Source organism: Elgaria multicarinata, chromosome 22 (assembly GCF_023053635.1).
Source record: "Elgaria multicarinata webbii isolate HBS135686 ecotype San Diego chromosome 22, rElgMul1.1.pri, whole genome shotgun sequence".
Lineage (NCBI taxonomy): Eukaryota > Metazoa > Chordata > Lepidosauria > Squamata > Anguidae > Elgaria > Elgaria multicarinata.
The window spans coordinates 10,533,464-10,750,544 of NC_086192.1; the positions used below are offsets into that span (position 1 = coordinate 10,533,464).

Sequence of the window (217,081 nt, forward strand, 5' to 3'; positions counted from 1 at the left end):
CACCAAGGAGAAAGGTTCCATTTCGGCTCACTTCTTGCAATGCTAGTTTTCTACTTGCAGGGATTTCTTCTTCGTTTACACAGGGGAATGTTTAAAAAGTGAATCCCCCTTGCAGCAGGACACACCACCGCCACATTCTGCTGCTCGCATAACTCAAGCTTGAAATAGTACAGTGCTTTTAATATTCAAATCCAATAATAAGAAGATGATGTGTCTGTCTGTCAGCACCATAGCACCAAAACTGTGAAGCCTAGAGACCTGGAACTCGGCGTGTGCACTAAAAAGACCCTAGAGGTGTGCACCTACAGGTATATATATCTTAATTTAAATAAGTTCATGTGATTGAAGCATGCAGTAACATCTTTGGTCACTAGGAGGCAGACATCCCTAACCAACACATTGCTTTGTAGTCACGGCAGGTGAGTAAACTGAGAAGCAGAGTTATATGGCTTCTACCTTCCCCTTACTGTGGGGCACCCCCCCAGAGGAATGGAGTGGCCAGACCCCTCCCTCAGGGGAATATCAGGGTGCCCCATACAAAGGTCATACCAAGAGATGCCAGCGGATGTGGCTTTGCTCAGACAGGACGAGCACAACGCGCCCAACTCTGACATCTACAGAAGTTTTCTTGAAGACTTTGCTGTCTCAGATGAAGGGTTGCTCCAACCCGTGCAAAGCCAGTTCCATTCGCCAGCACTTTGTATTCAAATACTAGGTTACTAGTATTTTAATACTAACCCCGGGTCTTCGATTTGGAGTTTGATTGCCACCACCTCGAAACTTATTTTAAAAACGGAGCAAGCTGTCCCCCCAAAATAGTTCTCTGTGTTCAGATCCTCAGAAGTGCCGACAGTGGCACGTGCAGATGGCTTCCATTTTTCAAACTAACAACCACCCTTCGAGGTAGACCAGGCTGAGCCACAATCACGCTCTGGCTCCCATAACACAAGGGACTGTATTTTTATCCTTCGTGCTTCCTAATCAGTTTTGTCTGATGACAGAGCACGCATCCTCTCCATTATTTTATTTATTTATTACATTTAAATTAGTCTAGCAAGGCCCGGACAGGGAGAAAGCTGTCAAGGCAAACTCAGAAGATTTGCCCTGGGCTTATCCTTCTGTTTGTACCTCAAAAACCACCACTTCCTCCCGCCTCCCCTGAGAGACAGCTAAATCTAACAGTTGCATCTGTATTAGACAGATAAATAGATATCCCTCTTCAATCCTCTCCAACGTCTCTCCATTAGAAAGAAAAGTGTAAAAACAGGGTATGGAGTGGGTGGGTTGTTGTGATTTTGTGTCCAAACAGAGGATGCAGGACCAGGTGAAGAGAAGCAGACTTTCCGAGAACAGCCCTTTTCCTTTATTTGTTTTTAAGCAAGTTCCTAGTCCTCATGAGTGCAAAGAGAGGCTTGAGAAGCAGGTCTGCAGCACCTGACCGAGTCTCAAAATCGGGAGCTGCCCGAGGAAGATTTCTAGAGGACGAAGAGGTGGGGGCCGTTTCCATGTCCCCTGCTCCTCCACCCCCATCACTTGCAGAAAGAAAATCATGCAAAATAAATACTAAATACATCAACACAGGTTGTCTTAATTTTCTAAGCGTTGCAAAATTCGGTGTCTTTTTAGTGCAGGAGTTGACAGAGGGGGTATTTTCCTCCCCCCTTTGTTGGGAGTACCAGAGAACAGCAAGCACCTTTCTGGATTGCTTCCGGGCCAGCCCTGACAAAGTAGGGATGCTGCTCCCCAAAATAAACAGTGTGGGAACGCATCTCCTCTGCACAAGAAAGAGGAAACTATGTCCATTTGACTTTAAAAAACAAACATGTCACGCGCCCCTGGTTTGTAGGCCGAATTCTGCCCATCAGCCTGGCAAGATGCTCTTTCCCCCTTGCACCCTTAAGCCTTTTGCAGCGGAGAGTAAAGCCTGTAAACAGTTCGGAAGAGGCCTCGTCTCCAGAGACCCAACCGGCAGCAGCGTCGATAAATAAATAGAAACAGTCACATGAGTGGCTGGGGAGGGTGGGGGAGAGGATAGAGCTAGCAGCTTCGAAGTTCTCTAGGATGCATCGGCTGCAGGCTGCAGCGCACGGAAGAGCTGGGCCCCAAGAAAGACAACCAGAAATTCAGATCCTAGATGCTGCCGCTTCTCAGCTTGCGAAAGGACTTCCCTGAACTACATAGGAGCTTGTTTTAGCTTTCTGTGAAGGAAAACCTCATTCTCAGTTACTAACTTGCATCTAATCTAAGTATTAGATCTATATTTACACACACACACACACACACACACACACACACATACTGCAAGGGGGGGCAGATTTGCTTCTCTGCTATCTCTTAACCCCAGCCTTGCAAGAAAAAGAAAAACATACACACAGATATAGAGTTACTAACACACACACACACAAAAGCCACTTACTAGCCTGCTTTGCCCAGACATGCCTCTGCTCATCATTTGTAATACATCAATAGTAAGAAAAAGAACTACCAATTCTTCCAACACAATCGCCCCTGCCTGGTCACCTAGCAGTGGTTTTTCACTCGCCGCAGGTGACCAGGCAAGTGGGATATTTTCAAGCCTCTTCGATCCCCACTTAAAGGATGTAATCTATGTCAGGGACATTTAGGGTGCAGCTTTGGAAGCTCGTGGAAAAGCCAGGGCTCTTCCCTGGAATATGGGGTGTGGCTAAGTGCCTCTGAGCATGCAAAGAGTGCCTCAGCAAAAACGTAGCCGCAGCCAGCACGCCATCCCTGCCACTGCCCCACACACGTTTAAGGCATGCCTCCCAGGGAGTAACTGTCTTTTTCAGATGTTAACACACCAGGCGCTACAATAAACAGCGGTCCATTCGTAACTCACGTTGATCCTGATCTAGAAATTTGTTACAGGGTATGGGAAACAAATCAGAACCCAGCCATGGAGTCCAACCAAAGCAGCCAAGCCACATGCCTGCTCCCTGACTCAGGCTTCCCCATCTGCGAAATGGGCACAGCGACAGCCTGCTGGATGTCTTTGTGGCAAAGAGGGAACAAAGCAACAAAGCGGAAAAACAACACCACACAAGACCTCAAGACCTTTCAACGTTGCCGTGGGTCACACGAACAGAATGCTAAAATTACATTCTCAGTGTATTGTTGTGCAAGCATGGAAATTATATATATAAAAAAGAAAAAGATGTGCAACACTGCTAATCTTTACACGAGCCAAACGGCATCATCAGGCAAAATTGTAAACAGCTCTGCCTCACAGGATACGAATGGTTCCTGATCGGAGTCTTTCAAAAACAGACTCACCCCCACGTCACCAGCAATAATGAAAACAAACCAACCGGGCACCTCCAGAACCGAACAACTCCAGAACAACCAAACCATTTCAACATTGTAATACAAGAGGGCAGGGGGGGGGGAGAGGCAGAGTTTGAAAGAAAGCAAGGACAGCCAAATTCTGTCCTGGCCAGATGTTTTGGATTTCAACTCCCATCAGCCCCAGCCAACACAGCCAATAGCCAGGGATGCTGGGAGTTGTAGTACTAAAAAAAAAAAACCCACAAACACACCATCTGGAAGGCCCAAGGTTGGGGGAGGGAGGCTTACATACAACTTACTCGGGAGCAAGCCCCCATCACACAGCGAGACAGACTCCAGTGTAAATACACAGAATCGCACCGTAAAGGCTGCAATGCTATATACCACAGATTTTCCCCAACCAGAGGCCCTTGCAGAGAGGGAGGGACTACAACTCCCATCACCCCCAGCCGTCCGGCTGGGGGTGATGGGGCTTGTAGTCCGACGGCCTCCGGAAGGGCCCCTGGCCTGCTCTACGCACACTTCAAGAGTCAGCCCTCCAGAGAGAGAGAGAGAGACACTACTTCCTTCTGAGCCAGTTTGCCTGGAATTGCACGGTCCCTTTATTCTGCTTTCCAATTTGGGGAGGAGAGGGGAGGAATAAAACGGGCAGGGAAAGAAAATTGAAATTGCCATTGGGAATCCGAGCGGGGGAAGGAGGGCTCTTCTCCCCCCCACACACCCCGCTCCCCAAGTACGAGGTATTAGTGTTGTCCATCTCCCAGGATGGAACAGGGCGCTCCCCAGCACCGTCACGTCCCCTGCAGCCTTTTCCAAGCGCGCCACCCTGCAGCTCCCCAAATCTTGGGGATTTCCGGGCAGCCATCCAGCCCCGATCTCCTAATGGGGGGAGGGGGTCCCATCAGGCAAGGAGGGGGGTCTCCCCCTCCCCAAAATAAATCCCCACCCCCCACTTGCTCGTTGCGTATTCCGTGGAGGGAGGCGAGGAACAGCGAACGCCGTGCGCTCTCAGAGGGCGCCTGGCGCGCAGCGCGCTCGGGCTGCCTTCGAAAACTTCGCTCTGGTTGCATGGGGAACCCCACGTCTTTTTGGGGGGGGGGGGAGAAAGGCGATCGACCGCTGCCACGGAGCCACACTCACCTGCACCTGCCCAGCGCGGCAGCCTGGCCAGCCTCCCCGGAGGCAAGCGGCGCGCTCCCGGAGCAAGGCCCCCCTGGAGAGATCCAGCCTCCTCCAGCGCGGCAGCAGCTGCCTCCCGCCGTGCGTCCCCGATGGCGCCCCCTTTTTTCCTTTCCCCCCCTGCTCTCTCTCGCTGCTACGCTGGGCGCCCCCCCCCGCCCCGTCCCCCTTTATAAAGGGCAGCCAAAGGCCAGCCCCCCGTGCCTTTGACGGCCACCCCGGCGAGCCAATGGGCGCGCCCCGGCACCTAGCAACACCCCGCCGGTTGGCTGCCGCCGGACGCAGCCCCCTTTTCGCGCGGGGCCAATGGGAGGGGGGCGAGGCGGTTGGCTTCCAAGGGCCGCCCCCAGAGCTCGGAGGAGGAGGGCGCTGAGTGGCGCAGGCAACAGCTGGGTGGCGCGGCGGCCAATGGGAGGCGCGGAGGCCCCGCCAGCATGGGCGCTGGGAGGGAGGATAACAAACAGAACGCAGCGCGCCTTAAGGGGGCAGGACCGCAGCGGCAGCAGCAGCAGCATCCCCGGGGAAAGGCTGGCCTGCGTTTACTTGGGAGAAAACTCCAACTCACCTCGGGTGAAGATGGGCTAGAAAAGGCTGGATCGCCTGCCAGAGGAGTTAGAGCTCAGCCGTTCCCCCAATCTGGCTCCCTTCCAGATGGCTTGGACTACGGTTCCCATCACCCCCAGGCTCCGTGATGCTGGGAGTTGCAGTCCAGCAAGACTGGACGGCAGCAGATTTGGGGAAGACTGCTTCTGCCCATCCCAGGCGGCGGCTACTGCAATTCCCATCAGCCCCAGTCAGTGCAGCCAAGGGGCAGGAATGCTGGGAGTTGTAGTCCAACAGGTTTGGAGGGCACCAAGTTGGGAAGGCTGCCTTAGTCCATTGCGTCATTTATCATTGCATTTATATGCCGCCTTTTTTCCTGCAAGGAACCCAAGGCAGTGTACATAATCTTCCTCGTCACTTTATCCTCACAACAACAACCCTGTGAGGTGGGTTGGGCTGAGAGTCTGTGACTGGCCCAAAGTCACCCAGTGGGTTTCCATGGCCGAGTGGGGACTAGAACCCGGATCTCCCGACTCCCAGTCCGACACTCTAGCCACTACAGTGTGCCCCTCCAGATCCTTATTTACAACATTTATATACCACTCCACATCTAAACAGATTCCGGGCCAGTAAACAATAAGTTAAAAATAAGAAAACTCCATATTGGAGGAGCCTTCCTCTGCATCCCGCCAGTATGAGACATACATTATGATGGGGCATGGCAGAAGGCCTTCTATGTTGTGGCACCTCGCTTGTGGAACACCCAACTAGTGCAGACGTTGGCTTCACTTCAGCACCGTTAAAACATGGCTTTTTATCTTCTGTGCAATGCTCTAGGAGCCTTTTCGGCTGAAGAGCAACGTAATTATAGAGCGGGAAAAAGTGCAGAAAAGGGCAACTAAAATGATTAAGGGGCTGGAGCACTTCCCGTATGAGGGAATTTTACACCAACAGGGATTGTTTACCTTGGAGAAGAGGAGGCTAATGGGAGACATGATAGAGGTGGACAAAATTATGCATAGTATGGAGAATGTGGCTAGAGAGGCATTTTTCTCCCTCTCTCAAAATACTAGAACCCAGAGTCATCCCATGAAACTGGTGGGAGATTCAGGACAAATATAAGGACTTCTTCATACAGCACATAGTTAAGTTATGGAACTCACTGCCACAGGATGTGGTGATGGCCACCAATGTGGATGGCTTTAAAAGGGGGTTGGATAAGTTTCTGGAGGCAAAGGCTCTCAATGGCTACTAGCCCTGATGGTTGTGTGCTATCTCCAGTATTCGAGGCGGTGAGCCTGTGTGCACCAGTTGCTGGGGAACATGGGTGGGAGGGTGCTGTTGCACCATGTCCTGCTTGTTCATCCCTGACCGATGGCTGGTGGGCCACTGTGTGAACAGAGTGCTGGACTAGATGGACCCTTGGTCTGATCCAGCATCAGGGCTCTTCTTACGTTCTTATGGTGCACATCATCCAAGGAGGTTGGACCACCCTGCTCCCTTGCAATGTGTTTTGGGTTCCCGTCAGCTCAGGAGCGTCAGCAACTGACACCATCAACACACTGAACAATTGGGGATTAAAGCAACACTATTGAGGATGCCGCACAGGAAGTGGTAAGAAATTATTTGCCTTCCTGAATTTGTCATCGCTGCTCAGTTTGCAAACAAACCCTTTGAAAAAAAAAGTGTCAAAGATGTGAAAAAAAAGAGTTCATGTGCGTATCAACATGTCAACTGGCCAGAGAAGAAATTCCCAGGAGAAAAACGCATACGCGCGACATCCCATAAAGCTTGGAAAGGAGTGTTTTGTTTTAGTAACACGCAATTTAGATTTACAATTTAACGATCAGACAATCTGTCAATGGTTTTTCGAAGCGCATGTCTCACAATCGTTGGTCTCCTATTTATTAGCATTCTAGCTATGTTGAATCTCTGCCAACATCCTTTTTAGAATTGCAGGGGTGAGGAGGAAACTGAGCAAAAATTGGGAAACCGGTCATGGGAAAGCAACCTGACCATCTAGGGGAACCTGGAAGCCAGGTTTGGCCCCTGGGCTGAAGTCTGCACCCCCCTGGTCTAGGTTGTTAGTCTTCTGGTTTGAGCTGCCTGCAATTCCATCTCTGATCAGCAGCTATGGCGGTGCTGTAGTTCAGGCTCCTGGTTTGAGCTCAGCAGCGACATCTCCCTGCGTTTAAACACTCTGTTTACGTCTTTTACTTAATACCTGGGTGGAAGGTATGTATATGCATTATGTGGGAGGGAGGGAGAGCAAGTGAACAAAACAATCGCTAAAGCACTACGTAAATTAAATGCTACATAAATTATAGAAAGCCATTAGGAACATAGGAAGCTGCATTAAGTGGAGTGGGACTGTTGGTGCAGCTAGCTTACTGTTGTTTATGCCGGTCTTCTCCAAGCTGGCGCCCTACAGATGTGTTGGAACTACAGCAAGCATGTCCAATGGTTAGAGACTCTGGGAGTGGCCGTCCCAAATATCTGGCAGGCACCATATTCTCATAGGGGGCAGGGGAGAACAGGTGGAATTGGACTGAACATCCCAAAATGAGGGTGGGAAGTTCTCATGATGCACCAAGGTGGGGCCTGCCTGTGACCTAGAATGTGCACGCATTGATTGAGGTGGAGAAACTATTCAGGGGGAAACGTCGCATCCCATCCCTGATATTTAAGAACATAAGAAGAGCCTTGCTGGATCAGAACAAGGCTCCATCTAGTCCAGCACTCTGTTCACACAGGGGCCAACCAGCTGTTGACCAGGGAATCACCAGCAGGCACCCTCCTGCCCATGTTCCCCAACAACTGATGTATATAGGTTTACTGCCTCTGATCATAAGAACATCAGAAGTGCCATGCTGCCGACGGCCTCCTAGCAGACTCAGGCTCCCAGCACAGAACCATCTCACCCCCAGCTGCAACATCTTTTTGGGACTGGGAGCTTAAGAGGTCGCCGCTGAAGGGGGTGACACCAAGGCGAGGGCCTGTCCCCTTGTTTGTTTTGTTTTCTCTCCCTACTGACTTATAATTTTGTTGTGTATTTAAATATATATATATATTTACATTTCTTTTCCTATTTTTTAAAAATGTATGTTTTAAACTTCGTAATACCACCTTGAGGCCCAGTATTTGGCAAAAGTTGGGATACTAATGATGATGATGCTGGATCAGACCAAGGGTCCATCTAGTCCAGCACTCTGTTCATACAGTGGCCAACCAGCCATCAGCCAGGGATGAATAAGCAGGACATGGTGCAACAGTACCCTCCCACCCATGTTCCCCAGCAACTGGTGCACACAGGCTCACTGACTCGAACACTGGAGATAGCACACAACCAGCAGGGCTAGTAGCCTTCCTCCCTAGACACAGGTTTCTGTGCCTACGGCTGAGGTCATGGATGTACAATCCAATCCATCTCCACAGGTGAGGAATGACTCCAGTAATCTCTCTTGAAGCTGATGGGTTGCTCTCTTCAGACGTTTTGGCGCACCATGCTGGTCAGCGGCAAATGATCTTTAAAAGCGATACTTAAGAAGGAGGATGCCACCTGAAGGAAAGTCCTGGTTCTTGGCATTACCTGCCTGTAAAATGAGTTCCTGGGGTTAGTAACGAGCATTGAAGATTTGGGGGCTCATTACTGTCTCCTTGAATCACGTTCTATTTCTTGGAACTGCAGCTGAATCAAAGCAATCTTTTTTTTCGGAAACAATGTGTTTTCACACGGGTACCCGCATTGTCATAAGAACATAAGACGTGCCATGCTGGATCAGACCAAGGGTCCACCTAGTCCAGCACTCTGTTCACACAGTGGTCGGCCAGGGACCAACAAAGCGCCCAGAGAGCTTCGGCTATTGGGCGGTATAAATATGTAATAAATAAATAATAAATAAATAATAATAATAAATAAAGCAGGCCATGGTGCAACAGTACCCTCCCGCCCATGTTCCCCAGCAACTGGTGCACACAGGCTTACTGCCTCACCTCAATAAAATAAAGTATAAAGTGACTTCCTGGCCTCAGGCTTACAAACTAAAAATCAGGGCACGAAAGGAAGAAGGGAGGAGGAAGTCAAACACTCGGGCGCCCGTTCTTAAAGTTAGAATTGCAACAGCCACATGGTATGAAAATAGTTTCTGTAACCCGATGGAATGATTATTGGTGGATGACAGATGAGGGCGAAGATGAGCCAAATATACCTCAGCAAGCCCAAAGCATCTCTAAAGTTCCCAACCCAAGCAAGAAGTTTATAGCCTTTGGGTTAATGCCAAGATTTAGGTAGTGGTGGTTTTTTTAAAAAAAATCCAGCTGTGCCATTCTTTTACTTTGGCATCTTGCAATTCACCATTTCTCAGAACCGTTAGAGGAGGGAGGGGGGGAATTGCAAACACAATACGTGTGTTCCACACTTTTCAGAATTTCAGCAGAGAGCTGCAGGATTTCTCCATGGCCCGGATAGCATCTTCCGTTCCAAACACCACTGAGCCGCTGCATTGCGGTCCCATCACAGACAGCCTAGAGAGACAACTCCTCTCTGCTGAATGAATTCTAATGCACGGGGCTAGAGACCGACAAGGGGAGGAATAAATTGGGTTACTCTGTCCTCTGGTGGGAAAGAAAACTATTGCAGTCTAACAAAAATCCTCGGTGATGTTTTAACTGGGCCTGCAAGGGGGAACCCGGCTATTATGAGACACAGCGCTGTTGTTAGTGTCACACTGATGTTTCGCGCATCTATGCAGCATCAAACCACACGAGCCCTCCGTCTAAACTGCATCAGTGTTGCAGCCTTGTTTTACATACCTGTTTGCCACGCTTACGCTTTGGACTGGAATGCTCATCAGATCCATTTAATGTTATCATGAGTTACATGTATATAAATACGCATGGTTTGGGTAGGGTGGGTTGGATCAGAAACAGTGAGGTCAGAGAGAAAGGTAACGATTATTTTTCTCAAAATACTAGAACCCAATGGGGTCATCCCATGAAGCTGATTGGTGGGAGATCCAGGACAAATAAGAGGAAGGACTTCTTCACACAGCGCAGTTAAATTATAGAACTCACTACCACGAGATGTTGGCCACCAATTTAGATGGCTTTTGAAGGGGGTGGGATACTTCAAATACTTAAAAGGTTGTCACACAGAGGAGGACCAGGATCTCTTCTCGATCCTCCCAGAGTGCAGGACACGGAATAACGGGCTCAAGTGACAGGAAGCCAGATTCCGGCTGGACATCAGGAAAAACTTACTGTTAGAGCAGTACGACAATGGAACCAGTTACCTAGGGAGGTGGTGGGTTCTCCCTCCCTAGAGGCCTTGAAGAGGCAGCAGGACAGCCACCTGTAAGGGATGCTTTAAGGTGGATTCCTGCATTGAGCAGGGGGTTGGACTCGATGGCCTTATAGGTCCCTTCCAACTCTGTTCTATGAAACCTATATGTGTAGAAAGCCAAAATTTCAGGAATAGCTACATTTGGGAGGATTTGTAACTGGACTACAAATCTTCCCCCCAAATGCTTAATACTGGCTTATGCTTTGCTTTGTTCCGTCCATGTGAGCTGAAGACTGGTTCTTTTTACTCAAATTGAACCAGGAGCAGAGATTGCCATTTTACCTTCACCTGAACTGAAATTGGATTCACGGGGAACATGTTTCAGCTAGAAGAGGAAACAAGTCAATACAGAACCGTGTGTGTGTGTGTGGTAGTGTGTCTACTAAAAGTAGAATGCCAAATTGACCCGGCCCAAGCTTCCTGTGAAATAGTCACTTCTTAAATCCATGCCGCTGGTTAGCATTCCATAATCATACTTTCAAGATCCCCCTAACATAGGGAGTTGGGTCCCACTTACTAAATACAGAACATGGAAGCCTCTTGACAAATGGGGCTTTTTTTTTGAGGATTGTTTGATGTGACACTCTAGTATTACAACCCAGACGTGACAGAGCACCAGAGGAGCAAGCTGCATTGATTTGTACAATGAGAAAGCAAAAGAGACAGAGGGAGACAGAAGAGTCAAAGTAAAATCAAGATTAAATCAAGAATGCCTGTGAATAAAATCTGTGTTCATGGTGAGCCTACAAAGGTAAGAATCAAGACTCTATCACACAGCTAGAATAGCTTAAATAAACATTTGAAAAGGTGCTGGCAGCTTTGAAGTGGAATTAGAGCTTTTAAAAGCCCACCTCAGGCAGCTCCAACAGCTGAGAGGAGGCAGAGTGTTCTTTGATTTGGGAGAAGCAAGTTCATTTTGACGAAGGAAATTGTGTGTCAGAGATACTCTTAAAGAGGCGTTTTTGTTTTTTTAATTCTCTGACCCAGAGACTGCTACATTACCTCACAGTACAGTGTAAGCTAAACTTAGAGGAGATACTACATAGCATACTTCGGTATGTACATTCTACAGTTTCTAAAGGAGACTTTTGTCCAGTTTTAAGTCTTTTTAAAGTCACATTTGTATCAAGTCTCTCCAAGGAGTTCAGGATGGTGTAGCCAGGTGTTTCGTTTTTTAATGCCCTGTGTTAGCCTCACAACAGCCCTGTGAGGTAGGCTAGACTGGGGGACTGACTGCCCTAAGCTTTCCCAGTAAGTTTTAAAAATGCAAAATCAAGCAGGAATTTGAACTCGGGTCCAAATGCCACACGCTGTTCCCTACACCACACTGGCTCTCTTCGTACCTTCCTTGCCCCGTCATTTTAAAAGGCTTTAATTAAACCGGATGCCTTTTTTTTTTTCTCTCCAGCTGACTGCAAGTCAGAAAACATCCTCATGGAAGGGAGGGAGACCCAGAAGAATGCCTGCACATGCAGGGTAGGCGTTTTCATCTTGATTCAACACTTGCTCCAGAAATTCTTTCTTGAGCTCTCCTACCGAAGTGGCAGTATTCCATCAGCAGCAGAAATGCACAGAGGTATTTCTAGATACACCAATGATTATTTTTTTTAAAAAATTAGTACTGACAATCTTGTTAAGAATCGTTAGGTTTAAGAGGCATGCAGGTCTGGAATCTGAGACCTAGAAGTCCTTCTACGTTCTGAATTGTGCAAAATAAAAGGTTGCAAGCCCTTAAGCTCTTCTGCTCCGGAATTACCACCAATTTTCCGTTCACAGCTCATGGCTGAGGACCCTCCTTGAAAACCCTTCCAACTGAAGACGTCAGTAGGTCACAGCTGTAGCAGCCTTGTGCAGCGAACTGTCCTGAAGATCCCGACATCGATACAACGAACAGCAGCACTACGCGTTAAGTTTTACGGTCCACTTTTGGTCAAAAACACATACACAGAGCCACACAAAACGGCTACCTCCATGAGCTGCAACTAGGGACCGGCCATCGGAGCTCACTGGCTTAAAATCTGCCACACCCAGTGATGGCCACAGCGGCAAGGAAGGGACGCAGAGGGGCCGCGGACTGTGTTTAAATGGAGCTTGCTGCCTGCTGCGATGGGGGGCAGAGGAGGGAGTAGCAGTGGGGTTTCAACCTATCGCTCCCTTCTCAATGGGTCTGGCAGTGAGGAGTCCTTATTGAGCGGAGACTGTACACTTCACAGGGAGGGTGCTCCAGCTCTTTGCCAATTGCCTGTCTACCTTTCCTGCTCCTGTTCTTTCCCCTTCGTGTCTTGTTAAGCTACCTGAAATGACCAGGTAATTTTCAGTCCCATTAGCCAGTCTACCAGGAATATTTACATGTTCGATGCATTTTGGAGGGGGGGGGGAATGTTTTCCATGTGCAAACTTGGTGAAATCTGAGCTACAAGATCTAGCGACAGATAACAGTAAACGAGCCTTCCCTAACCCTCCAGATGGGCAGGACCACACCGCCTGGCCATGATGGGAGTTGTAGTCCAACATATCTGCAGGGCACCACGATGGGGAAAGCCGCGGTGAATTACGTCTATTGCTTCTACAAGCTACCCTGTCAGCCGGCCTTTTCCTAGACACGTCTATTAGATTAGTGTACGGCCACTAACCAAGCTATTTACAAACAAAGAAATAAAAAATAAAATGTAAACTATGCCGTTTAAAATTGTAAATAAATATAGCTGTATACAATCTCTAGAGGTGTAATGACTTAAGAATGAGGTAATAAAACCCAGCTGTTTTACGTCCGGTGGCCATTATTGAGTGAATGCGTCGCTGAAAGGTTCAGGTAGAACGGAGGGGTCTCCTTGGCTTGTTTTCGTCCATTTCGCCCCCTCTTTGTCAGAACTATCCTTGTTTCGTTTTACGCGGCGTAAGCGTGTAAAAAGTTCTTCAGCTTTGTGGGGTAGTCTGTCATCACACCTGTTGCTCCCAAATCAAACGCTCGCTTGTATTCTTGTTCTTCATTGAGTACCCAGATGTAGACCTGCAGAGAAGAACAGGGAATGATCCGTTCGGAAGCGTAACCGGCACCCGCCTTTCGCATCCTGCTTTTGGCTTTATGCTTTACTCCTCAGATGCTTACATTCCACCCTTTATTACCCTTCTCCCCACCTTTGTGGTCTCAATGTGTTGAAATACAGATTGTAAGCTCTTTGGGGCAGGAACTTCTTCTTTTGCTTGTATTATTCTCAACTGCCATGTACATCAATGGATGGAGATTTAATGTTTACTCTGTCATTCGACTTTAAAACGCTCTCAAGGAGACTTATGAAAAAAATGTATCGCACAACTCTGGCATCTGGGCTGTCTTCTTCAGCTAACAAGGGACAGGAAGAACCAAATGGCAGCTGGTCCCAGCCAGGTCAACAGAGGGGACCCCAAACTGTACCACTTCCCCTCCAGTACGGCCAGGTGGAATGGCTGCACACATACACACAGCTAAGCTTCACAGCCTGCTATGGTTTGTCATTGCCAGCTGCCCTGCTGTTTACCCAAGTCTTCTGGAAAATGCAGAGAACTCGCGGGAAGGGGAGGATCTATTCTTGTAAAGACCTGCTCACTCTCTGAATTTGTGGAAAACTTGTAGCAGAAGGAATTTTTCTTCCCAGGTCAGGGGCAGTCATACAAAGTGGAGGGATGCTGACCTCCAAAAACTAGATTTGCGGACTTCTATATGCCAGCCGTTGCATTGGCATTTTTAATCCAACTAAACTGGAAATGCTGGGGGGGGGGGGAGATGGTTCCAAAATGGCGCTCCCTCCTCTCCTCGCCCTTAGTTTTTTTCATGCGAAATGGTTTCAAATCAGGAGGGCCCTCTGCTAATGACAGTCCGATTCTCGTCTTGTCCTGTAGTTAGGCAACAGCTAACAACAGCTCTCATGAATTCGTTAGGCTATCTGTGTGTTATTTCTCGTATCCAGGGCTTCCAGGCTATAGTAGGACTCTTACTAATTGGGGTTAACGGGTTCAGTTGAGTGTTTGTGAGAACTTTCTCCCCACAAAAGCCTGAGAAGCTAGCTTGTGATTAGCTAAGAATGATCGGTCAAAGGTTTTGGGGGTATAAAACCAGGGGGACTGTAGCTGCCCATCATCTCTGTCTAGTTCTAGATGACCCCTTTCCTTGTCTGCTGGTTTCTGAGATTCTCTTGTATTGAAGATTTGTGCCGTGGTACATATAGACAGGTCTAGCCAGCTTTGGTTTTTTTTTTGCTTTGTAAGTACTGTTTCCAAATGCTGCGGTGCTTGGTGTGTGTATTATCCTTTCCTCCACTCCCTTTCCCTGTTTTGTAAATGAACTTACCAACTTTCATAATTGAACGTCTGCGCTTTATTCCAAGTAAGCCTTGGTACGAAATGCAGAACTTTCGGCTTGGTTATTGCTGCCGTTTTAAGGTTCCAGGTCTAGGACATTGAAATAGAGGGTGCTGGCTTGGGGCCTCATTTCTTAAGCCCCAAGCTTACGGTGTCCCGTAAGGTCTGAGGGTCCCCTGGCTCAAGCTGAGTCGGGTGTAAGGGATGGCAGCAGCCTACCTTGCTGAGATGGTGGGTGAGCCTGAACAATCTTTTGACTCTGCCGGCACTGCTGGGAATCAGGGCAGCCCCCTGCTTTCCCGTTGGCATTAGGCAAGCTATTCTCCTAGCCTAAATGCCACATTTGTAACAGGATGCAAATTGTTGCTTCCCTTACAACAAACTTGTAGGGTGATAGTGGGCAGAATCCGACGCAGTCCTTATGTCAGGTGGAAACTCTTATTTATGGAATGACTATGTTGGGTCCCACATTCAGTGTGTGCCAAAGTCTTTGGTTTATACAGCACCTTTCCAGAGTCAGAGCTGGGAACAGAGGAGAGAAACACAGAACTTTACAAAACCTGCGACACATCATACCTGAATTCCTCGAGCAGTGAGGTGGTCAAATAAAGCTTTCCTCATTAGCAATCTGCAATAATAGGGATAGCAACGTCATGTATACGCCTGCAGACAAACATTAAGTTCTAAATAGACTGTTCACTGCTCCGAAATCTTGGAAGTATCAATCAATAAATAAATAATCAAAGAAGAATGAAAAGTAGGTTTTGATAACCATTACCTCCACTGAAATAGCACTCAAGGTGGCTTACAAAAGTTAATGCACTACAAGTAACTTAGCGACATATAAAACACAGCAGCCTTAAAAGCAGGGGAAATTATAGATAATCATAAAAGTATGGGTAAACTGGAAAGACTTTACTAACTACTAATCTCGTCTGGCAAGCCTACCCAGATGAATTTTAAACCTATGCATTTTTAAGATGTTCTGTTATTTTAATATTGTACCGGCTTTATATGCTCTTTTAATCAGTTTTATTCATTTGATTTGTATTGTATTATTGTATTTAATGTTGTTCCCTGCCTCGATCCAGAGGGAGAGGTGGGTAAGAAATAACTAAATATTATTATTATTGCCCGCGGGCAAATTTTAGCTCAGTTTTGTCTGGCAGTGGCCCTCCGGGGTCTCCAGCAGAGAAAAGGGCCTTTTTCATCACTGGGCTACTTGGTCCTTTGAACTGGAGATGCTGGGAATTGCACCTGAGACTGCCTACATGACTTCCATCCCAAGCCAGCACTTGGTATGTAGCCAGGAGGAGGAGTTTCTGCACAAGTCACATGTCCAGATGTGCCTTCTGACTGGAAGGCCAGGGCAGGGCAAGGAATCATGGCAACAGGCAACGAACAACTTCATCAGACAGGAGGCATTTCTGCAGCATCTCTGCATCAGCAGCAACTGAATGATTCAATTGCATCTGATGCCAAAGAGCAAATTAATTAGCCACCAGCTAGTAAAAGTTGCATTTGTGATTTATGTTTATTACTGCATTTATATCCCAGCCCTTTTCCTCATGCAAGAAACCCAAAGCAGTTTACACTGTCCTTCAGCTCACCATTTTTAACCTTGTGAGGCAAACTGAGAGTCACGGACTGGCCCAAAGTCACCCAGTGAGCTTCATGGCCAAGTGGGACTACAAACCCATTTAATGGCATACGATGGGGCATTTATGCCAGTCATCGAAACAGGCGTAGTATTTCATTGACGCTGCTTTTAGCTGTCTAAATTGTTTTAAATTTTGGAGAATTAAATGTTTATGCTGTACTTTTAATGCTATATTTTACTGTCTTAAGAACTGCTGCAAACCACCCAGACAGCTTTGGCTACTGGGCGGTATAGAAATGAAATAATAATAGAACCCAGATCTCTTGAGTTCCAATCCAACACACTAATCACTACACACCACGCTTGATCTCTCACACTGGTTGTTTGGAAGAAGGCACTGAATCATGCAGAGATGCAGCAGACAACCTCCTCTGCGGATGTGTGTTTTGGAGGGCAGCACTGAGGGTTAGAGGTGGAACACAGAAGCCCAGGTTTAATTTTTGGCATCTCCAGAAAAAAACCAGCCTAAAATGCTGGAGAGCCATTGATGCCAGTCAGCGTCAACAATACTAGGCTAGTTGGATCCATAGTGTGATTCAGCATAACACAGATTCTGATGTTCCTATTGATTCATGGCAGACTTGAATATGGCCCAGTAGAGTTTGGCAATTAGCAGTATTCAATTATGGGCCAGGGAAGCAGTATGGAGCGTGACAGCAGAACGGTGACGTCAGGTGAGGCCTGTTCTAAAAGGAAGCCCTATTGCTTATTTAAGAGAAGGCTGCCCTAAAATGTAATTGGGGCAGGAATTGGCTTTTCGGCACAACCTGTCATGTCTAACCCTACTGACCCTGTTTTGGGAGATGTTTCAGGTAATCAGTCAGAATCAGATTCAAAACTAGAAGACACTCCGCCAGACACCAGCCAGCCTGTACCAGTGGGGGAGGAAGCTCTCAAGGGCAATTCCCCAGCTGGGAGTCAGCCCTCTCCAGAGCTTATCTCCTCAAGGCCTAATCCTCCACACTCAGTGGGAAGTGAGCTTTCTTCCGGAGGTGAGCATCCTGACAAGATAGCTGATGCTAGGGTCCGCCAGAAGCTCAAATGCACGGGGCGGAAGGAAGGCATGAGAAAGTCGGTTAGATTATGCCAGAACCTGCCTCCGCACCAGGCGCTCTGAAGTTACGGGTGTTTGGGAAGTGGCTTCCTATTCTTCTTGAGTGGACAATTATCTTGCTTAGTTTGCATAGTTTTGCCTAAGGGGACGTTTCCAAGGGGTTAGACTCTCTTCAGGTAGAAGAGACGTTTGTTGCTTTATAAAACCTTTGTGGATTACTTAGCAAGCCTCGTCATTTGCCTCCCAATGAAAGCACGAGTTTTCTGAGAAACACGACACAACCACACACACACAAGGTGGTGGCAGGGATAGTATCAAATCATAAAGGGACTCAGGAAACAGGGTAGCCTTACGTGTCGGTAAGCCATATGGTAAACCGCTGGGTCCTTGAGATCTTCTCCGAGTCTTTCAACCTAAGATTAGAAGGAAAACTTGCGTTTACACTCCCATTGAGCTACACACCATTGCCAGCCGGCAACCAGGAGAACAAAAGAGAGGCTCACAATTTGGCTGGGCCGCAATGCCGGCCACAAGAGGGAGCCTTCAAGATGAGCCATGCTGTGTACGGCACAGAATTCAAGTTTTTTTTTTTAAACTGGAAGACGTGCCCAAAGCCTACAAAAGTCCGGGAGCTATATGCCATTTCAAAGCTGTTTTAAAATTAAAATACAGGAATCTGAAGGAAAGCGCCCTTATCGTCAACTGCAAAAACTGGGGTATATTTGGAACACAGAAATTTAAATCTGAAGGCTGGGCGAGCTAGCTCCCCCATGAACAACATTTTCAGGTTTGTCATGGCTTATGCACAAGGCTGTATGGACACAGGGAATCCACGAACGTGCAGGCAAGGAATGAGATGTGGTATTGGCCACAGAATGCAGCTTCCTCGGGATCTTAGCTTTCATCTCAGCCCTCCCTCTGCCCTCCCACCCTCCGCACCCATTTCTAGCCCTTCTCGGAAAAAACTTAGAAGCCAGGAGTTGAAAGATTTCCCCCTCAATTGGCAGATTTTCAGTGCCATGTTTAACAACTTCCCCTTCTGTGGTTAGCAAAAAAGAAATAGCTCAGGCAAAAAAAATTAACAAGGTTATGTAATTACGCAACAGAAAGAAAAATCACTGAACTATGCGAATTGTGAGTAATTGATGTTAAGATCACAGAGTTCAACAGATTAGGTTATCTGCCATAGACCTGCCTGAATAAAAAAACATATGTCTTTGCTGGTGGTGGAAGGACAACCGAGCCCCACTTGGGAGAAAGTTCCAGAGCCCTGGAATGATGACAGCTTTGAGAAACCAGGTTAGCTCATCCCTGCTACATTGCCAGTGTTGTTGCGTCTCTCTCCCTCGTGTTGGAATATCTGCAAACCAAGCTACTTACTTGAGGATGATGGAAGGCATAGGAATCTCCAAGAACTCCTCTAGGATGGGAAAGAATGGCAGGAGACCGGTGTAGAACAGGCCGAGGAGCAGGAGGACACGCCGCAAGCAGAAGAGGATAGGAATGTGGGCATTCTGAATGGAGATAAAGAAAATTATAAACACAGGAAGTTTAAATCACAGCAAAGAGCGGTTACAACTGCAGCTGAGACAAACCCGCCTCTGGAGCTTTTTCACTTTTGTCGTCAAGAACTATCTCTACCTTTCCGTTGAGTTTTTGAATGGCTTTTCCATTCAGAGAGTTCAGAGAGACAAATACAACAAAGGCTGATTTTAAAAAAAAAGCTTTGGAGATCTGCACAGTTCCTGAATTAGATCATAGGATACAAAACCTCAGGAGCAAGGGAGCTATGCACTCCCCAAGGTTGTCTGACCAAGTTCCAACCAGAATGAATAAAAGGAAGAGTCCCATTATATGCCCTGTAAGCCTTTCCACTAGCTCATGCAACAGGTAAGAGCCCTGTCCTAAGTTTGATTATCTACGAAGACTATATACAAAGCAGCCTTCCCCAGTCTGGTACCCCTATAGATGTGCTGGCTTACAACTCCCAGCCAGCCAGGGGTGGACAACACTTGGCATTCCAGATGTTTTGGCCTACAACACCAGTCAACATAGCCAATGGTGAGGAATGATGCGAGTTGTAGGCCAAAACATCTAGAGGGCCACAAGTTGCCCACCCGTGATATAAAGGGACAGTCCAAGCTTTCAATTATTCTGGGCATGTTTAGCCTGGAGAAGAGAAGACTGAGGGGAGACATGACAGCGCTCTTCAAATGTAGCATATGCTTCATTCGAAATCTAGTACTTACTCACTTTTAGCAATTTGCGTAACACTTTGCCTTTGAACAACCCCCCCCCCTTAAATTTACCACAAATTTGGTTCAGCTCAAGAGACAAGAGCTCAGCGGGTTGGATCTCAACTAATGTTCAAATGCCTCTACAGATTAATTTATATTCTTAGGCAGGCAGAAGAAAAAAAATGACATGGGGCCAAAAGGTTTCAGTTGTCCGGGACTGAGGATGCTATATTACTTGGTTTGTAAAGATCTTTTCTACATGATTAATTCACCATACCCTTCGAGGGGGAGAGGGATAACAGTAAGCACTATACAATGCAATCTGTACAGCACCATGTACATTGATGGTGCTATATAAATAAATAAATAAATAAATAATAATAATAATGTGGAATAGAGCAGATATCTGATTAGGAGATCAGTGTCCTGTTCCTCCAAACCTCCTGTCTTCTTGGGAGACAATAAGGAGGCCTGCTAAGTAATCCACAAAGCTTTATTCAAGCAGTAAACATCTCTTCCCACCTGAAGAAAGGAACTTGCCCCTAGGCAAAACTATGCAAACTAAGCAAGACAATAGTCCTTTCAAGAAGAATGGAAAGCCCTTTCCCAAGATGCTTTAACTTCAGAAAGACTAGTTTTGAGGCAGCTTCTGATGGGACTCCAGCCTGGCCGACTTCCTCTTGCCTTCCTTTAGCTCCGGCTAGCCTCTCTGCGCTCTTTCCCTCGGAGGAATGTTGGCTTCCCACTGACTGTATTATTTGCCCTTGATGAGATAAGCTCTGGAGAGGGTTCACTCCCAGCTGGTGAAGAGCCCTTGAGAGCTTCCTCCCCCACAGGTACAGGCTGGCCTGTTTCTGGCGCCAACTCCTCTACTTCAGAGTCTGATTCTGATTGATCACCTGAAACACCTTCTTCCAACCCAGGGGGAGCAGAGCTAGAAAGGACAGGTAGCCAAAGATCTCACTGGGTGACGGTGGGCCAATCACACTCTCTCAGCACAACCTACCTCACAGGGTTGCTTTGAGGACAAAATGCGGGGAGGGGAGGGAGAGGCAAACAGTACCTCTCTAAACTATCTTAAAACATTTAAGATAGAAAACTATCAGGATGAAATCCTGGCCCCTTACCTCTTTGTGACACTTTTCCACAACCTTATGATTGACGCTGCCCCAAACTGTCAAGTTTTGTCGTTTGTAATAGTTCACCAACTCTGAAACCTGGGATCAATAAAAGATGGGAGTTTTGTGTTGTTTTTACAGGCATGGTTTCAGTCGTCCGGGAGTGAGGATGTTATATTACTTGGTTTATAATGATATTTTCTAGATGATTAATTCATCATACCCCTTGAGGGGGAGAGGGAAAACATACAGCAGCAGTTGAAGCAAATAAAGCAATATTTAGCAAAAGACATCACCTCATTCCTTTGAAACAGACTGCATCAAACATATTCATCAACGGCATCACTGAAAAGCAAGACTGCTTTTATTGGTCTCTCCTTAGAGAGACCGGAAAGAATAAAACTGTTGCTGTGGGCAAAACAATAAACATTGACACATTTTATACCAAAATGAGTTAGAGGCAGAAGTTGAAGAGCCCCCGAGTTCAATTTAAAACTCTGTCTCTTGAAACTCTTATTTAAAAGATTTGCCACCTTTTCTTTCTATTACCAAGTCTCTAAGGTGGCTTACAAAAATCATAAATCCCGTACACACACACACACACACACACACAAAATGCTTTACGAAACCATGTAAGTATTTTTAAATCGCTGTTTCAGTTTAGCAACGAATTAGCACTTCAGTATTGCTCTTAGCAATATATTACTTCTAGTTCCAAAAGACATGCTGAAACATTTTACAAGCGAGTCAAAAGGTGAACTCTAAAGGCCTACACTGCAAACAGAAAACTAATGAAAGCTGCCTTGCATTTGGTCAGGATTAACGGTCCATCTAATGCAGTATTATTTTCCTGAATGGAAACGGCTTAGGTGAAAATCTTTCTCATCGCTTGCCAGGTGAGCTTTTTAACCGAAGATGCTGAGGTTTGAACCTGGGATCTTTTATATGAAAAGTATGTCCTTTGTTGTTAAGCGACGACGTCTTTCCCTAAATGTCATATCTACCCCTGCCATCTCCGAATCACATCTAGCCAAGGCTCTCCAGCCATGGACAATATCCATACAGAACTTCATTACAGTTCCTTGGATAAGGTCAAGTACAGAGAAATTGATCTGCATAGGTACAGAAAGGAGAGCCAAATCCACACCCTCTGTGCAACGAGGGGAAGCTGCCATCTTGAAATATAAAATGCCTGGAGCTGCAGGGTGGTCTGGTCAGGCTGCTCGGGTGTCTTTTTATGCTAAAATAGCGAGAGAAACTATTGGGGAGACAGAACTGGAGCTGAAAGGTAAGTCATTTGGGCCAGTTACGGAATCTCTGAAGTTTAGTGGTAGAACAACAGCTTTATATGCAGAAAGACCTGGGTTTGATCCCTGGCAGCACCTCCAGGTAGGGCAAGGAAACAATTCTGCCTGAAACCCTCAAGAGCTGCTGCTGCCAGTCTGTGTCGACAATGCTGGGCTAGATGGACCCACGGTCTGACTCCGTATAAAGCAGTTTTCTATGTTTGGCTCTAACAAGGAAGAGGGCCTTCTCTGTGGTTGTGGAGCTCCTTCCTGAGCGAGGACCGTCTTGAAACGGAGTTGATGGCCTTGTGTAGCTGCTTCCATATAAAGCTGTTTGCTATGTTCCCATTCTCACTGCCCCCTCACTACCCCGCTGCCATCTTTTACACTTCCCTGAGTGCGTAAGGAGCTTAGGTCCCCTCCTCCTCAGTCCTTCACCCCATTTTTAAATCCTCCTTCAATTGGAATGACTGCTAGCGGTGACAATTGGAGGAGGGTTAAAAAATGGGGTGAAGGACTAAGTAGGAGGAAGCTGGACTAAGACAGATGAGAAGCAGAAGCTGAAAGACTGACTTTCTTCCCTCCTCCCTCCACATTCACTTTTTCTTGTGTGTTGTTTCTTCTTAAGACTGTAAGCCTGCAGATCTTTTACTGATTTTATGCCAAGGGGAGGGTTAAATTCTTGAAATGTATAAATAAAATCCAACTCTTCCCAGTAATGACATCCTCGCAACCTTTACCATGCAGATGTGGGAACAGAAGGCTTTTCTTGCCTGTCCACCCATTCAGGAGCCTGGCTGTTACTATTCAAAGCAAGAAAACCCATCTGTGTCCAATGTGGCTGCTATCAGGACACAGAGCAGCTGTATGCAGAATCAAAGAGAGGGACTCACCTTTTTAATCAGCGTGTCATTGTTCACTTTGATGTCGATGTTGATTGGTGTGTGCGGAAAGGCCTCAAACACCTCCTTGAGCAAGGGGATGTGCTTGTCTTCACCCTCACAGTGGCTCTCTGGTGGACACAAGCAGAACTGGGTTGCTGCTGGGACATTTGCACATTACTCTCATTTGCAACTGACAAGTTTTGCAACTGAGTGAAAATATGGAACTGCCTTGTACAAAGCCAAACCATTACGGGTAGATCTCTGGGTGATCTGCTGAAGATTGGCAAGGATTTCTGACTGCCAACTGTTTATCAGCGACAATAGGAAAATGACCTCCTACCATAAAGTGCACTGCTCAAATGAAAGGAGTTTGGGGTAACCAGAAGCGGATGGGTGCATGTGGAAAGACAGGGAATTCCGTTTAGTGCTGGGTGCTCAAAACAACTACCTGGCCTCACAATCCTTGCATTCTAAGTGTATGAAAAACCGTATTCTCCCTTACGAGCCTGCCTGTATTTTGAAATCTTTAGCCCTTCTCTCAGGCCCACTACCATCACAGGAACGCGGGAGAGGGCCTTCTCGTTGGCTGCCCCGGGGGCTCTGGAACTCCCTTCCCAGGGAAGCCAGACTGGCTCTCTCCTTGACGTGTTTTCAGAGGCAGGCGAAAACTTTCTTATTTCGGCAGGCCTTTGTTGAACAATGTGGACCTCCATCTATGTTCTAGACTTTTAAAATTTAGTATGTATTTTAAATGTTGAAATGTTTTAATATTGAAACTTATTTAATTATATTTTAACCTTTGTATATTTTTACTTATAGCTTTTACTGTATATGTTTTAATTTTGTAAAGCCACCTTTTGTAAAGCCGGCATTGGGCAAAAGGCGGGATTCTAGCCAAAATCAAATGAAGGCTGCCTCAAATTTGCCCCCGCCTGGTTTACACTGAAAGGCATCTCCAAATACGCAGGCAGGTGCCTTTTCCAGCCTGCAAAACACATGCTCAACCACTGAGTTACAGCCCCTTTATGTCCCAGCTCCCTGACAAATGTAACTGAATAATACGCATTTTCAAGAAATGCGTATTACACTTTACTGTTTTGTTTTTAAAGATAGTGGCCCCTTTACACAACCTCTGGACTCTTCAGCATAATGTTTCTTTCAGTACCACTCTGATCCTAAACATATTTACTCAGAAGTAAATCCTACTAATTCCGATAGACCTGGCTTCTAAGAACTTTGAGCTAGACCAATATTATTCCCATGTTAAAAGCAGAGGGCTGAAGCAGAGACGCGGCACCTGGTGCAAGTCACCAAGTCCAGACAGGATATGAACGTACAGTTTGACCAACCCCGTATTGTAAATCAATCTATTCATTGACCTAGTGGCATTCCACCCCTCCCTTAAGTCCACATGCTAGAGATCTTGCATCGATACACATGTCCTTTGGAACATGTAACTGATTCTGCCACACTTGTCAACTGCTTTCAGCAATTTTCAAATGCTAGAGTCAAGAAATTGGGGGAATGGATGCCTGGGTGTTATACATCCAAGAAGGAGGAACTGAAAGAGCAACACCAGCGAAAAATAAAATAGATTCAACAATAATCAAAAGACAAGCATCCAGTTGGGACTATCAGACGGAGGTACTTCTACAAGCTCTGCTGAGAAACCAACTCCACCAAGTTCTCCCCTTCTCTCTCTCTTTCTCTCTCAACTATTTTCATTCCAAGTGGTTATTAAAAGTTTGTAGGTTTAAGAAGCGGGGTCCGAGTTTGCTTTCCCCACTGGCCCTTCTTTGCTCCTTATCTTTTTCCTTCCGCTTTTTGTTTTTTAGACTTTGAGCTTGCAGGCAAGGACTGTCTGGTTAGTTATGGATCTTATCTAAGATGCTCTGGGGACATTTTTTGGGTTGAAGAGCAGGATAAGAAAACGCTGCAAATAGCAAAGTAACATCTAGGCATGCAACTGTAACCTCTCCCACAGAGATTAAAAACAAACAAACCTAAACAGCCCCAGGACACAAGCTCTCCTGAACTCTTTGGAGAAAGGGTGGGGATACACATGGGACAAGTCCAATTTTGAGTAAGATTAACCACATTCAACAGAACTATATTTATTAAATTTATAGACCGCCCCATAGCCGAAGCTCTCTGAGCGGTTTACAAAAGTTAAAAACAGTGAACATTAAAAAGTATACAAAATTTTAAATCATAAAAAATATAAAAACAACAGTATAAAACAGCAGTATCCATTTAAATGACGACAGTTCTGGGGTCCATTAAAAACAAACAAACTCAGCGTATGTTGTGAAATGCTGTGAAATGCCTGGGAGAAGGGGAAAGTCCTGACCTGGCGTCGAAAAGGTAACAATGTTGGCACCAGGCGAGCCTCGTCGGGGAGATAATTCCATAATTGGGGGGCCACCACTGAAAAGGCCCTCTCCCTTGTTGCCATCCTCCGAGCTTCCCTCGGAGTAGGCACTCTGAGGACGTTAGAGGTTGAGTGCAGTGTGCAGGTAGTTTCATAACGTAACACTTCTATGATTTGGGTTGCAAGCTAACACAGCATGTTCTCTTACCTTTCTGTTAACAAGGAAACTTTTCCCAATACTTATTTTAGAAGATATCTTATGACCAAGTTAACTTTTTGTATTGATTTTGCCATTTTTAACGCTGCTGCCTGCTTTTAATTTGTACATGATTTTTATATTGCAATACTGCTATATTTTGTTTTAAATGTAAGTGGCCATCTGAAAAGCAGGGTAGAAATAATGCACAATGCAGGCAGGATTAACACGGTGACTTTCAGTTAAGAAAATCTGTACACAGCAACAAATTAATTCTGGAAACAAAAACTTTTTGAAAATAGGCTCTTCTAAAGATTACCTTTTTGAAAAGTTACATCCAATCTGCAAAGGTATGGTGGCAGTTCCTTTAAAAAAAAAGAAAAAGCAACAACACGTTAACTCAAATACAAACACGTGCAGAGTTTCAAAATTTGAACGGAGGCAGACTTGTTTCAACCAACCAGCTCCCATTACCCAAAGCAAGGGCTTTTGGTAAGGCATATTTAATATTTAAATTTAAAGTCACAAGAACAAGAGTTATCTTGGCAGAGAAAGGAACACTGGGCTTCACTGTGAAGGAAATAAATGAGGAAATGATAACTGAATATACAGAATTGATTTGTTGAGGAAGGTTAGGATAAAAGTAGACTTTTAAATACATATTTAAATAGAGGAACTGATCAATTAAATGTATCAAGATCACTTGTAAGAAATTTAGCAAGGGATTAATAAGAGCAGAACTAAGACAACTTTTGAGCTCCTCTTCCCTGCGTAACTTATTAAAAAACGTCAGAAAGGTCTTTTAAGGAGGGGAAAAAAGGATCGGGGCTCAGGAAAACCCTGCAGCTGTAAGGAGAGAGGGTGGAGTCTCCATCACAGAAGCATTAATAGTCTTGATTGATGTTGTTCTGCCTGTGGAATGAAGAGGAGCAACCCACACCAGAATGACCTCTTCCACTGAGGGAGAACTGAATGCTTGGGTTACATGACGCATGGAAACAGAACTGAAGAGTCATTCAAGGATTAGGGGATGCTCTCCGTTAGCACTGCCCACTGCTGATTCTTGGGCTCTTGCTTGAAGAAGTGGCACGGTTATGGACGCCAACCCTGCAGAGACTGAATGGCTCCTGCCTTGTCGAGGAGTGTACTGGGATACTACCCCTGTGAGGCTGACAACAGCACCCTGCAACATACTGTTCTACTCGCTTCCTTGCACTTTGTGGAGTCCAACAGCTACCTCTTGGGGTCTAGCTGCTCATATATGGACGAAGCTTAGAAGTCAGAAAATCGCAGAACTGACCAGTGGTGGAGCCAAGGGAGAATTCATATGCACACTTTTTAATCCTGATGCTAGGAACATCGTAATGTTCTTACAACGGGCTAGACACCACTCACCATGGTTGTCTGGAGCAGCTTGTGCACTGCCGATCTTCCACATAAAAACAAATGTTTCTAGCTCCTAATTAACGTTGAGGGATGTTCAAAAGCACAATAAAAAGCACAACATTTTGGAGTTGCAGCAAAACACTTAATCCACTCTGACCCCTGAAGGAATCCCACATTCATTACACTGTTACATCGTACGATATCCAAGGGACTTTGGGATTTTAAAAATCGGTGTTTGCTTCACCCACATTCTTGGCAACGTTGCATGCCTCAGCAGGGAGATTTACAAGGCTGTGGGCATGACCTCCTTCCCCATAATTTTTCAGTCTTAACACACATCAATAGGTTCACCAACTGTTTTCTAAGCCTTGGGTAGCAGATCGGGTGAGAGAGGAAAGCTTTTACTTCAACTTACTGAGTATTTGAGGTCAGATATATTGACATCCATGCCTGTCGACCGTTTCAGGTTCTCGTCATGAGACACCACGACCTGCTCATCCTTCGTCAAATGGCAGTCAAGTTCCAGCATATCGGTGCCCATGTCAACTGCACTGAAGGGAGAGAGAGCGCAAACTTGAGCCTCAAGCTGGGGGAGTGAAGAGTTTCCCCCCTTTTAAAAGCAGACACTATACTTTACAGTTCCTACGTAGGTCATACAGCTGAGTATAAATAAAAAAAAAACCGCCCACCCCTGTTCTAGAGGTTACCACTGCCCACAAGAAAACAGACGTGACCTTTTAGTCTGCAGAAGTGCTGCAGTTTACAAGCCTAGATGCTCTCAGAGGCTAGCTAGATTCTAAGACCAGTTGGCTAATTATATGCTTTTAGGTGTAGGCGCCACTCAGTGAGAAGACGTGACCTCATGGCACCCTCCAAACGAAAGCAAAAATGGAGTAGAAAAAGATGATGTAACAGCTACACACAGGCCGTTACATAAGGAATGGAAACAAGGGATTTGAACCGCTTTTGTAAATACTGTTTGCAAGAAAAGGCACCATGCTTGGTATGGTGAGGCGCTTCAAGTGTTAGATCTGAAATGGGGAGACCTGCCTTAAATCCCTGCCAAAGAGGTGACCCTAGGATAGCCAGCGTCTTCCAGCTTAACCTAGCTCACAGAGATGGGAGGATCAAGCGGGTAGGTCCTGCTCCTTGCAGAAAAGGAGGGATAAAAGTGCAGTAAACCAAGACGGTTTGCTACCCAGATCCTTTAAAATCAGTGCTATGCTCTCCAAGTGTGGCGTAGTGACTGGTTAGTATCCCCAGAGTATGAGGTTCTACCGGTTTCAGGTATTGGTAATTGGGGAGGAATTCCTACCCTGGAGACTCATCTTCATTGTAACAAGATCCAAGACGCACCATGTTTTGTTTGTGTAAAACATCAGGCTGACCAAAGTCCCCACTTAGCTTCCCAGAGGTCCTGATAAAGGGATTAATGAGCTCTTGCATCAATGTTGTACAGGCAAACACTAAGGCCACCTGGCGCAATCAAACCTCCACTCTTTTGGAAGTCTTGCTAAGCCGTTGCCCAAGACAAAGCTGTTGTGCCATGTAAACTTTGACATTCAGGTTGAAGATGCGCTACAGAAAGCTGCAAAAGACGCTACAGGCTGGTTGGATACACAGGTTTGCACGGGGGAGGTGTGTTTTGATTTGAACAAGGACTGAGGAGCCAACGACGTTGGTGCTGTGGTGCGAAGGTCTATGCCTCGTGCCCCCGTGTGCGATAAAGAAGTATTACAACAGGGCAGCAATAAGGTGCAGAGACTTAGGTGGAAAGGAGCTAAATGCACAGCACATCCTTTGTCAAGAAACAGACCCACTGAAAGAGAGCACAAGAGCCATCAGATGTGAACCAGATGAATTCAGCATTAACATCTTAATTTACATCAAATTAAGCTGCACTACAACTTTGTCTGAGAAATCCAAACCACAAACACATCTTCCTTCCTAGAGATCTCTAGTAAAGCTAGGATGCAATCTTATGTATGTTTAGATAGAAAAAAGACCTACAACTCCCAGCATGCCCCAGTCTGCCATGCTGCCCCGGGAATGCTGGGAATTGTAGGTGTTTTTTCCTGTCTAAACATGCATAGGATTGCACCCTAAATTGTTTAGTTATTCCCACTATGTTTAGCTGCCATGGAGATCAGAAGTCCCACAGTGCCTTTCAATAGCCCCATTCAGTGCTGGCACTGCCGAACACATCGGAAGAAGTTGTACTGATTGTGATAAGACCAAGTACACTGCCCTGAGATCCCAGTGATATAGGGCAGGATACAAAAGTTTTAACAAATAAAAATAAATACACAGAAAGGGTTGAGAATGGGGGGAGGAATCAATTCCTTGGTATAATCACAATTCCCCCACAAAGTATCGTGTCCGTGTTTTCTTCTCCTGGTTCCCTGCTGAGGAATCTGTTGCAATTCACCATGTTGTACATAGGAATTTGATAGGCCTTCGAAAAAAGGCATCGCAACATGATATTGACTCTGAGATGCTGATGTTAATCTTGCAATCTGCAGCCCACTCACCTTCAGAACAGTTATTAAGTACATCCCAGTACCTGAAATGGGAATCACTGCAGAGCATGTAGGTCGTAAATAATATGCCATGAGTCTTACACAAAGCACTTAGCTACCTAAGGAGATTTTGGACAACAGAACCTGAGTCCTATGCATGTTTCATTTTACAGACTTAGAGGGCAACACCTTTTTGGGGGGAAGGGGGGAGTTCTACCTTTTCATGCAGAAGCAGCACTAAGGTGTGGGTAGCAAGTCTAACAGAATGGAAAACTGATTCCTGAACTACATTGTAGCACGTGGTTACGGGCCCAGTCATTGAAATGTTCCCGTACTCTAAACCAGGGGCTCAGAACATTTCAGCCCGAGGAACTAATTCCATTTTGGAGATGCTTTGGGGGGGGGGGGGGCACACATTCTTGTGGTGGGCGGGGCTGAATGCAAAAGGGGGCAGGGTCAGAGGCAAAAGGGGTCTGGGACCAAATACCAGCATAGCTTAAAGCTCCTCCTGCCAGTGACAACGCCTTAGAGAGGTATTTTAACCTTTTCGAACAGGGAAAAACCAAGAAAGAAGCCGAGAAATTGAACAACTGGTGGTCAGGGAAAGGAGGTGGAGCCAGGGAAAAGGTGACTAAACAAGGAAATGTTTTTTAATTGTACATGTTTTAATCTTGTAAATCGCCTTGAGTCACAATACTGGGGAAAAGGCAGGATATAAAAATAACAACCATTTCTAAGGATAGTTTGAAATGAATGCATTAAAATGATCATGGACACATTTTTTGTCACGTCTGCCATTATTCAAGCCAGACGTATTCACATCATTTCACTCCAGTATGCAAACAATGTGCCTTGTGTGTTCCACCTCTAGTCTAGAAGACTAGGTAGGCATCAGCCAGAGAGAGAGACACACACAAGTAGTCATGCAGACCTGTCTCTGCTACAATCAGGCTCCATATCAACTTCTCCTGTCTAATAATAATAATAAGAAGAAGAAGAAGAAGAAGAAGAATTCTTACCCGCCTCTCCGATTGGATAGAGGCGGGGAACAACAAGCATAAAATACACAAAATACTGATTAAAAACATGGCATACACTGTTTAAAAACATCCTAAAAACATCCTAAAAATATCCTAAAATTCTACTGGATAGGCCTGCCAGAAGAGATCAGTCTTGATAGCTTTCTTGAATGCTAAAATACTGTCAAACTGACGAGTCTCCTCCAGCAGGCCATTCCACAGTCTGGGAGCAGCAGAAGAGAAGGTCCTCTGGGTAATGGTTGTTAATCTAGTTTTTGCTAGCTGAAGTAGATTCTTCCCAGAGGACCTGAGTGTGTGGGGCGGACTGTATGGGAGAAGGCGATCCTGCAGGCAGCCTGGACCCAAACCAAGTAGGGCATAGCTCTCTCCTCTCCCCCATTGTCTGTGACACCAGTAACATCCGTGTTGCACATCTAAAAGGTTCATTTACCCAGCGATATATTCTATAAAATGCAACATGAGTGCATTCATTAAAATCCAGAAATTTAACTACGGGTCTTCACATACTTCCAACCTCCTAGAGTTTAATTTTGTTTCAGGAGCTGAAACTCTAACAGCAAAGAGGAAACTTTATTCCTGTTATTTCTTTGGCCTTTGCAGCATAGTATTTCACTGTAAGGGACATTTGAGGACAGAACCATGGGATTAATTTGACCCACTGAACAGCTGCCTTCTGATGTTGCTTTTTCCAACATAGACGTGTGTGTGACAAGGAAACTCATGTAGGGAAGCTTTATTGAACATGGCAAACTTTTGCACTGCATCCTCAGCCTAATGCCACGAATTACCACAGGGGCTACTCCTGTTCAAAAATATGAAAGTACTAAACTTTATAAAGTGATGTCCTACATTTGGGATTCCTTGTACAACCCCCTCCCCCATGTTGTACTACATATAATTGTTGCTAAAAAGCAGGTACTAACAAAAACGCAAAGGCAATATTATGTGTTGGCTTAATCTCATCTCCTGGGTTCTACTTTCAATTGTTCTTAAAACAAGTGATCTCGGGCAAGTCACAGCTTGCACACCAGTTTCCCCTGCACGACAAACACACACACACACACACACACCTTTTTAAAAATACCAAGAGGAACAGCATTATCTGAATTGTGTGGGGGGAGAGGAGGAGGGAATTATGCTACAGATGAATGTTGACGCTAGCAAGAAAAGCTAAGCGAGTTCTGCTTCACCATCTTTTAAAAATTATTTTTATTGTTTTGCAGGGGTCACCGTGGCAATGCAGGCTCGTGAGAAGTCTGCCTGCAACTACAAAGGTGAGAAGACGCCTGGGAGTGAAGCGAGAATCTCCTCTTCTGGTTTAAACCTAGAGTCTGCCTACTTCCATGCTAGATGCCCTCCTCTCTCAAGGGAAAAGAAGTTGCACTACAAAGGATGCTCCAATTATGCTATCATTTAAACATGAAAGGGAACCCCAAGGTTTTAGACATGCACCCTTGCTTATTAACCTCGAATCCTTCACAGGATGCAGCGTGCATGAGGCAAATTAGAATGCTACCCCACATCTTCATAGCTGGGAGCAGGGATGACTGACAGGCCTGAATATTTTCCCCTCTGAGATGAGCTGGAAGTGAAGTAAGAGCCCCTAGTTAACCAGGGGCTCTATTTAGAACTCACTAGGACCTTTAATCAGCCCCTTGAATATTGGAATGGATCAGATGAAATTAATAAAAGGGCTGTTACCCAAGAACAACAGACCATGTAAGCACGTCTATAGACACATATGCCAATGGTCTGTGTAAGCAAGTCTGGATCAAGTCAGTCTTTATACTCACTGGTGAAAAGCTGCCATGGTATTTTCCAGATTCTCTCCAGCACCTGCGGGAGCAAAAAGAGATTTTTTTTTTTAAAAAAAGAGTAGTGATCACTGTGCTTAAACTTGTGAGCACGGCCTAGCATTTTAAGAGCTGCGAGAGAGATCGTTGAATGTTGGGAATACTAAAGCTACCCAACAGTAACTTCTCTATACATCTTTAAAAGATGTTTCATGAATTTTGTGATCAGGTTGCCGTGTCACAAATGGGAAGACTACTGCTTAAAACTTGCTGAAAACTCAAGAAATATACAATATAGCATTGGATGACAAGGATTCAAGCACTGCAATGAAACAGTCATAAATACCACAGCCTTGAAAACCACCCTGGAAATTTTACAATGCTCTAGAAGGCTTTTTGTACCTGCCCTTGTTAAACTGATGTAATGCCATCCAAACTGGCCAGACATCGAAGACGTACTTGCAGCAACACCAGACTACAGTGAGCAACTAATCTACTCCAACAAAAAAAACCTTTGTCTTCACTAAGTTATTCTTAAGGGCCTAGTTTCTCTGCACAGTCAGTGCCAAGTCAGAGAGACATGAGTCCGATACAGATTCCTGCCAATTACTGCAGAAAATGGGGGAATAAGTTGGTGGAAAGCTTCTGCGTGAGGTGGGCTGGTGCCAATTTAAAGCCACTTAATATGCAGTCCATGTGGCAGTGAAGAAAAGTCACAGTACTATACTATACACTTTCCATCTTTTATACATATGCAATGTTTCTGTTAATAATATGTGTAGCCATGCACCACTTGTTTCAAATAGGTATCCTAGACAGATTAAATGTGCAAGACTTTCTGCAAATAATGGGGTGGGAGTCAGTTTAGCAAGACATTTAGTACATAATCTGTATCCCATTCTTGCTCCTTCCTAAAGAAAAACGAGTCAAGTGAAAGATTGTCAAACATCTTTGGAATGCCACCACTCCGTCAGAAGAAACTAAAGGACAAGTTTGAAAAATACATGCTTAAATACAATTTAAGCATGGTATCGTAAGATCTACAGCTTTCAGAGGACCTTCAAAACTTATTTACACGCACATGGTATATGGACATTCGCGATGGCTGCTGTTCTTCATTGGGGAGGCAATTCAGAAGGTATACTAAGGTGGTGCTGTTTTTGCTACCTAAGCAATAGCACCTGCACTGAACACTAGAAACAGAGGGAGTACGTGGAGCCCTGAAACGAAATGTTGCACTGTGGTATGCTTCTGTTCCATCCCCCACCCCAGTTTTCTGCCCCCACTCTGCAGCCAGTCAGTATACTGTGGCTACTAAGCATGCACAGGCCTCAGTAGGTCACTTTGGATTTTGTGTGTATATACTAGAACCCAATCCCAGCTGCATTAAAACCTTGCATTTCTTAATAGATTTCTACGAGCACCCCTCAATTCTGTGTCCAGGGACCTTTGAAAAATGGCTTCTGAGGTGTGAATGACAAAATTACTTATCCAGACAATGAGATGATTTTCTCTTCATTTTTTGTATCTTAGTTCTTTTTCTATTCCCCCACCTGTTTTTCATTTTTCTTTCAATAGCCAGCATTCTATAGAATCCCTCCTTTAATAAAGATTCTATATGCTGAAGGTCACTCACTACATGAGGAGAGAGCCTCCCTGACAGCCATTCCACCTGAGGCTTTAAACACATTAATATGTTAATGAAGGAATAATTATGCCACAATAAATCTGTTAAATCTTCAAGGTGCCACAACATTCACGGAAAACAAAGTAAGCCATGCTGGTCAATAATTTTCCCCCAAAGTTCTGTGGTCAGCCAATACGTTTATTAAGGTCAACAAAATACCCACAAAGTTTTGGGTAAACTTTTGAAATCATCTTGTTGTAACAGATTGCCATCTGGTAATTACTTATTTAATTACTATATTAAGCAATCTTACTAAGTGGTTCAAGTACATATATATAACCAACATGCACACACACATATACCTATTGGCATCTATAATCCAATCAGCATTTGTCTAGAAAATCATCATGCTTCACCCTTAACAGGTTAGTACTATTTCTACCATTATGCTTATTTCATAGAACAGAGAAGCTGGTATAAATTCAGCTGAATAATTAACAGAAGAATCCAAATTCACAGCAGTCTAGCTAAACCTTTGCACCAGTATGCGAGAGCTTCAGGGTCAAGCGGTCTCAGAATATTTTAGATGTGATCCATATTCAAATGCTTTGCACGCTGCCCAGTGCACAGAGAGAGAAATGTCTCCCCATACCTCCCTGCAACATCACTGACCCGGTTAAAAATCTTCAGATATTGGGTTTAGTTTAAAATACATCAAACCACCTCATGTATTATATATAATCTAGGACCATATTGAATAGTTTATTTGGAATAGGGGATGATATTTTATATGTATGGAATTTAAGTTCATATAGCACTTTCATACATATTAAACTGGTCATCCTGATAACAAACCTGTAAAGTAGGCCATATCACATCAACCCTATGAGGTTTGACAAAGGTGTGATGTTAAATACATCTTTCCATTCAACATGCATCTCTTTTTTGGATGGAAATAGCATTAGCTTGGGACTGGGGGGAAGTAATACTTATAATAATTATCAGGGTAAGATTTCACCCCATCCTTGAAGTTGTGAAATTTTGAATTTTTAACAGGGAGCCACAACAGCTCAGTGCCAGAACACGTTTTGCATGCAGAAGGTTCAAGGTTCAATCCTCGCAACTGTAGTTTCTTTTTTTAAAAAATGGCTGAGTAGCAAGTAATGGGAAAACTCTCCCTACCTGGTTCTCAGCAAAGTCCTGAAGCCACTTTGCTACATTAACTCTCTGCAAAAACCAAAAACAATGCATATTTGGCATACAAATATGAACAATCTTGGCTATATACTTCCACGTTTCAGAGAACTGCACTGCACTGGCCAACTGGGGATGCAAACTAGAGCACACAGTACAAACTGAGTTTGAGTAAGAGAACCAGACCAGCCTGCTGATGATTCAGGTGAATTCCTGGCTGTCCTTCTTACCTCTACCTCTGTAATTCAATTCTGATGAAATGTGACCCAGATAAGTAGCAGCCTCTCTCCTGACAAGCCTTTGGCTTTGTTATTTAGAAAGGAAGGTGTTAGGAAGAGTAACAGAAACGGTTCCAGATAAGAGGAAACATAAAAGAACGATTATACCCCAACACTGTACTCAAGTCAACGGCGCTGTCCCACACATTGCTTTGGCTTGATCTAAATTCAAAATGGCACCTTAGGAGACAGAGATGCTATTTTAAACCAACTGGTACACAACCCTGTGCAGAACCTCATCTTCATTACTTATACATGACCTACATCTTGAGCAAATAGAACAAACTTATACACAAGCTGACCGGACCCATCAGCCAGAGATGTGTCCAATACAACCAACTGTTCCTGACAAAACAAGTCCCATCTTCAACAGTCAAAAGCAAAGGTCTGCTACCAAATCCTCCTAGCAAGCAGTTTAATTCCAGAGTTTCCCATTCAGATCTACTGCAGAGTAAGCAGCTTGCCTGCATACTACAGACTCCGCAAATAAAAAACAAAACTATCCACATAAGAATGATAGATTCAGAGCTCTGGCATGGAGCTCAGTTACTTATCTTTAAGAACACTCAGTTTTTCAGTACAGGACTGTCCACAAATAATAGATGAGGAACTTCTATGCAAGGCTTGTAAATTGAGACACAACTTGAAGCACTTCCTCAGAGCTCAATTTTGATGCTCAAAATGAGACTGTTTGATTTCTGCATTAGATTGAAGGCAAAACACAAGGCAGCCTTTATACTGAAACTAACCAACAACTAAAAAGATTAAAAGACAGTAAAGAAAGAGGAACATCACACATCAGAACAGAGGGCATTCATCTAATGCAAATAAGTAACCCTACCCTGTTCTTTATTATGTAAAATGTTTTTATCATTTTAGTCTAATGTAATCTGCCCAGAGATCGTTATTGGGTGGAATAAAAATGGTTCTTCACCTCCCTCTGTGAAGAACCAAAGTCTCTGCCCAGAAAACATTAATATATAAATGATTGAAGTCAAGACCAAAGGGAGAGATTGTATACTGATGCAGGACTAACATGGATGACAAAGGTTGCTTGGTTCTGTTCTGATCACAACTGGTAAATGAACATGAGGACTGGATTTAGGAAAATTTTGGCAATGGGAGCTTTAACCTGAGGTATATTCCAGGTTCAGGGGGAAGAATGGAAGGAAGGAAATAAATAGGGTTACAAGTAGCTGGTCAGGAACTAATCAAGAAAAATCCCCAAAATTTGACAACTTAGCTTTGTATTTGGGGATGGAGCTAAAAAAAAATCTGAACCTTGCTCAGTTATTTATTTATTTATTGCATTTCTATACTGCCCAATAGCTGAAGCTCTCTGGGCGGTTCACAAAAATTAAAACTTTGACACCTAAGAACATGAATTGTTTTCTCCCAACCCTGGTGAGGTTAAAACTATGCTTTGTAGAAGGTTTTCTGTTTGCTCAAGTAGCAACTCAAACAAACCACACATTGCACTTTAACAAAAAGTCACAACTTTGTTTTGGCCACATCTGCTCTTGTGCACAGGAGTCCAAACACGAGCTCCTTGGGATGTGCAGGTGAAAGATGTACCCTGGGGAAGAGTCAATGTACAAACTGCTGCCATGGAAAAAATTGCAGTTCAGAGTGCAAGGCAGGTATTTATTTACAGCTAAAGAGTGTGGTGTAGATTCTGTGATTTACTTATATGATGCTATCCATTCCTTTAACAGCTACTTGGCTGTTTACATGCCTAATAGATAAGAAAAGTGACTCAAGTGAAATCTCTTGGGAAAGGCTCATCCTTTAAATGCCATTGATTGATACACTCATCTAGCCAGGCAATTAATAAGATGCACAGGAGGGCTGTATACTACAAACTCTCTTGCAAAGGAGGGGTATGATGAGCTTGGTGCCCATATATATTATATCACTGGCATTATTTTAAAGAGTATGTAGGTAAAGCAACCTCTATCAACAATATGCTAGGCACAAAAGAGTTCAGCATCAACAGTCTATTATAAAAATGAAGGGCAGCAGCCAATAAACTACCCTACTGTGCATGTCCACAGAAAGATCAAGTGTACAACCAAGCCCAGAAACACGAATGCACACTTATTTATTTATTTAGTTATTTATTACATTTCTATACCGCCCAATAGCCGGAGCTCTCTGGGCGGTTCACAGAAATTAAAACCATTCATAATATAAAACAACAGTATAAAACCATAATATAAAATACAATAAAAAAGCTCAACCAGATAACCACTTCGATACAAGGTAAGCACAGAGCATCTGCTTTGCATGCAGAAGGTCTGTGGTTCGATCCACGGCATTTCCAGGTAGGGCTGGAAAACTCCTGCCTGAAACCACTGCCAATCAGTGCTGACAATATTGGGCTAGATGGACCAATGGTCTGTCTCAGTATAAGGGAGGTTCCTATAACAGTCAAGCAAAGAACCTGGGGCATGATACAACCCTGTTAAAATATTCACAATTCCATTCATCACCCACAACTACACCCACTATTAACTTAACCCTGACCCTGTTGCCCCCTCCCTGACAAAGCCAACCTAGACAGACAGATTTTGCAACATCTCTCAGAGATTGGAATCTATCCTCCAAAAGCTGAACAGATGGTTGACAGATGGGGGGGGGGGGGGCAAAAGGTGACTCAGGGCACAAAAAAGGGGGGAAACTTCAAGGAAACAGAGAAAGACTGCAAAACCTCAAACATACTTTTCAAATCTGAAGCAGAAAAGATGTTTGACAAAAGGGAGGGGATTGTGGGAGAGAATCAAGCACGCAAGGGATAAAGGATGAAAGAAAAAAGAAATGGGGGCAAAACTTTAGGAAACAAACCTGGCCAGATTTAGGAAATATGAGGAAGAGTGTGTGTGTGTGTGTGTGTGTGTGAGAGAGAGAGAGAGAGAGAGAGCAGGGAGGATGAGGTAGAAAAGAGAAGCAGGCTTCAGGCAGATAAAAACAAATAACTAAAATAATAATAATAATATTCAGTAGTAGAAGATATTTGATACATCAGTATTTGAAGCACTTCACCTATATTACAGCAAACCTTACTTGTCAATATTAGAAGTGGTCTTTTATTTGGGGGGAGGGGGAGAAATGAAGAGGAAGGTAGCAATCCCCACCCCTTTTCTTGGGGGCGGAGGGAGAAAGGAGAAGGGAGAATTGAAGGTCATTTTTTTAGGAGAGGGAGAGAAAGGGAAGCCATCACCACTCCTGCTCTTTAAATATTTGCAGATACGCCCGATAAAACTCTTCACCCTAACAGGTTTCCAGGGATGGGAGGTCCCTGCGTTAAGTCTTGTTGCAGCAAAAACACAAAAGAGCTCTGTGACACCATAAAGGCTAATAGATTTATGAGCATTCAGGGACTAGAGTCTATTCATCAGATGCATTAACTGTTATCCTCAGTTAGCAGATACGTAAATACACATCTCCGAAATAAGGGAGGGTGGGACGGGAGCGTTTTCTCCTCTCCCCCACCGGATTCTGCCTCAAAAACATTCTGTTCTTTCTTTCTCTTGATCAAGGTCAGCTCTAGTCAATATACATCTTGTCCTGTCCATCCTCTTCCCTGGGAAAAGAGGGTGCAAAATAGGTATTTCCCTGCCTCTGTTGCTCCTGAAGAATCTGTTTTCTTTCTCTCTCGCTTTTTGTTGCTGTTTTCCTCCTCCTCTCTCCAGCAAGGTAAGACTCAGATCTATTCTCAAATGGACCTTTGTGTATTTTCAGGGCTTTTACGTCGGATTCCACAAAAACCACTTATCAGAGCTTGCATTGGTGTCTGTCTATAGACCACATTCTCAAAAGACTGACCCACAGCTTGGCTACTTCCTTCCTCTCCCTGTGACCACCCCTAAAATCCACTCCTCCCCAAGAACATTTCTCTCTCTCGCTTGGACACCCTTCCCCAAATATTTTCCCTTAAAATTTTTATCATCTCCCTTCAAAAGACAACAATTACTGTCCCTCCCCAGTAACATTTCTCTCTCTCCATTCATTCGCTTTTAAACGAATCACACCTAAATGAAGTCAAAATACAAATCAAAAGGAGATGGAAAAAACAATTCCTTTAAATACAGATAACTGGAGGCAGAAATCTAACTCATTTCTCCAAACATAAATAAAAGGATAGAAACATAATTTTTTAGGAATTATTTAAATTATTTATGTAAAAACAATCAAAAGGAGATGGATTCATAAATTATTTCTTTAAATACAAATAAATGGAGAGCGAGAGAGGAATGCTATTGGGAGGGGCAAAATGTGTTTATAAATGAGACATTTTATTTATATCCCGCCTTTCCTCCAAAATAAATAAAATACTTGGGGGCGGGAGGCAGTTACGGCGGCTAACTATAATAAAATACGGGTTCAAAATGAAATGTTAATTAAAAACATGACGTAAAAATCCCAATTCTTCACAAAGGATGCTTGATTTCTGCCCCCCTCCCTTCCCGGGTCATTTTGACGCCCCCATAAACTCTTGAATTAAATGAGAAAATATATATTTGAAACACACAATGTAAATAATATGAAAAGTAAACGACGTCTGCCCGCTCACCGCCGCGGTGCGAGATATGCCGGCATCTGAACCGGTGGCGCTTGGGTCGGTGGAGCAAACCCGGGAATTTCAGCAGCAGCGCCGAGGTGACGAGGTAGCCGCCCAGCGTGGAGAGGAGGTAGAAGGCGGCCGACATGGTCGCTCGACCCAGTTAACCAACCGGTCAAACGGGCTGTCAGCCGGGAGATGGGCGGCCACCGGCGCCGCTCTGAGGGAAAAGACCGCACGGCTCGCTGGCCTCTTTCTGACTGAGGGAGGCCAACGACGGCGCTCGCAGCAGCAGCAGCAGCAGCGCCGGGCCCCGCCCACTCCGACGGCGCAGGCACCAATCACAGCCGGGGAGAGGCCGGCGCGCGCTCCCTCGCGCCGCGCCGATTGGTTGCGGCGGGGTGAGCGGCGCGCGCGGCCTTGAAGAAAGCGTGCATCAGAGCGCATCACAAGGTGCCTCCCCCCTCCTCGGTGTTGCCGCTAACGGAAATAACGGTCACTCTCCCACCCGCCCTTCTTTCAGAGTGACGGGCCATCCCACCAATGCCTAAGAGAGCATTAGGCGCGCGGCAACAAATCACGTGGCGGCCTTTCTGTGAGGAACATGGCCTCAAATTATGCTATTGTGATGAGAAAGCCATAATAGCGCTGAACGTGTCTTTCTTGTATGCATAAAGCAATGCTGAGCATTTCTAGAATAAAATTGGAATTCTGAGAATTTCTACAATATACTAGATTAAAATGATAAAAACGCCCAGCATTTTCAGATGGCTTTGGGACTTCTGAAAGCATTGGACATATCTCCCTATGATGTCATCTCATTAACCTAGCTGGCATCCCATAATGAGTATTAACAATATTTTTCCATTAGCCTGCATTGACACTTCGGCCTGGTTCAGACAACACGCTGGTTAATGGAATGCATTAAGGTTAATGCATTCCCTTAACCATTTTGTGGTTAAGCAGCAAGGTTTAGAGTGTTGTCTGAACCAGGCCTTCATTTTTTTCCTCAGCTTTCTGGCTCCAAAAGAGGCGGTGGTCTAAAAATCTTAATTTGAGGCCCAGTATTGGGCAAAAGGCGGGATACAAATAAATATAATAAATAAATAAATTTCATCCATGCTTGCTTGCAATTAAATCTTGGCACCTCAGAGGCTCAGTGCCTCTGAGCAGGTGCAGAGAGCCCTTTTTCCTGCAGTTGTTTTTAAAAATGAGACGTCCTAAGGTCAAAGTGTGTCTAGACTTTTTTGGGAATCTGGTCCCAAAAGCTTCTTTAAAAGTGCATCTTTAAACAGAAAAAAAAGTCCTATATGTCCCAGCATGGCATACTGAAGAATGCTGGGAGTTGTAGGATTTTTTTCTGTCTCAGCATGCATAGGATTGTGCCCTTAACATATCAATATGCAAGCTTGGTAAGAGAGGGCGAATAAATAAATAAAGACAAGAGGACATCTGAAAAGGGAGAAAAGTATTCCCCCCCTCCCCGGTCACTTCCGAGTAACTGCAACCTCATATCGCAACTGTTCCAATGCCACTTCTCTTTAAATTGCTGTATAAAAATACTGGTCCTTCCATGAGTGTGTGCAATTTAGAAACAGTGTCATTTGGTTGTGGTAAGAGCAGGAATGCCGCCCCTCTCTATGGAGGGAGTTCGTTGTCCAGCTGAGAGTCAACGTGAGATGGACAAGCATTTTTTGGAATCTCTCTCATAGGGAGAGGCGGCATTCCCGCTCTTACCACAATCGCAACCTTTTAACGCAGAGATGGGCAACTTGTGGCCCTCCAGATGTTTTGGCCTACAACTCCCATCATCCCTCACCATAGACTACACTCACTGGGACTGATGACAATTGCAGTCTAAGTTGCCCATTCCTGGGATATACAATTACCTCAAGGACGGCCTGGCCTGGATTTCAGGTGTGCCTTGGAGGCCCCACTTTCTGTGCTAACTTCATGAACGGTCAAGCGACTAAATACAACAGACAGGGCCTTCTTGGTAGTGGCAGTGCTGAGGACTTGAAATACCCTCCTTCTGGAGATTTGCCTTGCTCTTTCCCTGTCACGTTCAAGAAAAACTGACAAAAAAATTATTCAACCAAACTTTTAAATATCTAACTCTGCTTCTCTTTTAATTGCTGCTTTTTATGGTTCTTTTAAAAACGTGTTTTATTTGACATTATATCTTAACATATTGCTGTTCCTCCCTTTGTTCTGTACGCTACCAGCTTATAAAAAATATTTATATCCCATTTATGGAATGGGTTATAAATATTAAAATAGTATCCAAAGCAATCTTTAATGCAATACGGGTTACTTGTTGATATCATTGCTCCTTCTAATAGCAAACTTGGGTGCTGAGTGCCAACAGAAATTGAACCACGGAGAAAACAAGGAAAAGCAACAGCATGTTGGAGGGAACCCCAGGATTTGAAAAACTCCTCCTTCACACACAGACACAAAATCCAAATCCAGATTGTGTGTGCTCAGTAGTGACCAGAAATTATGGAACATTTAAGTATCCGTTTGTAAGAAGAATGGAAAACCCAAGACGGGAGAGGAAGAACAAATTTGCCTGCCTTAGCCCTTTTACAGCTCATGGCATCCCAGAGGAAGGCAGGGCTGGCACCATGAACTGAAGCACTCCGGCATTATTTTGTTCCACTTGTATATAAATAATATAGAACAGTAATGATTTAAGAGCAGACAAGCTTTTTACGTTTTATTTTTCCCTTTCTTCGTTTCGATCCATAGGCCTTTGGAAGCCAGAACTTAAAAGTTGGCTCCGACACTAACATACTCACCATCTTTAATAGGACTTGGCACGTAACACGTGGTTTCAATCCCAATCCCTTTACGGGCATTGGCTTTACAAAAATCAAAACAGTGATTGCTGTCAACATTCCAGCTCTTCGTAATCAAAATCCGTCATTTAGATTTGGTAGGGGTGGGAGAGGGAGGGAGGGAGGCATGAGAAAGAAATGAAAAGTATTTCAAAGCCAATTCAACCGGCAAGTTCCAAGGAGTCCTATTGTATCACGGCTTTTAGTATTCCTCGAACCACCTTGTAACTCATCAGCTGCTGGTTTTCCTTGGGAGGGAAGCATGGCCCCCGTTCTGTCACGTAGGCGTAAGGAAACCGAAGAACCCACAGTCCGTCGGGAGGGAGAGTGATCTCTTGTTTTTCAGGGTAAAATACAGGGCAAGGAGGCGGCCCTGGATGGACCTGGGACGTGGAAAGAAACAAACATGAAACAGCTTTAGTGCTTCTCATCAAGGCAAAGGGGTGACCAACCTGGTTGATCTATCAGCCAGAGCAGGAGAAGTTGCAGGGATCTTGCTTCTCCCTCCTTGCCAGAAAGAACTCTTGGCTTCAGCTGGCATAAAACAATCTGCATACAACTTGAGACAACCTTTCCCCACTATATACGATTGGATCGTTTGCATTACTGCCCAATGATATGGGGACGGGTATGGACAAAAATGGAATCAGAGAACGTTTTGACCCAAATCATCGGAGAACTACATTATCATCTGTCTTTTCTCACTCATGGCAGTTTTTCTAGACGGACATGACGGGTCATGCTGTCTTCTACTGATTCAAGAATTTCCTGACTGTTTAACATGTTTTAAGTATGACTGCTTTCTGGATGTTGGTGTGGATGTATTTTGGTAGGCTCAGATTCTGTCAGTTTTCTATAAAAAAAAATGATGTGATGACGGTGACTAATGTAAATAATAATAATAATAATAATAATAATAATAATAATAATAATTTTTCCTCTTGCAAGGAACCTAAAATGGCTTACACAGTTGTCGTCATCCTCCTCTGCGTTTTATCCTTACGACAACCTTGTGAGGTGGGTTAGGCTGAGACTCAGGGATTGGTCCAAAGTCAACCAATGAGCTTCATGACTGAATGGCGACTAGAACCCGGATTTCCTGAGTCCCAGTCCAACACTCTAACTACTACACCACAGTGGCTTTGCATGCAGAAGAGCCCAGGTTCAGCCTCCAGCATCTCTGGCTGAAAAGATCAGGCCACAGGTGAGGCCACAGCGCTCTCTCTCTGGAGAACTGTCATTTCTTATGTTCCCCATTGACATCCCTGCAGGGGTGCCATGGGATCTCAGAACATTGCAGAAGATCCCAAGGCATATTCTAGCACACATCTTCACCTCCCGCCAAGCACTAGCTACCATTACAGGACCTCACTGGTACCCTGTGAACACGAAGCATGCAATCTGGACACAGCCCTGTAAAGAACTATTGCAGTTTCGTGCTTAGAGTAGCTTCCCCCAAACTGGCGTCCTTCAAGTGTGTTGGAAAACATCTCCCATAATTCCCAGCCACGCTGGCTCGCTGAGTGACCTTGGGCCACCAGTCACCACCTCTCAGCCTGACCTACCTTGCGGACTAGTAGTGAGGGCAAAACGGGGCAGGGGGAAAAAACATATCTGCTGCTTTGGACTCCACGGCGAAAAGAAGGGAACCAAATGTAATCAATACATTTAGAACACACCAAGTATCCTCCCTAAAGCTCTGGATTCTAGCAGGAAGAACTGACGGAGAGGGAGAGCAGAGCCATTCTACCAGCACTGCTATAAGAATTTCCTACTCCTCTTCCCTTCCCATCTGTTTTTCCTTGTGTGCCGTGTCTCCTTAGATTGTAAGCCTGTGGGGCAGGGACTGTCTTCTTTTGCCGATTATATGTACGCCGCTCAGGGAGCCCTTTTGGCTGAGGAGCAGCCTAAAAAGTACTTCATATACATAAATAAATAAGCAGAAGATCATTTGCAACAGACAAGCTCTCTTTCAAGGAAGCTCAACCACTGTCACCATTCTTACTAAGGAACTCCCAAACTTGAATTACTGTTGAATTTCTCCCCAGTTTCAAACACCGCTTGACTTACTGGCGAATTTCTCCCCAAAGTTTTCTTTAGCCAGGAAGGCCGTACCCAACACACTCCAGGCTTTCTTTGAACACCTGCAACTTCTTACCTGTGGTGTAAGTATTATCTGGAGTGGGGCGTCTGGGACCACCACGAAGAGCCTCATCAGCTGAGCATAGTGGGGCTTGAGCCCACGCCCCGGGTTCGACGACAGGATGTAGAGGGGCATGTCGGAATTGAGGGCCTTGAGGGCAGATTCCTTTGGCCCCCCGCCCATCACCTTCATGACCTTCTCGGGCCCTGAGCACATGAACCGCCGCCCGCGGGCGTCTTCGTACTCAAACCCCACGAAGGCCCGGGCCACATCGTCCCGCCGCCGCCCTCTGCCCATGACGACGGCGCTCCGCTTCCCAGGGACGGCCTTGTTGGGGGCCGGCCAGGAATTGGTGTCCAGATCCCCCTCCTCATCCGTCCGGGTCCGGATGACCACGTCCCAAGGCATTAAGTAGTTCGTGCCCAGGATGAAGCCTTGCTGATCTAAGCCAGTGTGGAAGTTGTACGCCTTGGCCGGGCCGAGCTTGACCAGGGACCAGCTGGAAAATTTGGGCAGAAGTCCCTTGGGGCAATTCGAATGAAGCATCCCGGGCAGGTACTCAACCGTTGAGGCCTGGCGATCCACCAAGCTTGGCCTCTTCTCGCCTTTCGATTCCGCCGCCTGCCCGTGGGCCTCCGTGTTGTTCCCTCCACCCTGTGGGTCGGCCGGGTAGGTCCCTAGACTATCCGTGGACTGCCCCAAACTGAGCGCTAGGCTCAAGCTGGTACTCTCGCCCTGGGTTTGCGGCTCCTTCTCCTTCAGTTTCTCGGCTTCCCCTTCAGGAGGGCTGGGCGACGTCTCGTTCTTGGCTGGCGCCGGGTCCGGTGTGCTCGGCTGAAATATGGGGAAGTTGATATGGTCCAGTTTCCCGCAACATTTCTCTTCCAGGAGCTGCAGGGGGTGGGAAAGAGACAAAAGATCAGTAGCAGTGTTGATCAAGTTTGCCGGCGTCAACGTTAGGCGTGCTTGGGCACTTGCCAAGGGCCCAATGAGAAGAGTCCCCAGGAGTTGCTCCTCGTCTTCCCCATTGCAACCTGCTTGTTCACCCGTCCCTTGCTCTGGCCCAAACAATGGTGGAGCTGAAGAGGAGGAGCAGTAAAACGTTGCTTCCTCCTAGTACAAACTGGCCTGAGAAGTACAGGCCACATTTAAACTTTTCGAGGGATGGGGACTCCGCTCTCTTGCTAAAAAACTGCTTTCCCTGGGAAAGTCAGCAAACGATTACCTGGTAGAAGTCGTAATTGGCTGCTTTGATGTCGAAGGGGTCATCCCGGGGCGCTTGTTTTCGGCCACAGTTGCAGGCTCCAGTGGACCGAGCCCGGCTGTTATGATACAGCACTGGCGGATTCCTATCTGGTTCGGGTTTCTCACCTGAAAAGAAAGTCACTGAATGAAAATACATCAATTTAGCTCCTTAGAAAGAGCAGTCCATTCAATGGACTGCTTTGCTTCTTAAACTTCAAACGGCACAGGATTCAACCACCTGAGAATCTCAACAATCCTTCCTTCCTGCCTCCACTTAAAAAAATTGTTTTTAGGCCACAGAGAAAACATGTGGCAATTATTCAACAAAACAAAACCTGATTTCTGGATGTGGTGCAAGCCCTTGCTATTATTCCAAATACTTTATACCCATATTCAGCATTCAGGAGAAGGTTTATTAAAGATCCTGAATTTTTTAAACTCTGGATCTTTAAAATACACACACAGTATACTACCGTATTTCTTCGATTCTAAGACGCACTTTTCCCCCCATATAAACATCTCTAAAAACGGGGTGCGTCTTAGAATCACGGGTGCACTTATTTCTTAGAATCAAAGCTTTTTTTCTGTTGGTGGTACTGAAATTAGTGTGCATCTTACAATTGATGGCGTCTTAGAATCGAATAAATACGGTATATACATATATATATATATATATATATATATATATATATATATAAAGAGAGGTTGGTGCAAAGGAGCACAACAGCAAAGCATGATTCACTGTGGATGCCGTCAGTCTTAAGGTAAAATGTAGAATATAGAAGGTCTAACAACAGAGTATTTTAAGCTAAATGTTTCTGTTTCCACCCCCATCAGTAGCTGTGCTGTTAAATAGATATCAGGAGTGGCAGATCAGCTGGCTGCCTTCTTCCAGGACCACCCTGATGTTGCCTTTGGTGCCATGGGCCAGCTGCTCCAGGAGAACTTCTACCTGGGAGATTCAGAGGTGCCGGTGAGTGGCGGGCCTCTTGAGCCGCTCCTTCCTTCCTTCCTTCCTTCCCCTGAGGGCCCCCCACCCCCCAGTCTTGGCTCAGGCCGCTCTCTTGCGTTGCGGCCTCTGTAGCCCCCCTGTCCGTGGCACGTGCCAGTCTGGATGGGCTGAGGTGGGTGGGGCTGAGCCTCCCTCAGGGGTGGGGCTGGGCATGACAGCCTGCTTGCTTTCTCCTCTGTCTTTGGCTGCACCCAGGGCCTGTATCCTCTCCAGGCCTCAGAGGCTGCGTTCTCTCACCCTCCGTGGCCCTCCCTCCCTCCCCCCACGCCCCATTTCTTTGGCTCTTAGCAGCAACGCAAGGACCTCTGTTGCTCTATATTTCCTTGTTTCTTTGCCTGCTTACCCTACCCCGTGCCTGTTGGCATTCTCTTCCCCTCCTTATTGTTTTACTATGATTTTATTAGATTGTAAGCCTATGCGGCAGGGTCTTGCTATTTACTGTTTTACTCTGTATAGCACCATGTACATTGATGGTGCTATATAAATATATATAATATATATATATATATATATATATATATATATATATATAAAGAAAGAAGCAACACACTGTCTAGTTAAACTATGGAATTCGCTTCCACAAGACGTAGTGATGGTCACCAATTTGGATGGCTTTCAAAGGAGGCTTAAACAAATTCCTATCCATGGCTACTAGTCCTGATGGCTATTTGCTACCTCCAGGATCAGAGGCAGCATGTCTAAGGCCACCAGTTGCTGGGGAACATGGGTGGAAGGGTGCAGTTCCACTCATGTCCTGATTGTGGGTTTCCAGTGGGCAGCTGGTTGGCCCCTGTGTGAACAAAATGCTGGACTAGATAGACCCTTGGTCTGATCCAGCAAACCTACCCAGATGAATGTGAAATCAAGAATTTTTAAGATGTGTTGATTTGTTGTACTAATGTTATTCCCCGCCTCGATCCAAAGGGAGAGGTGAGTAAGAAATAAATATATTATTATGTTCTTATGTTTCATCTTTTAATTAGGCTCACAAACCCTTCAGACAAACATTGTCTCCTTATATTCTTCAGTTTCAACTTTTAATTAGGCACGCAAACATTCTGGATGCTGATCATTTAACAAAGAATGGGTGCATGTTATTATAAAGGACAAAGTGGGCTAGAAACTTAAGGAGACTTTCAAACACTTGGCCTTCTTGCCTAACTTTATCTGACAGAGATTCTTTTAACCCCCCCCCAAAAAAAAAGCTCCCCAAAATGTTACGTGAGACAAACGTGCCCAAACATTTAGTTAAACACAACAAAAGCAAAGCTTCCCCCCAAAAAAGTGGCCTTCAAGTACCTGATTTGGGAAGCAAGTGGAATTTATGGACACAGTGCTGGTCGGTCAAGCTCCTCTCCTCACACAACTGGTGCCCGTTGCTCCAGAACTTGTAACAGTCCTCATGGAGCTGGAGGGCATATTTGTGGAAGGCCGGACCTCGAGCGTGCTGGCTGTAGACCCTCAAGGCCTGGGCCAGCTGGTTCTTGTGGACGGTCATGGTGTAGTTGTGCGGCAGGTTGGACTGGTAGGCGCTGTGGGCCATGGGCAGGGCCTTCTGGCAGCGGTTCTCCGAGAACTTGGTGTCAATGTCGAGGTAGCCCTCCAGGACTTTGATGCTGCCCATGATCTTGGAGGTCAGCTCCCCGGCGAAGGAAGAGGAGTCGGCGTCTTTGCCCTCGATAGCCACCTCGTACAGCTTCAGGGCCGTGGCCACCCACTTCTGGTAGGTGGGCAGCTCGAAGTGGGAGGGCTGGGGGTTGCGGCCCACGCTGTCGTCAAAGCCCTTTTTGCCCAGGACCAGCTCCACGTGCTGGAAGAGGAACTCCTTCAAGGTGCAATCCACCAACTGGCCCGAAGAGCTGGCACTGCTGCTGCTGCTCTCCACGTGGAAAGAGAGCGGCTGCCGCCCGTGTCTCATCATCTGGTACCGCCGGGGCCCGGCCAGGGCGGGCGTCAAGGAGGACTCCGCCTCCCGGCTGGTGCAGTTGCCCCTCAACTGGTCCAGCAGCATGGCGATGGGGTCTTCACCTTCCTGGGGGCCGCCGGCTACAATGTAGACAAAGGCTTGGTTGGCCGGCACGGTGAAGAGGCAGTTGATGCTCTGGTTGGTCAACACCCGGCTCTTGCGGAAGATGCGGTAGATCTGGTCCTCCAAGGCGTGCTGGAGCCGCCGCTTGGGGGAGTGCTTCTTGGGGGGAGGCTTCTCCAGAGGGCCGCAGAGCTCCTGCCCGCGGCTTGGAAGCGGCTCGACCTTCAGGGCCCCGTTGAGGTGGAAGAGGAAGAGGAGCCGGGGCGGGCAGGGACGGCAGTTCAGCTTCCAGTCTTTGCCGACGGGGCAGTCCTTGATGGCGGCCTTCAGGGAGGGCAGGACCTTCTGGCGCAGGCCGTCCAGGGCCCGGAAGACGCGGTCGTAGGTGATGTCGAAGGAGCAGGTGGGGTGGACCATGAGCAAGATGTGGCAGACAGAGAAGAGGTAGAGCAGGCTCAGGCAATGCAACTTCTCCTGGTGCTTCCAGAACTCGTGGGCCTCGGCGTGGGGCACCAGGGAGCCGCCCTGGGACAGGTGACCCCCTAGGCCTCCGGGGGGCCCCCGGGTATCCCCCATGGCATCCAGGTCCTTGCAGGCTTGCAATAGCTGGTGGCTGTCGCAGATGGATGTGAGCACCAGGTAGAGCACTTTGCACTCCTGGCTGTAATAGGCTTGCAAGAGGTTGTAATCGCCTTGCGAGGAGGAGGAGGCAGAGAAGGAGGAAGAGGAGGAGGAGGAGGAGGAAGAAGAAGAAGAGGAGGAGGAGGAGGGAGGAGGAGGAGAATCGGCTCCCGCATCTGCACCTCCACTACTACTACCACCACCATCACCATCACCACCAGCTCCTGCCGAGGTCCTGGCCTCTCCGTCCCGCTGGAAGAGAGGGAAGACTTGCCGGTCGCACACGGTGTTCACCAAGGCCGCCTTCTCCGAGCTGAGCTGCAAGGCGGTCTTGCCGAAGATGCCCACCACGCAGACCTCCTCTTCTTCCCCCGGGGTAACGGCCCCGGGGCCGCCACTGCTGCTGCTACTGCTGCTGCTGCTGCCGGTCGCGGCGGCGGCGGTAGTTGCAGTCGTAGTGCTGGTGGCGGCAGCGGCGGCGGCGGTGGTCACAGGGGGGGCGGTAGTGGCGCTGCCCCCTTCCACCCCGGCCAGCAGCAATTCGTGCAAGCCCACAGGGCCTTGCCCGGTGGTGGCCCCCACCATCCTCCTCCTCGCCGTTTGCACAGAGGCGCTGCTCCAGCCAAGCCCAGCTTTTGCAGCGGCCCGAGGCTTGGGAAGGATGAAGGAGGCCACCGCGCAGGCGCGGGGAAAGAACGCCAGGAACAGCGGCGGCGGCCAATCAGCTCCCGCCGTCGGAATGCGATGGATACATTTTGCCTCTTTTCGCTGCCGTAGAGGTAGGAAAAGTGTAGAGGGGCGTTTGCAGCGTCTGCACCCGGGACTATTTATTTATTTTATTACATTTATATACCGACCCACAGCCGAAGCTCTCTGGGCGGTTTACAACAATTTGGCTCCCTTTAGATGTGATTTATTTAATTTAATTTCTATAGCACTCTCCATAGCTTTCTGAGCGGATCACAATTAAAACCATAAAATACAACCTGAGATGCTGTAGGTTCGCTTGTAATCGCCTGGACAGGTATACTAGGGAGTAATTCCCATTGAACTCCCTTCAGATTTACTTGCATTGCTAGAAACATTGTTTTCACACGAAAATAAGGTTGGAGGAAGAGCTACGGTGGCCACTTATAGAATCATAGAATAGCAGAGTTGGAAGGGGCCTACAAGGCCATCGAGTCCAACCCCCTGCTCAAGGCAGGAATCCACCCTAAAGCATCCCTGACAGATGGTTGTCCAGTTGCCTCTTGAAGGCCTCTAGTGTGGGAGAGCCCACAACCTCCCTAGGTAATGCATCGTCTCCTCCACACCCACACACCCAAAGGGGGTATAAAACGAGGTACAGATTTGCAAAATAAAAATGAAAATGTGCACACATGCTGGTTTATAGGCAGAGTTATAAATTATGACAATTTTTCAGAGGCACAAAACATTTCGCTATCGTGACTAGTGCTGTCCAAGTGCTCCTTGTGGACTGGAAACTTGTCTAATCATAGGTACATTAACATCCTGGCTTCCTCTACCACTTTCTAGAGACAGCTCTCTTTTCTACCTTTGGGGAAAGGAAAAGAGACCAAGAAGATGGAGTCCAAAGTCAACCCTGAAGCTACCAACTCATGTAAGTCTATTTGGAAAAGTCTATACTTGAAACAAACGGAGAAGAGAGAAAGAAGGAAATACATTTTCGCGCATGCTCAGTCAGCTCCACGAAGCTCACTGCGTCCTGCCCTTCCGCTCAGTAAAGCACGTGGAACAGCGAAGGAATCGTCCCAATGGAAAGCAATGGGACTTACTTCTGAGTAAACACGCACAGAATTGCACCAGGCTCAAATATCTCTACCTAATCTATGTAATATGCACCAGAGTTCCCCCAACCTGGACCCTTCCGGATTGGTTGTACTACAACTTCCATCATCCACAGCCAGGATGCCTTTATGAGTCATATTGGTATCTTTTTCCAAACGGACTGCCTATCTCAGTGTTTACCTAAGAATTTAAAGATGTCCTGATTGTTATTTTAATATTGTATTGGTTTCGTATGCTCTTTTCATAAATGTTATGTATTTGATTTATATCGTATCGTTGTACTAATGTTCCCCGCCTCCATCCAAAGGGAGAGGCAGTTAAGAAATATTACCTGATCACTTCTCTCACTTACTGAGGGTGACAGAAAGAGATGAGGTTCTTGTCACACACCGTCTTCTGAGCAAAAACAGACTTTGGACAGAGTGGTTGCTTGAGACTTGTTCCTCTTTACTTATTACATGTAAGTTTAATTCTATCATCAGAGGGTTGTATCAGGATAAAAGGTGTTTGTTTTTTTTAATCACACATGTTAATTGGCTTAGCTAGGACCAGGAAGTTCGAGTTAGCAGAAGTGTGAAATTGTCACCATCCTTACTTTCTGCGTGGAATGTCCTGACCTCATTGTTTACAATTCCTTCTCCACCATTCATACTGGGGGAAAAAGCCCTGAAACTCCCCATAATACTCTTGAGTATCCAAAGAAGTCATCCACAAAAGCTTATTCCAGAATATATCTAGAACTCTCCAAGGTGCTACAAGACTGTTTGGGCTGCCAACAGACTTAAAATAGCTACCTCCTGGAAATTGAAGGGTGCACCAATTTGGCAAGCGGGTTCTCTCCTACAGCATGAGTGGTTTGTGGGTAAGCTGGCTGACTGCATAGACACATAGACCTGGTTCACATGACACGCTGGGATCACCGTGGATTGTTTAACATCCAATGACCTGCAGTGCATGCACCATTTTGAATAGGCAACCCCCTATCAGGGAGGGTTGCTGTGTCATGCAAACCTGGCCATCATGGATTATTTGAAAGGTAAACAACCCTGGAGAAGGCCATGGCAAACCACCCCGCTACAAAGTCTGCCAAGAAAACGTCAGCGAAAGCAGGCGTCCCTCTAGGAGTCAGCAATGACTCAAGTGCTTGCACGAGAGGTTCCTTTCCTTTTCCTAAACAACCCTTGCATAACTCTACTACAAACAAAGGGTCACGTGAGGGTTGTTTAACCCTCAAATAACCCAGAGTGGCTGAGTTCACACGAGACAACCCCCTAAGTGCGGTTTCACATTCAAAATGGCACCCTTCCCATGCTGCGTCTCATCGGATGTCGATTTTCCCTACCCCTCCGTATTTTGTTTAGGGCCCACACCAACCTCATGAAAATAAACCAACTGTGATTATGAGTTTTCAGAACTGGTGGTAGCTAAAGAGATCCTCTGTCTTGAACAAGGCTGAAGACATCGTCCTTCTCAAATAAGGAAACAGAAATCTAAAACACAGAACGAGCAAACGCAAGGCGGTCTTCTGCAAGTTTAATAAAGAACATACAACGCTGCTTTACAACACCAGTCGGAGGTGCATTTGTTCAGAGATATGGCACAAGCCAATGCAGAAGCTATTGATTTTGAAATGTGGAAACATGGAATCAGTTATAGAAGTGACTGCATTTACATGGATAAAACAGCTATAAAAATTAGTTAGGGATAAGGAATATAAGCAGAAATACACAGTGTAAACATACAGTATCGTAACTGGGTGAGTTGGATGATACTTGATCTTAAGTGCAGCATACTAGTAACAATGTTTTTAGTAACCTATTACCCTACACCTCATTGTGACCTGATCTGTCTTCGAATGAAGAGTAATTTCTTAGGCAATGGAACCTATCACAGATGGACAACCGAAAGGCCATTTGTGCTACAGTTTAGAGGTGCTTTCCCCAACCTGGTGCCCTCCACATGGGTTGGACTACAACTCCCATTAGCCCCAGCCATCATGGGCAATGGTCAGGAATCCTATGAGTTGTAGTCCCAAACCATTTCAAAGGAACCAGGCTTGTTTAGAGGTTCAAGTTTCTCTTGGTGACTTTTGTAAGTGTTTTGGCAAGAGTTTCCCATCTTCACTCGGAAAAATAATACCCATAATTCCCAGCATCACAGGCTGCCATGACAGTTAGCCTAGCTCAAGGTAGCGTAGACATGGGACCAATGTAGTTGCAGCAGTAGAAAGGGCACCCATGAAGTGGCGACTCACGCAAAGCTACATGTGAGAACGTGTTCTAAGTGTAACATTCCCCGCACCCGTGAGAAAACAACAGCAGAATCAGAGCAACGCTGGGAGTCCAGGTCCAAAGTCACCACGATCGACTTCTTGCTGGAGGTAACAGCGGCTCTATTGCAGTGCTTTTAGCACTGTGGAAACACCGTCTGAAGCTGTGGACTGGCCCGTTTTATTGAATGGTGCGCTTTGTAATGGCCTCTGTGCGCCACTTCACATGTTCAAGGGGGACGCAAGAGAACAATGCACACCCTGCCTCCGGAAACATACCATCTCTTCTTTCATAGCAATCCAGCCTTCACCCAGTCTGGCAGCCTCTAGATATGTTGGACTACAGCTCCCATCATTCCTTCAGTCGCCATACTGGGGAAGGATGATGGGGCTTGCAGTCCAACACACCCGGAAGGCACCGTGTTGGGGAACGCTGCAGTAATCTCTCAGCGGGGAAGAGGGGCGTAGGAAGGTGTCAAGGTGTATCAGGGGCACAGAAGCTGAAATCTCGGATTTTCGGAGGGCTGGTGAACACCAAGGATCTGGCACTACCGAGGGAGTTCAGAACTCCTCCACATGAATCCTTCCCTCGTTCCCGGAGACTGCAAAGAGATTTCTCCTGTGGGAGGTCTCATATAAATTCACATGTGCTTTCACACATTCGATAAAACCTTAAAAACGACCGGCACTCTTCCTGATCCTAAAAACAACCACTCGGTTCCTTTTGTTTTACAAATATTGTCTTCCAAAAGTCTTCTTAAAACCGGTAAATGTCAAAAAAGAAGAGGAGATGAGTTCAAATTCAGTTAAAACACAGAGCTTTAGGTTCAAACAAACACCACTAAGAAAGGCCAGGAATGAGAAATTCCGCGTGCCGGTGGTGGCTGGCTACCCTAAAACCCTTCGGCAGGCAGGAGTGGTGATCAACCCCCTGCTTTTCACTCTGCTGGAAAGGACTTTTTGAAAAAATAAAATGCAGGTTGTGGGGAATAGAGAGAGAGTTGTAGTATCTCTCATCTTGCCTGCTTCCCTGGGAAACGGAGAGCTTTGCTATAAAGCAGCCATCCCCAACCCGGCGCCGTCCAGAGGGGTCAGACTACAAATCCCAGCATCCCCAGCTAAGCTGGGATTTGTAGTCCAAACCCTCTGGATGGCGCAGGGTTGGGGAAGGCTTGCTCTAAAAGATCTCCAAGCCCATCTCCCCCCCCCCCCCCCACACACACCATGTACTTTCTCATTCACGACTTCTTTCTGCCTGCATCGCATCCGGAGAAGTGCCGTGGGGATCCCCCGCCTCGGCGGGAGGAGCAGCTAATTGTGCTCCTCAAAGCTGCTTCCGGTCGGTAACCGTGCTGGAGAGGGACTCTTCGGGTGAGCCAGCTGTTAAAATAAAAACAAAAATGGGTGATAGGCACTTGTAGTTTGTAAAACATCCTTTCACCAACCAAGATGTGCAGTTACGACAAGACAGGATTTCTAGTTGGCCTTGCCTGAAACTTGCGCCGCAGAGCCTGGGTCATGATTGGCGTCAGCCCCGTACCCGTCTCAACATTCTCTTTGTTGGTTATTGGGGTTCCGCCTGGGCTCCTGTAGGGGGGGGAGAGATAATTTTTTTACACTGAGAGTCTTAACACAATTAATTTTATTTACTTAAGGTGCAATCCCATGGATGTTTAGACAGAAAAAATCCTACAATCCTATGCATGTTTGAATGGGGAAAGTCCTACAATCCTATGCATGTTTAGACAAAAAAAGTCCTACAATCCTATGCATGTTTAGACAAAAAAAGTCCTACAATCCTATGCATGTTTAGACAGGAAAAAGTCCTACAATCCTATGCATGTTTGGATGGAAAAAGTCCTACAATCCTACGCATGTTTACTCAGAGAAAGTCCTACAATCCTATGCCCGTTTAGACAGAAAAAGGTCCTACAATCCTATGCATGTTTAGACAAAAAAAGTCCTACAATCCTATGCATGTTTAGACAGGAAAAAGTCCCACAATCCTATGCATGTTTGGATGGAAAAAGTCCTACAATCCTACGCATGTTTACTCAGAAAAAGGTCCTACAATCCTATGCACGTTTAGACGGAAAAAAGTCCTACATTCCCCATGCTGGCTGGTTCATGCTGGGAGTTCTGGGACTCCCCACCCTCCGTCTAATCATCCACAGGATTGCACCCTACTGTACTTTTAAAACCACCCAATCTCTGAAGTTCTCTGAAAGGTGTATGTTAAAACAACCCCATAAAATGCAAAAATTCAAACAAAAATAAAACCAGCAGAGAATCAAAAACACGATAAAACCAGCAGCAAAGAATAATCAATTCTAGCATCAAAACAAGCTGCAAAATAAAGTATTTCTTTATTTAGAATATTTATATACCGCACCCCACTGAAAAATTTTGGGGTGGTGTACAAGATAAAATGAAAATAAAAACGGAGTAAAACAGTTAAAACAAATTTAAAAAGAAGCAAATACAGAGATTCAAGGCTGCATATTAAGGAAAGGCTTCCTGGAATAAAGATGTTTTCAGGAGGCGCTGAAAGGAGTACAAGGTTGGAGCCTGCCTGACCTCCAGAGGCAGGGAATTCCACAGGAGGGGGGCCACCACGCTGAAGGCTCTTCCCCTGGTGGATTCCAATCGGAGGATGGATCTATGTGGAACCACCAGGAGCAGGCCCTCGGATGACCTCAGTGACCGGGCAGGTTGGTAGGGGAGAAGGCGCTCTCTCAGGTATCCTGGTCCCAAGTTGTTTAGGGCTTTCTACACAAGTGCAAGAACCTTCAACCTGGCCCGGTAGCGAATAGGCAGCCAGTGCAGTTTCCTCAGCAGAGGAGTTACATGCTGGAAAGAGGCAGTTCCAGATAACAGCCGAGCTGCAGCATTCTGCACTAGCTCCAGTTTCCGGAGCAGCTTCAAGGGCAGCCCCACAAGAGGCAATCCTATGCATGTGTAGATGGAAAAAAGTCCAACAACTGCCATGCTCTTTAGGGTATACTGGGCGTTGTATGATTTATTTCTGTCTAAAGAGGCATAGGATTGTGCCCTAAAAGCATTCAACAAAGGAAACTGCCTTATACCCGCTGGATTCACACAACAGAGTACGGGTTGAGCGTGGGTTGTCATGTCGTGTAAACTCAGCTGGGCTAACAAACCAGTTCCTTGACCGAGAACATCCCACGATTCAACCACTACCCATGGTTCAGCGACAAACCACATTCAACCTATACTGTAGGCTTGTCGTGTTGTGTGAACCAGGTGAGGCAGACTGTGGCTCCATGTCGCCCAGCACGAACAACACTGCGTTCTTCAGGGTTTCCAGGTGGGAGTTTTTCCAGCCCTACCTGGAGATGCTGGGGATTGAACCGGAGACCTTCCGCATGCAAAGTAGGTGCTCTCTACCACTGAGCTTACAGCCTCTCCCTTAAAATACTTTTTTAAATGCTTGGGAGAATAAGACGGTCTCCTCTTGGTGCTGGAAAGACCATAACGTAGGTGAAAAGCCAGCTGCTCTGGGGAGAACGTTCCATGAAGGGGTACCACCACTGAAAAGGCCCTCTGCCTTTCGTAGTCACCTGCCTCACCTCATTTGGCGGAGGCATCAGTGGGAGGGACTCAGATGATGTTCCTAACACCTGGATAGGTAAAGTATTTATACACAAACACGCCAAAGGGGAAGCGAACAGCTGTTACCTCTCAATAGCGACCTTTTTCAGGTGTTTTCGGAAATTTAAGCCACTTCTGCCAGGAGTGCTGGAGGGAAGGAAAAGAAGAATGAGGACAAATACGAAAATTGAAGCTGGAATGGCTGGGGGTGCAATCCTATGCACGTTGAGGCAGGTAAAAGTCCTACAATTCCCAGCGTGCCCCAGCCAGCCGTGGGGAGTGCTGGGAGATGGAAGACGTGTTTTCTGCCTAGATGTGCACAGGATTGTGCCGCAAGTGGCCTCAAGTCAGATCTGAAAGCAAATTGCACGATACCAGGATGATCAGGGGTCTAGAAACAAAGCCCTATGAAGAGAGACTGAAAGAACTGGGCATGTTTAGCCTGGAGAAGAGAAGATTGAGGGGAGACATGAGAGCACTCTTCAAATACTTGAAAGGTTGTCCCACAGAGGAGGGCCAGGATCTCTTCTCGATCCTCCCAGAGTGCAGGACACGGAATAACGGGCTCAAGTTAAAGGAAGCCAGATTCCGGCTGGACATCAGGAAAAACTTCCTGACTGTTAGAGCAGTGCGACGGTGGAATCAGTTACCTAGGGAGGTTGTGGGCTCTCCCACACTAGAGGCATTCAAGAGGCAGCTGGACAACCATCTGTCAGGGATGCTTTAGGGTGGATTCCTGCATTGAGCAGGGGGTTGGACTAGATGGCCTTGTAGGCCCCTTCCAACTCTGCTATTCTATGATTCTATGATTTTATGATATCGCAGGGAACTCCTCACATTAAGTGATTAATAATATGAGCAGGCGGCCGTGGCACTTTGGACTTCAGGTTGACGCTCTGCAAATCCGAGAGAGTAATCAACGCCTTGTGCTTCTCGAACGGCGATCCCTTCTGAAGTTGAAAGAGAGAAAGGAAGATGTTGAAGCAACACGTATTTCGAGGAAACCGCCTCACCAAGACGTGAGGCTGATTTCAACACCCCAGCTTTCCTCAACCTGGTCCTCTCCGAATGCTTTGAACTACAAACCCCATCAGCCCCAGCCAATATACAGGGGAAACATTTTTATTTGGAACATTTAGGATGGCTTAGCATTGCATCCACTCCAGCTCCACGACCCGACTAGCGTTCACCTATTCATCAATTTCCAAAATCTGAGAACTTGCCTCAGAAAATGGCGGAGCCGAGAAATTTTCCGCCCTGCCCAGCACTTACTGTTACAGTAATGCATTTAGGACTACGGTTCTGCCCCAAGAGACAGTGGTTCAGTTCAGACAACACGTTTCTCTATGCAGTGGGAAAACTCCACTCAACGGTTGAGTTCATAGGGGGTAGTCCCAACACAACATGACCTAACTCCACCATTGTGTGACTGTGGGCTACTGTGGAGTTGAGTAAAATCTACCGTGACATTTGATTGACAGTTCCTCCGCCTTCTCTCCTCCCCTGGTCCTCCCGATGGTATCCCATCAGCCATTGTTGCAATTTTTTTTTTTTAAAAAAAAATACAATCCTGGCGGCTCTCCTAGAGTGGCACTCACTCCTTTCACCACTCTTGCCAGAGAACTCTGTAGCAAGTGGGAAAAGTCCACTCAATGCAACGGGAAACTCTATGGAGCCTGCCATACCACACACCAGCTGTGGAGGAATTCTCCTCTGCACAGCGTGAAAATTTGGCATGGAGTGTTTTCCAAAAAGACTCCACTGTTGCATGGAATTTTCCCTCCACATTTTTCAACGGTGGTGTAAAAACTCCACCGTGGAGTTCTAACACCACCGTTGAGAAACATGTTGTCTGAACTGAGCTAGTGTGTGTGTGTGTGTGCGGGCGCATATACTTAATTTATTTATTTATATTAATTATATTTCTATACTGCCCAATAGTTGAAGTTCTTTGAGTGACTCACAACCATTAAAGCTATAAATTACAAAACAATAATACAGATGGTAAGAAGTTTAAACGCTTAAAAGTACAATATAAAAATCAGATCACCAAACAGAAGCTAGCGGCAAATATAATACCAGATTAAAAACAAAACTGAAAAACTAAAATGCCTTGGAGAATAATAATAAAAAAGGTCTCCCTTCACCTGGCACCAAAATGAGCACGACGTTGGTGGCGGGCGAACCTCTCTGGGAAGCGCATTCCATAACATTTAAATGTTTTAATATTGGAATATATTTTAAACTTTTGTATATTTCTATTTGTGGGTTTTAAAATGTGTGTGTTTTAAATTTTGTAAGGCCGCCTTGAGGCCCAGTATTGGGCAAAAGGCAGGATACAAATAAATACAATAATAATTGTTGTAAATTTAATAAATAATAACTGGGGTGCCTCAGCAGAAAAGGCCCTTGCTGCAGGCACATGTATTTGTCAGTGCAATGGCTGAAAGGATGGGCATTCTGGGCTGCAATATCTCTTGGCTCAGAGTATTTCCTATTAAGTGTGAACTGCCCTAAACATGCCTCTTCAGAATTACCTTATCTACCCCCATGCCACTTTGCGTCTTCTTGAGTTTGACATTTAGTAGATCCTGGAGTGTTATTTGCACGGGCGCGTCTGTTTTTAGCGAGTCTGCCTGAATCCAAGGAAGAAAGCAGAAAGAAAGGAAATTCAGACCGTATGGTTCAACACAAAAGAGCCATCTTCCTCCAGCATGCCTCGCTCTACCCCAGAATCTTACGGGAACGACAACACTGCTAGAATTCCGCGGAAGTGGGAGAGAAACCTCCCTTCCCGCGCTGACCGAGGACAATAAAACAGGCGCACGAGACAAGATGGCGAAATCACAACACTGGAGGGGACTAGAAGAAAAGAAAGCAGTTGCGATCTAAAAGATGAAGGCACCCTCTCAGCAAATGCTTAGGGGCTAGAAACTTGGACAGACCACAGGAAAGATACAGAGAAAAAGGAGCAGCTTGTCCCAATTAGAGAAATAAAAGGGGGGACCCGCAGCATGAACGATTCCAATACGTGTTACCTGTGTCTTAGCGCCGCCAGTCCTTTTGAGGCAAAGAGGTGCCGGTGGGGGTCGCGGTGGAGGGAGGGGTGGGGGCGGAGGAGGGGGCGGTGCGGTAGGAGGCACTGGCGGCTGTGGAGGCGACGATCCCGGCCCCACGAGGGCAAGTTGCACATGCGAGGGAAGAGCCAATGCCGGGTTCTCGGAGCTTTGAGAAGACGGCTTTTCCGAGGAAGGAGCTGCAGTCCCTTTCTGTCCAGAGGGAGAAGAGGTTTAGTTTGTGGCATAAAGGTGAACGTAAGAAGGGCTGTGCTGGATCAGACCAAGGGTCCATTTAGTCCAGCACGGCTTTCACAGTGGCCAACCAGCTGTCAAGCAGGACACGGGTGCAACAGCACCCTCTCACCCAGCAACTGGTGCATATAATACTGCAGTATATGACAGTGGAGGTTGCACGTAGCCATCAGGACTAGTAGCCATGGATAGCCTTCTCCTCCAGGAATTTATCCAACCCTCTTTTAAAAGCCATCCAAAATGGGTGGCCCTCACAACATCCTGGAATTCCATAATTTAACTCTGCGCTATGTGAAGAAGTCCTTCCTTTGATCTGTCTTGAATCTCCCACCAGTCAGCTTCATGGGATGATCCCGGGTTCTAGTATTATGGGAGAGGGAGAAAAATGTCTCCCTCTCCACATTCTCCGCACCAGGCATGGTTTTGTCCACCTCCATCCTGCCTCCCCTTAGCCTCCTTTTCTCCAAGCTAAACAGTCCCAACTGTTATAACCTTCCCTCCTAGGGAAGATGCTCCGGCCCCTGGATCATTTGAGTTGCCCTTTTCTTCACTTTTCCCAGCTCTACGGTATCTTTATTTAGGTGTGGTGACTAGAACTGTACACAGTATTCTAAGTGTGGCGGCACCATAGATTTGTATAAAGGCAGTATGATACTGGCCGTTTTATTCTCAATTCCTTAAACAGAGTTACCCAGGCAACTGCTTCTATTTTTTTTGGGGGGGGGGCACATGTCCCTTACCTGTGATATAAAGGAGGCAGAGGCGGAGACGTGACCAACCTGAACTGTGGACTGTAGCCGGGCAAATTCTGTTTCCAGCTTTTCCAGCCGCTCCTTGAGCACGTTCAGTTCCTGCAGACAAGCGTACGACGGAAAGGCCACATTCTTGATGATTCGAAAAAACTGGCGAGGATAGAAAAGTAGAGAGAGTTCTGGATTCCCAAAGAACCTTGAAAAAGCGCGACGGAATGTGCAACACTTGGCAAGAGGAGATGGCTGACCCTCGCAAAGGAACATCAGAACCAATTCCTCGCCTCCCCGCAAATAAAGGCATTCTACATCTCTTGAACATCTGTCCTACATCACATTTAAAAACTGAGGGGAGACTCAAGAGGATTAAAATAACAATAACTTAATACAATTATTATTAATTATTAGCATGTCACACAGAGGAGAGACAGGATCTCTTCTTGATCATCCCAAAGTGCAGGACATGGAATAATGGGCACAAGTGACAAGAAGCCAGATTCCGGCTGGACATCAGGAAAAACTTCCTGACTGTTAGAGCAGTACGACAATGGAACCAGTGACCTACGGAGGTCGTGGTCTCTCCCACACTAGAGGCCTTCAAGAGGCAGCTGGACAACCATCTGTCAGGGATGCTTTAAGGTGGATTCCTGCATTGAGCAGGGGGTTGGACTCAATGGCCTTCGAGGCCCCTTCCATCTCTACTATTCTATGAATCATAGAATCAACCACTTTGAGAATTTAGTCACTGTTGAAAAGTATTTTAAATAAAACAAACTTACCAGTGCAACGCTTTTCTGGCACCACCCATACAGATACAATGCAGCAGTCAACAAAGGTTTCGCCACTCCTGTTACGCTCAGAAAACCTGAGGGCTGGGAGCAAACGGGCCTACTCTGAATGCAGGGCGAAACCGGAGGCCTGGCAAAGAAACAGGCAAACTGAAATCATAAGAACATAAGAAGAGCCCTGCTGGATCAGACCAATGGGCCGTGTAGTTTAGCATTCTGTTCACCCAGTGGTCACCCAGATGTTGACCAGGAACCCACAAGTAGGTTACGAGTACAACAGTACCCTCCTACCCATGCTCCCCAGCAACATGTGTATATACTGCCTCTGATACAGGAGGTAGCTCATAGCTATCAGGACTAGAAGCCATTGACCCCCTTCTCTTCCACAAGGCTATGAAGATTAGAGAAGTCAAGGTACGGAAAAAAATGGCAGTGGCTGATTTATTTATTTTAGAAAATACTGTTTTCAAATTTTCCAAAAATCCTTGGGGGTAATAGCCCTCCCATTTTTCTTTTTTCTCTCCAGGCCTTCACGTCTCTAGAAATCATTTGTCCAGCTGTTGATCCATCTGATTGAGGTTGCTGAGAAAAAAAACACTGAGCACAAAAATTAAAATAAGGTCTGGCCCACTTACTTCAGTATGGGTGCACTTGAATGCCGAGGTTGACGGATAGTTCTCTTCCTCAAAAATTTTGCTCTGGCTCTCCGTTTTGGGCACCGTTGTTTACTTTGGGACATTTTCTCCAGGATCTGGCTAAATTACACCCCTGTTAACATCCTTAACTTAAAGTCTTGCTTGGAGAGGCCCACAGATACCAGGAACTCCTGCCACTCACACAAAAAATTGCTTGTTTTAAGCCAAACATAGATTTTCGAATGTACAAAGAGACAAACCCCCACCTTTCAATAGCATGATGACCTAGAAGACTACGTGTTTAGCCATTCTGAAACAGGCTACTGGAATACACACACACACACACGTTAGTATTTTAATCCTTGCAGCCTCCTAGCCCAATGTACAATGTCTAGATGTTTAATTTAAGAACGCCATAAAATGAGAGATTAAACAGTTTCAAAAATGGGAGAAGCAAGTTACAATACAATGCACTCTCATTTAGAGTAAACTTCCCTGAATTCAGTAGGGCTTCCCATGAACATTGACTCAGAAATATTGGATTGCACAGTTGAGATTGACTCAGAACCAGAAGTGGGTGGGGAGGCAGCATTATTGGGCACTTGTTGAGGACCCACTGAAGCTCCTTCAAGGCTCTGTGGATTCTCCTCATCACTGCTTCTGTTCCATGCTCATTGGTCCTTCCCAAACACATGAGGAGTGAAAGGACTGAGAAGAAGCAGGGCTCTGACGATCTTAGTAAGTTCAACTGAAATAAATGGGGCTGAACTCACTTCTTATTAAATCGGTGCACTGCCAATGAAGCAGCCTTCCAACAACCTGGGACGTTCCAGAGGCGCTGTACTAGAAACCTCAACATCGCCAGCCAAAGGTGCTGTACTACAAACCCCATCATCCCCCAGCCAGAGGGGGTCATACTGCAAACCTATCCCCAGCCAGTGGGGGTCATACTGCAAATCTATCATCCCCAGCAAGAGGGGGTCATACTGCAAACCCATCATCCCCCAGCCAGAAGGGGTCACACTACAAACCCCATCATCCCCCAGCCAGAGGAGGGTCACACTACAAACCCCATCATCCCCCAGTCCTACTTAGAGACACCCTCGCCCTATTCCAAACCCTCCGTGTTCTTACCTCTCGTCCGGCTCCCTTTATTAGCATCTCCTTATTACCACGCCTAACATTTCAAACTGATAGCTACATCCTCCACAGCCAATCACAGCTCAGCACGGGGGGAAGCCAACGTTCCATTAAATTGCAAAACCCAGTTGTAACATGCGCCCTGCGATTAGTTGCCATCCCAGCCAATCACTCTTTTTTCCAACTCGAGGCAACAGCCAACCAGATTAAAAGCCTGGAAGGGAACTGTCCAATAAGAGAGAAGCAGCGGAGGGGGGGGATTGACGACGAGGCATTTAAGTGCTGGCACGCCTTTTTTTAAAAAATGGACCAATGAAGAGCGGCGTGTTTAGCCTCCGGGCCAACCCAGCTTCTTTCGTAACCCCCGCCTCCCGTTCGCTCCTAACTAAGCAATCAGAGAGCACGAAGCTTCGCTGTTATCCAATAGGAGTTCTTCTCTCATGCCTCGGGGTTATACTCGACGTCTTCCAATAGGCGTGAGGATGTGTTTGAGAGCAGCCAATCCGAAGGAGGCTCTAATGACAGCTGCCCAATAGGAGACGCCGTCTCTTCCACACAGAATAAAGGGGGTGGGGCTGTACTCAGAATAAAGGGGGTGGGGAGTATACCACTGCCTGAGGAATGTCAACTATTCAACATGGAGACGGCGGTTACTACGCTTGAGACCATGGTGAGTCTCGGAGCCGTTGGCGGGCCGCCGTAGTAGCAGCTTCCTTGAGGGAAGGGGCCGCCCGTTGAAGGGCGCAGCGGATGGGGGGAAAGAACGGGGGGGGAAGCGTTGAGGAGAGAGAGAAAATACGAGGGAATATTTCCCTTCCCCCCCACTGGACGCAACCATTTGAAACATAGAGGCAAGCGGGCATGGAGAACATTCCGTTGGACGAGTCCATTATCTTCTTAGAGGAGGACAAAAAGGGGCGTGTTGGTTTAATCCATTTCTCCAGTCTCGCTATTAGGGGGCGTGGCTCTCTTCACGGGGGCGTGGCTTATTGGGTTAGTCTATTCTCTGAAGCAGCGATCGGGAGGCGTGGCCAGTGTTACCAGGGGGCGTGGCTTGTTAGACTGAGCCACTGACACACACACGCACACACACTCACTTTATCTTTTTTCCTCTTAAATTGTGTGATGTTTCTGGTCTATTTATTTATTTTAGTGGTGGGAAGCTGAGTCCATTTCCTAAGGGAGGGGAAATACAATTTAGAGTGCTCTTAATAATAGAAGTAATAGTGATGTGTTTTACGGTTTGCCCGAAGAGCTTTTGCTATTGAAATGCAATAAATAAATGTATTATTACATTACAAAACCACCGTATAAACCTTTCAATTAAATAAGTCAATAAAATAAATTATAGCTATTAATTTTATTATTACTAATAATAGTAGCTCTAATTATTTGTATTGCACCCCCTTCCTTCATGTATATTTGAGCCTAGGTCTCCATTTTATATTATTTACAGCTCATTTTTGTCTATATGTTTATATAGTGTCATCCATCTACATATTTTCCTGTTTCACACGTTTGTATTCTGCTTTCCATCACGATGGAGCTCAAAAGCAGCATGTATGAGGGTCTGAGGTAATTTCCATCGGTGCGCGGACCAACTCCACACTTGGAACCCAGGTTGAAATTGCAACTCAGCCATGTGTCTCTTAGCTGATCCCACTTCAAAGGGTTGCTGTGATGACAAAATGGAGTAAGATCATGTATGCCACATTGAGCTCCATGTAGGAAGGACAAGAAAATAAAATAAAAAAATCTCGGAGAAGGACAGGACAGGGCCCTGCTTCAAAGAAGTGTTTTTCTAAATGTTGTGAAATACTTTGTTTTGTTGTAGTATTCGTTTATTTCTTTGTTTTCTAGTTTGACTTACAGTTGAAATAATAAAAGGTTGGCTGATCCGGTGGGCCCTTAGCCATGAACAGATAGTTAAATCCACAGCATTTGATAAGAGCAATAATACCATATATTAAAATATTTAAATAAAATAGATTGAGCATGTATATATTTTGTATATGGGATAAAAAATGGTGAAGTACACCTGGACTAGTCCATTTCTTTCTGCTGACAGAAGTGGACATGTCCCTGAGCTAGTTCACATTCCTTCCATACGAGGGGTGTGGCTGATAATCAGTTCTTTCTTGATACTGAAAGATGCAAAGTCTGGAGAGAACTCCTGTTAGTCTGTCCAGAGCAAGAGGGTAAAATACAGCTAGACTGCCCCATTCACGTCTTGCAGAAGAGGCGGTGTGGAGCCTCTCAGCCATTGTGTTCTGGATTGTTCAAATGCTGCTTTTCAGATTCATTCAAACAGTTGAATTATTCAATAAGATTGATCTTATTCATTCAGACAGAATTATTCAATAAGATTAAGTTTTCATTTCTTTCCATGCACAACATTTGCTCTCTGAGAGACGCTTGCTTGTTCTCTTCCTACTTGGCCAATTTTATTAACAGTATTTCTTAATATGTGTTTCAAGGTCTGAAAGGTAAACGGCCAGCTTTTAAAATGATCTATTAGAAGTTCTGGTTTTATTTATTTTTTAAAAAATATCTGCATACTTTAAAATGGAGGCCTAAACAACTTATGATCTGTTGCAGTCTTGGTATGAGGAGGAACAGCAATTGATCTGATGAAGTCTACAGGTCGACTGGCAAACCGCCCCTTTAGGGACGCTGAAAGGAATGCAGTTGGTGTGTAAGCAATGTAGCACTGTTGAATGGCCTCAGATTTTGCCTCTTCCCTTCTCTGCTGGGGCTTTAAGGAGAGCAAACAATGTGTGTGTGTGTTATGTGGTTGATTCAGACTCCTCTTCACAAAGTTCTGAGCAAGCGCTCAGAGAACTTTTTGTTTAGTGTTTATTTACAAGAATTATATATTGCATTACAGCCAACAAAATAAAAAGGGGGAAATTTAAGTTATCTTATGATAATAATAAGAAGAAATGCTGAATTAAAAATCTTTAAAATCATGTTGCGCTGATAGAACTGTGGCTGGCTGTTAGTCTGGGAGAGCTTGCTTACATAAAAAATGTCTTCAGGTGTTGAATACAAAAAAATCTGCCTGACATCAACAGTTTTGGGGATCAAAGGCTCACGCGGAGGTTGGCCCAATGGATCTTTTTATTTCCAAATGATGGTATATATGTCTTAGGCCAGTTCTCATTGCTGACATGTTTTTCAGGCTTCCGTGTTCTTTCAGCCTTGGTGTTCTTTAATGCTCTTCCTTGCTTCTTCTTTTCTTGTTTTGTTTGAGCCCAAGAATGTTCCTTAGAACCTGACTCGTTCTGCTACTTTCTGGACGGCAAGAGGTGTTTGTCCACTGCCCTTTTTATGTTGTACTACTAGTGAAGGTGCACAAAAAAGCAGTGCAATGTTAAAAGGGCATTGGCCAGCAATGCTCAGTCAGCTAAAACACAACTTGAAGGGAAGCATGCGATCGTTACTCTTAAAATGTTTGTGTGATGTGTCTAAAACGTGGGTGGGGAACTTTTGATATCTGAAAATCTAAAAAAGAGGCTTGCCTTGTGCACAGAGACGTTTTTCTCCCCTCTCCCATAATACTGGAATCCAACGGGGTCATTCCATGAAGCTGATTGGTGGGAGATTCAGGACAGACAAAAAGGACTTCTTCACACAGTGCAGAGGATTCACTACCGCAAGGTGATGGCCAACAATTTGGATGGCTTTAGAAGGGGGTTGGATAAATTCCTGGAGGAGAAGCCTATCAATGGCTACTAGTCCTGATGGCTATGTGCTACCGCCAGTATCAAAGGCAGTATACCTATATACACCAGTATACAGGGTGTACATGGGCGGGAGGGTGCTCTTGCACCGTGTCCTGCTTGTGGGTTCCTGGTCAACAGCTGGTTGGCCACTGTGTTAACAGAGTGCTAGTCTTAGATCAGCCTTCCTCAACCTGGGGCGCTCCAGATGTGTTGGACTACAACTCCCAGAATGTCCCAGCCAGCTCTGCTGGCTGGGGCATTCTGGGAGATGCAGTCCAACACATCTGGAGCGCCCCAGGTTGAGGAAGGCTGTCTTAGATGGACCTTTGGTCTGATCCAGCAGGGCTCTTATGTTCTTCGAACATGCATGTGTTATAACGGCCTTATAAATAAGGCCAAAAAAGTTATGTGCCCATAGTGACAAAATCCATCTATGGTGTCTCAGCAGCCTAAAAGTATAGTGTCACATCTCTTCCTATTTGTCAAAGCATGCCTGCCTGTTCACCCGGAGGCAGCCCTTTCTTGTGACCTGCAATTGAACATTAGAAGCCTAACATAGAAGAATGTGCCCCCCTGCCCACACGCATACATGGTTCTTATCTTCTGCATGTCTGCGCACATCCCCTTTCTGTCAGTCCATCCTAGCTTGGCAGCTCCTTGAAGGACCCTGTTAGTAGTAGTAGGTTCATCAACTCCAGCATCTGTCTTTTGCAGAGAGCAGGGGCTGTGGAGGAGTTGGAAGTGTGTGTGGTAAGGAATATGATTTAGACGGGAGGGTTCCCCAGCCCTGGTTTTAGAACAATGGGAATCAGGGTGTCCCTTTTGGGTGGCGGGTAGGAGGGGACCACGGCAATCTCGCTGACCAGAGTTCATTTTTTGTTCAAAGATGCAATCGCTGACTTCCTTGTTCTTAAGCTTTCCGCGACCACTGCCTTGTGCCGACTTCTCTGAAAGCACCTTGCTGCGAACGAGGGCTCTGACTTCATTGCACTACTGTACTTCCTAGCTAGCAGTGCAATAGTATTGTCAAAGCACTTGCAAGCAGAGTGCAGCAACGGCCTGACAGCTTCTGGCGGTTTCTCCAAATCTCCGGAAGTGGATCGAGCGGGGTGTGTGTGAAGACTTCTTATGACTACTTAGGAGGCCTGCAAGTTCATACTGGTAGGATCGTGAACAGAAGGCCCTGGTCAGAAAATAGACTTTTCTGGGAGACAAATCTGAGAATGGCTCTTGCTTTTCAGCTTCCTCCAAAATGACCTTCTGTCTTTCTAGCTGCCAACGATTCCACTCATTCACACATCTTTTGGGCTGGCGGCTGGTTTGGCCCAAGTGCTTCCTGTTGCTGACCCCTAAACTGAAGCTTTAGTTGATCAGTGGAGCTATGAGTTCAGGACACACCTCTCTCTCTGAGGCAATATTGTATTACTGTAATAAGGACTAAAAAAGAATATTACATGACCTTCCCTTCTAAACTGTCAGTGGCACCAATTGATAGTTAAAACTAGCTTCTCTGTGTTAAATTGGCTTACCTTGCATTTCCTTCGGTATCTCGAAGGCACTTGAACTGTTGGTCATACGCACATTTTATATAAAGAATTTTCAATTCCTCTGTCATTCCCCCCTTTTTTAATCTGATGACAGCCCTAGTTACTAAGCATCACTCTGCAAGGCCAGTCTATCTGTTGCACTTCAGCAAGCCCGTAATGGAATGGCCTTGGTTTGGTTTTGCTCTCGAAAAGCAGCCCGCTTTCTCATACATGAAGACTTAATGGAAGTTCAAAATGGGCAACTTGCTTCTGAAATAAAAGCTTCCTAGCATGAGCATGTAATTACTTGTAACGTTCAGATGCTTTGGGTAAGTAGCAGGAGATATTTACTGTTACTAGATGCCACCATCTTTTTTTTAAGGTGGTGGGGTGGAACCAGGGACACATCCAAGCCTTAAGCTTTCTTTGTCCTTGCATGCAGTACCTGTCTGTCCCTAAATGGCTGTCTATTGGCTACAGGGCCAGGTTTAAGGTTTTGGTGCTAATGTACAAAGCCTTAAACAACTTGAGGCCAGGATACCTGAGAGAGCGCCTTCTCCCTTACCAACCTGCCCGATCACTCAGGTTGTGAAGGACATGCTCCTGGTGGTCCTGCATGGGCCTGATTGGAATCCACCAAGCAAAGAGCCTTTCGTGTGGTGGCCCCTTCTCTGTGAAACTCCCTGCCCCTGGAGGTCAGGCAGGTGCGAACACTAGGCTGCTTCCGGCACATCCTGAAAACAACTGTTTTGAGAAGCCTTCCTCCACTGACTAGCCACTGTTTTTCCGGTTCCTCTGTTTTTACATTGAACAATTTTAATTTGCTTTTTAAATCTTCTTTTGCTGTTTACACCTATGTTCACCACTCTGGAATCTGTGTTAGATAATTGAGTGCTATATAAATATTGCTGCTGCTAATAATAATAATAGACTCGAGGTGGTAGGGATGCAACTACCTGTCTTCTGCTGTAGGAGAAAAATGGTGCTAAAAATGGTATGCCGAGGACAATGGTGGAGGAGTGAGCATATTGTCCTGTCTTGTGCTATATCAAGAAAATCCCAGCTGCCTCGGTGAGGACTTTACTATGCTCAGGAGGTGATGCTGGCTTTCCAAATACTGTAATTTTTGTCCTTTTATTGTTGCCCCAACTTCGTCTGCATACTAGATCTGTCCCGTCTTGATCTGAATTGTCCTGATGAATTTTAATCACCACAGAGTAAGGCATAGACCCACAACTTCGTCTATAAGGAAAAGCAACATGGTTCACGTTCTAAAGGAAGAGAGGTTCTTTACTTTGGTCTAAGTCTTCAGATTTTAACCTGTGAATGCCTGAGCCCGTGTGGCCTGTAAGTAGGAAGTCTCTCACTGTCAGATGGCCCCAGCTTGTGTATGAAGCCTGACTGTACGTAGGGGGGGACGGACAAGGAAGGGAGATTACTTCGCACAGCAGCATACGCTTCCAGCGTCTGGATTTCTCTCCGGCCAACGGAGTCCCTGCCCAAAGTGATAGTTCTTCTATGCAGACATTCCTTGGACTGGTTCTGTAAACTCGCTGTTCTTCTGCCATTCACATGAGACCTTCATAGATGCTTTAAGGAACTGATTAAATTTAGTTAAGTAATAGTGTTTTCAGCTCCCAAGCTGGCTCACTTATCCTGACTTATCCTTAACAGTGAGGTCGCAAGTTTGCTTATCCATTCATCCACCCTGTTTCTATCAAATGGGTTGGCAAGCATTGCTATCCAGAGGCTGAATTTTGTAGCGTGATTAAGTGGCGGAAAGTCTACATAACCAGAATTTGGTGGCCCGTAAGCATTCTTCCTTGTGTCTACAGAGCCCATGCTGTTAAAATACCATGAATGCGGTTTTAGGAAGAGAACGTTTTGCCGAAGGAGCAAACGGAGAAATAATCTCAATTCTCTTCCTTCAAATTCCTCAAAAGCTGCCTTATTGTATACCTTCAGGGGGAGTTTATACTGCTTATGTTGGTTTTGCGTGAATGCAATCGCAGCATAATGTGCTCTAGTGTTTATTCAGTTTATAACTGGCTGTTTTTGCCTGTACAAGCCCTTCAGGTGGCATATTGGCAAATGCGACCTATCGACATTGCGGTGAATGCAGTAGCCGTAACAGTGAGATGTAGGAGGGTGTCCCTTTATAATAACTTACCTATAAAAGTGCTTCAAATCAAGGGCCTATACAATAATTAAATAAGCACCTTTACAGTCTACTGAGATGAAGGGCAAAGGAAGACATGAAGGAAAGGGGAAACTGTGCATTGGGCTCAAAAGGCCCCAGTACGCAAATAGGCTGTGAGGCATCGTCTTAAAAGGCTGAGGGCAGTCAGAAAGTCTGTGCAACCTTCAGATGAAAATAGGGGCATACTTTTGTGTGCTTGCAACACTTCTATTCTCAGATCCAGCGATCACCGCCTTGATTATCACAGCATTTTTAGCAGGGTGGCTTTCGCTGTATATTACACAATGCCTGAGCTTTCTTACCTGTGCACACATTTTTAAAGGAAGGTGCATCTCACGGAGACTCCTTTTTCCTGGAGTTAAATGTAGAGACCAATGCGTGCCATCACTGTTTTTTAAAAGGCGCCCCCCACATTTCCTCAGTTCCCAGAAGAATAAGGCAGTGCTTCCCAAATTATGTACTGAGGTACCCTAAGTGTACAATGAAAAACAAATTACTCAAATAACTAAAGCCCAGCTAAAGCTGTGAGCCTGACACACCCAACCTCTGTTAGAGTAATTCTGTTGCCTCCATGCTGGATATGATTGAATCATTCAGTCATTTTCAATATGGAGACAGGATTGATTAAAAGGAATTAGGGAAATGCAAAACAGGGACATTTGGATGGTGTATCTGGTGATGGAGCACTTCAAAGATCCTGCAAACCTTTATATATGGGCAGCTGCATGCCAGTAAGATCTGCTGACTAAACCCAGGGGTGTCTTCAAATGCAGCTTGGAATCTCAAATTGCCAGTTTCATTCCCAGTTCTTCCACAATCCCTTCAAGCATTGTAGTAAAACAGTATTGCTACAAATTCATCCTGATAGTTGTGCCATGTACTTTTACTCATGCAAAAGACAAAGTTGTTGAAAGACATTCTGCAGCAGTGTTTGATTTAAAATGTATATAACAGGACTGTGTTTGATCATTTGGGTGTTTTAGTTCCAGAAAGCCGAATCTGATCTGGATTATATCCAGGCAATGTTGGAGTTTGAAATGATGAAAGGGCTGCCCGACGGACTATCTCAAGAGGTAACTGTCCTCAGACTTCAGCTTGAAATTCTTGTTAACTTGTATTTGTGTTTAAAGCACTCTTGTTGTGGCCATTTGCATCTTAAACAATCGTGTTAAAAAAAGGTCGTTAACGATTTCACGGGCCTTAGTTTTGTGTAGCATGCCTGTCTTCTGCTGCCTCACGTGTTTTTGTTGCTTCGATAACAGGAAAATCCCCTGGTTCTCGTGCAGCAACTGTCAGTGGTGAAGTCTCGTTACAAAATGTTGTGTGAGCAGCTAGAAAAGATTTCCGTCGAGCGGCGAGAATCCATGCGCTCCATCCGTGCTACTCTTGCTAAAACGGTGAAGCTGGTTCAGGAAATGCAGCATCATACTGGTATGGAGGTAATGCTTTGGATTTACTTGCTTCGGCACCGATGAATTTCATGTGCGCCTCCCACGAGGTTATAGCTTTCCTCCATAAGAGCATCAGTATTAGGGTTGCCATATTCTGAATCTGGGTTTTTTTTTTGGGGTGGGGGGAACTTTTCTTTTATTCCTCCTCTCTCTCCTTTCCTCCACCACTCACTTCCCACTCACCCCCACAAAACTCACTTTCTTCCCCCACAAATAACCCAGCAGCTCTGCCTGGCACTTACCCTAAAGCTTTGACCACAACCAGCCAAGCTCACCAAACTCCTTTGCATGGCATGGGCCTCAGGCAGCCCAAGGAGAGCACGTGCGTCTTTCCTTGCTGTTGTTCCTCTTCTATGTAGGTGCAGTAAGGTGAGTCGCGGTAACTGAGCTGAGCCGGTGGAGGAGCGGCGGTGCTCTGGAAAAAGCGCCAGATTGATGCGTCTTTTTCTCTGCTGCTGCGACTCCACTGAGCAAGCTCAGGGCACCATTTCGGAGGTTGGAATTTCTCCGGCCAGCTGGACCAGGAATCCGGGATTCTTGACTGACCAGCTGGGACATTTTGGAAACGCTTGGAAACAGTGATATTCCCGGTTTTCTGGGACGTATGGCAACCCTAATCAGTATAGAGAAGCTTCTGGAAAGACAATTTGCTTGCAGTGTGCAGCTTCCAGTTATTGAGCATGTTCTAGAGTCCGTTTTGACCTTGGCATTGTCCTACACATGGTGGGATAGAACTAGGATAAATCGTGTGCACCCTAGAACAAGGATGGCCATATCCTTCAACCTTGCAGGTTCTGCTTTGCTTTTCACGAGAACCAAAGACAATGAAGTGGTGGAGCCGTCTGCAAAATGGTGGCTCTGGGGTGGATCCAATTATCTGCTGCTTTGCATGAGCTATACACTGGGTTGACAAACGATGCAAGTGCGAATCTGCATCTGAAGTGGCTACAGGTCAGGGATTTTAACACAGCTCTCTAAAACAGATTTCGCCTGAGGTTCTTGTGGACTTGGAAAATAAAATAGCCCTGCTTTAGAGCCTCCTTCCTTCTGCCTAGATCTCACCTTTGTCTGAAGAAGAACAGCTTGCAATGCAACACTTAATGCACCAGACTCCTGAAGCAACAGAAGCGCTTGCAAAACAGGTAATTCTGACCCTGTGAAACTTGATTTTGTATGTTTTTACTCCTGAGTGGCTCAAGGTGGAATCTTTGCCCCTGGTTGTCTGTAAACCTGAGAGTCTGTATCCTTCTGGCCCAATGACAAGATCTCGCCCAGATATCATACTTTTATTTTAACTCTCATTCTCAAGAACACCTGATAATTGAGTCCTCTGATCCTCAATTTTCTTGAATATCCCATTCTGAAAAGAAATTTGGAAACTTGTTTGTCGCTTGTCCACAGTGTGACTTCTGGACAAGTAATGGATGTGAACATGTACAAATTAAGTTAAATTGAATGGGCACGGTTGACTGGTTTTGACTCCCCTGGCGAGCATTCTATATTTACACTCGTGTATCATTTCTATTGGTACCTTTTAGTGCAGTATTTTGCATCTGATTCACACATCCTATCCAAGGCACTGTGTTTATGCTAACCCCCCATTCCAGAATTCTGCACCTAGAAAAAGGAATTTGTGCAGTCTATAAATTATGCAAATTAACTGCGTAATTTCTCTAATTCTTTGTTCAAATGGCATTTTAAAGCAGGCCATCAGGTGGGGTGAAGAATGCTGTCCCGTCGCCAGCATTGAAAAAAGATTCAACTGCCAGTCTATTTGGTCTTTGTACATGGAATGGGAGGGTCGCCGTCTTGTCGTTTGCCTCAGGCAGCAAAATGTCTTGGGCCGGCCCTGCCAGTTAATAGCAGTTCTTGGGGACCATATCATACAGATGGACTGTTATCTTAATGCCCTGACAGTGAGCTTTCGGTAGGCACCTAGCTGGCCACTGTGGGGAGCCTGATGCTGGATCAGTGGGACCTGTGGTCTGATCCACAGAATTGGACCACACACAGAAATTCTTCCATGGCCACACTCAGATTTGAGAATGGCCAAATATTGGCCCCATCCTTCGTACTCTTTATATATGCTTTGTTGTTGTGAACATTGCTACAAAGAGAGCGATTCTCTGTCTCCTAGATGGAGTCTGGGGGCCCCATTGGATAGTTCGGATCCCTGGATCTGAGATCAGAGACAGCTCTCTGACCTCGGAGCCAGGGATCCAAGCTCTCCTCCCTCTCTGAAGAGGGAAAGGGGGCATGCTGGTTGGTGTAGAGGGGAGGGGTGTGGGGGCGGTTGGGCATACAACATATCCCCAGGCTTCCCAGCCCCTCCTTCCCTCTCGTTCCATAGAGCCCCAGCTGGACAGGCGAAAAAGCCAGTCTAGCTAAAATGCAGAGTTGGAGGAGCGCAGAAGTGAAAACCTTCTCTTCTGTTCCTCCCGCTCTTCATTGGATGGCTGCAAGCCTCTGAGTTCCAAGGCTTAAGGCCATCCCTGTTGGATTGCACCCCAAATAACGTGTGTTCGTGTTTGTTTGCCTGGAATAAGATGCCCATGACCATATCTGAGGTTTTGAGTCATTCAAAAGCTCAATCTGTGGCATTTTGCAGTGGCTGTTCTCGTATGCAAGCACAGTTTGATTCTGCAGTCCCTGAATGAGACTGGATGGGTGAATCCATCCTTTGGATAGGCAGTAAGGCTTGATGCTGCTTCAGAGGTTAAGAAGGTTGATTAAGAATCTGGTAAAAATATCTTGAAATTCTTGACTTTTGGAACTTTAGAGCCACTTCTTTAAAATGATGACTCGTCTTTTCTTGAGAGAGAATATGAAATGTTTACATTTTTAAAAATACTATTTATATTTTCCACCACAGAATTGTCCAAAAGAGCATGAATCCACTGATACAAGGTGAAAAATTCCATAAAGAGCTCTCCAGTTGAAGTTGACGAATGAGGCCATACCTTTAGATGTATAAATGTTTGTGCCTTTCTAACTGTTGGTCGCTGCCCTTGTATTTTTGTACATAGCCCCTAAAATATTAAATGAGTAATGTGTACAGTTGGTGGTGATCACCATTATGTGATGGTGGTGATATTATGTCTGCATTAAGATTTTAGTAGCTGAAGATGCTTCCAAAAGCTATACTGTTTAAAGGACAGTATATATTTATTATATTTATATCCTGTCCTTTTAGTGCTTATACACTACTCAGGACAGGTTTCAACAGTTAAAATCAAATGTAAAAAACAATAACACCCTTAAAAATGAGTGTGATGAACCAGGGACATCAAATTGTATAGCTGGTTGGAAGCAACATTATGCAGTGCAGTAACTTTTGGACAGTGTTTTTTTACATTGCACCATGAACTTATGAACGACATTGTAGAGAGATTTCGAAAAACATACATTCAATGCCTTTTTAACTTATTAGGAAATTATGTGAAACTGCTTTGAGGTACTTTTCCCCCCTTGAAAATGCTAGTTCAGTCAGTGGTCAGATTTTTTTTTAAGGGGGTATTCAGGGGCGGTGATAATTGAGCTCTGGCTCCCATTTCTTTGCTGCCCTGTCACAGAGCAAGGTGTCAGTATATTTGCATAAGCCCTACCCACTTTGTGGAATACAGTAGTAAAATCCTCCTATATGGGTGGAGTTTAACAGAACTGGCCCTGGAAATCCTCATGGGCTAACATGACAACGTCTGGCCCCACTCTGTACTAATTCTGTCTCCTGCACAAACTACACAATTAATGGAAGTTGTGCTTAGTGCATTGTATGTTCTTCTTTGACCTTGATGTAATGTGATGTTCAAGCAAACGTACACTTGATGTGCTTTTTTGCGTACATTCGAAGCCATACCTGTGAACTTTGAAACAGAGTATAAGTTGGGATGTTTTCCTTCACTTGAAAAAAAAATGCAATCAGAAAGAATAAAGGTAAATGTGTAACATCATGATGGGTTCGTGTCCTTTTAATCTGGTTTACTGAACCCGTTCACCCTACTTTTCCTAGTGTTGCTGTGCGTCTGTTTATACAAGGAGAGAGAAAATACTCTTGTGTTTAGGGAAAAGTAGATGGGAGAAGCACAATTCCTGCAAACTATCTCGAGCGAGAACTGAGAATTGGCAGTGAGAGACGACCCAAGTGACCCAGTGATACTCCACTTGAGTTTAAACCATAAGTGGTGTGCTGTTTGCAACCTCTTTTCACTTAGAAGAGATGGAAGAAAGTTCACCTGCTGTGGAGACCTGGCCAAAGTTTTGTTGCTGGGGAGCCTCTTGTAACCCTGGACAACCAAGCTGCAAACATACTGAGACAAAAGCATTGCTCTTAAGGACTGTGCCCTGCCATCTCAAAGATTCAAAGCCATCCAGGTGCCTGTGAACTAAAATTCCAGTTGGATTTGAGTTTCTTAGAAGGTACCATTTTCGTCACATTGAGAAGACTCTTGATTATTGAAGCAGGGTCTGACAAGAATTGTATTTATAAGGGAAGCTCTTAAGGGAAATGGTACTTTATTTAGCGATTGAATTAAGTAGGTTATACTGCCAGGTCACAAATCCAGCTCTGGGTTTCATTTTTGTATGATGAATTTAAAGCCTTCGTTAGTACAATGAGCTCAGGGCTAATCTGCATACAACACAATTCTATACATATTTGTAAAATAAGTCTCAATGTGTTCAGTGTGACTTACTGTTCCCAGTTTAGGACTGCAACCTTAGCTGAGTAATTAATAGGGAAACCTGTACATTTTAAAAAGTTGTTCCTCATTTTAAATAAGTGGATGGTGCTATCTTAAAAAGAAAATGGAAAAAGACATTTTTCCTTGTGAGTGAGGTGGGTGGATGGAATTCCTCTGGGATGCCTAATATGATATGCATGTACATCATCTAAAAACATTTATCTTCAGATTTTTTTTTAATTTAAGTATATGCAGCGTGATCAATCAAGTAATATTCGGCTGTAATGCCTCTAGTGCAACTGATTTATGAATGACTTGAACAGAAGAGTAAAAACGTACTTTGGAAGGTGTTGGCTTGTGGGAGACAGAACTCTCAGAGAGTAGTTTCAAGTATAAATCCTCCTTGTATCCTATCATCTTTTTCTTAAGGAGCTCAAGAGGCTATACATGTCGTTATTACTGCCTGTAAAGTAGGCCAAGCTGAGACATGCCCAAGGTGGCGTTGTAGGCCCCTTCCAACTCTGCTATTCTATGATTCTATGAAGATCACTCAATTACGGATTTCAGTCCAGAGCTTACCTGTTCAAGTCAAAAACTGGCACTTGCCTGGGCCTTGTCTTATCTGCTCTTTCATTCGCCCCTTCCCTAATTGGAAATCTTACACCTGTTTCTTCCCACTGGACTTGGACATCTAACATAATTTTTTAAAGTAGAAACATCCATCCTATATGCAGGCTAATGCATGTTTTGCTGCTAAGACTGACACTCTTATTCTTACAGACTCTAAACAGTGCTGTTCCTTGCATTCTCATTCCAAGCATGTTTTATTGGAGGAAAATCCTATTTGAGTGGAATAGGACTAAACTCCCAGGTAAACAGAGTTCAGCCTGTTCACTCAGAAGTAAGTCCTAATTATTAAAACGTAGGCCTCATCTACACCAAGCAGGATACTGCACTATGAAAGTGGTATACAAAAGGCAGGAGCCACACCAAGCAGGATATAGCGTATATGGTATGTGTCAATGGACCCCAACTGTTGTCAGTGCACTTCCATACCGCTATAAAGCAGTAGTGTGGCTCCTGCCTTTTATATACTACTTTCATAGTGGAATATCATGCTTGGTGTAGATGAGGGCATTGTTTACACCTAGGTAAGCATGCAGAGGACTGTAACATCACTGAGTAAAGCTGTTTGAAGCACCCAGCCATTGTTTTGGTGGAATAATTGGACAACAAAACTAAATCTGCTTGTTCAGCTGGGCTGTTTTTCAAGTGAGACATTAACTTTTTCTAAGCATAAGCAGTTTCTTTGTGGCATAAATGCAAGCCACAGTGCTAACCCATTGAGTGATGTGAAATGAAAGCCGGCCGGGGAGATGCAGTTAAATGTCCTGCACAGATTTATGCAAACTTTTTCTTGTAGACTGAGAAAAACCAGTGAGTTTGGAGTGGCTGGCTTAAATGATCAAAGATTTGCGCTAACTTTACCTAACATATAATGCAGGGACCACAATACCTGACGGAACGCCTCTGCCGACGTAAATACCCGGTCACTACGTTCAACATCTAAGGTCCTCCTCCGGGTGCCTACTCCGAGAGAGGCTCGGAGTGTGGCAACGAGGGACAGGGCCTTTTGGGTGGTGGCCCCCAGACTATGGGACTATCTTCTTGACAAGGCTCGCCTGGCACCAGCGCTGCTATCTTTCCGGCGCCAGGTTAAGACTTTCCTATTTGCCCAGGCATATGGCAGCACATCTTAATCACCCACATTTTTAGTTTTTTTAACAGTTTTTAATGCTTTATGCGTATATGTTCTGTGTTTTAGAATTTTAAATTTTGTATACTCGTTTTTATCTTAATTTTAGAATTTCTGTAAACTGCCCAGAGGGCCTTGGCTATGGGGGCGGTATATAAGTGTAATAAATAAATAAATAATAATAAAATACAAAAGGAAATGGTTGCTGGTGGTTATAGTGACAGGCATGTTTTTAAAAAGTCAAATATATGCACTAGATTTAATAGATACAGAACACAATTTACTTTATAAATAAGGATGCCATGCTATCCATGTTTAGACAGAAAAATGTCCTACATCTCTGAGTTGTAGGATTTTTTTCCTGTCTAAACATGCATAGGATTGCACTCTAAATATATTTTGTAGCTTCTTCTAAAGACTCTGCCCTCCCAAGATGCTCTACAATATAAAGCAGTAAAATTTAGTCTCCAATGATAAATGCACAACTTTAAAATAAGCCAGTTAAAGTAAAAAGCAGTTTCAAATACCGAACAGCAGAAAATTCCATAAAACATCTTTAATTAAAAGCCAGAGAGAGCAAGTGTGTGTTTTAAAGCCCTTTTATAAGCAGCCATAGATGGAGACAGTCAATTTGGGATAAGACAGTCATGACCTGATGTTTATTATTGGAATATCAGCTGTTGTTCTGCCGTAGAGCACTTCAACTTTGTGTGCTGAAGATTCTATGTTCGATCCCCAGTAAAGCAGCTTTCCCCAGCCTAGCGCCCTCCAGATATGTTGAAACCACAACTCCTATCATCCCCAGCCAGCGTGGCCCATCCATGCTGGGTGGGATTGTAGTTTTGACATTTGGAGGGCACCAGACTGGGAAAAGTGAGTTAAAGGGACCTCAGATAGTAGGTGGATGGCAACGACCCTTCTCTGGCTGTGACCCACGGCTCTAGCTACACAAATAGTTTGACCAGATTTTTTAAAAAACCACATCATTATTTTAATTTATTTACTTGTATTCATTTACTTACTTTGTTTTTATTTATTATATGTTATATTTTTAATCCGCCCAATAACCAGTGTTCCCTGGGCGGATGGTACGGGGCGGGTTCTCACGTTCCCTACGCACGACACGTGTGCCCGTCTCCGAACGCAGCGACTTGCAGAGCCGAAGCGCATGCGCGTGGCGGATTCTCTTTCCACCCCTTTCTCTCGCGGCAAAAGGACCCAAGCGGATTTCCTCGGGAGCGGGGAGAGCAAGGCGCATGCGCACCGCGGCGGCCTGTTGCCGGCGAATGCGGCATCTTTCTAAGGCGAGCATGGCGGCGCATGCGCAGTGAGGTAGAAGGGGCCCTCCGGCTCCCCCCTCCCCGCTCAGCCGCAGGGCGGGAGGAGGAGACGCCGTTAATTACTCCCCCCACATCCCCCCCCCTTAAACCGGCTTCGCCCCTCATATTTTACCTCAGAGAAAAATGGCTGGTACCCGGTTGGGGGCGGCGGTAGTCTTTGGAAGCGGGTGAGGAGGAGGGTAATAAAGAACCGATTCCCCTCACGCTTTCCCAGCTCCTTTTGCCACTCTATATATTTTAAAAATATAAATTATTTTTCCTCAGAAACCGTAGCTGAGGCGACCTCTCTCTCTCTCTCTCTCTTTTTTTTCCTCACCCCTCCGCCACGGTTTCGCCTACGGGAGTCGTTTTTGAGCCATGGACGAACAAAGTGTTGAGGTAAATAACAATGATAAGAAGTAATGAATGGGAGGGGGAGGGGAGAGGGAGGGGAGGGGGAGGGGAGGCACCTGCTGAGGTGGGGGGAGGGGCTGCCCTTCTCTCCTTTGGAACCCCCTCCCCCTCCTCTGGAGATGGGATAAGAGTGCCTGTGTGGTGGGGGTCGTGGGAGGGAGGGAGGGGGCTGTTTGGGAATCAGGACTCCTGGGTCCCCCTCTCCCACGCGCGGGTGGGGGTAGGAAGACGGCTTGGAGGTTGCTATGGGGGTCGGGGAAACTTGAGACCCCCTTCCACCGTCCTCGGGAGGGTGGGGGCTGCTCTGGAGTCAGGACTCCTGGGTCTAGGGTGACCCTATGAAAAGGAGGACGGGGCTCCTGTATCTTTAACAGTTGTATTGAAAAGAGAATTTCAGCAGGTGTCATTTGTGTATATGGAGAACCTGGGGGAAATTCCCTCTTCATCACAACAGTTAAAGCTGCAGGAGCCCTGCCCTCTTTTAAATCTGGTCACTCTAGTATAGCTCCTGCAGCTTTAACTGTTGTGATGAAGACAGAATTTCATCAGGATCCCCATATATACAAATGATACCTGCTGAAATTCCCTTTTCTATGCAACTGTTAAAGATACAGGAGCCCTGTCCTCCTTTTCATATGGTCACCCTACCTGGGTCCCTTCCATGGACTCTTTTTTTTTCTTTGCACCATCCTCTATGGGCAACTGGGGGGCTGCTTTGAAGTCAGGACTCCTGGGTCCCTTCCGTGGACTCTTTTTTTTCTTTGCACCGTCCTCTATGGGCAACTGGGGGGCTGCTCTGGAGTCAGGACTCCTGGGTCCCTTCCGTGGACTCTTTTTTTTCTTTGCACCGTCCTCTATGGGCAACTGGGGGGCTGCTCTGGAGTCAGGACTCCTGGGTCCCTTCCGTGGACTCTTTTTTTTCTTTGCACCGTCCTCTATGGGCAACTGGGGGGCTGCTTTGAAGTCAGGACTCCTGGGTCCCTTCCGTGGACTCTTTTTTCTTTGCACCGTCCTCTATGGGCAACTGGGGGGCTGCTTTGAAGTCAGGACTCCTGGGTCCCTTCCGTGGACTCTTTTTTCTTTGCACCGTCCTCTATGGGCAACTGGGGGGCTGCTTTGAAGTCAGGACTCCTGGGTCCCTTCCGTGGACTCTTTTTTTCTTTGCACCGTCCTCTATGGGCAACTGGGGGGCTGCTTTGAAGTCAGGACTCCTGGGTCCCTTCCGTGGACTCTTTTTTTTCTTTGCACCGTCCTCTATGGGCGACTGGGGGGCTGCTTTGAAGTCAGGACTCCTGGGTCCCTTCCGTGGACTCTTCTTTTCTTTGCACCGCCCTCTATGGGCGACTGGGGGGCTGCTCTGGAGTCAGGACTCCTGGGTCCCTTCCGTGGACTCTTTTTTTCTTTGCACCGTCCTCTATGGGCGACTGGGGGGCTGCTTTGAAGTCAGGACTCCTGGGTCCCTTCCGTGGACTCTTTTTTTTCTTTGCACCGTCCTCTATGGGCAACTGGGGGGCTGCTCTGGAGTCAGGACTCCTGGGTCCCTTCCGTGGACTCTTTTTTTTCTTTGCACCGTCCTCTATGGGCAACTGGGGGGCTGCTTTGAAGTCAGGACTCCTGGGTCCCTTCCGTGGACTCTTTTTTCTTTGCACCGTCCTCTATGGGCAACTGGGGGGCTGCTTTGAAGTCAGGACTCCTGGGTCCCTTCCGTGGACTCTTTTTTCTTTGCACCGTCCTCTATGGGCAACTGGGGGGCTGCTTTGAAGTCAGGACTCCTGGGTCCCTTCCGTGGACTCTTTTTTTCTTTGCACCGTCCTCTATGGGCAACTGGGGGGCTGCTTTGAAGTCAGGACTCCTGGGTCCCTTCCGTGGACTCTTTTTTTTCTTTGCACCGTCCTCTATGGGCGACTGGGGGGCTGCTTTGAAGTCAGGACTCCTGGGTCCCTTCCGTGGACTCTTCTTTTCTTTGCACCGTCCTCTATGGGCGACTGGGGGGCTGCTGTGGAGTCGGGACTCCTGGGTCCCTTCCGTGGACTCTTTTTTTCTTTGCACCGTCCTCTATGGGCGACTGGGGGGCTGCTTTGAAGTCAGGACTCCTGGGTCCCTTCCGTGGACTCTTTTTTTTCTTTGCACCGTCCTCTATGGGCAACTGGGGGGCTGCTCTGGAGTCAGGACTCCTGGGTCCCTTCCGTGGACTCTTTTTTTCTTTGCACCGTCCTCTATGGGCAACTGGGGGGCTGCTTTGAAGTCAGGACTCCTGGGTCCCTTCCAGGGGTTTCCTGGGTTTCCCCTGTCCCATGGGTTAGTGGAGAGGGTGGTAGTGCTGGATTGATGGTTGTTATAAGCTTGGAGGTGCTACAATATTAGTTTGGACTCTGACCTTTTCTCTTCTTGGACCCCCATCACCTGTGAAGTGTGTGTGTGTGTAGATACACCTCTGCTCAAAATGGGTAATGATGAGTTTACAGTAAGGATTCCTCGTTTACCTTTTTGATTGGACCCTACAACAGCTTCTCAACCTGGCGCTACTGTCCTTCCCTAACTTCATCCTGTTGCTCATCCTCAGGGTGGTGGTATCCTAGGAGTCCTGATTCCAAAGTAGCACCTACCCCATCCACACTTATTTATTCTATTATATTAGTTACATTTTTATCCTGCCTTTTTCCTCCAAGGAGCCCAAGGCAGCACACATGATCCTCCTCTTCCTCTCTATTTCATCCTCACGACAACCCTGTGAGGTAGGTTAGGCTGAGAGATAGGGACTGGCCCAAAGTCACCCAGTGGGGAACTAGAACCCAGATCTCCCAAGCCCCAGTCCTACTCTCTAACCACCACACCGGCTCTGCATACTTCGCAATTTCTGGGATATGCTGATGTTTGTTTATTTATTTAGAGTGTTTTATCCTATTCTTGGGCCAAAAAGGAGCAGTTTACAAACAATCAATAAAAGAAGAGAGTTCCTGTTTACAATCTTAAAAGACACAACATATAAAGAAAAAGGAACAGGGAGGGATCATTGTTACATTGTTGTTTTGAGGTTGTACTTTTGGAGGGTTTCTTTTTTAAGTACACCATTTTGTTGTTATATTGCTGTGTTGTTGTTTTCTAATGTATTCCTCTAGTATAAACTGCTTTGAACTTCCTGGAAAAAGCAGCATGCAAATACTTAAAAGAAACAAAGTAATAAATACTCCTCTCTGATGCCATGTTTCTCGCCTGCCCAAGGGCCTCTACTTCGCTTGTTCGGCTTCATCCATTTTCTTCTGTTGCCCCTTACGCCTGGAACGCTCTTCCAGAACATTTGAGAACTACAAGTTCAATCGCAGCTTTTAAAGCTCAGCTAAAAACCTTTCTCTTTCCTAAAGCTTTTAAAACTTGATGTTGTTTGGACTTTATACTGTTAGTTTTACCCTACCCTGTGCCTGTTTACCCTACCCTGTGCCTGTTTGCATTCTCTTCCCCTCATTGTTTTACCATGATTTAATTAGAATGTAAGCCTAAGCGGCAGGGTCTTGCTATTTACTGTTTTACTCTGTACAGCACCATGTACATTGATGGTGCTATATAAATAAATAAATAATAATAATAAATCTACTTTGGTTGCCTTCACAGAAAAGTGGATGATGATAATGATAATACCAAAAACCTCACTTGCAAGATGAGTAGAGTGGATGGTAGTGCTAGATTTTTAGACTGCTATGGGGTCAGGAGTCCTGCAACCCCTCCCTCTGCAAGTGTGAGGTGCTGCTGTGAGGTCAGCTATCCTGGGTCCTATTCTTGGCTTGCCCTCTCCTTGCTGTACCCACCACCCCATAAAGTGGTTGAGGGGGCTACTTTGAAGTCAAGAACTTCTGCATCCCACCTTGTGTGAGAGAGGAATGGGTGAAAGTCCTGGGCTCCTAAATTCCTACAGTGTCAGGATTTGTGGGTCTGGATGCTGGCTGTGGTGTTTGCCTCTGGGTTCCCATTCTTGGTCTTTTTTGTTCACTTTTGTGCCTGCAAGGGGAACATACCTTTCCCAGTACGTATATGTGTGTGTGGGTGGGGTGGTGGTACTTTGTCATTAAAACCCCTGAGTCCCTTCCTGGTATGAGAGATGTTGTTGTGGTCTCAGGACTCCCAGGTCCCAGCCTCAAAAGCCGCACAGGCTCCATTGTCATCTGTGTGATGAGAGAGGGCTGGTACTGTATTTGCCTTTGAAGTAGCTGCAGGCTGCTTTGGGATCAGGTTTTCCAAGTCCCTCAGCTGAATGCAGACAGAGACAACTGCTTGAAATGTATGTGGCAGGAGGACTGTCATGTTGCTTCTTCCCCAGTTAGAAGGTGGCTGTCAAGAGGCTTGAATTCCTGCCTCCCTGATTGTGAAGCATGGTGTGGGATGTAGTTGCTTGGGTGACATGACACATGTTTAGCTTTACGTACGACTAATTAATTATGTGGAAGGACCAGTCTGTGGTTTGTTTTCTTTTAAATCTGGGAAGGTTGATATTAAAACACTGCTTTGAAAGGCTCAACAGGCAATTTATATGGCTAGATCAGGACGAAACTTAAAAGTTAATCTGTACATTTCTGCTTGGAAGTGCTTTGTACTTCTCATAAAGGACTTACTGCATGGAGAATATATTGGGCTCAATATCATTGTTCTGATCTAGTCTTCTGATACCTGCTATTCATACAATTGTGGATTTCCTGGATGAAAGGTGTGGGTGGGTGGTGGGGAAACAGTATCAATGTTAATTTGACACTTCCAGCTTTTGGAGCATTTTCTCTTGCGACCTTTTATTTTTCTGTTTTGAAAAACTGAAGGAATAAGGAGTGCAGCCCATTAAAGGAACAAACATCAAGTTGCATTGAGTGTTCCACAGAACTGGTGAAAAAGGAAACATGTATGAGACACTGTGATTCCTTTCCCCAGGCTTCAGGGTCTTAGCTGAAGTGAGGAGAGGTGCATTCTCCCAGTGTGGGAATATGCGTATTCTGATTGCCCGCTAGGAGGACATGCATCTCGCCTTTATGGACAAGTCTTAGAAGCATGACAGGAAGTACAATCTCTTCTGCTTCCTGTCTTGCGGCTTCTACGGAAGGTCCATCGTGGTTTATCTTGATGCAGCGATATGTGCTTTGTGAAACTAGGATCTATTCCATAGCTTTGTGCAGGATTCTAGAACTTCTTCCTTCTAGAGTTAAATAGTCACAAACACAGCTTGGGTTTGGTGAATTGTTTCTTCTGGAACTCTTGGCTAGGTGCTGTATTTCATGTGCAGGTGTAGCAGGCCACTCTTTCCTTCATCTTTGATTTTAGTGAGAGATCAGCTAGCTGTTTGTCTTTTGCACTCTAATTATTGTGTAGTAGCACAAGGCTACAAAACTGGAATGGTCTAAATCAGGGGGAAGGAGTCTGCAGGCCACATAGGATCCTTGTTTGCCTCCTTGATGGTCCCAAGGTGCCCCCCCATTTCCCCTCCCACACCAAGGTAGCACAATGGTTTTGGGCAAGAGGGTGTACAGGGAAGACTCCATGCCCTTTTCTCCAGCTTAATTATGCTTCCAACAGTCCGCCAAGCAACTGCTCAGCATGTTGTCTGAAGCCCAATTGAGCTGTGGAAGGGGCTGCTCAGGGACAGTAACTGTGCACATTCTCCCCCAGTGCAGTCAGCATCACTGTCTCTCCGCTGCTAATAGCAGCAGGGAAACCGCAATCCTAATTAGGGTCGCTGTGGAATGCAGAAAGGCTTCAGTCTCCCCACCCCTTTCCCCCAGTGGCCCCATCCTGCGTGCAGGCCCCTGACCTGGCACTACATTTAGCCCTCGGGGAGAAAAGTTTCGTATTCCTGCCTAAATGCTTTAGAAGTGCGATACATTTGTTTTTAAAAAACGAAACTGTTCCAGCTTAGGGTTCATTTAAGAATTGTGGGGTTCTCCAAAATCCAAATTTTAGATGATGATGTTTACCCTAATTGTATGCAACAAGAGCCACCATCTGAATAGGTAGGAACAGAATGGGGGATGTGTGGTTAATAAATAGAACTGATACATAGTCAGCTGTCATGTCTGTAACTAGAATACCCCTTTTTTTTTCCCTTGCAGAGTATTGCTGAAGTGTTCCGATGTTTCATCTGTATGGAGAAGTTGCGTGATGCGCGCCTGTGTCCACACTGCTCCAAGCTGTGTTGTTTCAGTTGCATTCGGGTAAGTGGGATTCACTGTGTGAAACTGACTAATAACTGGCATGTGAGGAATATGTCCAGACATGGATGACTCCTGCATTTTCTAATATTTCTGAGATTCTCTTTGTCTTTTACAATATGCCACTTTTTGTTTGACAGCGTTGGTTGACAGAACAGAGAGCTCAGTGCCCCCATTGTCGGTAAGCTATCTCTAAAGCTCTGTGGCTGTTTTATTTATGTTAAATGTTGTTGTTGTTGTTATTATGTTTCACAGTTTGTTTAATAATAATATATTTATTTCTTACCCGCCTCTCCCTCTGGATCAAGGCAGGGAACAACACCAAATACAAAACACTATAAAATACATAAAACTGATTAAAAACGTATAAAACTAATGGATTATTAAAAACATGTAAAACTAATACATCTTAAAATTCAACTGGGTAGGCCTGCCAGAAGAGTTCAGTCTTTATGGCTTTCTTAAATTTGGGAAGACTGTTAAGTTGACGAATCTCTCCTGGCAGGCCATTCCACAGTCTGGGAGCGGCAGAGGAGAAGGTCCTCTGGGTAACGGTTGTCAGCCTAGTTTAAGGCAGGAATGGACAGCTGGTGACTTGTAGGCCAGGGCCTATGAAACAAGGTTACTTGGCCCCCAGCGGCTGTACCAAATGCTTGACCCAAAAATGATTTTAAAAGCGGCCCACAGTTGCACTCATTGAAGAAACAGTTTTCAGATGTTGTGGGGGAAGATTCTATTACCTTAATATTGCATCTTGAAACATAGGAAGCTGCCTTATACTGGGTCATACAATTGGTCCATTTAGCCCAACATTGTCGACAGTGATTGGCAGAATTGATTTCTAGCCTTACCTGGAGACACCGGGAATTGAACCTGAGACTTTCTGCATGCAAAGCATGCGTTCTGACGTCGAGTTTTGGCCCGTCCCATCCGTCTTTGGTTTTAATATACTGGCCATGTCTCAAGCACCTGTGCTCCATGCCTTTTTAGCTTGACTATGTAGCGCCTACAAAGGAATTTGTCATTTCTAAATTCCAGAATTGTCAAAGGACAAGTCGAGCCTCCCTAAATGAGCATGGAATTAATTGCAACTCCCCGTAAACCAATTTCCTCTGGATTTGTGTGTGAAGTCAGGAGGAAAATTGCAATTTCAACCCCCTGATAATTCACAACCTCACTAATCAATTCTCCTCTCCAACCTCTAGATGTGTTTAGTTGATCCATGAAATGCCCCAAAGGCTGGGATAGGTAACCAAGTTTGTACACATCTGTTTAAATGAGTTATATTCAGCTGCATTAACTCCAACCTCCCATTGGCCAGAAAGAGCCTATATATGTGCATGACATCGGCAGACAGCCATTCCGTATTTTTAAACTGAATTCCTTGGATTCCTAACTTGGAAAACTTATTACTTGCAGAGCTCCACTCCAGCTTCGAGAACTCGTCAACTGTCGTTGGGCTGAGGAGGTGACCCAGCAGCTTGACACGCTTCAGCTGTGCAACCTGAACAAGCATGAAGAAAGTGAAAAGGACAAGTATGTCAGGTTACATTGGGTTTTTTTTCCCTTCTGGGTTTTAAAGTGCCCTGCCTAAAGGCCTGTTTTAATTCTGCCCAAATCAGGAAACAAAATCTTCTTGAAGTGTTCTGTGTATGTAACAGCAGCCATGGTGACAAGAGCTGGATTAACAATTATGTTTAGTAAGATGCCAGAGAGTTTAGGCCCTTTCTGTTAATTGACTCTCTTTGAACAGATAGTGTAGAAGTGATGAGAGATTTCCAGCATTTCCTGTGAACATGGCCCAAATTTGACTGTGAGTTCATCACACAAAACTAAAATAGTAATGTTTCTAATTTAGCAAATCAGAAATGTGGCTAAACTAGTTTCTAGAACCTGGGAATGGTTACGTTTGGCCATAATGATAAGCCAGAATTGCTTATAATGCTGGCTTATTCATGAGCAATATGCTGGTGCAGGCTACTTGATTACCTCTGCTTGGTTCCTCCTGCCAACAAGAGTGGCTGAACTGATCAAGAAGTAAGTTTCCCAGTATGTCTGAACCTGGACTCCTGGTTTGTTGCTTCCCTGACAAGCCAGAGTTTGAAGTTGGTCTCCCATTCATGGTTTGTTAGGTGAGTGACAATCGGAAGCTTTTACTTCCTCATTAATTTAGCAGTTAAACTGGTAGGAGGAGCCAAGCTGATTGGACAGTGCACTGCCAAGCCAAGCTGATTGTTACATCTGAATGTGGCCAATGTTAAATGAAAATGAGCTTCTCAGTAGCATCTGTCACTTACCTGGGGGACATAGAGAGGCTGGGAGTGACAGTGCAGTGGTGGATGTAGCTAGGATAGGCTGCCGACGGAGCCCAGTAGTGATAAAAGAACCAGACACTGTGTGCCAGGAGCAAATTGCTCAACCCAGAAAGTGAGAGAAATGCTGCAATGTGGCAGGGAAAGGGCATGGTTAAAGGGAACCTGGAAACTTCCAGGCAGACTCAGAGATGAGGAGGCCGGGGGGAAGTCAAGGCTGGAGACACAGGTGAAAGGCTGGAGACAGAAAAGTGAAGGGGAACTGAGGAAAGGACATGCTCTGAGGACAAGCCGGGCAGTTCTTGGGAAGAATCGTTGGTGGGAGAAGGATAGAGCTATGTCACAGGACCTGCCAAGCACTTCTAGTAAGCCATGTTTAAAGCTTGGGATGGGTCAGGATGGCATACTGATAAACATACCAGGTGAGAGGCTTGATAGCAGTGAGGGGAAAGAGCTTGGAATGGAAAGAATCAGGAGTTGGGAAACAAAGAAATCTAATTGAAGGTGGGGAAGCTAAGATTGAGAGGAGGCTACATGCTGGGTTCCTATGGGAGTCCAGCACCTCAGTAGGGACAGAGCCTGAGGGTCAATTTCCTAGTGAGACGTAAGCCTTGATAATGTACCTCATTACCATAACCAATCATCTGAATGCATGATGAATACTAGAAGTAATGCTTAACTGCCTATGTATAACAGTAAATTGGGTATAAACACCCATGTGGCTGTTGAAGACGTATGTAGTCGGAGTCTTGTTTGCAATGGACCTAATGGCTCATGGGGCCTTTGATGTATGCATCCTCCTGGGACTTTAAACAGGCCTGCAAAGGCTGCATACTGGTTTGTGCATTTATGTTTTGCAAACCTTTTCTTTATTTTTTTTAAAGGTGTGAAAATCATCATGAAAAGCTCAGTGTATTTTGTTGGACGTGTAAGAAATGTATCTGCCACCAGTGTGCTCTGTGGGGTGGAATGGTGAGTAGCCGCGTTCTGTATAGACAGAAAGCAAAGGTGCTACTTGCTCAATGCTTTTTTTTTAATACAGAAGTATTAGTAATGGCACTGTAGCAATTCTGTAACTTTGCTTTATTTAAAGGTTGTAGACAGAGGTATGGTTCTGGGATGGTTGTGGGTTTTTTTGTTTTTGTTTTGCATTTTCATAGCTTGATTACCAAAACAGCCCTTGCTAGTAACCATGTGCTGCACCTCATTTGGCAGTGGCTCCCAGGGAGCTCTGTTTTAATCTGCTTTATCAAAACTGTTTGACAAAAACATTTATCCTTAATGGAGGAAGCTCAGTTTTGACAAACGCAGTCCTTTAAGGCAGCTAAATCTTCAATTAAGCTTTCCATAGAACGTATGTTTGGTGTTGCTAATTTAATCACCTGAAATGGTAACTCCAAACATCTACAATTGCTTTTTAATTAGATGAATAACTGCACAGGGAACACAGAAATTCACTGTAGGGGGTTATGTTGAACTTATGAAGGAATTGTGACTGGAATGGAAGCTAGACTCAAGGTTTGCTAATAAATGAAAAGACTAGTGCTTTGTTCAGGTAATGTTATTTGGACTCTATCGAGTAAGAGGAAGGAAAGTAATCGGTTCTGACCTGATACAATGAGGCTAAAACATATATGTTTCTGTTTGCATCCGTCTGTCTTTCTAATAGCACGGAGGGCATACGTTTAAGCCATTGGCTGAAATTTATGAACAGCACGTCACAAAAGTGAACGAAGAGGTGGCAAAACTTCGCCGCAGACTCATGGAATTGATCAGTTTGGTGCAAGAAGTGGTAAGAGCAACCCTCTTCTATCTGTTTCAGACTTATAACACTGATGTTCTCATGTTGTATTGATATTGGAACGATCATATTGGTTGAAGTACATAAGAACAACCTCAGAACCTCAGAAGAGCCCTGCTGGATCAGACCAAGGGTCCAACTAGTCCATCATCTGTTCACACAGCGGCCAACCAGTTGCCCATGGGAAACCTGCAATTGGGACATGAGTGCCACAGTTAATGATGCTTCTAGTGGGCCATTTTGCTTCATAGGCTCTTCTGGCTTGAGTTGTAATGTGTAGCTTTAGAAATAGACATGTTCGGAAATGTATTCTGTTTGATCATCTAATTTTTAAACCACTAGAGGGCACTCTTTAAAATACAGACACAGCTAGATGCACTTGCATTATATATTAAAAAAACCTAACCTGCATGCTATGTACTACGGGGGGATTGTTATGACGGATGTGTCTAGACAGTAGCCGGTCGTGTTTTCATGATCGCTTGCCTGTGCTGTGTTCAAGTGTTTGTGATCCTGCTGATCGACAGATCATAAGAATAAATTCATCCAAAAAAATCGACAGCTGTAGAGTGCCTTTTACCTTTGTAGGACTTTTGCAGCATAAGTGGTCTGTGAATTTCTCCTTAAAGGTGCTTTGATCTGTGTCTAAATGAATAGAGGAATTGCCAGGCAGTACTAAACTAACGCCATCTGTTTCTTTCAGGAAAGGAATGTTGAAGCAGTACGCAGCGCAAAAGATGAGCGTGTTCGGGAAATTAGGAATGCGGTAGAGATGATGATTGCTAGGTTAGACACTCAGCTGAAGAACAAACTTATAACACTAATGGGTAAGCTTGCTTTTTCTTTTCTTAGATTTTGGAGAAGAAATCTTAATCTTGGCAAAATTGTAGCCATCTTGTCGTAAGCGTGAGCTATAGTCTGCTCTATCCCAAATGCTTGGTTAAAAAAAAAATACACATAAAAAAGCAAAATGTATCAAGGCCTAAACTAAACAGTACAGTTGTATTACATAGCTCTGTACCTCAGAGCTCTTCGCATACATTATCTCAGAAATCCTTCGTAGTAATTGTGTAAGATGTATTTATTTATATAATAGATTTACATGCTGCTGAACATATTTAGAAAATCTCTAAGCGCTTCACAGAATACATGATCATATACATTAAAATACAATTAAATTACATAAAAACTACTAAAACGTTTATATAAACATTAAAATCAATTAAACAACACCATAATTATGAACGAATAGCCTGGGCAGCATATTCACTCAGGAAGGCCTAGGTAAAGAAATAGGTCTTAATTGGCGCCTAAAGCATAATAAGGTGGGGAGATCATTCCATAAACTGCAAATGACAATTTGCAGGTCAGCAATACTTCCTCTGATGGTCTTAATGCTTGCACAGGCTCTGTCTTGTCTCCATAACAGCTGAGAACTCGTGCTTTTAACTACCATGCTAAACCAGCTTTCTAATACTGCATTATAAAACGTAAGAAGCATTTTTTTAAAAATAAAAAAACCCAAGATCCAATGTACTGAAATCCTATATATGTGCTTTACCCTGAATGAAGCCACGCCATCATCTTGATGGTGTTCTTTGGTCTGCTCAAGAACGCTTATTTATTGGATGAATTGCTTTCTTGCTTTTCTGTTCAGTCATGCAGCCTTCTGAATTCTGTATTATCCCTAAATATTGTTTGGCTTGGCAGCAAAGCCCCAGGACTGTTTTGCTTTAAAGGCCACAGTGACTGGATTTTGGTTCTTTATCTTCCTAAATAGGTCAGAAGACGTCACTCACCCAAGAAACAGAACTTCTGGAGTCTCTACTGCAAGAAGTAGAACATCAGGTGATGGAAACAGATGGCTTGAAGCCCATTGAGAATGTTTGATCTACTTTAATCTCACTAGAAAATTACATGGATTGTTGGTTTGAAATTGGATTTAAATGGGTCACATGTAAATTTTGAGAAGAATCTTCTATTCTTGGATTACTAAATGCCCCATATTCTTAGTATTTGAATAACTAACGTGACAAACAACTACTGTGTCAGGGTGTTTGGAATAAGAGACTATTAATATATCCTTCTCTCTTAAGGATGAGGTGCAGTAAATGTATTCATGTCTCTTACCTGGCAATCTTGAATCCTATTATCTGCACTGGTTCTCTTTCCTAGGGGGTCGAAGTTTTGTTAACATCACTATACTAGGCATCCTCAGACCTCTGTCCCCTCTATTGTAGCTGCTACAACTTCAGTCTAGCATAGTCAATGTTAATATGACAGTGCTGCCAACTGTCTCTGGAGAGGCCACCAGTGAGGGAGGAAGCAGCAGCCAGGCACCTCTCCACCGTGCCTGGGTCCAGCTCCAGCTGAGAGGCCCCTCCCTCCTGCTGCCAACTGTCTCTGCAGAGGCCACCAGTGAGGGAGGAAGCAGCAGCCAGGCCCCTCTCCACCGTGCCTGGGTCCAGCTTCAGCTGAGAGGCCCCTTCCTCCTGCTGCCAACTGTCTCTGCAGAGGCCACCAGTGAGGGAGGAAGCAGCAGCCAGGCACCTCTCCATCGTGCCTGGGTCCAGCTCCAGCTGAGAGGCCCCTCCCTCCTGCTACCAACTGTCTCTGGAGAGGCCACCAGTGAGGGAGGAAGCAGCAGCCAGGCACCTCTCCACTGTGCCTGGGTCCAGCTCCAGCTGAGAGGCCCCTCCCTCCTGCTGTCAACTGTAACTGCTGAACTTTGCAACTAAGATTGTATTGCCTGAATTTGCTTTCCTTTTCCCCCCTCCTCCCCCTCCTCCCTCCCAATCCCCTTTCCTTTTGTGTCATGTCTTTTAGATTGTAAGCCTGTTGGCAAGGACTGTCAAGAAATACTTTTGTAAGCCGCCGTGAGAGCCTTTTTTGGCTGAATGGCGGCATAAAAATCCTTAAATAAATAATAATAAATAAATAAATATATTAAACTGCTTAAAGATGTAGTCGAACTTTGTGAATGTATTGACCTAGGCATGCATTTTGTCTTCTGTTTCCTTCTTTACAGCTGCGATCCTGCAGTAAAAGTGAACTGATATCAAAAAGCTCCGAGATCTTGATGATGTTCCAGCAGGTCCACCGGAAGCCCATGGCTTCCTTTGTCACTACTCCTGTCCCTCCAGACTTCACCAGGTACAGCCTCAACTACTTTTTAATTGCTGGATATGTTGTTTGGTTTAGAATGGGCATGTTCAGAAGACACCTTAAACCATGTTGGTTAAGGCTTTTGGTTAAGCCGCAGGGTTTAAGGTGTTGTCTACAATGCGTTTTGCTAAACCCTGGCCACTTTCTAACCCCAGTCGGACCGTCTGCAGCAGGGTTAGCAGCTCTAACCATGGCTTAAAGTGCTGTGTGCGACAGCACGGCTTTTGGTTATCGCTAACCCCAGAGAGCCGCAGTAGTGCTAACCACAGACCCTGAAGTGCCGTCTGAACAGGCCCACGGTGTTGCAAAAGGCACTTGAGCCCTAAAGTTTGCACAGCAGCCTGCATCTGCACATAAGATGTGATGTTTATAATTAGTGCCAAATACAGTTTTTTCGGGACACCTTCACCCTCAGTGAGTCTGCCTTCTCACTGCCATTGTCACTAGCTGCTCCTCCTCCTCCTCCTGCTCCTCCTCCTCCTGCTCCTTGCTCCTTGCTTGTTTCAGAGGCAGAGAGCCAGGGAGCAAGGAGGCCGTGGCATCTCCTGCTCTTCCTTCTCACCACCTCCGTTGTCTGGGCCAGAGGGAGGGGTAGGGGAGCAAGCAGATTGAAATGGCGAAGAGGAGGAGCAAGCCCAGAGAGCTCTTGTCGGTGGGCCCCTGCTGGGGCGTGGGGTCCTCATCACGTGCCCAACCATGCCTACCCTTGACGCCGGCCCTGTTGACAGTCAGATGTGCATATCCCTATGACAGCCACTCATTGCCATTGCGGGCAGGGTGATACGGGCATTGGACTTACATGCAGATGTCACTTCCTATGTGAGCTTTGCCCAGTGGGCAAGAGGGACCTCTTTCCCACAACGCACACGGGAGACCTGTGTGAAGAAGGCTTTTATTTTGGCCCAGTGGCACGCTTATGTGAGTGCGATGGTCCCAAACGCTACGTTCTGTGTGAAGTGACAACAACACGACGATAATTGTCAGTAATAGATAAAACCGGAGTGCTGGATATGCATGCCAGACCTAGATTCAGTTCAGGTGGCTTTTCCTCTCTGGTATTGAACCCCTTGATTGATCAGGAGTGGGCTACAGGCTCTGTCTCCCTCAGCATGGGTGGAACAGAACTGGGACAAACTCTCTGATTAATGTTGATGTCTCTGATGATGCCAGATAGCATATAGCCCAGGTTAGTTCTGCTTGACAGCATGAAAAGCATTAGGGCCGTGCCACTTTTTGTTGCAAGACTGATGGCCTAACGAGGTGTTCTCATCCCTTTTTAAAATGCCGTGAGTGAAGTTTGAAAGCTGCTTGTTGTTCATGAGGGGCATCTGTAAAGTGCTGCTTGTATACTAGTCACATTTTAAGAAAATGACGCTTGCCCATTTATGGCTCACCCGCTGCTTTTCTTCCTGCAGCGAGTTAGTACCTGCATACGATTCGACTACCTTTGTCTTGGAGAATTTCAGGTAGGAACATGACTTACCAAGAAGAGGGATTCTTGCTGGCTTTAGTGTGATCCCAGGGCTTAATCTGAGATAAGGCTAAGGCTTAGAACCTGTTGCCAATGCCAGAGCTTCAGTCCCAGAACACATGAAATGGGATGTTAACATATTTTACATGTAAGCCTCTGGCTGAGGGAAGAGGAGCTTTCATCCCCTACTCACACTTCCTCTTGACATTGTTATTCCTGTTACAGGGACGTATTGAAATACTAAACAGGGTCTACCTGTGCACCAGCTTGGTCCCCTCATAACATAAATCTTCCTCCATCTTACTTTCCCAGGTAGAACAAAAGAACTAGACTCGGTTCTTAACTTAATTACATTGATAATTGGGGCCTCACAGTCTTTTGCAAGAGCCATTATCAAACACTGAAATCTGAGATTCCGACATTGTATGTTTGCAGGGACTGCGTTTCTGTGCCCCTTGTCTGACTGGAGAGTGCTTCTGAGCACATGCAGAATGCATTCCCATAACCCTCATCTAATGAGGAATTACTTCAAAGTTATTTGAGGTTGAAAATGTGCTTAAGAAACACTTGCTCTCTGGAGATGAACAACCATCTATTAGTGTTGAAGGTTTTATTTTAATCTCTGCACTGAATATTTCTTTCACGTCTCAACAGCACTTTACGTCAGCGGGCAGATCCGGTTTACAGTCCCCCTCTTCAGGTTTCTGGGCTTTGCTGGAGACTAAAGGTTTATCCGGTGAGTTTGGCTGATGGTATAAAGAAACACCTAGTGAAATCTCACCTATGACTCCTGGTGCAGTGTGCTATTACTTGACCTGCAATGTTTTATTCATACAAATAACCCTGAGGTGCAACTTGCAGAGACTGAGTGCTGCAGTCTACATGTTAATTACCTGAAACTAATATAAGAAGATAGGGAGTCTTGTGCCAGGAGTTCTCATGCTCAGAATTCCATGGATACACCAGAACAAAAGCCATTGATAATGTGCCACATCATATGACTTCCCCCGAAAGACCGCTTGTTAATAACAAGCGGTCTATGCTCTGCACTAAAGATGGAACACAAGCCCTTAATTTCCAGGACAATCACCTAAGGGTGATACTACTTAATATGCATGGAGTCTGAATTTCTTTTTCTCTGCATGCAAACAGTTTGGTCTGTTTGCTGCTCGATACGAATTTGGAATTGGATGCGCCTGCAAAGCAAATACGTCTTTGGAATTGGATGAGCCTGCAAAGCAAAAACGTATCAGGATTAGAAATAAGGCAAAACAATGCTCTTGCATTGACAGGCTGTGTATTTATTTATTTTGTATCACAAGGCATCCCAAATTTAGGGTTGGCCGCTAAGGTGAGTATAATATACAGTCATGTATGGGAGCGTTCGCAGCAAGAGAGCAGTTTCCCTTAGTGTAGAACACAAACCATCCCATCCCTACTTGCTGCCCCAGTACTACTTCAGCCGTATTTTCATTCATTGCAGGACGCTTTGAAACGCTCTTTTGGCAGCTAGCCAATGCATGCTAACAGACTAACTTGCATTTTAATCTTTCCCCCTACAGGATGGAAATGGAGTGGTGCGAGGCTACTATTTATCTGTATTTCTCGAACTCTCTGCTGGATTGCCAGAAACATCCAAGTAAGAATGATTACCATCTGTTTTGCTTGCACTCCTCACCCAGGGATTAGATTTGCATCCTTGTCTTGCTGGGTAATGCTGGTAGGGAGGTAGAGAAACTAGTTAAGTTTAAGTTCTGTGGAATTCCTGATATGTGCCTCTGAATATCAGTTGTTAGGGGGAGCACCTTCATGCCCTGTATGTGGGCTTCCCAGATGCATCTGTGACCGCTGTGGGAAAGAGGAAGTTGGAGCAGATGGGCTGCTCTTACGTTAAGTCAGATGCCAGCACGATTGGTGACTGTATCCATTAACAATGGCTGCTAAAACTTTTATTGGACATCTTGAGTCTTCATGACTGTTAGCTTAAATGCCCTCTGCCTGTGGGGAAAGTGGTCTTGCCTGGCTTAGATAATGTCATTTGACAGTCATTTTTGGCAAGAAGAGAACATTGACTGAGATGCTGCGCTGTACGTTGCTCTAGAGGGATATGTTAAATGTGACAGGGAACAGATTTGAGATGCAGACGAGTGACGTGCTTCCCTGCTTTCCGGTTGAGAGAGAGGACACCTGCCAAAAATTATTTCCTGACATCCATGGCCAGATCATGTGTGCGACCAGTACTTGGCCCGAAATGGAGCCCATCAGTGTAAATTTGAACACAAACCTTGGATCACAATCCTAGTTTCCCAAGAGTTGGTTTTTATCTTGATTGCTTGAGCTTAATTTAATCAACAGTATTTTTCAAATGTTTGCAAAATAAGATGCTAAGGTTGATGATAAGGTTACTTGTCTCTTCACATTTTAAATCATTTGGTAGCATTTTAATATTGAAGGCATCCCACCATCTGCATTGCCCTTGGCATTTCATGCTTAGTCTTGCGTGGGATGGCCCAAAACCTGCATATTTCATTTTTTCTTCTGTGCTTGGCACTAGTACCTTTTTCAATTCCTCAGCTAGTCAGCTTCCCTTCTCTGTTTATGCAGAGTTTCATACCAAGAGCATTGGTGTGTAACCCATGCAGCCTGAAAAAAATGTGAAATTGTAGTATGAATACTTGAAAAGTAAAATTTTATGCAAACTTCTATTGGGAATCTTCTAAATAAAGAGTAATATCTTCTAAATAGGACATTTCTTTATGCTGGATTGCAGTGGTAGAAAAGGAACCTCATTTATTTTCAACTGTACTGTCTTCCTTGGGAACATTTTTTATTTTGGTTTCTTGGTCTATTTTGTGTGAAGAAAGCTAGCATTCCTTAGTTCAGCCAATTATTTTTGCTCTGCTGTGTAAGGTGTGCTGGTCAAACACAGTGTAACAGAAATCTGGGTTTGCATGGGCCTTGCCTTGTGCACCCTTGTGCATATGCACACTTGTAAGTACATATAACCACAATAACTGTGTATTAGTCTTCTTTTTACATTTCCCCTTCTCTTACTCTGTCTCCAGTACATCACTAGATTGTAAGCCCCTTGGGGCAGGGATCTATCCTCTCATTCTATGTAAAGCCCCATGTACATAGGTGATGTCATCCTTATCCTATTAATGCATGGTTCCACGTAAGCTCAGGTCTAGATTCAGGTTCAATTTATTTATTTGTATCTAATAACCAGACCATCTCAAAGCCCAAGTTTAAGAAAGGGAGAGAGAGATCTGTATAAAAGTAACACCAGTCAACATAAATAAAACGTTGTGCAAGCACAAACTAAAAATTCTTAATTGCCCTGGCAAGCAAGACATGGCATTCTCACTTAAATTTCCCCCTTAGCTTCAATTACTGTACATAGAACAGACAGTACAGTCTTTGCTAAGGCGTCTTATCTTTCCCACATAGCAGATAGATTATATATCGAATCTCCTTATTTATCTTCCTAAAATCTGACCTGAGTACTTTTCCCTCAGCACATTATAGAAAGGATGGTATAGAATAATACGCAGGAGCTTTTCCTCCTGTTTAAAACCACAAGGATAAGTCTTCTCAGAATATGGCCTCTTCTTTTTTTTAAAAAAGCCATCCTATTTCTGAATTTCTGCAAATCCTATAAATAACCATGTAAGACAAGAGGAGTGTAAAAGAAATGGTGTTGGGTAAAAATGAATTAAATTTCCATGGGTTTTGCTCTGTTTTTAGGTATGAATATCGTGTAGAAATGGTTCACCAGTCCACTAACGACCCTGCTAAAAATATCATTCGAGAGTTTGCCTCTGATTTTGAAGTTGGGGAGTGCTGGGGTTACAACCGGTTCTTTCGACTGGACTTGCTTGCTAATGAAGGCTACTTGAACAGGCAGAATGACACTGTCATATTGAGGTAAGCAAGTAGAGTGCTGTGCCGGTGGAAGGGATGCAAGATAATCACAGGCGGCCTTTGGGGGGGGTGGCTGTGCTACCTCCCAAGTGCTGTGTGGAAGCAAAGTTTGCCTCTAGCAGTCCTGCAGTGCTGTGCTGGGGAAAATGTCTTGCAAGAAGGGGTCAGGGTAATTTTTAGTAAGTCTGTCAACATATTTAGATCAGCTTTCCCAGTCTGATGCCCTCCAGTTGTGCCGGACATTCCAGTGGCAGGGGCTTATGGCTCTTGTAGTCCAACACCTCTGGAAGACGCCATGTTGGGGATGGCTGGTTTAAAGAATGACCAATTGCTTACCTTTTTTATCAGTGAAATTTACATGTGCATCCTACCCAAACTGCTCCAAGTTAGATGCGTTTTTGTGGATACTGAAGTACGAGAGCTCATAGCTTACTAGATAAAAACTAGTCCTCGTTGTTACCAGGAAATGGCATCTTTTAGACACTTTTGCTCCTTGGTTTAATGACACTTCAAAGCCAAAATAAATGAAATGTGACCTTTCAGCAGATTTAATTGGCTTGATTTCAGTTTGCAGTCATAATCTTTAGAAGTGAAAGGGATGGTGCCAGTTAGCTCTGCCCTGTTCTCCTAGCATAGGATTCTGTGTTTACTGTGGTGATGCAGACCTGCTGTAGTCACTTGAGAGCGGCTACTAGGACTTGGTTATTATCCTTGCCTGGGAGTACTTTCAGCATTGTGAAGTCTTGACCGTCCCCTCCTCTGTAAAGGTTCCAGGTACGTTCGCCTACCTTCTTCCAGAAATGTCGGGATCAGCACTGGTACATTTCTCAGCTGGAAGCTGCCCAAACAAGCTATGTCCAACAAATAAATAACCTCAAAGAGGTAAGCAGCACTGCAACAGACGGGTGCTAAACATGAGGAATATTGGGTATCACTGCTGTTTGTTTACTTATTATCGTTTTATCCCGCCGTCTAGTCAGAACGGCTCCCAAGGCGGCTTACAAAGATATTTCTCAAGACAGTCCCTGCCAACAATCTAAAAAAACATGACACAAAAGGAAAGGGGATTGGGAGGGAGGAGTGGGAAGGGGAAATTCAGGCACTAGATTCTTAGTTTCAAAGTTTAACAGGTCATGGACACAGCGGAAGGCCTGCTGCTTCCCCTCCCTCTCATAGCCTCATACAGATCCAGGCAGGATGGAGTGATGCCTGATGGCTGCACCTTTTCCCTCTGATATCCACGGCAGCAGCAGTTGGTAGCAGGAGAGAAGGGGGCTCTCAGCTGGAGGGATGCCTGGCTGCTGCTTCTTTTCCCTCTGACAGCCTCAGCAGTGACAGTTTGGGCAGGCATATTGGGAAGATGATTGTTGGACAGTGAAATCATTAATGTGGCTCCTTTCATCTGTCGCCTTTGCTTTCCATTGTTCTCAGGGACACTTCCTTTTTCGGAAATGAAATTGGAGGCATGCTTGGGAAGATTTACACTTAGGTTACATAGAAAGCTGCTTTATATCTGGTCAGACCGTTGCTCCATGTAGCTCGGTATTGTTTACACCAGCCTTCCCCAACCTGGTGCCCTCTAGGACTACAACTACCATTATCCCCATCCAGCGTGACCATATTGGCCATGGTGCCTGGCGATGATGCAGTCACTCCCCTCTGGAGGGCACCATATCCTGCACTGACCGGCCACAGGTCTCCATGATTTCAGACACCCTTTCCCAGCTGTATCGGCAAGGTGAGCCCGGAACCTTTTGCTTGCAAATCGTCTGCTCTCCCACGGAGCTACGTTCTCTCTCCAAATGCGTAAGAGTTAACTGCGACCAGAGGAGCCCCTCTTTTGAGTTTCCATGTGAGTCGCTGTTCTGGTCGTGCTTCCTCTTGGGCCAGGTAAACGTGCCGCATTTGTGCATCGGGAACAATTGGGTGATCCCATGCAGAGAAGTGGCAGACCTGTTTATCCCTAGGAGAGGCTGACAGGAGGGAGTCAAGGCCAGATCAGTGAATCGTACAGAGAGGCAGAGGGCAATCTCCTCTTTGGGCAGGTAGTCCGGAGCATTTCAGTATTTTTTCATAGCGCACTAACAGTTCTCTAGCAGGAGTGGGCAACTTGTGGCTTTCATGATGTTTCGGCCTTTAACACCCATCATCCTTCACCATCAGCTCTGCTGGCTAGGGCTGATGGGAGTTGTAGGCCATCTGGAGAGCCACAAGGTGCTCAACCCTAACTTCTAGCGTGATTAGCCAGCACACTGTTTGGGAATGGCTGGTTTAGAATGATAAAACATTGCTACTGTCGAACTATGCCTTCTTTGTTGCACACAAATGTTTTTGTTTTTGTTTTCCATGAAGCGGCTTGCAATCGAGCTTTCCCGTACCCAGAAGCCCCACGGCATGTCTCCTCCGGATACTCACCTCAGTCCGCAAAGTGACGATAGTCTGGGTACAAGGCCAAAGAAGTCGGGACCAAACTCAGAAGTGCTTCTTGAGGCCGTGGCCAGCACAGTGTTGCCCCGGGATGCGAAGGAGGAGGAAGAGGAGGAGAAAGTACAGTATGATGATTTTAATGTAAGAATCCCCATTCACAGTCAATTACTGTCATAAGGAGTGCATCTGTCTTAGTTAATGGAGAGTGGTTTAGGGTGCAATCCTACGCATGTTTAGACAGGAAAAAAGTCCTACAATTCCCAGCATGCCCCAGCCATGCTGTGGGGCTTATAGGACCTTTTCTCTGTCTAAACATGCAGAGCACTGCACCCTTAATTTAGTAAGTAGAACGGGCAGAGCGAAAGTGCAGGCCTGAAAACAGCAGCCAGCCTATTTTGCTGTCTGATAACTGTGTTTGAATTTCCAAATAGATTGCATGCGGGGTGGTGCTAAGGGACTTCTGGCAAAGCAGCCTTCTACCTGTGCTAAAAATAAAAAAGTTCTCTGCCCAGGCCATCCAAATTCTGTGCCAAGACCAGCTGAATTTTGCAACCCACATAGGTTATTCCAAATTGAGCTATTTTGCATAATGTATTCTGGTTGTGTTGGTGTGTGAGCAAGGAGCTGTTCAGTGCATAAATGCCCCCCTGCCAACTTCAGAAAAGCCTATTCAGCCACCTCTCTGAATTCTGAAATTTCAAAAGGCACATTCAGGCATATCTTCTTAGACCATTTGGGGGAGAGTCTGAGGATGGATCAGCAGTGCTCTTCATTTCCACCCCTCCCTCCCAGATGCCAATTAAAGCAAGCAATTTTAATTTGCAGCATACTCCTGGCTTTTCAGTCCCAGAATTTGGGGCAGGGAGGTTGCACTGAGTTGTATGTGTTCCTTGTCTTCACAGTTCCTTTATTTTTTTCTGAAAATTAAAATTGCAGCTTTCTCTACACACTACTCAAATGTATATTTTATTTCAAAGCATTTTTTCCCCTGCTGTAACTACAGCACGAACTCTCGGATGGAGATCTCGATGTTGACCTCGTTGGGGAGGAGGACGCGAACCACCTAGATGGCAGCAGCTCCTCGGCTAGTTCAACAGCGACCAGCAACACAGAAGAAAACGATATAGATGAAGAGACCATGTAAGTGGCTGCAGAGACATCCTCTCTTGATTCTGTCATCTCCTTTTCTGTCTGTGTCCATGGAAACAGACCCTCTGTGTGTGTGTGTGTCTCCATGTCCGTGTGTGTGTTTGTGTGTCCATGTCCGTGTGTGTGTGTATAAAAAACATGGCATCTCACTTCTTATCCAAAGGAAGCCAACAGAGCATTAAAACAAATAAAACACAAAAATCAAATATTAGTTTTCCAGATCCAAGTGGAGACAAAAAGATGCTGATTTTGGCTTCTCATGGAAGGCACACTTAGCTTCTCTTGTGCTCCTCACAAACACAGTTGCTACTCTAAAAATATAATGTCACAGTGATGGTTAACATTTTTCTAAAATGAGATGTGTTTAGTATGTATTCGTACGCACTTCAAGCATAGGCTTCTAGGGTTGCATGTACTTTGGGAGTAAATGCCACTAAAAGTGGCAAGAGGTATATACTCAGATATACTTCTCAGTAAACATGCATATGGGATTGGACTGTAAATTGACCATTGTCATTTTAGCTACAGCTGATCCATCGGCTTGAACATGGTGTTGGGTAACGTTTTTTTCAGTTGTGAATGTGACTTGATTGCTAGGGAAGTGCTGCAGATCATATAGGATCGATGGAGAAAGATAGGTGTGTGTGTGTCTGTCTGTCTGTCTGTCACTCTCTCTCACACACCAGGTACTACTGCTGCTGTGGTGACTCGCATTTGTAAATGTTTATCAAATTACATACCGTATTTCTTCGATTGTAAGACGCCATCGATTGTAAGACGCACACTAATTTCAGTACCACCAACGGAAAAAAAACCTTAAGACACACCCGTGAGTCTAAGACACACTCCATTTTTAGAGATGTTTATATGGGGAAAAAGTGCATCTTAGAATCGAAGAAATAGGGTATATCATTTTGGACTATTTGTCACCGCAGATCAAAACCTGTAGACAAAATTTTCATCTTGTCTAATAAGCTTTGCTTTTTTTTGTTGGTCTACACAAGTAATAGAAGGAAGGGTTGGAGTCCTGAGATATTAGAATGGATTATATCACTTCAGACTAAGCAGAAGATAACAGTTTTCACTGCTCCCTGAAAAAAAGAACCTCAAACCTTCCCACAAGCAGTAAACTAGCTGACTATTATTTTTTTTCCAATGCCAGTTTTTTTTTTAATTACTGTACTATATAGAATTAGAGTTTTAAAAGACTTCAAAAGTCATCTATTTGGGCCTGTTTGAAAGAGAAGCTTAACAGGAGCTCTGTGGCTTTGTTTCAATTTGCTCCTCAGGTCTGGAGAGAATGATGTGGAGTACAGTCACAACATGGAGTTAGAGGAGGGAGATCTTGTGGAGGAAGCAGCCTCTGCCGCGGCAGGTGCCTCAGGTACAAGAGGAGACGCTTCTTTGTTGTTGTCGGTAAAACTGCATCTCTGATCAGAGCCTACTCTCCCTTTTTCTGCTTTCTCTCAGTACCACGTCAGAGGCAACATGGAGCTCTGTATTTTGCAGGATTTTCTATTTTTGGAACTGCTGCATCATGTACCATGTGTCAAGATTATTCCAATGTAGGGCAGGCTTGCCATTGGCTCACAGTTATGGGAGGATTGCAGCTGGATTTTTTTTTAAGACCTAAAAGCACATCAATGGGATATTAGTGCTTCTTTTTTAAAAAAACAAACCCCCAGGATATTCTTTTAAGTGGGCCCACTGAATAAGCATCCTGTCAGCTTGTGCCTTTTAACCCTCAGAAGATTTGACACCTATGTTTCCTTATTGCAACGGGGAATGGATAAAATATGTGAAGCTCTTAAGCACTAAGTGGAGATGAGTTCCAAGGAATGTTTCCTTGCATTGTAAACTTGATTAATTCAGACATAGATTCTTAGTCACTAGCTGGGATTTTTAAACATGGCAGAAGGCTTGTTTTTAAATAAGCACATCAAATGCTAGTGCTGGTGGGTTCTGTTGAAAATGCAGGAAGTATCTGTCAATTATCCCATGGTGGTGGTGGGAAAGCACTGATGATATTGCATTGCAGTTCTCCTTATAACTGTCTAAATCCTATTGTGGCTCAGATAGCAATCACTGGCATACGACAGGCAAATTATACCTCTGATGGAATTCCTTCTGAGACAGGAAATTAATTCATATTTAACTGATTAATACCGCCCCTTTTATGGAAGCAGAGAGAGAAGTATAATGTCTGCAGAACTAAATGATTGATTGTGTTCTCTAGCTTGTTCTTTTTAAGTGTCTGTAAAATCCTCGCTCAGTAGTGTCTGCCTAAAACCCACTCAGTTTGAAGGAATCTCCCATTCTCTTAATTGCTTGTTCTTAGTCACCTCTTTTAGTGAGCTTTTAATATGAGAATTTGACTTCCCAATTAAATTAACCCACAGCAGACAGAGGGATACATTCCTCGTAATCTCTGGAGTGTTTTGTCACCAGGAATAGTACAGGCCAAAAATGCAACTATGTTTTAAAGGAGAGACTACACATGATCAGCCCACAAACATTTTTTTTTACTAGCCCAAGTGTCCATGCATAGCTATTCTAGTGTTGTCATGCTCCTGTTGCAGGCTGAGGGAACGATACTCCAGCCAGTTGCCTTTTGATGCTTTTCAGGGTTGTGGGATGATGGGGTTGGAGGCTGGGGAGAGTTTCAGGAGCAAAGGAAAGGATAGCCTTTTCTTCCCTCTCGAAACACCTCCACGGTGATTATATAGTGGTAAAAGACTGGCTAGGAACTGGCCTCTGGAGATATGGGAAAGGAAAAAGCTGTGTGTCTCTGTGTCCCCCTTCGAAATCCTGGAAGGTCACAGCGCTGGCTATTTTGTTGTTGTTGCAGGAGCTTAATAAAAAAAATAACAAAACCTTGCTCTTATAACTGACAAACATTTGTGTTCTTGGAGAGTCCTCCAAGTATGTAGAAACCACGACCTTATTTTTGGGTGTGCCTGTTTTACTTTTTGACTGACAGACATTTGACCACTCGAAGTTCACTGTCAGAAAGGAAGCGGATAGCCTGAGAAAAAGAACCCTGTTTTCTTCCCCTTTTACAAAACCTTCGTTACCTACTCACCTGAAGGCAGTTTAAGAACACCACAGCCATCCCTGGTTGTGCCCAGGATGTCCCCATGTTTTAAAACAGCCATAGGCTGCTGTGGGCAACGGCATGTTATAATGTACTGTTAGTTTTTCCTCGTGTTGTCCTATGGGGGTAGGGGGCTCACCTTCTGTTCTTTCTTGCAATGGCTGTAGGACCTCTCTCTCGTATTTCTCTGCGGCTCTGTTTTTGGCTGCAATCCTGTCGACACTCACTAGCGGAGCTCAGTGTTTTGAGAAGACCTCTATAAATTACTGATAAAATGTAAAGTGCCTTGGAAACTCAAGGCTTTTTACTGTTGGGATAAGCAAAACCCATTACTGAAAACCCATTGTGTGGAAGGATAAATAACTGGTTGAAAAGCCACTAATGGCGCAATCCTGTGAATGTTCTTTCTGTCTAAAAATGTTTTTTCTTAAGTCCTACAACTTTTTTTTTTTTTAGCTATAGGACTTTTTTCTGTCTAAACGTGCATAGGATTGCTCCTTAAACGATGAATGCCTGCAAGGAGTTGCTGATTTTGATTTCACAGTGAAATCAAAATCAGGTTGCTGATTTTGATTTCACTGTTGCCTACTTTACTTTGCAAGTTTTAGCTGTAAGAAGGAGACGCCTGTTAATAATAAGTAACAGTCCTGTTGAAAGCTTGCCATTTTCTTCTCTCTCAGGGGTGTTCAGACGAAACGTGCTCTTCAGCATTTACAGCTGCTAAGTATTCTTTTTCTTCCAGGGGTGAGCCACGGCTTCCCCACCGTGAACAGTCGCATGTCGAGGCGTGGAGGAAGTGCGCTGGGATCTTCTGCCAGCAGCAGCTTGCTTGACATAGACCCCTTGATCTTAATACAGTTGTTGGACCTGAAAGACAGAAATGGGGTGGAAAACTTCTGGGGCCTACAGCCACGCCCTCCTGCTTCCCTCCTGCAGAACAGAGGTGAGCCTTGGGATCTGAAAAAAAACAAACTTCCATCTGGTTAGGTAGACATGGCAAGGCCTTCACCTCTGCTACGTCTCCTCCTTTGTGATGCTTTCTTTCAAGGAATTGTTTTCCCGCCTTATTCTTTTGATTTGTATCCTCGCCTTTTGTAAAATCATAAAGAAAACTTTCTTAGACGTTATTCTTAATTTGCAGCCATGGGGGTTCAGAGAATTATTGCCATTTTGAGGCTTCAGAAGTCAATTTCCTTCAAAATCAGCAGCGTTTAATTCCACATAATATGTTCAGATTGAGCTACCATGGTATGACCATTGTTGTAACGACCCCATAATAGAGTTTTCTGAATTGTTACCTCTTCAGTACTGCATAGTTTTGAACGTGAAGCAACAGGATGTTCTTGAAAATAATCCTGCTGGTGTTCAGGTTAAAACCTTGCCCACTAAAGGATTTGTCTGCTAAAGCTGTGTTGTTGTTGTTGTTGTTGTTGTTGTTGTTGTTATTATTATTATATTTATTTGTAGCCTGCCTTTTGCCCAATGCTGGGCCTCAAGGCGGGATGCAGTGTTAAGTTTCTACCTGGAATAAAGGGATGGATTTATTATCTAGACCTGAAGATAACAAAGATGATGTGCATGAGGTAGGAAGTGGGTTGTCAGCACTTAGCAACCCAGATAGTAAATAACTTCATTTACTGAGCTCATGATGTGATATAGCATTTGGTTCAGGTCCTTGTGGAAGAAAAGAAACATAGTTAAGGTAGTAATAATTCGTGAATAATGAGCAGAAGCGGCATACAGTGTCCTTGTCTCATCAGGACACTGAGCATGGGGTTGGACTCGATGGCCTTTTAGGCCCCTTCCAACTCTACTATTCTATGATTCTATGATCAGGTACGTGGGAGGCGGTGCCCCCCACGCTGCGGGAGGGGGAAGGGCAGAGATATTCAATGGACGTGGTAGATATTAGGCTTAAATGTGATCTTCTTCCATGTCAATTATATCTTGGAACCTGTCATTGGTCTATCTTGACAGCAGACCCGCTTTAACCCCCCCCCCAGAAAAAACAACTCATGTGGGCCCTCAGAATAGGTAAGAGAGAATTTGAAAAGTAAGATCTAGCTAGGAGCCAACTGGTTTTGGACTACCATTCCTATCACTCCATGTTGGGTGGGGCTGCTGTGAGTTGTACTCCAAAACTTCTGGGGGGAACCCTTGCTATTTTTGATGTGTTTAAAACATTAGATGCATCCTAGCCTTCCCTGGACACGTACCAGAGGGAAAGGTGTCTTAACTATACATGTCCTTCTGTTGCCACAGACCAGCGAAGGTCAGCTGTCCCTCTTGTTAGCAAAGAATCGGTAAATGGAATCAAACCTCATAAATAGATTTAGCAGGCTTCACGTTTGTGTTTGAGGCAAATTGGCCTGGAGCCACCGATGGCTCGTTTCAGGTCACTTTGAAACCGTTTTGTTGACTTAATAGAGCAGAAGAGAAAACGACGACCCATCTGGTACGTGCACATACGTCTTTCTCCTCTCTGTAATGTGTGCTCTCATCTCTAAAGATAGGAAGAGAGGCTGGTTTACAGAGCTTGGTTGAAAAACAGGCTTCACAGTAGGAAGAGAGGCGGCTTGTTCAGATTGCTGGATTCCCAAGGGAAAGAATGTTGTCAGGGAGCTCTGAAGTTTAGCTAGGGGTGTAGTGAAAGGGAGCAAACTGAGATATACTCGTCATCGCTGTATAACTCATGATACTTTTGATCCTCTGGATGGACAGGGGACGTGGTCCAATGAATTATTTCTGTGTTAATTGGGATGCAGGTAGGAAAATTACATATAGCAAGTATAAGGGCTTGAATGAGCATTCTGATACATGTCCAGATGCACATTCTTGGCTGGGTTAGCGCTTCAGACTGAGGACTGCACATCTTCATTTTTCTTTCCCCAATGTCAGCACATGACCAAATCTGATGGGCTTCCATCTGCGTTCACCACATATTGGCTGGGATCTCATAAGAAGAAAGGCCTTTGCAGTAACTTTTTAAAATGTGCCAAAGCAGCAGCAGTTCAGGGGAACAATGGCTGCAAAAAGACATGATAATAAGGTCATTTTGGTGGGGAACCCTTTTCCCTCCCTTGAAAGCATTTTTTTTGCCCTGAAATTCACGTAGCAAAAAATTAGCATGGGGCTGATTTTAAAGCATTTAGCAATAATTTATTTTTAAGGGTCCACTGTATGTATTAAGCATGCTCTGCTGCAATTAATCCCACATCTTGTGACAAATGCTTTACTCAGAAAAGCCAAATTTATGTTTGCATAGCGTAATTCTTGTTTAGCTTTACTTGGATTTCTGCAGACTTCCCGATATTCTGGCAAGGGACGGGGTGAGAGAGGGCAGGAGAGGAGGAAAACCACGAGCTAAGGAGGGGGTGTAAGATCAGGGACACATACAGCAGATTGCTGAGTTGTACCTCTGCTGATAACTGTTTGTGGGTGTGTTGTGTGACTTCTCCTTGGCAGTCTGCAGGCTTCATGCTGCTTCTCTAGTTGCTATTGTGTGGGGTGTGGACTAGCAGGGGCAGACGGGGGACTCACATGGAATGAAGTCCTGGGGTTTGCGGATGTTAGTGTGCGTTCTATTTCTTTTTTCAAACTGCCACTTTCAATGGAGAAGCGCAAGTAACTGGAGGGCGACCCAAGGCCCAGGTAAATGATGCGTGTCCATTCCCCGGGAACACTCTCGGAGACCTTTCACATTTTTACCCTTTCTCCTCCATCAAGCGTCCTATTCCCTAAAAGAGAGGGATCAACGACGTCACCAGGCCATGTGGCGGGTTCCACCAGACCTGAAGATGCTGAAGAGGTTGAAAAGCCAGATGGCTGAAGTCCGCAGCAAAATGTCGGATGTGAAGAACCAGCTGTCGGAGGTCCGAAGCAGCAACTCCACCACTTCCGAAGGACAGACGACTTACTCGTTCCCTAGTGACCAGGGAGCCTTGACGGCGTGTGGGGCAGAGAGCTACAGCAAGCTGCAAGAACTTGGGAGGGAGCTGCTGACGAAATCCTCACTCTCTAGCTGCTACATACGGAATTGTAAGTGGGGGTGGAATGGGAACCGTCTCGCTGCCTGAGAATAGCAGCCTTTTAATAGCCTAGGCGTGAATGTGCTCTACCCCGGTAGATAAGGGCGTCGAGAGAACTGAGGGTATGCAGTCAGGCTTCTGTTGGAGTAGTGCTAATGTAACCTTTCCCAGTAAACACACTCACGCCTTTTTTTTAATAATGAAGATGGTTAAGACTCCAAGTCCTGTATATTCCGAGAACAGATGGGGAACTCATAGTTTCCCAGTCCCGTTCACTGGATGTGTGGTGTGAAGATTAATCTGCTTTTACCAAAGCACTAATTGGTGAAGTCAGTTCTTTCAGAGATGCACGTACGGGTATTAGTACCATCTAGAAAAGATGAGCCCAGACTTCCCTAACTGGGTGGCTTCCATTTGTGTTGGACTACAACTCCCATAATCCCCAGGGGATTCACAGTGCAGGTCTGTGCCAGTGTGTGTGACCCATCCAAGCCAAACTTAGACCCCCTGCCGGTCCTGGCTCTCCTTGGTAGCCTGAAAGATCAGGCTGCTTATCAAGCTGCTGAGAGATTGCATTACGCAGCAGGCCTGATGTAGAACTAGTTCATTAGCATGTGAGCGAAACAATTCCTTGAATTAGATTGGGGCCTCTTGAGGTCTGCAGGGAACAGAAGAAGTTGCGTTGCACCGGGGAAGTTTAGTTGTCCCTCTCGTCCGGTGTTGTCTCCTCCTGGGTTTCAGTCCGAGGCCTTTCCTCTCAGTGCTTCCTGAAGATACTTTTAGCTAGAGATACCAGAGTTTGAACCTGGGGACCTTCTGCAGGTTTTCCAAAGCCCCAGAACTGGAATAATGAGGTTTTAATCAGTCTTCCCCAACCTGGTGCCCTCCAGATATTTTGGTCCACAACTCCCAGCATTCCTGACCATGGTGGCTGGGGCTGATGGGAGTTGAAGTCCAAAACATCTGGAGGGCACCAGTTTGGGGAAGGCTGGCAAAGATGGCAGCTGTACTTTTTAGTGCTGGGCTTTGGGTAGTGAATAGAACATAAGAGCCCTGCTGGATCGTGCAGTGTGGGCATCTAGTCCAGCATTCTGTCCACACATTGGCCAACTAGCTGTCGACCAGGGATCCATAAGCAGGACATGAGTGAAGTAGCACCCATTTTAAGAGACAGGAGCTGTAGTCTTGGTGAGTGAGCAGAACACACAGGGGCTTCTCCCAAGGAAGGGAATATTCATCTCCAAGGGCGATGTGGGACATTTTTTTTTAATTATCCCCAAAAATGAGATGATGACAAGCAATTATCTGCTTTTGAAGTCCAAACCTGTGTGTGTGTGTTTTAAGTACTGTTTCTGTTTAAGGTTATGCTTTTTTTTAAAAAAAACGTTGCAGCCACAAATAAGAAAAGCCATTCAACCAAAGCTGGTCGAACTGGGGCGGCAGGCAGCCTCTCTCTGCGCAGAGCAATGGATTGTGGGGACGGAAATCTCCGCTTGAAGGCAGACTGTCAAATTTCCTCTGAAGGTATTTTCCTCTGGTAGTTCTGTAGTGGCATGAAGTGGGTTTTTTCAGTCCCTGGGAACGTCCGTACGGGGACTTTCCATATTGCTGTTGACAGATCTGATATGACAGAATATAATTTGTACTCCAAACCGCCCACAGAATCCAGCGTTGACAAAGTGTCATCTTTTCCAAAGTGCCAGCATCTTCATTGCGTCGTTTCAATATTGGAAACCCACCATTGGCAACTCGGGTGTCCCCTTGACGGATCTGCCTTACCTTCCTTTAGGTTGCCTAGGAAACCCAAAGCCCAGCAGCAGGCGCAGCGCTCCCAGGTCTTTGACTAATGGTAACGTCTCCGAGCCCTTGTCTAAGCCCGAAGACAGAGAGTGCGAAATCTCCGATTCTGATCTGGGTGCTGCTGGTTTAAATGGTGTAACTCCGGTGGAAAAAGCCAGGAAAATGGCGGTGGGGTAAGTTTGTACGTGGCATTGTTACCTGTTGGCAACTTTCTAAAGGAGAGGAGCCTGTTTTTAGGCTCACCTTGTGCCATATTAGCTGGGGGTCCATCTCATTTCCCATCCCCTCTCATTTTTCACTCTTGGAGATGCTCCTTGTTAGCTGTGAAAAAATCCAGCGCCTTTAGCACTCCCCATCGAGAATTTTGTTGGCACATCCAGAAAACCACTAAGTTTTAAGGGCAGCATATGGGGTTTTTTTTGTGGGTTTTTTTGTGGCTGAAATTTATTTATTTAATACCGCCGAATATAATAGAATCTCCCAGCAGTTCACAACATTAAAAACACAATATTAAAAACACAATATGAAAGCATGGCATCAAGACACAGCATAAAAACAACCTGTAAGTTCCGTAGTAAATTCCTGCATTGAGCAGGGGGTTGGACTCGATGGCCTTATAGGCACCTTCCAACTCTACTATTCTATGATTCTAGCAAGAGAAAGGGAAATGTGCAGATCCAAAAATTGTGCAGGCTTATTTGCTTTGCAGTGGACCCTGCCGGCTTTGTTTTGTGTATGTTGCGAGTTAATTTTGCAAACTTTGGCCGAGTGCAGTGGGGTGAGTGAGAGGGGAGTAGCTTGGGGTGAGGTGAAATCGTGGCTCTTGTGGGCCAGTCTTTCGGAAAGGACTGATAACTGGGCAGAATGGAAGCTTCACCTTCTGTCCGTGATAGCTGTCATCTGTGTGTCTTCAAATTGACCCCAGCAACCTTTTTAAATTACATACTTCAAGGTTCTCGGCAGTGTAATTTAGTGCAGAACGCCACGCCAAGGAACAGCCATTTGGGTGTTTTGTAATGCCTTCTCTTCCCCTTTTTAGTTCCAATTCAAATCGATGTCGTGTGGAAGCAATGGAGCCGGCCAACTTGGAAGCCCATGCAGAAGCGGGAGAACTGCCGGTGGTCCTCTCTGACGGAGCCTCAGCAGGCCCAGCAGAAGGTAAGAATGAAGCTGTTCTGGTTTCTGAAGAAGCAAACAAGAAGCAAATGTGGGGGACGGACTCTTTGAATGTGTGAAGAACCCAGTGCTCTGGTAGTCCAGAGGCTTGCTGTATGGGTGGATTCAAGCCATACAAAGCTAAGGAGGCTGGAGATGACGTATAAATGAACGTCCACCTCAGAAATATTGGGAATCCCGCTAGTTGAAAAGCTCAGTGTATTTGGTAGCTTGTTGGGAAGGATGGTTAGTACTTCCAATTAGTGGTGTGAGCTGGGCAGGGAGTTGGGTCACTCCCATTCCAAGCAGTACGCGAACATGCCATTGACCCTCGCCAGGGTTGAGCCTCTTTCAACATGATTTCATTTTGCCCTCAGGAGCCGCATTGCAGTGCTGGGTGGGACCGGATGCCAAACACCCCAGCATACTCTAGGTTAAAGGTCTTCCTGCCAGTAATTAAAGCCTTTGGAGAGGCGTTTCAGCATTCTAGAATGGGGGAAAGACGGCCCCAAAGGTGGGAAGCCAGCAAATGACTGGCAGACAAGGGAAAGGGGTGTGGCCATCTCTGGAACTCGTGGGCCGAGGTTCTGCACTTCTGGCCTATGCAGAAAGAGCCTGTCCTTGCATTCACAAGGTTCCTGGGTCAGTCAACTGGCACCTCCATTTAAACAAAAGATCTTGGATAGCAGAGGGGTGGGACTGAAGCTCTGTTTGAGTCCCTGCAGAACCGCTTCCAGTTTGGCTAGTAGGCTTGATGGACCAGTTGTCTGGCTTGCTGTGAGACAGATATGTGTGCCAGAGTGTTCAGCAGCGGCGCTGCCTGAAACTGTGCCTTCGCTGGTCAGGACATGGAACAAATTTCTCCTTAGCTGGGTGGGTGGCCTCAGGAACAGGCCCTCCTTTCTCTCACCTCAGTTCTTCCACCTGTGAAACAGGAATAAATGGCCCAACACACCTAAGGAGGTTGCACTCATGAGTAAAGGAGTCATTTCTCTCTTGAGCAGTGGGGCTTTGGGTTACTGTGAGTTCCCCCTGGTGGTAACTGGGTCTCGGTGGGGTTCTCTTACTGTCTCTTTAGAGCCTGGCGTAGGGATGGGAAGCAGTTGAATCATTAGGGCATATTTGTTTTTGAATGCAGCCTCCACAGGGAGGAACGAAATAGACTTCTTGGCTTGGTCATGAGGAAATGCCCTGGAAGGTCATCTGAGCAGTATTTGGAATACTTCCTGGCAGGGCCTTGCTATTTACTGTTTTACTCTGTACAGCACCATGTACATTGATGGTGCTATATAAATAAATAATAATAATAATAATAATAATAATAATAACAAACCAACAACAGAGACAGTGGCTAGGTTCCTTTTCTTTGTATGAAGGACTCATAAGGCGATTTATGAAAACAACTATTTCAAGTTGTTTTCAATTTTTCTCTCTCTTTCTGTCTCAGGTGTTTTAACTATGTTAAGATATTTTAAACATGTGTATGTTTTAATAATTTCTTCGCCATCTGTATAATGAATTAACGGTTGTGGTTTTACCCTCTTAATGATGTCTGCCAGTGTTTCTCATTGGGTCTGTGACCGTATAATAAATGATGATGCTTTAGGGATGGGGAGATCTTAGTTTTCCCCTTGGAAACCAGGAGCCTCCCTGGGGTGCTTCAACACCAAGGTGGGTCTCCTTTCTGGCTCACGGAGCAGATGGTTCATTTGGAAGTCCCTCTTGCTCATCCACCCTGTCCCCTGTTTTCTTGCAACAGTCTGCCTTCCGCCCCTGCACTCATTTGAATTTCAATTCGCGATGAGTTACTGCTCGGATCCGGAGCTAAGGTGCCTGCAGCATCCTTCGTTATCTGTGGCGGGCAGTCTTGTGTAGGTGTTTCAGAGGGCGTGTCTGTCACCGGGCTGAAAATGCCTTCTTAGTCACTGTGCTTCAAGCATTGCTAGCTCTTGCCAGCTTGGCCTTCGTAGGAGACAGCAAGAAGAGAGGGGAACATGGATTTTGGGGGTTGTTTTTTTAAAAAGTTGCATTGTGGAAAACCCCGGGGCCTCGCACATTGCTGCAAGTTTCCTTTTGGAGAGGAGAATCGGAAGTAGCAGAATAATTTTGATTTGGCTTTTGGTAGCCATGGAGATGGGGAGTGTTGGTGGTTCTTTTAATAAGCAGGGACAAAGGCATTGAGAGCCCTGCTGTTTAGCGTGTTGCTCTGAGCTGGGAAAATCTCACTCCCAGCATTTAGATGCTTTTTGCAAGTTTAAAGAGGGAAGCCTCTTCTTTAATGGAGCTGCCCTCCAGCACCTTGGGGTGACTGTCGTGACCAGGAAAAGCTAGGAATTTGCAGGGCCCTGCTTGGAGAAACTAATCAGGGTAAATCTGCTTTAAAAGGGCAGTGACGCTTCTCCTGTAGTGGTTCACTGATGGTACTTTCGCTGGTGGGAGGCCATGCTGGCTGGCTCACTCCCAGCTGAGGAAAGCAGCTTAAACAACAGAAGCAAAGACCATCATTAGGTGGATTTGCTGAAGTAAGAGTAAAAAACAGATTAAGTTGATCTTCAGTGAAAACAACATGTGGCTAAAAGCCCAGTCATAAACACAGGAACTTGGGAATGTTATATTGATGATGGGGGACAGGGATGGGACGACGACAGTAAAACTGCCACAAAGAAAAAAAAGCAGGAGGAGGCCAAGAAAGCGATCCCCACAATTCTTGATAGATTGGCATCCTAAGGCAAGGGTAGACCAGGGCAACCAGGATGATCAGGGGTCTGGAAACAGAGCCCTATGAAGAGAGACTGAAACAACTGGGCAGGTTTAGCCTGGAGAAGAGAAGATTGAGGGGAGACACAAGAGCACTCTTCAAATACTTAAAAGGTTGTCACTCAGAGGAGGGCCAGGATTCTCCCAGAGTGCAGGACATGGAATAACGGGCTCAAGTTACAGGAAGCCAGATTCCGGCTGGACAGCAGGAAAAGCTTCCTGACTGTTGGAGCAGTACGACAATGGAACCAGTTCCCTAGGGAGGTTGTGGGCTCTCCCACACTAGAGGCATTCAAGAGGCAGCTGGACAACCATCTGTCAGGGATGCTTTAGGGAGGATTCCTGCATTGAGCAGGGGGTTGGACTCGATGGCCTTAGAGGCCCCTTCCAACTCTACTATTCTATGATTCTAGACCAACTTTTTAGCTCTCCAGATGCTTTGGCATACGATTCCCACCATCTCTATTAGCTATGCAGGCTAGGGCTGAAGAGAGCTGTAGGCCAGAACATCTGTTGGACCACAAGTTGCCCACGCCTCATTTCAGGGGAAGAAACTAACAAAACTGCCTCCCCCACACCCCCAAAGGAGAAAGCCTAGGCTTTAGCCTGGCTGGAACTGAATGTCCCGCTCTGCCCAAGAAGGAGGGGGGATATTCAGGGGCAGATGTTCTGCTGAGTTGCTTGAGGGAGCATTGGACAGTTTCCTGAGGCCTGGAAAGAAAAGCGAGCAAGATTATGATATTGATCGACTCCTCTGCTTTGATTGGGATGTGCATGGTGGGGGCGGGGTGTGTGTGCTGATTCAGCTTGCACGATTTTGGCTGGCCGTTTTTGGAATATTGCTGAAAAGGTGTGGTCATGCTTGCATACTTTAGTGGAGCACCTATAAAAAAACCGTAATTTTTCTGCATCGATTGTATCCTGTAAAAGATGCAAGTGAGTCACAGTCCCCCCCCAGGACTTTATTTCTTTTCCGTTTGCTTGGTCTTTGCTGGTGAATCTCTGCCTACCCCAACGTAGGTGTTTGTCTCTGGAGTGGCATAAGAATTGCCTTGCTGGATCAGGCAAGGTTTCCTCTAGCTGTCCAGCCATGGAGATAGCCCTCTGAAGCAGCACCCCCTTCAGAACCAGCAAGAAATGCATTTTCTGTTCATGATTTATCTTCCAAGGCTGTGTGTTACTTTTGGGGTCCACTGAGAAGCTTGAGGAGCCCTATAGAGCAACATTATGGTTCCGGGAGAAGAGAATGAGCCTTTTGTTACCTTTTTCAGAGTAATTTCTGAACCCTCTCTTACTCCTGAGTAATTCCTGAACCCTCCCTTACTCCCGAGTAATTCCTGAACCCTCTCCTACTCTTGTTGGGTGCAGCTGGACTTTGCCAGAAGCATGTCCTTCACCTCCTGCCCGGCATGAGCAGCGACAGCGACATCGAATGTGATACCGAAAACGAAGAGCAGGAGGAGGTGGAAGCTGCCAGCGCTACTCCCGATGTCTTCAATCAGGCTTTCCAGGCCCCGCCTTCAAGTGACGGTAGGAAAGGCGCCTGGGCTTGCAAAATGCCAGGGCCTCCCCTTCTAGAAACATCCTATGTGCTCCTGGTTTCATAATGCTCCTTCTAGCCCTCATTTCTCCATCCCCTCCTTCTCTTGCATTCTCCATGTGTACAGCGTAGTTACGCCCCCCTGGATTAATGCGGTGTGCTGGTCTTTTAACTTCATATCGTTCCTGGCTGTGAGAGCTAGAGGCCCTGTGCCTCCAGAAAAGCAGCAGTGGGGATTCTGCTGGCCCAGGTTCTTCAAGCCCGCCTTGGCATCGCAACGCAGTTGCCTTAGCAACCACACTGGCGCATGTCTTCGCACCCTGTTTTCGCTGAAAGGACCATGGTATTGGTTATGCAACCTGAACTGGTGCAATATCATGGTGGCTGTTCCTTACACGACATTTTCCCTTAAGCATGAGCGTACTTGCGAGTAGGTAGGTGTGTCTATTTGTACTGTGCACGGCTCCTGGAAACTGAGTAGCCATAAGCAAGTACAGTAGTGGACAGCTCATTGCTCAACACAATGTCATTAAAGGATTTCCCTCACACACGTTCAAGAAAACCAACGCGAGGAGCTTTTCGGCTTCATCGTGTCACATTCTACCTTTGCTGTTTCATTGTGTTGTTTTGCAAACTCTTGCTTTCAGTCTGTTGCGTTGCGTTCTGCATTTCCAAGTTTTTGTGTTTCCTTTCAGCCTTGGATCTGTGCTCGGTTTTTCCCGAGGGTGACCAAATAGGCACACAAGACCTCTCGTTTGCCACCGGAAAGGACAGCATGAGGTAAATGCCGAAGCGACTGCTCTTGCTGTACTGCTTTTAATGTGACACGGTCTCATTGTGGAGCAGCGTTCTTGATATGCTCAGTTGAACTTTTGTGAGGATTTGGTATCTGTGAACTGAGGCAATGGCCGTTGAAACTGCCATTCTGATACTGGCAACTTGCTACCTGAGTGACTTTTAGTAACATCTGGAGGCTTGCCGGCTTGCCTTGCTCTTCCTCATCTGCCAAAAGCAGTTTGCGGATGAGGGAGGGAGGGAGGGAGGAGTCAGTGGTGCGAATTTGGGGTCAAATAATTGCCATTGCCTCTCTTGAGGTCTCCTCTGTCTGTGAACTGGAGCCCTCACTACATGCAGCAGGAGGAGGGCCTCATATTGAACCATTGCAGTACAGATTTGCTCCAAATCATCAAGGCCTATTCATGTTATCGTTCCTGGAGAGATCTGGCTGCATCCAGAACTGTTTTGCTTATTTCTCTTTTGTTGATCTTTCTAGACTTGGGGTTTATTTAAATGGGTTTAAGGCTGCAGATGCACAACACCTATCCCTTCTCTTCCCTTCCCCAGCTGCCCCCCTCCCCCCCCCCCCCAGTGTTATGTTAACATGGACTGGTTCTCCTAAGAAATGACTCTCTGTCTGCCTGCTTTCTTTCTCTCTCTCTGGCCCAGGTAGAGCATTTCGCAGTAGGGGATGTTCGAAGTTGGATTAGCATTCACTAGCCTGTGTGTCTGAGGTTGTGCAGCATCACAGGGCCTCGCTTAATGCACCTGCATTGTCTCTGGTAATGCCTTATCCACAGTCTTTATCCCTCCCTCTCCTTTCCCTTCCCTGCTGAAAATCCAGCTGTACTGCTTTTCTGCTCCTGCGCGATATGAACCTGCACCCTACGTGCCTCCAAAAGGTGCTAGAACCTCAGCCATGCTCCCCAGCGGCCGAGGTACTTGAGGGATGGAAGAAGGGAACACACGCCTGCTGCCGCTATTTTTAGAAGGCTGGAATTGACACTAAAATTGCTGTACTTCTGAGTCCTAAGCTACTTACAGTGAGATGTCTCTATACAAGAGGCTGTGGTCTCCTTCCTATTTCCTTCCTCCCTGCCCTCCGGGCTTACTCCAATTTTGGCCAGATTGAAAGCATGTGTTTGCCAAACACTTTTGCCATTGTGCCATTGTGAGCTGCTAAAGGTGTTTCTGTGAAGCTAAGCCAACTTGGCTCTTTTCTTAAACGCATGAGTTACTGTATACATGTTAGTTGTGTGCCTCCTTGAATGTTGTATTTAACAGAAGGATTCGCTCTTAAATGTAATGTTTAACTGCTGTAAAGATTCATATAGTTCAGATGAAGATGGTTTGCACTCTTTTAAATTAATAAAATGAACCCGGAAACGACTGTGCCTGTGCAATTTAAGCCACAGCCAACAGGCTGAAAGGAAAAGTTTGCATCGGATGGGGAAGGTAGAAACCATTCCAAATCCTTTTCCTTTTGAAATGGAAAATGGAGCTAACTAAACCAACAAAAAAGACACTGAGGGACTATTTTTTGTTACCGGGGGTTTAACGGAACTGGGGTTTGATGTTTGTTTGGGGGCGCAACTAAAAAAACTACTGTTGCTCACGCCTGGAGGTGATGTCAAGGCACAGCATTCAAAATTGTCCTCTTCCCCTGTTTATTCTGCATCAGAAACAAAAATGTGTGTTCAGGAAAAGCAAGAGCACATTAAGTAATTAGAATTTACATGTGGGATCTGCAACAAAAATGTTGCAGTGCTGCTGTTCAGGACATTCTATTCCAATCTCCCCCAATAGTCAGCCAGCATCTCTCTGCCTACTGAGCACACTCAGAACTCATTTTGTGGGTTTTGTACTGCTGCAAACTTTGGGTTTTTCGTAAGCCTACCACTACCTCCTCCTTATGGGTGGATGCATTTTGACTGCAGAAAGGTGGATTACTCCTTCGTTGAAATATGGAAATAGATGAGATCTCACCTCGTGTTCGGGCTGGGACTTCATGTATGATTATTTGCCTTGAAATAAGTAGACAACGAATTAATGTTTGCTGTTTTATTAAGATATTGGTAGAAGTTGAACATAGTCCTTACCTTTTGTGAACAGCTTTAATAAATAAAATATGGCTAATACATGATCCCTACTGAACTTGCGAGCTATAGGAACAAAGTTGCCAACAGGTCCCAACACAGTAGTGAAGTCATTTCTATTAAATTGACCCACTTCATTAGTTTTATGACAGCATAAGTATCTTTCAACAAGAGCTCAATAATACGCTTGGCATTCTTAGGAATGTGCCATACTAACATTTTAATCATCAGGATGAATCTCAGCTGGTTTTCCCCAATCTAGCTTCTACTTCTAGAAGGAAAAATGCAACAGCCAAGGGTAAGTAAAACAAATGAGTTTACATTGTTAAACCAAGTCTTGTGTGATACTTGTACAATACTTCGGTGTTTTAATACTGGCTGCTATAGAAGACTGGCGTTTAGTGTAATGTAAGAATGACTTAAAGAATTAGTCTGTCCCTTGACATTGTTTGCACAATATACAGATGCAAACTGTAACCTTGTCCTGTTAACAATTTATGTTATAGAGAGCAGGTACACAGCCCTAACGTATAGGCATGGCCATCCGTTACAGACCTTTTTCTCTCTGGCTCCGCTTTTTCTGTCATGGATAAACGAACTTGTTCTCGTTGGAGCCAGATGTTCCGGCTCTACAGAGCTTTAACAGAATTCTGGACAGGGGAGAGGTCTGCTCGAACCCAGGCTCTCGCTTGTAATGGTATAAACTTACTCTGCATAGTTTCTTTCCTGGCTTAAGTGAAGGCTCCAGGGCCAGGGGGCCCGGGGAAGCCCTGTGCCTTTGTATACAACGGTATATACAAAAAACACAGGGCAGATAAAAGGTAGTGATGTTATCCTAAACTAAGTTGAAGGATCTAAACGTAAGAGCATTAGGAAGTGGCAGCTACACATGAGGGGGCCCCGGCGGCTAAAAGCCAAACCCGGCAGCAGGAGGGAAAGCATTCTTGCCCTGTTTGAGCCAGGGCTCCGTGCTCTTCCGCCTCTGTGTCTCCCTCCCTGTCTTACTTAGGGGAGCCACAAGCGTTTGCTCCCTTTTAGGGTTTGGAGGCAGCAGCTTGAGCCATGTGGAGGCGGGGATGTGTATCATTGTCTTCAAAAGTGACAAGGATGACTAATGGCACTTCAAAGCATAAATATTTTACTTCTTTTTTTCTTTTTTTTACAACTGTTAGTGCAACTGAAATGGATTAATGGCTTCCTGCTCTGCTATTCCATTTCCTGCGATAGGAGACATTCCTCACAATTCAACATCAAAGTTGGAAGCAGGAGACAATTGGAGAGGGATTAAAGGAATCCCTTTGAAACTCACAGTGAATAAGCTCACGAGTAGAGCTTGAGCAGCCTCAAGGAAAGGCAGCCTGGAGTCTCCTGCTATCACCAACCCCACCGCTTAGGTGTTCCTGCACAACTCTTGTAGCTGATGCAGATTGTGTGAACTCAAGGGATGCGACAGCTCTTTCTGGGGAAAGTTTCATTATGCAAATGTCACCACTATTAAAATACACAGGTTTACAAAACATTTTACAGACAACCAACATTTAGTTAATAAATACAGTTAGATACCTATATATTTTTGTACATTCTCACCAGCTAGAGGATTCAAAGTACAGGATACAGAACATTAAGATATCATTCATTTAAAAGGGGAGCTTATTGCTTACTTCAGCAAGCAGCAAATAAGGGCACAGGAGTTCGAACTGAAGAGAACTACTTCCTATCACCAGTGGCGTTAAGAGAAAAACACGGCATGTCACAAAGCACTTTTTTTTTTGCCTAGTGTGTAGAATCGAGCAGCAAATATTGGACCAAGAACAACTACTTTTAAATACGTATTCTACCATGGGTTGAAGATTTGCCTCACAAATGGATCCTACATGCTACCACTATGTAATGAAAGAAGAAATGAACACTTGCTATTTATTTGTAACAATATTTGTACTGGACCACATAAGGAATGGATGACAGATTCCCTCCTGAAGGGAGAAACAGAGGACAAGCAGTAGATAATCCATGTACGAACCCACACAAATGGAGTTTCACTTCTTTAAACGCGAGCGAGCGTACTCTGAGGCTAGAACTTTCCAATCATGCCTGCATTCTGGGAAAGAGGGGTCAAACATTGCAACGTTTTGGAATTCCGACATGTCTTCAAAGAATTGCACTTGCTCTTCCGGTTGAAGCATACAGCTCTCCAAGAGAAGGGTCTTAACAGTATTGCCTTCCATACTGCCGTGGCGTGTTTTCAAACAAGACAGCAGAGGTGGCCTCACTTCGTCGCACCCACAGCTCTTCTACACATCCTCACTTCCTTGGTAACACTTGATTTGTAACACATCGCACCTAAGGCTTACAGATGACAAATGGAAAAAGCTCTGCGGTTCCCTTCGTTTCTCCCTCCCTCAGCACGAGTAAAGCTGAGACCTTCAGCTTGCTTTTCTACTACTATTTCATCAAGTCACTTTAAGAAATGGAGTTTAGTCGGTCAAAAAACCTACAATCCAGAGGAATTTCCTAATTAGCTGTATTCCCAATTCTTAGGTAAATTGTTAGACATTTGCACTCATGTCGAAAGTGCATCAGCTAATGGTACTACTCAGCTACAAGTACATCTCCTTGAACTGTGTGATGCATTCAGGTTTGTGTAAATTGAATGCCCAACAGGATCATTCAAGCGTTAGCGAGCAAGAGGCCTCTTCTAACATAGCGTCTGATTCTTCTGCGTTCTACCGGTTTGTTTGTTTTTTAAGTAGTGTTTTGCTCATTAAGATGAAGGACAGAAGCAGGGAAGCAATCCTCACACTCAACCGTTCCCTGCAATGGACAGTTCAAAGACTAGTTCATTTTGCAATTGCTCCTATAGCAGGTTTCCCCGCTTCCAGACATTCTGGCAATCTCCTAGTAGCTTCCTTTCACATTCTTAAGGTCTCTTGAGACAAACATGCAAAGTAGGTGGGCCAAAAAACTACTCCAGTACTTGATTGTCCCGAAGAATGTCAGATTCTATTAATTGGGAAAGCAGAACTGATGATAAAAGTTCTAAGCAGCAAGTTACTGGCACCATCAGTTCACGGGGCAGCGTATTTGTATCTGAACTAGCTTTATCAGTTTGACACCTGAGATAAGAGGGATTTGGGGACGAGACAGTGGCAGAAAGAATTAACCACAACTATTATTAAATGCAAACAGTTTTGACATTATTACTTTTTTTCATTTTAAAAGACTAAAATGTCACTAAGCACCAAAAGAAAAACCTCCAACTATTGAAATTTCAATGTAGTTTCAACTTGAGCCACAGGAAATAATCTTTAAAAACTACAAAAAGTGAGTATTCCTTCGTATTTTTTTCTATGTTACAGAGGGGAAAACATCGTTAAAGGTTGAGTCATACCTTGATCTGAGTCTTTTTGGATATACAGCAGAGGCTGGGATTGCTCAAGTACTAGATTAAACCCTATATGGCTTTTTAAATAACATACCTGCAAAGCATTCTGCTTTCTATATTTTTTTGCCTAGTTAATCTTAAAGACACCCCTTCTCCCACAACCTGGATTCATTATGTCTTCCTGCTCCCTCCCCACCCACCCCCTACAAAAACTGACAGCTTTAAAAATGGGAACTTTCTGAAAATACTGCTCCAGACGCCTCTCAAACAGGTTTCAATTTTGGAGGAGGGAGGGAAGGGAATCTCTTTAAATGTAGCACTTTCCTACCTCGCCCATTGAATAAGTGGCAGTATCCTGTTTCAATGAGCAAATTAAGCTATTCAAGGGTGGGGTGGGGTACATTAGCGAGAGGATGAATGTGTCTGTGAAATTACTTAGGGGCTGGCCAGCCCTTATTTTTCGAGATTCGAACACTTTTATTCCTAGGATCTATTTACATGAATGGAGCATTCCACAATCACGTAGTTCTGAAACGCTCACTCTGAATGTCTTCTCATTCTGTGAATGTCTAACCTAACTATTTGGAGAAGACGGGGGGGGGGGGAATACAAAGGAGCGTGTTAATTCTTACAGCTCCACAAGCAGCCACGGGTCTGGTATACAGCGACTCTGCCTTAGCATCAGGAGAATGCTCTCGCCCTGGCCTTGGCGACAGCTAGAGACGCCCTGCCAGAGGCGGCTCCTTATCAACTTATTTCTACGGCCGTTCACACTGCTAGGTGAGGATGGCGCTAACCCTTCTGTGCGGGAGAAGGGCCTGTGCTCAAACAAAAGCATGTGGAGCTTTGGCTTGAGCCGGGCTAGCCGCTGCCACCGCTTTGCGTCACAGAAGTGAAAGTGGGAGAAAATGGAAGCTCTTCTTCCCCACGACTTGAACCATTCGCCTTCGAGCCCGGCGGAGATGAGGGGCTCGCTCACCACGCTGCGCTCCGGTGGGTTTGTGGAGCCCAAACTAAGAGAGGCTGGGAGACTGCTCGGCCCATCTGTCGGCGGTGCAGCGTCAGCCACTGTCTCGTTCTTGGCCGATACACCGTGATCCAAGGTCGCTCTCTTTGGTACACCCGCACTGAACTCTTGATCTGGGGACAGGCGTTTGGCACTCTGCAGTTTGCTAGCTTCCATTTCCCTCAGGTCTAAACAGCCTGGCTCTTCCAAGATGTTGACTCTGGAATCTGAGCTCAAGGTAGTTCTGTCTGTGAAAGAATCCACTCGCCCGTCGTACCCTAGATCGGCAGGTGCCGAGACCTGGTGCTGAGGCCACGGCCTCTTGCAGTCGCCGTGGTTCTCCTTATCGTCGCCACTGTCCTCTTGCCCGCCTTGGAAAGAGTTCTCCGTCCATTCGGATTCTTCGCTGACGCTTACGGCTGTGCTCATGTCCTTGAGAAAGACCACAATGACCGTGATGTTGTCGCTGGAGCCAGCGTCCCGAGCTGAAGCCACCAACTTGTGTGCCACCATGCTGCTGTCCCCGTTGTTCTCCTTCAGGTGGTCGGCCACCACCTTCACTGCTTCGTCAGGGTTCACGGTGTCATAGAAGCCATCGCAGGCTAAAATGAGGTAGTCTTCCGACCCATCCAGAGCCGTGGAGGCGGAATCGGCATCTCCACAGATGTATGGCTTGTGCTCTGCATCGCCTGGAGCAATTGGACAGACAAATCCGGATTACACCTTTGCTTAGAGCAGTGGAACAATAAGAGCTGGAACAATAAGAGTGACATGTTCACTAACGGAGATGAGGCAGACGGCCTCCAAGAGGGACTTCCACCCCTCAGCCTTGAATTGAATTCATCAAGCTCCTAGTTCTCATTGACATAAAAGCCTGAAAATGCACCAGATGGGGAAAAGCAAATTAAGCGACTGGCCCCAGGAATTGATTATTTGAAATCCCATAGTTTCTAAGCTACTGGCTCATGGGAGTTGAGGCCCCAGGGTTCTGATAACTCGGAGGGGTGGGTGGGGGAAGCACAGATTGATTTGTGCTGCTCTGGGGACAGAATAGATGAGCTACGTACGGTGGGGGATTTGAGCTGCAAGTCAGCCTGTTTCTAAAAGCGGGTATTGCTGGGTATAAAAAGCAGCTGCCATCTGTAAACCAAGATGGAAAACCCAATTTCACCTTGAGTGCAGCCTGCTGTTCTCACAGTTATACTCTACCTCCAGTGGGAATCACACGACCGGGGTGTGTGTGTGTGTCTCTCCTGGGCAACAGCTCCCCACATGCTGGTTTGGTGCCACAGCACATAAGGCAGGACTATGGAAAACGTCCTGAGGAAAGGCAAGTAACTTTTGCTCCCCCCGGCTGCTAATTTGAAACAGCCAGTCAGGTGCTCTTTTCTGTACTTCCTCCTATAATATTCTGTTTGAGGTGATCAGAACTGTTCGGAGTCTGACAGCACACGAGACCTTTATAGTGACACATACACAGCTGCCTGCTGTTTTGTTTTCAAACCCTTTCTAATGCTGGCTTTCCCCTGTTCACTGCCCCCATCACGCACACTGAGTGGACGTTCTCATTGAAACTTCCACTATGACTGCAGGAGCTCTTTGCCCAGGTCGCCACAGCCTATTTAAGAGTATGATAATTGAAATGTGGCGAATTAATGAAGAAGAGACAAGGAAGGGGATTTTGTTTTTTTAAAAAGTTATGTTTCCTACCAATGGCTCTGGAGACAGATAGGCTCCCGTTGACTCTCCATGCCCCAAACCAGACCACGCAGCCTCCAAGGGCCTCAATGCGTTTCTTCTCATCCTGAATCAGAATGTAAACACACACAAGCTGATCAAAGTCCGTGCTGGGGATTTTCCTAAAGCTTTCCTCATATATTACATACATACGAACACACACACACACACTTTAATTCCTGTAGCAGTTTTGGTATGTTTCTCTCAGAAATCAAAAAACACAGGTGAGCCTAAATCAGTAACTAGTATGTAATTGGATATTTAGGGTGTGACCGACAGGGCCCAAACCAGACGTGGAGACGGAACCGCGCAGGGCCTGCAACGCTTGTTTTCCACGCGGCACTCTGCAACCCCCAAACCGTCCTCACCTCTCGATCTGGTTTATGAGGCTTCATCAGTTCCACAGCTTGACCCCTTCTCACAAGCATCACCTGGGAGTCCCCCAGCCACGCCACGTATAACACGCTTCCTCGGATGAATGTCACAACGCCTGTGGTCCCACACCGCAAGCTCTAGGGAGAAAACAACTCCAGCTTGACACAGGCCAGAAGAAGCTGAACAATTGTTTGGGGGTGTTTCAGACACGCCTTGGCGGCAGTGCTATGTGAAAATCTCAGCTAAGCAGATCATCTGCTTTTTGTGGTTCGCTCACTGCTGTCAGTTCTCTTCTTGAAGCCAGTGAGAATAATAAAGACCGATTTTACCATGTTGCCCTGATGCACTGTTAAATTTGAAGCTGAACACCTGATATTCTGGGCAAGACCGTATTTTCCATCTCCCGGCATAATTGAGCGTTTGGAGAGTTCCATCACTGGGCAGGGTCCTGAAAGCAGTGGGTGATCACACGGGAGAGGGCCTTTTCTGTAGTGGCCCCACACCTTTGGAGCGAGCTCCCATAGGAGGTCCGCCATGCTCCATCACTGCAGGCTTTGAAGAAGGCATATTACTTCACTGTGCTCGTCTCGTGATATGAATACTGTTGCTGCTGCTAGTTGTATTGCTTTTAATTGCTATTTGATTGTGTTTAATTTTTTTTTATTACTTTTAATATTTTAACTGTATTTAGGTAAAGCTGCCTTGCGAGGGCTTCTGCACTGAAAGGTGGACAAGAAATATTTTAAATATATAAATAAATAAAATAAGGCGGCCCACCCCTGATTCCACCTTTCAACCAAAGGAAAAATCTGAAACAGAAGAGGCCCTGATGGCACTCTATCTCCTAAGGTGATCTTAAAAATTTCTCCCGGAGGCAGAAATCAGGCTTTTGCCATTTGCTCAGCTTGAGTCCCGTGATCCTGCCCTCCTGTGTCAATGCGAAGCACGTTTAATCAACACACTCCAGAGGACATGGAATACCACCCCTTCCCCCCCCACACACACAAAGTAGATATATTTCTCAGAGGAATATTTTTGCATCCAAGTTTGACTCACTCTGTGAAAAAAAGACAAGCGTCATTTGGAAGACTGAGCACTTTCTTCCTTACTGAATCCATCAGTAAAACTCCTGTATTTATCCAGGAGTCAAGATAGAAAATCCTTATTTATTTCAAAAGTTTTATATCCTGCCTTTCAGTTAAATAATTCTTGAGGCGAGTTAGAAGCAACGCAAGTACAGAAATGCCCTTGCTCGGTTTGATAAATCCTGTACACGATCTCTCCCATCCCCTCTTCACTGTAACACACAGAGTGCAAGAACTCCAGGTAAAAAGGGACAAACCTTCAGTCACAACCAGTGGCCTGGCTGCAGAAAAGACTCCCTCTTTTAGATTCAGAAGCACAAATAGCTGCCACACACACCCACCCGAGAGAAAACGTTCAAGTGGAAACAGGTTTGTATTTTTTTCACCTCCTCCATGGGAGTCTATTTTGATTCGCTCCGATAATTGAACGGACTTTTTCTCAGAATGAAATACCCTCTTCCCTGCCGTCCCTGGCAATTAATGATGCTCATTCACCTCTCTGGCTGCCTTCTGCACAAAGCGTTCATCCGTCACTCGGAAGGCTTTGCATAGGGCCTCTGCCGGGTCGCGCTGGAACATCTCTTGGTGCACCAGGTTCACGTGGAGGTGGATGGAAGCATAGATGGCAGCATCTACTCCTCCGTGGCCATCGAATACTGCAAAATAGGCCTGCTCCTCTTGATCCTGCCAGGAGAAGGACATGGACTCGGTAAAAAGCCTGACAGCGAGCAACTCTGACGGTCCGCTTCAGACTTTTAGGGGGCATTTTCATACAGGGGGCCGAGGTCAGACTTGATAAAGACCGAGGGGATTGATAATCCTTCAAGAAGCAGCCTCCTGCAGGACTGGAGATTCAGACACCGGAATTAGGCAATTGACTGCCCCAGGGGAACAGGTTTGATGGTTTTTCCTCACCTAGCTATTTTAGCGTCATCGGCCCCTTCCATCTTTCTAGGCTTATCAGTCGGTACAGCAGGTGCTGCCTTCTCCCTCTCTCCTGCAGTACCACCCCCCCCCCCGGCCCTCATCCCATCAGAGCTTCGATTACTGTGTCCTCGCAGCCTGCTGCCAGTTCTCCCTCCCTGTTACCTCAAGGTTGAAGAGCGTATTGAAGTCCGGGATGCAGACGTGTTTGTCTTCCATCTTGCGGCGCATGTTCTTAATGGCATGAATGGACGTTTCATAGTACCGGTGGGGCTTCTGCTGGAGGGGAAAATCCTTCACCCAGCTGCTGCAGGTATCGTGGAGCTTGGTGAACACTGTGCGGGCCAACTTTTCCGTCTCTACCTCTGCAAGGGACGAAAGAAGTATAAACAAACATTTCCACGAGTGAATAGGTGCTCTCTCCTGAAACAGGAAAACAAAATTGTGTCAGTGAGATACTTCCGATGGGTTCTTTTGTTTCTGTTTTATTGAAATTCTCAACGGTGTACACACCATGTTAGGCGTCAGTGGCAAATAAAACGATAAATCCTAACCTTTATTACCTAGCCATGCTGAGAGAACCCTTCACAAAACTAGCTGGAGGTTCATAGTAGCACTTACGTAGTCTACACTTAACTCTGCTTTAATGAAGTAACTCGAGCACCAGGCGGAAGGCATAACTTATCCACGAGAAGTAGAGAGGCAAGGCTACACGTCCTTCCGGTCTCCTGATTAGAGTAAGACCTCATCCACTGGGGGACGGGGTGCCAACGCAGCCTGGCCGGCTCACTCATCTGCACAGAATTCTTTGTCGCCAATGGAACCCAGGTGAGTTCTTACATAGAAGGCCGAGCTGACGAACATCTTGTTAAGATGGGCTGTAATGGCAGGGACTCGGCCCTCCCCCTTTTTACGCAAATCTACGTTCCAGCCCCCCTTTTGATTCAAGTTTACTTCTAGCCACTCTGATTTTTCTAGTGAAAATAGGGTAGCCGCTACATAATTTTGAGTGGGTAGGATTAGCAGTAAGCCTCTTGGTCACCACCAGCTGCCAAGGCAGACCTTGACTACAACCAGCCTCCGAGCACGTGCCCATCTTGAAACAAAGGACGTTCTCAAACTCAGAGAGGATATCACACCTCCTTGGCAGCTCTCCAACACGATACATTTCTAATGTCGTCACCGATTCTCTCCTCACTCTAGCACCGATCTGGCAGCAGGTGGTAACAGAGAAATAAAGGAAACTGCTTATGCTGAGTCAGACGATTTGGTCCATCTGGCCCAGTCGACACTGACGGGCAGCAACGGATCTTCAGGGGTTTCAGGCAGGAGCTTTTCCAGCCCTACCTGGAGATGCCAGGGATCGAACCTGGGTCCTCCTGCCTGCAAATCATGCGCCCCACCACTGAGCTATGATCCGTCCTTTGGTGGTGGATATTCTGCCTTCAAAGGTCCTCCAAGCGACAGGTTGTTTGGTGACTTACCAACACCTCTAAACTGAGCCATTTACCAGCTGCAAAACTGAAGCACCTGCATTTCGCTTATGCATCCCACCCACCCCAAATCAGAACTTTGGAGGGATTTTCTGAAATGCGCGAAGCTGAAGCAAAGACAGTGGCTTTCTTGTGGAGTGGGGTGGCAGAGAAAGGTCGGGAAGCTGAGCAACCGGTGGAAAGACTGGTGGAAGGTGCCCATTTGCTGTGCTGATCCTTTCAATGCAGCTCCCCTGTGGATCGCACACACACTGTTAGCATCATCAATAATTACGGCTTCAGATATATATATATATATATAGTTAAAGGAGCCTTCAACGGCCTATCCACCCCCATGCAGCTGTAAATTACTCATCAATCGTTAACGTTGCAGTGCCGAGCCAGGGCTGAGTCAGCTGTCACCCTGCCTAGGCCGTGCACCATTTCATCTCCCCCCCCTCTCACAGCCCAGGAACTGTAAAGGGCTGGAAGCACCGCTTAATTGCATCAGTTATAGTTGGAGGCCCGGCCCAGCCGTTTTACTTCACAATAGTGGCTGGCTAGCTGACAATTGCTGCAAACCGGAGGAACTATCAGAGGAAAGCGTGACCCATTGCTAACGGGGGTTGCATCCTTTTATATGCCAAAATCCATAGATTCAGGGCTGCTTTTTCATGGGTGTGGTGCCTGTAAGCATGCGACTGGAAATAAATGCCATTAGTTCTTTCCTTTCACACTATCTGCCTTTTCATGTAACGGAGCACCAGGCACACCGGAAATCTCTGCACTTTGGGCACAGAGACTATTGCAAGAGGAGAAACGGCTACAGTTAAAAATGCACGGACGGAAAAAGAACTGTTAAGCCCTTTTTGTATTTGACCACAATTGCATTAATTATTGGTCATTGTTTCTATTATTATTATTATTATTATTATTATTATTATTATTATTTATTTATATAGCACCATCAATGTACATGGTGCTGTACAGAGTAAAACAGTAAATGGCGAGACAGTTCTCCCAGAAGAAGAGGGCTTCCTCAAAATGTGTCAGTTCAAACAGCGGCAGCGTAACAAGAACTGCTATTGTGTCAAATGAAAAAAACACCCACCCGCCACAAAAGCCTAGAGAGGGTTAATACCGAGAGATGTTTCTTCAATGAACCCTGATGGCTGAAGGCTGTCATTGAATACGTCCCACCTGTCTGGGTAAGGTTTGGACAGCAACAGCTGGAGAAGCCAGCAAGAGAGACCGAAATCTGCGTTTATAGCTGGTTGGCAAGGAAGAGCCTTTATTATTATTATTTATTTATATAGCGCCATCAATGTACATGGTGCTGTACAGAGTAAAACAATAAAATAGCAAGACCGTGCCGCATAGGCTTACATTCTAATAAAATCATAATAAAACAATAAGAAGGGGAAGAGAAGGCACCAAACAGGCACAGGGTAGAGTAAAGCTAACAGTATAAAAGTCAGAACAAAATCAAGTTTTAAAAGCTTTAGGAAAAAGAAAGGTTTTTAGCTGAGCTTTAAAAGCTGCGATTGAACTTGTAGTTCTCAAATGTTCTGGAAGAGCGTTCCAGGCGTAAGGGGCAGCAGAAGAAAATGGACGAAGCCGAGCAAGGGAAGTGGAGACCCTTGGGCAGGTGAGAAACATAGCATCAGAGGAGCGAAGAGGACGAGCGGGGCAATAGTGTGAGATGAGAGAGGAAAGATAGGAAGGAGCTAGACAGTGAAAAGCTTTGTAGGTCAACAGGAGAAGTTTATATTGGATTCTGGAGTGAATTGGAAGCCAATGAAGAGATTTCAGAAGTGGAGTAACATGGTCAGAGCGGCGAGCCAAGAAGATGATCTTAGCAGCAGAGTGGTGAACAGAAACCAATGAACTGATGTGAGTTCTACCCTTTGGTGGGGTAGAGTGCCTACACTTTCCGTTCGGAGGAAATTGATGTTGCTTTAGAAGCTAGGTATCGTCTGTTAGGGTGTTTTTGTGATATTTAATTCTAAATCTGCAAGTTGAGCGCAGGGGAACAGGCACACACCCAAATGCGGTGGGGTTCTAGTAAGGAGACTGCATCTCTCTCGCCTGCAGGCTACCTAGCCAACACCACATACGCATCCCAGAGGCCCAGACTACCCAGTCCAGCATGACCACGACACAGGAAAATACCCAGCAGAGACATGATAATATTCAACATGGTAAGGAGCAGATGACACAAGCCTGGTGCACTGAAGTATGGGGGCCAAACTAACCAGCCGCTGTTGGAATAATTCCTCAGCGCTTGGTTTCTCAGTAGCACAAGCATTGCAGGCAGCTTATGAAGCTGTTTGTAAGATAATGGGAACTGGAAGAGTGCAATATGCTAGTTGACTATAACCCCTTCCTTGCGGTTCCTTGATTTCACATGTACTATTAATGTAACCAAATCTCTTGGATATGCCCTTAGTCATTTAGCACAGACTTGTGCAGCCTTCAGGTTTGTTCTAAAAGTGTAAAAGGGGGAGGAAAGTCACAGCTTTTGGAAGAGTCCTCATTGATGACTGGGTCAGTCTTCAGGACAGGTTTGGAGAATCCTCACAAGAACCTTCCATTCTTCCTTGGAATCCTTTTTTTAAATATTAGCAGCTAGCTTAAGCCATTTCTGTGATCACCGCAGATTTAGTGTGCAATTGCTTGTACATTCATATTTTGAAAACGCAAAGAAGGACTCATCCCACCCAGCATTCAAATGGAAAACGGAGGCTAAAGCAGCAGCTGAAGGATTTGGAGCCCAGGCCGCGCAGCCCCTTCTCTTATCTCCTGGTCTATCTGGCTTCTCATGTTTGGCCTATGAGAGTCATCAGCGCGGACCCATATTCTCAATCCACTAACGTTTCCATCCATGTCCTTGGCTCTGCACGGCTCTGCACATGAGACGCTTAAAGGCACTCCACGTAGGGCAACTGCAAGGAATTTCCAGCCTCCTCAAATATTCCATGTAGATGATTAGTCTGAAAAAATGTCAACATTTCCTTGGAGACTGTCAAATATTTATTTGAATTTAACAGATTTCAATTTGGAACTAATGAGGGCTGTTCAACCTGAACAATGACAGATCTGCTTTATTCACCTGCATAGGCTGTGAAAGGCAGCAACGCCTGCAAACAAGGAAGTGTAGGCCGTGTGGCTTTCTCAACTGCTCTCGCAAACAACGTAAGAAGTTTAGGTTGGGTATTTTGAGCAAAGCACGAGAGGGAAGGCTGACCATCTATTTTCCAGGCTGAACAATAAACACGCTGTCAGCTTGCCCTATGAGATGCTATCTTTCATCGTAACACAAGCGTTCGGCGGAGCCCGCTGAGTCAGCGGAGCCACAATGCGTGGCCTCGAGCTGCCGGATGGAAAGTTTTGCTGCTTCATAAATACAAACAAGGGAGCAGGGAGAGTTTTCTTTTGCTTTGTTATATTTGGCCCTTTAAAAAAAGACAAAAGACATTAAAATCACAAAGCTGCAAGTCTCTGGTAAAGCTACCCGGTTCTCTAGAGCAGAAATGCAGAACCTCTTTCAGCCTGAATTCCACTGCGTCTTTGTTTCATCAAGACGTATTTTGGGATGGAGGAGTTTGAGCAGCCTGCCCCTACTCTGAGACGACTCTCCGTACCTCACCAAGAAGGTGCAGGAGAGAATTTTGGGTGTGTGTCCGTGTCCTGGGCTTGGGTAACAGGGAAGACGGCAGGACTGACATGCACACCACGGACATAGGCACTCACGTATGATCCCGTCCGGGCTGTCTTCATGCTTGGGCAAGTAGTGTGCTGAGAGATCGCTCTGGAGGACTTCGTCTGCCGTCGCACGGGCTAAAGCAGCCGCCAGAAGGGAAGGGCAGTTACTGAAAGAGGAAAAAAAACGAAATTGGAAAATCCATTTTTCAGCTAATGCAATATCTGGCATCACATGTGAATGGGCTGCACCCAATTTACTTATTTTTTAAAAAAGTGAAATTGATATACCACTAAATGTAATAAAATCCCTGGTGGGTTTACATATAAATATTAAAATCACATTTAAATTACAGTATTAAAAACAATTACAGTAAGAGCAATACAAGGAGCAGTAAGAAGTCGCAGCAGGGTTAACTTCCGGGTTCACGCTGATTGTGGCCCTTACCCCCTCCCCCCCCCCCCCCGGGTATCTACCAGGTGTTCTCATCTGCTCAGGGTCAGGCTTGTAACTACTGAAAAGATATCCCACCACTCCCTTGGCGACAAATGCAACTCTGCTCTCCAGCGGTTTTAAAAGGCGACCTGACTTAGGAGAGCTCATAGCAGGATCTTGCAGCATAAAGAAACAGGTGCTTCCCCCCAGTAACAACATTACAGTGGGTAAAACCGGTGTTGTGATAAGAGAGCATGGTTCTCTGGCCAGAAGTCTACAGGTCTCAGCCTCACCCCACAAGTAGTCCAAACCTTCCAGAACTCCTGACCACTAGCCACGGAGGGTAAAACCGGTGTTGTGAGAAGAGAGCATGGTTCTCTGGCCGGAAGTCCACAGGTCTCAGCCACACCCCACAAGTAGTCCAAACCTATTATTATTATTATTATTTATTTATATAGCACCATCAATGTACATGGTGCTGTACAGATTACACAGTAAATAGCAAGACCCTGCCGCATACGCTTACAATCTAATAAACCTTCCAGAACTCCTGACCACTAGCCACGGAGGGTAAAACTGGTGTTGTGATAAGAGTGCATGGTTCTCTGGCCGGAAGTCCACAGGTCTCAGCCTCACCCCACAAGTAGTCCAAACCTTCCAGAACTCCTGACCATTAGCCACGCTGGCTGGGGACGGTGGGAGTTGTTAGACCAAAACATCTGGAGGGCACCAAACTGGGGAAGGCTGGTTTACATGGATGGGCAGCCATGACTCTCCGAGGTTTCAGGCTGGCTCTGTTCCCAGCCTGACTTTGGAGATGTCCGGGGATTGACCTGGGACCTTCCGCCTGCAAAGTGGCTGCTCTACCGCCGAGCGACGACTCTCTTCAGTCCCTTTATAAAGCCACTTTCCTCTCTACCTCCCAGATTATCAGTCTTATGCCAAGAAGCCCCCTTTTTGAAACTGTAAATTTAGAGTGCCCTTATGTAAGGGACTTATACCCTAAGTGCACATGCTAAATCTCCTGGCTATTTCCATTTTTTGGTAGCATTTTCTGTTTATGTAAGTTACTTAAACATAGGGTTAAAAATAAACTACCAACAATACCCGCCAAATAATATCCTGCCAAGAGTGAAGTTCTAGCCCTTTAACTTAAATGCCATCAACACGAAGCCCTTCTCAGCGCCAGCAATTGTGCAGTCTTCCCACACAGTTCCTTCGAGGCTCGGTGATACGCACGCTAATGAACCACGACTCGCAAGGGATATTAAGAGTCTTTGGGCTGGCTCTTCCTGGCGTTAGGTGAGTCCTCGGATACCAGTTAGCACACAGCAGGACGCTGGAACTCCATATCAATCAGCAAAAGCGAACCAACGCCAGCATGCGCTTCCTATCTCATTTCCAGCGTGCTCGAAATTCAGTCTTCCCACAGATCCCCAACATGAACGGCTTTCTTTAGCTATTTATTTGGGGTTTCTTGAGGGCGGTGCATGAACGTTTATCATGAACGTTCGTTGCCCATGTAAAACGCCACAGTTAGCTGCAGTTTCAACTGATCAAAAACTAAGGTGTGCTCAAGAGGCCTGGGCTTCTGCAAATGTTAAAGAACAAAAATTCTCCAAAGAGGTTGAAAATTGTGGGTGTGTGCGGAATGACAGGCAGAACGTACAGAGATAAGACTGTGTGTTTGCGGTGGCATAAGCATATATACGTATGCACGTATTTGGTCCTAAAACATGCCAGATTGTGAAATCTGAATGTAAATGAAGCACGTTTGGATATTTGCGTTCTTTTCCGTCAAATATTTTCTTGTAGGAATGTCTACAAAAGGAATTACGGGTTTCTTTCCCGGCCCTAGCATTCACTGACATGCTAGTTATCAAGCCTCTTAGATTCGGACAATCGCCTAACCCATCTATGCAATAATATTTCACCATGTTGTTGCCAAACGGCTTCCGCTGGTGACAAAAAGAAAATGGCTGTGCCTAAACTATCAAGTAAAGGCAGGAAAAGGTTAATACCCTGTACCTCTGGGAATAATGGGTGGAAATTCCTGTAGATGAGATAACTGGCTAGTTAAGGAATGGGCACCACCTGCAAAACTAAAGGCTTTCTTGTGCCCGAGTCAAATACCTGGGGTCAGTAAGATGGGAAACGCCTAATGGACCTCTTCTACCAGTATACCCATCAGAATCATATATAAATTGGCCTGCCCAAATTAAATCACGAAACCATGAAAGTGAGGGACATTTCTATTCATTCCAGGATGTGAGCTTTGGAATTCCTTTTGTTTGATCTCAGCCCACACCCACCCACCGTGTCCTTTGAGTGTATCCCTGAAACTACCCACAAACCCCTGTGTTCTGAGGGCCTCATGTATAGAGACTCCTGTGTTGTGCTGGCTTGTGATTTTCCTGGGCCCTGCCCCTTGCAATATCTATGTCTAAGGGATATTGGAGAGCACTATATCAAAGCCAGAGAGCCCAAACTACCGTATGAACATATGCACCTGCCTAATGCTTGGTCTACTGAGTTATAAGAGAGAAAAATCATAGCAGGAACCTTGCCTGTTCATTATATTGGCTTCTCCAACTCTTGTCCTTGGCCAGTGTAAGGTCTCCTGCTATTTTACACATCCCCTGGTGGTGTTTATGGCTGAAATCCCCCTCCTTTAAATCCATCCACAAAAACCCACCCGTTCGTTCCACAATGCCTTTTCTTAAGCTCCCACCCTACCATCCCCAACTGCAATAAAGTTTAAGTATCCCTTACCACACTCGTTCTTCTTCAGCCCTTCTTCCTCTGGCCTCTCTTCCGTCCCCTTCTGGCAAAGTTCAGATTGAAAGCACCTTTGGCCAGAGACCTGCCTACAGAATAAAGTAGTCCAGAACCCTAGTCATCCAGGCAGTTGTCCTAAAAGATTTCTCTCTCTCTCAAAAAAGAGAGAGTAAAGTGAAACCTCTGAAGAGACCTGCTAGGAAGTTCTGTTGCCACAGGTACCATTTTCTCCTTACCTATTACTATTTTTAAAATATATGCATCGCTTCCCACCACAAAAAGCACATTCGACCTGAGGTGTTGCTACATCGGTAGCGTTTGAGAAAGCGGGTCTTCTGCTGCACCGTCACGATCATCCACTTTTATCTGGCACTACTGATAGGAAGCATGGGCCCGAAGAGGTTGCACGTTTGGCCAAGCGGTTCTCCTTTCTCTCCCACAATAGGGCACTGACTTGCCGCCAGGTAAGTGAGCTAGTTAGGCGGGATGCACAAAGCTGCAGTTCTTCAAGTAGTCATCTGTGCATTCACATAAACCCACCCATCCCTCTTCGGTGTCATACTCGAGTTCGATGCTGGGTACTGAAGATCGCTCTTGGTTCTGAGGCCGCAATGTTGTCCTCAGTAAACTGAGGGAGCAAGCTGAACCCCGCTCGGGACATATGCACTTGGGCAGCGGGGGAGGAGCAGTTCCCACCAATACTCCTCACCTATAGAAAGTTCCCAAATGGAATGAAATGGAAATGCATTCATTAAAGAATACAGTGTTTCCATTAGTATAACACTAACCAGGGAGATGTAAGTAGCTGGTGAGAAAAGCCTTTCTCAGGCTAGGTTTTGCCAACAGCTCCCTGTGTGGGTCTGTTCAATGCACACATGTGAAACCTGCAGTCTTGAATTGGGGTATCTAGCCCCCCAGCACCTAGCTATTTCCTTCACAATTCTGGCCTCCACAAAAGCTACTCAAGATGTTATTGGAGAAATTAGATGGGTTTTGTAAGTGAATCCTTCTGACTCTTTGGGCACGTAGGCGTTTGGCACATTGCCCACAGCTGCACTTCTGCCGTCCTGGGAATAACACCACTGAACTGAAATGCGGGCAGCTTCCATCCATTAACCTTGGAGGGAAACGGTTTGGGGCAGGCTCACGTCACCTTACTACATTTGATCTCTGTAAACCGCCCAGAGAGCTTTGGCTATGGGGCGGTACAGAAATGTAACAAATAAATAAATAAGAAGAAATGGTTCTATGCATCAGGGAGCCAGTCACAGAGCACGGAAGAGATCTTTTTTAAAACACACACACACACACACACACACACACACACACACACACACACACACACACACATCTTCTTCCACACAGTTCTATTTCTGTTCTAAACCTGACATAAAAATCTACTGCGCCACGTAAAGGCCCATCTTGAGGGGGGGAAACACCCACGAAAGCTCTCCTTCCTGCATTCAGGATATTCTCTTCTAATAATACCCAACAGATGGCTACAGAATTAATTGCCTTTGACATCTGTACATTGTAAATCTTCTTAGGGAGGCTTTCTAGGACGGCAGTGCAAGCAGTGAAGTGATCAGCCGGGCCGTCCCTCTGCATGAGACGGGGAAGAGTCGAAATCGCTTTCCAGCAGCTTTTGTTAAGGAACCTTAACTGGATTGCTGTGTGCTGCCAGACCAGACCAGACCAGACCAGAACCTGCTTGCTAGACTACGGAGTACGTTCTCATCCCTTACGCTGCCATCCGTCCACATAATTCACGACCCCCAGTATTTATTCTGCTTTCACCGTTTTAGTCTGTGTGACGCTCCCCTACATACGTCAAAGCAGGCATGGGCCTAATCTTCACGCGTAAAATGATAAATGCTTTCTTCCCCCACTCCCTGCAGGCAGCCCTGCAGACTGTAAAAGGAGTCCCCATTGATATACAGATCCAAAGCTTAATGCTGGTAGGGGAGGAAAAGGCTTTGTCAAGCAGAGAAACTGAGGAAGAATTCCTATCTGCTTATTGCAAGATGATAGGTGTGTGCGTGAGTGAGAGAGACAGAGAGCACGAGTGTGTGTGGGAACACACGTTGGATCCAAAGCCATGAATTCCCTTGAACTAGTCACTACCTCTTAGCCTGGGGTCGCCATCTCTGAAAAAGGAACAGCAGTAGAGAAGTCAAAAGAATTTTATTTAGGCCTACAAAGTTTAATTGGCAGATTAGTCTGAAGATTGATGAATCCATGAGGGTCGGTCTTTAAGAAACAAGGTTGATATTTAAGGGCACTCTTGCTTATTTTTTGAAGCTATTTTGGTTCTGCTGTATTACTTGTAATAGAGAGTGAAATTAAAGTTGACTTTTCCTTCCCACCTGAGTGGTAGCTTTTGTTAATTAAATTGTGCTTTTGTACTTCAATGTCTCAGAAAGTGTGTGTGTGTGTGTGTTTTGCAAATTTAAGATAGGTGATCAACTAAGCATTCTAGAATTGGTTGATAGCCCTAATACAATTGAGATCGAAGCTATTAGTTTTATTTTGAAGTTCCTAGTAAATAATTATTCTATCTACCTACCTATCGATATATAAAATCTCCTTTGCCTTGATGACAAACAAGCAATCTCCTGTATCCAAATTTTATATTTCTGAGAGTACCCATGGATAAGTTGTCATTCATTTGCTGTTTTGCAGCAAATCTTCTTCAGACCCTTGTGTAAACAAAAGCCACCATGCTTTCTATTGGATCATCATTTGCTTTAGATTCCCCTCCTGTTTCTCATGCACCATTTGGAGTTGGGAGTTCATCTTCTAATAAAAGATAATAGAACTCACAGGGAAATCAATATTCCTATCTCAACAGCTCAACAGTTTCTCAGGTTCTGCTGCTTCTCTGACATGACATGTCCTTTTCTGCATATGTACAAAATGCAAGGAAATATTACAAGTGGCTGTTACATTTAAAAGCAGCAGCTGTTATTCAGTTGTAAGTTATGGTACAGTTCAAATGCTCGACCCAGTCAGTAGTTGTGCGCTTTACAAATGTGTATCCTAAAGCTGTGGTCCAAGGTTCTTTCTAAAAGAGATATGGCACCAAGACCCTGGGTCTTAAAGCTGGAGAGGTGTTTTATCTGAAGTGGTTTGGTGCAGAGGAAGCCAGAGAGAGGAGAAAAGAGAATCCATCCTTGATAAGCAGCCTGTGGAGCTTTGAAAGGATTATTGGCACACCTTAGGAACGCCACGGGAGTGCTATTCTTGGCTGGGGTGTCACTGAAGATTCTCCCATCCTCAGCCTGGAAGCACCAGCTTCCTCTCCTTGCTAGCACACTGATCTGATCTAACCTATGCTGGCTTGCGATTTTTCCACAGCAGGTGAAAGCTCTGACGCTTATTTTGAGTCCCAACGATGCAGGGAGTGTGCAAATGTGACATGGCAAAACCTGAGCTAATGTGCTCGCACACACACGAGAGAACAGAAAGATTCATCTGCATAAATCCATTTGAACCGACAGTGTTGAGACAGCAAAAAAGGACACCGAATAAAACCTATTTTAGGGAAAGGAAATCTCTTATGGGAGGCAGAATATCTGTGAAACATCAATGGATTAGCGAGACAGTTGCCTAGTTAAAGGCAAGATTAATCTGTCCCTTTCAGCAGTTGCTGATGGGAACTGATATAGTATAAAGCCACCGAATGTTACATGATTTCTGAGTAGTGCATATCTGCAGTCTTTGCACAGATATGCAATTTAATTTTAGTATAATATTCATATCCTATCTTGTAGTTCACAAATGGATTCTCAAGGGGGCTTGCAAGGCATTAAAACATAAGGTAACACACAAAAAGCAAAACAAAAATGAAATGAGATGATCCTTAAGGCTGATGCCTAACCCGTTTCTCCACTCAAACCACAACATGAGCTACTGCTTCACAGATACCAGTCCAAAGAGACATTGAACGCACATGCCCTGAACTATCAGGTCTGTTGTACACCTTCCCACCATTCAGCCCCATTGCAAAGTTGAATGAGAAACGAGGAAACTTTGCTAAGGAAGAACAGAGGTGGTTTCCAGCACCTTCCACTTCCCAGAAGACCAAGGGTCCTAGGCTGTCAGGGAAACAGCAGTGAAGAAGCCCTGGCTCCTTCCTCTAAGGTAGGCTGCTCTTTAAAGTCCTTCTGCTGCCTCCGGATCCAGGTTGGCTTCATCTCTCTGCCTGGTCAGATTTAAAGATTCAACTGGGGAGTTTGAAGAAATGAGCACTGTCTTCTTGTCCTAACAGGGAGTCAACTACAAGGCCATTATAGTATTGCCTCTTCTACGCGCTCACGTATCAAGCTGTTTCTGCACGGTGTATCCCTCATCTAGCCATCTACAGGTGCCGCCCCAAGACATGGCCCTTACAAAAGTTCCTTCTGGGCCTCTGTGTGAAAATTTCCCTGCAGTTGCTTATCTCCAAAAAAATAATAATCCCTTCTTCCTTCAGCAAGGAGGGTTTCTGAGCTCAGCACTTTGTTGGTCCGTAAACTTCTATCAATCCAGGCAGTGTAACAGACCTGAGCTTTCTTCCTAAGGCCATTTTGCCTTCTCACAGGAAGCAAGGGTGAGTGCTTTCCTCATTTTACTTGGATCCAGTACATCCCAAGGAAGCAGGACAACACGTACCAGACATGAGAAGAACCCACAAGAACCCTTGGGATGTACCCTGATAGGACCCAATCTGTGACTTTCTGTGGAGGATCTCTGGGGCTGGAAACTGTTTTGAGCAGGTGGGTGAAGGCATGCATTGTTTGGGCCTATCAGGCACTGAGTGTGTGTGTGTGTGTGTGTTGTCCATGATAGATTGTGGCCCATTTGATTAAAGGATCCACTACCTCAGCAGATATTTGTAGGTCTCTGTTCAGGACATCTTCCATTTCCACCTGTCATTGTAGAACTGACTTTTATTTAAAAAAATACTTATTTTATTTATTTATTACACTTATATACCGCCCCCATAGCCAGAGCTCTCTGGGCGGTTTACAGAAATTCTAAAATTGAGATAAAAACAATTACACAAAATTCTAAAACACAGAACATACACACATACAGCATTAAAAACCGTTAAAAAAATAAACATGTGAGTGATTAAGATGTGCTGCCATATGCCTGGGCAAGGAGGGAAGTCTTAACCTGGCGCTGGAAAGATAGCAGCGTTGGCGCCAGGGAGCCTCGTCAGGGAGATCATTCCATAGTCTGGGGGCCACCACCGAAAAGGCCCTGTCCCTCGTTGCCACACTCTGAGCTTCTCTCAGAGTAGGCACCCGGAGGAGGACCTTAGATGTTGAACGTAGTGACAGGGTATATTCGCGTCGGGAGAGGCGTTCCATCAGGTATTGTGGTCCCAAGCCGTGTGGGATTGTCTGAGCCCAGGTTCCACAGGGGTTAATGACTCAACTTCCTCCCTCCCTTTCAGCATCTTTGACTTTTCATAGCTCCATAAAGCACTGTGGTCATTGAGTTCTATAGCATGGCTGCTATTGAGCTCTATCTATAAGGAGCAAAAGAAGTTGCCTTATACCGGGTCAGACTATTTGTCCATCTAGAAGTGTACTGCCTAATCTTAATAGCAATGTCTCTGTAGCTTCTCAGGCAAAGGTCTTTCACATCACCTGCTCCCTGATCCCAAGGGCCAAAACTGCTCAACCCACTGGTACAATGCTTGGTACTTCCAAACATTGCGATTCCCATCCCATTTATCCAATGAAGTTCTGTCTAGGTGGGTATAGCATACTCACTCTGGAACCACAGTCTTCGGCCATGACTTTTGCTGGAGCTCAGATTATGTCGCTTTGGCATAATCCAGCCCTGTGGAGAGCCGTGGGGCAGCTCTGCCAGACCCCCATGCTGAACTCCACTAGCCAACATGAAAGATGTAGAAAATATGGGGTGATGGAATCCACAAAGAAAGAACATTGAACAAAGCCCTGCATACATAAGTATCTTCGTATTTGCAAAGTAGACCATTGGGGAGTCACAATATTGAATGCATTTTGATGCATGTCCTTGAAGCGGCGACTAAGAAGAGAGGCAGCCTGTTCTGCTGAGGCACCCTGGTTGGGGAATGAGCTTCCTTGAGAGGCTCACCTGGTGCATACATGTTGCTCTTTTCAGCACCAGGGGAAGACCTTTTTATTTTCCCAGGCGTTTTAGTTTTTCAGTTTCTACTTTAAATCTGGTATTGCGTTTTAAACCTTTGCACTGCGGCTAGGTTCTGTTTGCCCTTAGTGAAGCATGAATGTTTATTCATTTAAATGTTCATTTATCACTTCATTTTAAAAAAAAACCTTTAAAGAGCTGAAAAACCACTCCAGGGATGGTTGGAGCTGGGTTGGTGATGTTGCAAATGCCAACCAATTAGTGCTGAGCACAGCTGGCTTCCGGTGCAAACTGCCTCATCTTCTGCTTGACCCAGAGGCAGGGAATTGTGCATTTATATACAATAGTGTCCTCTTCCAAAACTGCTCAACTCCTCAGAAAACACACAACAGCATGCACTGAGAATGTAGCAAGCCCTTTTAAATGCCTTGTACGTGAAGAGAAACGTTTGCACCTCCAGAAGATGATGTGAAATCTCCATGCATCTTTTAGATAATATAGTCTTCAGTGACTGCAACGAAACAGCCAATTTTGTGCATCAGACTGTGGCAAGAAATGTGTTTGCTTTGTGCCGTTAGTATCTTACTTTTGTTTGATGGAACATTCAGAGGGGCGGTGATCTGGGAAAAGAGTCCAATGACACTGCAGTTAAATGTAGCGAATCAGAGTGCTTTTATACGAGAGTAGTATGTGTCCTTCACAAACTGCTATCAGATTTTTCATTTCATTTTCTTTCCCCCCACTTTTGTGCGAGGACATAAATAGAGCTATAACATTCCTGGCAATCAAAGTCTATCTACTTGATAAAAAGGAAGGGGGGGGAGCTTTAGATTTATGATTTCTCCAGAAAAAGATTTGAAAATATTCTCCTCCACTCTCAAAGACTGTCAGAAGAAGGGGATGGAGTCTCTCATACTGCATGTTTGTCAATCTTTTCATGGTCTCTCTTGACAACACCCAGCCCAAAAGGGGTTGGACACTCAAAACGGATGCAAATCTTTTAATTCTAAAACACAGCATCCCAACATGTTAAAACAATCACAATGGGTTGGATCCAGACTCTGTAGTATTATAGGTAGATGTATGTATGGATTTTTTTTTAATGAATTTTGTTTGTCCAGAACAAGCAGAGGTATAAGGAACCAGGAGTTTAGACGAGAAGAATACCGTATTGTGGTTTGCCTTCCCCAACTTGGTGCCCTCCAGATGTGTTGGGACTGGGAATGATGGGAGTCGTAGTCCAACACACCCAGAGGGCACCAGGTCGGGGAATGCTATCCTACTGTAAGGCTTAGAGAACTCAGAAAGATCTCAGAACATTGATTCCATTAAGGCCTCAGGTGACAGTCTCAAGAAGGAAGAGGAGATGACTGAAAATAAAATCGAACAATACTAAAAACGGGTTATACAGTACATTAACCAGGCTGAGTGGGAATTTGAACCCGAGTCTTTCAAGTCGTAGTCTGACACTCTAACCACTAGGCCACACCGATTCTCAAGGACTTTGTGGCAGAGGCAGAAGAAGGATGACAGGAAGGTAGTGGAAGATAGACAAACAGGAGGTGTGGTTTTGATGTTATTTTCAAGGCTGATTCTGGTCATTACATATTTTGACTCTGCATGGATGATGGAGCTCTTTAAACCAGATTCACAATGGGGGAAGGTAACTGTATGTTGGGGGGAAAGTGCAGTAAACCCATTATTTCAAGTAATCGTCAGTAATTATCTTAATGTGTGTGAGAGAGAAAATGTAATGCACATACTACAAATGGGATAGAAATACTGCCTGATCTGAATTTGAAATAAGCTAACAATAAAAACCAAATCATTTTTTAAAACTCACTGTATGCTATTCACTCAAAAAAGAACTGTCAAATACATTCCAGATGAACACAGACAAGAGTACAATAGGGGAAAAATGGGTAACTTTGATCCTGGCATCCTACCTTCTTGATAATTCTAGAACACTGATAATCTTCCACACACTCATTGTGTAGCTCTCACTGCTCAGTCCTATTTCCAAACCCTTGTACTGCATACCTGCCAAAAGCATTTTCAGACATCTGTCGCTAAAAAAAAAAACCTCATGGAAAAGGCCTTAGCAATATTGAAATGACGTCAGGTATCATTAGAGATGAGCAGTATTAAATCCAAGAAGCATTAAATCCAAGAAGCAAACACCTGGTCCTTTTTAATTATGGGAGGTCAAACTAAATAAAATAGGTGTCGCAGCTGAGTATACACTGCAGATTGCAGGACTTCTAATCTCAAAGCCAGTTCCAGGCACTTGCTCTTTGGTCAAATAAAAAGGTGAGACGTCACTGCATATCCATGCATCGCTATTTATTTATCTGCTTGCACCATTAGGCAGCCACTGAAAATGTTACGCGAAGAGGAACAGATGACAGAGAGGAGGGGTGCGTGTTCCTGTACGGTGATCGGGGGGTGCGTGGCACAGGGATGCCAAAGCAGCCTTGCAATTATGTCTGCCAAAGCCAGCGGCTCACAAAATAGCTTGCTAATCTGCCTGTCCAGATTTACCGTAAGTCCTTCGTGGCCCATTGATGCCTAGAAAAGGAAAGGAAAGAGGGGGGGAGGTGGAGAATCAATCCTTATTTCCTCTAAGACCAAATGTCGATGGTCCTGTTTAGAAGGAAATCAGGGCCACTCAGTTCTCATTAGTGGTGGGTGGGGTGGATTTCCTAGGTACACGGATGTATTTTCATTTGTAAATTAAAAAGAAAATACAGTTTTAAAACAGCCTGTCTTATCTTTCAGTGGCCTGCAGGATATATGCAGTGGTGACGGTATGGGAGCAGGGGTGAAAAATTTGGAAATGGAGGAGAGGAAAGGAATGGGCCTGCTTGAGTCCCTAAGACCCGATACTATCCTGGAAGCAGAAATGTAATTACAATCACAGAGGTGAAGGCCATGTTGTTGAACTCCTCCATATGCTGTAGGGGCCACTCTCAGGAGAGGAGAATGGAGACGGGCGATTTTTTTTCCTTTCCTGTACTCCAGGAATCTACCTCCTTCTCCCATTATATAGCAACAAAGCGCTCAGGTCCAGGACTGGCAGCCCGCCAGCACACAACCTGAGCCCTTTAGAGCTATATAGCACAGTGATGGAAGGTGCCCTTCCATCACCACCTTCCATTAGGGTGGATTCCTGCATTGAGCAGGGGGTTGGACTCGATGGCCTTGTAGGCCCCTTCCAACTCTGCTATTCTATGATTCTATGATTCCCCACCCCTTCCCAGCTCTGAATAGCAATTGTTTTCTCCTATTTACAAAAGCTCTCTTTCTTATTTGCCACAGGTAAGTGGGGGTGTGACTATCGATACACCCGTGTCAAAGCCATAGCGGGGCAGCTGGAAGAGATTCACTTCCATTTCCAGAGGGGCAGCCATGTTCCGCTGAAGCAAAAACAAGGAAGGGCACCTTAAGGACTAACACATTTATTCTGGCATAAGCTTTAGTGCACACTGTCCTCGTGGCAACTGGTGAAGAGCACAACGATTTATGGCAGAATAAATTCATTAGTCTTTGAGGGGCTAACAAGGCTCCCCCCCTTTACTTCAAGTATCTGAGATGAATTTAAGGTTTCAGGTTCTATTGGTTATATACTGTCAATGAACGAGTAAGCCATAAGAAGCTATAAGGCGTGCTCTGCCCAAATGGCCTTGAGACAACAAGGAACTTGCCACCATGTATCACGCACATACAACAGCCCCAACAACATGCATGGCTCCTTGTTGTCTAATGTGTTTTCAGGATGACGTGCGCAGTCCTGCTAAGGCTAAGCCATTCATCTTAATTTGGCGATTTGTGACGGAGCGATGGACATTAATGAATCATTCAAGCCTACGGGGTGTGAACTGCAAGGAATGAAGGTACGCGGGAAAGGACTTTGTTTGGAAACGCACGCTGTACATGGCTCTGGAGGACTGTTCCCTCCTTTTCTAACTGAATTTGAAAGGAGGGCTATTAGAAAGCATTTGGAACCGGGACTCAGCCTCATGAGTCATGTAAAACAAGACCTAAGCCGCCATCTTGAAATACAAAAAGCAGTAAGCCAAACGGAGCAGCGCTAACCTTTAGAATTCAAGGGGCAACGGAAGCCGCTCACGCCCGGCCCTTCTTCCTCTGGTGGCGCTAGTCCAACCCACCCTCAGCAGTTTGATGTCATCTAGCTTAGAGAGGAGGGAGCCTGGCTTCCAAAGAGATGGTCCTGTTGAGGCCAAGACACTCACAGCCAAAAGGGGCCATCAAGTGCTTGAAAATCCTGGCTCTGTAGTACCAAGAGGGCAGCAAAATCAGGTCTATCTACTCCCTTTCCCCCCAACCACTCATCTCTTGGGAGGTTGTCCAGATTTGTCGCAATTGGTTCCCCATTCTAAAAAAGGTAGAAATGCCTTTCTTAAGGCTTATTTCCTGGCAGCAAGAGCTTTAAGTGAAGATAGGCAAGCATTTCGTGTTTTGGCCCCACCCCCTTTTTGCCTTCAGCCCCACCCTCTGAAACAGAATCCGGGCCTCAAAAGGCATTCAACCCCCCTGATCTAGCCGTGGGGTGGACCAAGCACCCTACGACGCATCTGGTGGGCTGCGCTTGGTTCCTTGATTCGCAAGCTGTGCAGACCAAGGACGTACAGTTCTTCCCAAAAATCAAAATAAGAAGCAGCATCAGCTAGGATCATGCCAGTATGACAACAAATGAGAAGGGGTGCAGGAAACTGAACACTTATTGCCTGTCCAGATAGCTCTCTTCCTATTTAAGAAACTAATTCTATTTCAAACCCCCACCCCGGTCTTCTCAGGGCACGTTCTACTTGACTGGGGCAAGGGTGGGGAGGTATTTAAAACCACTCCAGGAAGTTAAAGAGGAACCTATTGATTACTCTCTGCGTAGTTCTCAGTCAATCTGAGAGCCAGCATGATTCAATATCATTCTAATAGCTCCATTAGTAAAGAAAAGGAAATATCCCCCAATCTCAGCTCCGCTATAAAAAAAGAGAGAGAGAGAGAGAGGTTAAATTAATTTTATATTTGAATGAAAGCCAGCAGCAAGTTTTATTTACATCATGTAATGGCTTTATTTGGAAACACTGGCCTCCCTCCTGCCAGAATGCTGTGGAGGGGTTCTCAAATAAAGAAGAAAAGATCCCAAACAACAAGAAAATAACCAACGTGGAGAAATGTACCCTGTTATCTCATCTACTTTCTATGGCTTATAGTTTCAACTATAAACGAACACCCACATGATCTTGCTGTCAACGAATTCTCTTCAAAAGAGGTCAGAAAGGAGCCCTACCCGCCCCCCCCCCCCAATGAATATGCTGATGATCCCCCCCACTCTCGTGGGAGGCATAACAGGAGCTGGTCTTAAGCAGTAAGCATCTGCTCCTAGACTGACCCTATTGCAGGGAACAACTTCCTCTCGCAGCGCCCCCTCGCTGCGTGCACTTCTGCTAGTCGGGAGAGACTGAAAGACAAATTATATTGCAGTAATTTGGTACTGTTCACGGACTCCCTTCAGTGTAAATTAAAATAGTCCTCTACATTGTTCCCACTGAGAAGGAAAATAAGAAAACCCATTTTTGACTAAAGGGGTTGGAAGCCTTATGAATTTATCTTAAGATCATATGTTACTGTATTTGATCACCGTCTCATTTGCCCTATCGTCCTTGCCTCTCATTCTTTCATTGCCAGGTTGTTAGATGGTAATCCTTCTGCAAGGATCCAGTTTATTCGGCTCCTGTGTGTGCTTGTGACACTTGCATAAATAACCTAAAACATGCTGAAGCAGAAGAACGCCATTTATTATATTCAGAGATAAAGGAGCACCCATGAACTCTACGATTACTGAAGAACGTGCTATATAAACCGTACCCTCTTGATTTATTTGGATTTTCAACCTGCTCCATCCCTGAAGGCACATTTTATCATTTACCCACCAAGAATTCATTAAAATAAAGTGAATGGCTTCTTTACAAGGTGCAAATTTAACCCCATGGAACGCGACACTGCATGAGTCAAAGTGATGAAAGATATGAAAGGGAATTACACAACGGTAGTTCCACTTATTGCGGTGGGGCTACTCTCCCGGGAAAAGGATGTTTCCCCCCCTCTCTTTGTGCTACTGGTATTTTTAGCTATGGAAAGTAGGGTAATCAAAGTTACCGAATGCAAACATTCCTGTTAAGGATAATGTGCTAAATTCTCACCCCCTTAGATATATTTTGTTTGGATAAATTATGTCAATTTAGTAGAGGAGATTGTGAGTGTTAGCTTAATGCTGCAATTAATGCTCACCAGAAGACACATGCCGGTGATTGGTGGGAGTATGAGATCTTATGATGAACGCCACATGGGACCCAAGAGTGTGTTGTGCATAGTGTTTAATTTTCGCCACCCTCGTCTTATCGTTACCTTGTTTCACCCAGCAAGCTACTTTTATCCTACAAACAAAAAGGTCAATAATGAGTTGGATCCAGAGCTGGAGAAAATCGCATGCTCTGAGATGCTCAGGTGCCTAAATTTGATGCTGGATCCTGGCGATCTAATCTTCTAAACAGTTGCTACTCAATCAGCTCTGGACAGCTGATCCAATTTCTTCCAGGCAAGACCCCCAAGCAAAAACATTTTCAGAAAGCGAAGGTCCTGCACTTACAGCCTAAGGCTTAGTAACGCAGCGTGTGTGTGGAGTTCCACCTTCTGGGAAATATATCCCTTTACTGGCTGCTACAGTTAATAGGGCTATTTCTCCACAAGCAAGACCCCCCGCCCCCCGCCAAGAGAGGCTCCTGAACCTTGATCCTAAACCATTGTTGCAGATTTCCTCTCATGCCAAAAAGGTCTTCATCAAGATGTCTTCGTTGCAGCTGATATGGCAGCTTGAACTAGCATTTCCTTGACCATGGACCTCTGCAGGTATTATCTCTCGTGCACCTTCCATCATTAGATTGGCCGCATGTGCAACAAGGATGGGGCACGGATTCTAACCATCCACCCACACTGCAACATGAACAAGCACAGCCCAAAAGACCAGCACGAACCACAGATAGCCCAGGCCAGCTTTCATCTTACAGGGCCCAAAGTTTGAGGGAGGCTCAAAACTCATATATAAACAAGTCTAACAATGCCAAGCACAGGAACTCTCGCCCTGCAATTATCCAAACACAGGGCCAAAATCTGGTACATATTATATTTGGTTCACTAGGAAAGGAGGGAGGTATCTTAAGAAAACAAATATAAATCTTGACTACTAAACACACTGGGCGTGAAGCAGAAAATCCTGTTAATATGCATGCATTAGGAGTTAGGCGCCTCCTATGATACAGAAACGTAAGTCCTGCTGCTTGGGAAAAATCAGGGCAGGAAGCCTGTGCTATACAGAACTATGGCTCTCCCTATGCGCAGAATCACAAGTGTTGTACCAGTTTGAATCAAGGATGCAAATTAAAAAAAAAAAACTGCAGAGGAGTGGAGAACTATAATTTATCATTCATCATTCATCAATGATGGATACATTGGATTTTTAAGAAAGTTATTTGTGTTTTACATGTTTTAATATTATAGTATGTTTAATTATATTTTTAATTTTTGTATATTTCTATCTGTTTTAACTATACAAGTTTTAATTTGTAAGGCCGCCTTGAGTCCCAGTATTGGGGAAAAGGTGGGATATAATAATAATAATAATAATAATAATAATAATAATAATAATAATGATGATGATGATGATGTGTGTGCATGTGTACACATGCAGATCATAAAATCTACTAAGCAGCAATTATTGCAAAATGGATACAAACAGCACAAGAGTAAGGTATGTATATAAAGGATGGTTCATTTGATAAGGATCTTTTCACTATGGAAAAAACAAACAAACTCTCACTTTGGTCTTAAATTGGTCTGTAATGCCAAGGTAAGCTCTATATTGATTAGAATGAGTCCACTGACATAAACAATAGTGAATTTATTTATTTAATTACATTTATATACCGCCCCACAGCCGAAGGGTGATAGATCTGTTCCAACCTACTTCTCAATGGTGGGAGTCCAGAGTTAGAACATCCAAGAGACTGCCTGCCCCCGCCTCCTGACACCTGGCTTCACATTTCCATCCCACATGATCCGTCTTCTCACCACATGTCACGAACATAAGAAAGTCTCAACATGTTGTATACCGCCCTGGAGTCTCAAGTGTGGAAGGGGAGTATAGAAAAGTTTATAAATAAATCAATGCACTTCGTAATACTATTCAACAGGATTAGGTATGAACTAACCACATGCTTCTTTTCCAGGGCCCTGTGATCGCTGCAGAGCTGGTATAAAACTTGGGTGGGGGTGGGGGGGAAAGTATCTTAAAAGAAATCTCTCAAGAATGATCAAAACATTCTAAGTGCTCACTTTCACATTTGAATCCCAAATGTATTCTGTTCTAACAGAGCCTCGTAATTATTTCCGTCATTCTTAATAAATAGCAGTTGCCAGATGCAGTTAAGCTAAAGAAACTGAATTATTTACAGTACAGAAGGATGGTAGGGGGAAAGTAATATGCACATTAAAGAGTGTAGAGTAGGTCTCCTTGAGAGGCATGATGTCAGCCGCCCCACCCCCCTCCAAAGACCTGCTTCTTACAGGGCTTGTGATGTAAGCAGCACAGCTCCAAAAAAATCTCTCTTTGAAGGATTCCCTAAAGAGACATAGGTGGAAAAATGGCAAATCCGGCCACATTTCTCCAGCTGATTTACATACATGACTTGTAAGAGAACCGGAATATACATTAAAATCTCAAGCAGAACTTATAATGAAGAAACCTGGCAATTGTTTTAAATATATTGAGGTTTCCCCACTACTGTTATATAACAAAACTTTGCAATCAATGTTCCTCTTTAATATTCAACCTCCTCTCACCCATTTTTTTTTAAATCAACTTTCAAACAATTTGGGTTTTCTCCTTGATAGGGACTATGTTTTGCGCTACGACTCCACCCACATCCAGCAAAAAAATCCCTCTCGCATTGCTAGAAACAAAAGCACATCAAGGGGCACAGAAAATGGCATTTAAGATTCCTGATATGGTTCCATCCCTAAAGCTAAGCAGGTCACATCTTAAGAGCGGGCACTCAAAGTGATCCATGGGCAGATCCTAAAGGCCCCCTCCCCAAAGAGAAATAATCTTCCTGAGAGAAACTACACACACCAACATGTATGGACACTGGATATTTTGCTATGGTACTTGCATGTGTACAAGTATACGTTTCAAGATGCCAGTTCCAATGATGTTGTTGCAGTAAGCGACATTCATGTGGTTTTTCGTACAGGCTGGCATAGCTGGTTTCTCACCACCCCTATACTGTCAGGACCCCGTTGTACCCTGCAGCACGGGGCCCTCCTTTGGTCTGGACAAAGGGATTCTGCTTCCGCCCTCACACCCCTGATGCTACCTTGCCTTGCCTCACTTTTGAGACCTTCTGCTACACCGGGGTGGGCGACGTATGGCCCTCCAGACGTTTTGGCCTACAACACCCAACATCCCTCACCACTGGCTATGCTGGTTAAGGCTGATGGGAATTCTAGGCCAAACACATACCACCCACACCCCAAGAGCTGGGTAGGATAACAACCACCTCCCCAAAGGGTTGCTATTTATTTTATTTATTTATTTATTTATTTAAGGATTTTTATGCCGCCATTCAGCCAAAACAGGCTCTCACGGCGGCTTACAAAAGTATTTCTTGACAGTCCCTGCCCACAGGCTTACAATCTAAAAGACATGACACAAAAGGAAAGGGGATTGGGAGGGAGGAGGAGGAGGGGGGAAAGGAAAGGAAATTCAGGCACTACAATCTTAGTTGCAAAGTTCAGCAGTTACAGGTGACAGCAGGAGGGAGGGGGCTCTCAGCTGGAGCTGGACCCAGGCACGGTGGAGAGGGGCCTGGCTGCTGCTTCCTCCCTCACTGTGAAACAGGCCTTAAGACATGCTATGCCAACCAATGAAAAGGGCTCAGTTTTGGCCGTATCAATTAAAGGATCAGACTGGCGTTCATTTTAGCTCTGCAGTGTTTTCCGGGATTACAGTCAGTTATGCCAGTATATTTTGGTTCAGGACTCTGGGATAAATAAATTGGCAGCAGACTGGCTAATTCAATACAAAGCCTATGCCAAAACAGACACTGCATTCCTTGGTAAGGTATGGAGGACCTGGGATTCCTCAATCAATCAATCTTTATTTACAGTCAACAGACCACCATTACAACATATAAGTACACAGATGTAATGAAAATACATGATGGTAAAGAAGAAGGGATACAAAATCTGTGAAAATGCTAGTAAGTAGGCTTAAAATAATGATCAGACATCCATGAGTGGTCTAATGAGAATATTTATTTATTTATTGCATTTCTATACCACCCAATAGCCGAAGCTCTCTGAGCGGTTTATAAAATTAAGACAATTCAAGTATAAAACAACAGTATAAAACCATAATATAAAATACAATATAAAAGCACAACCGAGATAAAAACAGCAGCCAAAAAAATACAAATTTAAAATACAAATTTAAAACAGCAAGTTCAAATTAATTTATAGGCTGTTAAAATACTGGGAGAATAAAAAGGTCTTCACCTGGCGTCTAAAAGAATATAATGTAGGTGCCAAGCGAACCTCCTTAGGGAGCTCATTCCACGGCCGGGGTGCCCCAGCAGAAATAGCCAGATTCAAAAATTTGGCCACTTGCTCAGTAATAGGCTTATTCAGGGTACCCCTGAAGTAAAATAATCAGGTTTAGGACTCTGGGATAAATAAGTTGGCAGCAGACTGGATAATTCAATACAAAGCTTATGCCAAAACAGACACTGCATTCCTTGGTAAGGGATGGAGGACCTGGGATTCCTTTGCAAAAGGGTTAATGAAACTCCAGGCAACAATGTTATTGGCCCGCTGCTACACAAACAAAAATAGTCTCTCTGCAGTTATCCACACTCAAAACACCCCTCAATGCCACCATAATATCTGCGTTCTGATGTTATCCAGACAGTGGGCTCAGCGATTAAAACGAAGACGTCAGCCACCGAATGACGAAGCACAAAACGAAGACGAAATATGAGGCTTTGTTTCTCAACGCGCTGCCTCTGCTTCCCGGACCCACAGAACCATTTAGCTCGCCTGCAGCATTGCCTCTATATATAGATCTTCTGCGCACAGAGGTTATACGGATTGATTCTGAATGAGGTGAGGATTTCGAACAAGTCTAGCAGGGGAGCGTTACACAATGTGCATTTCTTTTGCTCTTAAAGCCGCAGGGGGATCAGCCAACCGCTCAGGAAAGCGTTTCAAAACAACAGAAATGCTTTTTTAAATAGACTAATCTGCACACCCAGGTCTGGCCCGAGACAGTTTCATGCCTGATGTGGAACATTCAAATTGCACCTCTTCCCATTAACTAACATTGACGATAAGCCCACAGAACATTCTCCTCTGCAGCTCCTGTTTGTTTCAATGACGCCTGCACAGAAGTGTTTCCTTTCTATAGGCCAAAATAGATCAGGATTAGCATCTTTGGGGTCAGGGTTTGGTCCCCCTCCCACAAAGCTGCTGTTAGCTCCACAGGCAGAAAAGGCCAAGTAGAAATACAAGGGCAATTTAGAAAGGGCAAAGGAGAAAAGATCTCCCAGAGCTTCACAACTCTGATTTTCACATGTAGCTCACAAGAAGTTAAATCCACTACAGGTGACCCATATTACAGAGTTGGCCTGCACTCCACTACCCTTAGTGGCACCCTGACACTTTTAGTCTGAAGTGGCCACGTAATGTTGACCACCTAATCCTATTTAGTGGTCCCTAATATTTGCGGATGGATTGCAAGCAGAGCTGAAATGAAAACAACAGCAACAACGTAGAGGCAAAGGGTTAATTCAGACAGCATGTTGTTGATGTTATTTACAGTTTAGATTTTTTTATTTTATTTTCCAGCAAAATACAAACAGTAAAACCTCCCCCCTCCTGCCCCCATTAACTCCCCCTTCTTCAATTTGTCCTATATTCAAAGAGTAAAGGTACAATCCTATGCATGTTTAGACAGTTCAACAAATCCCAGAATTCCCTAGCCAGGATAGCTAGCTGGGGAATTCTGGGAGTTGTAGGTCTTTTTCTGTGTATGGGATTGCACCACAAGTAAAATCATTAAGCAAAAATTGGAGAAATTGATAGCTATATTGAAAAAAATAAGGAAAAAAATAAATTAAAAATAAAAGGATTACGTCAGGCATGTCTCTTTGCTGGTTTTGCGGTAGACAGCATGGTTTGACAGTTGGGAGGGCCTCCATGATTCAGGAAATGCAGAGGTTGCCATGACGTCTGAATTGGGCCAATCCTTGGCTACCCACTTAAAACCTTTGCTTTTAATTCCTGCTCAGGAGCCAAACTATGGTTAGTGTGACATTCAGATGTCGTGGCAAAATGCAGATCTCTCAAACCAATGAAACGCTGAGGAAGGCACCCACTTCTAAGCACCAACTGGCTCTGCGAGATCTGAATTCATTAAGCCTGTTTCCCCAGTCATGCATTTTTATAGGCAAATTGTCTGCCCCATCAGTTGTGTGTACACTTCTGGTACACTTTTGGACGGTGTTAGCAGGAGCTAAAGTTAACATCGGTGAGACAGCACACTATCAGATATATTCTTCTTCTTTATTAATACAGTCATACGTTTCAGAGCTGAGTGAGTAATGTTTCGAATTAAGTCATGACTTCAATAGCACCTTGGACATTCCTATATTTATTCCTCTCCTATCCCACAAGGGCCTATACTGCCTCTTTTATTCTTTCTCGGTTCCCCAAAAAACAAGTCGAAATTCTGTGCCACACATTTTTGTTTGCAGTCTTGGGGGTGAGGTGGGGAATCCTATGGCAAGTTATCCAACTTGCAGAATTTTGCTGTAAAGCTCAAAGCTTTCTATCATTTTAATTTAAAGGAAGATAAGCAGATCTGGTGGTATCTGGGGGATAAGCTAAGATCAAGCAATAAACATATTCAAAGCATAAGGCATCTTTCATATCAGCAGAATTCATCTGAAGCTCTGTGAGTTGAGACAATCATGGAAGCTGAGTCATCCTCATTGATGATTGGCTCAAGGCTACTTCAAATGGAGTAATGCCAGCATTTTATTCAGCAGTCAGAGTGACTCCCAAATCATTCGTATCTAGCTTGCAATAGGTAACATGTACAAGCAGAAAGAATTTCATGTGAAAATATTAAATTTTTAAAAAATGGAAAGCAGCAATGATAATACTTAGAATCCCTGGCACTTTATAACCTAGAAGCCTTTAGAAATGCAATAATTATATTGCCTTGCATGGAAACACACTACTTTCTCTGGGAAACCTAGCAAATGTGTCATTGCTATCCAAGAGGGAAGGAGCAGAGGCAGAAGGTACCATCAGCACATATAAAATGCTGGGAAAGAACAACAGGAAATAAGGGTGCAGAATCTATGCAACATAACCATAAACTGTATTTTGGTGGCTGCCACGCCACGTACGTGAAAATGACCATGTGAAATTAAAATATGCATGGCCATTAGCTTGTCATGGTTTACTCAGAGCTGAACATATTTCTACAATGCAGAGCCATTAAACCGGTCAAGATGTCCTTTCAAAATGTATCTTAACATGTTCAGTCTCCAGCTACCTGAATGTGGCCTGTTTTAGCTTAGGCCACACTCAAGCTGATTGGACAAAACACTGTACTTATTTGCTTTGAGACATAAGAAGTTCATAAAAGACTCCAAAACAGCAAGAAGAAGAAAGGGGCAACTCAAGGCGCCAACTGCTAACAAAAGGCATATTATTAATTCCAGTCTTTGTTAGCACTAAAAAAAGGAAAGAAACAACAGCACTAATTGGGAAGAGAAAATATTTTCTAGTTTCTTATGAGGGACAGGCTTTAAAACTGGGGTACATAAAAAAGTTATCCCATTTAATCTGAGAAACTAATAGAAGGCTACTTTGTAAAAAATCCATTACGTGAATAAAACTGAAATTATTTCAACACAATCCCAACGATTAGCACTGTCACAAAGATGAATGTCCATATGAGGACTGGGCTCAATGGGAATATGAACTGTCTAGTCAGAATGTGGAAAACAGTGGATCCCCAGCTACAGAGGTTAAGGCTATCACGGAGGCTATGGCCATAGCTAGACCAGGCCTATATCCCAGGATCGTCCCAGGATCATTCCTGTGCATCCAAATGACACACAGGGGATCCCGGGAACAGGCAGGGATGACCCCTCCATTTGCCTGGGATATTCATTGCCTATGAATGCCTACGAGTCATGATGGTTGTATATCACTTCCAGCATCAGCTGCACACGAGCTGGGGTGTATGTGTTGATGCTGTGATGTGCTACTTGTGGGATTGGGGCATCTGGAGGGCCACTGCGGGAACAGAATGCTGGACTGATCCAGCCTGGCTTGTCTTATGTTTACTGTTTAAATATAGTGGCACGACATGCCAGTGCAGCATTTTGGGAAAAGCTGGGCCTGTACAAGAGGGACGGGCTCCACTTAAACCAAAATGGAACCAAATCGCTGGAGGCAGAGCAACTTTTGAATTGAACCCTGGGGGAAAGCCAACAAGAGCTGGGAAGCATCCGAGGGATTGAGACTTTATTTATTTATTTATTACATTTTTATACCGCCCAATAGCCGAAGCTCTCTGGGCGGTTCACAAAAATTAAAACCATGATAAAACAACCGACAGGTTAAAAGCACAAATACAAAATACAGTATAAAAAGCACAACCAGGATAAAACCCACGCAGCAAAATTGATATAAGGTTAAAATACAGAGTTAAAACAGTAAAGTTTAAATTTAAGTTAAAATTAAGTGTTAAAATACTGAGTGGATAAAAAGGTCTTCAGCTGGCGACGAAAGGAGTACAGTGTAGGCGCCAGGTGGACCTCTCTGGGGAGCTCATTCCACAACCGGGGTGCCACAGCGGAGAAAGCCCTCCTCCTAGTAGCCACCTGCCTCACTTCCTTTGGCAGGGGCTCACGGAGAAGGGCCCCTGTAGATGATCTTAAGGTCCGGGTAGGTACATATGGGAGGAGTCGTTCCTTCAAATAACCTGGCCCCAAACCGTTTAGGGCTTTAAATGTCAATACCAGCACTTTGAATCGGGCCCGGACCTGGACTGGCAGCCAATGAAGTTGTAAAAGGACTGGCGTAATGTGATCTCGCCAGCCAGTCCCTGTTAGTAAACGGGCTGCCCTGTTTTGTACCAGCTGAAGCTTCCGGACCGTTTTCAAAGGCAGCCCCACGTATAACGCATTGCAGTAATCCAAACGAGAGGTTATCAGAGCATGGATAACTGTAGCTAGGCTATCTCTGGCCAGATAAGGGCGCAGTTGGTATATCAGCCTAAGCTGATAAAAAGTGCTCTTTTATGACATCTATCACATACCATGATGGATACACGAAGAAGCAGAATATTCAAAGGATTACAAGGCAGGTCAATTATACTGGTTACACTTAAGATTTGACCCAGAAGATTTTAATTTGGGGACACCCCCACCAAATATGGCGCAACACATTCAGCATCTGTCATTTCCAGTGTGGCATAAAATGCAAATAGTAAAGCATTTTGTAGAGAGATGTTTGTGCATTCAAAACAAGGTGAAACTGTGGGCCTTTCTGTAAAGCGTCTGGAATGGGTATTTCCAACATTTTTCACATTTCATCTTAAAGTTATTCCCATTTCAGTTATCAAGATCCAATATTAAGTGCTTTATTTGATAGCACGCACTTTGCCTCTAATTCCTAGCCAATCTTACCTATTAACCATTACCATTTCAAAGGCAATTGCTGCTTAAGGCTTCCCAGTCCCCACATTATAAAAATATATCGTTTTTAAACTAAAAATACTGAAACGACCGGTGTAGTTCATCTTCCTTTTTGTTTCGACTCCACTTTGATCCTGTATTACTATCTCTGTATCTCATATAAGATATGGCAGTGAAGATATGAAATGGTAGAAGTGAGTGAACCAAATGATTTAGGTAGGGTAGGATGCTTCCTAATTTACAGAACTTATTCTAGGCAGTATTTTGGTGGTGGGAGGGGAGATCTCTGTTCTGTGAAGAGCTAGAAAGTCTGGTACTACAGCAACAGCACAGTAAGTTCTTAGCTATCACTTGAAAACAGTATGCCAGCATGATTGCATTGCCTCAAGATGGAGTCTATAGTCTGTGTAAATCATGTTCTTTTTCTAAAGAGTTCATGCCTATTGGTTATCCCACTTTATCCCCACAACAACCATGTGTGAGAGTTAGCTTGGGCAGTGACTGGCCCAAAGCTACCCAGTGAGCTTCATGGCAAAGTGGAGATTTGAACCTGTATCCACTGTACTGCACTAATTCGGTAGCCTTCCATTATGCACACCAAACACCGAAATACACTTGAAATTAAGTTCATGTTTTATATGGTTTATATCCATTTCTGGGCTAATCCCCCTCCTCCTCACACCTTGCTTTTTGGCTCAGAACACTACAATGGAAAAACAGATGTTTAGGTTTCATTTTAGTTCATCGGGCTCTTCACATTTTCTTCTCTAATCCCCAATACTCATATTGCAATGTAACAGAGGATTCTACATTTTCCCTCTGTCTTGACACCATCAGTAAATGTCAGGTGCTGTTATAAACTAAGAATAGCTTAGAGCCCTAGGTGGGACAGAAAAGCGGTTGTTCCAATCTTGTGGGCACTGGGCCAAGTATACTGAAAGCCAGATAGACAAAGAAACAGATTGTACTTGAGATCTAAAAGAAGAACTGATGGGAAACTCAGAAAGGTAAACTCAGATAGCATAAAACAATATATATAATCCTGCAGAAGACTTGTGTGAAACCAAATGCTGATGTAGACTTGAGACTACCAGAGGACAGGGAGGTGTTTAGAATTAAGCATCTTGAATAATTACTGATTCTGTCCTCATTCACACTAGAGTTTTCCCCCTACCAGCACAAGTAACCTCGCTGACGTCAAATGAAGTTACGCCTGAATGGCATAACTAGGACCACTACATTATCTATAATGATGGTACACACATTCAATAGCTGTTTCTCTATTTGAAAACAAGCTTTAAAAAAAAAGCAATCTGAGTTAAATTAATAAACTGAGCCAAGGTCAAACCAGAGGAAATGCAGAGGCAGCAGTAGCAAATTCCTTGGAGGTTAGGGGGAAATTAAACCAAATAGCTAACATTGTAAGGGGTTTGCTCTAAAGCAAATAATGGGCCCATGACAAAATGCCACCATTTTAAGCCAAGCTGTTTTGTGTTTTCTGATGCTCAGCCTGTTCTTTCTTATCAAGTTTTGGGTTACATAATCAGGCCGTGCCAGATTTCGCTCAAAATGACTCATTTCAGTGTTATATTTTATTAGTGCCAAAGACAGTTACAAAACCTGTTCCTCTTTAACCAGCACCCACCCTCTTCCAAATTGGTGGGGTGAGGCTTAACTTTTCAGGCGGTCAATATTTCATTATGGCTTGTTGGGGTAGACAGGATTTTGAGCTGAAAGAACTGGTATTTGTGACAATTGTCAGAGCTTTGGAAGCTCCAGAAATGAAGAGGAGGAAACAACAATGCCCATTTGATTACAGGCAGCTTTCCCAATGCCAGTTCTCACAGCACACAGTGGTGCGTTGATTATTTTCTTGCCCAAAGGACAACTGTGACGGAGAAGTCTGGGTATACATTTTATTATATTTAGCACTGCATTATCAAGAGATTGTGCAGAACTTTCCTATTTTTCATCAGGATCTGCAGCCACGCAGCAATGAGTCACTGGCAATTCATTACATCATGAAAAGACGTAAGCTTAATTTAGGAGACTCTGAGGAGTGCATTATATCTTTCAGACCTCTGTTCCAGCAGGGCTAAACTTCTAACGGCTTTCAGCCACCGTATCAATCATTACTCATTTTCTTTTTCATCCTTTTTTTTAAAAAGAGAAATCTGCAGTAATCCCATAAATCTTAAAAGTGGCTGAGTCTTAGCAGACAGTCATTGACTCAAACTCAGGGGATAAGGTGGCTACGTGCAGAATAAAGAATGCAGGCACTGGGTGGCTGGTTAAAAAATGGCTTGCAGGAGCCATGCCAGGCACTAAGATCTACAGCAGCAGTACACACCAAGAAGGCCGAGGAATTAACAGCCTGAGACTTTCATCCAGTAAAAGGGGAATGAGAAATAAAACGTGAATTCTGTTACACAACAATTTATCGTTTAAAGCCTAAGAGGGAAAGACACCATAGATTGCTCTGATAGAAAATTAAGTTTGCCAATTATCCCAATTTTTTCAAGATGTTAAAAACCATCACTATGACCAAAAGGAAAGGGGGGGGGGATCTCTTTCAGAACGAGTTAGTAGTCTGCATTTTTAAAGAACATATGACAATAAATGACCAGCAGTGGAGGCTTAGGCTTCTGCACCTTGGAGAACTCCTTTAGAGTTCTGACTGAAACCCAGAGCGAATTCTCTGCCCCACTGATGATATTTAAATGAAGCATCTCTGCATTTCATGACCCTGACCAAGTACACTATACAGCTGTGTGTACACTCTGTTAGCCACCTTGCGGGTCCTTGGAAGATGGAAAGGCAGGATATAGATGTTTTAAATAAAATAAATACGTGCTCATCACCAAAAATCTCACTGTCTGAACAATGCATATGTTCTATATGAAATAATATCTATTTATCTAATTGATCTAATATAGAACCCATCATATGAGAGGTAGTCCTTAAACAAAAGGATACGTAATGATCCTTCCTCATCAGTTGTTTCCCCTCTGTTGTGCATATATCCAATACTGGTTAACAGGCATGGTCGGGCAGTGGCCAAGGGACTACAGCCCGGCAGGGGCCCATTGACAAGAATCCCCTGGACTCACTCCTCTTCTACAACTTGCTTGTTCACCTGCCTCTCAATCTGGCCCAGACAACACTGGTGGCGGGGAGGGGGGCAAGAGGAGCAGGAGATGCCATGGCCTCCTCGTTCACCGGCTCTCCGCCTGTCAAGCAAGCAAGCGGTACCAACAATGAGAATGAAGAGGAGGAGCAACAGCAACTGGTGACAATGGTGGGGGAAAGGTAGATTCACCGAGGGAGGGGGCCCACTGAGGGTGGTCTTGCCCGAGGACCCACAAAAACCTGAAGCCAGCTCTGCCGGTTAGTCTACATCACTACCAAAATGCTGTGATGTGGATTATTAACGGACCTTGCAGGATTCTTTGCTAGATGTCCCTGTTGGGAGAGGCTGCCTTTCCTGGCAGGTGTTTCATCCCAAAGCAAATAAAGAACTACTTCATAAAGATTTGGAGAACCCAGTCATGTCAGGCTCAGAGCTGCTTTCCAGGCTACAAATTTAGTCAGAGGAAGTACTTGCACACACCCCTCCATGTTTTTGCACGAAAGAGTTATGCACGTGTCTGTCATGTAACTTAACACAAAACATTAAAGAGGGCCAGGAGGGTGGGTGGGGAGAGAGAGAATATGAACAGAAACTAACGGGAGCAAAATAAGAGCATTAAATCCTGGAAGTAGTTTGGGTACTTCATTAGCTTAGTTTTATTAGTTTTGCATACTTTAAGAGGTATTTTATTTGCCTCAGTAAAATAAATGGAGTTTCTTTTTATTAAAAGGAAAAGAAAAATATCTTCCTGCTTCCAGGGGAATAGGGGAAGAAACATCTTTCCTCTTAAATTATTATAATCCTCTACTGAAAGAATAGAAAGACTTGTGGAGGCATAAGCAATTAGAATCCTACAGAGATGGGGGGAATCTATTAAATGTCTTCCTATTAGCATATATTCCATTAACACAGGAACCCACGTTTTTATTGAAATATAAAACTCCCAACATAAAGGCAGGTTTGCAAACAATTTTTTCTTTAAACCCATTTTAGACATGCTACAATGCCTGCCTCCCAAATGGATGACCAAGTTTTTCCTTTTGCTCAACTGTGGAAAAGTCAACCCGGCACAAGTCATACTGACATCCAACAACACTAATGTGTTTCATAAATCTGCATGAAATGAAAGTAGTTTATAATAGCAATTTATTTAAGCACTCTGCTAGATCTTGCTTGATGTATTGCATCACAGCCATGGCCAGCTAACAATGAGTATTTAATGGTTTTTGATTATGTGCTGATGTGCTGCTATAATTAATTCTTGTCTAGAAAATCTCTATTGCTACAGTGGAACATTAACTTTTCACTCAAGGACTTCTATCCAAGCCATGACTCTGAGAACTGAACTATATACTGTATAATCTCAGAGCATCCTTACTCAAGTTTACTCTCAGGTAAGGATGCACAGGATTACAGACAATGCCTGCCTTGAGGACCGGTTCCTCTTAGGCACCACGGGTGACCACAATCAGGCCGACAAACTACGCATGACATTACTCATTTCATGTGCATGTTTTTAAAAATGCAAATAGCAGCAGCTGGCCAGGTTGATAAATATTGGGATGGTAGTAGGTATGGAAGAGGAACCCTGGAGGAAGGCCAACGAAAGCACATTTTAACATCACTTCTAGTTTGATTTAGAGACCTGATTCATGTGTAACAAGAAGGCACGATGGGTGAATCTCCCCATGGATTTCTTGGCATGGTGGCCACCACCATTTTGAATATTTGAGCCATGACCGGGGCACATCAGAACTTATTGCTACTTGTGAACCTGGCAAGGGTGGGGTTTTGGGATGGTTAACACCCATAACCCAAAACAGCCCCACGGGTCCTGGGTGGCTTGTCAATTACCCAGCAATCCACCCTCACCAGGTTCGCACACAATGACAAGCTACAGTGCCCCTCCACTGCAGCTTGAATATTCCAAACAGTGGCTACTACTGCAACAGTGGGTTCTTGTTATGTGTGAACTGGGCCTTCGAGTCAAGAAGCTGGAGAGGAGCAATGGATTTTGCTTAAGTTCCAAGCCATGTTTTGGACTGGGAAGGAACCGTAACTACCTGGAACGCCTGAGGCATGGTGCTCGCCAGATGTTTTAGAAAACTCCCATCAGAAGTCCAAGCCAACATAGTCACTGGTCAAGGATTGTGGGAGTTGTAGTCCAAAATATCTGGAGGGCACCCCAGCCCTAAAACTTTGACCTTGGCCTGAAGAATATTGTTTGGCTCTCTTTCCTCTTGTCTTTGCTCCAGTGGCGTGAATAATAACTTCTGGTCCCATTATATTCTCCAGATGCCAATAATAGAGCAGTTTACACACACAAACACACACACACACACATACAGAAAGAACTTATTTCTTTTATGGGACATTGGGTCACATATATTGCATACTGGCATTTCATTTTTATTGTACACGAGCAAATCGCTTCATTGAAATATAAATAAAAATAGAATAAATTGATCCACCATTGACAAATCTGGGATTTAGAATGGAATGAAGGGCACGCTCAAGTGAAGCTGGCAAGATGGAAATTTCCTTCACAGAGTTTTGGGGGAATTTGATGATTATTCGACTGAGCCTTATCTGGACACTTTCCAACTTGCTATGCTTTTGGTGCGGGGGTGGGTGGGGGAATACCTGTGTTAGGCATTATTTAGACGGTGTGTTCTTTTGTTCTATATTATTTGGACAATGTCTGAATAGCAGATTCAATGTCAACAATAGCAGATAGGAATATTCTTAGAGCTGGGTAATCTTGCTACACAATGTCTGAATCCATAGTGCTTTTCTGGGAAGGAAATGTGTTTTCTTCTATATGTTTAGGCTTTGCCAGTGCCAGATTTGCCATGCTTATAAATCAAGGAAATTCATTTAAAATAACTTGACGGTTCTACTTTGAGGTTTTGATGCCCATATAATAAAAGCTACCAACTTTATTAAATGGGTTAAATTAAAATGGATTCTGTGTGGAGAGACTTTGCAATTCACCCACATTCACTTTGAAGGGAACAAAATAAAACAAAAGCTTTGCTTGAAAGGTGCAATAATTAACTTTCCCTTTCATTTCTAATTACTACTAGTTGTGAAGAGACCACAGAGAAGGCAAGGTGTTTTTTTATTCAGTTCAGCGACCACCTGCGTAAGGTCCTTTAAATGTCTGCCTACACTAGGGAAATTGGCCCCAGAAGTCTTCCCTGAACAAAAAGAGGACATTTTCTAGTTCTTGACTCGAGGCTTTTCTCAAAAAGTAGGCAATTATTTCAATGATTTTTCTTTTCTTTTTTAAGCACAGGATTCTCCACCACATAGTTCTTAAGAAATCAATTCTAAGCTAAATGTTTAAGGAACAAATTCTATACTCTGCTGTAATACTGTAAACCAGTGGTAAAAATCTATGGTTACTTTAGTCATTTTCATCCATTTGTGTTCTAATTTAAGCCTCAAATGGTTTTGAGAATTTATTTCACTCGCTGCTCTTCAGTGAAATTGCTTTCAAGCAATTCAAACTTCCTTCAAACAGCCTTCAAGAAGATCCTTCTGCAATTTTCTACCCACAGATTTTTGATCTTCCCACGGATGCAGCTCAACACAGATATTTTGGTGACTGAAACCCCAGATCTACATATGCACTCAGACTTTTCATCAGACAGACACTCACTGGTTTGCAAGTCACCTCATTCGTACAAAAATGATTCACCTTCCTATTGTAATTTTAGGCAACAGGAATCATTTAGAATAGTTTCAATCCTGCTTAAAATCTAACTCAAAAAGAGTTGCACAAGGGCATCATTCCCCCCCCTTTGAATTCCACCCCACCCCGCACCTCACGATGTTTTTAGCCGTGTCGTAGAATTCTTTTGGTTCCTGTGCTGTACTTATCTGCAACTACTCCATCTGTGCTAGTTGCTAAGCTTGGCGAAAGTGTAATAATCATAACGCAGGAACAGTTGCACACTGCTTTAGAGGCCAGACGTCTAGTCATTTCAGCTTTCTACTGCCAATGCATACCAAGTAGAAGCGCTTGAACAGCAGGTACTGTATGACGACAAGATGGCAGAAAAGCACACGGTAAACAGTTGCGTGGTTTTCTGTCTGGAATAATGAGGGGCTCAACATTTCTTGCATTTCTGATTACATCTTCGGTATCATTGGTCTTCAGCTGGTGGGCTAGTATGGCTAGCACCAGCAGCTTTGCTTCCATAAAAATATATAGCCGGGGGACAGGGGTAAGAAACAGCTCCAAAAAGGCTTGTTTGGGCTAAAGGTCTGAAAGGGTTGAAAGCCACTGTACCACACAAACTATGGGTACAATAGTCACCCGTCTACTCAATTCAGTAGCAAGCCTCCCACCAATGAAGGTGCAATCAACTTCCACCTACAAGTCAATTGCATTGCTAGCTACCGATTATGCCTCATCTTTGGATATTCAAATCAAATATCCCGCAAAGCAGAGTAGTACACATTTTATTGGATCAAACAGATGGGCCACCTTGTTTTAAGTTACCAGAAGTTCTAATTAAAATGAGGACACTGCATGTTAACAGCCTATATCATCTTTACAGTGTAATTACTCCAAACTGGGGCTGCCAAACTGACTGGGACGAAGCTCTAGAGGGTCGCTGTGAGGATAAGGAGGACCACATAGGCTGCCTTGGGTTCCTTGCAAGAGGAAAGGATATAAATGTATTAATTAATAGTAATAAATAAATATGGGCAGGACCAGACAATAGATAGTAAAGTATGCCTGTCAGAAAGGGCCTTGCCAGTGCTATTTCTGCATGTTTGGATCAGCCTAGACCTAGACAGCTCTATGAGACTAAAGGGCTTTCCATGCTAATTCCTTCTGCGCCGCAAGACTGTCCGTCTCTTAGCCTCCCACAGATCAATTTAGGGTGTAATCCTATGCATGTTTAGACAGAAAACTCCCAGCATTCCCCAGCCGGTATGCATAGGATTATGCCTTTAAGTAGCCAAAACTACAATGTACCACTGGCATACCATGCAAATTCATGTGCAAGGTCTAAGTTTATCACTGATATAGAACTTTATAGCCCTCAAGCCTTCTAGTAGCCGTGATACCACTCCAAGCGGCTCACAACAATTTGAAATTACAATATAATAGAACACCATACATTCAAATAAACGATACAATAAAAATGCAGAGGCAAAATAAAAATGCAGAGCTATTTAGCCACGTATATCAATTTAAGTGTGGCAAACTTACAAACCCTACTCAAGTCTGCAGAAAAAGGTGATCAATAAAATAAACCAAAACAAGGTAATATATCCAGATTTGGCCTTTGCCCACCACAAGCCATCCAGACTTGGCTCTGTAAAGACCAGAGGCCCCTTTCAATGAAAAGCATGAAACATTACTTATCTTGAAGTTCTAGCAATTCCCCCCCTCCAGTTGCTATAACAACATGCAAGAAGCCTTTTATTGCCAAGGACAGCTCCAGCTATTTTTAAATGCAACAGCTGGATTTGTGCACTTGAATTTCACTCCTCAGGACAAAAAAAGTGGTTTATCTTTCTTAACATTGCAGCAGAAATGTCAGTGGCTGCTGCTACTGGAGAAAGATAAATCACATATGTGTCCTGTATCATCATATAGGATGTGGGCAATTGCAGTGTGCAAGACAAATACCTTGCAGCCTTGCTGCGCACATCTGCGGCAACAAAGGATTGTTTAAAACGCTTGCATGCTGTCTTTCTGCCTGATTATAGTTTTGTAAGAATAAAATTAATGTAACTGTAACAAGACTTTTTTTGTTAAAGGAAGTAGTGGCTGATATAAAACTATTGAATGAACAATGATGTAAGATGTCCTTTCTCCCCTTCTCACACGTTATTGGTCTTGTTGCTCTTTAAAGCCAAGAGGAAAATAGCATCCCAAAGAGTACGATTTAGCTACTGGGGCCACGTAGCATTCAGTTCTTTGAGGGGGTGGGGAGAAGCATCTTTTCACCTGGGTGGCTGGAAGGCCTGCAGCTTCCAGCTCTAACCAGTGACAGGAGGACTCCAGGGTGAGTTTTTTTTAATGCCAGAGCAGACAGTAGTTCTAAATTTTAGATTATTTTCCTCTGTTTAAATTCAGTATACAAAGTTAAGACTTACGAAAAAGCAAAGGTGGCCATAGGGGTCATTAGAGAAATTCCAAGATACATATTGGGGCAATACCTTTATTAGCTCAACTCAAAAGGTTATTTTTAAAAAGGGTTGCAAGCTTTTGGGATCTTAGCTTACGAAAACTGCAGAGGCGTGGAGGTGTCAAATCAACATCAAGACTTCAATATCAATGCAACCTTTTTCTCTCCTCTCCCACCCCTAACCTGCTTTTTGTAACATCCTGCCTGATGAAGAGAACTTGAAAACTTGCACTTTTGGGGGTGTGAGTGTGTGTTACCTTTGAGTTGTCTTAAGAAAGGTCTTATCCTAACATGGGTTTTCAAAAGTAAAGACTGTGGCCCTAATATAAACTTTACTTGCAGGTAAAACTGAGTAACCTAATGTGTGTATTACCTCTCAGGCACCTTTAGGATAGTTTCTGCTGAAACAACATTTTCCTGACAACACCTGATAAGGTGCTTTTCACCAAAGCACCCAGGGAAACCCATGCTTAGGCTGCAATCCTATACCCACTTGCCAGGGAGTAATGGGGCTTATTTCTCAGCAGATACACACAGGATGGCATTTGTGTATTATATTGTGTTATATAATACACAAACACATATAATACACAAACACGAAAGTATATCACGTTTGGGAGGGTGCTGATTGTACTGATGGCAGCAACAAGACTCATGACCTTTTCCCTCTGCTCAAGCTCTTTCACAATGTATTGTGGCCCAGGAATAGCTTTGTAGCTATTATCACTTCTCACAGACGCACAGGTTACCTGCTATCAGTTTGAAGCACATTAGACGTGACAGGGAATGACAATACCCACAGAATCCCTTCCTTCTCCATCCTTTGGTGATATGTATGTCTGGAGACTGTGAAGGTGTAATCCTATACTCATGGCCACAAGTAAATCCTGTTATAATTAGCAGGATTTAAGGTACTCTCCAAGCAGAGCTGTCCTTGGTGCTAGGAAGGGGAGACATTGTGTAAACCTATTCCTTTTCATAGAGCCAGAATTTAAGTATGTATGGGTGGCGGGAGGCAGGACTTCTACATAACACAGGATGTGAAATATCAAGGTCCTATTGGGTTGATCACCAAAGGACAAATTACTAACAAAAGGGTGATTAGGGTTACTAATGTTAGTCCGTTAGCAGAAATCCAAACAACACAGTACTGTTTTTATTAAGACCAATTGGACCAAGGTTGAGGAACTTGTGCCCGGCCCCCCAGATGTTTCTGGACTACTACTCCCACCATCCCTGCCCATTGATGGGAGCTGAAGCCCAGCATAAGCAGGGTCACAGGTTCCCCAACCCTAAACTAGAGTCACAATATTGGGACTTTTCATGTGCCATTTTTTTAATTGAAAGATGGGGGACAAGTAAAATACACACACACATGGCAAGATGAGCAAATCAAAGAATTTGTGAATGGCCTCTATTTAACTCGTTTAGCATGCCCACGAGAGTAGAAGGGAAATCTCCTTAGTTATTAAACTTGGCCTTGATTTTACAGATAATAGTAGCACAGAATCATAGAATAGCAGAGTTGGAAGGGGCCTACAAGGCCATCGAGTCCAACCCCCTGCTCAATGCAGGAATCCACCCTAAAGCATAGTTACAAGCAGATAAAGGTACAGGTGTGCCTTCCACTGTATGTATTTGAAACCTCCTCTGACCAATACCTAAAAAGGCAGTGAACATTTGAAATAATAAATGATGTAGAAGGCTGGTTTAATGGTATGGGTGTAACTTGTGAACCACAGTGAGAACCACAAAGGAAGGCATACTAACATCAATTAGCAACGCAAGCATCAGTAGTGGTGACTTATAACAAGACTCAAGTGGGAAGCTTCTGGGAAATTTGGAGTTCTACCGTTCCAAAGTGCTAGCCAGCAAGACAATTCTATCTGGCATAGTCAATGGCGGAGGATTACAGTAATAAGCAGCATTTGGTACAATTCCTGGCACACAAGCTAGAAATGTCCACCCTTTATGCAGAAAGGTAGCTTTCAGAAAATTAGCTTCTTAACTAGATCAGAAATCAGTGAGTGCCTGGTGCTCCAACCTAAACATTGGGCTCGCACATCTACTCATAATCCGGGTGGAACGTCTCTGCAGCTTCAGCACATTTTTTTTGGCAATGTTGCAAAAGCAGAGTGAGTCTATCCTCTCCATTCTAAGCAGTTACGTCATGGTGAAAGATGCTAATTATAGCCACTTTTTGAATTAATTTAGGGTACATTTCTCATGAGTTCCACCCAAATCAGAGGATGCTGTCAAATTAAGCTGCGATACAAGGCAACCACATGTCCATTGGCAACGGAAGGGGTTCCACACATGTTTTATTACACATGAGCATGTCACTTTCTAATATATTAGACTGACTTGGAAAGGGAAATGGTTGCCAGCGCTGTGCTAATCAATGTAGTTTTTTTAAAACCAATTTACAAAATTAAGTAATGATAAAAGCCAATTTAAGCATCACAGCCTGCTCTGCACTTTCAGAATTCTTCTATCTAGATGTCTATGGCTACAAGCATGGATAGTCCATCAGAAGCAGTTTAAATGCTATCCTTCCTTTTCTTTGACCCTGAATTATACAGCGAGCAAGACAAGGTTGTTCAGCAAGAAAGCTATTTCAACAATCACTTAAAAGGCTGTGAGAGTTCAAAACCACCCACGAAACAATGCACTTTCCAAGTCAAGAAAAATTGCATTTTGGTATCTAGAAGGGATGAGATTAACATCGTGACATTATGGAGTTCTCTTTTCAAATTGCACTCCTTTGCCTTTTTAACCATAAAGGCTACAAGATTAGATAACCACCTGTATTCACTTGTCGAATGATCCTAAAAAAAAAAAAATGACGCATGAGCTGCCATGTTTCAGATATAAGCAGTGCTATTCTTTAGAACGCTTTAGGCTTTTAATTAAAACGCAGAACAGAACTGCATCTCTAATGTTAAGTTTGAAAGGCAGACAAAACTAAAAATTATTTCACCTGCCACATAACTAGCAATTATGTTCTCTAGAAGAAAGGGTAACCCTTCGAAAGCAAAAACAAACTGTTGCTTTAGGAGCTTTAAAACAAACGAACAAATGAACAAACACACAAGTATAGACCCATCCTTGCAAATAGCGGCCCTTGCATTTTGCATGGGACAAGCCAAAAAAAAAAAAAAAATCATGGAGGAAGAGGGGCAGGAAAAGGGATTTACTCAGAGGGGAACGGAACTGCATTACCCGATGGAATGCCTCTCCCAACATGAACCTACCTAGACACTACGGTCAACATCTGGGGCTGTGTCCTCTGAGCGCCTCCAGTGAGGGAGGCCCGGAGGGCAGCAACAAGGGTGAGGGCCTTCTCAGTGGCAGCTCCCTGACTATGGAACAAGCTCCCCGCTGGGGCCGCTTGGTGTCAGCACTATATTTTTGGTGACAGGTTAAGACTGTGTTCTATGCCCAGGCATTTAACGTTTGCTGACTTGAACAGGTCTGTTATTGAAATTTACTGAAATTGTTTTTAGCGGTTTAAATTGTTTTTAAGTTTTGAATGTTCAACTTTTTTTTTTAGACTGTGATTTAATATACTGTTGTCGAACGTTTTAATGCTGTAGTTCGTATCCCCCCACACCCCCGTGTGTGAATTATCGTGATCTACCAAGTGATAGCAGAGGAAAAAAGAGGGAATAAAACTTCAGCAGTTCGGAATAACAGCTCACTGAACAAAGAGAATTCCTAACAAGGCCACCACAATGACGGTCGAAAGAGAATTGAGGGAGTAAGTGGGAACCCGCTAAGTCCATGCACTCTGGGACAGTCGGGGAGGGTTCCCACTGAAATTCCTCAGCTATAGAAGTTTCCCAAACAGGGCTCCCCATATGTGTGAGGCACAGAGATCATGAAGAAGATTCTGTATTTCCCCACTCGGAGGAAAACGGTTTGACGATGGATTCTGACCCTTCACAGTTTTGAATGGGACACATTAAGCTGAGATTCCATCTCTAGAAGCACCTTAAATTCCTGTCTAACCTCCATTGAGGGAGGAGGTCTGGACACTCAACAGGCCAGCATGGAACCGAACTTGACTCTCATGATTGTTGAAGCAACGTCCTTCTCTTGTTTGGGAGCATGGCCTGCACACCTTGCCCCTCGGAAGCTGTACCTGCTCCGTGACGCTTGCCGGATGACTCTTTCAAGGTCAGGCCTTGCTTAGTGTCATCACACAGCTCAGCCAACAGTGGACAAGCCCCATGTGATGGGCGCTAGGAAGAACACTGGGTTCGCATCCACTGCTCCAAATTGAAGCCTTTTCAGGATCCAAACAAAAACAAAGAGAAAAGACAAGAAAGACTACTTCATGGGGGGAAATTTACTAAAGGCAAGTTTACAGTGTTGTTTCTTGTTGTTATGGAAACACTGAAAGCAAAGGCAGGGGAAGGGAAGGAAATGAACAAAGAAGCCCTTGAAACAGCAAGTGAGAGGGTGCTCCTGCTTCTACCAATACTAATGTGTGTGTTTCAGAAAAGAACACCATCTCTCCCTCTTTGAAAGGTTTTAATTGCTGTTACTCAACCCAATGGTTGAAAATAAGCAACTTCCACCTACAGAAACACTGAAAGGGCAAGGAGGAGGAGTTCAGTTAAATAGGAACGGAGTTGTGAGCTGGAAATGTTTCCGGAAGATACCGTATGTATTTTTCCAGATTGTGCTTGTGACAGCATTCGTGCGAAATCCTATAGAAAACATTACACCCTCTGCTGCAAAGAATCTATTATGTTCAAGGTAGCCCTCTAGTTTTCCATTAATGTGCACAAGACGGGAGAGACTTAGATGAGACTTTTATTGCGCAATCCGCCCTGTCTGATTCATGGAATTGTACACGGGGTTCAGATGACGGAGACTTTCCATTTGAGACGCCTTCCCTGTTTTGCTACCATTTCTTCTCTCTTTTTTCTTACTACAGAAAACTCCACTAAGGAAGAAAAGGCAGCATAGTCACAAAATGTCTCCTGACTGGTAGTACTAGGAACCCTCTGTTTGGAAGCACCCATTATCCTAACAGGGCAGTTGGGGGTTGGAATTAAATACTGTGACTGCATAAAGCAATTTATGCTGGAAGCAAGAACAACAACAAAAAGGGAACCAATCTTCAAGAATGGCTTTTAAAGTTGTTACAGTTAACATGTCAAAATTAACTTATTGTGTCTAGGTAAAAGGAGGAAATGGTGAAATTAAAACCAATTTTTCCATGAAAATTAGAGTCCTTTTATCATACATTGGAACATCACATATGCATTAAATAGAAAGAGAAATAAATTTAAACTTTTGTAATTTATACTTACCAAGATTAAACAAAGAATCCTGAAAATAATTGTATATTCTATCCCATTAGATGGTTCAGGCAACGTAGGATGTGAAAATCAGGTATCTACTGATGTTTTTAAACAGTCTACTAATGCTTTCTACAATTGTCCTAGATCAAAGCTATAGACCCTTCTTGAACCACAACCAACCCACTCTCCTGATGTGCACGTCTCTGTCAAAGCATTCAGGAAATCTGCATTTCAAGTTCCTTTTTTTATCTCTCTCACCGTGCAGGAATTAACCCCAAGAGAGTACCAGGGCATTCTACAGCAAAGAAAAGGGCTTTTTGATTTTGCATATCATGTCCATAACATGAAACAGAATTTGGCAAGACAAAAGGTTTAAGACAGAGGCTACTGAAGAATGAAAGTACTTCGGTGCTGTCTCTACCTTCCACAGCATTAACAAAGCTAATTACTCCATATGAAGGCAATCTCATATGTTCATAAATTACTGGAAAGAAAAACAAATCCAGTATACAGATACCTTCTGTCTAAACGCTCCTTCTTTTCCCACAAATGGGCCAGACCCCCAAGTTATTTACTAGCAGTCTGCCAACCTGAACAATACCATTATGAGTTTGGTCATCCATCTTTTAGCCAGCTCAGTTGTACACTAGTTCCTTTAGGGCAGAGTCCCCTTCATAGAATCATAGAATCATAGAATAGCAGAGTTGGAAGGGGCCTACAAGGCCATCGAGTCCAACCCCCTGCTCAATGCAGGAATCCACCCTAAAGCATCCCTGACAGATGGTTGTCCAGCTGCCTCTTGAAGGCCTCTAGTGTGGGAGAGCCCACAACCTCCCTAGGTAGCTGATTCCACCGTCGCACTGCTCTAACAGTCAGGAAGTTTTTCCTGATGTCCAGCCAGAATCTGGCTTCCTTTAACTTGAGTCCGTTATTCTGTGTCCTGCACTCTGGGAGGATCGAGAAGAGATCCTGGCCCTCCTCCATCCAGCCATATCATTCACTGTAGAGAGCTATTCAAACATCCATGACTTTGACTATGCTTGTACTTCAGTGTCAGAATTCCAACTTCTCTTTCTTGTGGAAACAGGGTCTAATTTAGAAGAGTCACCCACAGCTTGAAAGTATTCAGGGAAGGATTATAACTCAGTGAAAAAGCATGCAGAAGGTCTCAAGTTCAAATCTCAGCCTCTCCAGTTAAAAGGATCAGGTAAATGATGTGAAAGACCTCTGGCCAAAATCCGCCCATTAGATTAGACAATATTGGACTGGACGGACAAATAAACTGACCTGATATAAGTTAGCTTTCTATATTTCTCATTGCCAGAATGTTTTGCAGCTGCTCTGATAACTGAAAGCAAGTGAACTAATACAGAGACAAGGGTAGTGAAGAGTAGTTATGAGCTGTGATCTTAAGCAAGGCAGAAAGCAGGGGAAAAGATACTTTCACACTGTTTTCTTTAGCGTCTCTTGCATTTTAGCACTGACAGTTGAGGTAGTATTTATAATTATAGCGGATTATAATTAACAATCACTATAATTACTTAATATGTTGCAGTCATAATCCTGTTCCCTAACCTGAGATTTCGCAGCACACAAATTTATACACACTGATGAAGCACATCTTGCTATGAAGCTTAGCATTCACATTAAAGCAAGAGTAGGAAGTGACCAATGGTACACACTAGATGTTACTTGGCAGATTAATGCAAGGTTTGTGATGGGGTGCTTTTTAAATGAAAAACAGCTGCAAGAGCTGGAGTGGGGGAAGGCTGTGTTTCCTATCAGATCTCCCTTCCTAAGTCTTCTTTCCACCTGAAAAAGAAGGGGGCAGGGAGACTATGACGGCTAAAGAGGAAACATGAGCCAGCGAGCAAGTAATGATTGCTGTTTACCTTGCATCTCCAGCCTGGAAGAAGAGGATAGACTAATGGCTCTCAAATCTGTGTAAAGAGCTTGAGCTGTATATTTCTGTGACGATGAAAGGATTGAGAAATGTTGCAGGAGGCAGCATGTATTGTTGCTATGGTAATTATTATTTTTCCTGAGCAGTGTACACTCAGTACTGATTCTGAGTTATCAGAGAGCAATTATACCAATTAGAATGTGTTTAGAATTGAATGTTACGGACGGGTGGTGGTGTTTTTTGTGTGGAAATGTTCTGCTTTTATTTTAGCACACATGAAAACCAACAGGGTGGCAGGGTGACAGGAAAAAAGTAAGAGTGGTGCTTATTTCCTGGGCTACCACACTGAACTAGAACAAGCAAAGAGGAAGCAAAGGGATTCCCCAGGCCTTTTAGTTTGTGGTGCTAAAATATCATGTTATATATTTGTATCCTGTTTACTCTGTGTATATCCCACACCTTCAACATCCAAGAGTTACCAGGGCAGCTAACAAAAGAAGAATATTAAAAACATAAAATATAATATCAATAAAATCTAAGCTGAAAAACTAAAAACACAACTGCACCAAAATAATCATCCTAAGGTTTTTAAAAAACTTGCAAAAACGTATTTGCCTTGCACCTAACACTGCAATCCTATATATGTCTACTCAGAAGGAAGCCATAAAGTCTGCAATAGGACATACGCCATGGTAAGTAGATCTAGTACTGCAGCCTAAGGGAGATCAGTGTGGATCCCAAGTGAGCCTTCCCTGGGGGCAGCATTTCAAAGGTAATGGGCCACCCACTAAAAAGGTTCTACCACTCCTAAAGCTTTTAAAACCTGATTTTGTTCTGACTTTATACTGTTAGTTTTACCCTACCCAGTGCCTGTTTGCATTCTCTTCCCCTCCTTATTGTTTTATTATGATTTTATTAGAATGTAAGCCTATGCGGCAGGGTCTTGCTATTTACTGTTTTACATTGATGGTGCTACATAAATAATAATAATAATAATAATAATAATAATAATAATAATAATGTGGTAGAGCACCTGGAAGAGATTCTCAGTACGTGTGTGTGTCTTTTAGAAGTCAAACAAATACCTAAGTCCCAAGCTGTGTAAAGGTTTACAGGTTAAAACTAGCACTCTTCCCAGGACACTTTGCATGGATTTGTCTCAATGCTGTTTCAACTGGGAGTTGGGCAGTGTAGTGAGCACTGATGAATTGCACTGGGTTGGGGCCATGTGGTCAGGACTAGCTTTAGGCAGCCACTGAGGCATTCTAGATGAAATAGTAATGCAGAGTATGTCACAAGAATGTGGACAGCCCACGTTCTTGTCAGAAGCCAACCGGGTCCCCGTCGTGCCCCATATCTGTGAAAATCAGTTGCTGCACTTCTCTCTAATACCCATTGCTTTTCTCAGCAAATAACCAAACCAAACCAAAACAGTAGCATTGGCTTTTAGAATGTCAGCAAATCAGGAATAAGCCCCCTGTAAATGTTGGCGGACACGCAGTGAAGTTAAAAAAAGGTTTGGCAATTACCAATTTAGACATTTCACTGTAAAATGAAAGCTCACCTCACAGAATATGGACATCCGTTTGCGAAAACGGCAGCTTATCTTTTTTGGGTCAGTTCCCAGTCCCCGAATTATGGTTCACTCACTAACATCAGCCTAACAGTAAGGAATCTCATTTGTTCACTCTAGTAATCACCAGCTAAGATTGCTGTTAGCAGGAGGGACTTTGCTTAGGGCTTCTGATCATTGGGCCCTGCTGGCTGGGGATTATGGGAGATGTAATCAAACACATCTGGAGCCTGAGGGTACCACCAGGTTGGAGAAGGCTGACCTAGGTTCTGCAAAAAAGGGCCAATCCCTTAGCACACAACATTCTCCAAGGATCTTATTTATTTATTAATTACATTTTATACTGCTCAATAGCCGAGGCTCTCTGGACAGATTACAATTAAAACTGTCCAAATATCATAAGGTGGCCAGCATTATTCAGTACTATAATACAAGGGTGGGCAGACTTTTTTATTTATCAGTTTATGTAAAGTATTTTTTATCCCACTACTCAGCCAAAAATGGCTCCCAGAGTTGCTTACAATCAATCAGTGAAAAAGACAGTCCTTGTCCACAGGCTGACAATCTAAAAAAACACACACACACAAGGAAAAAGAGTTGGGGAGGGAAGAGGAAAAAATACGTAGACTGTGGGTATCCAAATGGAGCAGGTTCTGATATTATTTTATTATTTATTACATTCCTATACTGCCCCATAGCTGGTGCTCTCTGGGTGTCTCACAACAATTCTTTAGGCTTGCAAGATGTACTTTGTTTTTTATTTGAACACTAAGGTCCATGAACTACAGCCAGATGCAAACAGGGGCTGAGGTGAACAGAAATATGGTAAGAATTAAGGAACAGGGCGCCTCTGAGAACATCCTCAGCCAGGAATTTTTTGATCAGTGCAAGGACCATGCTCACAAGTCTTTTTACACAAAAATCTACTCTTGGGTTTCCCCCCCAAGAGTTATTTTTCAGCAACCTAATTTAGGAGGAAAAACATATTTTAGTTGTTATTGCTACTGTAAAACAATTAGGAGTCAGAAAACCTTGGTGACAGACTGCAAATCAATTTGTGACAGATCTACTTTCCACCAATCTCTGCCGTAATACAGGTTACCGATGGTTTATCTATATTCTTGCAAAATTAGAGGCCACAGTTATATAATAAATGGACAAAATCATCAATAGCACTGCCTAAAGCTTACACGAGGACAAGACAAGAAACACCAGCTTGTCATGAGAGATCAACAGATTTATGAAAAAATAAAAATGCATAAAACTTGTGCCACTTAACACTGAAGTGACAAAATATTCTATATTAGATGTGTACCATTCTATAGTCAAAATGTATTAATGTCATTTCCAATCCAAGATACATGCCAAATGAAAACAAATGCTATAAAGTTTTATAACGAAGCATCCATGATATCAACTTCTCTCAAGTCCTGGTTACAAAAAGCTCAGAATCAAAAATACATCTAGGATTGACAGCTCCTGACTTGGGGATCATCTTGCATCACACAACACATTATACATAAATTGCATCTCTATTTGCTGGTCCGCTTCCCCAGTCTGCCATGCAACAGCTATCAATGGACACGTGTGCGCAACTGGAATGCTGCACAGGTCAAGCACTTTTATTCCCACGTGACCTCTTTCTCCTTTGAACTTGTTAAGGAAGCAGGTATTACTTCCAGGACAGAAAAGCAGTATTTTCCTTGCTTGCTCTCTCTCTCTTTGGTAGATAGCAGTGGGGGGGGGGGAATAGAACAATATGTTTTTATCTGTCTTGTTAGCATGCTACCATGCCCAATAGGATCATCAACAGATCTAGGATGCAATATAAATATGTATTCATCCCATTCTTGCAACCGGTTCCCCAAGGGCAGACAAACAGATGTTCAAGTGCCAATGACAGAATATTTCCTTTTAGGATTTAAGACTAGGACCTCTGTATAAACAAATGAAACTAATTACACTGGCATTTTTCACTGTAGGGCCTTTTACACCTTCTGTCAGTTACCATGCCTTCTCATACTACGAACAAAAATATATTGCAAATCTGACATTTCAATTAAAGAAAGTCTGATGGATTATTACCAGAAAGTTAGCAAAGTTATTGAGATTAACTTTATTTTCTAGGGAAATGATACTAATGTTTATGAATTGCCCCCTGAAATACAATAAATTGTAACGCACAGTTTCAATATATCTTGAAAATTCCCACTGACTGAGAATGCCCACTGACTGAGAATGCAGTCATAAGATATTAGATGCTGCTTGTCACTGATGGTGCACTTCTATGAAGAAAAGATTTGTAATGCCTTATGATGAAAAGATCCATGAAATATTTATTCCAATAAAATCCCTAGACATGAATAGCAATAGGTAAAAAGAAAAGTGTCCCATCACATGCCTATTTTTAATCTATTCTATCTTATATTTCCTGGAAGAAAAACTTTATAAAGTAATAAAAATATGCTACCTTAGCTCTTCCTCAGCTTATCAACCCTTCAGAAACGGTTTCCTCAAAAGAAAAATTGAGAGGGAGGGCGGATGAGGGAGGGAGGGAGGGAGAGAGAGGAATGAATGCCACCTTCTTTTAGCTTATCCAGAGGGAAAATAGAATCATTCCCCTTTGAACAGCCCATGGAGGATTAGAAGAAATGGTTATTTCTGAGATCTCAGGGAAGAGGGCATGACCTCTGTGCTCAAGGAAGTATGCTTCATTTCCCATAAGATGTAGGTTTGCTTCATTAAAATTTGTTGCAGAGAAGAAATGCCAGTAAGTATCTAGTACAAGTATTGGATCTGACTATGTGATACAGTGTTTATTCTTTCAGGTGATTCTCAATATATAATAATCCACTATATAATATTCTTGATATATAATAACCCTTTCCCGTCTCTCATTTTCTCACACATTAACAAAAGCTAATGATTCCAGGCAAGTTACTGTATTATTCTCCGACTCTCTGTAGTGAAAGCATGAGGAGTATCACACACAAAAGAATGTTCTCAAAAATACTGACATACTGGGAGTTTCCAGCTTATAGCTGGTCCAGCAAAACCGTCTCTCTCTAAAAGAGTAATCTCTTTTTAAATGCTTTATATTTAAACACACACTGATTAGCAGAGGAAGAAGAACAATGTTTTAAAATATCCCATCTTTGTACTGCAGCAATTTTTATTTCAAAGATATTGTCAGCATTAAAAAACATCTCTAATTCACTAAACGTCTGCAAACATATTTAACAGCAAACCTTTTATAAAACTCTGTGTTTCCCAAAAGAAAGAGAAAGCCACTTTGAATAGTTTTAATGCCAAGAATTTGAAGTAGTCGATGTAAAAAAGGGAAACATTCAAGCAATAGCACCAAACTATTGTAGATTGTCTGTGCTGGGGATCCAAATGAGCTAATTATCAACTTTCTCTTCCAGTGCCTTGAAACAGCCCTGCTTATAGATTAGATTTATTTAGCAACTGCATCAGCCAAAGAGCACAGCAGAAAACAGTATGTAATACAAAACACATAAGAGCATGATGAAAATGCTTTAAAATTACACTTCCAGTTTTAACGTAGCCACAGTTTTTCATGACATCCAAACATCATGGAATCGTGGTTTGTTAAAAGATGCTTTGAGATCAAGCCAGATCTGAAACTACGGTTTGATTCTGGCTTGTTCTCAAACCACAGTTAAAATAAGACACAGTTTCACAAATTTGGATATCATGGGGAACTATGGTTAGTTTTTGCATGCCAGAGGAGGAGGAGAATCATAGAATCATAGTATAGCAGAGTTGGAAGGGGCCTACAAGGCCATCGAGACCAACCCCCTGCTCAATGCAGGAATCCACCCTAAAGCATCCCTATAGAATCATAGAATAGCAGAGTTGGAAGGTTGGAAGAGTTAGAGAGAAGAGGTGAGTGCAAGCAGAAGCTTACCATGGCATATTTATGTAATGAGAAGCCATGGTTCCCAATAAGTCTGAACCAGGCCTTTGGAAACACAAATCACTGAGCTCACCTGTATTAGCAAATCCCTCACTCTTGTGTCTCAAGGGTGCTGTCCAAACAAGCATGTTAAAGTGTGGGTTCCTGGCAAACTGCTGTACATATAACATACTTCTCACTTGTATTTTAAAATGTTTACAAACCAATGTAGGTACCATGTTACCTCTTTTAAATAGGAACGGTTTTCACTACGATAAAGGTTTGTCACCTCCATCTAGCATACTATGCTGAGAAGCTGTCTGTGGATGGAAATCTATGAACCAGACATGACTGTTGCCTGTGGCAGTCTTTCACGTCCCTTTTAACCTCCTCTGCACTCTGCTTTCTTGTCCATTTCTCTGTTCCAAACAAACACCCGATTGCAAGTCTCAGGTATTTAACTGCACATCTGCTCAGAAAGATTCTGAAAGGGAGCAAACACAGAGGATGGGAGGTGGAAAATGTAATTTCCTTTAAACGCCTCCTGAAAACATATCCTTTTACACAAGCTTCCCCTGGACTGTAACTTATTCTGGTTTTATATGGCATTTTTAACTTTTAACGTTTTAAATTTATTCTGCCTGGCTGTATTTTATGATTTGAATTGTGAACTGCCCAGAGGGCCTTGGCTATAGGGCAGTATAAAACTGTATTAATAAATAAATAATCTAAATATATTGTTGCACAGATCCTACTGGGTACTATTAAAAGGCAAAACAAGGCAGCCTTTTGTGCCAATCAGTATTTAGCAACAGGCACCATAATAAGGTGGTAAAGCATATTCCTTGATACTGCAGCCACCTGGGCTTCCCCAGTTAACTTAGAGCCCCGGATGGTTGTGTGCTACCTCCAGTATTCGAGGCAGTAAGCCTGTGTGCATCAGTTGCTGGGGAACATGGGTGGGAGGGTGCTGTTGCACCATGTCCTGCTTGTGGGTCCCTTGTTGTCAGCTGGTTGGCCCCTGTGTGAACAGAGTGCTGGACTAGATGGACCCTCAGTATGTTCCAGCATCAGGACTCTTCTGATGTTGTTAGGACTCCCAGACTGTGCACTTGGACTTTTAGGTGGAATGCAACTCCATCTAAGAACAATTTTTCCTTACTATTCATATCTGAAGTAATGTTCTCTGCGTGAGCTGAATCACTCACTCAAATCATTTTGAATCCAAAAAAAGCATTTCACTGAGTTAAAGGAGTAGGATAAGAATGCTTAATAGCTTCATTGTTGTTATTTATTCCACTGCCAGACAATAGTCTGGTTTGGATGGTCAAGAACTTGGCTTAACAAGTCACAAGAAGCACAAACTTGAGCCAGCCGCATGCAACTGCATCACTCTTCCCTTCATGTGACCAAGCAGGCAAGGCAGGAACCTCAGTTAATTACAACTTCCTGTTTCATCCTAACTGGGAATTATGATTAACGGCTTCCAAACTAACCAAGATACAGAAGGCAACTTTAAACCATGGCTTCATATTTCGGCTTGTTTGGAATATCCATCAACCATTGTTTCTTGGTTCAGATTAATGGGAAGTTATGGTTAACTGCGGTTCCTGCCTAGTTTCACTGCTTGTGCGAAGGGAAAAATGAAGCAGGCTGCATGCAGCTGCCCGAAAGCTCATGCATATCACTGCTTATTAAGCAGATATCTTGATCATCCTAAAGTGACTAATGTATGAAGAAGATAACACAATTCTGAATCAGTAAAGAACAAGAGTCTAAAAAGCACTAAAGCATATCATCTATCTAGGGCAAAAACAAACACTGACAGTATTGTAATTTTGATTCACATACAGACTCTTACATCTCCTCAATATAGTATTGAAGATAACTGCACAAATATGTTCAAAGACCTGCCAGATCAGCTATAACCATCCGTAGTATGAGAGCAGGACTATGGAACAAACAACGTATTTTGCCCTCTGAGTTTCCTGCATTAAACAACTGAACCCTGACAACAGAGAGCCCAAGAAAATGGGCACATTATCAAAATTCCAGGCTTGGAAGGTTTGTAGGCAGCAGCATGCAGTAGTCGTTGGTAATCAGTGTTTAACATGCATTCCTAAGCAATGCAGTAGCTACTTAAGTACATTAAGTCCTCTCACTACATATTCTCACCTGAGGGGCAGAAGTCACAGGCCTGTTTTTCTATTAGTATAGAATACTCTATGGAATAAATACCCTAATAATCTATGGAATGAATCTTGAGACTAAAGCACTGTAAGTATTCTGATAACCTCATTTTCCCCTGGATCCCCAAGTAGCTGGGCTTAACTATGACAAATGACAGCCAGCTCCGATGTGAGGTGCCAAGTAACCTGTTCAGTTGCTACTATCTGGCTCCTGGCTGTGAAGAATCTATCCCAAGATCATACCCAGTGCCACATATAATCTTCAGGTCTCTCTCTCTTTCTGAAGAATCAAAGTTCATGAGATCCTTTTTTTAAAAAAGTCAATCATCCCAGTTCTAGACAAAATATGAATGTTGTCTTGGTTTTGTTTTACTGGCACTTAGGAAGACATCAGGAGAACACAGGATTAATTGTATGTAATCCTCTTCATGAGGAAACTAATGTATTTAAATACCCCTACAATAGGAACAAGCAGGATCTTTTCCTCTAGCAACCAGGGCATGTGGCAGTAGGCCTGGATTACTCCTTGTGCATCAGCTCTCACTTCATCGTTCTGAGAGAGCATTCAGTTGCAGATAATGCCTAAGGGAGGCATGATTTGTGGCCAACCTGTGGAAGTCATAATGAGCGCCACTGTGTCCCTTCTCAATCAGTGCAAGGAAGTGAAGAGGGGGTACCATGGGCCACAAATCCCCACCCACACTGTGCAACAGATACATGCAACTGTTCTCATAGCAACTGCGGCTTCCCTCAGTTGCAGGAGACATGCAGGTATGAGCAGTGAGGAGGGCTCATGCTTCTTGACCTGGAGTCTCAATGTAACAAGATGTGGGGGACAATAATCTAGATACAAAAGGAAAAGATGAAGAGGGGTGCTGTTCTAAAATATAAAACCTAGAATATTAAGGACCATCACAAAGGGAAATCTGTCTAATGGTTTTGTACAAAGACAATTGTTTAACTGTTTTATTGCAGTTTTATCCCACTTCATGTACCTCTGGGTACATACATGGTTCTTCCTTCTCATCTATTTTATCCTCACAACAACCCTGTTGTGTTGGTCAGGCTGGGAGGCAGTGACTAGGTCACCCAGAGAACCCCATGGCCGAATGGATATTTGAGTCTATATTTCCCAGTCCTAATGTGACACTGGCTCAGCTCAGGCAATCATATTTTGGCTTATTAAGCCAACCACTGAACAAGCCTTCTGCTTCTCCATTTACAGTGGACCAGGATGCAATGTGGAAGCATAATTAATCATAGTTTCCAGTTTCGTGCAAAATGGTTACTAGTGCTTTGGAGCAAGTCAGGATCCTAAATCAACTTCAAACTGTAGTTTAGGATCCTAGATTGTCCCAAACCTGGGAAGTACTAATGATAGTTTCCCAGTTTGGACAAAACAGTAAACAATGATTAGTTAGATGCTTTCTGCAACCCACACAAAGGGAGGAGCAAAATGTCTGTGCATGCAGGCAGAAGAATCATTGATATCTTGGCTTAATAAGCAGAGATAGAATATCTGAAACTAGCCACTATTGCCACTACATGACACTCACTACATTTTTTTTAAATCTGCAACTTAAAAAAACCCCAAGTTTCAGCATACACTGAAAGAAAAGCTTGTGCTAGAAGAATATGCAATTAGGAATAGTGTCCATCCAACTACACCTTAATAATCTTTACGTCTCATCAGCCATGGGAAAATCTATACATTAAAGCTAAAAGCCTTCATCGATTAACCAGTGCCATGAATCAAATCAATTAGTTCGTGACAGATTAAAACGTGGACTTTTAATTAGGGCTTAATAAGAGCTGCCCCTTTGCTAACAGACTGTGTGTTGTAAACCAGGGATGAGCTATTTTCCTGTAGCTAGCAAGCACCAATGATAGTTGGCAGAGATATAGATATACAGGGACTTAATTTGGTTCTCTTTTAACTATCTGCTTCTTTAATATTTTTGTCTGTACATTTTCAACTTTGGTCTCTACAGCCAAGCGGGCTAGAAATGATGATGGTGGCTAAAACATTTGGGACTTCTTCATTTTAGGGGGAAAAAAAAGCATCTAAGAGGGGACATGATAGAAGTGTAGAACTTCGACCCCTCCTAATTACGATCTTCATGTAACTGTCTACTCAGGTACATGACTGTGTGAAAAACAGGCCACTTCCACGTGGCCAGCTATAGCGATTTCTATGATTGAGGTGATCCTTTTCCAAGCTGCTGCAGTGAAGAAAATCAAATCCTGCTTGTTTGTGATATTAGAGGCCTGGAAATTTATTTATTTATTTATTACATTTCTATACCGCCCAATAGCCGGAGCTCTCTGGGCGGTTCACAAAAATTAAAATGACACAGAAAGGGGCAACTAAAAGGAACTGCAGTACCTTCCCTAAAAAGAACTTTGGTACTAATTTGTTTAAGGGATGTGTCCTCATGTATCTAATTTTTTTATGACCTCAATGGAAATTTACAGGGGGGAAATGTTGCTATCCTCCTGAGAGAAGGAATTCTACAAAACTGCATTTTCCATTTTCCTGTCACTTTTTAACTATCATCTACATGCTTTATATTAACTCTGTAACCATAATAAATGAAATGATGACGGTGGCTAAAACATTTGGGACTTTTTCATTTTAGGAAAAAAAAAAGCATCTAAGAGGGGACATGATAGAAGTGTATGAAATCATACATGATATGGAGAATGCGGAGAGAGAAGCTTTCCTCCCTCTCATATAAATACTAGAAGCTGAGGTCATCCAGTGAAACTAACTGGCAGGAGATTTGGGACAGATAAAAGGATGGACATCTTCTCATAATACATAATTTGTGGAATTTCCTGCCACAAGATGCAGTGATGGCCACTGGCTCAGGCATCATTAAAAGGAGACGAGACAAAATGCAAGGAGGGTATGGGCACCACTGGCTACCTGTCATGTTGGCTAAATGATTCAGAGGCAGGATGTCTGTGGTGAGCAGCCTTCAAGCTCTGCTTCTGGGCTCCCCATAAGTATCCGATTGGACATTTGTTCTGATCCAGGAGGGCTCCCTCTCATGTTATAATCATAGGAAAACAGGATAAATTATCTTCCTATGGACATAGTAAATCACTTTTTTTCTCTCTTGAGGGCAGCATTCCCTAATAGGTAATCTGTCGAGAGTCACATGTCAGCGATTATCACAGCCAAAGGCAAAAGTGGGTGGAGCTGCCCCTTTTTTTCTTGGTCACGCTCTGTTTTCTCTTCCTGCCAGCACCTCTTCCTTCTCACCCAGTGGGCTGTCAGGCAGATAGCTTCTAAAATTAGGCCACAGGTTGCACACCCTTGTATTTTGTGAACCGCTCAGGGAGCTTCGGCTATTGGGCGGTATAAAAATGCAATAAATAAATAAATAAATATTAAAGAAACAAGACAATATCCTAACAGCTGCTGCCTCTTTCTCCTTGGACCATTATTTTCCAATCTATGGCTCTCTGCAGCATCATGGTGTGACTCTTGCAAAGGAAGTATGCCCAACTTATGTCCTGTTCAGAAGACACCTTAAACCACGGCTTGTCAGGCAAAAAGCCTTATTCACCGTGGTTAAAGCCATGGTTTAAGGTGTCTTCTGAATGGGCCCCGGCTTTCTGACTTAACCACTGTGGTTAAAGCCATGGTTTAAGGTGCTTAATAGCACTGATAAAGGACAGAGCAAATCCTCTTTTGTCATACATTTATCTGTTCTCTCATACTATATTCTAGTTGAGGAAAAGGTCCTATTTGAAAGATTGCAGAGAGTTTTCGAAGACTGCATTGCAATTATGCATTAGGAAAAAGTTTGAGTCCAGTATGTTTAGACTGACTTTCCATGCTACATTTATTTATTTATTAAATTTCTGTATCACTTCCCAATCACAAAAAACAGTCTCAAGGTGACTTACACATACAAATTCTGAAAGCCATAGTTACCAGGGGAAGCACAAAATCAGTATAAACCATAATCAGCACAACAAAAGAAGAAATAAACAACATAAAAATATTACCTAAAAATAAAAATACAATGCAAAAAAATGTTTATCCACAATAACAAAGCTCCTCCCTACTCAAGGCCTAGAATGAACAATGTGAAAGCAGACCATAACTAATATCCAAATGCCTGGAAAATAAGTATGCTTTCACCTGGTGCTAAAAAGATCACAAGATTTACATAGGAACTGTCAGATCAAAGGCCATGCTAATCCTTCTCTGTATTCTTCCCACTTTGGTAAAAAATAATATGGAATGCTTCACTAGTCTGCATGTCACCCTTGCATAGGAACTATACTAATCTTCTGTCAAATTCAAGTTCTGAACTCAGTCAGCAGAACATAGTTGCCAATTGCCATATGCAACAGGATGCCTTGACTGTATATTCCAGTTTATATATTCCAGGTAGGATTGGGGATTATTTGACAGCCAGAAATATGGCTATGGCAATTAGTTGGAAAAACTTCAAAAATACCATTACAGGGGCAAAAAAGGTAATGGACTGGAGGGGAGGACGGTAGTAACATACACATTCTGTTCAGCACTGCTCCCTTGTAAAGTCACCTTCATCAAGCAGTAGGCTCAAAAGGGATGCCTTATTTTGCGTCTGTGAAGCAGAAAGAAGAGACCCTGACGGCTAGTAAGGATGCTTGTCTAATAAGGCCAGCCAAGATTTGTCCTCCTTTCCATTGTGGAATTGTTGCCTGTGTGTCATCAGACGTCACCATCTGTCTCTGGCAACAGTTCTGAATGCAGACATCACTCTGCCAGAGAACAATTATTCTTTCCCATGCTTGACTGTGAACACAAGAAGAATTCCACAAAGTCATGCAAATCTGTGTGTCCTCCACCATGGAAAAATAGCACCTGGCTTTCTCTCAAAGGAAATGCATTTCAGTTTTCTAATGGATACAATATTCCTTAAGAATCTGAATCCTTTTAAAGTTTCTTATTTAAACTCCAAGGTAACATCTTGCAGAATATTCCCGCCACCTGACGCCTGTTTAAGCACCATACAAATATTAAAAGGGACACAGGGCCTGCCCTCAAGTTTATTTAAAACTTATAAAACACAATACAGAAGAGGAAAGAGTTTAGGCACCAAAACATTCCAGATAAAATGACCAGGAAGGTCCCAGCAGAGTTGGTGTAGTGGCCCAGCATGACATCTCACCCCTCCCTCAGCTGCAGCCAAGTGGAATGTTCATAAACGATTATCAGGTCAGGAACAACAGAATCAGCTATAGGATGGGATGTAACCTGTGTGGTAGAGCATATGCTTTGCATGTAGAAACTCACAGATGCAACCTACAACAGGATCTCTTTTCGGTCATCCCAGAGTGCAGAATATGGACTAAAGGGCTCAAGTTACAGAAAGCCAGATTCCGGCTGGACATCAGGAAAAACTTCCTCACTGTTAGAGCAGTACGACAATGGAACCAGTGACCTAGGGAGGTTGTGGGCTCTCCCACACTAGAAGCCTTCAAGAGGCAGCTGGACAGCCATCTGTCAGGGATGCTTTAGGGTGGATTCCTGCACTGAGCAGGGGGTTGGACTCGGTGGCCTTATAGTCCCCTTCCAACTCTATTATTCTATGACATCTCTATTTAAACAATCTTAGGGAGCAATGCTGGGAAAAGCTTCTGACTGAGATTTTAGAGAACGGCTGGAAATTGGAGTTAAACAATGCCTACAACACGTCATGATGTGCACTTTAAATAAGATGTAGGAACACTGAAGGTAAGTTTCTAGATGAGAAGGAGAGTACAAACACAAGTGTGCATGGAGTAAAATGGGCCAGCAGGGGGAGATATTTATCATATTTGCATCCTACCCTAAGTATAATACTCAAGGAGTATCCCATTTTACCCTCACAATAGCCATGGGAAGTATTTATTTGTAAAGCAGAACAAAATTTTACAAAAGAACCTAATTTTTAAATTGATGAGACTCACAACAGTAAAAGATTCAATATGGTGATATAATTTATGCATTAAAAAGACTACAAGCAGGAATGGCTAATTTAATAAAACACAGAAAACCTCTGCATAAATAAACGCATGATGTTTTCTTTAAAGTATGAGCAGCATCTAGAGATCCAAACCCTTGTACCATCCCTTTACCATAAATTTTAGTGTCAGTGTCTCTCAACTTCCTAGCAATAGATAAACTGGGAATATATTCATCTTTCCCAGAAGCTCTAAGAACTGAATAGGACAACTCTGTAGGAAAAGTAAAAATATATTGTTCAGCAAGGTCCATTTAATGGAGTCTATTAAAAAAAATTTAAAAAAGAAAAGGGCAACAAAATCCACAAAAAACACAGTATGGAACAGCCAAAGTTCCACCACAGAAGCCAACAGAGCGTGCATTTTCCAAAGACGGAAACTGTGAAAGAAAAATTATGTAGATTTTCATTAACCTTAGCTGCACACACTTGCAATATAACCTAATCAGATTTGTTAATAACATCCCAGCTGTAACATCAGTCTGGCCATAGCAAAACATTCTTTTGCTAATCTATTTCAGGCAGTAAAGATCTTTGTCAGCTCCATTTTCTCACTCCCAGTTTCTCCTCAGAGTGTTAATTGGTGCTTTTGGCATTGCTTGTATCAAGTTAAAGGAAATAGCCCGAGTCTGGATAATCTAATTTGCTGCAGAAAAGATGCTGTTACTACTAGGGCTTCAAAGGGATTCCCACCCCCCTCATCCAACTTGCAAAGCGGATAGCTTGATGTGCTCAATGAGGACAAATGAAATGGGTACTCTGTCATTCTGAGGCGGCTATGAGAATCCTCTCCAACTTTTCTTGGAACATGCTCCATTGGTAAAAGATCTTACTTCCTCTCCCACCAACAATGATCCTTATAGACAATGACTACTCATCTAAAACAGCTTGTGTGTTGTTTTTCTTACTCCCATTTCTGTCCTCTGACAGTTTCTTCTTTGGACCAAAAAAGACCCCATTCAGATGGAGACAGATGAACAGCTGGTTACAAAGCCACAACAATCCACACCATCGCAATCTATTCAAACATATTGAACAAATTCCAGCTACTCTGAAAGAAATGTAGAAGATTCCCACTAAACTTTACATGTTTGAAAGTCTTGGGTTGAGGATTTGCTTCCAACTTATTATGGTATGAAGAATGCAGCTATTTTCTTTTTATATTATAAAATATACCACACCATACCAATGTTATCAACTGTGTTGTATACTGCTTTCCCTTACATCTTCATAGAATAGCAGAGTTGGAAGGGGCCTACAAGGCCATTGAGTCCAACCCCCTGCTCAATGCAGGAATCCACCCTAAAGCATCCCTGACAGATGGTTGTCCAGCTGCCTCTTGAAGGCCTCTAGTGTGGGAGAGCCCACAACCTCCCTAGGTAGCTGATTCCACCGTCTCACTGCTCTAACAGTCAGGAAGTTTTTCCTGATGTCCAGCCGGAATCTGGCTTCCTTTAACTTGAGCCCGTTATTCCGTGTCCTGCACTCTGGGAGGATCGAGAAGAGATCCTGGCCCTCCTCTGTGTGACAACCTTTTAAGTATTTGAAGAGTGCTCTCATGTCTCCCCTCAATCTTCTCTTCTCCAGGCTAAACATGCCCAGTTCTTTCAGTCTTGCCCATGTGAATCTTACACTGAAGCCCCACAGTTTTCACTTACACCCTTCAACATCTAAAACCTACCTATACAAATTATAGGGTCTGCTCCTGGCTTCTTTATCAGATTTTCAACCTTCAGCTTAAACATTCATTATTGCCAGCACATTTTGTTCTCCATTTAATGGTGGAGCATTATTCATGGTTTGATGAAGCAATCTGTATTCCTTTTGGACTTATACTACTTTCTTCCATTTCTTTCAAAAAGGACTTTTCGACATGAAGCAGATGCCAGTATCTGTTTTCTGAATAAATGTCTTACTATATACTTAGCTATATAAAAATGTCTTACTAAATCTGTGGTGTGTAGCTGAAGCAAGATCCCCCCACCCCCAAGTTGTTTCTCCCCAAGTGCCAAACAGGCAGGGTGGGAATTTGCCTCCTTCCCATATTCCCTTTTCCACCTGCCTCCGGTTCCAAACTGCCTCATCTCTTGTTACTTTTCTCTTAGAGCCCTTTCTCAGCAAGCCCAGAGCACCACCATCCTCAGATGCTCCCACTTCAATTATATCTCACCTCCTTTCTTTCCAGTCAACTGATTTCATTTCCTCCATGCAAATCTGCAACCTCATTTTAAAACAGCAGTCTTTAAAGTAAAAAAAGAAAGAAAAGAAGCCCACCATTCAGGCTCTGGCTGATTTAACACCTCTTGGACAATGGATCATTTCTGAGCTAGCATTGCTCCTGTTTACATCACTGAAAGGGTTTTTTTTTGTTTGCTTCTGCTGCTGGCAAGGTATTTGGGACATTCTGCTCACTATCTGTGCCAGAGGGTAATCTGCCAGAGCTGTTGCTTTCCTCCAAGTTTCAGGACTGTTTTCTTTTACTGAGGCCTATAGGTTTTCTATTGAACCTGAATGAACGGTCCTAAATCATATGCTTCGGTAACCCAGTGGATTATTATTTATTTATTTATTTAGCCTTCTGGTTTATCCATCTGTTGAAGAGCCTCTTCCAAAAAGCATTTAGAGTCTCAATTGGCTACCTGGGGAGTGCTGTAGGCATACAAAACTTTTCCCAGTAGATTGTATTAATGGATGTTGACTGTAAACAGGAAAATTGACATGGGTTGCATCCTATTTCCTGCAGGAACAACCTGTCTAGGATAGAGGCTCCCAGCAAAGGTATGAGTCTCCCTAAACTGAGAATATAGCTAGTCAGTTAACTAGTGAGCAACTCATTTTAATCCTGAAACTGTTGACATGTAAACTAATAGAAAAGGATGAGATATAGATTTTATGGGGCCTACGGCATGGGTAGATGTCCATCACAGAAGGGGAAATAAGAACATTAGAAGTGCCCTGCTGGATCAGACCCAGGGTCCATCTAGGTCTGATGGACCTAGATGGACCCAGGGTACACTGTCCATATGGAGGATAACCATTCAGGTAATCTTCATCAACTGTTGCACTGGTCTTCGTTCCCTTAAGAAACCCAGGCTGCTTGAGAATGATATAGCTTTAACTGCTAGGCTCTTAGTCCTTGAAACAACACTACATTTTTACATTTCTTTAGGAATGGAAGCAACTAGCAGTATTAAGCACTGGGATGGTAAGGGTTTGTTTTGTTTTGGCTTTTGTTTTCTTAAAGCGGAATGTAAATTGCCGGGAGATGTTGTCATAAAATTATATGTTAAGCAAATCAACTGCTTTACAACTTTCTCTCCCTTCCATTATCACCCTCCATTGTGAAAACCACCCATTTATCCCTTTCCACAGCTTCCCAATTAGCTAGCTACTGAGCCATAGGAAGACCTGCCTCTTATCCCAGAGAAGCAGCTCTTTGGAGAAAGGTTCGGTATTCAGTTAAATAAAAAGCAGAAGGCTGCATTCATATGATACAACATACCACATATCAGGCCTCTCAGTCTCTTTAGACTTCCAGTGCTTAGTTAAAGCCACACATTAAGCTCCTGATGGGGAGCTATATTTAAATCTGCAACTACTTCTCTACCTGATCTTCTCCAAATGAGGTTAAATACTGCAGCAGACTGAGGGAACCTCCTATGTATCAGCAACCAACCTACACATCTAACTATCAGAATTTTAAACCAGTTTTTCACATTAAGTCTCTAGCAGTTCTTCAGTTATAATGTGTGCAATAGGGAGTTATTGGTGATTATTTATTTTATCCCTGCCAAACAATCAGGGATTCTACTGGAAACCTCCTTGTTTCCAGTAGAATTCCTGGAATTTTACTGGAAACAAATTCCTTCAGATGTACTGAAAACATCTTGTTTTCAACATGAAGCTTGAAACTGGGAAACCAAAATGGGGAAAGTTGGGCAATCCACATATAAGCAAAAGGTCCAGCCCATCATACATATTTAGGAATCTTTAGAGTCAACAATCACATTCTTTTAGGAAACAATCATTTCATTATTTATTTATTGACTTAAAACATTTCTTAGACAACTTTCAGGCAGAAGCCCTCCCAAGGCAGCATGCAATAATAAAACCAATAAAAACCAATACAGTAATAAAAAGCAATAAAAACATAATAAAAACAGCAACAGCAGCAAACGTATCAGGTGAAGGCCAAAGTAAAATAGTATGTTTCCATTCCTGAACCTCAGTTTAGTGATTTCAGAATCTGACTTTATCAGGAGCAGGGTTGGGGAGCATGTGGCCCTCCAGATGTTTTTGGGTTGGATCTTCTATCATCCCTCACCATTGGCAATGCTGGCTATGGCTGGTAGGAATTGCACTCTATCAACATCTGGAGGGCCACATGTTCCCCACTCCTGATCCAGAGAAACTTTCTGAACTGCATTAGCACCATTTGGAAATATGTGTCCATGATCATGCATCTAGTCTTTCAAGTGTTTTGTATTGCTTTTCAATATGGTCCTTAATATATGCATTTTACATGGAGTGGTATACAACGTTAGTCCTACATAGAGTAGACCTATTGAAATGAATAGTTGTGATTAACTTCAGTCTCATTCATTTCAAGGGGTCTCCTCTATGTAGGACTAACGTTGGATCCAACTCAAGATACCATATATATATATGCACTGCTGTGTCTTTCAACTGGAAGCTTGACATTTAGTCATTGACAGCCCTCATATGAAATCTATTTTATTTAAAATATTTATATCCCAACTTTCTGCCTGACAATGGGCCTCCAAGGTGGTGACAACAAACACAAGACTGTTTTATAAAGGAAGTGGTGACTGATGAAGGTATTGAGTGGAATGATATAGATTCCAGCCCCCAGCACATCATCATCATCATCATTATTATTATATTTATTTGTATCCTGCCTTTTGCCCAATGCTGGGCCTCAAGGCGGCCTTACAAAGTTTAAAATATACATGGGGGGGGGGAACAAAACCATAAACATTTAAAATACACAACAAAATTATAAGACATTAACATAGATGGAGGGCCAGACTATTCTCCAAAGGCCTGCTTGAACAAAACAGTTTTAGCCTGCTTCCGAAAGCCCATCAAGGAGGGAGCCAGCCTAGCTTCCCCGGGAAGAGAGTTCCAGAGCACCGGAGCAGCCACCGAGAAGGCCCTCTCCCATGTTCCCAACAAGCGTGCCTCTGAAGAAGGTGGGACTGAAAGAAGGGCCTCTCCAGAAGATCTCAAAGCACGGGCAGGCTCATAAGGGAGAATACGTTCTTTCAAATAGGGGTAGGGAACCGGTCTCCCTTCAGAAGTTGCTGGACTCTAACTCCCATCAGCCTCAGCCAGCAAAGCCAACGATCAGGGATAATGGGAGTTCAAAAAAACACCTAGAGAGACACAGGATTCACATCCCTACTCTAGAAGCCCTGCAGAAGTTATAGCACTGCTCCAGAAGTGTGCTATATAGCAAGCAGGGCCAGAGAGAACCAGATGTTTTTGTCTCTGTGAGGCAACGGTACTCATCTTGACCAACTGTGGCCTGGGGAGAAGGATGAGGTATAAAACAACCCTTCTGTCAATGGATGACAACTTCCACATGCAGAAGAGAGCCTCTGGATCCAACCCAACAAGTCCAAGTGATACTTAACTATTATTCCCAGGTAAGCGTGTATATAATTGCAGCTTAAGTTTGTTTAAATGCAGTCAGACCCTATGATCAGAGCCACCACAGGGGGGAAAAATCCCAATTTTGTATTGTTGGCTGGGATCTATAAGCTATCCAAAGCTGACTTCACACAGCATTCAGAATGGATTCATAACAGCATTCAGCCAGAACTTGACAACATTGAACAGTTCTGTCATTAGATGCTGGCAGCTATGTTTTTCATCAAGTACAAATATAAGCAGAGCTAATACGCAATCTAGTTAACTCATTCGACTTCAATATTAATTATCGAAGTACCCAAGGGCAGTTTCCTTCCATACACACACACAAATGTATGACAAATGCCCTATTACAAACTTTTTTAACAAGTGCCATTTTTTCTTTGTAATAGAGAGCACAGTAAGAATATTTTTTCCATTTACTAAAGACGTCCATTTCATTTTATTAAGTAGTCAAGCTGACTGCTTTTACCAGAACAGCAGATTTTCAGTTTAAATGTTACTTATTAGAGTAAGTTTAAGTAATTGAAATCAATGGGACTTACTTCCAAGTAAACATGTGCTGTAAGGGTAATTTCACATGCACAACTTAAATTGCTGTTAGCGTGCATATGTGAAGGACAGAAATGCAGTCTGAAATGTTTTTATTTAAATTTAAAAAAAAATCAATCGATCATTACAGGAAAGTGGATTTATAATGGTATTTCAGGTTTCCCACTATTTCTATCACCTGTATTCTATCCAAAACATATTTTTACTCTTCCACACACTTTGAACTGCACATATCTGGGAATCTCTTTTTATTTTTAGTATGTTTTATCCTATGGACATCTCTGTTTGGTGTCTATTAACATGAACAAGACAAGAAGATGCAATAGTGGTAAGGTGCCCCAGCTCTGAATCAAACTATTTTTTCGGGAGAATACACACACACAAGTTCAGCAGAGAAAGAGGGAGTGTAGAAGAAGAAACCACCACATTCCTCTAGCTTTCCCTTCCTGATACACAGAAAAGCAATTATGTATGCAATAAAGACAATCAGGCATCACATTTTCTTCCATACAATCATACAGCTAGAAAACCTATTTAGTTTTCTGCGTTCTTCTCCTTCCACCACAAATTCTGAATCCTTTTAAGATGATTTGGTTTGTTTAAAAGGTCATATAAGCACACCAGTGTTGGACATACAGTTATCATTGTTTCTTTAAAAAGTGAAACAGACAATGCACTTAGAGGTGAAACTGACAAGAATGCTTGTCTTAAACAAATAACATCTGCTTTGCCAGCTAGGGACAGATTGCCAGGTTAACACAGAAAGAGCGGGTGGGACACAGTATAAAGGGAATGAATCTCAGCCTAGTTGCGGAGAACTTTGGGCTGGTATCAGAGAAGCAACTTCTCCTGCACTAGCTGAAGAAGGGTGCAGAATATTTAGACCAAGAAAAGCATAAAATGCACTAACTGAAGCAGGGGAAGTTTCTCAAAGGATAACTTAAAATGCACGTATGATTTCAGCCTTAAATGCGTGTAGATGAACTTCAATTAACAGCAAGCTATCTGCAATATCTCAAGTAAGGCATTCTTAATCAGCCTCAGCCAGCATGGTCAATGATCAGGAATCGAGGGAGTTGTATTCCAAAACATTGGAGGGCATCAGATTCCATTAAAATAAAAAGACGCAAGACAACAGTTCTCTGTGCAATGTTTTGCATTCAACCTATTTTTTGGAAAAATCAAGTACTGGCGACTGTATATTTTTAGATAAGGTTTTAATGATTAAGGCAACAGCACTTAGTTCCCACAAAAGGAAGAAGGAACCCATTCCTATGCAAATTCAGTATCCTTTGAAACAAAATCTCTTTTGACTTTGATATCTCATATGATTACTGCCATGTTAAGGGAGAAAACTTCCTCTTTTTTTGCAAAACATTTTATTGCTAGGTTCCAGTTCTTTTGTCCCAACAATGCAGAGATCACAAAGAAGTGAATACAAATAGGTTGTGTAATTGTAAAGCGTTCCCTCTCTCTCTTTCTCTGGTAGTGGAGTAACACCTTTTATTACAATTATCAGCTCATAACAAAAAGCTCCCCTTCATGCTGCGCACATTTTCACAGGTTCATTTCTCTCCTCCAGCAATATTAGTCTTAAAAGGTTTCTTTGGAAGAAAAGAGCAGTAACAACCGTTCTCGCTTCCAGTCTACAAAGCTAAAATGGAAACAAGGCACAAAGCAGAGGGAACTGATCTTAAAGTTTTAGTCTTTTCACCCTCGGAATAGATCCCAGTGCAGGCTTTTCACCCTGGGAATAGATCCCATCTGCCTCCTGCTTTGCGCTCCAAACCTTTCAAAGAGCACAGACCTGGAAAACAATCCTGTACAGCCCAATATAGGTGGCATTCCTAGCTACCGTTACAGGCAATACATAAATATCCCTAGGACTTGGAATAGCTCCTCCTGGGGATTTCTACTAGTTGTAAATATATTGTTGCTTTCCCTCACCCCCTTTTCCATTACCTACTAACATGTAGCTGTGGAATACTCATTCCTATTCTAGCAGGAGAGGTATGAGCCAGGCATCTTTTCCTCTCCCAGCCAAACTGCTGCATAGAGGAAAATCAATGTTCATCCCTAGGTATCTATCCTTCAGGAAGGAAAACAGCAGGAGAGGTAAAAAAGAGGAAGGAGGCAGCGAGGGCACTCTGAACCAGTCATTGTGGTACCCAAGTGTGGTTCCACGTCTCTCCTTCTCAAGGTGACTCATCAAATCACCACCTGCATCCATATAAGGTACCCTACCATTGCATAACTTTTGCCGGTATTTGTTTCCCCTTAGGTGAAATCTTTGTGTACCACATAAATCTCTCCACATTCTAGCAGTCCCACCACTGTTTAGTCTCTTCATGTCCTCTGCCAGGATAACACAGCCCCGGAAGGGATTTAAATTGGGAAATGGCATGTGCCACTGTTGTGTTCATGTTTGAAAAAGGGGGAAAGTCAAGAGATCTGATCACACACACATATAATTTAGCCCTTAATCTCACCACCTGTTTTGCTTAACTCCTTTCTCTCTCTTCTGTAGCCATTCTCCCACTGGCCTGCTCAAGTGCCAAGCCAAGTTCTTTCCCTCTCTCAATCCTCCTAGAAACCCATTATCTCCATGGGCGCCCTTCCTTCCAAATGCCCCCCAAACCCTACACTACTTAGTTCTCCAAAATTCTATCCACCCCATCAGTTTCTGATGCCAACTCTTTTATTACACAGGTCTTGATCAGAGTCATTTTTCTCCCATACGTTTCAGGCCAGGACTCAGAACAACATATGAGGCTGCCTTATATCGAGCGATCAGGGACTGAGCCTGGGATCCTTTGCATGCAAAGCACGTGCTCTTATCACCGAGCTCAGAACCTGCAAGCTCAACTTTACACGGCCAGTGCTCAGCTACAAAACAGGTACAGTAATAAAGGTGACATCTCTGAGCCAGCCAGAATGCTCTTCCCTAGCCACTGTCATTTTACTTTTCCTCTTTCCCCCCATTATTTTCCCCTAAGCAACCCGTTATTAGGGATTCCATTATCTGCCTTAACACAATGAACTGAAAATAGACAAAAATAGAATATGCCTGAAATAAAACAGCAGGAACAGGGCATCACAGAGCAACCACAGCCCCCCCCCCCCACAAATGAGTGTGACATGCTTTCAGGCAAGCTTGAACTGTAAAAGTATGTATATGAGCAAGGGAGAAGTAAGACTTAGCAGGGGGGCAGGGAGAAAAAGATTACATACTCAACACATGCACAGGGGCACACATCTCTTTGGATTTTAATTTGCATGTTCTCAAGCTGAGCTGGTAACTTTCAAACGATCACAATTCTGGGGCTGAGACTCAGCTCAAATTAAACCCTTTAGGTTCCCTGCGGTACATCCCTTAATTCCTGAAATAAGACAGCCAGGGCTCAAGCCAGCCTGGAAGTCTTCCTCTGATATTAAAGCTCTGTCCTCTACTCCTAGGCGTACATGGGGAATGCGGAAACAAAGCTCTACACGTGCTTAGAGGGACTTTATTAATTCACGTATTACAGAGTGGGAGGGGGGGGCACTGTCCCTCAAACTCAAAATTCCAGTGGGGACTGATACACCCTGCACACATTCTGGAGCTGAGAGGAGGGAGAGGAGGTAGTTAAAAATATATAGATTCCAGGATTGAGTCCTGCAGAAATCACAGGAGCCCTTGATTGTGAAGACTCAAGCTGACCTGGAAGTCACCCATGCAGAAGCCTTGCTCTCTAATACTCGAGATAGGGAGAGAAAACAGAGGCACCCTCTCCTTATTACCCATCAGGCATATGCCAGAGCTGCACTAGGAGAGGACTGTGTTCAGAAACACAGGAATGAATTCCAGCTCAAATGAAGCTTCAGCAGGAGCAACAGAAGGGACCTAAATTCTAAACAGAGTTTTTGCCAGGGCTCAAAATCACCCTCTTTGACAGCAAAGTCTTGTTCTCTAATCCCAGAGACAAACAGTAGAAGAGCCAGTATACTTTGTACATGTTCTAGGCATCCTTTTCCCTTATCTGCATTTTGCAGCATGAAGCCAGGAAAAGGTAGTATCATTTCCACCCCAAAAACCCAAAGGTTCTAAGGCTCTCTGTACATGTTCAGGGGCACTTTTCCTTGTGACCCACCATATATTCCAGTGCTGAGATGAGAATGGGTTTGATGCACCTTCTAAAAATATGGGCCTGGGGCTCTCAGTGCCCACTCAGGAGAACTCTTCTGCTGATGGACAATTCGCATACTCCATGGCTGAGCTGGAAATCTAATTCCAGGGCTGATCCTGGGGGTGGATGGGTACACATGCATGCTTGCATAGGTATGTTCTGGTCTTCCTAATAATAATGTTTTAAAACTTTTTTTCTTTTTAAATTGTCCTTTTGTTACGTATTGGATAACACCCGAATCCTATATTACCTTATTATGGCTATGCATTACTTTTTGTTTAATTAAAAAATACAATAAATGAAGCTGACGTGTGGGGAGTAACAGACAATGCTGAGAAGTATGGAGAATAGCAATAAAAATAATGTTTGCTAATTTATTATGCTGGGTTCCTCTCTTTCTCCCTCCCTTGACTTTGCAGAAACTATCTAAAGAAACACACCAATTTATCTCATGTGGTTTTTGTAAGAGACCCATGCTCAAATGATAAGAATAAAGTGTGGATAGGGAGAGGAGAATAATAATGATGATAATTAACAGCAATTAATTAATTGAGAATATGCGATATAGTGGTTGAAGTGCTGGAGTGGGAGTTGGGAGACCCAGGTTATAGTCCCCACTCGGCCATGAAGATTACTGGCTGACTTTCAGCCAGTCTCTGACTCTCAGACTAACCTACCCCACAGGGTTGTTGTAAGGATAAAATGCAGAGGAGAACCATGTAAGTCGCTCTAGGTTCCTTGCAAGTGGGGAAAAGTTGGGATATAAATAAAATAATAATAATATACTGGATTACACAGCAGAGTGACCCCCACCACCACTGAGCTCCACCCTCCACCCTCCTTTTCTTCATCTCTCTTCCATTCTGTTCTTTCTTATTCTCTCTCCTTTTGTTCTCTCTCTCTTTCATATTCTGTCCTTTCCACCTCTGTCTCATTCTCTCCTTTCTCATTCTCTCTCCTTTTGTTCTTTCTCTCTCTCTTCTATTTTATTCCTTTCTCATTCTTTTCTCTCTGTCTCATTCCGTTCTTCCTCTGCCTCTCTCAATCTTTTCTCTCTCTCTGCCTCTCTAATTCTGTTCTTTCACATTCTCTCTGCCTTGCTCTATTCTCTCTTCTTTCACTCTGTTCTTCCTCTCTCTCATATTCACTTTTTTTCTCATTCTGTCTCTCTCTCTATTCTGGTCTTTCTAATTTGATTCTCTCTCTCTGCCTCATTCTGTTCTCTCTCATTCTCTCTTCTTCCATTCTGTTCTTACTTTCTCTCGCTCATATTTTGTTTCTCTCTCATTCTCTCTGTCTCTATTCTGTTCTAATTCTACCCTCTTTCTCTGCCTCATTCTCTCTCTCCTTTAATTCTCATTCTCTCTCTCTCCTTCAATTCTTTCTCATTCTCTTTCCCTCCTTCAATTCTTTCTCATTCTCTTTCTCTCCAATTCTTTCTCATTCTCTTTCTCTCCAATTCTTTCTCATTCTCTCTCTCCTTCAATTCTTTCTCATTCTCTCTCTCCTTCCTTCAATTCTTTCTCATTCTCTTTCTCTCCAATTCTTTCTCATTCTCTTTCTCTCCAATTCTTTCTCATTCTCTCTCTCCTTCAATTCTTTCTCATTCTCTCTTTCCCTCCTTCAATTCTTTCTCATTCTCTTTCTCTCCAATTCTTTCTCATTCTCTCTCTCCTTCAATTCTTTCTCATTCTCTCTCTCCTTCCTTCAATTCTTTCTCATTCTCTTTCTCTCCAATTCTTTCTCATTCTCTCTTTTTCTCCAATTCTTTCTCATTCTCTCTTTTTCTCCAATTCTTTCTCATTCTCTCTCTCCTTCAATTCTTTCTCATTCTCTCTTTCCCTCCTTCAATTCTTTCTCATTCTCTTTCTCTCCAATTCTTTCTCATTCTCTCTCTCCTTCCTTCAATTCTTTCTCATTCTCTTTCTCTCCAATTCTTTCTCATTCTCTCTTTTTCTCCAATTCTTTCTCATTCTCTCTCTCCTTCAATTCTTTCTCATTCTCTCTTTCCCTCCTTCAATTCTTTCTCATTCTCTTTCTCTCCAATTCTTTCTCATTCTCTCTCTCCTTCCTTCAATTCTTCCTCATTCTCTCTTTCTCTCCAATTCTTTCTCATTCTCTCTCTCCTTCTCTCTTTCCCTCCTTCAATTCCTCATTCCCTCTCTCTCTCCTTCAATTCTTCCTCATCCTCTCTCCGTGTGTCTCCCACTCGGTTCTTTCTCTCTCTCTCCTTTCCCCCTTCTCCTCTCTCGGTCTCTACTCACTACTTGTAGAGCTGCTGGAGGCAGAGGTCCAGGCACTCGCCCTCCACCTCCTCCTCGGTGATGTGCTCCGAGAGCGGCCGGGGCAGCGAGGGCAGCGGCGGCAGCAGCGGCGGGGGCGGCGGGCTGGCCGGTTCTCCGCTAGGCGCCGGAGCCGGCGGGGACCCCTCGGGCTGGGCTTCCCCGGCGTGGCTGCCTCCGTCCCTGTCTCCTTCCTCGTCCACCTGAGGAGAAGCGGCGGCATCGGCATCGGCATCGGCATCCCCCTCGTCCACCGCCTCCTCTCCTGCTGCTTCTTCTCCCACCTCAGCCGGCGGCTCTTCTTCCCCTTCGCCTTCTTCCCTCACGGCTTCTCCTTCTCCTCCTCCTCCTCCTCCTCCCACAATCGCTTCTTCCTCTGCTGCGGCTTCTTCTTCTTCTTCTTCTGGCGGACCCGCTTCGCCTTCTGCCCCGCCGCCCGAGGGGGGCGACGGTTCGGCCTCGAAAGGTCCGCGGAACTCGCCCAGGAAAATCTCCAGGAAGCGGCGGTAAGTCCTCTCCTCAACGCTGCAGGGGCCGCCCGCGGCCATCGCTTCGCATGCCCGGGCAGCGGCAGAGAGCAGCGAGGAAGAGAGAGCGCGGCGGCGGCGGCGGAGCCCCTCTCGCCTCACACGCTCCCTGCCTCCCTCAGAGCGCGCGCGCGTGAGTGAGTGTGTGCGCGCGCGCTCCCGTCCCTCCACACCAGCACCGCCATAGCCGAACCGGAGAGAAACCTCCGCCCCCCGCCGCCTCTCCAATTGGGCGCATGCGCAAAGCGGAGTGCGAGTGGGCGGGGTTGGGCCAGGCGCGCCACCGCCGCCTCGTCTTCTTCCCTAACGGTTCCCCCTCCCTTTACTCCTCCTCCTCCCCGCCCCCTTGCGTGCGCGTGCGTGGCGCTCTGAGAGAGAGAGCGAGCCGCTTTCTTGAGGTGATGGAAGCCCGCCAAAAACGAACCGCCTCAGTGTTATTATTATTATTATTATTTATTTATATAGCACCATCAATGTACATGTTGCTGTACAGAGTAAAACAGTAAATAGCAAGACTCTGCCGCATAGGCTTACATTCTAATAAAATCATAGTAAAACAATAAGTAGTAAAACATAGTAAAACAATAAGTTAGATCGCAGTCGAAGGCTGCGATCTAACGGGCACGTTTTGTTTTTCCTCTGAGGGAAATAATACAACGTGCTGTGGAGTCTTGAGTTCCGAGTAAAATAGGGGTTAGAACTAGGCAAGAAGAGATTTTATATAAGAAAAAGAGTGCTTTGAGATAGATACACACACACACACACACACACATATATACTGTTTTTGTTTTTTTAATTTTTGTATACTTTTAATGTTTACTATTTTTAACTGTTGTAAACCGCCCAGAGAGCTTCGGCTGTGGGGCGGTATATAAATGTAATAAAATAAATAAATACACACACACACACACATATATATACACACACACACACACATGTACGCATATATTTTAATGTATTTTTATAATCTTTTTTATTATTTTCACAAATCATAAGGAAAAGAAAAGCTTACAACATTGCATATACCATATTTCTTTGATTGTAAGACGCCATCGATTGTAAGACGCACGCTAATTTCAGTACCACCAACTGGGAAAAAGAAACCTAAGACACACCCGCGATTCTAAGACGCACCCCATTTTTAGAGATGTTTATATGGGGGGAAAAGTGCGTCTTAGAATGGAAGAAATAGGGTATAACATAAGGAATCTCACTGCCCATGAATTGCGAGTTCCAATATATACAAAAAGTGACCAATTCTGAATAAACTTGTTAACAGAACTTCGTATCTTCTTAAATCAATCAATTTTTAGTTTTTTTTTTTAAAGTATGGGCAGCGGTATAGACATCTATTACATAATAAATAAGGAACTAAGTAGAGTCATCTTGGGTCAAACCAAGGGTCCATCCAGTCCAGCAATTCTGTTCACACTGGGAGAAAGGGGTGTAAAAAGGGGGTAAGTCAGCTTTCCTGCAATTTAGCCTGCACGCCTATGCAGGTCTACTCATGAAATAAGTCCTATTCAGTATAGTGAGACTTACTCCAAAGTAAGTGTGGCAAATGTCCTACAATTCCCAGCATGCTCCAACCACTAGGGAATGCTGGGGGTGGTAGGACTTTTTCTGACTAAAACTGCATAGATTTTGGCTTAGGGCATGATTCTTACTCATGTTTAGCCTAATAAAAAAGTCCTACAATTCCCAGCATTCACCAGCCAGTAGGGAATGCTGGGAGTTGTAGGACTTTTCTTCTGGCTCCGCATGCATAGGATTGTGCCCTTAATTAGTTTTACAGGATCCCAATTTCCCATTCAAAAGCCTCAAGTTTACTTACCGGTGAGGGGAGGGACAATAAATACAATAAAAATATAAAATAAATAACAATCATTAGTTTTTTAAGGCCCTATTATAATAAGAGCCCTGTGGACAGAAGATCTAGAGCAGGGGAAGGCAACATGGTAGCCTCTAGATATTTTGGACTAGAACTCCCATCATCCCTGGCTGTTGGCCAGTCTGGCTATGGCTGATGGGCGCTGTAGCCAAAACAACTAGGATTTCTAGAGTTCTTCATCCTGTTTCCCGCAGCAGCAGACTTTTCAAACTTAGCAGTATAATCCTATATCTATCTATCTATCTACTCAGAAGTAAGCCCCATTGAATTCAGACAGTGAATTCAGATTCACTGTCAGATAAGTGAACTGCAGCTGAATTAAATGTTTTATGTCACCCTTCCTCAAAGGCACTCAATGTGCAGCATATATGGTGCATTTTCACACGCACTTTCACAAACACACAATTTTGTCCTCACAGCAACATTGTGAGCTAAATTAGATACGTACATTGTGTGTGTATCTATGTTACTAGCCCTCAAGGTCACCCAGGAAGCTTTCTGAATGAGCACAATGCATCTTGGGAAGCCCAGAAGCAGGACTGAAGGCAACAGTCCTGTTCTCCTCCTCCTAGCAACTTAGCTGTCATGGCTAATAGCCAACAGTAAACACATCCTCCATTAATCTGTCAAATCCTTTTTCAAAATGTCATGTAAGCCAGTGACCATTGCCACATCATATGGTAATGCATAAGTCAATTAGAGGTTGCATGAAGATGTATTTTTTTGTCCAGTGGTGCTGACAGGGCAGGACTTTGGGGCAAAGGCCCAGGCCCCACGCAGCCGGAGGGTCCCCAAGTGCACCAGAGCTGGCTTCCCATGTTCTGAAGGAATAGGAACACACATTATCATCTAAAGAAAGAACCCTGCAAGACAACTCTACCAGATACCCCTCCATACTTTTTCTCCCCCCATATCTGGCAACTGGAAGCACACAAACAAGACGTTGATGCACAACACATCTGCAGGCTCTCGGCTCTCTATTTCATGCCAAATTATGTATAAAATGAAGCAATTAGCCGCCGACATCGTCCACTGTAGTCCTGCACGCCAGCCGGGTTGTCCAGTTTCGCATTTTGATTGCTTTTATGTGCTTGTCATCCTCGCCTTTACCGCAAAGGTCATTCCAGTAATAAAGTAGTACGGCTCTCTCTGGCTAAAGATTCCTTGTCATGTTTTGCTATTTAGCTGCCAATTCTGTCTTGCATTTGCAGTACAACATTGTAGACATACTATTTGACAACATCCATTTTGGGGAAGGAAAGGGATATTGTTATTTTTTTTAAAAAAAACCAAACCTAACTTCTTTATTAATCCTCTACATGTAACATATGGTAAACAAGAATGGTGTGGTTGAATCGGACAACCTGAACATCTGTAACCGATCTGACATTATGATAAGAGCATGGGATGAACAATCAGTATCGCAGAGGACAACTAAGCGTTACCTGTGTCTAAAATGTAGTGGACTTAACTTAAATGGAGAAGCAGCAGCTAATGTCTATAATGACCCAACAGTTCACAACCTATGGTTTGGAATAGAGGTCAGCAACTAGAGGCACTTCGTCAAATTCAACTTTCTGACCCCTTTCCGCATCAGTCCACGCCCCCTCTATTTTCAGCCCCACCTATCACTGTAATGTGGTCTCCAAGAGCTTCTTTGAAATTGATTTCAACCCCCAGAATGATAGAAGTTCTGCATCCCTGTGCTAGACGTAGAGACATAACTTGCCCACTCTCCTTGTCTAGTGGGGGAAAGAAATGTGGGTCATCTAAGCCGATCACCTTTGCTTTCTTGGGCTATCCCATTAAAATATATCCCTAGAAGGTTACTAGCTACCAACTGTCCTTTAAGAGGTTGATAGCTAGTAACCTTCTAGGTTTACACAGAATGCCTAGTTAAAGAAATCTTAGAATCAAGGATTTAATAGTTGGAAGGAATTCTAAATTGCTTTGCACTGGGCAGTAAGGGACCCTTGAAAGATAATTCAAGACAATCTCCAACAATGCCTTTTTGCAAATTTACCCTGCATTGTCAAAACTCTACAATAATAAGTATTAATAAGAAACATAGGACATTTAGCAAATCATTGGGATGTGACTAGTTTTGCATGTATTTATTTTTATTAGAACCCTATGTTGACATTCAAAGTCAAATGGATGTTTTTATTCTTGTTAAAAGCCTATATTGACATTCAAAGTTAAGTGTATAGCGTTGGAACCCAAAAAAATCGATAATTTTGCCACATAATTTCGACGGACCCAGGAATTGTCCCATGTGGAAAGACTGCATTAACTTAAGCGCATCATAAATTGTGCATATTGAAGTGCTTTAATATGCTTGAGTGGTGTATTCCCACATTCATCACAGACTAGCAAATGGAAATGTATTTGCAGCCTGATCCACAATCAAGTGCTTAGATTTATGGGACTTTTGTCCTGTTGAGAAAAAAAACCAGGGACTAAATTATAGTCCAAATACTTTAGCTCACCTAGGACATAAATTGGGTTGAAACGGTGGGATGCAGCTTAGATGTTTGTGGCTAGTTTTCAGCCATAGATTTACTAATAGCATTTAAACTGAAGTTTCTCTCAGACTCCACCCATAACTTGCCAATTTCTGTCTTGGCCACACCTACAATCTGCCAGATTCTGCTATGACTTCACCCCCAACTTTCCACATTCCTCAAAGCATCACCCATGACCCATCAACTGCGTCTTGTGGCTCCATCCACTGAAGGAATTGGGGAGGAAAGAACACTTTAAAAAATAATAATCAACCGTTGACAACCTTAACTGCCGTCTGTAGACATTTTCACATATCATGCACTCCTCACTCCTCCCAAAAAAAACAACAACCACCTCACTGGACTCTCTTCTTTTTAATAATAATAATAATAATAATAATAATAATAATAAGAAGAAGAAGAAGAAGAAGAAGAAGAAGAAGAAGAAGAAGAAGAAGAAGAAGAAGTTGATTTGGAGGGCCGCCTTAGTAAAAAAGAAAGATTGGAACAACTTCTACAGAGGTTTCTATTTTAAGGGACTGCCACTTTCAGATCTAGCTAGTACAAGCACATTCAAAACAGTGTCAATAGTCTGAAATATGTATGTATTTAAACATATGTTGCACTACAATCCACCAAGACCTGCTAAAACCTTTTGCACAGTGTGAGGCTTCACGTGTCTTGCAAAGAGTGACAAGAAAAGCAATACCCAAACAAAACAAAACCAAGCACATATGCACAAGCAAATGACATCACATACTTGCTAGTTTTCCTCGCTCACCAAACTATATCTAAGAGGCTTTTTACTGCTGTAGATGTGAGTGCCCTCCACTTTCCTTTGGGTGAGCTACAGGAAGTTTCCACTCAAGGAAACAGAAGAAGACCGTCTTGTGTCGCTGTAAAGGCTAATGCATTTATTACAGAATATGATTTTGCAGACTAGATTCTGCTTGATCAGATGCATTTCCTTTCATTTCTGCCCAATAGCCAAAGCTGTCTGGGTGGTTCAGAAAAATACATAATAAACAAAGAAATATAATGCATGAAGTATTATCCTCAGTTGGCAGGTATGGCATAAAGCAGCAATCTTCACTATTTTTGAAGCTGGAACCATTTTGGCGCTAAGCATCAAATAATAATAATAATAATAATAATAATAATAATAATAATAATAATAATAATAATTTCTTACCCGCCTCTCCCTTTGGATCGAGGCGGGGAACATTAGTAGAGGAATCAACACATCTTTAAAAACTCTTGCTTTTACATTGTCTGGGTAGGCCTGCTGGAAAAGGCTAGTCTTCAAAGCTCCCATAAAATCACAGAAGCTGTTCTGAAGCTTCCTGAGGCCTTTCTCAGGCTGTGGGGTGCTTCTCCTCTCACCAAAACATGTTCTAGCCATGACACTGTGCATGGGGCTGGAGGTCTTTGGGGGCCTCGCCTCCCCATCTGGTCCACATTCTCCAAGAAAGGCCTCAGTCATCAAGTCAGAAAGCAGGCAAGTTTCAACAGGTTCATTCTTGCTCCTTGGACTGGGATGGACCTTTTTCTCGTCACAGAGAGTGCTCTGCGCAGTGTTGCAAAACCTCCCAGCGCAGGCCCACTTTGCTCTCTCACGTTCCAGCACCAATTACTCCTGCGATCTTCTCCAACCCCGGCACTTTACAGCTAGCTAGTGGCAAGACTCCTGACTCCTCGTCCCTGAAGCCGCCTCTGGTAGCCCAGATTACAGCAACCAGTCTGCAGCTAAAGCAAGCAAAGAGGCAAAGCTGGAGAGCCCTTGCAGAAAGGGAGCAGCTCCTGCAAAAAGACAGCCACACTTGAAGTGATTGGGAGCCACCAGTGGCTTTTGGGTCTTTCAGTGAACATCGCTGGTGTAGAAAAAGAGAAACTTAAAGTCATACTGCAATCCAATTCCCTCCACTGATGGTGGCAATTGCATAAAATTAGGGGTGGGGCATGTGGAACCCCCCAGATGTTGTTGAAATCCATCTTCCATCATCCCTCACCATTGGCTTTGGTAGCTAGGGTTGATGGGAGTTGTAGTTCTGCAATCTCTGGAGACATGTTCCCTAACCTGTTAAAGCTTTAATGAATGTAAAATAAGTGTAGAGACCATTCACAAAGAAGTGTTGATGCTAAAACAAATATCTTGGCATTGTTAACTGCCGTGGGAGAAACACCTCTCGTCTTGATTCAGGCCCCAGATGACAGAATTGAACTTTGGTAAGTAAAATAAAGAATGCACTATATGCAGTATGGAGCTAGCTGTAGGAAACCAGTAGCAGAGAGGTAGAATCCTGAGAGGGCATCAGCTAGAATATCATAGAGAAGCCAATATGTTTCTATATAATAAACCTATCTGTGCACTCAGGTTCAACCTGTGGAACCTATTGCCCAGAACTGTTATCAAAGCCAATAATATGGGGGTGAAAGCCATCAATTTATCACATGAGAAATGTGGAGAAAGTTTATACTTGGTGAAGTTGTCAATTTTGAACACATAAGAATGCATGGCAGGAGGAAAGGGGGAAAAAAGAATGCCATGGTTTTAGTGATAATATGACCAATCAATCATGTGGCATTAACTCCGACATGGCAAACTGGGGTGTCTTATTTACAAGCTATGGATTGGATAGAAAGTGGGGGACATTGCCGCTGAATGCATAGCAGAGTGATTAATGCTTGTGGGAACTTCCTTATGAAAAATCCCTCCTTTGCTGTACCACTCAGCACTGGATTTACTTAAGCCTTACGTGATGTATAAACTTTGTACTGGCCCTTTGCCCATTTACACAGTGCAGGATAATGGTGCTTGATTTATTTTGTGTCAAGGAGTCCTGCTGCCTTAGGAAACCGTCAGCTTCAGACAAGCCTTCATAACCCCATAAAAATAAATTACAAATATAATTGCTGTACACCGAGGAAGAATAATACTAGTTAATTAGCCTTTCTATGCAATTCCAGTTCCAAACTCAGTGGAAGCAATCTCTGCCAGCTAGCAGCGTGTGTGTGTGTGTGTGTGTGTGCACCAGAGTGAATTTCTATTCTAGGGTGTACTTGTTATTTTCTTTAATTTACTGTGTAAATGTTCCAGAAGGTGATTTATAGTAAGCTTTGACACCAACGCAAAGTCCTTTAAAGGCGCACATTGGGTAATGAAAACAGCTTAAGAGCTGGAGCCCACTACGAATTCAAGTCCACATTCTAAAAACCATGGGCATTACTTAGTTTCAAAAATTTATACTCTTGACTTTTGATCCAAACGGTCCCCAAGGTGGCTTAACACAGAACAAAGTGACACACTAATAAAATATGAAGGGCAGTTATAGGGCCAGCTCCAGGTTTTGTAGGACCATCCCTCAATGAGTCTATCTTCTCATTATCATTGTCACTAGCTCCTCCTCCTCCTCGCTTCCACTTGTTTGACAGGCAAAGAGACAGTGAGCAAGTAGGCAGCGCTGCCTCTGGCCAGCGTTGCCTAGGCCAAAGTGAGAGGCAGGTGAACAACCAAATTGCAGTGGTGAAGAGGAGGGATCAACTCCGAGAGGCTTTTTGTCATTGGTCCCATTGGGATATTGGCCCTCGACAACTGCCCCACCATTTCTACCCTTGATGCTGGCCCCGGGGCAGCTCAAAGAAAATGGCACACTTGCCTTCACTCCCCCCCGAAGAGACAACCTCAAAGGGATGAGCCCCTCTGGTGGAGATCACAGCCAAAAGAGTCCCACCACCGAGGAGGCCGTGTGTGTGGTCTACGCTTGGTTTGGTGGGACCATACCTGAGTGGGAGCGTACTTGCTTTGCAGGGGGAATGTCCCAGGTTCAATTCTTGGATTCCCCAGGGAGGAAAAGCCCACAAGAGCTGCAGTCAGTCTGTTGACAATAACTGCGGCTAGACAGACCAAGGGGCTGACTCAGTATAAGGCAGCTTCTGATGTTTCTACTTGCAGAAGAATGAGGAGGAGGTAATGAGGCATCAAAATCTTCTACCAGCGGTAGAAGTTACTGTATAATTTCAGTCCTTAGGTATGGGGTGGCAAGTGAGAAGTCACATTTTTAATGCTCCCCTATGGGTGTGTGTGTGACACTCTGCAAGTAGAAAACCAGCATAGCAAGGAGCGAACTGGGCTAGAAGAAATCTTTTGCCCTGCTATCCTTGGTTTTCATTATGCAGGGGATAGTTACATCGGGATGGGATGGGGAGCATTAAAAAATAATAGTCTCATCACACCTGCAGTCTGAAGTGGTGTAACTCATAGAATCATAGAATCATAGAATAGCAGAGTTGGAAGGGGCCTACAAGGCCATCGAGTCCAACCCCCTGCTCAATGCAGGAATCCACCCTAAAGCATCCCTGACAGAGGGTTGTCCAGCTGCCTCTTGAATGCCTCTACTGATGAACTCATTCTACTACCTCTTGGGTTCCCCAGGAAACATCTAAAAGAGTTTCAAGGGTGGCACTGGAAGGGGAGGGTAAAAGGAGAAAGGCATAGTATCCAAGCTTCCCAAAAGGTCTCAAATGTTCGTGCCAGTATGAGACAGCTTGTGCTAGGGCTAGCAACTGTTCTTCTGTCTCACATGGCCAGCTCATGGACAACGCTTTCCCTCCCAGGAAACATGCTCCCAAGCGGTACTGGATTTAACCGTCTCAAGACGGTGTGTGTCCCCCACCCTCCCGGCCTGAACAAGCAATGCATCTCCTGCAACCTCATCTTGACACAACCTCTCCCCCTCCCTGCCCGCTGTCATGATGAATCCCATTACGCTAGCAGAAAATTGACTCCTTCGAACAAAAAACATTACTCATTACATTAAAATATTGCCTCTGGATCAGGAACACAGGAAACGACGGTATCAGACCATCTAGCACTGTATTGTCTCTATTGTGACTGGAAGTAGCTCCCCAGAGTCTCAGGTAGAGAAGGATCTTCCTTGTCACGTGTTCCCTGGCCCCTTTTTAAAAATTGACAGATATTGGGTATTGAACCTAGCATCCTCTGCATGCAAAGCAGGGATTCTACCACTGATCTATAGGCCCCTCCCAGGACTATCCTTCGCTTTTCCCACCCTTTTTCCTAGACAGAAAGGTTGTCCCTTCTTCTTGCTTTCCTCCTTCGTCCTGGACGCTGGGAAATTCAAGAGGGCGCTAAGCATGCACAAATTTCCAATCAAGACTACAAGGAAGGAGAATGCTCTTTGCTCCCCCCTGGCAGTGTTGTAAGAGACCAAAGTCAGTGACTAAGGAATGTTATATTTTGGACAAACTCTGAAATTTGCACATTATCTCTTTTTGCTGGCAATGTTTATTCTGCCTGGAAGCTAAATGTTTCCTACAGAGATGCCCGATATTTTTTCCCTTTTTGAGGTGGGGGAGGCAATTTCCTTCCTTCCCTCAAAACAGAGGATATTTATAAGCCCAAAGAAATTAAGTAGTTCATTTCTTTCTTTCAGAACAGAGAATTTAACAGCAGTGTCGGGAATTTCAATGCAAACCACAATGCCAGGGTAATCTTACTGCTGGTCTCGGTGGTAGAGCTTATAGGGTAGTGATTACAGCTCCCCTATATCCTAGCAACACGATTACCTGTAATATCAAACTAAATTATTCCAATAATTGGGATTCACGCATTTAGACACAACTGGTATTTCAAGCAACAATCCAAAACAAGCCGACATTTAAATTCTGAGTCGAAATGACAAAATTGGGCATTTGAGCGTCTTATTTTTCCCAATTATAGAATTATCTCCTGCTTAACATTGGGATACGCTGCCGCCACTTTCCCTCCAGGAACATGCAAGGCTACAAACCCAATACATCAGCCTCAATTCAAGGGAAAACATGATTACATCTGGCCATACGGATAAATGTAAGATCATAGCTCTAGGTAGATTCTGTTCTGGGCTTATATTGCTGAATATTCATAGTAGCGCTGTACAGTAGAGGTGTTGGAACGGTTTACAGGCCTAAGGATAAAATTCTATTTCAGAAAAGGTCTCGGGAGCCATATTTCAGTGGTGGGCATGGCCAAAATACAAAAAGTGCCAGTATTTTTGTTTGCTTGAAGAATGGGGGTGGTGGGTGGAAATAGCACAACCTTCCCCACAAAACGATAGGGGAAGCTTGGGGGTTCTCCTAGGACCATCTCTGTCACTTGAGGCTCAGGTGGCCTCAGTGGCACGGAGTACTTTCTACCAACTCCGGTTGGTGGCCCAGCTACGCCCCTATCTGGACAGGGATAACCTAGCTTCAGTTGTCCATACTCTGGTAACCTCCAGACTAGATTACTGCAATGCCCTCTACGTGGGGCAGCCTTTGAAGACGGTTCAGAAGCTGCAGCTTATGCAAAATGCAGCGGCCAGATTGATAACCGGAACAAGGTTTGAACATATAACACTGATTCTGGCCTGCTTGCATTGGCTGCCTATACGCTTCCGAGCCCGATTCAAGGTGCTGGTTTTAATCTATAAAGCCCTACACAGCTTGGGACCACAATACGTGATGGAATGCCTCTCCCGACATGAGTCTACCCGTACACTGCGCTCGACGTCTAAGGTCCACCTCTGAGTGCCTACTCTGAGGGAAGCTTGGAGGATGGCAACAAGGGAGGGGGCTTTTTCAGTGGTGGCCCCCCAATTATGGAATGATCTCCCCAATGAGGCTCGCCTGGCACCAACACTGTTATCTTTTCGGCACCAGGTCAAGACTTTTCTCTTCTCCCAGGCATTTAACAGCATTTAACAATGTTAAGTTTGCTTGTTTTTAACGGACCCCAGAACTGTTGTTTTTAAATGGATACCGTTGTTTTTATACTGTTGTTTTTGATGGTTTTAAATTTTGTATACTTTTTAATGTTCACTGTTTTTAACTTTTGTAAACCGCCCAGAGAGCTTCGGCTATGGGGCGGTATATAAATATAATAAATAAAATAAATAAAATAAATAGGTGGTCTGGGTGGAAGGGATACAGCCATTTGGAAAAGCCAGACTGGATGGCTGGAGATGACTTGCAAACTTGAGGTTTTGCATTCCTGCTACAGAGGGCTCCCAAAATGACCAAAGCCAAAGCAGAATCAGAGGCAAAACGGGCAAAGGTAAATTCCGTACTACAGAAGAAGCAGAGGCAACATACGGGAAGCAACTCAAAGACGGGATCAATTGAATCAGGATATGAGGAAGAGAGACAAAGGAATAATCTGATTCAGACAGTTGAGATTTATGAGGCAAGGAACAGAGGTGCAGAGCTAGATAAAAAATGGGGGTGGAAATCAAGATGAAAGACAATAATAATCAGAGCTTAGATAGGGAATAGATGAGAAGCCCTTGGCTGGGTGGTTGCCATCTCATCCGAACAAATCTTGATGGTTTTTGCTGTGCTGTAGCTAATTTAACAGTGGGACGCAAGTTATTCGGTAATCTGATATATTGCTGCTGAGGTGTACAGAACTGACTATAGATTACATCATAGATAGTATTTCTTACACACACTCACAAAGAAGAATTTACAGGACTTGCATTCTGAGAATCTGAGCTTCAGTTATGTGACTGTCAGCAAATAACTTACTGGGCTGCCTTTCATCTATTTATGTTTATTTTTAAAGAAAATCATCATTACTGTTGGCGTAGCTTTTTGGAGTGGGCAAAGCACTTCATGTATATACTGTCAGTAATCTTTAGAGCAGGGGTGTTTTACTTCTTTTTTTACTTCTTTCAGCCTCAGGGCTGAATTAAATTCAGGGGCGGCATTGCTAGTGGACAGGGTTGAAGGGAAGACAGAGTGGGGGCCCACTTGTCAAAAATACCAGTGTATTTTAGTTTAGAGTTCTTTCCGGCAGTAACATAGGCACTAGGAGAGGCACTTCCACTTTTAAGAATGGGGAGGGGGGGGAGAGAGCACACAAAGATTAGGAAATCAGCAGTCAGGGGAAAGCCTCCTGGGCCCTGTTTTAGAGCAGCGTAGGGCGTACGTCTGGAGGCTAACCAGAAAAGTTGCCTCCATGAATTCAGGGCCTAGGGGAGATTGAACTGGCAACTTCATTGTTCAGGAAGTACTCAGACTAAACATGCTTGACCCAAGATATCTTCCCCTATCTTTAAAAGCTCTTTGCAGAATTAAATACTTCCTATGAGGAAGTTTCAGATTTCAAGCTTTAAGAAAGCATCTAGCGTAATGTTACGTCAAAGCCCCAAATAAAATTAATTATTTTGCTGTGAACTGCTCTTGGGAACCTGACGATGCGAAATTGGCGATTATTGGGAGGTAGCCTCAACCCATCCCACCAAAAAGTAACACCATGCACAAAAAAATAATCGTGTGAAATACGTTGCAGACAAGCCTTTAAATAAAGTTCTCCACCTTGGGGGGCAAAAAGAGAGGCTTTAAACCAGAACACATCAAAAATAAATCTTGACTGAAGAGAAAAAGATTCCCTTCTCTGTCGCTTGACAGAGTAAACACCCGTCAATGCTTCAATCAGTGGTAATCATAGACTCTTTTTAAGAAAGCTGTCACTACAACACCCCAATCACTACCCTATTTTCTATGTGGCTAAGCAGGCGTGCCCTGTGTGTCAAACACCCCACTCAGCTGGCACTGCTAAGACGTAAGCAGCTATTAATCCCAAACGAAGCACTTGCTTGTTGACATCACCCACGGTAGGATCCTTTTGTTTGCCTGCGTTTCCTGCACCAAAACATGAGTCACTGTTCGAACTCCTATCCTTCCCCTCAATTGTCTCCCCTCGCTTTTGTCGCATGTTGGAAGGAAACCTCTTCCTGACTCATGCATTCTGAAACTTGACATCTACTTTCCAAAATGGAACCCCGAATCTCTTATGATGCAGATAATCCTCGAATGTTACTGTCCTCTATTAAAAATGCCGCAGAAGAAGAGTTATGCAATTAATGTCAGTCTCATATTTGTCCACAAGGCAAAGGTAAGTTTAGATATACTATTTCAGAACAAAGAATTGGAACATGTGGTCTAGATGTTTTCTTCTTCTTCCTCCTCACTTTCCAAACCTGCTGCAAGGGCTGCAGGTTTTAGCCATATACTGTGACGTCGGTAAAAACTGTGAAAAGCTCAGGTATTTGACAGCGCAGCGGTGCAACGCTGTCATCCGCCACACCAAGCCAAGCATTGTCCATGACATCCATTTTAACATGGAGGTTAAATACCTCCAAATGCTTCCACACAATACACTGCCACTCTGTATGCATGTGACGCAGACAAGCTGGAGCGTGTTCAGAGGAGGGCAACCAGGATGATCAGGGGTCTGGAAACAAAGCCCTATGAAGAGAGACTGAAACAAGTGGGCATGTTTAGCCTGGAGAAGAGAAGATTGAGGGGAGACATGACAGCACTCTTCAAATACTTCAAAGGTTGTCACACAGAGGAGGGCCAGGATCTCTTCTTGATTATCCCAGAGTGCAAGACATGGAATAATGGGCTCAAGTGACAGGAAGCCAGATTCCAGCTGGACATCAGGAAAAACTTCCTGACTGTTAGAGCAGTACGACAATGGAACCAGTGACCTAGGGAGGTTGGGGGCTCTCCCAC

General features: G+C 44.3%; 6 protein-coding genes across 6 annotated transcripts; 2 read left to right on the top strand and 4 right to left on the bottom strand.

The window, feature by feature from the left end:
- Window positions 1-11,331: 11,331 nt before the first annotated feature.
- On the bottom strand, window positions 11,332-40,057 carry GDPD1 (glycerophosphodiester phosphodiesterase domain containing 1). The gene is made up of 10 exons (XM_063146374.1): window positions 39,921-40,057; window positions 32,249-32,291; window positions 27,312-27,447; window positions 25,830-25,875; window positions 22,953-23,071; window positions 20,783-20,872; window positions 18,799-18,932; window positions 17,772-17,831; window positions 15,281-15,332; window positions 11,332-13,376 (listed from the first exon to the last, which is right to left on the bottom strand). The coding sequence occupies exons 1-10, from the start codon at window positions 40,054-40,056 to the stop codon at window positions 13,254-13,256; spliced, it is 939 nt and encodes a 312-aa protein (XP_063002444.1). The 5' UTR covers window position 40,057; the 3' UTR covers window positions 11,332-13,253.
- Window positions 40,058-42,613: 2,556 nt separating this feature from the next.
- Window positions 42,614-50,419, bottom strand: SMG8 (SMG8 nonsense mediated mRNA decay factor). The gene is made up of 4 exons (XM_063146522.1): window positions 48,448-50,419; window positions 46,117-46,262; window positions 44,907-45,782; window positions 42,614-43,131 (listed from the first exon to the last, which is right to left on the bottom strand). Exons 1-4 carry the CDS (start codon window positions 50,381-50,383, stop codon window positions 42,934-42,936), a joined length of 3,156 nt encoding a protein of 1,051 aa, XP_063002592.1. The 5' UTR covers window positions 50,384-50,419; the 3' UTR covers window positions 42,614-42,933.
- Window positions 50,420-55,187: 4,768 nt separating this feature from the next.
- On the bottom strand, window positions 55,188-64,173 carry PRR11 (proline rich 11). Its single transcript, XM_063146794.1, has 10 exons — window positions 64,106-64,173; window positions 62,972-63,162; window positions 62,328-62,466; window positions 61,579-61,701; window positions 60,527-60,757; window positions 60,026-60,124; window positions 58,326-58,438; window positions 57,576-57,635; window positions 55,367-55,463; window positions 55,188-55,256 (listed from the first exon to the last, which is right to left on the bottom strand). The coding sequence occupies exons 2-10, from the start codon at window positions 63,073-63,075 to the stop codon at window positions 55,188-55,190; spliced, it is 1,035 nt and encodes a 344-aa protein (XP_063002864.1). The 5' UTR covers window positions 63,076-63,162; window positions 64,106-64,173.
- A 551-nt stretch (window positions 64,174-64,724) lies between these two features.
- Window positions 64,725-76,963, top strand: SKA2 (spindle and kinetochore associated complex subunit 2). The gene is made up of 5 exons (XM_063146538.1): window positions 64,725-64,781; window positions 72,546-72,635; window positions 72,825-73,001; window positions 74,069-74,155; window positions 75,886-76,963. The coding sequence occupies exons 1-5, from the start codon at window positions 64,749-64,751 to the stop codon at window positions 75,922-75,924; spliced, it is 426 nt and encodes a 141-aa protein (XP_063002608.1). The 5' UTR covers window positions 64,725-64,748; the 3' UTR covers window positions 75,925-76,963.
- Window positions 76,964-81,093: 4,130 nt separating this feature from the next.
- Window positions 81,094-119,272, top strand: TRIM37 (tripartite motif containing 37). Its single transcript, XM_063146495.1, has 25 exons — window positions 81,094-81,166; window positions 87,265-87,366; window positions 87,504-87,544; window positions 88,783-88,899; window positions 90,560-90,647; window positions 91,345-91,467; window positions 92,180-92,303; window positions 93,257-93,324; window positions 94,505-94,629; window positions 96,057-96,107; window positions 96,767-96,848; window positions 97,675-97,751; window positions 99,860-100,039; window positions 100,804-100,918; window positions 102,389-102,604; window positions 103,467-103,603; window positions 104,902-104,996; window positions 107,449-107,649; window positions 110,433-110,744; window positions 112,127-112,258; window positions 112,524-112,707; window positions 113,130-113,132; window positions 113,574-113,692; window positions 117,815-117,976; window positions 118,682-119,272. Exons 1-25 carry the CDS (start codon window positions 81,146-81,148, stop codon window positions 118,768-118,770), a joined length of 2,964 nt encoding a protein of 987 aa, XP_063002565.1. The 5' UTR covers window positions 81,094-81,145; the 3' UTR covers window positions 118,771-119,272.
- A 1,537-nt stretch (window positions 119,273-120,809) lies between these two features.
- Window positions 120,810-202,699, bottom strand: PPM1E (protein phosphatase, Mg2+/Mn2+ dependent 1E). The gene is made up of 8 exons (XM_063146483.1): window positions 202,584-202,699; window positions 134,594-134,712; window positions 129,534-129,733; window positions 128,940-129,128; window positions 127,353-127,496; window positions 126,958-127,051; window positions 123,300-125,936; window positions 120,810-123,257 (listed from the first exon to the last, which is right to left on the bottom strand). The coding sequence occupies exons 3-7, from the start codon at window positions 129,597-129,599 to the stop codon at window positions 124,870-124,872; spliced, it is 1,560 nt and encodes a 519-aa protein (XP_063002553.1). The 5' UTR covers window positions 129,600-129,733; window positions 134,594-134,712; window positions 202,584-202,699; the 3' UTR covers window positions 120,810-123,257; window positions 123,300-124,869.
- Window positions 202,700-217,081: the final 14,382 nt, after the last annotated feature.

Bases quoted from the DNA above. Each gene is read 5' to 3' on its own strand.
- TRIM37 (XM_063146495.1), top strand. From the start codon at position 81,146: ATGGACGAACAAAGTGTTGAG. The intron at 87,545-88,782 runs GTAAGCTATCTC...TATTACTTGCAG, and splicing joins GCTCAGTGCCCCCATTGTCG to AGCTCCACTCCAGCTTCGAG. The intron at 90,648-91,344 runs GTGAGTAGCCGC...TCTTTCTAATAG, and splicing joins GTGCTCTGTGGGGTGGAATG to CACGGAGGGCATACGTTTAA.
- GDPD1 (XM_063146374.1), bottom strand. From the start codon at position 40,056: ATGTCGGCCGCCTTCTACCTCCTCTCCACGCTGGGCGGCTACCTCGTC. The intron at 25,876-27,311 runs GTAAGTTGAAGT...TTTTTTTTAAAG, and splicing joins TATCTGACCTCAAATACTCA to GAACTGCCACCATACCTTTG. The intron at 17,832-18,798 runs GTAAGTAGCTTG...TTCTAATCTTAG, and splicing joins ATGCCTTCCATCATCCTCAA to GTTGAAAGACTCGGAGAAGA.
- SMG8 (XM_063146522.1), bottom strand. From the start codon at position 50,383: ATGGTGGGGGCCACCACCGGGCAAGGCCCTGTGGGCTTGCACGAATTG. The intron at 46,263-48,447 runs GTACTTGAAGGC...CTTTCTTTTCAG, and splicing joins CCACTTGCTTCCCAAATCAG to GTGAGAAACCCGAACCAGAT. The intron at 45,783-46,116 runs GTAATCGTTTGC...CACCCCCTGCAG, and splicing joins CCAATTACGACTTCTACCAG to CTCCTGGAAGAGAAATGTTG.
- PPM1E (XM_063146483.1), bottom strand. From the start codon at position 129,599: ATGCGCCGCAAGATGGAAGACAAACACGTCTGCATCCCGGACTTCAAT. The intron at 127,497-128,939 runs GTGAATGAGCAT...TTTTCTCCCTAG, and splicing joins TGCAGAAGGCAGCCAGAGAG to AGCTTGCGGTGTGGGACCAC. The intron at 125,937-126,957 runs GTAGGAAACATA...CAATTGCTCCAG, and splicing joins ATCTGTCTCCAGAGCCATTG to GCGATGCAGAGCACAAGCCA.
- SKA2 (XM_063146538.1), top strand. From the start codon at position 64,749: ATGGAGACGGCGGTTACTACGCTTGAGACCATG. The intron at 64,782-72,545 runs GTGAGTCTCGGA...TGGGTGTTTTAG, and splicing joins TTACTACGCTTGAGACCATG to TTCCAGAAAGCCGAATCTGA. The intron at 73,002-74,068 runs GTAATGCTTTGG...CCTTCTGCCTAG, and splicing joins AGCATCATACTGGTATGGAG to ATCTCACCTTTGTCTGAAGA.
- PRR11 (XM_063146794.1), bottom strand. From the start codon at position 63,075: ATGTCCCAAAGTAAACAACGGTGCCCAAAACGGAGAGCCAGAGCAAAA. The intron at 62,467-62,971 runs GTAAGTGGGCCA...TTTCTTTGCCAG, and splicing joins TCAAGTGCACCCATACTGAA to GCCTCCGGTTTCGCCCTGCA. The intron at 60,758-61,578 runs GTTGGTCACGTC...CCCTCTGGACAG, and splicing joins GGCTACAGTCCACAGTTCAG to AAAGGGACTGCAGCTCCTTC.